At 31.4% G+C, this 243793-nt stretch overlaps 7 protein-coding genes and 1 long non-coding RNA gene across 24 annotated transcripts; 4 read left to right on the forward strand and 4 right to left on the reverse strand.

Moving 5' to 3' along the window:
- Window positions 1–44713: 44713 nt before the first annotated feature.
- On the reverse strand, window positions 44714–45194 carry LOC126748135 (uncharacterized). The gene is made up of 2 exons (XR_007664639.1): window positions 45128–45194; window positions 44714–45047 (listed from the first exon to the last, which is right to left on the reverse strand). It is a non-coding gene; the product is annotated as an uncharacterized LOC126748135 (long non-coding RNA).
- Window positions 45195–101089: 55895 nt separating this feature from the next.
- On the reverse strand, window positions 101090–138069 carry LOC126748392 (alpha-1,6-mannosyl-glycoprotein 2-beta-N-acetylglucosaminyltransferase). 4 transcript variants are annotated; one of them, XM_050457602.1, is made up of 8 exons: window positions 137958–138069; window positions 137734–137804; window positions 125142–125562; window positions 121613–121854; window positions 121253–121559; window positions 118761–118868; window positions 109829–110043; window positions 101090–107047 (listed from the first exon to the last, which is right to left on the reverse strand). In XM_050457602.1, the coding sequence occupies exons 3-8, from the start codon at window positions 125538–125540 to the stop codon at window positions 106837–106839; spliced, it is 1482 nt and encodes a 493-aa protein (XP_050313559.1). In that variant the 5' UTR covers window positions 125541–125562; window positions 137734–137804; window positions 137958–138069; the 3' UTR covers window positions 101090–106836. The 4 variants fall into 4 exon arrangements, with proteins under 4 accessions (XP_050313559.1, XP_050313558.1, XP_050313560.1 ...); XM_050457601.1 differs by having other exon boundaries at window positions 137734–137877; window positions 137933–138041; XM_050457603.1 differs by lacking the exons at window positions 137734–137804; window positions 137958–138069 and adding an exon at window positions 133491–133637.
- A 4332-nt stretch (window positions 138070–142401) lies between these two features.
- LOC126748993 (cytochrome c oxidase subunit 5A, mitochondrial-like) lies at window positions 142402–145966 on the forward strand. The gene is made up of 2 exons (XM_050458568.1): window positions 142402–142674; window positions 145456–145966. The coding sequence occupies exons 1-2, from the start codon at window positions 142535–142537 to the stop codon at window positions 145775–145777; spliced, it is 462 nt and encodes a 153-aa protein (XP_050314525.1). The 5' UTR covers window positions 142402–142534; the 3' UTR covers window positions 145778–145966.
- Window positions 145967–147147: 1181 nt separating this feature from the next.
- Window positions 147148–197002, forward strand: LOC126748368 (delta(24)-sterol reductase-like). Of its 3 annotated transcripts, none has more exons than XM_050457548.1 (7): window positions 147148–147286; window positions 187987–188242; window positions 188552–188707; window positions 189565–190053; window positions 190115–190258; window positions 192600–192976; window positions 195827–197002. In XM_050457548.1, exons 2-7 carry the CDS (start codon window positions 188054–188056, stop codon window positions 195978–195980), a joined length of 1509 nt encoding a protein of 502 aa, XP_050313505.1. In that variant the 5' UTR covers window positions 147148–147286; window positions 187987–188053; the 3' UTR covers window positions 195981–197002. The 3 variants fall into 3 exon arrangements, with proteins under 3 accessions (XP_050313505.1, XP_050313507.1, XP_050313504.1); XM_050457550.1 differs by lacking the exon at window positions 147148–147286 and adding an exon at window positions 170669–170684; XM_050457547.1 differs by lacking the exon at window positions 147148–147286 and adding an exon at window positions 187807–187895.
- LOC126748365 (nuclear protein MDM1) lies at window positions 147820–227670 on the reverse strand. 12 transcript variants are annotated; one of them, XM_050457539.1, is made up of 14 exons: window positions 227543–227670; window positions 178753–178921; window positions 173538–173659; window positions 157650–157796; window positions 157237–157438; window positions 153447–153512; window positions 153250–153335; window positions 152786–153056; window positions 152203–152373; window positions 151046–151177; window positions 150071–150214; window positions 149621–149845; window positions 148666–148902; window positions 147820–148610 (listed from the first exon to the last, which is right to left on the reverse strand). In XM_050457539.1, the coding sequence occupies exons 1-13, from the start codon at window positions 227567–227569 to the stop codon at window positions 148784–148786; spliced, it is 1881 nt and encodes a 626-aa protein (XP_050313496.1). In that variant the 5' UTR covers window positions 227570–227670; the 3' UTR covers window positions 147820–148610; window positions 148666–148783. The 12 variants fall into 12 exon arrangements, with proteins under 12 accessions (XP_050313496.1, XP_050313497.1, XP_050313500.1 ...); XM_050457540.1 differs by having other exon boundaries at window positions 178753–178918; window positions 227543–227584; XM_050457543.1 differs by lacking the exon at window positions 227543–227670 and adding an exon at window positions 197475–197604.
- Window positions 203904–228554, forward strand: LOC126748367 (uncharacterized). The gene is made up of 9 exons (XM_050457546.1): window positions 203904–204254; window positions 223346–223532; window positions 223862–224049; window positions 225093–225284; window positions 225343–225452; window positions 225512–225828; window positions 225887–226038; window positions 226099–226584; window positions 227780–228554. The coding sequence occupies exons 1-9, from the start codon at window positions 204197–204199 to the stop codon at window positions 227881–227883; spliced, it is 1794 nt and encodes a 597-aa protein (XP_050313503.1). The 5' UTR covers window positions 203904–204196; the 3' UTR covers window positions 227884–228554.
- A 526-nt stretch (window positions 228555–229080) lies between these two features.
- LOC126748834 (uroporphyrinogen decarboxylase) lies at window positions 229081–234577 on the forward strand. The gene is made up of 5 exons (XM_050458327.1): window positions 229081–229599; window positions 233265–233443; window positions 233629–233784; window positions 233840–234139; window positions 234199–234577. Exons 1-5 carry the CDS (start codon window positions 229479–229481, stop codon window positions 234514–234516), a joined length of 1074 nt encoding a protein of 357 aa, XP_050314284.1. The 5' UTR covers window positions 229081–229478; the 3' UTR covers window positions 234517–234577.
- A 152-nt stretch (window positions 234578–234729) lies between these two features.
- On the reverse strand, window positions 234730–241360 carry LOC126748833 (putative GTP-binding protein 6). The gene is made up of 6 exons (XM_050458326.1): window positions 240965–241360; window positions 236171–236588; window positions 235591–235792; window positions 235313–235536; window positions 235039–235246; window positions 234730–234984 (listed from the first exon to the last, which is right to left on the reverse strand). Exons 1-6 carry the CDS (start codon window positions 241096–241098, stop codon window positions 234761–234763), a joined length of 1410 nt encoding a protein of 469 aa, XP_050314283.1. The 5' UTR covers window positions 241099–241360; the 3' UTR covers window positions 234730–234760.
- Window positions 241361–243793: the final 2433 nt, after the last annotated feature.

A 243793-nucleotide genomic window follows, 5' to 3' on the forward strand; every position in this document is an offset into this window, starting at 1 on the left:
ATCCTGTAAGTTTCAAGAAGCTCAAATGCCTCAATATGCCTTAAATAAGTATCACCAGTTCACTAAAGTACATAGGGATCACCGATTTCGTTTTTAACGTAGATCTTAACTAAATTGTATACTACAAATAAATTATTATTATCCGGTTTTCCACGTGCAGACTTCTCACCTAAGAATATTTTATCTGGCAAGCCACAAGATTGGCAATCATTATTAATATAATTCCAGAAACCCCGTAAAAACTTGGTAATATCTCTACCACAAAACAAATTATATAAAAATCTCAAGTTACAAAATTGATTATATGTGGGTCTTGACTTGGTTATTTTGATATAATTGCAGTATGTGTAGATTTTGTTCTTTGAAACCCTTTTTCTATGTTCTATATTAAGCCAGCGTGGAAAATTTGTACTAACATGAAATATTACAGAATAAAGGACAGTTAACAATTCTTATATGTTGGTCTGAATTAGCAAATCAATAGCTGGTTCATCTGCTACTACTAAACCTAGAAAAAATAATATCTAGTAGTACGCTGTGAAAAACACATGACAATTGAAATTATGACAAACATTTCACTGACATTTCCAAGTCATCATTCACCCACCAAACTCCAATATGCAAAGCTTGGCATTAGAATAAGAAATAAGCACTGCTCTACAATGTAGTTAATAGATATAAATATAATTTATGACATTTGATTGTATGTTATTAATTATTAATATATTACTCCGACTCCTCCTTCTAAAATATAACTTAAGGAATAACGATCTAATCTTAAAAATTAAAACTAGTAACACAAACCTTACCTGCCAATATTCCGTTAGAGAATGTTTGGTAATAATTTCCTAGTAAGTAACTTTTGCCATAAAGGTAGCTTTATGGCAAGAGATAAAGCTTCCTTTATGACACACAATCTCAGTTTGAAATACCTTAAAAGATGTTAATAGCTAGATGGTTGATAAATCTCCTTACCTTTATTTAGATATGCAAAATTGTACAATGTATGTCAACAAACTTAAAAATTAAAGCTTAGACTGCATTGGTTGTTTACCTGATTTAAGATTGGTCAGCTATGGAAGCTGTATACTTTAGATGCTATTTGATGGCTTTAATGAAATTTTAAATTCTTATTGAAAACAAATATTTTTGTAAGCAAGTTTTATTAAGATAAGTATAGGATCATGTACTTACTAAATAGTTATGTTTCCATGCTTTAAGGAGCACATACAACGAACTAGCCAAGGTTAATCCTTAAAGATCTAAAATAATATGCTTGTAAGAAGGAATAAAATAAAGCCTAACTTATTAAAACAAATTGCATGTTAAAATCATGGCATTAACGAAAATCCGACCCTGTAAAATAATTTCTTGTAGGCCCTCGCAGAAAAGAAATGATAAATCTCTATACAACACCCTCAATGTTTTTTGCTTATTTTTTTAATTAAAAAGTTAATTTGGCCTCAACCGTTGACTTTTGAATCTCATCAATAATATAATTTTTGCAATCATCTTTTATTGTTCCATACATAATATAACGCACTCGCCTTTCATTATTTCTTATAATTAACTAAACAATCATTTTATTACTATTGATATAATATTATCAATTATAATATTAATATTAAATATATATTGTTATAAAAACATTATTTTTTTATACAGAATGTTTAAATAGTGCTTCTTTGAGATAAAAAGTTTGATAATACACAGGTCTCATAATAAATCACAGGTCAAATAAGAAAAAGTTTGGTGTTTTGGCATATCTAAGAGTTTGTCAAACATCGCGAGGATTAATAGGTAAACATAAGTTTTTCAATAGATAAATTAAATGCATAAGTTTTGTACTTGCTTAGAGAAAACCTCCATTCATAATTTTTTAGTAATTCAAATAAAAAAGGGAGTCCTAGATTTATTTGTTTAGGCTAAACTAAAGGTTTCTTAGAGAGATATATCTTTTGATCATAACTTTTGTTCTTTCAAAAAACCTTAAAATTAACGCTAAGAAAAGTACATTAAGAATTACAATTTATGACGTTTGATTGTATGTTCCTAATGATTAGTATTATACCACTCCCACACCTCATTTTAGTACTACTTAAAAACAATGAAATAATCTAACTAAATGAAAAGTATTAATATAACAAACCTTACCTGATAATACTTCGTTCGAGAAAATTTCGTAATTATTTCCTAGTAAGTAATTTATCTCTTGAGATAAAGCTTTTCTGGATTAATTGATGATCTCTTAAATTCTTTAGCCAGGATAGACGCTGTCTGCCCATGCTTGACTTTCCACTAATCTTTCTCTGGACTATCAGTAGGAGAAGTGAGTATTTCTGTTTTCTCATTATATAATCCAGATATTGTGGCATTCTTTTTTTATAAGGTTAATAATTATTTCGTACTCCCGCATCCGCATTTTTATATTTCCGTATTTAATACTTCGAAATTAGTAATTTTATCGAACACATTTTACATTTCAAATGCTTGTATTTTGTCCATATAGTTTTTTTTTAGGGTTTCTGCTTCAACTCCATACAAAAGGGCTGGAAAAACAGTGCAACATCCCCATCCTAACTTCCATGTCAATATCTCGATTCGAAAATCACTTTCTAATGATTGTTGCATCCATGTTCCTAGATATTTATATGCCGGCGCATACTTTATTATGGTAATTGCCACCGTCAGATTTATATTGTTGAGAGCTTGTGGGAATCTTATAACTATCGTTAACTTGAGTATCTTCACTTAGTGTGCTTTTAAGATTAGTTGTTGCCAAGAGAGTATTATCGGCATACCTTATATTATTCATTACTTCTTCATTTATTCCAACTAGCTCATCCAGGGTTTTCCTAAAAACGGCTTTGCTATAGAGGTTAAATACTAATGGTCATAGGATGCAATCTTGTCTCATATCACGACGAATCTCTATTTCTTTTGTTAGTTGATCATTTTATCAGCTTTTGACCCCAATATAGATTAGTAATTATTCTCGTCGTTGAAGTTAATGTTTTTGCTAACGAATAGCTGATGTGACCTGTCATGTTTCACTTTGTCAACGACTTTTTCAAAATCTGTAACGTGCCTACGCTTCTTGAATTATATCTATTCAGCGTTGGAAAAGAACGTAAATCCCAAAAAAAAGCAAGCAGTCATTTGCGGATTTATCGAGTCTTCTGTAAATTCTTTTGTGATGATCTTTAAAAACAACTTCAAGATATGGCTCATAAGTACGATGGTTCGGTAATATTCCAATTATTTGGTAAAAATTTGTTTAAGATAATAAAAAAATAAGTTAATTAGCAAAACGAGATTAAACTTTTATTTGGATTTTGGATCCAGCAAAGAGGTATTTCAAATTAGTAAAAGCCCATGTGTTCCCCTCGATTGTTTGATGCTCTATCAAATCGATGCTGGGTTTATTAATATATTTTTGATTCAGAGAATATTATTATCAAATATTCCATAAACATTTTTAGCATTACTATTAGAAACTCTAGTAGTATGTAATAATACCAACGCAGTGCTTGGAGGGATAAATGACAAACTTCTTTAGATGAAACTTAAATTTGATTATGTTCTAACTATCGCCCTGTACTTTGGAACCGCCTAACTGCCATACACCCACCTGTTCTGATAAGGTATACTAGATCAAATATCAAGCACAGTACGTACATAAATCGACTATAAAATTAATTCGTTTACAAGAGTCTCAGATTTAAGTGCCCTACAAGACGTCAGAAAATTCGTTCTTAATTTATGTAGCCATTAATATTACGGCAGGTTTGGCTGTGTATTTATGCATGGGTTTATATTATTCGTGTATGGTGTGGGCGACTTTAAATTTTAAGACCAAGCGGAAGAGAATTTTAGGCTTAACTGGCCGGTCTGTTTGATGAGAGTTTATCACTTACTTACGGCGCCTTTTTTTGAACATCATAGAGATTAATTTAGTTAAAATCTATTGTAAAAGAAAATGTTGCCCAATTAAGATGCCTTTTAAATGATGATGGTGAATGCAGTATTTATTTCTTGAATATTTTTTTACATTTTAACATCCTCTTGACCAGTTTACATAATAAAATACCAGGAGCATTGATTCTAGTTTCTATTAAATAAGCATATTATGTATTTGATTTTTAGGTTTTCTGGATTTACAAATATCTCCTAAATATCTCAGAATGTATATTTATTTTAATATACTCCAATTGTATCGCAATCGGAAAGGTATCTTCGCAGTAACACACAATATTGTAAATAATAGGCCTATATTCTTAGAATGTTTCCCATTTTTTCATAAATGCCTAATTGTTTGTCAAAGAAAATTGCGTAAGACAAACTGCAGTTATGCTAGATATGATATGATAGATATCCAAGATCTAAATACCTATTAAATACGTCTTTGAATTAGCAGCTCAGTTTAGGGAAACTGGCTCTGTTGTGAATGAGAAAACAAAGAATTAACATCTTTTTAACGAATCAGCACCAATAGAAGTTTTAGGCCCCATTATTGCAAATCCAGCTTCTCGCTTTGTATAGTGGTATCTGAAACAGTAAGGAACCTCTTAAAATTAAAAAAAATACTATCATAAACTGCAAAGAATTTTAACTGTTTTTTGATGATGATTTTTATAACAGCATTGAATTTTTAATTTACTAATAAATGCTAACCCACATCCAAACCTTATTAAAGAACATCATACACAACATCGAGACAAGTATTCTTGGAAATCATTGCTCAGTCATTAAGGAAAAGCTAACTGGTAAGTTTTATTTAAATCTGCTTGAAGAAATAACAGATCAATAACTAAAAGACTGATAGATTAATAAGATAGATAAATAACAAAAATGTGAAAATCAACTAGATCCACACTACAGGATATTACTTATAGCATTGCTTAACGTACCAAGGTCCTTCTACATTTAGCCACAACTGACAACAAATTAATTCGCGAAAGATTGTTTGTGAGAACCTTACTTGGTTTTTCCCAAAATATCCGGCAAAGCACAAAATCTAACCAAGATTTTACGGAAACTAAAGAAGCTCTTTAATAACAAGTTTATGGATGCTTAATAAGTGTTTTACGTATAAAAACATAACCGAACATTGAATAAGATCACATAAGCAATTCTAGCCTAAATGTACAATTTGATCGCGGTGTTGGGTCCTAGGCTCTCGTTCTATCTTAAGTGGCTTAAACAAATTTATCGTTTATTAGTTCCAATTCAGCCTGCGCTTTCTTGGAGCTATAGAGCTTATAACAAAATGCCTTTATGGTTTCTCTTAATTCCAAAAAATCAATTTTGCAAGTAATGAACTTCAAGATTCTTCCCACTTTGGGAGTGTCAAAGTCTGCAATCACTAGCAAAGCAGATGCTAAGATACTTACTATTAATCAGACAAAAAAAAACCTTGAAGAAGTAGATATTTTTTTTAATTAGATCGATAGGAAAATGAATTAAATATACGAGAGATGACGAAATATAGATTAGAATTCGATAGACACCCATCAGATGAGCCAGAAACCCACCCTGTTTAATTCGCTTTTATAATTCAGGAAATCCAAGTAAATGAAATAAAGTGGCCAAAAGGCTTTGGTTGGATCCGCCTGAAGATTTACGTCAAAATATCAAAAGTAAAAATCAAAGATCAGGAAAAACAATCGCGAGAAGAGTGAAGTAGACCTGACCGATGCAGTGCATAAAAATAACCCAATGCGCAAGCAATCTATTGGAAATCGAAAAACTGCTCACCTAACTTGAAAGAAAAAAAGCAAATGGGTCAATAAATTAGAACAGACAGAAACTTCCGTTGCAGAAAAATATGATGAATGAAAAGCAGCAAAGGCTTTGTGTCAGTTAATCAGATATAATTCTTGCATCGTTTTACTATGCGCTAATAGTTAAATAATAAATATGCAAGAATAAAAAGCAGTTTTAAGAATGAAATGCGCCAATGGAAAACAGTAATTGAAAATAAAATTTTAAAATAGTTTGAAAAACTGAAGAATAATGAAAAACAAAACAAAATAACAAACAAGCAAGGTAAAGTAAAGAATTTATAAAAATTAACTAACTGACAATTGATTTATCTGACACATTTAAAGACATTCTACAGTGAAAATTAAAATGTGAGCGAAGAAAATAACAGTAGAGGGGTCAAGATAAACATTTTGGAGCCTAGAAAAACACTTTTCGTATAACAAATTGATTTTTTGATTTGAAAATTTCGAAGAAAATAATTCTGCAGGACAACAAATAAGAAATTAAATAATGCTGTAAGGATAACATGGAAAAAGCACTGTAAAAAAAGAAAGATCATTCAATAACGCATAATCATTCATAAAGTCGAAATAAAAAAAATTATTGATGTTGTCTTTAAATACCTCTCTAGGCTTTTAGGCTTTTTATAATATAGAGTTGTTTGGGCTGCAACTGGACTCTTATATACAAATATTCCGTAAAATCTGATTAACAAATAATTGAATTTATCAGTATTATGCGATAAAACATGCACATTAAAAATCGAGACGCCCATGCTGCTATCAAATTTTGTTCGTGGTATATACCGGTTGTTTCGGCCCCCAAAGGGTACACAATCATAAAAAGGGTAATCAAAAGCAAAACAAAGAACACCCATATACTTGGTACTAACTATCGTGGTAGTACATTCACCCGCATGCCTTCACTTGCTGTTTCACTCACATGTCAGTTTGATCTCAATAGGGATTTGTTAAATAAGGACAATGATTATATTACAGCGATACAGTGGAGCCGAAGATAAACTTTTAATGATTATCGTTTCCTACATATGCTTAATTTTAAACTACAATAAACTTATACTACCTGTATAATATTTTAATTTTACCATCCATTAATTGATCCGTCTTTATTTATATACTTTGCATAGTTGCATTATCAAACGTAGTTTTAAAAACACACACGGATCCTATCAGTTTCCTGCTTCAACTCTCTGTTACCTGAGTGTGTGGTGTTACATTAATAGCCATATGTTTAGAAGGAAATCATAAAAGCATGCCTAACGATGTTTCCTTAAGGAATTCGCAGAACCTGCCACCATCAAAGTTGAACTACTGACAACCTGATTGGTAACTACTGTACAACGTTAAATTAAAATGCAAAAAAGGCTATTAGCAAGTGCGTACCGTGCGATTTGTCGGTGCATTACTTTATAAGATATTCTACAGATTTTTCTATTGGATTACCGGCATAATGAGATAAACAGATGGTCACTGTGGCACCATATGAAGAGCGCAAAGTAAGATGCAGGAGAATGTTTTGATGAAAAATTAATGTAGCATTGAATTTCTGTACTTTACATGAATGCGTGTTAGTAAATGTTGGAATATAAGTAAAAAAAATAATTAGAGGAACGAACACAATCAAAGAGAAAAAAATTAAATTCAAAATTTATGAAGGCTTTTTCTGATATTAATGATCTACTACACAAGAATTTTCTTTGATGTAGTAAAGAGCAGTTAATTAGTATAACAGAAATTCAAGCCTTCAAATATTAAAAAAAAACACACTATTCAAATAACGATAAGTAATAAACTTTTAAGACGAATTAAACATCTTGACCGAAAAAAACTATTTAATTACATTTGACTATAACTGCGTTAATACTTCAAACTCGCCTTGTATAAAAGCATTGTAGAATTTCTATCCAATAACGATGCCATCCTGCCCCAGTAAACTAATTCAGTAGTTCAGATTATAAGCTCTAGCGGCTAAGTAAAGATTTATACAGCTTAATAGTAGAGTATGAGAAACCTCTCTGGAAAATACCCATATTATGCGGCGGAATAGATATTATGTTTTAAAATTTCATTCTGAATAGCGTTGATTAAACAGTCGGATACTATTACTCTTAGGATACTCAGAGTTTTCATTTAATGGTGAATAGTGTTACGAAACATAAATTTAGGAGAAATTGTGATATTTATTTTACGCAATTACGACGATTCTTCATCAAAAGTGACTTGCATCAATTTATTTTTTAACAGATGATGCTCTCAGAGAAAGTACTAGATACGCTCAAGTGATTTAATGATATCTTCTGAATGATGCATTTTCTTTAATTTAAAGGAGGAAGAAAGAATAGATTATATATAGATATCTTATTAGAAGAGGCTTTGAGGAAACTCTGCTTACCATAACCATCTGCCAGACAAGAAAAAAAATAAAAAAGACAAGAAAGTAAGATTCTGATGATAACAGAAACAATATTATCAAGCACCACAGCCAAAGCTGAAGCAGTGCTATTTAAATATGTTATTCTCTCAGCAGCTTTAATTTATTAAAAAGATTTAAAATTATTTACTAAAGATATTTATATTACAACCAGTATAAGTCTCTTAAAACAGCTTAAAGAACTAATGAGTCACACAAAGACCTATAGGTTAGTTCGAATGTTGGTTAAAAAATATAGTTTTTAGATTAACATAAACAAAATGATGGTTACAAACATCCTGGTTTATTTTAAACATTACAGTTCTCTCATTAATTCACTCAGTTTGATTCTTTTTCTACTTTGGTAATGAATAGTTATATTGGATTTTAACGAGTGCATTTAAAAATGATACAGAAGAGTTTCGATCCAAAATTGTTGTTAGCAAAGTTGTATGAGAACCAAGGATTTTAAAATGAAGTTTACTCCCATTTGATGTTATGTATTATTAACCCTTATTAGCATTTCTCTTAATTATAAAGTTACGTTGGACCCGGAAGGGGTTTATGGATTCAGTAGAAAAGTTAGAAGTATTTGGCTTAGGAGATATTTGTTCTACATTACAATCGAATAAATATGTTAATTATAAGGCCAAAAATAATAGTAATGATAGTTTTAAATCGTTCCCTGCATATATTATAAAATTAAAACTTAGGTAGAAAACCTTAAAGAATCTGATTATTTTCCACTCTTTAAGTACTTGAAAAGCCCGGTTATTTCTGACTACTTAATTATTCTAGCCCTTTCATTTCGAAAATCATCGTCTTCCAACACTTAATGGCTTACCGCAGCAATTTAAATTCCTTTCTCACACTAAACTTGCTACGTTAATATCGGAAAAGGGTTACTGTTTTAAGGAACTATTTATATATTTCAACTAATTCCTTTTTAATTATGTTTTAAATACCTATTTGAGATAGAGTTGTCACTATTTACTCTCATTTTATTAAATATTTTTATATGTGTGCTATTTATAAAACCCCTTCTACTAAAGAAGTGCTTTACACCTTAGCTTCCCTGTGCTTTACGCCACTTATTTGCTTAACTAGAACTTGTATATACGCCTATATTTATATACGTTGAACGTTGTAGATTGTTTAACTGTATTCCCACTAGATAAACTCGGAAACAACCAAAAACTAAATAGAGAAAACACACCACAAAATAGAAGAATGACTTTTATGGCTTATTTAGGTAATTTATCATGTTTAGCTTACTCGGTAAAACCTTTTTGGAGTTTATTGGGAACAAACATCGGTGTAATTATAATTTGGCATATTTACAACAATTTTTATTAGTATGTAATTTACTTTTAACAACTGGGGTGATAATACCAGAATTGGAGGTTGTCCGTGTAGCGCCGTCTTTCTATTTGTCTTCTAAGGCCCTACTATTATTATTTTTCAGAAAAACATTAGCTATGTGTATTCTGGCCCTTAAAGATTAATTACTCTTAACAACCAGGTTTACAAAACGAAGGTGTTTCGAAAACGTTTTTAGTTAATAATTATTAATATCGTTTTAACCCTCCCACATAAAAGCATGAAATGAGAATTCTTCTTTCACTTTCAAACATCAAGAATTCTTGCTAAAACGGCATAGCTGCCAACATGATTTCAATGAAAAATAGAACGACATTTTTGCTCTGATTGGGATAAAGCATTTATCCCAATTACGGTTTATTTATATGGAATAAATAAACTGTAGTCTACCTTGCGACTGCCAATTACATTTTTTTTATTCATCATTGTGATTTACGTTCCGTTGGTGTTCAACTGCAATAAAACAAATCTAAACCGCAATTTCTCGATTGAATTGCTTAGTCAACCACAACGTTTTCTAAAGTGCAATATCACTCAACGAAATGAAATTTGAACTGAGTCTCTTTGTCTGAAAGTTGGACCGTCAAACCCAAAACGTTTAAATTTTTAATGCTATTATAGCATGATCTTATTTTTTTTCATTTGTTGGGCTACTATTACATTTGCCTTCCACCTTAGCTTTAACCACGTAGAGTTTTGTTGCTGATTTTTTAAATATAATTGTATATTAAAATTTATTTAATATTAATAAAATCCGATAAATTTGAATAGTTATATTGTCTCCAACCAAAAGCTTGTGTATTGGTCTTCCTGCAGAGTCGATGTTGAAGTACAGAAATCTATCTCTCATTAGTTTTTTAAGTACTTTCCGTAAAGATCATCAGATTTAGATTTAGCTTCGGTTTAGTTATATTTAGGGTCTAAAAATGTCATTCTTGACCGCAGCTTCCTAATATACCTCAGCTTATTTCTTAGAGAGTCTTGTCCTTACACAAATCATTGCAAGATTGCTTCCTTCCTTGATCCGTATGTCGTCATTATATACCCTTGGAGGTTCAAATAAACTTCCTAAATAATATAATTTAACTTCTTAAATCTGCTTCCAATCTACACGTTGTGATTCTGAGTTCGACTGTTATACTTCCGAATTTTGAGTTCATTGAAGTTGCAAGAACTGCAAGGATCTTCTTGCTAATGGCCCAGTCTTGCAAATGATTACTTTCTATTTAAAGCTCATTCAGTTCTTTCGTTATTTGTTATATTTTGTGAAGATTTTGAAATCTTCCATCTGCCAGTGTTTTTCATCTCATTAATGTTTCTCCTCATGCTTAGAAGACTTCCTATAAAATAGAGGAATTTATAGGAGATACAATTACATAATCCTAGCCAAGTAATTTATGTTTTCAAGTACAGTTTGCTTACACTGTAAGTCTTTATCTAGATATTTGTATTTTATTATACAATCACGTCTTCAGTCTTACATTGCAGACATTTTGGCGAAGGTCAAAATTATTTTAGTAAATGGATTCATCCAAGTTTTGAGTACTAGAATTTTTTTTTCTAAAATAATGCTTTAATAACTTGGAAACGGCATTAATGAACCTCAAGAGTTTTATATTTTTCTAGGTGACGAAAACAGGATAGTAATAATTCGTACAAGAGATTTTGAGAAAAATATTAGTCTCGAATCTGTAAGAGCCAGTAATAGAGGAAGTAAGTTGATATTTGATGTGATTATTGAAAAGAAACAGTGAAAGATATACGTCGTTAGTTCCAAGAAACGAAATATCTTCCCTAAGCAAACATATGTTGACAAATGAAGAAAATTAATCATAACTTGAGTAGAAATAAAGTCCATACCTGTACAAATTGAAAACAGTTGAAAATTAGTATAAAGAACCTGAATTTATCACAAAAAATGTATTAGGCAAATTACTCAAAAAATTATAGAGCAAACAACAGACACACACTATACAAAAAAAATTATACACGTACATTTTCAAAAGAAATCTCAATAGTCGGCTTCTGTGTAAATGCACAATAAGAAGAATTAAGTCTAGGTTAGCAGGTCAAGTCAAGAGGCAGGAATATCCACAGTAGAATCTAAGTCTAGCATTGTAGAAATAAAATGTAAGAAAATAAATTGAATTCTAAGGCATTTGCATGCCTTGAAAATAAAACTGGAATATAAAACACTTTAAAAAACTCTGATTTTTAGATTAGTATTCATAATCATTAAGAAACAAACATGCGCATGTTCTTTGCGACGGGATTTCCTTTTACTCTAAATTTAGGAAATTAATTAAAAGACTCAATGGTAATTATTAAAAGATACTTAAACATGCTTGAAATGACTAACGATCATGATATAAATCGGCCGATTTGTCTGCTCCGAAACTTCGTTCCCAGTTCATTAAAGGCAGCAGTTTAAAAGGCCGCTAAAACATAAACATACCAGTCTTTCATTATCAAAACTTACTTCTCTATCTACAAAGAGAATATAAACAACACCGCCACGTAGGCAACGTTGTCGGATCGCCTTCCTTAAGGTTTATTCTTCTTAGCAAGAAATGTTTATTGCGCTAGGAAACATAGTAAATATATCAACGGAATTCTGTGCTGCAACCGTTACTTCAAAATGAATGGAAGCTATTCTTTAATAAAGACAAGCACTCAAGAGATTCCGAAGGCAATAATGATGCTAATTAAAAAATAAACACAGGAAAAAATATTTAATAGTAAGATGTTAGGCTTCTATGGAATGATCAGTTTTAACATCATTGCTTTGAAGTTGGTAACGAGATAAATAAGTCAATAGAAATGTGTTTTTTACGGCGAAGAGATGACACTTCAGATAATGAGGAAGATTCAAATGTTAAAATATGTTCTTGTCAATATAAGAAGGTGGGTCTCCTTAGAACATATATAACTATTAGCTCTTTTGATTACAAGATAAAAAATTAAGAATATCCTTGCGCAGTAGGGATCTGCGGAAGGATCTGTAAGGGACAATGCGGCCTGCTGTGGTCCTTACAGAAGACACCAGAGGTGGTCCTTGTCGAAACATTAGTAATTTAGTTTCAGTCTTTGTTTGCCCTTTCTTAGTATTGTGTAGTACCTTGGTGGAATTTTGAAGTTAGTGGTGTGAAGGTAGAATGGTACCTGTCGAAGTATAAAGTACCTGTTATAATAACGATTCAGTCGATTTTGCGAAGAAGCTGGACACCTATTCTCAGGCTTTTATCTAAAAATTGCAAAAGGAATATCACATTCCAAGTGATCTTATATCATCTATTAGGACGTATTGGCAACACCGCTTTAAAAGCCAGAACTTGCTTCACAGGCTCGCGTTTCAAGCATCTCTCTTCGACTTGCTGCAGCAGGTATATTTATCCTGCTTCATTCGGAATGCACGTCCGTTAAATCGGTAAAAGGATGAACAATAAAAAAAAGATAAATGATAATAAACTTCACCTTACGTAATTATTACATTCTACCGAGAATTTCTTGCTTCCTAAATAAGGAAGAGAACTAAGTGTGAGTTTGTATGCTTGTGAGGACTTTAAATATAATTAGGAGATATGCACAAATTCTGCTTAATATAAAAATCATAACTAAATGTTTTTTACTTTCATATTACTAATATTAACAATAGGTATGTAAAAAAATTACTTATTAGTAAATTAGGTAAGTACGTATTTTTAAGTGTTTGGCTCAATTGGGGACGTTAGGACTGTTATAAAGCCATCTTCAGGATACTCAGCGATCGTAATTATTATAAATGCAATGAAATATTTAATTTTTATTAATTTACGAAAATAAAATCAGTATCTACAACTGTTTATTTGATATTTTAATTCATTATAGTATATTTCATTGAATTTTTTAGTGATAACAAGGAAAGTTGTTGACCATTTTTTTATTTTATAAAGTCTAAAAGACAATTATTCTAATTCTAGGTTTAAGTATAAATTAGAGGGTATTTACACTTAAATCTTTGATTAATTACAAATAGTTTTAAGTAAATATTATTAATAATTTAAATTTTAATTGACAACTATAAATATATTGTATTTTTTTATAAAATATTGTTAAAATTTACAATGACTTACAATTTTTTACATTTTTTAAGAGTCGTAACTTAAAACTGACAGTTCAATTGAGATTTAAAGCAAGTTTTAAGTGACATTTAATAGTAATTTTAAGTTTTGACTAATAAATCATATAAAATTTACTTTATGATGGCTGCTTACTTTAACCTAGTAGTTGGAATAAAAAAATACCTCTAATGTTCAAATTTCATTCTTATAATAGAACACCTGACTATTAAATATAACTATAAGTTTCATGTAAAAGTAACGGTATTTATTTTTATGTTTTTTGTTCTTTTTTATGGAGTATCGAGATGAATACTGTGAATACAGACTGGCAATTTTGCTTTTGTACATGATTTGGTACTTTTAATATACGTTCATTGTGTTCTGAATTTAATGACTTTTCTAATATTGTTGACTTTGAGCGTTTTGATGTACTCGGCTTGTCTGAGACATGGCCACATAAAGGTATATCTGATAGTTGTCTTACTATAACCATTGACAATATCGTGAGAAGGGATAGAGGGAATGAATGAGGTAGAGTGGCATTTTTATTAATAATAATATAAAATTTAATATTTTTAATAGTTCAAATCGGTGCAATTCTTTGGCAATTCTTCTTTGGAGCAGTTTTTAGTATTAAAATTTAGGGAGAAATTTAGTTTCGGAACTCTTTATCATCCTTCAAACAGTCATTTAAATTTATGCGTTGAGGACCTGAAGAATTTATTATCAATTTTTTTACCTCAATTTGATTGCCTGAAGAGGTTCCAACATTAATTTTTTTATCTACCAATCCAGGTATATTTCATTTTTATTGAAAGTATAACTTTTTTCTATCTATTAAATAATCCCCTACAATCACGTACTTATCTAGTAGTTTAATTGACGTTATTGTTACTTCTGATCATAGTGATGTTACACCAAGGTTCAATTTTGGATCCACTTTTATTTTGTTTGTACACATGCGATTTTTATAGTCATTTAGAAAAATGTCGGTTTCAACAGTATGCGGATGATACCCAAATTTATTTATCGTTTTCCTCTGAAGATTCAGCTGGCTTGATAGACTATGCAAACTTCGATCTTTCAACTATTTTGAAAATTTCTTAGGCTCGTTAACTTGTTCTTAATAGTTCAAAATTAAAATTTATACTCTTTGGATCTCCCCGCCAAGACTTATGCGCCAAGATTTAGGTGTTTGAATTGCTAAGAAACTAAACTTTGGTAATCATGTATCTCATTTACTTCGGGTTGCTTAATGCAAAACTAAGACTTCTTTATATGTATAAATGTTTATGAACGAATAAATATTTTTTCAACTAACATTAATTTAAGGTGTCTCATTAGTCTTATCAAGATTTTCTTATTGTAATGTATTTTATTGGCCGTTATTTAATTAAAAAGGAACTTTTATTTTACAAAAACTTTAAAATTTGTGACTTAAGTTTTGCTATAACGGTAACAAATTTGATCATGAACACCTTTATTCAAAGCATTTTAATGGTTGAGTTTAGAAGAGAGATACCAAGTGCATCTCGCTACTTAAGCTCCTATATACCTTTTAATAAACTAAAGCTAAAGTCCTGTATAGTTTTTTAATAAACTTGTTTCTCATACCGCAACACATGGGAGAAATACGCTTTTCAATACATGTAATGTTATATTAGGGTCATTTCTACTTTTATTTGTTTTTTTTTTAATTTTTTTTTGTCATAGTTGGGGTTCTAGTTTTTTATTATTAGTAATTACTATGATTATCAATTAAGATTTTTATTTACGTCATTATAGGGTGTAATATTGCATATTATTTTAGACAAACGGTTAGATAAAATAGCATTGCAGATTTGATCTCGTCGTCTGTTAAACTAATATTTATTATTCTTTGATGTGTCTGATTTTTAATTATTATCTAGTTTAATTGTCATTAGAAATGTATAGTGATGGATGGTTTTAAGTGACAAATAATCAGTATTTTCTTAATATATCGTAAGAAACCCATAAAACTGGTAAATGAAATCAATTTGAAATTGGAACTAATATATCTGCTGCTTGTAAACAGATGTACGATGTATAACACATATTCGCCTATTTCTTATTGCGCAAATTAATATGAAAAAATTAAGTAATTCTTAAAGAAATGAAGTCAATATTTAAAGCGATAAATCGTTTCCTTATTCTGAACCCGCACTATAAACAAACTCTATTCAGTTTTATAAAATATGCTCTGGCATACGGAAAAAGTATCCAAAGGAAATGAATTTTATGTATCAATAATTCTTATTTGAAAAAGTTCAAAAGCATAAAAGATTTCCGACAAAAATTAGTTGAATAGAGATCACACAACGATTGAGGGTGTACCCCTACACATAAACAGAACAGCGATACCTGCAGACGGCTTTAAAAAATTCGGTTACCCGTCAAGTGCCATTCTTGCTTTTTTCCGACTATTGAGCAAGTGCCGGCCGCTTTGAAATATTTCTCGGCCATAATCAATATAATAGTTACATAAAACCCAAAAAGGCGTTACTAAGGATTTGTTAAATATGTGAAGTCGTATAGGTAAGCACGTTTATTGGGCCCCATTATGGGGATTTTTATTTCTGGCATATTAGAGCTCAGAAATGTAATTTCTTTAGTTAATGGCCGATTTATATGGGACTAGTTATGAAAGGGAGTCTTTATGTCAGATCTTTAAGAAATAAATGATCTTTTATGATCAACTTCCGTCTTCAAAATACCAAGTATTCCAGTCTTATTTGAATTTCTTTTGGACTAGATCGTAATTTTAAATATTTCTCAGTTGAAAATTTTATTATTTTAGCTTATGTTGCTCTTAATTAGATTTTTTAAATTTATAATTATGTAAGCATCTACGGAATAAAGCTATAATCAAGCCACTAGCTAAAGTTTAAGACCCTAAGAAGCCTAAAGATTAGTATTTTGCTAATATGAATTTTGCTATAGAAATTTGTTATTCTAAAAATATCATTACAAGCCGTCAGTCTGGTTTCGTAAATCATTTGATTCACTCAATTATAAAATGTTATATACATGCAAAATTGCACAAAATAATTTACGAAATATATTAAAATCTCATCTTAATAATTGATTCTATTGCATTGTAATTAAAAGTCAATACTCAATGTGAAATTAAAAAGTGGAGTGCCACTAGGCTCCATTTTAAGAGCTTTATTATTAATTTATTCCTTGTATGTGGCCGATATGAAAACCAAATTAATTTATACGAAGTTTCATCCGTATTCTGGTGATTCACCTCTTCTTCTATATATTTAATAATAATCTGAATAACAGTTCTAAATATACTGAAAATCAACAATATAAAATGCAACCAGTATATGATGAAACCAAGAATATTCTCTCTGAAAGAATGGATCTGAAATCAAATAGATCAACATCAAATCGTAACTGAATATCATTGCACCAGTTGCATGCTCATATAAAAACTCTTTTGTGTCTAACTTGGTGCTATAACTATGAAAATAAAATATTTGTGTCTTCTTGTAATATGTGTTATCTTGTATACAGTGCATCCTAAAAGTTATGTCTAAATTCATTTAAAATTCAGGGGTGTGTTCGAAAAAAAACGCTCGGACCCGTCGATTTTTATTTCAAGTTGCGCATTTTTGTACATGAAATTTGCATATACGGGGTTGCTCAAAAATAAATTACGATCATCAAATTCATTTTTTCAAATGAAAGCACCATTTTTTTACGTATTCTTCATAATTCTACGTATGTTTCATGCACCATGTCCTATACTTAAAGTAAACAGTTATCGAAAAAAAGACGACCAAACATTATTATTGAAGTTCACCTTACGAGTCACCTTATCTCTGAGAATTTTTAACAGAACAAAATTCCATTCATTCGCGTTTTTTTTATTGTTGGCTGGTGACCGTGTATTTTCATAGAAACTGTATGACAGTTGTACGCCAAACAGATATTGTCAAGTGTGAAGTGTACGAGCAAAGTTGCGGTTTTCACAATGGTAAAGTTAACGGAACGAGAAAAATATAGAAATTCTGTGCATGGTTGGGTTTGGTGATAGAACACGTACGCAAGCGAAGCTGCTCAATTATTCAATGAAATCCATCCTGATCATCCTCCGATATGTCAAAAGGTGGTGAAATCTATAGTTCACCGAATACTTAAAAAGCACAAATATCACCCCTACAAAAGTTATTCCTGTGCAAGAGTTATTTGATGACGATTTCGATAGGCGAAATGAGTTTTGTGAACGCTTACAAAACATGTGCAATCTAAATAATAATTTAGTAACAAATATTATTTTTTCCGATGAAGCCACGTTTTGTTTGAATGGTAGTGTGAACAGACAAAATTGTCGATATTGGGCAACAAAAAATCCGCATTGGATAATAGAGGTAAACACCCAGTACCCTCAAAAACTAAATGTGTGGTGTGGAATAGTGCGCGGAAGAGTAATAGGTCCCTTTTTCTTTGAACAGATTCTAACGGGACAAGTATATCTCGATTTTCTCCAATTTGAATTAGTTCCAGCATTACTAGCGTTATTTCCAAATCCACTGGACCCAGACTATCCTGACGAAGAACTAATTTTTTAGCAAGATGGCGCTCCTCCGCACTATGCTACCACTGTGCGTACATTTTTGGATGAAACCTTTCCCAATCGGTGGATAGGAAGGAGAGGACCCATCGAATGGCCTGTCCATTGATGTTAGGTCGCCTAACACCAATGGACTTTTTTTTAGGGGGATACCTCAAGTCGAAAGTATTTGTTAATAGGCCAAATAATCTAGACGACTTGAAAGAGAGAATTCGCAGAGAAGTGCGCGCCATAACTCCGGAAATGATTGAAAATGTGTAACGAGACTTTATTGATCGCCTTGGATATTGTCAAGCCGTGAATGGTTGCCCATTTTGAACAATTAACTTAATTTTTGTTCTTTTTTTATTTGTTACATGAATCGTCTTTTTTTCGATAACTGTTGACTTTAGGTATAGGACATGATGCTTGAAACATACGTAGAATTCCACGCGAAATTCAAAGATGAAATTTAAAAAAGGTGCTTTCATTTGAAAAAATGAAGTTGATGGTCGTAATTTATTTTTGAGCAACCCTGTATATACAAACTTCACGTACAAAAATGCGCAACTTGAAATAAAAATCGACGGGTCCGAGCGTTTTTTTTTTTCGAACACACCCCTGAATTTTAAATGAATTTAGACATAACTTTTGGGATGCACTGTATATGTCTGCAGGAAACAGCTACATTCAACGCTGATAAAAGATCTGAAGCATCAATTTTATTCTGCATATTTTAACACCTAACTCCACAAACAGCATATTGAAGAAGAGATAGTGCATTAACACAATAAGCAATAACTGCTGACTAAATCCCCTCTCTACACCATCCATCTTCAAATTAACAAAGTTCTAGAATATTCGTAGCTGATTTGAGCCTGCTAATATGCACTGCATAATTAGGAAACCAAAACAAAGATACATACAGTACCCGTGATTTTACTAGGGAGTGGAACAACATTATTTTGGTTATATACAGGGGGTCTGAAAAGTTAACGATAATACTGAAGGGGCTGATGGAGCAACTCATAAGCACTCATAAGCACTTTTCGAGATATTAGCACTTTAGTGGAAGTCACCAAAATTCTACTCTTTGATCAGACTTGCGATTGTCATGCCTTAAAAATTGAATTTTTTTATAATTTTCTTTTAGCTAAACTAAATAGCCATTTTACCGATCAAAGACAAACATTAAACTAAATAGTCAAAATATTTAATAGGACATTTATTCTGAAATGAACTATTACTTATTTTCATTTTTAATTCCTCAACTTTGACTTACAACCCATACTAAACCAAAAAATTGTACGGCAACCTGGCTAATACCTTATAAAGTTGGCTCATTTAATCTACTTTTAATTACCCAATATGTTTTAAAAAACGGTTTACTGGTATTGTGATAGAGTGAAAGATAAACCTAAAAAATTAAGTTATGTTTAAAATGTTTTTATTTATCTTAAAAACTAAAAAATCAAGAGCGAAGGTAACTCTTATCACCATAGCAATAAACAACATTGAATGATGAATTTAGTTCCTTTAAAATATGCCGTGAACTAACCACTTTTTTGCTTGTATCCTAACGTTTTTGTTACCTTTGGTTTGGTTTTAAGTTCAGTTTCCTGTGGACTGTCAGTTGTGTATAATTTACCCGATTGTGCAAAAATCACTCTTTTTTGCAAGTAAAAAATACGTTAAAAGCTTTCTTTTAAAACTTCAAATTAATATCGAATTATTCATAATTTCTTGTGTATGTTGATGTTTCTGGTTTATTGATGATGTTGAGGTCTGCGAATTAGATTGTATATTCTGAAGTAATATAATACGGTTTTTTTATAGTTTTTACATTAGTTTCTTACATTTTCTTTGGCAGTTGAATTTAAAATTTGTAGTAATTGCAATAGTTGTCCAGTTTCTTAGTTTGCTTTTAAAGACCACTCAGTATTCAGTAACGTATTTGAATAAGTCATGATTAACGATTTAGACAAATAGTCAAACGTAATACGAGTTGTCCATTTATTTATTTTGACCCACCTATATTTATTACGCTCACATCAGAAATTATCATATGATCTACCTGTTCCTTTGAAAATCCACCCGAAGGTGCACATCGCTGTCAGCTCAATCCATTGTGGCACAATAGCTATTTTATTTTTATTTATCTTTGTATTAAAGTTTTGGTTTTTGGAATAAAAATAATAAATTCTTCTTCTATGACACGCAAATAATGCTTCTTTTCTTTAATCGTTTGTGTGGGTTATTATAACTAATATATTTGACAATTCATTCTCACACTGGTAGGATCAGTTTGTTGTTTAAGAAAAAGCCGCTCTGTCGGTCCTCGGGGGCCTATAAATACTAAATAACATTTTAAATGGAATGTTATTGAAAGCTAATTGTGGAAATAAATATGTTTTGAGAATAATATGCGTCAAAGATCTTTCTTAGAAAACTTTTTCACATCTTTAGAAAAGGACAAATTTATAAACTGTAAAAGCTGCCATTCTTTTAAGTTGGTGAAGTTGCGGAGAAGATTCAGATCCATCTATTGTAAATTCTAATCTCTCTAGAAAGTTATGCCTCTTTTAGTTTTTGACGGGGTCTGTTGGGGTCAAAGATATCGCCAAAAAAGTGCTGTAATTCTAGCAGATCTTTTTAGATCCCATTAGATCCCATTAAGTTTTGAGTTCTTTCTTCATAATTCCTATCTTTCTTGAATATTTTGTCCTTCTGAATCTAATGAGATTATCTAGAATGTCGTGCCTCTTATAGTTTCCGAGATCTGACATTTTTAGGGTTAAAAAATCGTCAGAAATGCGAAATTTAGGAATTTTTTGAGAACTACAGATCTGGAAATAACCAAACTAGATTAAAGAATTAAAGTTCCGCGACTGAATTACGAGCAATTTATTGCTCATTGCAAAAGAGTCAGATATATTTAGATATGTTTTCTTGGAGAGATTTCAGAGCTAGACCTGTGACTGAAGAAAAATATTGGTTCAGTACTATTCACATGCCACATTTGTTTGATTTCTATGGCGAGATCTGTATAAGCCTATTTATCCTGGTGTTTATCCAATAAGTTGTTATTATTTGGACAAGCAACGTTAATTAGAAATACTTTATTATACATTTTATTTAGTAAGTGATAATAGACCGATCATAATACATCCTAAAACAATATCATTTTCTAAAACTGACATTGAGCATATCGTATTTGCTTGCAAGCTTCTGATGTACAATTTTGTAGATTTAGTTGTGCTATAAAGGTTGTCAAAGTTAGCCAAATATTGGCGACCAGATGTTATGTGCTGATGTGTCCGTTATGGCATTTATATCCTTTATTATGAATTCTTTGAAATTATTTGGTCGTAAATAGCTAGCATGAAACCCTCAGTTTTAGGAAAAAGTTCTTCGTTATCAGTTATCTATTGGATTTCTCTTTATCTATGTAGTATATGTCTACCATGAAGTTCTCGTTGGGACCATTGTTCTATTTCTGTGCATCAGAGAGACATGATAAAATAGCAGCATCACTTACCAAATTGAAACGCGAGTAATTTCATCAGTTTAGTCACCTAGTTTGAATGCAGATTGTTGATATCGATCATTTTGCATTCACCTTCTTTTCTTGGCAATATAATCCTAAGAGTTAAAGACCTTGGATGATTGTTGGACTAGGTAAACATAGTGCGTGTCTTCCTTTGGATCTTCTCCAGTCTCTATTGCCCCATTTGAAAATATGTTAGAACAGGGAGAGCGTATGTGTTTCATAAGATTCGAGTTAAAAGAACTGTTAAGAACTTAACTCATTCTTTATATTATTCAGTAACTCTCGACTTTACCTCTTTATGGTCGACAAGTCTAGCCTGCTGGAAACCCAAATACTTGGAAGTTTCACTTATTTCTATTACTATACTATATACTATACTATACTATATATACTCGAATAATCCCTCCACTAGAAAGCTCTATAGCGCCTGTATTAATTATTTTTCCTCTTTCAAGGTTAAGGATTTTACATTCCTCAAGACCAAGGAAACCGGAACAAGAAGAAGGTTGTTAATCTGTTTCTTGCTTCCTGCGTATAACTCATTTTGTTTCGAACTTATTTCATCCAAAATCTTATAACTGGCGTGTCCTGTGCGATTATTATTATTTTTATGATTACTATTATTATTGTACTATTACTTTTATTACTATGATTACTTATATTTACTATATTACTTATGGTTTAGACTATAATTTATTTAGTCGCCGCGCCAGCCGCATGATATAAATTTAATAATTTGTTACAGGTGGCATATTAAGTTTTATAAACAGAGTTATTAGATTTTAATTTCTTAAAACCGCTTATTCAATTTCCTTACTAAAGCCCACAAATAGTACAAAGATCCTCCTATAATCAAAAATGCAACATTTCATTATGTAAGCATTTTACACAGCCACATTCTCCACTCCATCCATATTTTTTTATTACAATCACACTTTTAACTTCAGGCCAACAGGTCACTAAATAGTTCATACCACAAGATACGGTTAGAATCAGAATTTTACTTTGTAAAATTTTTATTTGTATATTCTATACAATTTTTTGAACAGAATTGTACGGTTAGTGCAGTGCTCTATTTCATTCTTCTAATTACACTTATTTACCAAAAAATTGCTGTTTTATTAAAAAAAAAAAATTCACAACCCAGAATACCGTGTGTGGAAAAGCCCATACACAAAACACTTATATTATTATTGGTAATAATAAATAATATCAAATATTTTTTTGGATTTGGAAATCAAAATGTGCTATTGTAATGAATTTTGCAGAAAGTCTTGAAAACGGTCAAACAAAAAGTGGTTTCTGAAAAAATTATAAATAAATAAAAAATTATAAACTGAGAAGTAATCAAACATAAAACAATGAATAACCGACAAAAACGAGTATTAAATAAAAATTCTTGCATAACATGAATTAGGAATTTAATATTATTAAAAACGAAAACTGGGGCTTTAAGTAAGTTAAGCTTACAATTCCACGTTCAACAACCAAAAATATGGGTCTCTGTGGTCGTAAATAGACGATGCGGCATCTAAAAAGGGGTACGTGACCTGTGAAAAATTACGCATAATTTGTCAAATATTTTCTGAAACTATTCTAAAAATTTTCCAATATAACCCGTAACAAATCTTACTGAGGCGCGTATCCGCTGGAGAAATTTTTGCTACATCATCTCTTGAAGTCAAACATACGAAACAAATCATAACAAATTATGGAAAGGATATGACGGATCACACAAAAACATGCCACCCAAAACATTTATAAAAAGGAGCGGCTTTAGGCGAAGAAGAGCTGACATTAGACATTAAATGCCTCGAATGGTAGAACTTTCTTTCATGTAAGGGACAAAAGTGGTTTCTATAACCTGTAGACGAGTTAGGCTGGTCTAGTCTTAAGAAAGAACTAAGAATTAAGGGTTCACTTTTTGTCAACGGCGTCGAATAAACGTTAGATTGGTTGAGAAAGGTTTTTGTATTTTCTTGATATAAAAGATGATTTTGAAAGGTCATAAGGACATTTTATAACGGTTAACATATGGTAATCGTTTTAAGTAAAGTCAAATAGTCCGGTTTAGCCTATTTTCATAACCAATTGAAAATACTCACATTGTTTTATTTTATTTTTTGATGTTTTGCTGCAGACTAGTTTTAGTTATGATGACAATCAATTTTTCTACTGACAGTAAATGTATTAGATACTCCTCTGACCAATCTTTCTAAAGAAATTATATTTAATCCCAGTAAGATTCCAAAAGTATCTACCACGTGATACTGCGAAAGAAGATGGCATATATATATCTTATAATTAAAGTAGTACTTAAAGGCTGGTAAATCTCCAGCACATGATGCTGTTTATTGGCTTTAATCATCTAACATTATCGTCATCATCTAAAAATATTCTTATTAAGTAATCAATTCTCAAACTAAGATGGACTTTTTCCTAAATATATTACCACGTAGAGTTCTCTAACGCGCGATAAGCATCTACAAGGCCGAAGGAAAATACATTCAAATAAGGAGAGGGTGAAATGGCGTAATAATTGAGCTTTCGCCGGGTTTTAGGTTCCTAGGTAGTACCCAGGCCTTACAGGCCGACAATTCTGGTAGAACCGCATTCCAAGGCGGATCGCCGAGACGGCTACGAAATAAAAGATTCGATGAGGACAAGCGTTTGGACCACCTCTATCTCGCGGTCTCTGTACACTGCAACGTGATCGTATTGTACAGGACCGTTTCTTCTAAAAAAAATTAAAAAAAGTACTAACAAGTCCAATTTATTTCATCATAATAATTAAAATGTGAGTAGATAAAAATGATAGTACTCCGTGTAGTATCAACTTTTTTAATATAGATATAATATAGACAGTCTGGATTTTGTATTTACTATGATACAACAATCACTTTTCGACATATTACTGATGATTTTTTATGTATTTAATTATAACAAAGCCTTTGACACCACAGGGTCTTCGGAAAGTTTCTGGTTTCTTTTTGCAAAGACAACATATCACAGCAAATTCAACAACAATACACAGCAATTCGATTAAGGTGTTGGTTAATTGCCACATATCCCATTCAAATCCCTATATTTGTTCTCAGTGTGTCGCTTCTAAACGTTAGAAGACCTCTGGCACTTTTTACGTTTATAGAAAATTTCATAAATAAGTTGTTTCTGTTTAACTCTTGCATTTTATTTCCAATAACGAACTTGCTAGAAGAGGAGGTTCCGGTTTCCACACATTTTTTATATTGTCACGGTTTCCCAGCTTCTTAAGTTCCAGTTAGCAGTACCATACCAGCGTCAATATAACTCTGGGCTTAGCAGGTGCTTTCAGGGCTATATCAGTTGTACCAGCTTAGATCTCCGTGAATCCTACGGACATTGTCGTTGCTGTACTCATTTCTTTTTATAGAGATAGGGTGCTTAATTTTATTTTATACAGATAGAGAAAGGAGTTGCTCATGGTAGTATACTGGGTAGTATCCCTTTTAATTTTTACATAATTCAGTTTTTTCATCATCTTGCAAGTCATTTACGGATAGGATACGCCAGTCGATTATACCTTTATTCTCGAAGATTATGTAAACTTTATATTAAATAATGTTTTACTCAGAGGTGAGAAGTGAAGAATGTAAAAACCCTAGTCTATTTATTGATAGTGACTTAAGATTTGCTTCCTCTGTCTTGGTTCCCATGTTTCTTCAATAAGGCAGAAGTGGTTTGGTGAATTTCGTCTCCTATGTGTGCATAGGGATATATTGACATTACGAATAAGATTTGTACACGTAAATAAAAGAAGTGTTATCACTTTTACAAGAAAACTGAATTTTCTTGAATAAATCTACTTGGTGGATTACACCCATTTAAAGAGAGAATTTGTATTTGTATCTATGCGGATTTGAATGGTTTGATAGAACTTTTTGTATGATATTCAAATAACAATAAGTAAAGCATTTAAAATGTTAGGTTTTATGATGCGTATATTAAAGGGATTTCACTTCTTTTTAGACTGAGGCAAAAAGACCATTGTATATTTTAAGCACTTTTTGAGGTTCACTACGTTTTTTATTATTGTAAAGTATAATGTTTATGAACAAAAGGTTTTTACTTTTTATCGCCCTGAGGATGGTCTAATAAAGGCTAAAACATTGGCAGTATTAAAATCTAGATCCTGAGTTTTATTTGACCCCAGATTAAATTCTTAAGATTTTATATTATAATCCACTCCTTAGCATAGAAGAGACAAATTTATTATCATTATAAATTTTAACTCCCAGAGTGTATAGATTTTAAAACCTTATTCCGAGATGAATATCTTTAATAATTCTTTTTGAGGGCATTAAATTAATTTTCTTGTACCTCTCTAACACAAAGGAAAAAATAATAAATTTGAAATAAGCTGGACATGCTGCTAGTCAAAAGCACATTTAAGTTAACCACGCTATACAATTATGTTTTAGATTTTCCCCATCAGTGGACTTGCAAACTGGAACTAAAACTTATACGGAACTAGCCGGAAATAAGAACAATGATATAATTATTACCTGGGCACTGCATTTTAAGAAAACATCTACACAAGATCGAGATATACTAAATGTAGACTCACCGAAAAGTGATCAATTATTACCTGGCTTTAGCTGACTGGAAGATCCAATTCCTACGGAATAAAGTTAAAAGTCCACAGGAAAAAAGAACAATTGAAGAAGCTATAGTGCATTCCAAGGCTTTTTTAATTACAAGCAATGCAAGACGATATATTAAGCAATTGGCAACAGTGTCAGTGTCAAAACTTTACACTGATATAATCAACTTTCATCAGTCAACTTATCCTCTGTCTCTTTCATTTATATAAGATAAAAATGTATGATTGTATCCCAAGTTTTTTAACAACACCATAGAAAAGTTATTGGATAAAAGAGACATATATCACTGTTTGCAACTATTTAACGAAAAACATGTTTTTTACCTTCTAGTTAAATAAATTAGGCTACATATATAATGAAATTATAATAATTCCAAATTTATTTTAAGTGTGTGTTGAGTTCACTTAAGTTATGCATAATGTAAAATTTGAACAGAAATTAATAGAAGCATTATATGAGGTGTATGCTATTAGCGGTTAATTAAATTCATATATAAAATAATATATCAATGGGTTTCATAATTTTTATATTAAAAAATAAATAATGTCTATATCTTAAAATTACCTAGGAATATTTGATATTTATATGTGTTTAAAAGATCTTAATATTGTAGTTAAAGCTACATTGTTGTTAATGGCATAACAGTTGAACAAGTAGCGGCGCTGTCGCGTTAGAAATTAATATCGAGTTACTACATTAAAACCGAGGCTAAATGTTTTTGAGTCATTTGTTTACATATTAAGTTACACATGGCTGTATATGTGCCATATGTTGCTAAAACTTATGGCAAATGATATGCAACTTGATATACTATCGGTAGGATGATTTTGACTGTGACTTAGCATGGGGCGATGGATTGACAGAATATTTTATAAATGTCTTCTCATAGGAGATAAAAAAGGTGTACAAGGTGTACCCTCTAAGATCATCTTTTCTCATTGCATAATGTTACCTGGACCTGAGTATACCTTTGGTAAAAAACTAATTAGGAAACGTATTAGGAAGAATTTCTCAAGTCCCTTTTACCTTCCGTGCTTTGTTATTGGGTGCTTTAGTACGTTGACTTGATAAGCAAATTGCAAAACTGGATGCCATTATTATTTTTGGGTTAAGATAAATGTGACTACCATATTCCTCATTAAATTAAGAAAAGGACTAATGTTCTATGAAGTTAAACGTGTTTGGCCTGTCTTTAGGTCGATTTGTAAATAAACCCAAACGGTTTTTTTTTTAATTAATTACATAAAAAAAAAGAGTTGACAGATTTTACACACTTTAATCTTGATTAATTTATTATTTCTATATGTAGATATTTTTTTGTAAATATTTCTATATGTAGGTATTCTCAAGTGTGCAAATTAGTGGGCATGCAAGAATATTTTCACCAGACCACCAGTAGGCCTATTGTTAACTTCTGTATCATCTTACAAGGCGCCAGTTACAGACACAAAAGGAATGAAATTTGGAAATAGGAATCGAAAAATCTGCCGACATTCTCTTTATTACGCCCTATCAAGTTTCGCAGAAAATAACAGGTATTTTACTCACAAAAGACTAACAGGATGTTGTTAAAAATCTAAGCATTCAACGTCAGAGACTTCAACAAATCAATCGAATCAATAGATTTCGGCGTCCTATGCAGCTTCTTTAATTACTATCATAACGAGGTTATAAAGAAATATTTACCTACCTTAACACACTTTTTAAAAGAACCGACATTTGAGAAAAGGCAAATCTCAGACGTCCGAAATTAAAGTTAATAGGCAATGGGTCGCATTTCAGGGGTGTCCCGCGCTTTTACAAAATTTATGGCATAATGGTGCTAAATTTTAATGATTTACACTTTTTCTGTAAATCAAACCCTTATTTACGGAAGGCAATTTAAATTGTAAAAGCCACCTAAGTTGTACCTTTTTGGTTACAGTCAACAAATCTAAGAGACATTTTTATATTGGCATAAGCAATAAAATAACAAAAAAAGTTTATGGAATTACTCATTTTACTTTAAATTATGTAATAAATTAAAACATGTACGTCATAAAAATGCTAAGCGTTTTTTAATAAAATTTACAATAAAATTACTTTTAATTCAGTATAATAAATTAAATAAGCAAATTCTTTTTTTGAGTGCCTGGTATATTTTTATACCTATCATTGGCAGTTAGGGATTAAAGGTTTTATTTTATACATAGAAGGATGACATTTTGAATTAAAAATTTGAAAGGGCTTTTTCATCTTTTAGCATTAACAACAGCTTACGGAAGATTTTTTATTCGAAATAGCAACTGCGGATCAATAAATCTGATGATCTCTTTTGGTGTCACACTCAAATTACGATATAGTTTTACCGCTAACCAAAATTCTTTATTTTACTCTTGACACGTGTTTCGCTAACGATGTTAGCATTGTCAAATAAATTAAACATCCTCCTGCATATGGGGCTTTGTTTTAAAATTAAGGCACTGTATGTAATTAAATAAGTTCACGAAAATTCTTAGTTGCTTTTATTATGTTTTATTCGGGATTTCTTTTAATGTTCTATATTTTTCATATTTTAATATTTTATCTATTAAAATTCTATTCCAGGGTATTTTTATATAATACATATAATTTATTAAAAATGTTTAACTAAATTTAATTAAATAAAGTTACAAACTGTTTAGTTGCCAAATAATTAATTTCTGGTAAAGTATATCTATTATCAAAAATTTGAAATAATTCGTTAAATTCTCATGCATTCTGTCTATACATTTTGAAAATGTTTAATTTATTTTTTTCCAGGATATCTGTAGGCCACATTTACATGACCAACAATTTGAAAATATTTAAAATTTAAATTTTTATTCTCAGGAAATTTATTCGTTACATTAATACATGACCAAAATTTTGTTCGCTGGTTTCAGTAAGTTATTTATTAAGTGTGTTGGGCGCCATTAATTATTATTATGAATCATGAATAATAACATATAAAATATATTATAATATATATTTTACTCATAATATCTTGAATTACTGTACCTTGAAAGAATTTCACAAGAATATAAATTTTCCGTTGACGTTATTAAAATACAATTTTATCTAACATTGGCGATTAGAAAAATACTTAAATAAAAAAAACAAATAATCTCAAAACTCTTAAACATTAAACAAAATCTATAATAAAATTAAACAAAAATCTATATAACTCAAGACAATAAATCAGAAGAAATATATATCTATATATATAGGGCAGGTAGAAGTCCATTGTTTTATTTTCACGATGCTGACAAAATAAAAACAAAACCTAAAGTTCTTAACGGCATAACCGCATTTTACTCCCAACCAACGATACCATACATTCACACCCACCCACCATTCTTTCATTCTCAGGACCCGTTTTGTAATGCAAAAAATGAAAGACTTAAAAGCAATAACGTATGTGGTCTAACCATAGACCCTCTCGCACAGGAAATGGTTTAAAGAATGTTTTTGGTACACTTATTGGGTTTCTGAGAACAGGTTGAAAAATCAATGCGTGTTTTATGCACAAGTGCTTTTCTTCTTTGCCTTATTCCGCCCTCTAAACGCCTAAAAGGGACCCGAAACGTCACAAGGAAAAAATCTATCCGGACAACAAAGTACTAGTCTGAAAAAGCCCCCGATCTTAGATTAGACAAATTTATTGGTAGTTCACATCGGTTTCTCGAGCTATGGAATTTTTATGCCACATTAGGTACACACATCGAATGTTTGTGAGAAAAAGTGGCGCGAAATCCATTCATATCGAATCTATTCAATGAATAAAGAAGCTCTTTCATTACAAATCTATTAATGGTTCTGATCACTGCGAACCTGGGAAACTATTTCTTTAAATCGCTTTACGGTACCTTTAAATCCTATCTTTCTTGAACATGGCTCAATCGATTCATGTTTAATATGAAATTTAATTGATACTATGTCGATATTGACAGGCAAGTCAAAAGTCCGGCGACCAATCCAATTCAAATAAATACTCAGTATGCGATTGAGCATTATGAGGCAAAAGCAGAATATCTGTAATATTACATTTAAAGTATCTCGCTAAAAGATATGGAGGTCAGCACCACCACTTATTTTTACTCAAGCTGTACCATCTTCACCAAATTCATCTTGACTAATGACTAGGAATCGATCTTGTTGTTCTAGAATGGTCTTGGCCAGGAAGTCGGCACACTGCTACATTATCTCGCACCACGTTAAAATCCTACTTAATAAAAATTATTTAAAAAGTATTTTAACATCAATCTTTAATATTGATTGATATTAAAGCAATTCCCCACAAAGGTTAATACTGTATCGATTATAATTATAGCGGAAATTAGTGCTTTCTTAGAAGGATTTAAGCAAATGCAAATTGAATGCATTGTTGCTTGAAATTACATCAAAAGTAATCCCTGTATAAACGCACATAGCTTTGAACATACTTTGATTCCTAAGATCCTTCACTAGATCCTCAAATCTACTCATCCATTGTCTCTTCTCGCATACATTGCTCAACTGGATATGTCTTGTATGCTTAATGATAACAAATTCTATACCAACGGTCCCTACTAGAGCGTTTGAGACTTTATTGAATCTTCCGCCTCTGGATCTTATGGTGCAATTCGAGGCAATGAGGACTGCATATAGACTATGCAGGACTTACAGGAGTATCTCTTATTTCTAATAGGCAGTAACTATATGGCACTTTATCGTCACTGCCTATTAGATGCCTGGTCACCCTGCTGGAAACGAGGAAGCAGACTGCCTTGCTAGAGTGGGACATGCGAAATTGCCTGTAGGCCTCGAACCTATAATTGGTATAACCCAACTGTATAGCTATTGCCTGAATGGAGAGGAGAAGAACTGGCAAGAAGCAGTCTAACGTACACATACATGGAGCCTCCGCTTCTCAACAACTACTGCGCATAAGAGATCGGACTAGTGATAGGTCTTTTAACCGAAGATTGGCATTTAAGCGGCCATCTCCACATTACAGGTATTGCGAACAACCTGGAATACCGGTGGTATTGAAAGGAGGATGAAACCGCAGACCACGTTTTCGAGGAGTTTCACATATATTTTTTATTGCTATATTGACTATACTTTATTATATATTAGAATATATATTATACTTTATACTTTTTTATACGAATCTGCATAGGACCTGGCATCTGCTCTGCAGTCTCGTCTTCCTCCATGCGTTGTCTGCATTCGGCGATTTCCTCCAAGCCCATCCTATTTATGTGGTGACAGAGTCTGCAGTGGTCGGTATACATTCCCATTAAGGCTTTTAGGTATTTTACTTTTAGGTGTGTTTTGTCGTATTGTAGGCAATGCCTAATTTCTTTTAATAATAATAATTGTCTGGACTTACTGCATTCTGATTATTTTTTGGCAAGTTTGTCAGCCGCCTCATTTCCTGTAAGCCCTGCATGTCCCGGAATCCATGTTATGGTAATTTTTTCCCTTTCCCAAGTAATAACAGCTTCTTTTTGCAGCTCTAGATTGCTCTAGATGTGCAGGTAGATTTTAGCGCTTTTAGAGCTGCCTGAAGATCATTGTTGATTTTGATGATTCTGTTTTCAAGTTGCATTTGGTCAAGCATTCTTGCACAGATTTCAATGTTGCAGAGTGCTTTTCAAGGCAGATATTCTATCCTTGGGTTAGTGCAGTATATTTCACCTCCTACTCCAAAATTGGTTTTGGCGCCGTCTGAATATACTCGTCTGTCTGCTTTCTTTAGTTCCATCCGTTTCTGATAGCAGTCCGCTCGGTCTGGTATGTTAACCGAGTATGACCTGGTGTTTAGTATTTTTCTTGGCAAGTTATGCTGTGATTGCACACCTTCTCAACCAGGTAAGTTGATTCCATTTAGACTTTCTTTGCCGAGATGCCGTTTAAGACATGGTCAGTCCAAGTAGTACTTCCATGGCGGCTGTTGGTTCCTATTGCTTTCGTAACGAGCAAGCAGAATTGCTTTTGAAGGCTGTTAAGTTTTGTTTTGGCCAGTTGCTGTGTTGCTTTGCTCCACTATACCACAGAGCCGTAACGATATCTTACGTGTGCGATATCTAATGTATCACCTGTGTGTATAACAACTGCATCTGTTTTGTGTTCATTCCTCACATCTTGCCGCATATCCTGCGACAGTTCCATAGGGACAGTTTTGCTTTCTTGATCGTTTTATCAAGATGCTAGTTCCAGTTAAGCGTCCTCTTTGAGGTTGGTTACCCCAAGATATTTCGCCTCTGTTTCAAATTAGATGTTTTCACCTCTCGGGATTGACGGTTTGAGTTCGCCTATATTTCTTTTTCTGGTAAATGGCACTATTACCATCTTATGTGGCTTAATGAAAATTTCCTCCCTCTCGCACCGTTTTATAATGATGTTCAGCACTTTCTGTAGTACTATTGGGAGTGCTTTTTTATTTTTTCCTTAAACAGGATCACCTGATCATCTACTTAAGCTTGGACTTCGACCTCCCATAGTCGAATTATGGTCAACAGGTCGTCAACTAGCCACTTTGCGTAACTCTGATCCAGTTGCAGATAAGAGGGTTGCCTCTTCTTGCTGCTATCGATTCCTGAGAGTGAGCATGGCAATGCGTTGTTGAAGGCCTTTTCTATGTCTGAGAAGACCGCCACTGCCACTTCCTTTTTTTCAGCGGTTTACTGATACTTGTTACAAGATTTTTGAGAGCTGTCTGCTGATTTACCTGCCTGGTAGGCGTATTGGTGGACATTGAGCGGGCGTTTTTCCAGCGCCACATCTATGATGTGTCCATCAATGACCCTTTCCAGGGTCTTTAACAGAAAGGATGTCAGGCTTATTCGCCTGAGCGAAGATGCCTCGGCAATTAGTCGCTCGGCTTTTGGTATCTATATTTCATTGGTAGCTTTCTAGCACATTGAGTGGATATAAGGCTCTGAGTAGTGCTAACAGGCGGGGTAAAAGTAAGATCAGCCCGACTTGAAGAAGTGCTGGATAGATTCCGTCCCCTCCTGGTGATTTAAAGAGCTGGAATGATTTAATAGTACCTTTAACCGCACCAGGCGAAGTAAGTTTTCTGGTAAAAAGCCAATTTACTTTGGATGGTCGCCGAGGTTCTGGCCCAGCGTTTTCTCCAAAGTGATTCAAAAAGCAATTCAAACCCGGGAAAGTGTGTTTGTGCCAGGACTTCAAGCGTCTCTCATATGGTTTGTGTGAAAGTGCTATCAATCATACCTAAAATACACAACACACTCTCCAAATGGATTAATAGGTTTTCTCTTAACCTTTGGCGCGAAACGTTGACAAATGTTAGTTACTACAATCAAATTTTTTTTTCTGTTGCCATTAAATTTGTCAGACTCATAATTATGGTTCTCTAAAACCATATGTCATTCTGTCCTATCCTATAATAATCATAATTTTTTTTGTAAATGTCTTGAACTGTTTACTTAGGCGGTATGGTACAGAAGCAAAAAAAGCCATTCGAGACATCCTGCCATACCGATGTCGCCAAGAGAAATTTATATATTGAAAATATGTCAAGTGTATGATTGTTTTGAAAAGTCCCTTGGCCCTTTAAATAACTTCGAAAAGTACATGGTCAACTCAGCTGTTTTCACAGAACCTTGGTTAGGACCATTTTAGGGCGTTTAAGAAACAGTCTAAGGCGCTCTAAGCGTTTTAAGGCGTTCGTTTTGTTTTGAAATAGGTGGGATCTCGGGTATAATGTGAATCATTTCCTTAAGATATATATAACCTGTTCTTCGAAAGCTTTCAGCTTTTTGACAAAGGGCGACCTGTTCCTTCTCGCCTTTAACCGTGGGCGAGCTTTCTTCAAAAAATGTTGGGGGTCGAACATCATTCAATCACGTATCAATGACGTGGGAACTAAAATTGGCCACTTTATTACTAATTGTGCGGTTTCCCTGGGTATAGAGTTCTTTTACAATGATACTTGCATAATGATCTTTTAAGGATCTCATTTAGTATCATCTTTCAGGGATATAAAAAGAAATAGACTTCAATTCTTAGGAAAATATATCACTGAAAATATATCATTCTTAACCTTTAATATACATTTTCCTTCAGTCAGTTCAACTGTTCTAAAATTAGCAACAATTTAGATGTAATTAAGTAATCAACGCCATTTATTAAGAGCGTAGTTAAGGTTAAACCTAAAACACCTAAAACCGTTAAAAGCTTTGATGGAGCAAGCTACAGGCAAAATATATGTAAAATGATGTAAGATTTTGCTCTGAAAATAAGCAGCAGACGATTGTTATTTTTTCTGCTATAAAATAAACAAGACCTTTTAACCTTGTCGGGTCGCTGAATGCTGTTAACATTATTGCTTTTATTAGGCCAATTGCGGTCGCGAAAAAATGCCATATTTGTTTTACTTAATCTCTTTAATTAATCTTTTCAGTTTATGACCGGATATAGGTATGTGCACAGATTGCGCTCAAAATAGTTCATAAATTCGTAGTATAATAATCTAGCTAGAGATGCATATGGAATTGGATTATTCAAATAATAAACAAATGTAATAAATCGAAAATTTAAAACTTAAAACATAGGAGAAGAATAGTTGTAGAGGCCAAACTATAGGCCATATTAGTCAGACTAGTATATTAGTAGGCTATTAGTCCATGAGTCTATGTAACTAAAGAGTCCCATACAAGTCCATCAATTTTTGTGAAAACTTGTTTTTATGTAAACTAAGTACAAGGGACTTTTTAATTATGGTTTATTATTGAAAAAAAATCAAATTATTTAGGTCTTTCGTAAAAGTAATGTTTGACTACTTAATTTTAGATTTCGCATATTTACTCAGTACGACGTTTCTATTTCTAGGTACATCGTTATTGGATAAACTAAACAAGAAAATCAAGACAAATAGTATAAAAATTAAACAGCAATATAAAAAAAGTGAAATAGTTGAATTTTTATTTTTAAAATATCCCCATCTCAGTCGGAGATACCATAGTAAATGGTATTAAAGTCGCCTCCATTTGTATTTGTGTTCGCAGTTCCCAAAATCAATAAAACCGTGAACAAATTTCTATACATTTTCTGTATTTAATTTGTTATCTTCTAATAACAGTAAAATATTAAATCTAGAATACTTATGTTTATGTCTAGGTATGAATATTAAAAAATACTTAAGGTCTTAAAACTATATAATATGCTTTTAACTTAGTTTTAATATACATGCTATTCTACTATTATTTATACAGGGTGTTTCAGAATGATACAACCGCGATGCTGCCCGTACATTGCAGTTTGTTGCTCCGTATGCCAAATGCATATCGGCCAATTCTTGATTGGTAAAGTTTTCCATTAGCAATAAATATTTAAAAATTGTAAGCTATAAAATTTTTAAACGTGACATTGAGAATTGACATTGATAAGCATTGATTTTAAACAATTGTTGTGATGGTATCATATACAAAAGGTAAAAATAAATGCATCAGATCCTATTTAGGTACCTAATTAATATTTTTTATAAATTTAAACGCGTCTTAGGTCCGTAGTGGCGTAGTGACACATTTCCGGACATGGGTTCCTATAATCAAATGGATTTTACTGTTGCACTGAACAACCCCTACAAGTTTGATCCCATAGTTCTGAAACACCCTGTATATAGAAGAGACAGTGCCAAGCAAACAATTATTGTGTAAGTTATTGATTTCCTTTAAATTTAGGCTTCAACAGCCCTTTGTTATTAAAAGAAATGAAACTGAAATTGCCTTTTATTCCTTTATTATATTTGTTATTAATATATACAAATTATTATTATTATATGCTTTTTCATTGTATTAAGGTACCTCAATACATTTTTTACAATCCAAACATAACCTTCTTCTGGATTGTTAATTTCTGAATAATTAGTAAATACCAAACGCCAAATAGCTGATCCATGACGTCACGTTTTCCCCTATATTGGTTGAAACCAGAATCCCAGAAATTAGAAAATAAATCTAGAAGTAAACCGCTTATTATATATTTAGAAGTGTCTTTCCTTGAAGACTGCATTAAAGCTCAGGGGGCCATTAAGCAGTTAATAACTGGTACAAGAAAAACATTTTACCAAACAATTATAAATGTAGTGTAGTCTGCTATACTTAAAAAAAGAACTGTATTATGAGTATTAAATTGAATATGAAAGACTACCTACAAGATCAACTCACTTGGGAGTGATTTTTGACAGCTTCCTAATTTTCATATTGAAAATAGCATGAATTGCTATGCTTCATTATTACGAGTTCCCAAATCTTGGAGAACAGTTCTGGCAAGCAAGTCTTATATGTTCGTTCAATTTTAGAATACTCTCTCCAAGTATGGTCACTATACTATCAGAACCATATTCAAGAGCTTTAAAATATACAAAATTAATTCCTTAAATATCTTTGGTTTAAATGCGAAGGCTTTTCACATGATTGTTTGCTTGAAAGATTTCAGTTAAGATCTTTACAAGTAAAAAGTGGTTTAGCAGATCTAGAATATTTACATAAATTAATAAATGGTTTAGTTTTAGTTGACTTTTTCTGCCTGACAAAGGTATAGTATAAAATATTTACAAATATAATAATTACTAAATTAACAAACTAAGTCGAAAAAGTCGTCTTGTGAGGCAGTTGCAAAGCTCCACATTGACTACTTAAAACGACATATTCTCACGTAATTAAAAGATTTTTGCCCAAGAACCTTTTCCTTAAAGTACCTGCTGCTTTCTGAGGAATTCCCTTTAGTCCATGTACCGTATCGAATTTTTAGCGCCCTTATTCTTAAAATCAGCTGTTTCACCATGAACGTATCGTACCATAAAATGCTGCTTTTATTTTGAGGTAAAACAAGAAAAATATTTCCAGGCCGGTAAAGAGTTGACTAACATCGGTACCAAATATGGGTGGGCCAAGCGGAATTTTGTCCAGCTTATATTACTGGGTACACAAGGTAATTAAGAATGCATGAGGTAATTTGACAAGGAGCTTTTATTGCAATAATCTGTGTTCTCAAAGCCGCATTCTTTGATGGTATAGCGTGTGGATTATGTCACAGTAGTGGAGTAGCTTTATATTTTTGCAAATTGTGGAAAAATAAATACTGACAGTAAAAGCAAGATTGTTCAGAGGGTGGTAACTGAAATGGAGACATAAAGTGCCGATTGAATAGCATTTTTAAATTTCTTAAGCCGTTCGTCATGTCATATTAGTTATTCATTGGGAGATTTAGAAATTTGACAATGATAATGGATTGAGATTTTTGAATAAATGTAACTAGTTTATAATAGTTATTATGTGGTGCACTTGAGTGTGAAACATGAATAAAGTCATTCTCACAATTGATTCGCAAAGTTACTTTGCGCATCATATATACTGGTCTGGTATTTGTGCAAACAAATTGCTTAAATTAAAGGTAATTTGCGCAGAAGTAGGTGTAACGACCCTAAATAAATTTATTAAAAGCTCTAATGGATAATCAAATAATAACTAATTTTATATATACATATATATTTAACATCTGGTGCATATCCGAAATAAGGCATAATAAAATTACTGTTGATAGACCTCATATAAATACCTATTCAATTCATCTTAACTTGAGAGAGTTCTAATTTCAGGTTGCCTAAAACCAGTAAGTAATTGTATACAAGCATGACAGGCTTCTTACAGCGTGATGGACTTTAAAAAAGAAAAGGAATATTCGTATCAAGAAAGATCTGGGTGGTCTTTAAAAGCGTACTGTTATGTCTTCTTTTATCTTAAAAATTACTTTATTTTAAAATTAATTTCTAAATCCATTGAGATTAAATGCGATTTAGATAAATGTTCAAAATTTTTTGCTTAAGAGAGTACTCCCTACTCCTCCGCCAGTGACTTTTACAAATTCCCATCACATTATTTGCTTATATCATCTTCCCACTACCTGCTCCATGAGAAAAAAGTTTAAAGGGACGGTTTAAAGGGCCCACACAAAAGAGTCTTCCGTCAATCAGCTGATTTTTCAAAACTGTAAATAACCCTGGTACACTTGTTACACAAATGAAACGAACCTTTCGGTTTCTGGAACCGGATTTTGTCATAGATAAACAGACACGTCTGACGCCTACGACGACTATAACATTATTTTTTAAATTCGACACCATGAACATTAACTTTAATTTTATTATAGCTTATGTAATTTGGATGTGACTTCTAATTAATTTAATAAATTAATAAAGGATAACGTATTTTTACAATAGAACAAGAGAGTGTAAGAGGTGTTCAGAAGCACTATTTATATCGTAAAACTAACGATTACAAAATTATCGGACTTTTAGGTTCAATCTGCTTTTACGTAAACGTCAAACAGGCTCAAACAAAACTATCTATTTTAAATTAACTGTTTGTTATAATGGTTCAATAGCTTTTGAGTTTTTTTAGTATATAAGTATGATTGATAATATACTGTGCTGTTGTTAAAGTTTAATACATTATTTTAACAGATCTTTAGCTATGATTCATAGCATTCATTCACGTATTTGTATATTTATACCTGTTTTTACTAGGAATCACAACTAAATGATGATGCAAGCATTTATAGATCATATACTTGTCATAAACAATAATTAAATGATTCGTTAAAAGCGATTTTTTTAACTAATTTAATAAATATGTAATTTTCTTGAAAACATTCAAACAATGGTTGGCAAAAGACGAAACGTCATATTAAAAATCTACAAACAAAGTGTAAATTAACATAAGTGCAATTATCTTAAAATCGGATAAGAAATAGGCTGAGAAAAAAAAAAACGATTTTTCAAAATTTTGTATGTTTTCAAATATCATTCGGAATTTTTAATTTTTTTTAAACGGCATATTGCTAAGTTCAAAAATTCTCAACTTTGCCCTAATTTAACCACTTCGTCACTCTTATAGATTCCGACATCCCTATGTTGAGGGTCGAATTTGAACCCTGTATAAAACTAGAAATTATAATAATAATTAACCATTTTTTAAAACAGTTTTCAAGCAACGACTCGTACAACTTGTTCACTGTAGACTTACTATACGATTACCACTAAAAAGGATCAAGTCAAAGATTATGATGAAAGAGACTAGATAAAATATAAAGAACTGAAAAAATATAAAACTCGCGTATAAAATAAAGAATTTCTTTAACCGGAGCTTCAGTTAATATATCCTATGTTGGTAAGACATTAAACATGTTTAATGATTCTTTTCACACTCCGTATAGGTAATTGTTTTCTCTTAATATATTTACTATGGTTTCAAAAACTTTTTGGTAAAAAAATTATTAACATGAATTTTATCAACAGACAAAGTAATCATTGTCCTCTCCTCTGGAATTTTGAAACCAAAAGATCATACACTGCAAGATATAATTGAGCTCAAACGATCAAAACATTACTTATCATCTTATTTTAAAAACTTTAAGGAGTTTTTTGACTTATTTTGATGCGCCTTGTGATATACCTAAAGCTAATAAGGAAAAAACTATATAATCAAAAGCACTTTAAGGCTGACAAAAATACCATTATTTTTAAAAAAATGATGAAAAACATGTAAGAATAAAAAAACTGCAATGTGTTACATTATTCTGGATAATAATTTTAAAAAGTTAAAGGTTAAAAAACTTTAAGTAGACCATGCAGGGTTCAAATAAATGAGAATCTTAATTATTTACACGTCGCTAATGGCTTTCATTAATATCATATATTAATAACCAGTTTCATTGAAAGTCCGTTACTGTAAGATCCGCATTAAGGGAATTATCTATCACATGTGCAACTTATCTCGCTCCAACTCAAGTCTCAGGACTTTAAATCAGCTGTTTTTCAAGGACGACCGTTAAAAATTGTGGCAGGGTCCGACGTTAATTTTCACATCGCATATTCTTGCATGGCTGATAAAAGCATATTCGCCAATACTTTAATAACCATCTATGATTTTTTTTTGTAGCGTTGTCGCTTGCTCAGGGCATTCAAACAGGCCATTGTTAATTTTTGTAAGCGTGTAGGTGTGTATAGGTACTAATAATGTGTATCCGGCAACATCACGTCTTCAGATTCTTTAGCTTGATTTACATGTTAAAAATGGGACCCAAGATCAGAGGAAGAGAAACATGGATAAGCAATAACTTTAACATCTTTTACAAATGTACGGAAATTACGGGCTATTTATGATAAATAAATATGTATTTGACTGCATTTTAATAAGGAGACTTGTAGTTCCATTGAAAATAATAGAAACAATGTACACGTTAAATTGATAGAAATACTAGTATATGAGCTAACAATCTTTTGGTTATTTATAGTTTCTGACAATATAGCGGTAAATTTGTATTTACTTAGCTTATTTCACTTAGTAGGCACATACATGCTACAATTTTTTAAATAAAACACAAGTCTTCATCATTGTTGAATCCACTATAATCCATTATAGGGTTTTTTTGTTCTCTTTCACTTTATTTTTCTGTTACTGCCTAAATTGTACGTTATGTAAGCTGATCTAAAATCCATCCAAAAATTTCAAGACACTTATATGCGTTTTTCTTATATTATATAAGTCCTCATTTAAATGATAATTCTATGTTATGCATGGCCAAACCACACAATTTTCATTTAAAAAATTTTATATATAGATTTTTTAAAACCCAAATGCCACCTTATATCCATGGATCATTCTTATGAAACTGGCCATGTTGAGGACTATTTAATACCTCAACATCGTTCGACACATTTTCAAAAGTCGTTCAGTTTTATTGCAACAAAAATGTGGAACAGTATTTCCAATGAAGCAAATAAATATCTATGACTACGGAAATTCTCAGAATATATTAAACAAAAGCTGTTACAAGAACAAATTAATGACTGACGATTCTTTTCTCTTTTATTTTTTTTCAAGATTTTTTATATATTGTATTGATATTGATATTGTACAGAGGTATGAATCGGTTCTTTTATAATCGCGGAGTTGTCCTTTATTTGTTACATTTAAGTCAAATCGATAATAGATATCTATTATTTTAAAATGTATTTTGTTATGAATAAAAATGTATTTGATTTAATTTGATATTTAGTTCTGGATGGGTTAACGTATCCGAAACTCTAATTTCTTAATTTTCTTTGCCTCGACTGCATTTATTACTGCCTAAACATTCTTACTGTTCATATAACATATTTTCTATTATACTTAGATCTAGCAGCTTAGCAGACAATAAGTATAGTAAATTTCTAAATGTTTGCTGCATTATTACAATATCTGATTTATTCTAAAACCTAGAAAAAACGGTTTATTTGCATAGCGTCCCTGGACCTGTTATATTCATTAATTAGCCCATTAAAAATGTCTTAATGCAGAAAAAGATTAGATAAAATGTCAAGCCGTTGCTGGCGTTCACTTGGTAAATACGAGCATTTTCAGCCGATTTATATTATGACGTCGGCCAATTGCTAACATCCATGTAAATTCAGTAATCACAGACTGAATCTACGATGGACATGGATTGTTAAACAAATCAATAAAATGAACAGAAAACAAAACACTTTTCATGAAACCTTCTAATCCTTTTAGCATATGCCAATTTTTCACCAATATTGTATATATAATAGATTCTAATATAATTTAAAAACAAACTGTTAATATACAACATTTATAACAGTCAAATATTATAAAATTGTAAATTCTATAAAATTTTGATTGCTATCTTGTTAATTGCATAATTAGCATTATTTCACTGCAAATTTAATTTTTGTAGTGAATTAAGCCTCTGATCTGAAGGAGACATTAGACACTCATGTTTCTTAAGAAACCCCAGCGGAAATTGACAAAATAAACTCTGAATTTTGATAAAGCGCCGGATGGTTTCACGTTTAGTTTAAAAATCTGACCATGATTTAATAAATATTCTTTTTGAACTCAGTCTGGGACCTTGAACTACCCGACATAAGGACATTAAAGATCACTTTAATATTTATAATTGAAGATATTTTCATGACTGTTGATTCTGTAATTGAAATCTATCTAACTTACATATACACAGTGGTTTTTCAGATACATCATTCAAGGAATTCATGCTTGAATTCAATGGATAAAATATGACTGGTATTTAACTTGGGATCTAAGAGATTTATCTCTAAACGTATTTATTTATGTGATATCTGAATTTCCTGTTTTAAAGATCAAACACTTATTGAGTTTGTAAATAACGAATCTTCGGGTAATAATATTTATCTACTTCGTTTGGGGTTCGGGTATATAAAATATTTTATACTTAACAGGTAAATTGTACTTAATATTATGCAGGCTATATTAAATTAACAGGTTAAGCATATTTTTAAGGTAAAAATATGACATATATTTCTTCATGTCCTCATTTGATTTAGACAGAACAAATTCATTTTCAAAAATTGGATCTTTCTTTTTTGCTTAAAATATTCTCCATTTTCTTTCTCCGAAAAATAATTTTATTATTATTCAACATCCGCTACATTTTTTTATTATTATAATAAATAATTTTTATTAAACAAAAAATTATCCAATAATAGGACAGCCAAATGAAGCCTCTACATCCGTATAACTAAGGTTTCTTGCACTGAAAATTGCTCTGAATGCAACAAATTCATTTTCGATCTGTAAGCTTGACGCGAACGCATACCATCTGCGAGTAAACAATAACGCTTTGTTTAAATTACGCTTGGCAAATGGTCGTCGAGTATAAAAGTACTACTCCTAAGTAACAGTTAACCAAATAACTTTAAAAACCCGACGCAGAGGCTTGTCCTTAAGCAGGTTCTCAATCTGTGTGACAAATGATCCGATAGCCATTAATATCCCAAAAAGGCACATGAATTACATAAGAATAAATTTTATTTATTGGCTGGTAGGTGAGATTCACTTGTTCTGACACCCACCCGCATAGCTAAACATTTTTAAATGCCTGGGAACTTGGGAACGGTCAGCTGAGCGGGCCACAAAGAAACGCCAAGGCGGGAATCTGTTTAGGTTCTTGTTTTTTTGACCCACTCTGTGCTTCACTTGTTTTTACATCGTTGCCACACTTACTCTGACTTTATTTTATTGATATTCTTAACAGTTCTTAACCACGTGGTGATATACATATCTCTTTTTGATTTTTTTTATTATAATAAATATATGGTAGTAGTCTGACTAATTGTTGATATATAAATATGTTGAATTCTTAACATTCTCAGTGTAAACTCTCACTTATACATTAATTGGCTCCGTCAAAATTAAGTTCGTATTCGCCAACAACATAAGTTGAACAAAGTTGCGTACCTTAAGTCAGCCAATTATCATCGTCACTTCTACACCTTTATCTTTTCAATATACTTGATCAGGTTCACATCACATCACAAAAACACTTCCTCACATCACAAAACTGTAATAAGCATTTCAAGATAAATGTTTTAGATATCCAAACTTATGCTTAGATTTAAGTGATAGAAATAGGTCCTTACCACTAAATAATTATAAACTAGGTCCGATATATGTATATATTTGAAACAAAACAGTGATATAGAAAGAAGGCGAAGAAATGTAATTCTTATTCTTATACCGCTATCTCGAATTTTTTTTTTAATAATAGTTTGATAACCAAGCAGTTGCTTTTAAATGAAATCGTGATATAGAAAGAAAGCGGAAAAATAAAGGAGATATAAAGTATTTTATAAAAATTCAGATTGATATTGTATGCCAAAGGCAAGTTCAAAAGTTACTAAGAACCTACACACCCAATTATACAACAGACCTTTTGAACCACAACCAGAAGAGAATAACTTCAGTCTACTTATAGGCACTACAAAATAAAGAAACACCTGGACAAAAAAAATCACACAGAGAATAACTTTTGCAAGTTTCATCAATGATGTAAAAAACCATGAATGATCGCTGTAAAATAATGCAGATACATGCAGGAGCCAGTGTCACGCTTTTGGAGGCTAATCAAAAAGACAGGTCTAGATAAAAAGATTTAAGATATTTGGGTGCTACAATACATACTGTTTTATTGTACTTATATAAAATACTCAAGAAAAACAAGATCTCCAGAAGATCCAGGCAGAACTAGAGAACTAGCTTTTTTTACAATTCTTTTTATTTTCATCTCTAAGATATGTCATTCTTTTGTCTTTTTAAAAAGCTAAACCTCTTTATCTTTTTTTAATTTTATTCGTTCTTACTGTGTTGCTAAACTTTTCTTGATCTACTATGTCACATAACTTATAACCCCAAATAAACACTTAAAATCTTTATAATATATGTATTTAAAAGGATCAGCTGATATTGGTAAACTTGACAACGCCGTTTTCGGTAAACATAATAAGCTCGCTCTTCTCCGAAGTCGGGTCATATCTGATGCCCACTTAGTTAATATTGTTGTTTCGTGCAGGTCTGGATTATTTCTTTTAATTTTTTTGAAGGCCTGTTCCACTCTTCTTTGGTCATGCGAAAGTTGCGTAGTAATTCCACATCCAAAAAGAGCCAAGTGAATTTACTTAATCTTATTTTATTACTCATTATTGCGCCTTTCTGCTTGCAACTTAATAATTATTGGTTATCTGTAGGAAGTGGTTGGTCTTGCTAAAAAATAAAACGGTTAGAAGATTTCAGTAATTATACTGCCATTATGTAATAATAGTAATGATGAGGTTGAGAACCACCTAGGGTGTTGATGGTTTATTGCACCTCACATTTATCTCTAATACAACTATTTCTACTATCTGTAATACTTATAGGCTAGACTAGATCTCCCAATTACAGTACGATTTTACCATATATATTGTTGTAAATATTTAAATAAAGCTTAACCGCGTATCAATATTTAATTCACATTCTTTTATTGATAATTCTTTTTACCAAGTTTCATATTGTAACAGTATTTTAATAATTTATATATTACAATTAGAATATTACAATTTTAATATTTCATTGCACTTCTATTTTCTCCGATTGGTAACTAAATCAAAAATATACAATATGGTATTTTAAATAAGGTTTCTGTTATCGAGTGTGGCTATCATAACTAGATTTGTACAGGAAAATCATGGGGTTTAATTATTTTTTTAATGTAATGGTTTTTTTCTTATGTAATTGACAACATTGTTTTATCAACCGGTTGAATAGTTTCGTGCAATTTGGGGGTTGATTGTTCGTGATTAAGGTTGGGTATCAGGGAATAAGATAATTAATTTTACATACTTTTTTGTTGGCACTATGGTGTTTTAATTACGTGGCGCCTTTTTTCTAACCAACCACCCACTCCATCCGCCTATAGCTGGAAGCCATTATAATTTACTATTCTACCTATTCTCTTGCTAGTACTAAAGGGTCTACTACTGAATGATATAGGCTATACATTCTATTTGCATTAAAGGTCAACTCTTGTATCTTGCAGATATTTATTTATTTCAGGCTTTAAACAAATTTTTTTTTGTTTCAGAAAATACGTTTTCACGAATTGCAAGCTTTGGAAGCAATATTTTATGTTTCCCTTATGTTTACCACTATACTTGCCTTAATTTTTAAAACTATTTTTTTTAGGCTCTACATTCTGAGCTTCCAAGATGACATTCTTACATTCTGATGCTTCTGGCTTTTGGATATAGCTCTAAATAAATTTTTTTTTGGGGGTCATCGACTATTAGTTATATTGCCAAAAATTTCATCAGCAATTTGGCTAATAATATCGATTTGTGCTATACATTTTGGGAATTATGTGTATTACGCTTATTTATAGCGTAATAATAATTTACTTCTCTTCTATAACAATTATTATGACATTTGTTGGAATTAATAGCCTGAATACTATACTAAGTATGTAAGCATATTTATGCTTTAAAATAAATTTTCAAAAAAGTGGAAAAGAATTTAAACAATAAATGATCTGTCAGTTAGTATGTATATTACATTAATATACATAGCTAATACAGACAGTAACATTTTAAACAGATTAAATTTTCATTATTTAAAATACTCAGTTAAATACAATAAACTTAATAAAATGTAGACACTTAAGATAACTTCTAAATATATTTTTAAAATTGACCACAATACTTCTACAACATCGATTAAAAAAATGCAATAAGGAAACTATTTAATACCTCACAGCCAGTCAATTTTTCACCATGACAACTTAAAAAGGCATGGCAAAACTAGATTTATGGGTCATTTCAAAACAAAAACGAAGAGATTTTGGCATGAAAAACGTATTCTCCCCATAAAAGCGCCTTTAATTACTAAGGAATTCTGTAAATTCATTATTTAAAACATAATACATTAGCTCTAGGAGGTCCGAGGCCGCTATTCGAACGTTGAATTATCTAATCTTTCGGTTAGAAAGGCAAGCGAAGAACTGGTCAATTGATGAATCCCGCCAATTCAGTGACTATCTTCGATTTGGCGGGAATATCAGTCAGTGGCGCAGCCAGTTACCGTGAAGAGAAAGGTCGATAATCTTGTTGTCTTTGCGACGTGGAGTATATAAAGACGTTATTCAGCTAAAGAAATTTTGGACCCAACAACAAGGACAAGAAGACAACTTTAAGAGTACGTGACTTTTTTGGAATGTGGGCGAATGCTAAGTAATTTCCCTGTGTATGGTCATAATAAACAGATTTAGAAAAGATAGGGAGTTACATTGGTCACTAGACAAACTGGCCATGCCATACATAATTACAAAAAAGAATTTCTTTATTCTTCATGAAGTTCATCGCTCGTTGTGTCGGTTAAGAAGAAAAGCAGCCACGCCTTCTCTTCTTCTTCCCCTCATAATTTTCTTCAGCTCATGATGCTGCATTGAATGTTTGTATTAGTTTCGTTTACATCAGCACTTTTATAACAAATTTATATGATAAATACAAAAAAACTGTTGTTTTAAAGCAACTTTTCGTCATCATTTAAGGGATTGTGTACGACCTATACAAGATTTAGATATGAAAATTATTTAGTTTCTTATGTTATTTAAGCTTTGAAACAAACTCTTCTTATCTCATACATTTTGATATTTCTTCTATTCTACGGTTTTAATTTTTTTGATGAGAAAAAATATATTTAATAATAGATTTATAGAAAATCTATAAGGAACTTTTTTTTTATACCAGGGCATTTTAAAAGATATCTTATCTTACAAAGAAAATAACGACTACTTATGAGTCTACAATATGCCGAGATACATATATCTTTTTGACAGAGATCGTATCAAAAATAAGCCCTCTTCTCCTAAAACGTTTATCATAACATTCATATTGATGGTAAAGGACGAGGGAGACCTATGCAAATAAATAACCTAATTATTAAGCCGAAAAAATCCAGCCTTTAAAATATTTGTGGGTTTAAACGGTGAATTTCGTTTTACTTTTATATACCGACTGACTTTAGAATGCACGCAGTGGCGGAACATTGGGTGGTAAATCTTATCCTGGAATCTTGAGATGATCCCAGTTGAGCCTTGTATCATTTAGCTTGTTACAGTTTTTTTTTTGTCAGCATAACACTTTAACTCAATGTATTCAAATTTGAAATATTTTAATATAATTTAATTAAGCTTCTTTCATTTATCAAAGTCTTAGATTAGTAGTTATAAAAGTCGAAAGCAAACAGGGTTTGGGCTTATAGGAAAGGGTAATCTGCATAGAAAAATCAACCATAATTGTATAGGTTTCAATAATTATAAAATTTTGATCAGTTTAAGAAATAACCAATTTATTGCAAATGTATTTAAATGGCAAATATATGTATAAATATATCAGAACAGAATGTAGACATTAATGGACAGATATATATTTTGTTTTATAGCAGTAACTACTTATTAGAAATCAAGTTCATATTAAAGCATAATCTTGACTAGGTTGATATTGTTGGTACCTTGATCTTACATTGTGAGGTTGTACAGGTTGCCTTGGCCAATGTCGATCTGAAAATTAGAAAGAGACTTTATTATGTGTGAGGTCTGCAAAAGTCAGTTGAGCAGAATTTGCTGCTCTTTCTTTTCACATAATTTATTGTAGGAAAAGTGTAGTGAATCTTCATTTCAATAAAATAGTAAACAAAGTAACTGTCAAACCCAAATATTGATTTTCTTCTCAAGATCTCTTTAAGTTTTATTGTGGCTGGTACATACTTACAGTACTACTTATTTCATGCAGGAATTGTCTATATTTTCAGTAAGATTCCAAGGTTGACAGATGACTTAAACATGGTAAAATCTGGAGGGGATCCATTTCGACAGGTTTGGGTTATGAGTCATTTTTCAGCTGAGAGTTCAAGACTTCAGCTGGTTTCGCTTTGAGCGGATTTACAAAGGAAATACCTTATCTAGGTCTGATTTTTTTTTTGTGAGTTAAATTAAAATTTCGCTGAGGGCAGTTTTAAAGAAACAGACTAGAGAGTTTCTAAGGTTTCCTGTGTTATTTTGTCATAAAAATTCCAAAGAAAGGCCACATTCCAACCTAGGTAAGTTGCACATGGTCAAATTATTCTTATAATTTTTCTTATAACCCATTAAATATTCTCATTTATTTTTATTTTAATTTAAAGTTTATAAAGACATCCAACTTTTTAAAGCGAAATTTTAATAAAAAAATTATTTTGCTCACCTCAGAAATTCCTCAGTTCAGTTTCTCACATGTAGTTTTGTTTTCAGGCCTTTTCTCTTCTTTTTCTCTTTTTGTTCTCTTTCTTCTTCTTTTCCTTTTTGTCCTCTTATCACTACCACTTGGATTTCCTCATCTATTTGTTCAATTCATCACTGATATTGTGAAGGATTTGATGGAATTTGATGGTCTGAGCCCCATCGAACACACTTTAGCTTCTTCTGGATATCCTGAAATCCATCACAGAGTGTAGTACTGGCTGAATCACTTTGTCCAACTACCACCGAAGACACTGTCCTTCCTGAGACACACCAGATGAGCCCCATGGCCATCATCAACAGGGTGAGAAAAAGGACCACAGGTATCACAGAATAATATAACCATTTAGAAGTGTAAAACAAAGGCCACACACATGATTTTTGCCATAGTTAGTACTATGTGAGTGATTTATCGCATATATATTTACTAGTTTTTACTTTAATTTTTGAGGCACCTTGTTGCTATAGTATAATCTTTGTTGAGAACTGAATACTACGTATATGCGAGGTATAGTATAAGTTGTACCATATTTATTTAACCATAAACCGCCGGTTGTTATTGTTTGATTTGTCTTTTATAAATTGCTTTTATAAACTCTAGACCAAAGTCCTATCAACATTTATTAGCTTTACTGTAGTATATTATACTAAATACTAACCTAACTAAAGCTTTTCTTTTATGTTTATTTTGATTTTTGAAAGATAACCTAACTTTCTAAGTTAGACAAGGGACTTTTGGTGTGAGTTTTAAGGTGCTTTCACACTAAAGCTGTAATTTAATAGCCAAAGTAAAGGGTCAATATAATTAATTGTATTTATAAATCTCCTTGTCTGTTCTTCCTTGTGAAATTTTCTTTCAAATTTATAGGTATAGTGCTTTTAGTAATTTCCTGTTTTCTTGGTCATCGGGATTTTCTTATCCATCTGGGATAAAACAGGTGGCGCTTATATTTTATTGAACTCTTGTGGAATCCACGCCACTCTACCAAAGTGGTTAGTGCTAGTCGGCTCCCCTTTGAGAAGATCCCTGAGCGGTCTCTATAGTCTATAGTAAGTCTGCCTCCTTCCATTGGTTCCCTTGTACCCATTTTCTAACCCTCACTTTCCATACCTTTACTCTCCCTTTTTCCTTCCTGTTATTACCCATCCGTCCATTCAAATTTCATTTAATCCAGGTAAATAAGATAAAGTATTAAAGTAAAATTAGTATATAAAGTATTGGATAAAGTATTAAATTGTTATTAATCATAATAATTAATAATTATTATTATTTTTTTCTATTTAACAAGCTGATCTGTTTAAATATTTCATTAGATATATAAAATATTTGTCTTTATAATACTTGCATTCAAAAACTTAATAATATCAACCTACTTTACAAAATACTCATCTATGTTTCAGAAATATACGGAGATGATATCTTCGCAACAACCTAACTCGAAACTGTACCAGAATAATGGAACTAGGACAAACTATACTAGGAAAAATAACACGATGTCTGATATGCTAAATAGTTAAAACCAAATGTTGCAAGCTTAACAACCACTATTAAAAAGTTACACTTGATAGAATACACTTGAAGGCTGAGTTCACTTTAGGCTGCAGCAACATATGAATCAAAATTTCCTGATAGAAAATGCAAGTTAGACATGGATATCGCAACACAGTTCCAAGACTGAAAAGTTGAAAAATATAATCCTCAGCAGTAGTTTATCGAAATAAGGAGGTTTGATGTAATGAGAAGGATCTTAGTCATAATTAACTAGTGGAAGGTTAAGTGATCAAGCTACTTTAAAAAACCTAATAGTCTTTTATTGGAACGCTTACGTATCAAATTTCAACTGTACAGGCTATGCTCGCTCAAACATTAATATTTATTATTTTAAGCTTAAATTCTGAGTTTTTTTATTGGAGCAAATCAGTTGGCTGCTGATTTTATTTTTTTTTTTGAGTAATTTTATTTGAACATAATACACTACTCGTCTTTAATTAATTTAACTAACGATAACCTATATAGTGAATACTTAATTTGGAATATATTTCTTGTCAAATTATTATACTTTATTTACTTTGCTTAATATGATAATGTAGTATCAGGTTGTTGGTTGCTCTTACCTGATATATAATGTTAATTATTATTGTATTTAAAGCATGATCTATTGAGCAGACATATTACCTGAAAACTTATGAAACTAAAGAGGCTTTAAAAGTAAAATACAGATAAATAATATCTCGATGTTTTGAATATTGATCGCTGATATTTTGAGCATTGAATCTTCTGGATACGAAGGTTCTCATACATAAGACTGTTTTGAAAGACTTTTAAGGCTTTACATAAAAGTAATGATCATCATTTTATTTCCTGGATGGAAAAATGGATTGGCTAGAAATCAAATACGATTCAAAGTTTAGTTTTATGCTCATGGTATTCCTAAGGGCTAATATAAATATTTTCTGAAATCCTACTGATGGTTGAAGTATCTTAATCCTTATACATACTTTTTCTCACTATAGTTCGTACGGCACCGTAGATATGAACATTTTTAAATCGTAGAAAACCAAGCTTCAAACTTATAGGCAAAGAGTTCATCTGAAAAAATATGTTTAAGGTTGTATAGCTGTAAAAGATTATAGGGTTTATTAAATTTTAAGGATATTTTACTACGTTAGGTATCTTTTTTTCAGATTGTGACTTTAAGTGAAATTTATTAATAATTTTTTTTTCAACAATTTACAAGATATCCAAGTAAAGGGGAGAAAATATTATGCCTAATTTTTTCATTGTATTGGAAGTAAATTCAAGGAAAATATTTATCAGTAAGATATTTTACGTAGAGTTTTCGACAGTTAAACTCCTAAATTCTAGTCAGTACCTATCAGAATATGATTTATGGTTACTGGTACACCCTACATTATAACACATATACTTAATTTCAGTTCATAAAAAGACCGTTATGCATTAAACCATACACAAATTACGATAAAATCATCCAATAACAAATAACCGTTTATCAATAATTACACTGATTTATGATAAGAATGGCATTTAACGTTTTTTTTTCAAAAATGTTGAATCTTTTTCAATACAAATATAAAAAAGACCCCACGCCTATGTATTAAGAAAAATATACTCTTGATCACGAACAAGATCTCAACTGGTTTGTTAGGTCAAGCTAGAGGTTGAGCTAGTGTACATCTTAAGTATATGCACACGATATTATTGCATGAAATTATGTATTTTCAATGAAATTTGTGCCAGTATAATAATTATTGTCAATGATGTGTCAAACCAATAAGAATTTTTTCAACAGAAAACCATATTACGAGCTTAGAATAAAATGTTAATTAAAAGTAAATTAACGATTGATTATTGGTTTCCTGTTACTAAGCCTGGGCAGATTTTCTGTGAATTTTATTATGTTAAACCGCAGCTCTTATTTTATTAACTGATTAATTTATTGTTGTATAATATAACGGCTGGATGTGGTGGCCTGCTTAATATTGGAAATAAGATGATAAAAACGTTAATATGTTCTATATTTTATAATTTTTAAAATTATGTTCCTAGTAAACAAAAGATACTATCTATAAATCTTTGAATTAATTTTTCTGTGAAGATGGGGGAAAGAAAACCATTATGTCCTAGTTGATGTTATTTATTCCAAATACGTAGGAAGCCCTTAATTACCATAACGTTAAAACGGAGAGGCTTAGACAGACCTCTGAAGAAAAGAAACGGTTTTGTACCCACAGAGTATCTTATAGAACAAGTTTTTTTTATTAATGATGGACTAGTCTACCTTTAAAAACTCGTAAGGGACAACAGATAAAAAAATGTAAATTTTACTACCGTTAAAAAGGCAAAAAAAAATTACCCTCGGAGAACAGTTTCTTTTACGTTCAGTCTTAAGTGAATGTGCCCTTTTTATCTAAAAAAATATGAACTTATTTATCTAGAGTAACGACTAACCATAAAAACCTTTAAATATTTTTTAGGAAGAATTAATAAATTAAAGAGGTAGAACCTTGGCAACAATTGAAGTAATAATGAATTTAGTTTTTATGGATATTTTTAAACTAAAAATGGTTTTGAAAATCTCAAATCTTAAATGTCAAGGCATTTTAAAATGTCAAGGGGTAAATCATGTTACTAATAAAATTACTTAGTTCAATATCAATCGATCTATGAAAATTTACTTTAAAAATGTGGCGTTTTAAAGATGACATAATAGAGCTCAGGCTGTTGATAAGAGTTATTTTTTATTTTAATTATTTTTTCCTTAATTTATTAAGATAATAACTTAAGGTGTACAAAAGTCAGATTAAAATAAATGGAGACCAATAAATTGATGGAGTGGCGACTATTGAGAAAAATAACGAAATATTATATATATAGATGAAAAGAATGAAGAAATAAGTAATGATATTTTATCAGAATAGAAAACTGGAGGAATGATAACGCAGGGATTCTAGAAGATATATTTAATCTTAAAGGAACTTTGTGAAAAAGCACGAAAAAGAAGAAAAAAGACGGAGAGATCAGGGAAGAAGACACTAAGAACTGTTACTAATATTTAAAGCAAATCTTAAAGAGCAATATATCAAACTTTGAGTAGATAAAAAATAAATAAACAGAACAACTTTAAAGTAGTAGTCAAAAAATATTGTAGAATGAGAATACCAGTAACGATAAAACTAACCATCACTGTTATTAAATAATTAGCAATGTCTAAAATTCCATAGCCGTAATTAAAATAGAAAAACTTGTTTTCTATTATAGGGTAGGGCTATAAAACTTACAGCACTTTTTCATAGGAGTTTATCGATTTACCGTAAGGTTCATAATAGTAATTGTTAGCAATTATGCCTGGAGAATTTTTAGTCGTAAAAATATTTTAGACGAAGCGCATGGATTAAAGTACGAATAAACTTTCTAAGAATTTATACTTAAATAATAACTAAAATAGACTTTTGTCAGGAAAAATCCTTTAATTGAATTGAGTTATGGGACAGTGGGCAGCCGAGGAGGCTACATAGGTCTCTTGAAACCTTCAGGGCCCAAAAAAACTTGAAAAACCGAAATTGTTTCTTGCTAGGTAAGCTGTAATTGTGGCCCAGATTTATACTATTGGGTACTATCTGCTGGCGTGATCTAAAGTATATTTTCTTTTCCCAATATTAACCATACTCATACAGTTACATTAAACATTCAGTAATTATCTAATGAGACTGGCCTTTTAGGTGCCATGTTATTACAGCTTCAGAGCTTACCTATAGTTCGCAGATCATAGTCTGCAAGGGAACCTGCTTCCTCTTTATCAGCATTACCTGAGTAGACAGACACACAGACAATCTGAACCTGGAAGTCCTCGTTCATCAGTTCCTTTAAACTTTTATTAAACTCCAGTACAAGTTTGGAGCTCGTAGTAGTTTTCGTACTCTACTGTTCGAGCAGACTGATGGTACTATATTGTGGAGTATTGTGTACTTAAAATTTTCGGTTCGCATTTTAATACAGTAGACTAGGCCCTTCTGAGAAATGGTGCTCTACCACAGAAACCTGTAGCACCTCTGTTATTAATTCTGGAGCAGAACCAGATTATTAAAGTCTACTACATCAGAGTCACGAAACCCTTTCAATCTACTATTGCAGATGCTAAGTCAAGAAATTACAAAAAATATTGATGCTACTAATGTATATGCTCCTATGTCTTAATGAAAAGGTCCAATGATTGGATGAATCTAAGATGTTACTCTACTTTTTAGAAATAGTTTCTAGATCTGCTTATCAAAGGAAATAATTAGTTTCGTATTTATATTATATTAAAATATAAATGAAACAACGTTTATAGGTTTAAAAAAGGGCCCATTTTTAAGAATGCCATTCGTTGATTTTACTGGATGAGGAAGTGAAAGTTTTCTTAAAGCTTCAAAAAATAAAGAAATATATTAGGGGAGGAACAAATTTAGATTTAGCTGTCATAAATATTTTGTAAGAATTGGGAAAAAAAATCAATGTAATGAAATGTACAAAACGAGATAAGATAAAAGTTATTTCGTTAAATATATCTACAGAGTGGTACAAAATTTACAGTGAGACATACAGGCTGTAACATAAATGATGACTTTAATTTTAAAGGGTGATTCCTTGTAATTTTTTAAATTAAAAAGTTGATATAACATATGTCCGGAGACGCTTCATTTTCGAGATACAGAGTGTTAATGTTTTTTTTTTAATAAAACAATCAAAAATTGAACATTTTTGTTCCTTAAATTTTGTACATATCTTGCTTCGTTTAGAGAAAATAACTTGAACTAGAAAAAAAACGCGCAGAATCCAAACTTTACGTCTAAAATTCTATTTACAGTTGAGACAAGTTTTTCACAGGAAGCCATCAGAAACTTCCACAATAATCATTTTTGGGACTACGAAAATCCCTATGCCATTGGGAAAAGTGGATTTCGACAGCAATTTTCGGTGAATGTTTGGACAGGAATTCTTGGTGATCATCTTATCGGACCGCATTTTCTCCCTCCTCGACTGAATGTACCTCTCTTAATAACACTTTTTCTCAGCAATGGTCAGTTATGGCCAGCAGGATCCCTAGACCTGAATCCTCTGGACTATTTCTTTCAGAAATATCTGAAATTGCTTGTTTATGTAACGCCAGTTGTGGATGAAAATGATTTAAGAAATATAATTGTAGATCCTTCTAATATCTCTGTCTCTGAGGAAGTTTTTATTATTTTCCACAAAAATTCAGAGATATACAAATAAGCCAAAGGGTACTTTATAAAGTTACTAATAAACTGTAAGAATTTCAACAAATTCGGTAAACGTGTTTTCTAGATATTAATGGAAAAAATCGATTTAACAAAAAAAGTTTTACAACCTGTATCTCGAAAACGAAACGTCTCCGGACATATGTTTATATGAACATTTTTACTTAAAAAATTGCAATGAATCACTCCTTAAAATTAAAGTCATCACTTATGTTACACCCTGTAGATGTGAGATATATTTCTATAGTGATACTTTGTATAAAACTATATTTTCTTTCTTTTCTAGAATAATCTAGAATGAAAGGAGTTTTAAAAATAGAGCGGCATGGTAACAATGTTCAAGTATCTGGAATTTTCAATCAAATTAATAATAAGTTTCATTTTGGTAGCTAAATTTTAAAACATTTCTGTGGTTAGAAAGCAACGTAGATCAGGAATGGAAAGATCAGTTTAAAACTGGAACAGTTTTCATAAGACACGTCACGTCGGTGAAGTTCTAAAATAAGGAAACATACAGTTCTATGTTTTGTTTTGATACAAGTTTAAAATGCAGTTTGCTTCAGGACTTGAACCTGCCCAAACTTTTAACTGCAATTAGTATTTAGCCTTGCTTCATTACTATTTGCTTTACATTGATATAAAAATTCAGAAAAATACTAGATCTCCACATCTTACTATCCTGTTTTTTTTTCATTGGTAGAAATAAGCTGAATACGTTAATAAATCTTAAAAATAATATTTGACGATAAATAAGGCTACGGAATAGATTATTTTCAAAAGTAATCGATTTAAAAAACTCCAGGAATTAGTTTAAGATTTGTATTGATTAAATCTAACGTATTTATGAATAAATCGGTTAGCTGAAAATTACGACCAAAATACAAACCATATTTGCTTTTAGGCTTTGACATCATCGTTGATTTTGTTACGGTTACAACTCGATCGAACAAATCTAACGGAAATCCTTGTCGGTGACTTAACTTCTATACCCCCGACTTCCTAATTCTTATAAATAAACCCAAGGAGTTCCCCCATCAAATACCTATCAATAAAATGGAAAAATGGTTTCACTTTCGGTTTCTGCCTGCAGAGGGACAAAATACTGTTAAAAGTAGGCCAAAACATTTTCACCATGTTGTTTTATAATATCTGCAAATTTATTTTTCAATTTTATAATGTATTTACGTTAAGTCAGAATACTTATGAAATTATAAAAAAAAAATTAAAATATCAGTAAGCACTTTTATTCACATCTTTTATAAATTTTTCACCACTTATTATTATTACTATTATAGATTTCATGCTAAATAGCAATCGCACTACCCTCTGGGGAAGGAGGGATCATTCACTTATCCCAGATATCAGAAGCATGTAGCTCTGATGAAGACTTTTCCAAGTTATCGAACTCTGTTTTTTACCTTTATTAACAATTAATACACTTAGACTAAAATAACATGATACATTTAAAAAAAAGTTGACGTAATCGGCGTTTCCAATGAACTTTCTGATGATTCGACATATGGATAATAGCGTCGACTTCTGCATTAGCTTATAGATGCTTTCCTTAAAGTTGAGCAGTTTTATGTTTTCGATCAAACTCTTTGGTATTACTACTATTGTTGACAAAATAATTGGGAAAAAGAAGTTCGCACTTCTCTCATTTGAAGGTTGAAGTTCGCACTTCTCTCATTTCCCATTGCCTTCATATCTGGTGTTCTAGATCCATGTTAACAATATTTTCATTATGGTTCGGCCTTAGGTTATTATTATTAGGAACAGCTAGATCAATAAAGGCGGTCTTCCTAGAAATTCTATCCATTAGTATTAGGTCAGGCCTATTGTTACTTAATCGTTGGTCTGTAAGTAGTGTGATCCCAATAAAATCTGTGTTGTTACTTTTCAACAACTTGTTCCGGCTCGTAGTTATAATACGATACCTTGGCTGCTGACAAGATGTTTAGTTTTTCTGCGAGCTCTTGATGCAGTATCTTTGCAACTAGATGCTGAATAGACTTCGTTGCCTCACATCCATATTTAAATTTGTCACCTTGGACCATCGGGTCACCGACGACAAACTTTAAATAATTTCTTATTGGCATGAAAACTACGAACTACGTTTTGATTAATTTTATTCTCAATAACGAAGATTTTTAATTTGAATCTAATTAAATTATCTTAACTGTTAAGTAAATAATTTTTATACTAAATCTAAATTTTTAAAGCTGCTCAAAGCTACTTTTGCTCCACTGTGCTTAAAATGCGATCATAGCAGCTGCATGTATGAGGGTAAAAGGGCACGTGCCCCAGACTATTTTCTTCCAAGGGGTAAACGTACTTTCTTGTCCTCGCATCTTGAATTGGCCGGATCGACCTCAAAATTTACGATTTTGACAAACAAGGGGTGTTTATTAATAGAGTTTTTGATTTTAAGGAAACAGCATATCGAAGGGGAACTTCTTCTAACGAATAAACTTAAATATGCGAAAGTAGAGTTGACACCTGGACACCGCTATCTTTAACTTTATGAGGGAGATCGTTAGAAATGTTAATGACTGTGTAAAATTTAAGGGACTAAATTAATTATTGTATTATTTAACAAGAATTTTGAAGAACTGCGAGATACTTATTGTTAATGTACCTAAATATTTTTACAACAGCTTTCAGGGTTTCTTACACAATTCTTAAATTAATCCTCTTATCTATGTTTTAACGCTGATTATGGAAACAGGAATAAAAACCGTTATATTTGTTATCTTAACAACCAACGGGGTTCAAGGGGAAACATATGATTATTTTGGCGCCATAAACTTAGCCGAACAATAGTAACGTTGTGTTCTACGAGGAAATAAAATTTTAAGTTTTCAAGGAATAGAGGTATTTGCAGTTATGAATGAAATAGGTTTGTCACGAAGTACTAAAGCCGGATTAGGTAATTTAGGTCTTACACGTGCTTTGCTGCCTGTTTGCTAAAGATAACGGGTTATACGCCGAAATAAATTATGGGTATAAGTCTTTAGTAGTTTTAACAGGATCGATATATAGTGCCTATGACAAGGAAGGCTAAATAGAAATAACATAATTAAATATTATTATATAATTAATTTATTTAATATATTAATCTCCAATTATGTATTTTTTTATTACATTTTTTTATCTTTTACATCCTTAAGTTCACATAATAGTTGTTATCACACAAGTCGTATACAGGGTGTTCCATAAATATTGGTAAATAATTTAACATCAGATTCTTTTTTAAAAACATGAGATTAAAATTTAAATTAACTTTTTATTTAAAGTCATAGAACAGTGCCACCAGCAACACTTTTTAAATTTCGTAAATTTTCTCGACTTGGCATAATTTACTTCTTTACCTAAAATATGAATTGTGTGAACAGTTCTGCTTTAAAATAGGTATACTTAACGTAACGATAAAATACAAAAGATAAATTAAAAATAATAATTCTTCAACAGATTTTAAAATACTTTTACTGAAAGATTGCCGAATCTTAAAAAATTATTACTTATTTCGAAATGATTCAGCAGCAGTCTAAATATTCACCATTAATTGCTCTCTTGTGTTTATTGCATTTTCATAAATACCTCACCGGTATAGCACAATGCGCAGGAGTACCATCTTGCATAAAAAACTCGGCGCATACATATTTAAAGCTAATTCTTCTAAGCTTTATTGTAAAAAGTTTAAGTATAATTCTTTGATTATTACACTATACTAAATATTACTTTTAAACTCAGGTTGAAAGTGTCTTGCTGTGTAGTAAGGGTGATATTTGCAATATCCCTTGAATGCTTGTTTCTAAAATTAAAAACTCCCTGTCTGGTAAATGTGACTTCATCCATAAACATATTTTTATTTATACGTAAGGGACCTTGATTTTATTGAGCCTGGATATAAAGTGCGAAATTTAGTCTTATATTGAAATACATATTTTGTATATAAGTTAAATGATATGGATAAAGAGATGCGAGATGATAAATTCTAAACTTGTAATGTCATAGTAATGCCAGATTATCCCTACGCCTTACATTTATTTGTAGATCTCCAGCAATCTGAATTAACACTTCTTCTTCTTCTTCTTCTTGAACCACATTACGTCTCTTTAAACGTCGAACATTTTGTTTTCTGGTAAATGTTTTTAAAGTTAAAGTTTTTAAAAATTAAAGTTTAAAATCTGGCTGCCTCCTATGTCTTCTATTTAATTAAAAGCTCTTAAACCATTGTAGTTTTCTTCGGAATGACATTTATAACAATTAATAATGTCAAGCATACATAAAAAATATTTTAACTTATGTAGAAAAATTACATTTTTTACCTTGAGTTCATTAAAAACTTTTAATGTAAATACCTCGAAAAGGATCAATCGAAGCGAGATTTATGAAGTATATTTTTTTAAACTATTTGCACAATGCATATTTTAAATAAAAAAAATAATATATACCGAGTCTAAAAAAGTCAAGGAATGTAAAAAAATCAGTGTCGCTGGTGAATGTATGACAAAATTTTAAAAAAAAAGTTAATTTAATAAAAAAAATATTCCAAGTTTCGTTAAACAAGACCTGCTAAATATATGGCCAAAATTCTAAAAAAATATATTAGTTCACCATCTTCTATTTTGGTTGACTTTAACTTTCTGACTAGGAAAATGTAACTTAACCTCCTTTTTTTTAAGAAGGAATCTGCTGTTCAATTATTTATTATTTTTTATGGAGTACCCTGTATGAGTGTATAAATCCAGAAATGTATTTCAAAACAATAAAATGCCACTCTGATAATGTTTTGGGAAATCATTTTTTAAGTATTTTAGGCTACAAGCCTTGGTACCTCTTTCCCCCACACTGACTACTAAATAAAAAGATACATTTAAATATTCAATACCTTAATAAACAATTAATTAATTATTCTTGATAGAAATAGTTTGTTATCTTATTTTTTTTCCTAAGATTATATAAATTTATAAATTAATTATTTATTTTTTTAATTAAATTTTTGGTCTTCTATGTCCTTCTAAGTTCAGAGAACAGTTTTGTTGTAATACAAATCTTATATACTCGTATATCCAGAAATATTGATTCGACATATTGGAAAGATATTGTTAGGACATCTATAAGTCTGACTTTTCCAAGGTGTCAAACATCAAAAGATGTTATTTTCACCTAACTTGAATTTAAGTCTTTTATATACAAGCATTTAATAACCTGAATTTTCTGAAAAAAGAAACATAACTTTTTGCAGAAAATCTCTGTGGGAACGGTCATTTTAAATTATTATAGCGATATACCCTAATCGAATCTAGAAACAAAAATAGTACATTATGAGAATGTTTTTGGCATATCTTGTAACTTGATTTATTTTAGTTTAGAGAAACGCTCTTCTTAAAATAAAAAAATACGGAATAATGTAATCAATATCACCAAAATGCATACTGTAGATACTGTAGAAGAGATTAATGCTTTATAATTTTTGACTATAACTACTAATGTGTTTAACTAACGAATTTTTTTTAATAATATGTTTTTGACGAAGCATTCCTAATAGACGGAGAGCTGGCTACATAGATAGTGCCCGCATCAGGTACATGGCTAATTTATATTAAAAATAATAGTATTAGTGTAGACGAATATAAAAATGAATGTCTGCCATTGCAAAACTGGGGCGCAAAGGGGGGATACGCAGTGAAAGGGGTGAATTTTGGGTGGGAAAAAATTCATAAGGTACAGCGATTCTATGTACGGGAAAAGTTTTGTTATATATTTGAGAAAGTGTAAAAAAATTGGCAGACATTTTGCGAGGGGCTAACTCGCCGGCAGACTGCGCTAAAGATTGCAAAAATTAATTTAAAAAAAAATCATAAGGTACATGAATTCCAATTATTGTATTTTAAAGTTTAAACATTCCAAAAGTCATTTACAAAATGGCAGACAAAAAAATGAGGGCTAAAGCCGCGGCAGACGAGGTTAAAAAGTGCGCTGCACATCAACATTTTCAGTCACATTCGCAATCGGAATCTGATTCGGACGTGATATCTCCTTCGCTATCGATATATTCTTCTTCATTTGATTCACTTTCTGCATTAAGGTCTTCATCGCCTGTAACAAAGCACAAAGTAAAATAATTTTTCGGCATTTAATAAAATAGAAAAGTTATATGTTCTGTGGATAAATATATTACCTTCGGTTGTTCCAGTATCAATAATATCTTGTATTGTACTAGGCAGCTGTGGTCCGTCGAACCATTTAAATGTATAATTTCCCTCTACTAATATCCATCCGCAAGTTTCTGGTCGTAAATATGATGGAATTTTCTTATGAGCATTTTTCCATATTGTAGCAATATATTTGGTCCTCAATAAATGCTGCGTTAATTCAGCCTGGGTAGGAGGTAAAGTGGATGAGTCAAAATTCTGCAATTTTTTTTTCTGGAAAGGTTCCTCCAAATCATTGACCTTATAGGCTTTTAAAAATAAGGCGAATCGCGCATCATTTACGAAGCTCAACAACGGAAAGTTATACAAATTACAGATGAACTTTTCAAGAATCGGGAAAACAGCGGTTTCATCACAGTCTTCATGTCCAATTTGGCCGAATGCTTTTTGTAAGTCTTCATTTTTCTTTAAGATCTGTAAAGGACGTTGCTTTCCCTTACGAAATAATGCGGGATTAAAATCGCAGCCAGTTAGAGCATGAAATCCTGGCAGAGATTGACACATTCTCTCTCCTAACTTTTCATGCAACGCCGATACGTCAATTATTCGTTGCTTATTCCAAACCCCTGTTTGAATATAAACTTTGCTATTGTGTTGTACGTGAATCATATTAGCCAACATAATAATTAAGATATCCGTATCTGAGCATTTTATTAGAATGTTCGCTGTTGACTCGATATTGCACGCATGATATACTATTTTTGAATCCGCTTCTTCATGCAAATCGAGAGTATACTTATCATTTTTTGAAAATAATATGCGTTCATTCACAGCTTCATATTGATAACAGTTATCAAAATTGAGTAGCACTTTTTTATTGTGAAAGAATGGAATTAATTCGTGATTTTGCCAATTGACGATTAAAAATTTCACGAGTGCTTCTTTGAAAAAGCTATTTCGGAGTTCTTTATTGAATCTGATGGTCTTGATTGTTCAGGTCCAGAAATCACGTACATACGATTACCAGAGGAACCGCTTCGCTGAGATCTTTCGTAATCTTTGATAGATGGTGACCAATATCTATCAAAAATTACATGAATTTCACGGGCTGCATTGTTAGTCACCATTTGAAGTATTTTTTTGGAGATGCTTCCGAATGTTTTTGGTAAATCCTAGATACAATGTATGAGAAAGAATCCGTCTATTAAACAAATGTCAGTGTAGCTTGGGGCTGTACTTTGAACATCTTTTTCCAATGACTTCAACAAAACAGATTTATCTGTTTTATAAATCGATCCATCCAAGTGACACATACACATTGGAACAGGTGTTAGAGGATAAGTCAAATTTTTTTCAACATTAGTATTGTCATTTATTGAAATGGCTAACATTCGGCCGAACAAGTCACGCTCCAGTCGTACTTCTTGAACTTTATTATTTATCGAGACAAATCTTTTCTGGGTTGAAGTAGCAAAATTCAGTATTTTATTTTGTTATATGTTGGCACTTTTTTAATTTGTCTTCTTCGAAAATTATTATTTTTTCACTGATCATGCTACAGTTAAAAACGCACTTCTTCCCACTCGTAGCCATGATGTAAACGAAATCAAAAATTTTGAAATATAACGTCTACTCTCTTCTACGTTTTGGAATATACTAAACTCTCAGTGGCCTTGTGCGGCATCACTTTGTACTGCGTCGCTTGCTCTATTATACACGAAAACATCTGCTTCCCCCCATCAACATTTATATTATATTCCGCTCCCAAATATACCTATATAAATCTGGGACCTTATACCTGCGACAAGTAATTTGGTTACTTTCGCTTTCAAAATTTTGTGAGCATTTACCTTCACTTTTCACAAGTGAAGAAACCAAATACTGACTAATAATAATTAATCGTTTAAAATAAATTGATATACTTATAAACAACCATAATATTAACGTTAAAAAAATCAAATTGTTTTTAAAATTTCCTAAAAATAAAAGTTATAAAATAATAAGTTTCATTGATATATTTCATAAATATCGATAATAATTCTTCTGCACTTAAATATCAAGAATGTGACTAAAAATGTTGATGTGCAGCGCACTTTTTGTCCTCGTCTGCCGCGGCCTTAGCCCTCATTTTTTTATCTGCCATTTTGTAAATGACTTTTGGAATGTTTGAACTTTAAAATACAATAATTGAAATTCATGTACCTTATGATTTTTTTTTAAATTAATTTTTGCAATCTTTAGCTCAGTCTGCCGGCGAGTTAGCCCCTCACAAAATGTCTGCCAATTTTTTTACACTTTCTCAAATATATAACAAAACTTTTCCCGTACATAGAATCCCTGTACCTTATGAATTTTTTCCCACCCAAAATTCACCACTTTCACTGCGTATCCCCCCTTTGCGCCCCAGTTTTGCAATGGCAGACATTCATTTTTATATTCGTCTACACTAATACTATTATTTTTAATATAAATTAGCCATGTACCTGATGCGGGCACTTTCATGTAGCCAGCTCTTAGACTATAAAGAAATTACTTTCTTATTATATTTAGATAACATTATGACATTGTATATCTTTTTTACAAAACCGTTGAATGGATTGTGCTGTCTTATTTTATTTTAGTCTTTAATGTTTTATATTCTTTAATAATCTACTATTTTTCAATGCAGTATAAGATTAAGGTGCTTAAGTTAAGATTCACCATATAATCGTATTTTAAAACATGCTAATAAGAGCTACGTCAAGACCTATTTTCTTCATAAGTAAACTGAGAGATACGCCCCTACGTCATAAATAAAATCTTTTCTAGACTTGCCTCAAAAACGTTATTTTTTGAGAAACGCGTTCTACGTGATAGGCATGAATTATTAAAGAATGCTGAACAATTGGTTTTTAATCTTTGTTTATAAGTGGATTAATTCATGCAAATATGAATAAGATTCTTTAATGTTAAAAACTGGTCAAGGTCTAAATAAATTTTATGTCAATTGAATATTGCACTAATATTTGTATGCATCTGCCAAAATGCTCTCCAAAGACAACAATAGTATGGGAACAGGAAGCGGTGGTGGAAATTATGCATAAATCTGTGTGAGAAAGTAAACCCATCGAAATATTCAGGGGTCAGTTTTAGTGACCTTTCAGCCAAAAAATGCCTTTCGTAAGTCCACATGCATAACTTTAGGGAACATTTTAAATGTATAACAATGACAGGGTGCCGGAATACAGAGAAGATTTCTGATATACAGAGACAAGTTCTTTTTTTCATTATGGGAAAAATATGTAAAGGTATAAAGGCGTAATTTATTAAAAAATCATTATTGAAGTTATTAGTTAAATTTTGAAATGCGTCTAAATAATGCTGTACAGAGCAAGTTGAACTCTTTGGAGTGGCTTATATTCAAGTCTAATCATTGGGACCTCGGTACGAGATACAAAAAAGAATTATTTTCTGATTGTTATTTTAAAAGGTTGGAAAGGTGTAAACACAAATCTGTCCCAAAAAAAAACAATAAAGTCTACATTTGATAATCACCATCACCAAAAAAATTCACACCTATTAGAAAAATTTGCAATAAAAATGCCTCCGACCAAAAAAAAAACTTTTTAAATAATTTTTGTTTTTTTAAACATCGATGGATTGGTAAAAGATAAGATGAGGCTATTCACTGGCCTCTTCGTTTCCCTGACTTTAATTCTTTGGATATCAGTTTTCTTATGAATGATTTTGGGTATCTGGTTATTTTAATAAACTTCAATAAATTTATCTAGAAGAGACAGAGGAATTTTCATTGAAACCAAACATTTTTAAAAATATTCGATTTTCCATAGTATGAAAGTACGTAAAATGATGACGGTTACAAGACGATGGAACGGAAGAAATTCATTTAAGATAAATTTTAAAATACTGTTTTATATTATTAATATTTTTCTTGAAGTGGTTAATGATGCTTTTGTCCCCAAACTTTTTTTTCAGAGTTATTATCTATGTTATTATTAAAAAAAGTATTTAAAAAGATCAAATAAGGGTCAAATTATTTAAAATATTTCAAGAAGTAAACCTTAGATTTAAATTTTACAAGAAATAAGAAAAGTAGGTAAATCATCAGCTTACTTTAAAAATACGTTCCGAGTCCATTAGTATTGATCAAAAAACAAATAGCGAATCGAAGATTTTCCTTTAAGTAATTTTGTGTAAATTATTTGCATATGAGAATGAAATGTGAACCTGAATTATTTATTTAATTTTTTTTCTGATTTTGGCTCTACTGGACATATTCACTATACATAATAAACAACGATTTGTCTTTAAAAAAATAATCATTTAAATTATAATGTATCTCTTAAACAAAAGCTTACTTATATCGTGGCCCTACATTATTTTTACCCAAAATCTATAAATCACATATCTCCATCAAAATTGAAAGTAATAGTATATAATGATCAACAGAAAAAAAACTTTGTCACCCGTTACTTTTAATGATGTTTCCATCATACGGAGCGCAATAAGAAATTCAGGAGAGTAAGAAGCAGATGTGAGCTCCCTAAGCAGCTGGGCTGATTTAGCTATATTGCCGTTTTCTTACCCCACAGGGCTCGCACCAAAATCAAGACAATCCCGACTATGCAGCTTTCCCTTAAGGAATTAGGGGTGCAATGGCAAGCATATGTGCACTACGGTGTTAATCAACCCTTTGTAACCCCCGTTGGCACGCGCGAACTTTCTTTAAGGAATAATGCAAATCTTAAGGCCGCCTAGAAAAGGTCGAAGAACTTTTTTGTTTTAACCCTCTGTTTCTCGTATAGTAGTGAGGGCTGTTCTGCTTAGAGTAATAACTAAAAGATTTTGGATAATATTGTGTTAGTAAAAATGCCCGTTTTGTTCAGACATAAATATAAAAAAGCACGTATTGTTTATGTAAAAGTATGTTTTATTTACCTGAATGGGATTGTTAGGGTTAAAACCTAAATAGATTTAGTAATTTATAGTAGGGTTGTTTCGCCATAGGTAGTACGGTAAATTAATTACTTTCACAGAAGGCTAGCTTATATAGTTTACCCTTTATTACTATTATATATATTTTAAGCAAAACGGCGGATCAAAGAATTTATGGCCAAAATGAGAGGATTAACTTTGTTTTTTAAAATATAAGATGTAGTTAAGATAAAAAGGGTGAGATAAAAATTAAGAGAATAATAAAAAAATTGATGTCGCTTAAAAAGGCAAAAAGTTACACATTTGGATCCCCACCAACCCTATTAGAGCTCTTAAAATAATATAAGATCTAACCAAATTACATACTATATTAATATTTTTGATATAAATATAATTATTAATATTTTTAGCGTCTAATAATAGGAAAATTTTAAAAGGCAGTGAATATTATATATTATTTTACTATTATACTATATTATTTTAAATTAGGCACCCAACATATTCATTCTACTTCTTTTTACAGAAAGTGAAATTTTTCAGTTAAATAAAAGCACTTAGTATTTTTTGACATCAAAGTGTACGCACTTTTGACTAACGTCAAAAAGATTTAATTAATTAAGATTAAGGTATTAATTAGAAGGGACGTGAATATTTTAAAATTATGCATTTTGCAGTATATACAGTGCTTTCATTTCAAAACGATCCACCCTTAATAACTTAAAAAAAAAAAAAAACTTCTACACAATCTTTACAAAAATAAATAATTTGCTTGAACTAAATGTACTGTTTGTTACCACACATTTTAACTTCTAAATTGCTTGTATTTTTTTTTTTTGATGATCTATTATAAAAAATTTAAGAATTTTAAAATGATGTAGGTACCACACTATAAAAGTATTCATTTAAAATACCAAAGTTTGGCGTAAATAAAATATTCATTATTTCTAGACATTTTCACTAACTATTTGCTTACACATTTACCGATTTCATTTTTTTTGGTACCGTTAAATAGAGAATTTTACGCTCCTTACTATGATGTATCACACGATGGGGTTCCCATTTGACATATTAAAGTGAAGTTAGCTGGAGGTGAGGAGGTGATTGACAGAACTTCAGTAAATGCATAATTAAACATCCCCCTGTATATCTAATTTGACGTGTTTTTTTTTTTTTAAGAAAGTTATTAAGGGTGGATCGTTTTGAAATGAGAGCACTGTATACACAAGTATTCACAAAAATATTTAAAAAAAAGAGTAAGTTTTTATAAGAATGCCCCGTTTATTTTAGATCGGATAGATTTCCACTTTGTGAAACTTAAACATCTGACTTATAACTAAAATGTATTTTATTTATTAGTATGTACTTTAATAGAATTTTTTTAGATGTATTTTAAATTTTTGTTTACGGCTTACATGTTAGAATGCTTATAATTTGTCTATCTTACTCATATTTTAAGACATCTTATGTAATGTTTAAATTGACATATGAAATAACTAAGCTTCACCAATATTTTTTTTGTGTTACGAGTAGTAGTATTTTTTTCACAACCAAATAAATTTCTATATATTGTCATTATTCATTTGAATTCACTATAAAATTATTAACAATTAAAAAATCTTTAATTTGTAACACTAAGTTATTAATTAATAAGTTGAAAACTAGAGAACATGGTAAGTATCTTGAGGATGAGGTATCCGCATAATTACAATTAGTAAATGTAATATGCTCGTATTTGGCTCAGAGCTCTCATAAACTTCTAAATTCAATTACTGTATATTTTGACGTATGCGAGGCGTGATTACGTGACATAGCTTTTCGTAACTGTATACAAATGAAACTTCTAAAGTCAAAATGATTCAATATTTTCATCTACATTCTTATTCAAGTTTATGTATATGTTAAAAGATAATTATGATTAAAAGTAAATAATCATTTAATTTTAAAAAATGCAATAATATATTTATGTATCAACTGAGGAGAAAAATCCGTCACACTTACTAACGGCATAAAATCTAGAAGCAGAAGATTCCTAAGAGAATCTGAAGTCGCAACGTCTCTTATGTCAAATGTCTTCATGCAAAATAACACCTGGCATCACTCCAGCAGTCGACCTCGTCTAACGGTCAATAATGTCTGGCATTGCTTGGTGCATACACCCCTCGATTTTTATAGCTGCACCCCCTATTTTAACCCACGTGCGCGACTTAATAATTGTATCGTATTCAGCAAAGATGAATAGTCACTAATTAGTTGACAATCGAGGTTTTATTCAGTGTGGTTTGGTGCTGGTTAGGTGCAAGGTTTGCAAGTTCTAGTTTTTTAGACTAAAAAAGGGTGGTTTAACAAGTTACCATTTTGCTTAAGAAAAAGTAGCAACCACTAACGTATTTGCTTAGGAAACGTGCGTAATTTTAAATTAGGTACTACGTGAGTTGCCAGGTAGCATGGTCTAAGGATGTTTATCAATTTCTGGAACCATATTGTGGAAAAATGTATGTGGCAAATTGACGTTCAAATCTTATAATAAATTGTTGCAATGGAGTTCAAATAAAACAGAAGTTTCGTTTAGGTGTTGACCTTGCGAGCTCTAGGAGCTTAGGACTCCTCAGGACATTAAATATTGCCCAAAATTGCAATTCAAGTTGGAGTCAAATTTATGCCAATTTCTCTGCTTCTATTAGCACATTTTCTTAAAAAAACTTCTAAAATGCTCTAAAATAATCATTATAATAGTTTGTGGTTAATTAACCATTATGGAAATAATCATCAACATTTTTAAATAACCTATACAGTTTGCTTAAACGGGTGAATTTTAAGAAGAAAAGTTGAAATTATGTCATCAATTTCTTAACTACGAAAAACCTGGAAGCATAGTTTTGAAAAAAAGAACTATTTTAGATATTTTGTTGAAATTCCTCCAGAGATGGAAACGTTTAAAAACTCACCTAAGCATTTCAAGCTTCTGTGTGATTATTAAATTAAAATATATAACAATTTTTTCATGCAGTATCATAGCCGGCTATAAAGTCCTTAATCTGTTAAAAAATCCACAATTAGTGTACCATATCATAAGTAAGATATTAAGTCACAATCAGGAATATTAATACTTATAGTTTAAAATATAAATAGATTGCAATAAAGGATAGATAAAAGTTTAAAAAAATTTGCAGAATTAAGTTAATTAGTCTTTAATTATTTTTTTACATTTCATCTAAGATAGATACTAAATCATTAAATACTTTTCTTCCACTGTCATATATCCAGTCTTGAGTGATTTTCCTTAATTTAGTAAATGTTTTTATTTGCCTAATTTTTTCGAAAATTATTTGTTGTTCTTTCTATTATTTCATTTAAGTCTTTTGTGTAGTTGTTGGATATACTAACCAAATTTTTTATTTTAAATTATAAACTTAATTCTAGAGAAATTTTATATGTAAACATTACTAAAAAATTAACTTATTTTGTCATAAAACTTTATCAGGCAGCTCAAAGTGTAGAATATATATTTGGACATATCTTAAGGATCAGCATCCTAATATGAAACACTCTCTGTATTATACCTCAACTCAGTTTAACTTCAAATGGTTAAGGTTTAATCCTCCAAAGTTATTACATTATTAAATTAAAGGGAGGAAGAGGTTAAAAGTCAGCAGTTTTTCAAATTTGCACTTGTAGCACCCTGCATTATTTCTAAAAAAGCAGTTAATACATCTACTACTAAACATATAAATTCATGCATTATTTTTATTTCAAAAAGGACACCCACACAGCCACATATTATCTGACTCAGACAGTTACAATTGTTCATTGGGTAGATAAAAAAATTACCATCCGCTTAGTTAAAATAAATATGAATATAACACGAGACAATTAGAACTACAATCTTAGAATAAAAGAATAAATTAGAAATAGTTATGTTACAACTATTTCTAAGAATGGTTCGAATGGCCCTTATAAATGTAATTAAAATAAAAGAAAAGGTTCATAGTGATCAAACAATTTAACTCCAGATAACAATCTGAAAAAAATATCATGTAAACAAACAATTCTTGAATAAAGATTATTGATGAGAAAGAAGATCATATCTATAACTCCTATGCATGTCATCAAGCATAATAACTTCAGCTTTATCGGACTTTACAGATTTTCCTTAAACCAAAATATTCTGCAAGTACTTAGGATAAATAATTAATATTATATTTTATTAATATGCACTTTTAGAAAAGTACAGAACTAACTAAAATTACAAAAGGCAAATAAACAAATCGAGAAAAAATAGAGTTATATGTTATTGGCTGAGCGGAAAATTTATACTGTTGGCAACTAAAATTCATCATATAAATATGACATACACCGACGTTTATTTGGTATAAATCAAATATAATTTTTTGTAACATATCTGACAAATATCGGAAACCTGAATAAATACTTGTTTTGCATATTTTTGTTTCTTTTTCATTGCATTCTCTCCACAGATCAACCCTCGCATAGGGGGTGTGTGTGCTCTGAACACAATATAGAAGAGCCTGAGTCATACTAAACACACGCACCCATTACCGTTTATATCGATTGACGATTTAATGAAACATGTGCAGATTTCCCGTGGTCTCCCGAACATAAGGGTGCATTTACAAGGGATAACGTATCAGGTTTTATGTACATACTTGGTGTTTTTGTATAGTTCGTTATTCCATATAGGCACGATTAACTCGAGGTTTAGTTTGGCCGACGCCATATGCCCGTTTTATGTCGATGCGTCGTCGTTGTTCAAAGCCCACATCGACGGCGTATACCCGCGTCCCGACTCGTTCCCCCAAAAAGTACGTTGGAAAATAAACGAACCAAATAATTCCGTTGGATCTAATACAAACTTACCGAAAGGGCATTTACAGGTGCTTTTGGTTCGGAAAATCAAAGAGGAGTAGATCTTAGTTTTTTTTAAAACTCAATACTAATTGTTTATAATAATAAAGTTCTTTTAATAGCAGCATGCTCTTCTAACTAGAAACACTGCAATCAAAATAGAATTATAACTACTAATAAGAAAGAGGTAAAGACTTACTAACAATTGATGATGTAATCTAACAATCCTCAGCGTCAGAAGGAAAGCGAAATCTTATTGTCCGTCTAAGGTTAAATGTAGGGTACCTCTTGGCACCACGCACTCCATCAAATACGATGGAGAGCCATTCCTAAGAATGCGATGCACAAACAAGCCAACGCAAAGGTCAACGCGAAATTTATATTGTAGGATTTTATGTGTTATATTTACGAGTGATGTGATCAAATTTTCGTCCTCCAGTCCATACAAAGCGCATGCAAGAATTTTGGGCGAGTTGAAATTTTCTTCAAAACACTGCTTTAAGGAAGTTGTAATATACAACACCACAGTAGTTAAGCTGAGTTAAACTGAGAGATTCAACCAATAAATATTTAATGTGCTGGCGAAGCAAACTCATTTTAAAAGAATATAAAGTAATTCGCAGGCGAAACAAGAGAGAAATGGATTTTTAATTTCTTAGAAGAATAAAATATTAATTTTTTTTGTTACATCTCTGGCCATTTTTTGTGCAAAATTTTCTTTCATTTTAAATTGGTATAGGGGATACGCCTAATGCGATGCGTATTTTGCGATTTGTTCATATACAGCGTGTCCCACAATCAACGTCAGAGGCTATAACTTTTTTATTTTTAAATATAAAATTTCTTAAGAAAATGTATTTTTAATAGTGATAGGACCACAACCCAAAATTACTTAAAAAAAACTACCCCCGACAAATTCATTCTCTAAAAATCACCCCAACTTTTTTTTCAAATGGAACCACCATTATTTCTTGTAATGTTTGAAATACTTGTAAAATTATTAATGCAAAATCATGTGTTAACATCAACGTAAGGCACAGAATATATTTTATTGATTTTCTTATTAGTCCATTCATGAATTTGTTAAAAACCTTAACTGTTCAAGTTATTAGCATTTTATTTAAGTAAGAGTATTTGTTTATGTAAGAGTGGACAAAAAATGCGCACCGGATCGTTTCCAAATTTAAAACATTCCCATCATCAAATGGCAGCAAGAAATAAGGAAAATATTATATCTGTGTTGGCTTATGTTGCAGTAAAACCACATGTTTCCATTGGCACTATCGCAAGAAAATGTAATATTGCAAAAAGTACCATTCAGCAAATTCTTCGACAACACCAACTCGAACTACTTTCTTCCAGACTCCGCCCTCTTAATTGCCAATGAAAGCTTGAGTTTATTGCATCCCTTCGGGTTTTAATTTATGACAATGCCGAAGTGTTCTCACAAATATGTTGGATTATTAAAAATAGACTGATGAAAGTAGCTCCCCACTCCATAATGCCCAAATTAGTACAGATTATTTAGACAATAGATTTCCTCAAAGGTGGATTGGAAATAGGGGTCCTATTAGGTGGCCAGCCCGCTTTCCAGATATGACCCCAATGGATATTTTATCTGGGGCTATTTAAAGGATCTTGTTTATTAACGTCCATTCAATAATCTTGAAGAGCTTAAAAACCGAATTCGTGAAGCCTGTCGAACAATTACTGCTCCGGAATGATTACTGCAGCTTGCACAAGAAATATCTTTCGGCGATGTGATGCTTGCCTGGAAGCCGAAGGAGCTCATTTTAAGCATTTAATTAAATAGATTTAAATTTTGTAAAACAGATTAATATGATGTTAATATATTGTATAATAAATAAATTGAATTTAAAGAGAAACTTGGTGTTTTGAGAAACGTTTTAATTTTAAAATTTGTAAATTAAAAAACTCCTTTCGTTGATGTTAACACATTATTTTTTTATGGAATTGAATTAATAATTTTGCAAGCATTCCAAACGTAGAAGAAATAATGGTGGTGTCAAAGTTGGGTTGGTTTAGTGTGGTAAAGTTGGGGTTAGGGGATAAATTTGTCGGGGATAGTTTTTTTAAAGTAGTTTTGGGTAGTGGTCTTATAACTATTAAAAATACATTTTCTTAAAACTGTTTATATTTAAAAATAATAAAGTTACAGCCTGTGGCGTTGATTTGAATTGATGAAACCTTATACCCTGTATATCGCGCCATAGCATAAGAATATCCTTAATTTATTTTTCTGATGAATTTTATAGCGGTACTGATAAAACGATACTAATTTACTTTACTTTTTAACAATACTAAGTTTTCAGATTACTTAATCTGCAGCGTTCCTGCGAATTGCGATTTAAACTTGTGTAGAGATATAGTTTGGACTGGAATCCAAAGATTGGGATATTTGAGCTCCTGTTTTTAGATACAAGAAGCGAAACATTTTGAATTAATCGTGGCTGAACAGTAACTGACAATAATTGAATTACTTGCTGATCATTTTTTTTATGAATTAATAATTATTATTATTAATATTATTAATTTTATTTTTAATTATTATTTTTTATTATTTTTTTTTCCATTTGTCCGGCTATATTAATTATTATATATTTTGCATATTAATATTTATTATGTGATGTTAACGAAATAGTCCAACTAATTCAAAAATGGTCAGACCATCATGGCACTGTATGGTTATCCACGTTATTATCCATGTCGTTTTTGCATTAATAAATCTATTCTTATACTTCACTTTTTTCTGCGAAGACTTTATATTTCAATATATCTACGAATCTAAAGTTATGATTATGAGATATTATTATAGGTACAGCATTAATCAGCAGGTGACACCATTTTTATTGTTTCTGTTAAGTTATGACAACAGCGCTTACTGCAGTGGATTCGGAATGATTGCAACAGCCAGTAATTGTATCGACTACACAATGGAGTGTGCGAGTAATTAGTCGGACGTACTCGCTAGAACTCGTGAATGGCTGTGCTAGCTCTGATGACGTTTGGTGCGAAAAGCATTGGCTTTTAATTTATTCATGTAGAAATAAATAAATGGGCAATTAATGCTTCTAAGTGATATCTTTTAAGTATTTAGAGCTAAGAGGTGTAATGAGTGTGGTAATGTAATAGATTAAGCACCCCGACATCGGACATGATATAAATTAAATGTTGGTGGCTATATCGTCTGGGCCGACGACAAAAGACTTGATTTGTAAAGTGCACGCGTGACATCTTTGAAAGAAACGGAAATAGAGGATGTAAGGTAGAAAAGGCACACTATGTAATTACGCACGTGTTTATATGGTTTAATGCAGGATGAAGATTCCTTTCTGCGGATGTAATCTAATTCGCCAAAATGCATGTATAAACCAGTTCCGCATTTATGCATTTTATATAATGTTTACCCTCTTCGTCATACAAACCGTTCTATATGAGGGCAGTACAACGTCTGCTCAACGTCAAAATTACCCGGTGGATTTAGGCAGCGGATGTGGCTTATTTAGCTTAATAAAGAAAATTATATTTAAAAAAGATACTTAAACTTAAGCTTACTACGAGTTGTTATAGGAAGAAACTGATAGTTTTATTGAAGCATCGGCAAACTGTCCTAATAGAGCAACTAGTCGAAACGTTTAAATGTTTTTTTTTGAGATTCAAGTTGTTAATACCATTATATGAGATTAGTAAAAATTAATTATTTTTTAACTTGTTCTATAATCCAAAGTTTATCATTAGTCTGTAATAAGCAATCAATCCTTTTATCAAGCAAATGTCATCCAGAACCTCGTTTGCTAAAATATTTATATTGCAAAGAATAAACTAAAGCTATAAGGAAGCATAACGTCGGCACAATTGTGTATATTATATAATTCGCTGATATACAGCTAACTATAAAACCGCTGTTAAACATGGTCTTAGCCGTCAAACAAGAATGAAATGGAGGCTGTTACTAAATAAAATTTTCTGTAACGGTTTTAACCCATAAAATACTTAATAAACTAAAATATCTTTTGTTAAAATTCCTTCCTTGAGTAATAAATTATTAGGATGATGATTTTTTAGTCAGGTTTCTGTAATGCCAGTGCTTTATTCTAATGTTTTTTATGTAAATTTTGCCTTTTTTGCAGCTCTTAGAATTTAGCGAATCGAGTTTTCAGTTGTTCGGTTGTCAGTTTTCAGTTGTTCACTGTCAGAATGTAATATAGTAATATGTGCCTAAAAAAGTAAAAAGTGGAAATTATATCCATTTAAGTTATGCATACTTTTTTATTGAACCTAAATTACAATATTTCCAGAGTATATTTTTTATTGATCGCTAGGTAATAAAAGGTGCTATTATTTTGCCTCTTCCGCGATCATTTCTAGAGCTAAGTATATAGAATATCTGAACAAGGGGGTAATTTAAGTATAAACTTATAAATATATTTAGAAGCAAGTAATACTTAGAATTTTCCACATAGCTTTCGTCACTTAGACTAGACGTAAATAAATTTTTTGTTAAAAAATAACGGTAAAAAATAATTAGCTTACGTCGTATCGCCCCAACCTACGCACATACGGGACAAATACAGTGCACGTGCTGTACCGAATTCTAGCGTGTGGGTACAGTGAATAAAAATAATAAAAACTTTTCAAGAGTGAGAGAGAGAGAGAAAGAAAGTAAGAAATGGGGGAAGGGAGCGTAATGGATAATGCCGGTGTAATTTTCACCCCCTCAAATATAGAATAATACATATGCAGCAGTTGAGAGTGCAATGGCCCTTTAGGCAGACGTGCCCAGCCCTGTTGTGTTTGAATCACAGAATCTAGCTAACGCTAATATGAAGATTAATAAATTTTGTGGTTTCTTAGACCAAAATGGCAATATTTTTGAATCTGAAATATATAACACACCTTTGCGACCAAATTACTATGAGTAAACATAAAAAATATTAAGTTTTTATCAATATTTGATATAACTTCTTCTCCTATTTACTTTTTAACGAAAACTTAACGCATATACAGTTAAGTAAATATTTAAGTAAACCGTTGTAACCAATTTGAAGATTAAGTATATCTTTATTAATCCTATTAGGCGCTTCCAAAAAAATAGTACAATCGAAATTTTTAATTAACTATATATATATTGTCTTTGTGGTATATTAGCTTCCCAGATGAACTTTCTCCTGCTAATCTAGTCAAATATCTTATTAACTAAGATGTCTGCTGACTTCTGTATCTTACTAAAACCAATGATCTCTGGGCAGATCTTTGATGTAAATTACACTATTACATGTAATATAAATTTGGGTAAAAACTACTAGAGGATATACGGAACCACTGGATTTAATAACTCTATCATGTCTATGTCAATAAACATACAAGGTTTATTAAAAATTCTCTTCCATTATCTCTCTGTATAAATGTAATGCAATTAATTTCTTCTAATTTGAATCGTTTCTGCTGCAGATGAAGAAATATTACAAATGCTGACTCTTATTTGGAATTTAATTTATTTTGATTGGCTTATTAGGAATATCAGCAGAATTTAACTTAAAGACATTTTTGATATCAAAATATTGCCTGATTGATATTCATCTTGAAACATTTAAAAAAATATTTTAGACCATGAAGCTTGCAAAATATTATTATTTAGAACGTTGTATATACCCCGTAAGAATACCAAATATGGAATAAAGTTAGATATAAAATAAATTGAGCTAAAAAATTTATTTTTTCATGTTTTAATAGAATTTTAAGATACTACAGCAATTTTATATTTTGACTTTTAGATAGTTCAAGTACAAATGACACAGACATGAACTTGATTAATCCAGCTACTTATTAACATTTTACTTATTCAGAATTACGTAATTTGTATTAAAAATTTGTACACATTCGTCCATCTTATATACTTTAACCCTAAATAAACTCAAATTAGTCAAAACACACAGGGGTCTTAATATTTTATTCGAGGAAAGGGAACTATAAATAAACATTCAAAAAAATCTTCACATGTTTTATAGTACCTTTACATGTGGTATTAAAAGAATTAAAAAAGAAACAATATAGGCCCTTTCCGTTAACACCCCATACCATGCCACTCGCGTTGGTCCATGTGTGTTTTAGCTAGTCGGAGTTGGTGCATATTAAAACGATAAATGTTTTTCTACTTTTCACGTTTACTGATTTGTCTTTCGGCTCGCCTTTATGTTTCTGGAGCCCCAGTTTTTAAACAGAATCTGCTTTGTTTTTGGGGTTTAATTGAGGCTTTTTCTAGGTAGTCTGAGGCTCCGTCAACAGTTAAGGATTTTTAGGTAGCAACTTAAAATTTTAGAGTATCGTGGGAAACCACTTGATTTGCTTATAAAGATAAAATTTCATGGGTGGCTTATTCTATGAAAGTTGCTACTTAAAGTGTTTACATAAGCAAAATTAAGTTTTTATTTGGCGCTTAGTAAATATTTATAAAAATTTTCTGGGATCAAACATAATTGTTAAAACACCACAACCACAAGGCTAAAATATTTTCAAAGGTAAAGAAGACCATGATTACTCTTAACTTTTTTACCTTTTCAGTACCTGTATATCTCTTTATTCTTGGAATTAAACGAGAAGTGCATTCAAAGATTTTGGTATAATGAAGGTAAGTAACAAAATCTTTATGATATGGATACCAAGTCAAACCTGATAGGAATAAAAGTCAAAAGTTAAGAATCATGTCATTAGTCCATCTTGCGAAACCAACATTATAGTAAGATCTACTACACGTTTTTAACCATACTAAGCAATTCATACCAGATTCTGCAATTTATCTCAGACTACATTATCACATGTATTAGAATGATCTGGCAGAAATAAATGAATATAGATTATGGAAGAAAATAAATGAAAAGTTTAAAAGATATTTTAAATAACTTTCACAAGTACAAGTCTACAATTACAAGAACTGCTTGGGTCTCAACAGACCATTTTTAGTTTCGTTGGAGGAACGAATCCTTTCGAAGAGAGAACGAATATTTCCTTCTTGTTTTGTGTTTGTCAATACTAGCACATAAAAGTGTAAATTCCAGTAAATTATCGAACTATCAACCTATTTCATTACTTTATACTCTATTCTATTACTTTATATCTAAAGTAGTAGAAGTCAAAAAAAGTAACAAAATTGTGGTTCTTATTTGGAGCTTAGTAAATATTTATAAAAACTGTATTTCTGGGATTAAATATTGCTTATAATTGCTGACACATCTGTCACTACACAAGACAAAAATTCAAATTTTCAAAGGTGAAGAAGATCATGACTATTCTTAACTTCTTCGCCTCTTTAGTACCTGTATATTGTTTAATTCCTAGTATTAAACAAAAAGGGCATTCCAAGAGGCTCATGATTATTTAACATAGATTCTGGACATAATAAAGGTTAGTAAGAAAATCTTTATGATTTAGATATCAACTCACACCTGATGGGAATAAAACTCAAAACCTAAGAATCGTCTCATTAGTCTATCTCAGTGTTACTCAAACTTTTTTTGTGACGGAACCCTTTAAAAAAAAACTAAATTTTTAAGGGAACCCTAAACTCTAAACTAAAAGCAAAAGCAGTTATATGTGAATTGTTTATTAATAATCATACAAAAAAAGATAGATACAGGTCCACTTTAATACATGCATTCATTTATTATGACTGCTGGAGGAGCCCTACCGGAGCTTACGCGGATCACACTTTGCGTAACGCTGGCTATCTTACGTAACTGAAACTATACTAAGAGCTATTACTAGTTCTTAACCATACCAAAAAATGTATACCAAGTTCTGCAATAAAATTAAATAAGGTCACATATATCATTAGAAAACTAAGCAGGCTAGGCTACAGCATCATATGAACAAGACTGAGCTAGAAAAAATTACTGAGCCTAGATTATGGAAGAAAATAAATGGAAAGATATTTAAAAAAACTTCCACAAGTAAAGTCTGACCGGACCAAAGCTACTTGAGTTCCAATAGATTTATTTACGTTTCATTTGGAAGAATGATTTATTGTGTTATGCATATATTGTTAACTTCTTTGTCACTAGAGGGTATTACCTTGTTGCTTCAAATTTGACACATAAAGGAGCCAATTTAAGTAACTCATCGAAGCTTTCATAATGTAAAACTTAAATAAATTAAGTCATATTTCTTTGAGAGAGTACAGCTAGTCTCTATAAAAGATAGATCATCAGATAAATAAATTACTTTTAATAACGTACGTCAAGAGCTTGTACTAGGATCATGACCCTGCCTTATCTACATTAATGACTTGCTAAATTTTGATCTTTCGAGGAATACTAAAGGGTTTGTTGATGATTTTACAAATAATTTAGTAGATCTGAAAAACATGCTGTAGACTAATTAAAAAAGATTTAAACTAGGTGTGAAACTAATCAATTCATGTTAGGTCCACGTAGGACCTGGAAAATGGCTTCTGACATGCAAATTTTAAAGGTTGATGAAACATTCAATTTCCAAATACTATTTTTAAACATGGATTATAAATTAATCTTTGACCCTACTGTAAATGAAAAACTAGCTTCAGGCTTTTACAGCGTTAACCATTATTGCAAGAACAACCTCTTAAACACTGACCGAATTACACTCAATACATACTATATTCCATTTCGGAGTTTCTGTACATAACATCTTTTTTAATCCACCATTATCTTAACTAAGTATTATTAATTATCTAAGTAAAACCGAAAACAGTCCATTTAAGCACTGCTATCTATCACTAAATCGCAATTAGTAAGTAAACAGTAACGCCTGCAAAATGTACTAATATCTTGATGAATCCCAAGACAAAAACCCACATATAAGAACATTTCCTTCACATGAATGGTCATTCTATCGAAGTACCCTCTTACATATTTTGCACCTACCGACAAACAAGAAAAGTTCGTAACGAACAATGTGAAACCCTTCACGAATGAACCAGGAGAAAAAACAAAAAGGGCACGAACTGTTAGAACAAAAGCTTACAAAACCCAACCTGATTGAGTACTTAAAGTACTTAAGGTCCTTATTGTGTCAAGGTACCAGAGTTCCGCCGGATATAAGAAGCAAGTGGCCATGCAAAGTATATTCTATAATTATTATTGCAGTTGAACGTCTTTTTTGTCTTGAATTTCTTTGTCAAATAGATCAACGTTATTTGATAGCAGCTATAGGGTTGATGGAAAACAAAAGAACAAAGAGAAGAATGATGGTGAATTTAAAATAGTAACTAACAAGAAAAACCAAAAAATAAATATAAATAAAAGAACTTTGAGGAAAAAAAGCAGATTTCTAATTTGATGTTTCATTCATGAACACAATCCATTCATAACTGACTGTAAAATATACTATAATAGTTTTCTAGCGCCGTTTGCTCAAGGAGAACACGTTTCGTAGTAGGAATTTGTCGATCGCAAAAAAATTCTAATAGAGCGTAAACTATTTTCTAACAGCTGAATGAGTTCACGTGAGGTCTTTATATAAGTAAGCTTTTAAAATCTTTTAAACTGGTTCCTAAGGGTACATTTTCTACCATACTATAGCGCAAAACCACCTTGCTTTCAAGTGAAAAAAATAGTCACTCAGTTCTTGTATGGATGAACGTGTCTCCGGCATTGTAGTAAAATGTTTGTAGAGTTTCCGGTCTTCCCTGAATGTCACGGCCATTATATTTTCAAAGATTCAGATACTTGACACTTACCCCAGAATTTTTAAGCTGTTCAATTGTCCGTTTTAGGTACTAAATGCACATTCGGAGAAGTCGAACACCATATTGAGAAATATGAAAAAAAAGGTTTAGGCACTTGATCGACAGAGGAGATAGCGCCGCCATTTATTTCTTAAAAATTAATGTTGTATGGAGACCATTATGGTCATTCTGCTCTATGTGAAAAATATTAAGGTTTATTGTGTTCTAAAAGCAAACGTTGACGTCGTTATTATTCATAAGCCGGAAGTATTTTTGACTCCTGGTGGTCCTTGTAGATATTATTCACATTGTTCCTTTTTCGGAAGTTACACCCCCGACGGGATAAGCTATTATACCTCTATCGAACATGCTAATTATAGCAACATTGTTGTAAGATGACATGTTCAGTAAAATTTTTAAGCTCAATTAATATTTTCTTTATTTAAAGAAAACGCCTATGTGAAGAAAAGGCTAAAAAATACGTTGCTCAAGCTCATATTCACAAAAATAATATTTATTTGGTGCGTCGGTAAAGAAAATATGGCATTTTGATCTCAACTTTTAAAGAGATTTAAAAAGGTTTATTTGGTATTTTAAACTAACAGTGCCCACACAGATCAGACAAATGGATGGCAATTTAAATATTAAGATTTTCTTATCCAAATACACTTAACTCCAATTTACATGATTTAAAGTAACTTCTGGAGGTGATAGTTATCACTTCTAAGCTCAGTTCTTCCTTCTAATATCTTAGCTAACTTTCTTCTATAAAAAAGAACAACCATATAAAGCTTCACATTAATAAAAAAAATTACCTAGATCTTGTTAGTTAAATCTACTAAAGAATATGGATTCGTTGACAAGTATGATGAATAAAATGCCAATATATTAAGTTTAAGAATATTTAGAAAAAGATTGGTTCACTTAAACGAATTTCCAACTAAAAAAAAATTGTATATTCGGGGACAAGTTTTCGATTTACTTCCATAAAATATTGTTAAATGAGTTATGTGTAGTGTAAATTGCCTTTGAAAAATCCATACACGGTTGTGGCTTGTATTTATTCATTAGATAAACCAAGAAGATATATAAAAAAAATCTAAAATAATATCTTCGGTTGATGTCTTTTCGCGGAGACCCTATTGACACCCAATATATTTTTACCTTTAAAAATACTTACTTATTATTAATGCAGTATTTTCTGAATGGGTTTGTTATTTATAAGATAATCGATTCATTCATTGTTTGCAAGATATTACTAAATTGATAACTGTTTTCATTTATCAATAAAAGCCTAATTAAGAAGCACTCCTGCTCGAAAAATCAGTTTACTAATGTCTTAAGACTAAGATGCAAATGAGTATTAAAAAAGTTACTAACATTAGAATTTCCCTTTATTTCTAAAATATCCTGTGTAGTAACACGGCTGGTTGAACAAAATATCTCTTGCTTAGTCTCAAGGCAGGGACAATGTTTATCAAGTCCCATACCTTACTCAATGTTAACAAAATTGCATAATCTTATCTATAAACTTAAGAAAACCTAATTACTAAAAACAATTAATAAAATACATAACCAGAAAGGTAAGTTCATTGAAATTTTCAATTAATTTTTAGTTTACTTAAGTTCTTACTTGACTTAGAACGCACTCTTGGTACTATGGCATCTAATCCAGGATAAGATCTATTGCATCTTGTCTGATTTAATTATGTTTTGTTTTAAAATTGTGCAATATATAGCAAATTTTTGATTTGTATATCTATTGACCAATTAAAAATACCTATTTAGTATTTCTAGTTTTCTGTAAGGTTTCATTTACATCTTCAATTTGCATCGTAATTAGTGTTGCAACTACTAGGCACATTGAAGTGGGTCTTCAGAGCCTTCATAAGATGGAATAAGATAACATTTTTGTAGACGCTTTGCTGAGGCTCATATACTAGCATGATATACGCTGAAAGAGCATGCTTCATCTTCCATCAAGCGCCTCACCTTCCATTCGTTGTGGTTGTGGTAAAATATGAACAGGAAACTTTCAGGCTGGTGAACTAGTGAAAGAGGCCTCTAAGATTCATATTCTTTCGGTGCCTACCACTCTAACTGCTAGTAGGCCCCGAACCTAGGTATATATGATAATAATCAGGATAGCCAAAAGTGAAGCAGTCGCGTGATCAGTAAAGAGTCTAGTAGATGAAAGAGTGAAGTGCAGTCATGAACTGCTTAGTAGATGACACTTGATATGGATGGAAGCATCTGTGATGAGACACACTAAGGAACAATAAATAACTCAACAAATAACTCAGTCCTCTGCGTTTCTCTGCGTGTTGAGTTTTTTAATCTAGCCAACGCCACTTTAAGTATAGCGGATAACCCATAATATCATTGATAATAGAATGAGGCAGAAACAGAGCATGTCATCGGGAAGAGCCCAGTACTCACGCATGTTTAGTTCAAATATCTGGGCAATTCTTACCGTTTGTCGAGCGACAACAAATTTTTTAGACCAGTGAGCCTCATTGGACTTTGGAAGGTTATTCGCCTCTGGTAACGTTCGGTGTGGCATGATGGGTCCATCTGCAGACCTACATGCACCACAGACGTCTTAGCTACTCTCTGTCCAGCCAATGTCAACTCCAATTCCAATTGTAGTCTTCCCTAACTATTCAAAATTTTGATAAAAGTTAGTTTGTATTAATTTTAGTAAACTTTCTACTAGACCGCTATTATATTTTTTCATAGTTCAGCTAGTCATCCTCTAATATTCTGAAGTCACATTTGAACGAACATCCTTCAACCATCAAGAATTATCAACAAAGTTAATAATCCTTAGCTATGATGGTTCTACGTAATTCTTTTCTTTAAAAACTTCCCATACTACTTAATTAACCAGCCCAAAAACTGATATTGTAATATATATAATATAATAATGTATATACTATAAGAACATTTAAAATAAAACTGAAACGTTACCAACGGTAGTATATTTTTACTTACTGTAAGTTATAAGGAATAATAGTAATTAAATTATCTTAATATCCCTCCTATGGAGTAGCATGTTAAAAGTACAAAAAAATTAATTAGAAATCAAATAGTCGCTTCTTAATACACGTGTTTAAACTCCTCGGAACACAATGTTTTGCCGCCCATACAGAAAGACTCATTTAAGGATATTTAAATTAACCATAAGGTGCTTAGATTTTACTTTCGTTGAAGTACCGTGACTTGGTTTCTAAGGAAGTATCTTTGATGGCTGCTGGTACTGGCCAGTGGCGAACCAGAGCAGACGAAACCACAGGAATTTCTTAAACATTATTTAAATGGCCTGTTGTCAGGTCATTGATATAAGAACTGGTATAGCAATCACTTATTTATTCATATTTTCTGATGGGACTAATGAGCCCAGACTTCCAGTTTTTGAGTTGGTAACTGCGTTAAAAAGTTAAATTCTTAACCATAAACTAACACGTAGGTGACCCCGTTATAAGAATTCTAGAACTTCTCCTATATGAAATTCAAGACCTTATTGGATAGGTTTAGGGTTAACGTCTATTATATCTTGTTAAATCTCTTAGAATAATATTTTTTGCCATAGAGAACAGTTTAAGACAAATTATAATTGGGATCATTACTAAACGAATTGAAGGTAAAAATTAAAAGAATTAAATTTAAGAGACTGTATAATCTGGTCAAAGGCATTGCTAAATTAGTGATATATTTCAGTAATATATTTTTTTTATAATCAGATCTCTCAACAATGAAAAGCTCAAAAAGATGCTCAATATGTAAAAGCGTTGAGAAATGCTGAACTCCGTACTTCCAATGTTTTAATTTTACTACAGTCATAATACCATGTTACTTTGAAGGATATGTATATGAATTAACTCTCTAAATTACTTTCAACAATTTACTATTATTTAGGGATATGTCAACAAAAATTATTTAAAAGCATATAAATAAAATAAACTTGAAATAAACATAACACAGAAGCAATAATTTTGCTTGTTAGTGTAAGATAAAAGCTAATTGTTTTAAACATAAGCAGATTTAACATCAAACGTTCTTTTAAGTCATCTGCTAGCGAGACAGGAAAAATAGCTTGGTACGACTCTGGTCGTACGGGTACGACTATACAGGTTAGCATCGCCTAAGGCAATGTTCGCAATGTTTTGGCGGGAAAATCTCAGTCAATGACCATCATGATGTAAGAAGAATTCGGTTGAATATTAAACTGGAATTTTTTATTCCTTATGGGTTTTAATGGCTAAAGTGTTACGGCGTTCTTCTTTAAGGTGACGTTTTTGAAGGTTATTTTAAATGTATGCTGCGGAGGCGATATTTTATTGAAGAATTTGCGGGTTTTTTTGTAGACTGGATTGCTGTTCGTAGTTTTGAGGTGTGGTTTTAAATGTTCTCAAAGTAGATGAATATTAAACCCAAGTATAAGCACTATATTCTCTTAATTTATGTAAACACATAGGGTTCAAACTCTTGTAAATCCATAGTCGTTATTCTTAAGAGAGGTAATTAAATCACTGCTGCCTGCGTGGGTCGATAGACTTATGTTTCATACAGTTCATCTTGTTTTTAACAGCTCATCCTTAAAATAATCTTCAACACATGCATCGTTTTGTATTTTCAATTACCCACACAGTTTGTAACGCTTCTTAAGACAATAAAGTCTCTTCCAACGTTTTGCTTTGCCGTTGCGTTGATTGGCCTTAAAACACATAAATCTTAATTTATTTAATTATTAAATATGGGTAATATATAGTTAGACCTTACTCTGTTTTAAAATTAATTGGCATTTACTTTTTGACACGCCTTAAGGTACTTAAAAACTAACGTTCACTTTACTAGGGCATGCTTTAGATAATATAAAAGTAGTAGCATGCTAGTTTATATTTGGTCTACTACCATTACGCCATTATAATTGAAAATGTCAACCTCAGAATTATTATCTAGAATGACATTTGAATTTTATGAATGGCATATTGCCTTATGACATATTTGTAATATGCAATTCTTCTTATATTTAATTATTCAGATTTGTACTATAGAAAAATATAGACGACTGTTCTAGAATAGAGAGTTTTAACTTTGGAAAAATAAAAGACGTCACGGGTCATCAAAAAAAAAATAGAAAAAGTAAATAAATTCTTTTTGCAAAGAAAATTTGTTTATAAGGAATTAAAATTAAAATAACTGTAAATAAAGTTTTATCAAAGAATTGATGTTTATTGTGGTAACTAAGCTCTGTATTGAGATTTTGGGACGGATTTAATTCAATATCTTCTTAGTTTTTAGTGTTTTTATATTATTAAATATTTTATAATGAAATACAAGATAGTTAAAGAACTAACTATAAAGAAATGAGCAATAAAGGCACATTTGTAAATTTTAAAATGACCTTTACATTTTTTTTGTATTGACATGGAATAATTCAAGATTTTTTATGCTTATATTAAGGAACTTCCTCTAGAAACTTAAGGAACTAAGAAAATTCCTCCAAATCATTTTACTGTAATTTCAATGAAATTGAAGTGTGAACTAAAACTTAACAATCAGAAAAATAATTAAATTTCTTGCACAAATTTTGTAAATTATAACAAAGATTCTAAATTATAACATATTGACTACTGATGGTATTTAAATTGGAATTTAAGTCGAAATTATCAAATCAAGGCCTATGTGAGGATTGCTATTAATATTTTGAGTCTAATAATGAAAGAAGAGTAGTTTATTGTCAAAAATTACTTTATTATTGACTTTACTCTCTATGATGATCAATAAATATTGTGTGTGCTTTAATCAATTTTCGTAAAACTTCTTTTACCCCAATCAATCCTTTTCAAATCCTTTTGATGTTCCACGATTGTATTCCTTGGGTATTTCTCAGCACCTTAGTGCGATATCAATTGAATTTAACAAATTTCTTTGCAAGATCATTTACTTTAACCATTCACAGCATCTACTTATTTCATAGCAACCAAGAATTTATATCAGGAGAACAAAAAATCACCAGTAACATTGCAGATAGTCATTTTTACTCTGATTATATTCTATAATATCTAAAATTATTATTAAACTTGGATCTTTTCTCCAAGTTTGGATACGTGAGATACGATATAGTGTAATTAAAAAAAAACAATTGAAGGGATCATGACCAACAGGTTCTTTATTGGAGGTCGCTCTGCAGGCAATTTAATGTTAATCAACATGTTTATAGAAAAGGATTGGATAACTGAATAAAAAAAACGTCGTGTTGTCTTAAATATCTTCAGGTAACCAGATGATTTCCGAAGTACCACCACTATAATATTTGCTTAAAATATATTTTTATAAATACGCTCTTAATTATTGCTAATTGAGAAGTTTAGTTCAAAAATGCTAATAGCAGCAAAGCCTATTAAAAAAAAACAGTTTTTTTAATTGTAATAAGCAAATCAAAAGTTAAGAAGTATTTTAGTATAAATTATTTGTTTCCACTAATAAACATCTTTAATATTGAAATTTAACTAGAAAACACTTTAACGAAGCCGTAATTTAATAAACGCCTCCCTGACCCCTTACGATAGGCGATAAATTTAAAAGCATTTAGGACTGGAATATTTGGGTCATTCAATGTATATTTTTTTGCCGCTTTCCTACACGCCTACGTCACGCTTTACTTTTTACCTGCAGATATTTTTTAATAATAATTTTTTATTAGCAGAATTTAAAAACACATTTCGCCACATCTGCTACATTTCTATGAGAATTGAGTTTATTTAAAAAAACAGATCCAAAATCACGGGAATATTTAGTTTTCAGGGGTTTTAAAATTTGTTCAGCTTAAATCCTATTTAACTTATATCGATATTTATTTGGGAAACGAAATAATTTCGCATGAAAACGAATTAAGTGTCAACATTTGAAATTTTTTCTGTCTAGATATTTGAAAGCAATTATTTACTAATGGAATACTATATTTCATACTTCTTGTAATAAATCTGATCCCTTAATTTGCTTGCAATCGACGAACAAACATTTTCACACCGCATCAAATTTTTAGGGAAGTAAAATTGTTTTTATTTTATTAAGCGAAAACCATGCTCAGACAAAAGAAAAACCAAGAATTCAAATTTGCTAAAAAATGATTGAGGATTTTAAAAATAATTTTTATTTTAAGAAAAAGCAGTGGCGTAATATTTTTTTCACTAAAAATATTCAATAAAAGACCTGTAGGGATGCCACTGGCAGTGAAAATAGTTCTTTTTGCACATCAAAAAATGCATCTTGATGCATGGAATACATGTAGAAAATTTCATAAAAATGTCTACAATATTGTTTAAGTTATTATTAAAAAACTGATTTTTTTTTGAAAACTGTAACACCCTGTATCTCAAAAGTTAAGACATTTAGGACATATGTTCATAGTGACTTTTTTTCTTAAAATGGGTCCAGGAATCACTCCCTTAAATGTTAGTCTTTAAGGAACACCCTGTATATGTATATGATTAATTAACTAGTTAATTTTTTTTTTAAGACCAAGCAGCACTAATCGTCAGAAAGAAGCTCAAATTTCATTATGAATTATTATATTTTGATTAATATTCAAACATGCCTGGGTAACAAAAACCACAAAGAAAACCCATAAAACTTAAACTATTTCCTGCTTATTTACGATTTTGAACAGGAATAAGAAAAAAAAACGACACATTTCGCCATCTAAAAATATCGTCCCCAGTTAAATGCACCCCTTATTTTAAAAACGAACGGATGTCGGCGGCATTTCCAGATTCGTAACTGAACACACCTGGAAGTGTTTGGGTCCAGATTTGGCAGACACAATAAGACAATACCTATTCCCACGCTTCTAAAATACATTGTTGAGGATTGAGTGACAAGTCATAATCTTTTAAGATAATGGTTGTCAGTGTTTATGGGGCTCAAACGGTACGGCTTAACTCTGTAACTATTTTCAACATTTGATGGCAGGCTTTCAAACAATTTTAATATTTACTTTTCAACGTCGGAAGGCCGGCGAAAACTCAATAGACAATTTTTGAGAAGATGCCTTTTTAAATTCACAATACTGTATATGAAGTACCATCAAAGGAAAAGGATAAGGGGTTCGGAGAATACTTTTCTTAAATATGTTCCGTTTGCTTGAAAACCTTACAGATCAGCACATCTAATGTATTTTCATTTGTATTAACATCTTTCAAAACTTAATATAAGGGATTACAAGGTTGAGTTTGACATAAAACGATTTTGCTGTTTTAAACGTATGTTTAGTAGAAAAAGCAACGTTCAGATATTTGTAATTTAAATAAAAAATATTCATCGAACAAAAGTAACTGTATTTTAACGGTCGTCATCGCGTTGTTGCATGAATGTATTTTCGTGGTATGGTTTTCTCAGTTTAGTATCAGATAAGCTTCATTTGCTTACAAAAATAATTTATATCTTTTCTATTCTAATAAAGAATAAAATAATCAGATTCTAGTTTACAACAATTAGCATATTTTTAGTTGATTAAAATTTGCAAAGGTTTATATAATATTTAACAAATACCAACTTTTTTATTTCATGACAAACAAAAAATAATTAGTTAATATAGGTAACTGGTTTATTAGAACTTCAAAGTGGCAAAATATTAATCACTTACGTCTGTAAACCTAACATATTGAATCGTTCCGTTTGTTTTTTGTGAAATTTCTCTATAAAACTTTCTGGAAATAAGCAACTATTGTAGATGATCATTACGTCAAGAAAAATGACGTAACTTCTAGAATAAGTTCTTTCGTTATTCGGTCTAGATAAAGTCCAGGGGATAACGATTAGGTGGAGTTTAGCTCTTAACTAGATAAAAAAACCTATATTTTGGGATACATTTTTACATTATATGGTCACCGATTTTTTTCTTTGCATAATATGAATAAATTTATAAAAGAATAAACTTAATATAACATTATTTATACAAATATGAATAATGGTTGCTCCTGAAGATGGCGTGGTTAGTTTAACATGTATTAATAAAAAAAAGTATGTATATTAGTGAAGTGGTAAAACATATATTCTTTACCGGTGAATTTTCCAGAGGTAAAATATTTAACAGTAGTACCATACATGGTCCCTTTCCTGTCCTGACAGAGCCTGTAAACATTATTGTCCATGATTCTTAAGGTCGTCAGATGTTTGCAAAGTCCTATTAATAAACCGACCATTATCCTTACTACCTTCCAGTTGTGGTTAACAATGTCTATAGAAAATTTTTAACTGTAGGATTCTATGAACTCTTTCCTACCTTTATTCTGGTGTTTTTAACCTTAGCCTTAAAGTCGAAAAATTTATCCACTAGCCTTAAAGGGTCCTGCCGCAATGCCACAGAATGGCACGATTAATTTGCAACTTCTTGAGCCTTTCTTCGCTAACTTGTTCGTTTCTTCATTTATGTTGGCCTTCATGGCTTACTACCCGTATTAGAGTTTAAGAGTATTGAGGTGTTTGTGTATCAGACTAGGTCTGAACCCATATACCCAATGTCTGTATATCAGAGTAGAACTGTTTTTTTCTTACGGGTCACCTTCTAAGTTCTTTTACAGAATTAGTATTGAAGATCTTATCTGATGCCATGTAATAGATTGACTTGACGTTTTCATCTCCCTCATTTGTTTGTTCACATCATTTTTCCTTATTACCTTTCTATGGGGCTTTGTCCTTGTTTGCAACTCCCCCATTAGTCCACCTTTATTTCCGCTTTTATGAAGACGTGGATAAGCATTAGATCCATCAACGCCTCCATCACCAGTATAGGGATTGTTCTCATGATTCCAGGGATGCATAAGCCTTTGAGGTTGCTCGATTGATGTCATTTATGTAACTTTCATTTCGACGGTAATGGAAACATGGAAATTTTTGACATTGATGGTCATTTTTGGGCTCAGGTCTCAATTCTGCTATACAGTGTCTTGCACCTGCCTAAAACAGTTTTTGCCTTGAAGATGGCCTTGTGGATTTTGTGGCCCCTAGCTCATTTGACTACCAAGAAATGTCAAAAAAAGGATGCAGCTTATATATTAAACTGACGTCAGCCTATTTTTTAATAGATTCAATTTAATTTACTGAAAGACATTAACAGTCAACCAAAATCCGATAAAAACGTAAATTTTAGTATAAGATATTACGTAAGTATGACGTCAGCAACATTCTTAATGGATTAGGTTCAATTTATCGTGAAAGATGTTAAATACAAACCATATGAACAAACATCGTAGTTGCTAGGAAAAATTGTCTAATTTTTTTCCTATAGAAGATTGTTGGTTAAACTACCTCATTTGTAGACTAACTTATAACGTTAAACTGACTTTCGCCTCTTTTCCCAAAAGATTTACTAAAGTACATCAATGGACAACCAACTTGAAAATAATTGTAGTTGTTAGGGTAAATTCTCCTGTCGAACCAACTAGGGAGAAAATCCGTTATTATAAAACAATTAATTTTTACGTCGGCTTATTATAAAAGCCTATAATTGTTTTTTCACTCTAATAATTACGGCATTCTTACCGACGCTGGTTAGTCACTGACACCTTTTACCAACATATATGAAGAAAGAAACCGACTTTAGAATATAAATGACGTCATTTTCCCGATAGTGGTTGGTCATAAACGTCTTCCAGTAAATTACATCCAACGTATGAAGAAAAAACTATCACGTGTAATAAAACCTTAACACAAGTATAAAAGTTAAAACTGAAAGGAGATACTAAGGCTGATTACAAAAATTAGTTCTTCGGTCTTACTCGTGATACCTTATATATACTTTTTCTATAGATTTATAGTTGCTTTGCCCTAATGAAGCCAATGAGCTGAGACAGATGTCGTCAAATTACCTTTCTTGTTATTTTCTGTCTTCTCCTATTCTTCTATAAGCATATCATATATGAAGCTTTCATGATACCCGTACTGTAATAGTATATGTAATTTCTAAGCAATGTAACTTCAGTCAAGTCATCAGATGGCTTGAAAAAATTGGTTACATTTAGCAGAAAACTAACAAATGTCAGAAGAAACTTCGTAAATCTCATAATGTAGGTCTTTAAATTTTATGAAGCATTTTAAAATTTTCTTTTTACGAAACATACTCCGTACTCTGGATCTTATATTTGAGATCTAAAACGGATAACGAGATCTATGGATCTGGATCTCAAATACTGTCAATGAAATATGATTAGAAACCTGGTATTTAAAATCATGACTGGATTTATCTGAAAGAGATTAGAGAGGCTCCTACCTAATTGATTTGTAAAACTTGTCAGTTTTTTTTGGCCTTATGCTTGGCACATTTAGCCACGTGTTCCAATATAGGAACTCAATCATAATAGAACAGGTTGCTAATATAGTACATAAAAAATTATACTATTGGGTAATAAGACATTGTATCTAATAAAAAGAACATAAAAAAGGAAAAGGAATAGTGCAAGAAAGATTAATATTAGGGATCTTAGACAGGGTCACACGCTTTTCGTCCTGGAGCCAATGCAGGACATTTTTTAAAAGAAAAAACATAGTGAGGCTCGGATAGGTAAACAATAGGGAAAAAACAAAGGGATCTCCAAGTAAATACATTTATTAAGTAGTGCATATACGAACTTGTCAGTTATTTTTCAAGTATTCCCTCAATACTCTCCTTGATGTCTTTATAACTCTGTCGGTTCCTCTTTTCCTTCTTCTGTCCTGCTTCTCCTCGAATTTTAGTAGCTCCTATAGAAGTGCTAATAAACATGCACTGCATTCTAAATACAAAGGGAGAGTCAATAAACATTACCGAGTTATTAAATTAATCTTAAGTAGGTAAGTACTTAAACACATAACATAATAAGAACTAAATTAATTTACGAGGATAGACATTATCTTCTGGAAGGCAATAATTTTCATACTAATATTGAAACTAGCCGACTTAAATGATTCAGCCTGTATAAATAGTGTAATACTAAGTATAATTTGTTTAAATTAGTTCACACAAGTGGAGCGCTGAATTTATGTGTTTATTGGCAGCACAAATATTAAGCCTTGTCAAACACACATTTGCAAACATCTGTTATTATTTTTTGAGACTGACTCGTCTCTTTTATTCTTGGATCGTATTGAGACTAAAACTACTAGGATTTTATGGTTCAGAACAATATAATACCATTATACAAGTGCGTACAATGGAAAACACATTTTTGACAGATTGCTAAGATAGAATTAACCTAAACTGAAAAAAGGACTTTTAAACCAGATGGATTACGAATTATGTTTTGGATCATTATGATATTTATGATTTAAAGCTTTACAGTTTATTGTAAAATGAAACTATTTTACTTTTAATATGATTAATAAATATATTATCACAACTCACAATATTATCACACTAATCTTACAAGGATCATACAAATATTGATTTAATTATGTCTATAGTATTTATATGTATCATAATATATTAAAATTGTATATAAATAAATTAGATTTACAAAAATGACACTTACATAATTTATTAATTCAGTAGAATTCCTTTTTAATAAATAGTACCTTGATCCTATTTTTTAATTGTGAAGTAGAAGTTAACAAGAAAAGAAGAAGAAGAGTAGAAGTCTAGAATACTCAGACACCAAATCATTCCTACGAAAAGTGTTATGCGAGTTAACATCACAAAAATACATCTACTAGTACCACAGTATTTTCTTCTTAAGATTAGATAGTTAGTAAAAATAGTAAAGAATATAGGTAGATAGAAATATTAATATGTAAAACTTGGTAACAGCATTCTTGCAGTCATCCCTGTACCTTAAGACATAAACTGCTCTAATCTCATGCAGTGCAAATGAAGAATCAAGATAAAATATGCTATTCTTAGGGCAATTTAAGGTACAAAATCGAAAAGATTATAAAAGATGTTCAAACTTTTTACAAATTTTGTTATTGGAGAATTAACATGGCCATCCAGGTCAATCTTGGATGAAGTTAGATACCCCACATTTTAAGCTTTATTCACATTATCTTTAATAAAAACACTCATTTTACTGTATTATCATTATTATGTTTAATGCAAATCAGACCTCTCAACCCTCTCTTGCTCCAGGTTTCCCCACCATCGCCCGCAGGCGTACAGTCTTAAGAGCTATCGTCGTGTCACCAGCAAAGAGCGTGGAGCGTGAAGTAAGACCTTGAAGCTATCAACGGTAGTTCATTTAGATTAATGAACTCTCCGAATCATGCAAGTTAAAGGCCTTAATTGGGTCACAGAAGAAAATTGTTGCATCATCAGGAGATTCTAGTATATAATATACATATTAACAGGTATTTTTATGTTAGGGTAATTTGGTTGAATAAAAGTAACCTAATAAGAAATTTGAACTATTGCATTTTTTAAACAAAATAACGGCTACATATTATAACTATATTAAAATGTCAAACTTTCTTAAAAATTCCTTGGGCACTGTGCCTTACCTAATCAAATCTTTTAGTAGGCAATAAAAATTCAAAATACCCCGCTGACCGTGTCTGACGTAACATCCAGTATACCCAGAGATAAGGTAGGTACAGCCAGCATCACCATCGCATTTGAAAACATATGATCAAGTCAAGTTCACATGGGTTTATTTACGGAAAACGGCTTGAATGGTGCCGCCCTTGAATTTTTATATCTCGTAGTTGAGAAACGAGTTTCCTAGGCGAACGACCTGGTACTATAGATACTTGAGCGTCCGTTTTATTGGTAGTATCTTGTATAGCGAGTGCAGCATCTAGCTCTAAATAGGCCCACACCACTGCTTTGAAGGTACCTCCACAGGATATGGGATAATGAAGTGGACGCGTAAATGGCTATTTTTCTTTTTCGTTTAGTGAAATAAACATGCCTTAAATATATCTTGACTGATAGATGTATCGGGGCTTTACAAAAAAGGCCAAAATTGTAAAACGTTTATCTGAAATGAGCGTATCGTTGGTGAAAAATGGTGTTATATTCTTTGGTTAGCGAAAATTCGAAATCATATATCATAACAATTTCTATCTTTCTCTTCTCATATATTATTTTCACTCTATTTTGGTTCGATTCTGTAATATTACTTGATATGCTTAAAAATATTTAATAATTTATAAAATTACTGGTGGTTATTATAATTCGTCATATAACTGTTTGCAAAATAATCGGAAACCGCTGATTACAGGTACTTTGAAAAGAATTTGCAGCCTAAATGGCAAAACACGCAAGACGATTTGCTTAAACTGGTTCTTCTCTTTATGAACGGCTTAAAATTACAATATTTACTAAACTTTTGTCAATTATATCATTCCGGGAGTTTTTCCATTTTACGGTCTATTATTGACATCCTTAAAGTGACTTCTTATGTAATCGATACAAAATCTACAGTATTAAGCTATTTATAAGCACATAAAACATTTCATATCTTGATAGATATAAAATGCTTATATGATATAGCATAAAAAGTTGGTAAATCAATCCATAAACTCTTTGCTCAGAAGTCTTTAAAGTCTTTTCAATTCCTTGGTACTTTGGCTTGATCTTCTATGTGACCACAACTCAATCCAATGAGCACCCATTATGGCATCAAGTGGAACAAATTTACAAATATTGTGAGTTCATTATCAAATAAATACTCAGGATACCAGCTTTCTACAACAAATATTTTTGCTAAAGGATTCCAATGATAATTTACAATATATCATCAAACCTATATATTGCGAATAATATATACCCTCTATATTCACAATATATAGGTTACTAGACCTTGGTGTTAAGTAGCATTGAAATACTCAATAAGTAATTAAAGTTCAGCCCTTCTATAGTGCAAAAGACAATTCTTGTTAGATAGCCAAGTCCAAATAGAGGCAAAGTCAGTAGAAACCTTGATTTTGCTAATTTAATGGATGAGAAAACAATATTGGTCAGCTTTCAAATCAGAACCAGGTTGTCAATGGGTGTTTATGATTGATGACTATGAGAAGTAGCTGCTATTATAATATATAACACTGCTGATAGATTGACGGAATGATAGTTCACATTTGCAGAAATTTCCAATAAGTGGCTATTTGCTCTTTTATGCACTAACATTGTTTACATTGATGTAAATTTTTATTATTGTACTAACTGTGAGTTTTTACAATAACTTGCTCAACTGTGGATAATATATCAACAATTGGACATACAATTTTCACTCTTTTAAATTTAATAGTTGTAAGTTTCATTCATTCAATCTTTAACTTTTATTTGTATCTGTCTATGTTATCAGAACGTTTATGCTTGATTTCATCTTCCTAACAAAGAAAGTCTACAAAAATAAAACTTATTTATAAAGTGTGGGCTTAAAAGAACATAAGATAATTTTTATCTTACCCATTCATCTGCTGAGCTGCTGAGAAAAATCTATAGGCGGAAATGCCATATTTTACAGCAAGCTTATTTAAACATAAGAAAGCACATAATTGGCCTGTAAATACCTAAGTAACTATTAGATTTTCTTAATCATATTTGCTTAACAATTTGTAGGAAAAGTTCGTTACAGAGGTTTATCTTCGTGTTTTAATGTTATAGCACCTAGTTTTCGACAAGCTAGGACTTAACATAAGATTTTTTTGTGATACAGGTATTGATTAAAAACAAATAAATTATTCGTCATTTTTAATTATCATGATAAAAGTTTATCCCTTTACAGAAATAATTAAAAAGAAATTATAAGATTTTTAATGCAATCAGAGTTCGTATGTACGAGTGTAATATTTACTTTGAATGTGAAAACGCCACTTATTTTAAACCTATTCGTTTAAAATAAGTGGCGCATCAAGCACATACAGCTTGAAACCCAAATTTACAATATAAATATTTGAAACCAGAAAAAGCAGTTTTCAATGGCGATTTATCTTGAAGGACATTCCATTCTCACGATCAGATGATGGTTCTGTTTATAACACCAAGACGATGGTTCGAAAAGGACCTACACATTAAAACTCAAATAGTTAAATGGATTGGGGCATAATTTCGGTTTTATAACATCGTTTGTCATGTCAGTCTGACCGCCAGAAAATTTCCATTGTTAAGGCATTATCTTATAGCGCCTTCTTTTTTATCAAAGTCATCTCAGAAACAATATGGGGTGGGTCTTCAGGGATTTTAATGATTTTTATATTTACATTGTTAAATTGTTTTATAATTGTATGTATGATTTATGACAAACTGACCTTAAGGCTTTGTAAATAACTTGACAATTTGATATACGAATGCAGTGGATCTACAGTATTCAATGTAAATTTTATTTTAAGCGGCATTATGGGGCCAGAAGTTCCTTTTGACCTAAGTTAGGCTTGGTTCTTTATAAACTCCTGATAGAGATCAAAATTTAGGACCAACTCAGTGGGGACAATAATGCACATTTTAAATTTCTCGGTATTTATGTCTGTGTAGATACCATTATAATGTCAACCAAATATGGTGGTTTTTTAAATTACTGATCGCGTAGATAAAGATATTTATGTGATATTTTAGGTAATTTTCTAATTAATTATGGTGAAGTTTTATACACCAAAAACGTGCAATTATGTTCTTCATTTAAAGTAATAACTGAACTATAAATATACCATGTAGACATTGTGAGATTTCCTGTATAATGAAAATTTTAATATTTTTCTCATATCATTCAGATATTCACTGATAAACTGCATAAACAATGTGAATAAAGTGAAAATAATAAATAATTAACTACTAAATAAGTCTACTTTTCGAAAAATTAATAAAATTTCAAATTAATGAGTGTTGTCATAAACCTTTAATATGCCTTCCACCGTGGGACATCCTGTGTACGTCCCATAAATGTCAATGTTCTTCATTTTTATTTTGAAAATATTTAAATAAAATTTTAAAACTGCTTAAACGCCTAAATTTTATGGAAATAAATAAACCTAAAGTGTAAAAAACAGTTTTATTGCTGTAAAAAAGGTACATTTTCTATATACTTAATAAATCTGTAAAGTACCTCTATTAAATCGTAACTTATTTTTGAAAATAGAAACAGTTCGTGAAAGCTATTAATCTAGTTCGTTCACCAATTATTATAGTCGATTCTATAACTATTAGTTATACAATCGACTTACTACGCAGATGACTGTAATATATGTACTGATTGTGCCATCTCGCAATCTGTTTATGAACTAGATTTCCAGTACTCATTTAGAACGTGAAGAAAGCTTATTTTATATTACTTCAAAGTACTAATCATCTGGCCCATTAAGCAATACGTAAGCTACTTAACGAAGAAAACTATAAGATGTAATAAAACTATAGATCCTGATTTTCTTTTAAATCGAAGTAATGGAAGAAGAGACTGGTTTTAGAATAAAAGAAAACTACAGTGAGAATAACTACAAAACGGCTGAAAAAGATGGAACTATTAGCAAATCAATCGTAAAAATTTAATGATGGATTAAATTAGGAATACATTGAAGATAATCTCAATGCATCGTACCTGAAAAATTGAAAAGGTCCTCTATAAACGATATAGTCGATCTTAATGAAAACTAGATAATTCATGGTCAGGTACTTATTATGCCATCTCTTAGTCAGATTATAGACCGTATTACCAGTACTCATTTTGAGCAAGAAGGAACCTAGAAATTTAATCGGATGTTGTTAAGTACATAAAAGTTCTATTTATTCAGCTCGTTTACCGATATTCATGGTTACGAAGCGAAGATGCAAATGACGCTCTGACTATATGGAAAAAAGATACAATTTATACAAGAGACCTCTAGCTAAAAACAGACGAATCACTTAAAGAGCAACAAAAGTCTTAACTAATGCAGTAAGTAAAATATTAGAACCAGCAGTAGGAGATAAAAATCTTAGAAACCCTTTACACCAGATATTAGTTTTATAATAAATTGAATACGGAGATTAAAGAAAACTACAAAAATATGAGCTTATTTTTGAAAATAATTATGACGACTGGACCTTAACAAGATTTTCACTAGTATAGATCATATAGCAATATATAGCCAGTTCAATAAAGCTCTTCATAAAGAGTGATAGCATACAACAAGCCATTGATATTATTAATAATAATGATGGACTAACGAAACATTTGACTCAATCCAAAATAATTCCATGGCAAGAGCGCTTACAGGGTGTAATTTAGATCCTAGGTACTCAACTTTCAAAAAATATAAGGGTAGTGAAATGGCAGACAAAGGAGTTCGCAGGGACACGCGACAGAAATTGAAAACCACAGACATACCAGCCTGTTTTTGAGCATAATTACTAGTACCGCTATCTAACTCTCTGTGATGGTCCTGACACCATTGATGTGCAAACTATTTTCTCTTTCATATGGAGGGTGCCTCTTCCCTGGAGACTGGAAACTTGCACGGATTCAACCGATACTTAAAAAAGAAAGAAGGCGGTGCCCATCACCGTCAATGTAATGGAGAAACTTGTCAACCAGCAAATTTTGAAATAGCTGAAGCCTGGAGTTCACCAACATCATTACGGATCGTTATTATCAAGGAATGTGGTGAATCTCGTACAATAGCTCTGGATATTGCAAAGGTATTCAATAGAGTCTGGCATGAAAACCTCTTAAACGAACTGTATGCTTATGGTTTATTACCAACTCTCGTTGTTTGCCTTGGAAGCTTTTTCGAGAACCGATCTATCCAGGTTATCGTTGATGAGTACACCTAACCCAGGTTTCAAATTAACGCTGGTGTCCTTCAGGAATGCATCTTATCACCTACCCTTTTCCGGTTATATATCAACGACCTACTCGACAAGACTTCTAATCCAATTTATTAAGCTTATTTGATTGAGTTTAAGGCAGCTAAGACTCAAGCTGTTGTATTTACAAAGAAGGCTACCTCTGCCGCCCCAAGCCTTATTATGTTGGGGATTACTTTGCCGCTGTCTTCAGCATTCACGGTGTGGAGGTTGGAAGCAATATGTCTTGGCACAGACATCTTTATAGCACTGGCGTTACTCGTGATGCTTAAATACCATAGGATTTTCCCTTTTTGGTCAGTGTATTCCATTAAAAAAATGTAATATTCCGTAAATAAAAACTAGATTTTCATCGGCATCCAAGTATAATAAAATTTTTCATAAAAAAGTTATAGCTTACAACAAGCAAATTATAATAATATAGACTGTAAAAAACACTTGACTCAGTCCAGAATAGTTAAATGTACAGAGTAAATCAAATCAGAGGTATACAAATTTTCTTCAAAATATATATAAAAGCGCAAAACTTGCAGTCAGATTGGTGCACACATTTTTCTTGGAGTTTAAAGATATTAGACAGGGAAAAACCATATTTTCTAAACTATTCTGATGCTTTGTTTTATAGCGACATGATTTGTAATTATATACTATTTTAGATTTACAGATCATGCAAATTTTTAAAACTTCTGAGGAGCAACAAACCTTTTTCTTTTATAATTCAAGAAATACTGGTGTTTTTAAAACGAATTATAGGGTATATTTAAATAAAACAAAACAAAATCACGTCTTTTACACATATTTATTTACGAACGACTGCGGTCATTTCGTTTTGCGTTTACTTAGACATATAATATAAAAAGAGTATTCATGCTTAACATATAAAGTTATTAATATGGCCTCTTCATTACTTATTAATTAACGTACTAGTTAATCTAGGGTGTAGCCGAATATACTCAAATTCAAAAATTTGATATTTGAAGCATGTAATAAATCATTACATTAAAAATAAAGAGAATAATAAAAGATATTTGTATTTAAGTAAAACTAAATAATTATGCACCATAAAAAGAATATTACTTTTTAAGGCTTTGTCGAAAACACACTAAATAACCCGACCAGAAACAAAATTATTACACGTATACAAAGTATTGATTTTCATAAACTGCTAGATGCTTGTTTAAAAATTTAAAAATTGTTCACATAGAATTAATATTCAAATTTTAAAATTCGAGATACATAAATTATAAGGCACTGTCTATCAGTGCTTTTGGTAATTTTTAGGAAACACCAATTAGTTTTTTTTATTTAAAAAATAACTTTTAAAAAATGACTAAATGTCGTGTTACATAAAACATTGGTATCATATGAATAATAATAATTTGCTACAAATTTATAATTAAAAGCTGCTCATTTATAAAAAAAACAGTAAAAGGGACAAAATAAATATATTAATAAAACTCTCAATAAAAAACAATAAATAAAGTAGACTCGAAATCTTATAGCCATTGCCATTATTAAAAAACATTCTCAACTGACCTCTTAATATGTTGTTTTAAATAGATTTGGTTGCACTCAGCTCAATATTACCACTTAAAGGTTTAACAATCAGCATTCGGACCAATGTGTGTTCGTCCTCAAATTTGTACAAAAAATTTAAATTTTAAGCACATTTTACTTTTAGAGTTTTTGCATATATGAAGTTTTATTATACAAAAAATGATTAATTCAAAAGATTTTTTTTTACATACGGAAATTAATTCATTGTATAGTTTAGTAAAATGGTCACATTAAAAAGACACTTGAAAAAAAGAGAAAAGAGATTGCTGTTTTATTGTCCACTCTGATGATTAAGGTAAAACAGATGCTGCAGTTTAATGTTACACCTCAAACGATCAGTATCTTTGTGAACTATAAATGATTTTTTATAATTCATTGACTTAAGTTCAATAAGATCTATTTAAAAATATGAGGTCTCTGAAATCATCTAAAAGAAAATTAATTATTTGTATATGATCCAGAAAATATATATATGAGACCTGGCAGTAAATAAAGGGTCTAAATCATGTAAAAAGGATAAATTATGTTTTACACTAAAAGTGCAATGTTTTCAGTTTAGCTCTATTAAATAGATTACTAAAACTGGGTTGGTCAGTCAAACCCCCTCCAGTAACCAAACCAACACTCATCAGATCAATCTAATCCACCAATTCTACTACTTTACAAAGATCGTATAGAAAGTGCCTATTAAAAATACTCCAGCAAAGTTTACAGCTTTATGTGTAACATTTTTTTAAAAGTCTTCTGGCCTGTTTAAACTTTTCGAGTAGGCGGTTTGATTGGTGCAAAAATTTTTAAACAAAAGCCATTTGGGAAAGGATGATCTACTTACTACATTTTTTTGTTTAATTTTAAAGTCATAGCTCTGATGATGGCCTACGTCCGAAAGCGGTAGGCCGATATAGTACATTCATTCTAACGTTGCATACGTGTCCGATTTTATTTGACTTTCCTGATAGTACATACTTTTCTTTTTAACAAAGACTTATTTACACATAAATTTTATTATTATGATTTAACCTTTTAGCCTGCATTTACTCTTATTTTTTCAAATGGGAAAGGTTATGTACATTTGCCAAAAGGGCATTAAATTTTCTTTGAAATTGCGCTTTATTTTTTAAATATGAGCTACGCATCGCCCTTTAATAAATAAATGAATAGATGAATTGAACTGTGAGGCAGTGAGCAGCCAAAGAGGCTTTTAGCACACGGTCTCCTAATGGACCTACCCAGGGTTATCAAGGCGCTTCTTCATAACGTGGTCTGCAGTTTTATCCTCCTCCCAAAACGCCACGTATGGACCATGCTGAAAATCCGAACCATTAGGCCACCTTCACCAGTATTTCTAGGATTTTTATGCACTCCATTACGAGCTTGGAGCTCACTTTTTTTTTCGGGCTTTAATGACAGACCTGCTGTCAGAGAAAATTGATACATTATTGCTGTATCCGAAATTTAGGATTTCCTGTTCGCATTTCAATACAGCGAAGACGTTAGCCTGGAAGACAGTAGCTGTCTCAGCGAATATAGCTCTTTGCCTCCGACCTCTCTTACAATGTACTATCTGCCATTTAGTCGCTGGCTATCAATAGAAGAGGGCATTTCCATCTACTTTATTTCAGACCGTGCTCACCGGCTCCGTAGTTTACCAAGGGCATGTAGCCTATACACTCTTTTCATTGCTCGGAATACTCCACAAAGGCGGAAGGCTCAACAGAGTCTCAAGATCTCTGATTGGAACCCGTTATGCTAGGTATGCAAGGCGTTGGACTTGAATTTTTACTTTCTTCGGGCCACCAAACGATAGCTCCGTATGTGAGACAATATAAATTGCTATGCAATATCTCCATGAAAGCAAAGGTATACGGATCCGGCTTTTTTAAATTTTTGCACTCAAAACCGTAAGCTTTGTTGGACTGTATTCGATGAGCATCCCTGTAAATACTGCCAGATTTTACATATGACATGGGAATTACTTTTTTAAGCTAATTTACCTCTGTCTAAGATATCGCTAAGAATTGCTTAGTTATATTTCGTTTTGGGGATACCATTAAAAAATTTGTTCTTAATATTTTTATAGCAGAATTAATAATGCAAACCGATAACTTTAACAAAACCACGAAACTCTTAATAGGTATATGAAATATCATATAAGATAAATAATATATCTTCGTGATACTAGCAATAAATTTCATAAAAAAATATTCGAGTAAATCAGAAATGGCAAAAAAGGGAAAAAAATTACAGGCAGCATTCCTACGAAAAAATGAAATTCATTATAAACATATAGGAAAACTAAAGGGTAGACAGAAAAAAAGCCACTGTTGCTACTTAGCTGCCACATATTTTGTTTTTATGGTCAACCTTTTCCTCCTTAAATATGACCAATATATTGTTAAGTCTGTTTTTTAATGCAAGTTGTTACCGCCTGATAAATATTTTAAATTATCTTAATTATAAATTATAGTTCATGACCTCCCTTTAGACATAATCTTTGTAAAATGGTCTGTTGTTAAGTTTTATTTGCATTAATGATTTAACTAGAGCAAAACACACAAACTGAACTAATAAATGAAACAAAATATAATTTAAAGTAACATAAGTAGAATGAGGAAAGTTAACTTAACTCGTACTAATAAAAGAATAGTAGATGATCCTAAGAAAACTAATAAAAACGTAAACAAAGATTTGTTTAGAATTTAATCTTTAGCTTGAATTAATTTTTCAAAAAATTCACATAAATTTAGTTTTTTTAAATAATTAACAGAAAAATAATTAAACTATAAAAAAAGTTAATAATTTAAAGAAAACATACATAAAGTCTATATAATTAAATAAATGAGCTGTTTTCAATGAGCGAACAATAAACTTATTATAAAAAACAACATTTTTTAATATTATATCCGATGAAATATAAAATTAAAAGCTAACAAAAATTATCACATTAAACAAAACATATTAATAACAAAACAAAAATGACGGACTAGAAAATTTTAAACTACATTAGGCCTAAAGCCGGCTCAATAGTAAGTTTTAAATACACATAACATATAACGGTGGAATTTCAAATATATACATATTATATATAGGAAAGATAAATTCCAAAACTTTGACTAGATTTTATTCTTACATAATTTATAAAAAGCCTTTACGTAAAAAATTGTATAGCAAGTCTGTGCTGTGACGGGACTGTCAAAAAGTCTTTTTCACATTTTAATATTATCTGATTTTGTGCTAGCAAATACATCGTTCTCAGTTAGGTACTGAACGAGTATCATAACCCTGCCTTTTTACATCTAAGTTTTTACATATAAATTCAAAGTTTACTCTTATTTGCCATAATTACACAAGTCTTCTAATAAATAGGATTGCTGAAAAACGGAAGGTATTGCTTTAGAACGATCACGAATAATTGCATAAAAAAATAGCCAAGTTTTGCTATTTCAGGTTTTAACCGAATAACCCATTAAACACAATAAGAAGTCCTCACGCAATAAATGCCACACCTACGGATGCGTTGCAATTTTTATACCAGGCCTCATGACCCATGATAACCCACGTCTGAAAATTTGGTTTTAAAGCTGTGTACCACTCCTGTGTCACGGAGACTAAGTAATCTTTGGAGAGATTAACATGCTTGGCCTTGTACACTTGGTGCTTACACCTCAAAAAATACTATTACTCTCTATTATTCTTTATGTACTAATACCATTTGACGATTTCTAAGCCCGTTTTAAAGTTTTCCTAACATCGCCGCATCATGTTAGTAGCCCAAATTATTATTACTAACCATTCATGTTCCATTTATTTTAATATATTATTATACTGTTGAGTTGAGTTCGGATATAAATCACTTAAGCATCCCTAATCTAACTTCACCCAACATTATTATAAAGAAATGTATTAACTAAATTATACAGTTCTTTATTTATCTTTATGTATCTTTATTTAATTATAGTTCTTTGCAATATTATAGTGGTGTATTCCTATAATATTCTTAAGCAACTTCAAAAGGAAACTAAGAGCCTTCCAGAAAACCCGACTATAATCTGCTAATACTTTTATATCATACACTGAAGATGGACTTTCATCTTTTTTCACTTCTTACAGAATATCATTAGCATTTCGGATTTGATGAACATATTCAGAGATTAAAATTCTAATTTGTAAAAAATTAATTCAGCAATTACCCTTCGTTTTCCAACAACCCAACCCTTTGAAGACCTCTGCTATTAAAACTTTTTGTAAATACATACAGAAACTATAAAAAAAAATAAGCTGAGAATAAAGTTTCTAAAAACCTATATTTTTAAAGTTGTAATAATTAACATAACATAATAACAAATGTAAAATTGATACAAAAATAATAAATTATAATCATTAAAAAGCAGAAAATAAATGATAAATCTAGCAATTATATTCTGTTTCGGTATGTATTTTTAAAAAGTGACATGTAGAACTTTTATAACGTTAAAATACTTCCCCTACTTACCAATAATATATTTTTATAAGCTTACATCAAAATGTTTAATAGTTATAAAAATATCACGAAACATTGGTGGCAGAATTATTTTCCAAAAAGTAACTAAACCAATATTTTCCTAGTGGACAAGTAATAACTGTTAAAATATATACCCTGCTTGTAGCTTACTTTTAAACCTTAAATTTTGTGCCCTGAGTATAATTTTGGTTAATATCTTCTAGACTTATAGCAAAATAATAACAAACATGTTTATACAAAGGGTAGCATTAGTACACATTAACTTAGATCAGATCTTATTTTTATATTTCATTATTACTTATCCACACAATGCGGTTAATTTACAACCATAAGAGATTCTGAGCTGTAAGTTTTATTATCATATAGATATTAACGGATATAGACATCAAGTATTATCACAACACGACCAATATTAAAACTCTCTCTCATCTATCGCTTCTTCCTCTAATATTTATATGATAAACTAAACTTATCGAATGGTCATTCCTAAGCATAATTTATGATCTCTATGATCTCCCCATCCTCCGTTACCTTTTCTCAGTTTATTCTTTTTCAAAACAGCTGCATAAGTCAGGATAAGGTAGTCAGGATATAAATGCCGCTTTGCTGCCCGCAAAACTTTTTGAACTTTTGATATTACAGCCGTGGAACCGCAGTTATCTTTTTTATGATGAACACCACTGAAAATAAGTTTAATATGGGATTAGTTAAAATTTGGCAATAAGAAAAACGCCACTAAACTAAAGCTGGAATTTATTAAATTCACCTGAGTGAATTTAATGAATGAGTGAGTTTTTCAACGGGTTATTCCCAAAAATCAATTTTGGCAAAAAATTTAATATTCTGTAACCAATAAATGTGTGACTTAGAGAAACACATTCTAGGAATTAGAACGCTTTTAAGCTTTATAGTATTTAATACATTCTTGGGTTCAATGATTAGCTATACTTTATTAATACCCTAGCAACTAATAATTTGTAATATGAGAAGACATATCTTAATTTTTTAAGGATTTAAAAAAGATAGGCTTATTCATAACTAAGATAAGGCCTATCTTAGGTAACCGACTTAAGTTTAAGGAACATGTGAGTCTTTGCTAAAAAAAAAACATTTTCAAAACTAAAATTCATTTATGCATACCGTCATTCACTGACCTCTAATTTTTCTTATTGTGTGAATCTCTAATACTATCAAATTTAAATTTTTCGGATTTGGTCTATGTTCCTTTTTTGGATGTTGTTGATATAAACCGTATTGAAAAAATGCAAAAATCTTGCTTACGTCTTATATATAGATTACGGCGAAAACAGCCTGTCTCTTATAGCTTAAGAGAGCTTAAAGAATTAGAGTGGCTCAGCAGGCTGGTTAAAAGACGCCTTTTGCAGTATTTGTATTTATTTTATCAAATAATAAAATTTAAAAGTCCGCCCAACTTGTAGAGTAAGATTAGATTTCGCACAGATCTAAATATTCGACGACAATACATTTTAACAGTGCCAAATCATAAAAAGACAACTTTTTCAGGAGTCCTATTCATATTTGATCGCATCAACCATAAACAAATTTAAAATACATGATTTTACTGGATCTGCATGGTGTTTTAAAAACTAGGTATATGGAACTTTAATTTTTTTTGTACACACTGTATTATTATTATTTTTATAAAATTCCATTTTTTTATGGAATAATAAAATTATTATTATTATTATTATCAGATTTCATGCCAAACGGCAGTCGCACTTCCCCCTGGTGAAGGGGGACTCGTTCACTCATCATTCTTTCGTTAAAACTAGTTAATGTCCTTTTATTAAACTAGTTGATATTATCTGCGATATCTTTTCATTGAACTTTCTGATGATTCGAGATGTGGATGATAGCGTCGACTTCTGCAACATAAATGCTTTCCTTAAGGTTGAGGTTATTATTATTATTATTATTTATATCCATGAAGGTTTTGTATTGAAAGTATTCTAATGTAAAAAAGACATTAATATAGAGCAGTTCAGAGGATAAAATTGATTATCATCATAACAAAATTATCATCAAAACATGATTCTAGGTTAAGAATAGCAAGGATTATATGGAGATTGTGACTTAAAAGCGTTTTTTCCTCTCCAGAATTCTTTAAACCTCAAACATTTTCTGGGTTAGAAAGATTAACCAAGCTCCAAGAGCCACAAAATTTTATGCTTTAAAATGTGTATTGCAACTTCAAAATTTTTATTCATTACCAGACATAATTAGAATGATAAAAGAATCAATGAATGATAAATTAAAATGGTGTAAAATAGCATTTAGGCAAATTAATCACATTTAGAAAAAGGGTTTACCACGTTTTAAGTCGCAGTTTAACGAGATCTTAACATAGAACAAGTAACAGTTAACAATGGACATTCAGTTAAAGTTTCAGTAAAATATTCCATGAATATTCATGTTGCTGATAACCATTCCATTCATTCCACTGATCTTAAATATTTATGGAATATGTTGTGCTATTAGGTCTGTTTATTAGTGTCAGTGTAACATATAGAGGGTTGCCGGATCACGTATCACATATATTATTTCATCCTATTGTACTCTACTTAAATACAATTTTACGTTAAATATTTTGAAAAAAGAACAGCTTTTGATTTCAAGTTAATTAAAAAAAAATAAGAACAAATAATCAAATTAAACTAAGCAAACATATACGAATATGTCATTTGTTGCTAACAGAATTGAGGAGCGGGACATTTAAATTTATTAGTTATTTAACCGCGTCAAAAATGTATACAGTTGGCATCAAAATTACATTACAGGTGCATCGAAGTTTATTTGGTATAAACGATATGCTATTAAAGGATCGCTAGTGGCGCGCTCTCATGGCATTGGGACACAATATCTTTAGTCATATTATGAATGAAGTCATATTTTGACACACAAATTGCTGCTATTTCTTACTCATTTAAAAATTGAAACAAAAAATGCGTTTCTGAAACTACCATAGTATTTTAATTAAGAAATATGCGGGTTTGTAGAATGAATATATTAATCGATTTATATAAGTTTTAAACCTCTTCAATGGGCTCGCATAAATAAATAAGACATATGTATTTTCGGTTCTCAATTTGGTTGCTAGGCATTCGGAACCTAGTTCTTCACACAAGTTATTTAATGGACTCTGTCGATACCAATTAAGTTGCATGGCTTGAAACTGGTATTTGAATGTCATGCGCCTCTTGCTTAAGACTTTTTACAAATAACAGCACACTTTTAAGAACAAATAACAGCAACTTGTGTATTAAAAATAGTAATAACAATACATCAGACTGAAGATGTTAGGCGCCAAAGCCGGAGAGTGGACGCCAATCGCTGATTCAAGATGCCTGTAAGCTTTTGAGATATAGTTAATTTTTAGGTATAGATTTTTTACGCTAAAGTATTTTCGATTTAAGGATCTCAATTAAATAAAACTTGCTTACCATTCTCCGATATGAAAAACTCTAGGTCCCCTGGCTACCATTGCGTGAAGTTTCTGCTTCAAACAATTTTGAGAAATATGCTGAAGCGACCAGTCCCAGTTGTAATCGTCGTATTTACAAAAATATGCAGCACATTTCACTATTTCATTCCAGGTGGTCCTATTAAATGCCATTCCCATGTTATGCTTGCTGCTTATCCAAGGTGTTATTTCGACCTGGAATATTTTACGATGCATATTTAGTTCTAATATTTTTAGCGGTGATTCACCTTAATGGAATTTTAATAATATATTCATAAAAAGATCACCTACCATTTGTTAAAAATATTAATTTACCAGTAACTAATATTTATCAGTTTGTATTATTTTCAACAGTTTTCCTTTCTGCAATTTTTGTTAAACTTTCGAAACATAAAAATATTGCAAAAAAGTCTAGGTAAAAACTTGCAAATTACCTAATAACATTCATTATTTCAAAATACAAATGTTTACATACAATAATTGTCTACCGGTTACGCCTTATTGTTTATTATAAGGTTTTTGTCATAACAACAAAAATCGATTAGGAACACTCCAGGGACAAGGTCAATTTCATGCATGAAGTATTACGGGATTTACTTCAAAATCTTGAATTTGCGGATAAAGATACAGTGGCGGCAACAGATTAAGTCTAGGCTGTTTTTTTTAATAGATAGCAATATTTTTAAAATTATTTAAATAGTTATAAAATCACGTGGATATTATATTTTTAAATAAATAAAAAGTAACGCAAATTGAATATCTTTAGCACCAAATTTGCTTCATATTTTTTTAGCATTTTTTTTAATTTGATCTTAGTTTCAATATTGTAACGAAATTCGGGAACACACTTTTATTGTCAACGTCAAAAACACTAACCTAACTCGCTTTGACTGTCGTTTAATTGTTTCCAAGGTAAAAACTGACTAAACAATTAAAACTGAATGATTTGTCACGAAGCGCGTCCTTTTTAAAACCCGATGGAACAGTTTCGAAATATTTAGAATTATCTTCATTGTTTTTGCCCAAAGAGACCAATAATTTTAGGAGAATACTGACAGTCAAAGCAAGCAAGTATATAAATTCTAGAAAATTAGAACTACAGGGATTTACAATAATATAACCTAAATAACCTAAATTGGGGCCAAAATGGGGCTCTCAAACAAGATGAACTACTTAAAAACTAAACACTATAGATGAAAATAATAAACCAAACGTAAGTAGAACCCTAAAGAAACCCTACGAATCAACTTTAACTACAGAATACTAATAAAATTTTACAAAAACTAGCAGAATAATTAACGTATTTACATTTTCATAATACTGCTCCCCTCTCAAGTTTGATCGTCCCGATCAAACATGGGACCACCTGAGTCATGATAGGGCGCTAGCCGGACGATGTTTACAATTTTCATCTTCGCTGTCGGATGTCGTTGGATACGGTACACCACGTCGTTGATTCTGGTGACCACATTGAATGGACCTTCCCAATCCTTCTGGAGCTTTGGTGACTTGCCCTTCGTCCTCCGTGGATTGTATAACCAGACTTTATCCCCAGGATTAAAACCGGTAGAATTTGCCTTTATGTCATAACGTGATTTCATTCTGTTACTTTCTAGATGAAGTTTATCCCGTGCTTGTTCGTGAACAATTTGTAAACGCTCTTGTAAATGGTCGACGTACTCCTCAAGTGTTTCAGACTTATGGGGTCTTCCAGTAATAATGTCCAAAGGTAAACGAAGTTCATCACCGTAGACAACTTTTGCCGGGCTTTTTCCAGTTGACTTGTGGATAGAAGAACGATATGCCAATAGGAATGGCTGTATACAGGTATCCCAGTCGGTTTGCTTAGAGTTTACTACCATCTTTAAATAGGTTTCAAATGTGCGGTTAAATCTTTCAACCATTCCATCAGACTGAGGGTGTAGAGGGGTTGTACGGGTCTTATTGATTCCCAGCAACTGGCATACTTGTTGGAATATTTGTGACTCAAAGTTCCTTCCTTGGTCTGAATGTATTTCTCTGGGTACACCAAATCGACAAATCCAGTTCTGGAACAGCACTTCAGCTACTGTCGTTGCTTCTTGGTTTGGAATCGGATAAACCTCGGGCCACTTACTAAAGTAATCCATAGCAACAAGAGCATATCGGTTTCCGGAGCTACTAGTAGGAAAGGGTCCTGCTACGTCTATGGCAATTCGTTCAAAGGGTGCACCAACAAGATACTGCATCATCTTTCCTCTTGTCCGGGTTTTTGGGCCCTTGCTTGACGAACACTGCTCACACTGTCGGCACCAGCGTTCAACATCTTGATGACTGTTCAGCCAGTAAAACCGTTCTCTCACTTTTGCCAAGGTCTTACTAACTCCAAAATGTCCCCCGCCGACACCGCCATGAACAGCTTCAAGGACTTCTGGAATACGTTTTCGAGGAAGGACTGTCAGATATGTCTTTTCTTTTCCATCTACGCTCTCCCAGACTCTTTTTAATAATCCATCTTTTATAACCAATGAATTCCATTGAGACCAATAAGCTTTAAGTTCTGGAGATTTGTCAGAAATGTCTTTCCATTCTGGTTTTGAAATTTCTCGAGATTTCAGTTCGTAAATAAGACCAAATACTGGGTCATCACACTGATCTTGGATTAAACTAGCTACATCCCACTCTTTAGAACTGTGAAGGCCAATACGATTACAAGTAAATATCTCTGGATGCTGTTTTGATTCCTTTTTAGAACAATGTTGACATGTTTCAATACAGGGTCTTCTCGATAAAGCATCGGCATTTTGGTGATATGCGCCTTTCCTATGTTCTATTGTAAAGTCATACTCTTGTAATCGTTGAAGCCACCTTGCTATTTGTCCTTCGGGATTTTTAAACTGAAACAGCCATTTCAACGATGCATGGTCGGATCTTAGGATAAATCGTTGACCATACAAATATTTATGGAAATGTTCAATAGCTTTTACTGCTGACAATAGCTCTCGTCTCGTGACACAATAGTTTCTTTCTGGTTTTGATAACGTTTTACTGAAATAAGCTATCACGTGCTCGCCATCTTCATATTTTTGTGATAGAACGGCCCCAATTCCAACATTACTCGCATCGGTATCCAAAATAAAGGGTTGTCCAGGAATCGGATATGTTAAAATTGGAGATGTGCATAGTGCTCTTTTTAACCGTTGAAATGCTTCTTCACAGTCTGTTGACCAACTAAATACCATTTTGTCCTCCGTGAGCTTATGTAGAGGCTTTGCAAGATTAGCGAAATTTCTTACAAATCTTCTGTAATAGGTACAAAGGCCCAGAAAGCTTCTTAACTGGTGTTTGTCAGTGGGTCGTGGCCAATTTTCGATTGCCTCTACTTTATCTGGATCAGTCTTGACACCTTTTTCTGATATTACATGGCCAAGGTATCGAACTTCTTTTTGAAATAAGCAACATTTTTTAGGACTTAGCTTCAGGTTGGCCTCTCGCAGTTTAACAAATACCTCTTGAATATTCTTTAAATGATCTTCAAATGTTTTTCCCAGTATGATGACGTCATCCAGATAAACTAAACATGATTCCCAAGTCATTCCACGTAAAACTGTTTCCATAAGTCTCTCAAAGGTAGCTGGAGCATTGCAGAGTCCAAAGGGCATTACTGTAAACTGCCAAAGTCCCGTTCCAGTCGAGAATGCGGTCTTTTCCTTATCTTCTGGATGCATCTTTACCTGCCAGTATCCACTCTTTAGATCGAGTGTTGAGAACCATTGTGAACCTGATAACGTGTCCAGAGTGTCGTCAATTCTTGGTAGGGGATAACTGTCTTTCTTGGTAATGTCATTCAGTCGCCGATAGTCTACACAAAATCTAGTGGATCCATCCTTTTTCTTTACTAGCACAACTGGAGATGTCCAAGGACTCTGAGAAGGTTCTATCACTCCTTGTGTCCTCATTTCTTGAAGCATTGAGGAAACTTCTCCTTGTTTAGCTATCGGAATTCTTCGAGGTGCTTGTTTAATTGGAGCATTGTCTCCAGTGTTAATTCGATGCTGCACCAAATCAGTTCTTCCCAGGTCATTATCGTGCAAGGAAAACACATCTTGATTTTCTTCAAGAAGACGTCGCAATTTACTACACTGGTCCATGGTTAAATTGGCAGATGATTTTTCAAATAGGTTTTGTAAACATACAGGAAAAGGTCTGTTTGAATAACGACTTCTATCAGCATTTTTCATGACTGCCACTACTTCAGAGCATACGCCAATGTTCTCTCCTTGTTTCAAGTGTTGATCATATCCTTTTAAATTTACCATTCGAACCAAAACAGTAGATTTCTTCTGCGTAGATAAAGTCTTGGCTGGAAAAATTCCTTTACCATATAGTTTGCAGTTTTCCATGGGCTCAATCAAAACAGTTTCTCCCTCTTTTCCTCCAGTTGTAGCATTAATCACCACCTCTGAATTTGCTGGTATGGTAATATCCTTGAATAACTTAACGACTCTGGTATTTACTTTATCTTCATATAGGTGGTGCATAAAAATCTCTTCATTTCTCGTCGTCAATATCCGGTTATATACATCCATTTTAAACTGCTGAGCATTCATAACATCTAATCCTAATATGACATCATCCATGATTTCTGCCACTAGTACTGGCTGTTGGAATGTTGTTAAGCCAATGGTGACTGTAGCTTCATGCAATCCAAGAATCGGGATCCTTTTTCCATTTGCAGACTCCAGAATTAAATTGGGTGGTGCTGAAAGCCTACAGTGTGCTACGATGTTCGGCTTCACGATAGTATGACTTGATCCTGTATCCACTACCATCTCACATTCACGGCCGCATATTTTTCCCGGTACTACCAAGCTCTCTCCAGGATGTGGCAGCCGGTTTAGTCTTATACGTGGGGCTTGGTAGCACCCAGCCAGCTTGAAGTTGAAGTTTTCCTGGTTCCTTGGATCTCTTAAAGGCTTGGGGCATTGACGTTTAAGGTGCCCCTCCTCATTGCAATTCCAGCATTGCAATGGTCTTTTAGGTTTCCTCGCTAATAATGATTCAATCTTCTTTAGGCGATCTTCGAGATCACTTTCCGGAGTTCTGATTTGTCTTATTCGTGTCTGCCTTCTAGTTGCTTGAAAAGCTGCCTCATACTCTAGTCCATGGGCCAAAGCTTCTGAAATACTTTTATGATGAGCCATCCTTAGAGCGTGGTTAGTATCTGGATCTCGAACTCCGTCAATAAAATAATTTATAGAAATTTGTTCTCGGAACTCTGTTGGGGCTGAAGGGTAAGCCAGATTTACTAATCGAGCAACATCGGCCTCAAACTGTTGAAGTCCTTCATCGGGTTGTTGTCTTCTAGATTTCAATTGAGCCTGGTACACTTGTTGTAGATGGGCTTCACCGTATCTCATCTCTAAGGTACGCACCAGTACGTCGAAATTGAGCTGATCCTCAGATGGCACCATTCTTAATATTTCTGTAGCTTCTCCTCTAAGGCTTAGCTTAAGATTGATTGCCTTTTCTTCGTTATCCCAGCGATTTCCCTTAGCAGCGGCCTCAAATTGATTCAAATAGGTACTCCATGCTTCTTTGCCGTCGAATTTTGGTGGCTTTACTTTCATCATTGTTTGCATTCTAGGATCGGGATAAAGAGGGGTCTGTTTTACTTTCATCTCTAGTTCTTGGATCTTTTTTTGTACTTGTCCCAATTCTTCTTCTACTGTTGCTTCAAAGTTAGTCATTAATTGTTTCTGATTCTTCTCCAGATCTTCTTTAAGTTGTAAAACTCGTTCCTCTTGTTTTCTGTCTCGTTCCTCCTGCTCCTTTTTAAGATTATTTTTTAAATTAAGTAAGTCATCTTTCATGGTTCGAATCAGGTCTTCATTTTCTTTCTTTAGGTCATCTTTCATGGTCCTTATCAGGTCTTCATTTTCCTTCTTCAGGTCAGATTTAATTGTCTTTAGTAAATCTTCCTGTTTCTTGTCTCGCTCTTCTTGTTTGCGGTCTCGTTCTTCTTGTTCTTCCTTCAGTTTACGGTCTCGTTCTTCTTGTTCTACCTTCTGTTTACGGTCTCGTTCTTGTTGTTCTTTCTTCTGTTTACGGTCTCGTTCTTCTTGTTTGCGGTCTCGTTCTTCTTGTTCTTCCTTCTGTTTACGGTCTCGTTGTTCTTGTTCTTCCTTCTGTTTACGGTCTCGTTCTTCTTGTTTGCGGTCTCGTTCTTCTTGTTCTTGCTTCTGTTTACGGTCTCGTTGTTCTTGTTCTTCCTTCTGTTTACGGTCTCGTTCTTCTTGTTCTACTTTTTGCTCGTCAAACTTTCTTAATAGCAGCTCCATCAATTTCTCGGTCTCCATCTTGGCCTGACTTCTTGTTAAAGGCATCCACTAAAATGAGCTTCCAAATATCCTTTACTTCTGACACCAATTGTAACGAAATTCGGGAACACACTTTTATTGTCAACGTCAAAAACACTAACCTAACTCGCTTTGACTGTCGTTTAATTGTTTCCAAGGTAAAAACTAACTAAACAATTAAAACTGAATGATTTGTCACGAAGCGCGTCCTTTTTAAAACCCGATGGAACAGTTTCGAAATATTTAGAATTATCTTCATTGTTTTTGCCCAAAGAGACCAATAATTTTAGGAGAATACTGACAGTCAAAGCAAGCAAGTATATAAATTCTAGAAAATTAGAACTACAGGGATTTACAATAATATAACCTAAATAACCTAAATTGGGGCCAAAATGGGGCTCTCAAACAAGATGAACTACTTAAAAACTAAACACTATAGATGAAAATAATAAACCAAACGTAAGTAGAACCCTAAAGAAACCCTACGAATCAACTTTAACTACAGAATACTAATAAAATTTTACAAAAACTAGCAGAATAATTAACGTATTTACATTTTCATAATAATATGATGTTCCTTATTCCAGTATTTTTTGCACTACATAAGACAGTATTTCAAATTAACCCGCCACTGTACATAATGTTTCTTCTCAAGGGACTAACGAGGAAACATTGTTTTTACTATGGTCATTGAGTGGTACAGCACCAAAATTTACCAAAGATGTCTATTTTTAGGACTCGATGAAATTTTGATATAAAAATTAAATCACAAACTTTGGTAAGAAAGGATTATAGTTTTGTAGTTAAACCAAACGTCACGGTCAAATAAAAACATGCAAGAACAGTACAAGCTCAAAATAAGTTTCTCTTCGTTTAACATATACCATTCTAAAATGCACTTAACAGTTTAACATTTTAGTCTTCAGAAGCTTCAATCCTTTTAATACGTTAACATCGTAAGCAAAACATGTATGTTTTAAAGGGTTAATAATTTGAAGTCCTTACAGAAATTAATTATAGGATCTAATTAGAGATTATTGGTAAATGTTTATTGTATGATAGTAATGAATAGGAATAAATATAAATCTTATTATATTAAAGCTTTTTTATAACAAATGTATTTCTCTAATACCACCTCCTTCAGATTGGACTATGACTTATATGTCTTATAACGTCCCATAAGTAGTGGAAACTTGCCAATGAACATCGTCCCAAAAAAAAACAATTATTTAGCGTTCAAGCTTTGGCCAATTAACGTCAAGAACTTTTTAAGTGTGCGCAGATCGTCCAATTTCATTGTGAAATTGACTTGTGCAACTTCAATTTTCTTAAGATGTTACCAGTCTACATATATATGCTTATATGAGATATTATTTACGTAGTTATACAGGATCCATTGCATTATAAAACTACTCCAAAGTAGTCATACAGTCCTTCTTGGAATATTTCGGTTGGAAATTCTTAGATTTCAATAATTTATTTCCGTTATATAAAAAAAAAATTGGGAGCATAATATTTTCTTACGAATTTGAATACTTTTTATTATAATATAGCCTAGGCTCCTGCATTTGAATATAGTGACGCCGCCTTCCGACGTTGGCACGCAACATCTTCAATCAGTTGTCTTATTAATGCTATCTTACTTTACTTATCCTCAAGACTTTTCAACGCCTTTTTTGTATTAAAATGTTAATTATTCGGAAATATTCAATCATTACAACACAACTGACTGAACTAAATTCGTTAATATATAACAATTGCGCAAAAGTTTCAACCAGTGTGTTCAAATTATGCAAATCCGTAGCAAAGGATCAAAAATATTGAAAAATACAGTAATAATCCATGAGAAATAAACATAACTAATACTTTTGCTTGGAGACGTTAAAATAAAATAGAAAATATTATAACTCTTTTATTTACGCCAATGACGAGTTTTCTGCAAAATCATGAGCATGATGTACTATTATTATGTATAATTTAACTAAATTATGTTAACGTGTTTTCGGAAGACCTTTTAAGATCTATAAAGGGGGTAGTTTTTGATCATAGGGTAAATTTTTTAATTTCGGTCTTGCCTTTCTTATTACATAATGTACTACATCATTACAGGTATGGGGAAACTAAACATGAAACCTTTTGAAATAAAACACTTATCCATTAATCACTAAAGAACATTATTAAATCATTCAAAGCACTGCAAATTCCTATCACGCTTAAACATATCGCTTATAGATACGGTTATTCAATTGCATATAAGAAAACTGTTAAGTGCACTTTGCGGTTCGATGATTCTATTTTGAAAGATTGCAAGTACATTCTCATAATCAATGTTAAAAATGTAAGTCGCGTATTAGCATTAAATTAAATTTGCATTTTGTAATAATTTGCATTTGTAAATTTATCACCATAAAATATTAAAAAAAATTACAACAATTTTAATCTAATGCTAAAATTCGACCAATTTAGAGTTAAAAGATGTTGTATTAATGTCATAACCAATCCTTACATCACGTTTAAAAGAACCCTTTGTTAAAAATAATCAAAGCGATTTAATGATGAGCAAGCAGAAGCTACCTTTTGCGGGTGCTGATACAATGAGGGTAACACCTGAAAAGTCCACGACGGCTGAATCTCGGCAAATGTTTTTTTCAATTGGTGTTTGGTGCGTAAAGCCGCCTCCTTCTGGAAATTTAGTTAGTGTGGTTTTTGCCAATGTTAGTCATAACACAGTTAAATAAGAAGAAGGTATCGAATCATATAGCCATTGAAAGTTTTTATTACGTTAGTGGACCACATAGATGTTTGTTAGCAATAAGTATGTAAGTATATCAAAGTTTACTAAATTTGCAATTTGTTATTATATTGTTTATACTTTTATACTAAAAGAGATCATTTCGTAAGTATCTAAGAGAATCTATTAATGATTAAAATTCTTGTGAAATGATATAACTTTCTTATGGAAAGATTTTCTTGTGTAATTTCCTTAGGATAACTATTAAATTATTACGTAACATAATTTTCATTAATTATTATTATGATTTTATTTACGATTTTCCCAAAATGCTGTCTAATATTAACAATTTTTGTACAAATTTCTTCTTGGTTTTTCAGTTATAAGCCTGTTAATTTATTCATGATTTTCTCAACCCCATAAAGATTTTTCAGAAAATGCTAAAATAGGTGTCCAATTATTTTAAAAGAGCAATACTTTCAATGCGAGTGACAAAGTGAATCAGCATATCCTATACATTTATTGACATGAATAGTTTAAAAATTCATAAATTGATTAAGAGAGTTTTGATGAGAATTGAGATTTTGTAAATTATGACCTGGTATTTGAGTGTAATCTAATTAAATGTTTTTTATAATTACTTTCAATGGCTATATTGATTTTATATTCCCTCCAATTTATATAGTATGAAATTTAGTAGAGTCATTCAGATGATATTTTCCATCATGCTTTTCAGTTATGCAAACAGAAGTTTTGGTTAATATATATATAAATATTTAAAAAAAAATATATAATAACACGCTGAAAAATATCATTATTGCTTGTTAACTCAACCACTGTGTATATATTATATAGAATTATTTAAAGTTAATTGACCAATAAAAAAATAACTCATTAAAATAATAGTGCAATAAAATATTTTTAATTTTGTCATGTTAAATAATAATGGTTTTACCAAAGTAAACTAAAATTTTAACTTGTTTAAACCTTCGTCAAGGCACTTCATTTTAATCTAGTTTCTTATCCTGAAGATGTTAACATAGTCGGCAAAACACGTGTAGAGAGTTAAATAATGTGTTTTAATGATAAAACAATTTATATTAATTAATTACACTGAAGGTTCCAGTTCCACTAGGATTAAGTGGTTGGAAAAGAAACATCTTTTCTCGTTTGTACCATATCAAATCTGTATAAAGAAAAAAGTCAGAAAAAAGTACTCTTAAAAATAATTTCTATAAGTATAGAGCGAAAAATGCATATTAAGGAAGTTAGGGGCATTGAAAGAGTTAATTTAAAAACGAGATAATATTTTAAATTGGAAAAATTCATCCATTTCTCTCAAACAGGCCGTTTGATTTTAAATAGGCGAAAAAACAGAAAGTCTCGGTCTCAAAAGTGATATAATAAAATTAATTCTTAAAACGGTTACATGTTTCGTTCAAAGAATTGAGCATCATCAGACCTGAATGGCAGAAGACAAATAACACATACACATATTCAATTAAAGAAAGTAAATTTCAAAAGTGTAAAGCAATTTTCAAAAAATTACCCCGCGTTGCGAAAAAAATTACCTCAAAAAAGGTATTTACGAAACAACCCCTTACCCTTGCAAAAAATACCCGTTCCGATTTTCCAAATAATTTTTCAGTATCACCATTTCATTTACCGTCAAAATTTAAGGCAGAGGATTTTTTATTTCGAAATTCTATCTCGTTTTTTAAGACTACAATTTCGACGTTTTTTAAATTCACCTTCTTAGTGCCCCTAACTCCCTTAATATGCATTTTCCGCCCTATACTAAAAGGAACTTTTTTTACTATTTTTAGGAGTACCATCACCCTCTGATTTTGTTTACACCATTTCAATGACACCGTGTATAGTGCCTCTGTTTCGCGATATGGCAGGTAGAAGGGTAAGTGTAATTTTTTTTATTTTTTCCATTAAATGTTATCTTTATAAAGATATTTGCTTCTCGAAAATACGATGCGAAAAAATTAAATTCTTGCTCCGTTTGCTCTCTTACCTAACACATCGACAAATAGATTGCTTAAATAAATTAGTTTAAATCTGGTCCATCTACTTTAAATGATTCAGATATATTTTTACTCCACCGATATTCAAAATAAGACTATATTCTTTCTCAAAGTAACTGAAAGTATGATTAAAATAAAACAGTGACAATGAAATACAAAAGCTAAACAACGAAAAAGACATAAAGCTAATTAAGTTTTGCTACAAAAAAATCGATATTCTGTAGCAGAGCTTAAATGAGACACAACACACACATAGAAAGCCTATATTTATTGAACTTTCTACCAATAAAAAACAATCTTACCTTTTTTGAATCTCCAAAGTAGTTATACGTCTTTAAGTATGTACCTAAGGACAAAATATTACAATGGCGGCAAGCTTCTTTACAAGTTCTCTCCATTAGCTTTAAAACGTGAATAAAGTCCTCAGCAACGTAGTGATCCTCCTCTAGAAACAAGACCAAACCAGTGTGATTCCTTGTAACCTCCAACTGATTAAATACCCTGTTTACTTTCCACCACCAGTGATGCTTAGTTTGAGTAAACTTTGCTTCACGATAGTGACCATATAGGTCAGGGTACAGGGCGTTGTTACATTTCATTTGTAAAGCTCTTAAAAAAGTAAAATTTGCATAATTGATATTTGTTGCTTTGGCAGCCCTTACTTGTCTTTTTTTATGTCTCTGGGACAGTCACTGGGGTCCTCGCCCGGAAATTCATGAGGGTGGGTTTGAATAGAATAGGGATAAAATATCTGGATAACCTTACAAAAATCTACGCTTTGAATCAGACTGTTTATCTCTTCATCGTAAAAATCATGTGAAAATACGAGCAGTGCTTGCGATATACCGCGAGCCTGCGCTAAACTGATTATTAGGTGACGGAGATAGGTTATTCTGTCATGGATCTAAAATATAAAATGTGTGTTTATAGATAGAAAATCTTAAATGCATAGCAATAGATATACGCTATAACTGGTAACACGAGACATACACAACACATGCATAAAATTAATACTATGAAAGTCAAAGAAGAGAGGTTTTAAAAACTAAGAAACAGACAAAAAAGTTAATCCAAAAATCATGAATGATACATAAAATTTATTTTCAAAATAAAGTAATTGACCCAAAAGTAATTTTTCAAGTGAAGAGTAGTTGGATGAGGATTAGTAGAAAATAAAACGCAGAAATCTGTTTTTGTGTTTACATCGATGTTGCGACATTTTATATTAGTATCCTCAAGATGCAATATTTTTTCTTCAAAATGTTGAAAAGTATTGTTGGTTTTCTGAAATGAATGTATATCTTTTTTTATTATGAGGAATTTTATTTAAAAACATCCAGTACAATGTAATTTATCAGCTGAACAAATATTAAATTTCAAGTAATAAGTAAATAACGCAATCAAATTATTTCAAAAGAAATCAAGATCCTCTGCATAATTATTAACTGTTGATGAAATTCTATTGACTGGATGATTTAATACGTAGATTGTTTGACAAAAAAATGTCAACAAGACCAACTGCTGTTACTGTACCTAACAGGGCTTAGCGTACTACATCTAGTGTTGTGGGCTGAAGCTATTTCAGGAGGAAAAAGGATACTATCGAATGGCGCAACCATTCTATGTTGGACACAATTGCCTATTCAACAAGATACAGGACATTGGTCATATGGCTCTAAGAACGGATAAAACCAAAATCACACATCCAGACAAATCCTTTGTAATTAAGAAGAGAAAGGGACTACTGGGAACAGAAGTTACCCGGCTTAGGCAAGGCGGCTAGTCAGTATGGTACAGTACGACCATATGAGCGAAGATGGGGCTAGCAGTGAGCGTACTAGAGGATGGACAGGACAACAAGGCAGGCACACTGAACCTGGGCCTGGAAGTAACAGACTCGTAGGCAAACAGAATAGGAATCCAGACCTATGTCCAACTGAAAGAGAATGGGAACTATGGAGTCGAACTTTCGTAATCATTACAGGAGAACAGCAACAAATGCTTTAGAACAGTTTGATCCAAAGAGCAAAACAAGCCAGAGATAATCTTATCACAAAATATAGACTACCATGGCGCTGCAAGAAGGGTATCCAACTTGCAATGAAGGGGACCAGCAAGAACAGACTCCTAGGCTTGCAGCCAATATGCTGTGTCAGCGATAAAACCTGTAAAAAGAATATCAGAAAATGTTGAAAAAATTGAAAGTTGAAAATAAAACTGTTAAGAACAACTGCCAAAGCCGGAACTCTCCAAACAAATTTTGGGCAACCCGCCCTTCAGGTAGGATGAGAACATACTGTGCCACTCCAGGCAACAACTGCGAAATGTAGCAGGGTTGCTCACAGGCTATTCACCCTGCATGAAACACCTTCAAAGACTCGGCAAAGTAGACAGACCGCTATTTAGGGGTTATAAGGGAAAGGAAGGAACTATCCTTCACATTTCATGATTCTGCGAAGCATTTAACCAGACCAGGTCGATAGTCAAGGCAAAGTCAAACCTATACCAAAGATGATAAGAACTACACCACAATAGAACTGCAAGAGAGCAGACTGCAATATAGAAAACCAACTGTGGTACCACCCAGCGGAGAAGTTTTAGTAGGGAAGTTTTCAAGGAAAAGATTTTAAAGATTTTAAAGCAGAAATATATCCGCCTGATATAATTATTCACGATCAAGGCCAAAATTTGCTTTGGAAGTAACACCATCAAAATGGTGTGCAAAACTAAGTTTAGAAACCCAATAGATCTCTAAGTCATTCACCAATTCAATCTAATTTAAGATGACATTAATTATCTCTTCGTCTGCTAAATTTCATAAAGCAGCTCTTCTGAATAATAAAACACTGTCATTTAGTTGACACCAGGAAGAAATTTTGACAATGTACTTCTGCATGGCAACAAAACCTTTTGGAGAGACAATCTATTTAGATAGTGAGTTCAAGGTTATTGACAAATAAACTAAAAAGCCTAGACTAAAGTGTGAATCCTGAGAACGTCTTGACGTGGTCAAAAAGTAAAGCTTTCTTAGATAGATGAGAGACAAAAATTCTGTGTTAGAATCAGGGTAAATGACATGCCTTCCTTTGTTATTTTCAAATATGTTATAGTTTCAGTTAATAATTAGAAAATATCAACTGAAGATTCTTTAGTGAAGCCATTCTGCTAATCTTTAAGAGATTCCTGGTAAACATTTGTCAAAAATGCTTCTAGATGTATTCAATAAGTTTTGAAATTGGATATAAGATGCTGAGTAATTTGAGGATAATTTCTTATTACCATTGTTGTAATAAATTAAATTAAAACATGTAAACCAAAAGAATTTCGAAATATTAAGGAAAAAAGGCCTAATTTGTTCTAGAATACATTTCGTATAAGAAATTATTTTAACCTAACTTATAATTTTTCTAGTTTGTTTTTTGTGACTGTAGTTTAAGTATTATCGTATCTCACTTATTTTTATTGAAAAAAAATATACGGAGCTCGAAAATATAAATTGCCAAAATATCTATTGACCTTAATTCGATTATAATATTTATGTGAAATAAAATTTTAACTTCCTTTACATTTGACGCACACTAAATATAGAAAAATAATATTATTTCTCATTTATCAAAGGCAGCCCTTATTGTGCCTATCATCGATGTTTACACTATACTATGGCTAAACAGAAATTCTATATTAGACAAATAGGAATATTCCACTATTTTTAAAATTATAAACACATACAGATAAAAACATTTTATTCTATCCCCTGGGAGTGAAATAATTGACTTAAAAATGCCCTAAGTACAATTTTTTTTCTAACTTTTCAGAAACCAACGTTAATGAAACATCCTGTTTATTTAAATCCATAAATAAGAAAACATCACATATGAACAATAGTTATCAGTTCTCTTTTTAATTGATTTTTTTTTGATATTTTATTTTTAACACTCAAAAATATTATTTTTTGAAGGAACTTTCTACCTATTTAAGTTAACAGCATTCGCTGCCCTTTGCCGAGTATAAAATAAAGGCCTAATTTATTTTATTTTTATTAGCCTCTCCGATAGTGTTCTTCTAGCCAATCTAATAAAATTAACCAAAATAGTACATAAAATACATCATTCTGACACTAGTCCTAGGTTATCAATGATGTTTAAGAAGTAAAAAAAAATTATCACTGAAAAATAATGTAAATATTCTTACTTGTATCACTATTACTATGGAATCATTTTGTAGTGGGCCGAAAATATCCTCGTTGTAAATTGTTTGTTGAATATTATATTGCGCAATGCTCCTTTTAATATCAGAAATATTCAAATTAGCCTTGTAAAATCCTAAATTATTGTAACTGCCATTTAGACCTAAATTAGTACCGTTCTTCGGCTTGGTAGCTAAAAACTTATGAAGAACGACCGGTACCATACTGAGTATAGCGGCTTGAGATTCGTTGAAGTCGGAAAACGAGCCTGGATTCCTTCCGAAGTCCACAAAGCTCATCTGCACCCAAATAAATATCACTATTATTAGGATTAAACCTGCCCGGATCCAGAATGTCAGCCCACTTCGACGGCGCCATATTTGGCTCCGTCCTGTGCTCATCATAGAGCATGTCTTTTTAGATTACCTGAAACAAAACAAATTGTTACTTAAATATTATTTTTGATAATTATAATTATTAATATTGTGGGTGTTTTCGTCAACAAATTAAGAAAAAACAATTATTTATAGCGAATATGTTTCAAATTATAATTAAATAGTCCTCTCAACTTTAAAGAGCACCTTCGAGGTCCTGCTTGAAAGGAATATCAGATTGTAGTTTATAAGGACAATTTAAACTCGGCAGAGTGCACAGAATAATTAAATTCCCTCCTAAAATGAAATAAACCCAAGGCACCTCTCTTCCCACTTTTTTCCAAATCATTTGTCCAATAAATCTGGTTAGGATGGCGCACAGTGAGACATTGTTTAAGTATGGATCTACCATAAGTTGAAAAGGTATTTCCTCTAGTATCCTCAGAGGCCTTTTTTAAATAGGGTAGAAAGATAAAAATTGTAGTGAGGGATAGAAGCAAAATTAACTCCCATATATTTAAGGTGAAACAATTAAATTATTTAAATAAAATTTGATAAGCAGAATTTATCTTGTTCTTGCCAAATGTACTAAATTGACGTTTGGAGCCTACTTCATGCTATTCGACTTAATCTAAGCTTTAATTATGCGACAAATCGTTTTAAAGTATCATTAAAAATCCAATTACAAAGTTACTAAAATGAAGGAATAACAAAGAACAAACAAAAATCTCCTTTGCACAGAGAAAGTAAAATCTTCATATGTATAATAAGGACAATAAATTTTAAATAAAAAGAAAGAAAATACGAATTTCGAAGCTTTTTGACTTTGTTATTTAATTTAATTTTTTTCTTGTTTTGCCAAAATCAGAAATCAATGACCTCCACGTTTACATAATATTTTCTTTATAATATAATATAGAAAGGAAAGTTAAACCCTTAGTTATGTAACTTTGTCTAAGTAATTTTAAGTTTGTGATAATTTTTTCACATTTTAAGTTTCGTGACTTGTTCTTTCTGCATTCAAATTAAAATTGTACTGAAGTCATACTGTAACTATCTGTAATTCATGTGCTGGTTACCATTACATCTTAAAAAATATTTTAGATTTAAGTTTTCAAGCTTACAAGCCTAAGGATTTTTTAAGGAATTTCTGGTAGTAAGATCTAATCCTAAAAAATAATGGAAATATATAAAATATCCGAGCATAATATTATCGTCGATGTAGCAAAGAACAGGCATAAAGCTGGTTAAAAAGCAAAACTAGTAAAAAAGTCATGCACATGAGGAAACATTTTTGACAAGCAATAATGCTAATAAGTTTTCCAGGTCCAGGTTGATAAAGCAATTTTTTTAGAAGATTACAAAATAATGATGAAGGTGACAATAACGGCCACCATGACGGTAATAATAAAAATAATGAAAAACTGTAGAAAGTGTAAGGAAATTCATGTTAAGGTGTATAGAGGAAACGTAATATGTATTACCAATCTTCTTAACACTGTATGCCAGGTCTTCTCTGGACATTTACTAAAATAGTACTTTTGGGCATACTTAATTGATAGATTAAGTATTTATGATTATTTTTTTAATTTATGATCAATAATAACATATTCATAATGACACATTCAGAAAAAATATTGATGTTTATTATCGTCCTGATGGTAATATAACTTGCTTTAGTAATTTAACTTGGTAATACAACTTAATTATAATAGTCCCCATTATGTGCACGATAACTTGCTAGATACTCCAAAATATATAGGAAATTGTGCGTAAAATGATCATAAAACTATATAGTGGTTATAATTAAGTTTTTAGTTAATCTATTGTTAAGAAAAATATTTCAAAGACAAACAAGAGAAATGGTGTCTATTTGGTTTGAACCAGTATCATGATTAAAACACACACAAAGCTATATAGACGAGTTGTCTATGATTAGACATTATCGAATAAATAAAAATAAAACTAAATCTCTACTTTCTTTTGACGTGTCGTATCTCCATAATTATCTTAAAGAATTTTAGATAAATCTAAAAATTATTCCAGGAGATGAACAAATTGGTATATTCTTCCTGTATAATGGGAAGTGTGATTTCCCTTAATATACTTTAAACATATAAATATCCTCCAGTAATCTTAGTGGACACAAACATAAATATAATTTTTCTATAATTGAATCATGAAGTTACGATGCACCGCATTTCCTAAACTGCTTTTCTCGTTTAAATCATAATAGATTCTTGAACTCTCCATAAGTATCTTAAATTAAACAGACCGCAAGCACTGACAATAATGGAATATCAGTTTATATGTTAGTACAATGTAGAGTGCATATAGTCCTAGCCTGAATATACATGACAGATATTAAATTTACTATTTAAGGTAAGTCTATATTGCCGGCAGACATGCACAATCCAAACACACGTGGTAGCTTTTGTATGTATAACCATGTAAATAATATTAATTTTATCATCCTGCTTAGTAACTGGTAAACAAAATTATTAAATGTTAATTGTTAATAAAGTTACGCGGTAATATAGCGTTTAAGTTTATTTGTCATGAACTTCAACAAGACAACCCGATAAAAATATAGGTACATAGATAACCAACGGAGAGAAAAAAAACCTGATATAGAGAATATATTTACAATATCCAATACGATTCAGTAAGATTACTTACATCGAAATCCTCACAATTTTAGACAAATGCCAGAATTAATTTCAAATTTACATTTCCAATATGGATGCAACTCCCGGGGATAGATTTCCAGCAATAACTGTTACTGACACTGTAACTTCCAATAATGTCGTTTACCATGCCGCTTATTGACTAGTGCCGAATCCAATAAACACGAAGCAGAGAAATCAAAATAATAACATTCTCATATAAACGATGAAAATAGAATTTATGTAGAGAATGTGTCTTAAATTTGATGAGTAGATGGCAGCTAGTAATTGATATTTTTCCATTGATTATGAACCTGAAGAATTTCTGAAAGACAATATAAGGAAGAGTGAATCTTAGCTATATAGAGGAAAATATGGCAAGGTATGAATGTTAAATGTGAAGATGCCGTATACGTATCTGCAACCTCTAAAATCCTCTGAAACGCATAAGCAGCAATGGCGTCATTTTTCTGTATTATTTTACCTAACCTTAATATACTTATTATTTATCTCAAAGTACTGCACCCTGACATATTCTGCCAGGGAGGTATAGAACAACTGAGAACAATAATATGTTATTTTATATTTATGACTTTTGTTTTACAGAACATAAATTTTATGTGATATTATATGACAGTTATTTTATTTTTAATTTTATTATTCTTGATAACCCGCTTTTCTAGTTGCACTAAGCAAGAATCAGTTATTTACGTTCTTTATTTATCCAAATATTATCACTTATATTTTTAGCAGTGATATAGATATGATATAGCACCCAGGAATACCTGAGAATGTTTGAAAAGTTATATTATGCAGATTCTATATAGCAGTGACTTTTATTGATTTTTTTATTTTACGTATTAAAATTAAATATTTGATACTCAAAGGACAAGCGAAAGTCAGTAAAAGTACGATCACAAAGAAAGCAGGTTTTGGGCACACACCGACTTTCCATAAAAATTGGTGCTTAATGGCGTCCATAACTTAATCTCTTCAATTCGATCCCATTCAATTTTTTTTCCAGATTTTTAAAAGGATTAGAAGATCTATCAGCTTTCAAGGAAAACTATGCGAAAAATCGCGGAATTCCAAAATAATAATAACGACACAAACCATGATAACACAAGTAAACAACGATGCAGACAGATACGGAAAAATGTTCTATAATAAGTACCGACAATGGTTCTAAATGATTTTATTATTCTACGTTTAAATACTAATAATTTGACACATTGCGTTTGTTTCGATCGAAATTTAATACAGGTGAACGTTATTAAACAAACAACAACAATTGCCGTGTCACGTTTACATATTTTTCCCGCATTAATTAACGTCAACCGATAAATTTTCCCCGGAGTATTAATTAACATAATATGTCAAAGTAGTTGCAAGCCAGATATCAGAAGGAAATCTCTTCCATCGTAAGAAAAACTTATAAAATAAGGGGTGTAAATTGTATTAGAAAATGCCAACTAAAATACTTTATCCTCAAACACGCGAATGGTAAATGTAGGTTTTAAGGGATTACCGTCCTTATTTCTTCAATGGGAAATAAATGCTTTTAATGATTTTTCAAGTTCTCAGTATTTCCAGAATAATATGAATTTTATAGATAATTTTCATGTTGTTTTTAATATTAGTTGTCCTCATTTGCCTTTTATTTTTTTTTAATTAATTCTGATCGCCTATCAAAGAAATCGATTCTATTAAATCTAAACTACCACAATACAATATTTTTAATGATATTTTTGTCAAAAAACTTACTGTTTTACTTTACTGCATAAACAGAGAACATTTTATTGCATGATAAGAATAGATAAAAACGGTGCGGCAGCTTTTATAGCTTTTTTTGCCTTAAAAAAAACTAAAGAATTAGTGGAGTAAAACTTTTACTAACTCAACCTATTTAAAACCTGATGCTATAACTTTTAAATAAATAGATTTGCAATGGGCCTATTAGAACATATAAACATATATGCGTTGATTGAATATATACCCAAATATTCAATCAACGATATATGTATATACCACCATAATATATTACTTCTTGTATTATCTAGAAAATTACTATTGTAAGCACTTTTAATGAGTTTTTGTATCTCCACGGTAATCGTTTAACGCATACAATGATGCAAATACAACTTTTTTTAAAATATCTCCTAGCTTTTAGGTTATTATTAAATTCTAGATTTTTTTTCCATTAAAATAAAAATAATTTGATTATTGGCATAATACAATGCGAGGCTATCACAACTGTACAGGCTATATGTCCTTGGTGCACCACAGGCCGGTAAATCTGGCTCTGGTCGCAAGCCGTACGGGAATATCTTCTCCTTTGACGGGAAATGACTATATATCGCCTGCATTAGTAAACAAAATAACCATCTGGTATACGGGCTATGAAATGAACGTCAGAGTTGGTGAAGGTTTTTGTGAAAGGCCCCTCCATATCAGCAGCGCCTACTTACTTGGAAAGCACGCTCTTGTCTTCCAAGCTGAAGTAGTCGCTGTATTAAAATGCGGGCAGGAAATTCTAAATTGGGGATACGGCAATACAATTGTCCCAATCTGTGCGCCATTAAGACTTATATGATCGGAAGTTAAGCTCTAAGCCTATACTGGAGTGTATAAAGGTCCTGCTGCACTAGTTCCTCACTAGTAGAAGAGGACTGCAGAGCTCAGCATGTCTGGGCTACTCAGGAAATGCTGGTAACGAGGAAACGGACTTCTTGGCTGAACTGTGATCCACGAAACTTCCTGTAGGACCCAAACCTATTATTGGCTGAGCCAATCGTATAACTGTCACGTGGGCTCTCCGCCTATTTTACCAGATAATTGCTGCGCCTAAAAAGTGTATGGCTAACTAGTACTTAAGACGCCATTTTCACACACATTAGTGTTGGGGCGAGGATGAAACTACAGACCATTTCATCCAGGATGACCAACACTCAGGTGCACTTGTATCAAATATCTGTGCACTACAACTCGCGCAGCATCATAAAACTTCTTAGGCCAGAAGGCCTCATTGGCTTGTCCAAGATAACTGGCCTCTAGTTAATTCGGTGACACCTGAATAGTCCATCGTGAGACCTATGAATAATAGCTCCCTTCAACTGTCCACCCAATTCATTATCGTGTAATCATGATAGATGAAAAGCTTCCTTAGGCTACTGAAATTCTAAAATCAAGGCTTCTTTCTCTTTCGCATTGCTTTTTGTAGTATGATTGCTAGTCGTAGGCATTCACAGTCTATTGATTACTCTGGCATGATTCTCCAATGTGCGGTGTGCAGCTACAAATTTGTACTGCCAGAATTGTTAACTCCCAAATGTTCATTTAAAAAAAGTACTTTACTGTTATATGTGAGTAGCTAATATATGAATAACTTTCGAAGATTATATCGTTATACTTATATTGTTTATATCGCGAAACCAATGTAAAGAATGGTATACTTATAAAGCACCTTTTTAATATTTCACTTGCTCTTAGGCCTAGGAAACTAGAGATTAGTAATTGCAAGCTCATTACCAACGTTCTCTGAATAATGATAAAGATAGGATACCTGTATCTAGATGTTGGTCTGTAAATTACTGAGTATACTGTTAATTTTTAATTTTTCTGAATAAGGAATTTCAAAGAAGGATGTTATTCCACTTGACTGGAAAATTAATTATTAAAATGAAGACTTTAAGTAAAAATCGTTGATAACTCTTTCCTTATAATGCTCCTAAAATGCATTTCCAGAATTTTCTCTAAAGACCAGACCTTTATATGGTAGTGAGCTTTTTAGTTATAGACTCATAAAGCGGTTGACTTTTATATCTTCCAGGAATTAAAATTGTCGTGTGTCTATATATTTTCCACGAATTCATTAAAGTTAATGAATAAAGTTTCCTTTATATCAAACTTTTACCCGGAATTATTAATTAACATCATATGTCAAAGCGACGGAGAAGTTGCAAGGGACGTAACATAAAAAACTGTGCTCCATAGTAACAAATTTTATCCTGAAAATATAAAGGATATAAATTTTAATAGAAAATGTCAACTAAATTATTTAAAATGGAGATTTTTAAGCCCTTTGAGTTCCTAGTTCTTTATAAATTATGCTTTAAACTTTATTAAGGGTTCTCCATTTAACCATTAAAATAGGAAAATTGTAGAAGTTATTCTAAATACAGTCTAGACCTTTGATCAAACAAATTGAGAATTGACTATATTCTGCTATAGGATAATTAAAAATAAAAACCATGTGAAAAAAAAATCAGAATAATAAATTAAGAAGATATGGATATTAATGGAAGATATATAATAAATAACCTGTAATAAATATTTTTTTCAGGGAGTAAAATAGATCCTATATAATTGATTTTCGCAGATTTTATAAAACCTCATAAATTACCACAATGGCCTGCTGTTTCCAATGAGACCGTAAAAATGTATTACTGGCTTTACTGAATAAACGAAGAACGTTTTATTGCATGGAGAAGCCATTAAAATAAGTTCGTGTAGGAAACGTAATGATACAATAAAACTTAATAATTCTCTTGATTTTCAAGCATCTATATATACACTAAATTATACTTAACGAGTTTCTGGATATTTGATCCTGTTCAGTTAATTTTAAACTCTTTACTTAAATTTCATTTCTCATTTATTGGTTAATCAGAACATTTGTATGTCTTTTTTTGTTTTCTATTGTAAATAAAATATTAATTTTTTTATATTTTTTATCTTCAATTTAATATAGGAAATTTCTCGAAAATTTATGTTTTTTTTCATATTTGATGTTTTACTGTTTTTTTTTTAGGTATCGGTTTTGTCCTTGACTGGCGATGAAAAAGCACAAATACGTGTCGGTAAATATTATCTTTATATTTTAATTTTCCGCATTTTGTCAAATGTCTCAAATATTAATAAAAATAAATTTATACCATAATTATAAAAAGATTTAATAAAAAATTGGCGCAAAGAAAACTGCTTAAATGATCTTGGCTTCAATGAATTTAACAAAGTTATTAGATTTTAATTGCCTGCTAAATTAAGAGAATCAAATGCGTCTAATATACCAATTACTTCATTACCAGAATTTAGATCACAGAATTATTTTTAAATTGGATATTATGAAAACCATGACTGTTGAAGCAATTAATAATAATTAATCGTCTCAAAGTAATGAAATGGCAGGAATGATAAAATATTATGAAGAATATTCTCTCCAGTTTAATTACTATAAGAGCATTATTTAAATCATGCACCAAACCTCGAATCAACACGCAATACAAAAAACGCACTACTTCTTAAATTTAATTACCTCTCAGTGATGTAGCTGCTTATAAACCAAGTGTAATGGTATTAATTCTGAAATATGCTCAGTTATAACGGTTATTACTTATAGAAATCTGTTTCTATTAAAAGCACTGTTATTACGTATTGTTATAAATGTTGTGTTGTTAAAAGCTTTTATAATAGCAGCTATTAGATTTAATTTGTTTATCACCAGCCCCAATTTTATTAAAAAGGTAATTGTATACTCCTAAAAGATTAATATTTTAAAAATGTGAAATAATATTGGACATAATAACAGACATATACGCCTCTTCTCATGTTACTATTTGATATGTTTGTGGGTTTGAAATAAGTGTTTATTAATAGAACAGCATTGCGTGTAATAGAATTTGAAGCATAATTATTAACAGAAGGGTTTTTGAAGTATGCATTGAGGCCAGAATTACAATTTCAAGAACATCAGTCACACCAATATAGGAAGTGCTGAATATATGTTATTATGTACGAGATACATAAAACGATGAGCTATTGTTGATTGAAGAAAGTTCTGGTGATAATCAGAGTGAGAATCCTATAATCATATCCTATAATGATATTGCAGAGGGAAATACTATTTTAAATTCTGATATAATACTCCGAAGATGAAATGTTTAGTGTATACTAGAAAAGTGAAATTTATCTAACCAGAACATTTGTAAGAGAAAGTATTTTTTAAACTCTATTGATCTCCTAAAGCCATGTTAGTGACAACTTACTATTTTTCTGATTTTATCGATCTATAAAAACACCAGAAAAAAATTAAGAAAAGTGCGTTTTTTGCATAATGATAACCTACAAAAAATTACCTTTACATTTACTATATGCTTCATACTATTTAATCTAATAAACTGTTTTCAAAATAACAAGTAAAAATGACTGGATTTTTATTTTTTATGAATAAATATTGTCCTAAAAGTAGGGTTACTGTGAGTATTATAATGAATTAAAGTAAAAATGGAAAACATGTAAACACAAAGAAACTCCTTTTAGTTATCAATATTGGCTTGGTCTATTAGAATTCTCATATCGAATTTCTTTATAAATAAAGGGTTAAGAATATTTTAGCATAAACTTATTAACAAAATACCAGAGGTAAATATAAATGAAATGCTAATGTTGCCAATTCATAGAATACGCAGATAATATTAGAATATCTCATCACTGTAAATGTGACTTAAAAGGAGAGTCTACCATGCATTTCAATTAGTTTTAGCCAATATCTCTGACATTTAGATTGCAACACTTGCAATGTGGAAAATAAAATAAATTTTCTTTCTGGTTCATTAAAGATTTGTACTGGATTAAGGAAGGATATAAGTTTTTGTTGGTGTATGATCAATTACAATGGATCTATTACATGAAAATGTAAAAAATAGCTATAGTATTTTTTTGACTTTTTTGAAGAGGCGAACCATTAAAAGCATCTAAAATAAATAGTTTCTAGTAAAGCATTTAAACGAACAGAAAAAAATATTTTAGGATAGTTCTAAGATAGTTTTGGTGCTAAATATCTTATTACTTATTCAGAAATAGCATTTGTTATATTTATTCATATTATAAAGCTATATTTTCATTTACGCTTTTTTATAAGAGTTGAAGCATTGAAAATGTATCTTATTAGTAGCTATCGTTGCGTACGCACTTATAAGTAATATACATTTTAAGTGATTTCTATTTGGATTAAAAAAGCTGTAGATTGTTGTTGTAATACTCGATAACAAAATCCTTAAAGGCCGTTAAAACTTTCGTCTCCAAAAACCTTGTTATAGAAGATGAACGTTTTTGTAAATTTGAGGTCTGTGAATTTTCTATAAATGTTTTTCACCCGGATCTGTCTGACCACATGGCAATTGAATATTACGTATATATGAGACATTTTGCAAACTTTAATCTTGATATTGGAAACTCTTTCTGCCGTCTCATAACCAGAAAAGGTATACAATTAATGATTAATATAATACAAAATAAAAATTAGTTTTTTTAAGAGGCGGATATTCCTGTTGAAGTGATATGCACCAAATTCTTCGAGCAATTTCTTTCCCACCGAAATTGTTAAAAAAAAGAAAAAAAATCTCAAACGACCTAGGAGGTTTGATTGGTTTGGAAAGGAGCTGCGGTCACTGACTGACAAGACAAAACTTATTTCCTTAAAAATATTTGACTGACCAAATGACTGCAATGAATACTTTTCGAACACAGCAGAAAACCAGATAAAATCATTGCCTTTAGCAAATATTCCTTTACCTTTTATTTACGACATAGCCACATACAAAAAAAAACATAAAATTTACTTTTTTTAAAGTAGCTCAATAGGGTATTAGATATAGTAGGATTCATAGGGCAATAAGGGATCAATTTCGTGCTTTCTCTGTTCCTAATCTGTATCAATGATTTTTCGAGTCCTCAACGTGCAAGATTGTAGAATTCGCTAACGATAAAAAACTTTTCTATAAAATGTATATTTAGAATAAGCAAGAATTAAGATGGCCAGGCATACTGATACTTCAAAAGATATGATTGGTTTATTTCATATATTTTGAATGTTAACTTGAATTAAACTGAAATCATGACGTTGTCTTTAAAAAAAACTAACATATCAAAACACTCTAAAAAAATCAAGTTCTTGGGAGTAACTATGGATGTAAAGTTGATCTTTGAAAGCCATACTGACATCATATTAAAAAAACTATGCTCAGCAGCATAAATACTTCGAAATATTTAAATAATTGTTGACATGGAAACACTAATTGCATATTATGGACTTTTCGATTACATGTATTACTTTTACATTCCACGCATGTATGGGGACATTAAGCGCAAGATCCTCGTGCCTTTATTTACAAAAGTGCAATCAGTATAATAGCTAGAATTCAATACCGCGATGATGCGGTATTTTTTCGGTATGCGGATCTTTCTTCAAAACTCTAAAGATCTTCACATTTTCAGTTCAATACATAATCGAGGCTCTCCTGTATCTTCGAAAAAACCTTTCTGGCTATATCTTAGTACAAGAGACTCATGACCACAATACTCATGCCTTATGCCAGTCGATTTTTTGCACTTAAAAACCTCCTGGAATGCAACACGCCATTATGCTCCTACATCTGTGAATAAAGTTGCCACGTAATATTACAAATATTCCCCTAAATTCTTTTAATCATAAAATAAATCAATTTCTTCTGAGTTCAAAAATGCTTCAATTCAATTGAGAAATTCATGAGCTATCAAGTCGCAGATCTGGTTTTTTAACGTTTATATTTTGTATTTATGTAGAAGCAAACTATTTTAATATTGTACTCTGTAGTTCTTTATATGTATGATATTAATCTATTGACAATGTTATAACTATTGGAAGTTCTTCGGTAAAAAATATGAACTAGGTATGTATGGTATATTTTCAGTTTTGAGAAATATCTCATTTCTGATTTGAAACGTGAACATACCATGGGTGAAACAACATTTGGACCTTCAGTTCTTCCATACAGGAAATAAAATTAAATATTTTATTATGTAAATATGTTGAACTTAGTACGCTATAGAATCAAAGTTAGTAGTACAGACAATTAATATAAACAAGGAGGTAAAAAATATAATTATTATATACCTACTATATGGTCTTAAGAACCTATGTAGGACCCATATAAGAATTTAAAATAACACATCGGGATTTCAGATGAATCACAACTGGCCATTAAAGTTATTGGCGTAAGATTTAGAAGGGTAAAAATAGATAAAAAGACATATACTTTTATTCAACTTTTTTTATTATTATTTTTTACATGCTCCACATTTAACTTTGCTTAAGGATAAAGGCAAAAATATGGTTAAGAAATTACAATGGACAATAAGCTTTAATTATATGTTGGTATGTAACGTAAATTAACCGGCAGCGAAAACATTACGATTTACACTTTACACCTGGTTCATTATCATTAATTTGTTCAATTAATCTTAATGGTTTATAATTAATTTCAAATATATAACATGTGAAAAAATCCAGCGTATTAAATTATTAAAACAATATGACATCAACTAAAAACTTGTAAAATATATTGCCGATGAATAATAAATTCTGATCGAAGGACCAAAAAATTACAAAACGTGCATCAAAGCCCTTTAGATTATGAGTTTTGGGTAACCCGAAACCTATTGATATTACACCCACTTCCTTTTATGCTCTTAAACATAGGAACTTAATAATTGCTTATTGAAAAATTTAATAAACTTACATGTTTTCTCTTATTTCTGTCCATCTTTTGTAACACAATTCCTTTTTCTTATGCGGTAAACTCTTCATTTCCTGTAACACAGTAAATAAATCTTTCTCGGCCGCAAAGCAAAATAATATTAATATGTTTTGATTTAGCTGCTAACTGTAAATGTTATTGTATCAATAAAAACCCGATCCGGCTATAACATTAGCGTTACTTTTCTCATTGACGGAAATTCCTACCTAATATTACGAAATTATCGTATCGGAATGAAGACCGAACGCTACGCACAACGATATTTTAGTTTCTATTCACCTGACATTTCACTATCCCGATTGAAAACAAACCGATCTAAAAGCTTGTGACAACAGATTGGAAATATGGTGTTTCTACTTTCTACAGCTGCACCTATTAACCAAGTTTAGCAACAATAAAATCAATTTCAATTTAAGAATATAGCAAGCTACGAACGAACGTGGTATGTTCAATTTTAACCTAATAGATGGCACCAAGACCATAAACGAGACGTCAGTAATTTCTTGCCAAATGGTGGATGTTTAGTGAGCAAAAGGGCAGGTTGCTTGCAGGCATTTCTTTAGAGCAGTTGCCCCTATTTATTTAAATTACGTCTTATGCATAATTTAATTATATATGGCCAACAATTTCCTTTAAAAATATTAGTCTCTTTAGAGTGATAGGTATTTTGAACGAAAATTATTGGGGCATATTTTCAGAGGCTAATGATATAACTCTAAAGAAGCAAATTATTATACTCAGACCTTAAATGCACTTAGATTTTGGGTAGTAAAATAAGAGAAATTAGGTAATACTACAAAATTAGAAGAGGTTTTTTTTAATATTAAACCGGGATTTAAAAATAAGAAGAGTAATTGAGAGATAATTCGTAGATGTAACACCTATAAAATAGCTAAACTCTGATCCTCTTTATACTAAAAAAAAGTGAAATTGTATTTTTCGCAAATAAGTCAAAAGGAAATAAAACTATAACCCTTATTGAAGTCGACTACTACAAAACATACTGCACTTTCCGATTTTACACTAGGTGATTATACCACTAGTGTCACGTCAATTCACTTTCCTAATAGCCAAACGTAGAACTTTTGTTTTAATTTTATAATTTCCTATGTAAATATGTTTAACTTTAAATATATTCTATCAGATCTGTCAGATATTTCTGCAGCGTAAGTTATTTAAACTAAATAAAACTTTCTTATCAATTTTAAATAAAGTATATATTTAATACTTTATGTGGATGATCGTGCTAATTATAAATCGAATATAAATTAAATTTTTGCACTTAAAATATCAATAAATAATGTTGGGGTGGAGATGCTTACGGATGATTACCCTCTTGAAAAATAATAGGGTTTTTCATATAATAGTTTTTTAAACTCTTATATTCTGCAATAAATTTTCATAATAAGACCCACATAAATAATTAGAAATGCCCGGGGTACATTTTAAAAGATGAAAAAATATGGCTGGAATATGCTTTATGGTGACTCTGGATATCCCAGCATATGCCAAGTGAGCTATAAAATATTCCTGGCAGATATTAATATGCCTTTTAGATATTCTCCCCATATGCATGCAATGTGCTATCTGGGTTATTATATTATTAATTTACCTATTCGTTTATTTATCAAGGTTTACAAAACACATTTTCAGTATTAGTACAATGTAACTTATAGGCTAAACTAATATTAAACATCACAAAGGAGACTATGAGATTCAACCCAACCTAAGATTTTTCCTTTGCACAAGCATAATTTTTAAATTTATTCAAATCATTAGAAGAAATAAATATCTACTGAAATTGTATTAACTGGATTATTCAATAAATAAGTTATTTTGCAGAAACGACTATTTAGAACATAAAAGATTTCTGGTTGGGTCCATGCATTGAAAGAGCCGGTAAACATTCAGAACTCCTTAAATAAGAAGCAAAACACAAATCATCGTACAGGCAGTTGATAGAATGTTAAGGAGATCAGTCTGGCAATTGCTTAGAACTGTACATAATTTTAGAAGTTGATATTTCATTTGTATGATAAATTTATGCCAAATAAAATTAATATGATTCATGTAATTGGTTATATTAAAATATTCAAGAGACCTAACCAAGTAAATATATAAAGATTTTTAAACAAACACATTTGCGAAATCCTTACATGATCTCTTCACAAAGCCAAGAAGTCTGTTTGTTTTAGAAATGATAACAATAAAGTTGTATGTAAACTAAACTTAGGACCCAAATAGACCCTCAAGTCTTTGACGTATCAACCTCGTTTAAAAGGACATTATTGATTAAATAGTTAAAACGTCCCTCATGTTTTTATCTGCTAAATCTTATAAAACAGCACTTGCTGACACCATGAAGAAATTCTATAACAATGTATTTCTGTAAAGCAACAATAACATTTTGGGATTCATTCTGTCTACACGCTCCAAGAAACGACCAAAACTATTAATAAATAATCTAAAAAGCAGTGTGAGTTTGGGTCTCTTTGCGAACAATCGACCTTTTTTCAATTTAGATAATCATTAACTAAAATAAAATCAGAAAGTATGCAGAAAGTCCAACACTTGGTGCAAGAAAACTTAAAGTTGCGTTCACAATCAATTCGTGGATGGAGTGACACTTGGACACGTATGCTAAGTAGGTTATAAGTACTAGGACCATTCACAATAAAATTCAACTTTAGCATGTGTGCTGAAGTGGACAAAATTTTTTGCAAGCTGCAAGCTTTTTATGTCGTGCCGAGTTATGACTTGCGTAATAATTACCTTTCTATTATTTTATGTTTGTTTTGATTTAATTTTGAGAATTATCCTGTTGTTTTGTTGTATTCACTGTATCCTGTTGGATGCAGTGAATGTGCCAAGTAGGTGGCTTTGGCACATCTTCTCAACCTTATACATAAATATAGGTACATGATTATATTAAGTTTTCTAGGCAAAAATAACTTAAAAACATAATAAAACTCAACAAACTTATAACGTAGAACAGATTATGACTTAAGATGAAATCCAAAAATGTAGTAAACAAAAAAGGTAACAAGGATATTTAGTATACTCGTAATAACTATAATTAAGTAGTTCATTTCTCTGAGAGATCTTTTAAATTTACAACATTTATTTATAGTTCCTCTATTAAGACACCATATTTGGTTCAAAATAATCAAACTTATCATAGTGGATATCTGTGTTTGCTCTAATATTTTTTATGTCAATTGAAACATTTAGCAGGGCATTATCAACCTGATCAATTGACTTTTTTGAAGAAACTTCGAAACTTTTTTGCTTTTTTCTGGTAGTTAATTTTGGTTTTTCGATTCTCTCTATATTACATACTTTCTTGATGAGGATTGGCGATCTGAGTATCTGTCCTTACACCTGTTACATATTCCAATGCGTCATCTAAATTATGAAAGTATTATCAAGTTGTAAGTACAAATTCAGTTATATGCAAAGACCCTGCAACAGAAACTCCATGGTATTTCTTTTAGTATAAGGGAGCTGCCTTATCATAAAGATGCCTATTATTTAAAACATATTGGAGCAAAAACTCAACATTAAATTCTTCCTGCTGATTACATAATTAAATTTTTTTATTACATAAAAATACAATAATAATAATAAGCACACGCAACCCGACAAATATATTAACAAAATAATAACCGATTTTAGGCGAATAACCAAGACGTTTTGGTTTTTACCAATTTCCGATTGATATTTACCAAAACGTTTATGTGCTGTTCGGTTTTAAAATCAATCATACTGTCAAAGTTGTCACCAACCTTAGTGGTAAATACCCAACTGCCTAGTAGTTTTTCATTTTTCGTTAAATGGTTATTTAAAATGCCAAAACACCCTAACGAAAATAATGAAAATAAAGTCTGAATTTATGTACGTTGTACTCCTTTAGCCGAAGCTCTGTTGAAGGCACTTTATTAGAAGGGGATATATTTCTCCTTCAATGCAAGAATTATTTCTTGCATTTCGGAATAAAGTGACTGCCGTAAATATTTTAAAACCAACACGAAATTTTCATTAAAAAAAATCAACAGCCAGTAAGCACATAAGTCTTATTCTTGGATTAGTAATATCAGCATTACAAATAGAGTTGGTGATCATGGATAATCAAATTAATGTAACAAAAAATACTTCCAAAACAACAAAACATAGATCCTAAATAATGTCCAAATAAACGAAATTAGAAATTATAGAAACTAAAAACACAAGAAATAAGTACAAGAGATTAAGAAATATGATGATCTTTAAAGGAATATTATGTAAGAAATGAGAATGCAGTACACAAAATGAAGTTGTTTTTGTTTACTATTTACTATTTATAATCAATAAACACTGGTTAAACCAAAACGTTTACACGAAAACAAGTTGTGACGTCAATGTAGTTGTTTGGCCTGTAAAAACCAAGGATAACTGGTAATTACCAATAAATTGTGGTTATCTGCCTTAAATCAGTTAAAAATAAAAATCAGAATTGGTGAATCACCGAAAAAATAATTTTAGAATTTACACTTGTCGAGCTTAGCTCGCGGATTGATTATGAATGCACCTTAATTCAAATCGTTCTTGCTGGGGGTGTACATAGACATCTGTTGCTCGAATTGATCACCTGACATCTGTCAATCTTATCATAAATATCCTAACCTCACTCTGTTTTTTCCAGGTTCGTTTCGTTGCGTTGCGTTACGTCATAACACTTCAAACCCAGTTTTTAGACCATTCCAGCGCTTTTAGATCAGTATTCGTAAAATATTTTTCCACCAGAATGTTCAGGTCTTCCGCTTTACGCGTTCATTCTCTGCTAAACAAAGCAGCTAACGTTAAAAATGCCTCTTCAAGTCTGGGAATTAACGCCCGTATGATGTCCAAAGCTAGCACAGAAACTGACGCCCAGTTTGATCAGAGGTAAGAATAATCATCTAAAACCTGAATAAGTTAAAATATATTTTATGTAAATCTTTAACGTGTTTTTCATCACCTTATTAAGCTTCACTATCCTTAGGGTTTGACAATTTAGTTTCTGCAATGTATGACATCTGCAAATTATTAAGTCACCAGGATCTTACTTGTTCTGAGACTATGTGTATTTGCTAAATTATTATTCACTATAATATAATGAAATTCATTATAATACAATTTTTCAAAGGAAAAAAAATAAAGACATTTGTGATTGTATTGTAAAACTTAAAAATACAGTTAAATATAAAGTTATATGTATACACTATCATATATTAGACTTTAACACACATAATAAGCACTCACACTGAGTCTAAAAAGTCATTTTGGAAGTAGTTACAAAATATTGCTGATAAACACTCATGGTAACTCAGCCAATGTTCGTAAACACATATGTAATCTAAAAATTTTCTTAACACATGGACTATGTCCCCAACTCCATATTCTATACAACAGAATATAAAAATTCCCATGGTAGGCTGTTAAAACAGTGGCCAAAGATACTTTGTCTCTAGTAGTGTTCTAATCAGAAAGTTGATCTCGGAAAGTTTATTACTTACTCGCAGAACATGCTGTTCCCAATTTAAGGAGGTATCTGAGTAACTCCAAGAACTTAATATTGTCATCGTAAGGCACAATAGGATTCTATTACAGAATATGACAAATGATGAAACTTAAATTCTGAGTTTCAGATCTGTTAAGACTAAGTTCATTGGATACAAACCAATCATATATATATAATAGATTCCACAGAGTCACTTGCAGAATATGTGCAGGTTGATATTTTATAATATTGGCAAAAAGTATAAGTCTAGAGTCATTCTGAGAGTTTTCTAGATCATTAATATAAAATAAAATCAAGCAGAAGGCAGCTCTTTGATGGTTACTTTGCATTTAAAGTCCTGCATGGTATGATTAAAGTCTAGAATGTCTGTACTTTTTTTCTTTACAAGTGTTCAACATGAGGTTCTTGCATATTTCTATTTTGCAGAAAAGCCTTAATAGTCCTATTAACCAAATAGCTTTTGTAGTGAATATATTTGCAAAATATGGTGATTTTTTTAGCACTTCTTTAAATACATTTAAGGTTTTAGCTATGGCAACTATTTTGAAATAGTAGCCTCGCCTCATTCTTTGCATTAAGCTTAGTGAAGAATGGTTTGTTAGTGTTATTTTCATACATTGACAAATAAACTAAATGAATTATAATAATTTAATCTCTCAATATGAATGGCACAACTTATACTTTCAATTTATTGTCCCATTATATTACTACAAAATATTAATAACTATTCCAGTATATATTAATTGGATTAGTAATGTAGACACTATTGATAGATCTATTTATTGTTCAATCAGACATGTCTAATAAACTCCCACAAACAACAGATTGATGAAGAAAACAGTGCATCAAACCTTGAAAGCAATAACTGCTTACTAAATCCCCTACAAGTTATACATAATCCATTCTAAAACTAACATATTTGTAGAATATTCCTTGAACTGATTCAAACCTATTAATATGCACTGCATAATTAGCAAACCATAATAAAGGTGCATACAGTAGGGTGATTTACTAGGGAATAAAATAAAATTATTCTGCTCGAAATATTAGAAAATGGTTCTCTTGGTCATATAATGAAGCATTTATCAACACAGTATGGTACAACACTCATGTACTGTACAGTCACAATAACCAAAGTCAATATCATTTTTGAGCAAAAAAAATGACATATTGCGTTTCTGAAGGTTAAGTGGGAGTCTGATCACGCCATTTATAAATTATATTCTCTAAGATCTGCTTGCAGCTGCATGCAATCATAATAATTTTTAACAAGACGAATAATCTTCACATCTTTGGCAAACAATTGCTGCTAATGCTTGTGGAGATGTGACTGATAAAAATAAAAAATAGTGCTAGATTGCTTCCCTGGAGGACACCCTTTGAAGCATTGTATGAGGCGATGATCCAAACCCAGTAAACTCCACAAATTGAGGTCTTGTCTAACAAGTAGGAGATGAAAAACTACTAGATGCTTATGAAAACTGGTATTAATCAATCAATCAATGTGTGCCAATTGCATCAAGTTGATATTTGCAATTTATAGCCTCATATACATTTCTCAGAAACTGTTAAATTTAGTGACTGTTGATCTACACCAAAGAAAAATAAGATTTTTAAAAGTATAGAGGTTCAGTGAAAGTAAAAGCACAATCACATCGGAGAAAAGAAGAATCACTGTTGAACCCTGCAGTCTTCTTATTTTTTAGTTTTACGAATGATAAAACATGAACATGATTTAATTTATAAATTTGAATATTCTGACAGGCACACTCTATCAAAGAAATTTGCAAACGCATTCGAAATTGCCAGGGAGTGGACAAACAATTATTCTTATGATTTAAAGTGTTACGGATTCTAGTTGTATTTCAGTCCTTTTATATAAACTTCCAAAATTTCTTGGGATCATGATATAAAGAATTTCAGGCACACATTAAGACACAAGTGTCTTATAGTGACAGTGTCACCATCTAAACATTTAAGTTTTGTGTTACTGAGATTTGAAAAGACCACCTGACTATATTTTATATTAAGTTGAAACTAGGTATTTTCATCTTGCTTTATAAAATGATGCCATTGTGAAAAAACATTATTCTTATCACGATATTTTTTATTGACATACAGACCGCACCTAAAATGATTAATTTACAGAACATTTATTCTTCTAGATACCAAAATTTTTTCAACCAACCTGATATTGATGGCTGGGATGTAAGGAGAGGAATTACAGAGTTGTTGGGTCATGATCTGGTTCCAGAGCCAAAAATCACCATCTCAATTCTTCAGGCTTGTCGTAGAGTGAATGACTTAGCTCTGGCTATCAGAGTTCTTGAAGCTGTTAAGGACAAATGTGGAGGCAATGTTAAAGAAATCTATCCATGGTATATGCAAGAGTTGAAGCCCACATTAACTGAGTTGGGTATTCCAACTATTGAGGAACTTGGCTATGACAAGCCCGAATTGGCTTTGCAAAATCCTGAAGAGATGTGATTCATTCTTAATGTTGAACCAATAATTCCATTATGTTGCATTTAGTTTCATTGTTAAACAACAAATTCTTTTGTGGTCCAATTTTGATAATCTTAAGTAGACTGGATATATGCTAATAAAGTATTTTTAATGTTGTTTTTTTTGTATATGTATACAAGAAATGTATTGAATAACAGGGTATTGCATTCCTCCTGTGGTTTTATTGCCTCTTAAATTGTCCATATTTGGTCAACAAAAAGATCAGTGTAGATTTTTTAGGTAAAAGGTTGTTAAAAAATCACAATGTTACTTTGAAGCTAAAATTGTAATGAATTACTTTAAAAAAAAGTTCTGTATTATTAAAGCAAGAATCATAATAAATAAAGTTGGAACTTTTATTGTTATTGAATAATATAGAATATCAAGCTAGGTTTTCACATGCTTTGCCCTTTTTTACTTCTCTTGGTGGTGAATGCTATACAGAAATTCTTGTAATGGAATAAGATATAGGTAATGCATGTTATATAATTTCTTATAGTTTTAGAGAGTTCTGAGTAAATACGTGAATGAATATATTAATAGGAAGCGATAAACATTGCATACCTTTTATATGTCTAAATAAGATTAAAAATCATAGGATGTATCACATTAATTTTTTAAAGTTGAATATAATTTAATAACATGAAAATAATTACTAACAGCTATTGCGAAATACTTCCAATATTACTAAGTAGCAGTAGTAATTTGAAGAGACGAAAGTTCAGCGGGTAAGCTAAAACTCCTCTCTTTCCGCCAACAGTACTAGCAGGTAAGTAAAGCATTAGCAACGCGACTTCAAAAGGGTGAATATTGTTTTAATCCTTATAATATTCTGTCCCAAATTATCTAACATAAATGTATTGAAATAAGTTAAAAAAGAAATAAATGTATAAAAATAAGGCAAACATCAAGAAAAGTTCACTATTGAGGAACGCTCGTTCTTGCTTTAAGGAATCTTTTTTAACCCATGTTTTGCATTTGCATTGAGTATATGCCTGATATGTTTTATAACAACTTAATAAAATCTATGCGGAATAATTAATGTGTTCTGCTATATTATGTGTTAGTGAACGGGTAAAATATATACACAAAAGATAGATATTTCTTTGAACCCATATTAGGAAAAATTTAGGTAGGTACCAAGAAAAATACATACAACTATTAAAACGAATGAAAATGATTACCTATAGAAGAACAAAATAAAGCTTGTATTGTATTCTAGTACCTTCAATTATTATCTTTTTGTTCTGAATATAATTTATTTGATCTACACTCATAAAAAATTAATGAGGCGTCAATTTAAAATTCGCCTAAATTACGCTTTACGGCAGTTATACGGGCATTCCAATGTTCTGACATGCCCAGTAAACGAAATTCCTTCCCAATGCCAAGCCAGACATTAATGAATTCAGTACCTAACGCTTTGTTTCAACCTTTCTTGTGACTACTCGTGAGAGAGTTTTATTTTTGTCTTTATGGTTGCCAGTTTCTGTAAGTACAATTATTAACAGTAAAGTTAATGATTTTTAATGTTTCTTTACTTTTACTCCTTTTTTGATCAAGATTCGGATTCAAAACTTTAAAATGTTCTGTTAAAAAATAAGCTACACGGTTGCACGTTTTCAAGGAATGCGCCTTCACCAAAATATGTAGATATGTCCCTTATAAATTCAAGTGTCAAAAAAAAGTAAATACTATAGCAAAATTTGAATTTTCCCCAATACTTACTGTATTTTTAAATCCTTTTTATGGTGTATTCTTAAGTAAATTTTTTTTATATTAATTGTTGCTTAATTTCACCATTTTTATAATGACGCTATACCTACCATAATAGTGAATGCGCCGGGAAACTGAACATTGATTTATTAATGCTTCTGCAAATTAAGCATATTTAAAAATGATCTATTCCTTTTAAATTTAGTAGGACTTTTTCATTCTCTTTTTATAATTATTTTAAAATTTATCCATTGTCTTGTTTCAAAATGTCAATTCAAGGGAATGAAGGAAGAAAAGAAACTAAACAATCTTTTTTTAACAGAAACTTTATATATCCTCTTTTACCGGTTTTTATAATATCAATAAATAAGTGCGTTCGATGTACACTAACTTAACAGGAAAAATATGCAAGCAAACGCATCTACACAAAATATATAAATATTATTTTACCATATTTGTATAACCTCTTGCGGCAGAAACACGAGTGCACTGATAAGAGATCACAATTTAGACATTATTAAAATTTTATAAAAATGGGACGTTGGATTACATGGTTTTTTAGCTAATTAACTTTTTCGTCAAATGACAGACCGTGATAATTTCATGATTATTCTTAACTTTTCTAAAAAGCAATTTAAATCTGATTTTTATAACTGCTTTTCTCAAAATTTTGCTTGATACTTGAAATATCAGGCTTTGCCATTTGACTGCTGAACTTATACGGAGTGAAATACTTATTTCCTGCTGTGAATTTTTGACGGACTCGGTATTAAATATATGGACAGCATGAAACATATTATGTATATCTAAGCAGTTAATGTCAAATATTATAAAGGCTTAAAACGTTGCTTAAAATATTGTAATATCAGCTAAGATCCTAAATGTTTTCCAATTCACACTGATTTTTTGGCTACTACCCTGTTGAAAATGGCACAGTATATATAAATATTAGTTTTTACGTATTAGTATACTATCACTCTTGGTGCTCATTTTTCAACTGATTTAACCCAAAAAAGGTTTGGATGGCGGTGGTTCTGCGACATTTTATATATATGGCATCGGATGGGGTATACAATTCTATGGAGATGGAAGTCTTATACTGAAAAATATATTCATTTAATATAATCAAACATTCAAATATAAAAAACGCTGACCTGTGCAGTAATGGCCCTGCCCTGGCCCAAGATCACGCTTCTCTGCTAATTCCATACCTAAAGCAACATAATCAAATTGAATATGGATTAAGCATAAATCGTCTTTAGGGCCCCTAGTTTATGACAAGCTGGCTTGTCCTTCTGCTAAGGTTGGGGGCGCTGATTGGGCCACCGGTGGGGGTACTTCTGGGGGTGTCCAGGCCTTTACCTCACTCTGCGGGCGACTACCTGGATCACCTAGAGACAATGTTAATAAAATTAGATACTTCACTTAATTTTTTTAGTATTAGCTATATAGTTTTTTAAATATAATTTTTACTGTACTACCTCCCCACCATTTCAATTAGTAGTTCGTATTATAAAACGTACTTTTTTCAATTCTAATAAGAAAATATCAAACAACTTAATATTATTACTACGTAAAATTATATTAAAATTTACATAAAATATTTATTTTTATAAGATACTATGAATAATATTCTAACTAATTCTTACTAAATTTTCTATTCTAATCTAAAATTCGATTTTTGACATTTTGTATTGGAATATAACGTAAGAAAAATAGGAAACAATACACTTATATTCCATAAAAATTAGTGGATCGATTTTTCCATTTCCCGTTGCTAACATTTGGTCACAGCATTAAAGTTTTCCTCTTTTGTTATTAAATCAATATGATCCCTTACCAGCTTAAATACAGAATCTCCCTACCCTGTATAAAATGTAGTAAATTCTGTAAGCTTAATGACTTGTGCTAACCACATACAATGCTGCCATAAATTGTAACATAATGGGGCTTTTAGAGGTTTAGTTTAAGTCCGTCTGCGCATAAAGAATGTAGAATAAAGGTTAAATGCTTCGTAACAGACTTAATGAGGGCTTTGACTAAACTTCGTATATTTGGAAAATCGAGACATTAACATAACATAACTAAAAAAAGTGAAGAAATTCTTACCGTCACGAACATTTTGGGTAACGGTGAACGTCTTTCCAGTGTCCAGAGGCACAGTCCAGTTCACGGGATCCGGAGATCTCATGATTATTTGCTCAGGAGATTTAACTCTTGTTGGCTCTGGAGGCGATTTAATTACTGGTTCGTATTCAAGGCTGTCTAGTTGATCGTTTTCTTGATTCTTTTTCATTTCAGTTGGCGTTTGTTCAGACTTTGGTTGTTCAGAAGCTACGTAAATAATTATACTTTTTATATTTACAATTTACAAGGACATTTGAGACTTACAAAATGAGGGCTACATATGACATGCTAAGCTCATATATGTATGTGGAAATCAGATTTAGATAAGTTTAATATGTTTAGAGCAATAAATACGTTTTTTTAAAGCTTCAAGAACTGTGACATTCGTTAACTTGCGTGTGCCAAGTATCGTGCCTTATTTCAGGATCTTACCTTCGTGTGTTCCTTTTCGGTTTTGCTTAGATGAGTCTATCATACCTAATGATTTATTTTTATTTGTTTTGGCCAATCTATCATCTTCGTTTTTAGTTACCGAACTTGATTTAGAGCGGGATGAGGCAGTTGTGTTCAGGGATGCTAAAAAACCCGAAACATTTGTTACAGTACACCATATGCACACTTTGTATTTTCTCAGATTTCTTCTAGAAATACCAAAACAAATGCAAAGCTTTCTCAGAAACCATTTTTTAGGCACTAAATTAGAAGCTTCTTGCAAATTAAATTAAGCATATTTATACTATTTCATTGTGCATTAAAGGAATATACTCTTGCGAATCTTAAATAACTTTTTCAGTAAGCATATTTTCTTCATTATTATTTAAAATTTTGTTATGAAGTAAAAGGATAATTATACAGAGGTAATTAAAATAAAGAAAACTCAAATCAAGGTCACATAATGTGTATGTAATTCAAAAGTTATGTAAAAACATAAAAATCTGTCAGATCTAAGAGTTGAACTAGACAGATCCGCCTGATTTGGAGTTTACTTTATTTTAGTTATTAGAATGTGAGTCTCTTTAAGAATAATGGACTATTTCTTGAAATTATATACAGATAATGAAGAAAATATCTATATACTCGGCAGCTAATAAAAGGCGATTTTCTGAAAATGGTTTCTGACAATAACCAAAACTCAGCAACACTCGTTCACGATTCTACACAATATTCTAAAGGGAAACTAATGATGACGCATGTTTTGTGATGAAGCCATGTGAAAAGCAAAGGGCGACTCTTGGCACACACCTGTGAATTTTTAAGCTTAAACAAAAGAGGTCCTGTTTATTACAATAACTTTAATTTTTTTAAATCATACAGGCTCCCTTTGGGTTTATATTAGATTTTAAAAGTTTTTAAAGAAAAGTTCCTTAAAAATTTTTAAAATAATGCTAGCTTTATAAATGACCTTACAGGGGCGTGGTCTCTTATTGGAAGGGGTGTTAGATGTAGATTTTCTTCCTCCTTTGACAGTAGACCTAGATTGTCTCTTGGGTGATTGCTTTTCTTTATTCTCCGATGTAGGCCCAACTGACTGAGAGCGAACTAAATAATACATTATATATTAAAAAACTTCGTTTCTATTTTAAGCTCTTAAATTAGCAATCGATTTAAAATATAATTTAAGTTTTTGCAACAATTTCTTATAAATGTAATGTATCGAGATTTAAACGCGTTTAAAATTGCAGCTTCAGTAAGCAATGATTTTTGCATAAAAGATCTCAAATAAATTACACACCAAACGGACACCCTTTATTTTATGCTCCTGTTTAATAAAAAGCGTAATAAAATTACATCATTATACAGCAGTTGTAAGCTATGTAAGCCATGTTATGTATCTCTCCTAAAATGTAAAAAAGGAGACCAAGAAATTTTTTTTTCAAACCGAATAATTTGGCTCAACCTGTACAACGTACATATAAGGCACACTCTCCCAAAATTATATCACATGTAATATTGTAACAAAATGTACAAAGAAAAGGAAGCAATAGAAAGAAAAAAATACTTTTTATTATAATTCTTCCAAAGAAAAAACTGACATATTTTAATGACAGGCGCACATCTGACTTAAGAAATCACAGCTTATGATTGGACATAATTAAATTAGGCAAATAAATTTGAAACTGCATTCTTCTCGAAATATATGCAACCATTTTTTCAAGTTTATTAAAAACACATATTTTGTCGTAAAAAGGAGGTACATGTTATGTTAAAGAAGAAGATTCCAAAAGAACCAATACATACTCTCCTGAAATTTCCTTGTCCTTGTCTGGAGCAATGATAAATAGAACGACAAAGAAAGATGTAATTAAGAAATAAAAAACGGTAAAAACGAAACAACAGAATAGTTATATTGAAGAAGGCCAAGAACCTTTAACGACTTTAGAGAAAAATATTCCAGAAGAACCAGAACCAAAAGATGTGCATAATTTAATATGTACATCTTTTGGGGTATATACTGTATAAAGGTACTAAGACTTGAGTTAATAGTTATCATCTTCTGTGGAACGTGTGTATAACATATGATGTAATATATGAAAATATAAGCACTGTTGTAAAGATTTACTAACCTAAATAATTTTTACCTTCTTTTCCTTTTTGGCTTCCGCGTTTACTTGAAGTCTTTAATGGTGAGCTTTTCTTAGGGCTATTTTTTTGAGATCCTCGGGAATCCTCATCCTTTTTAGGAATAGTTGGCTCTAATTTCTCTCTAGTTGGCGATAGAATCAAACCATCAAATTCTAAAACAAAGCAGGAAACATTTTGAAAATTAACTAAAGTGATAATAAAAATTACTATAAAAAAATATTTTTAAACTAAAAAAAGTTATGTGTAAAAAGAAAATTAAAAAGAAAAAGAATAGGGTAGGCTACAAGAGATATAAAATACATGTGCTGTATTTTGTTTAACTGATAATAATCAACAAATGAAACCAAAACATGTAAGACTGCTAAGGTAAATTTATATAAGCTTTTTTATCTCTAAATGACCTACCCTATTATTTCCCTAAGACTTTGCATCAGCCTTCCAAACACCTTCCATACACAAAAAGCACTCTTTATTACTATTTACACATGAATCACGTAGGTAAGCTTAACTAAACTAAACCGAATAAAAAATTGTCAAATCATAAAATAAAATACGAACTCTTACCAGACCCACCAGTGGTTCGTTCCAAGTGGTGCCTAATAATATCCCTAATCATACGGGCGTTATTCTCGGCATTCCTATACGCCTTCGTGGGAGAACTTTTTCTATTATTGTCTTCTTCTTTGTCTTCCTTGGTGTAAGACTTCGTCATGTGCGAAGCCAGTGACAAAGCCGATAAGGAACTTCTTCTGGATACTTGATCCCACAACTCGACTTGTTTATTATAAATGTCCGATAACCGTTCAGGTGCAAGCTCTGATCCCCAGCCTCTATGCTAAAAATTAAAAAGAACTTTTATATATTTTCATATTTTGTTAATGTTTAAAAGCTTCGTTTCCACTGCATTTCATATCAGATTTTAACGAGAATTCATTATGCATCAAAGGTATTGTATTGGATTGGATTGGAGTACACGAACTTGTGAATAGTTAATTAATTTGCTGAGTTTATCTATGTTAGTTACTAACCTTATATTCTCCGGCTTTTTTGCGAAGCTCAACAACTTCACGGTACCAAGACGCATCATTATCCATCAAGTCTGCATCAGAAAAATCTTTATGTACATTTTCAGTCTCACGTATGGCGGACGTTCGTTTTTTCGAGGAGAACCGTCCGCTTATATATTGGTATTGTGTAAAAGGCCTAAACTGTTTTTTATACTCACTGTTTAGTTCTTCTCTAGCCTTTTCTTGGTTCGCACGATCGTCTACTAATGGTTCCAATTCGCTTGCTAAAATACAATTTAAAATGTTTCTACTGCACGAAAAAACTTTTTAACTCGAATTAACAGTACGGCCCTGTCGCGTGATAAGAATCGTTAAAAGTTTTAGTTAAGCGGACAGGACCGTAGTGAGATTTTTACTGGGTCAGTCTTTTTTAATGTTGACACATAAATTTTGCATGAGCCGCTAATAAAGGATTTAATGTACAATTTAATGTTTTTGATGTATATTGTTAAAACGTGCTTAAATTGTAAACATTTTTCTTTTGGACTCTTATCCGCATCCAAAAAATATAATTTTAATGCCTACAAACATTACATATACACTTGAACGATACAACATTGAAAGACTAGAACTAGTAAACAATTATTTTGTTTGAGTTCAACATGTGCTTAGGGACAAGGGGGATATTTTGTTTACAAACACATTCACCAATTCTCTGTAATCAAGTTTATACACATTTTCAAAGAGGACATTTTTACCTATATATTAACACATAATAATTTAACTTATTGTTGTTAGATTTTGGATTAAAAACAAGAAGTAAAAATAGATATAGGTATCTTATTCTAAGCGCAAAAATATCTTCACAGGAAAAAAAAATTACATTTTTATTCTCAAAACCGCTTTTAAAAAATTTGGAATGGCAACACCGCAATCAAAAGCTGATGTCCTCTTACAAAATTTCATCAAACAGCTTTGTGTATTCATTCGGCATTTGTGTTCTGTGTTTTTTCCTTAGTTTTTAGTTGAAAAAGGAGAAAGGTCTCATTTAAGTGTTTTTCTAAATTATTACCATGGTAACAACTTGTTCCATTTATGCCGCACCATGGGAAAAAGGCGGTTCAAGCCAGTCTTTCATTCACAAGTAAGTACCAATACTGTCATAACATCATATCAAGGGAGAACCGTCATCATAAACGTAGAGTAGGGGAGCATTTCCATAAAAATGCTCTTTAATCGATAGATACCTTTACTCTAATGAAGTACGTATAAAAAATGCATAAAGAGTTCATAAACAGTAATATTGTTTATAATTTAAAGCATAATTTATTATTAATAGATATTTATCATGTAAATAGTTTTTGACGAGGTCACTAGATTCCTTTTGTGCCTGTCAAAATAAGTGAAAATTTTTTATAATATTATAAAGTGTTTTTTTTGCCATTTCTTCATAAACATTTGGCATCATTGCATCAGAGATCTTGCAAGCAAACAAACTGCCCTTAGTTCCACGGCAATGCTAATTTTATCCTTTTAATATTCTAAATATATACATATAGGTTTTTAAAGTTTAGGAAGAAGTTTGTCGAAAATATTAAACAACTTACATTATTTTTTCCAAAATAAATCTCTTAGATAGATAATCCTGTCCGAAAGACAATGCTTAAAAATTTTATAGGATCTTCGAAAATAGTACGTGTCGTTGTTTGAACACAGACAACTATTATACATTTAGTGCTTATTAGGTTTGAAGGTTGGAAGCAATATGTTTGAACATGATCATGTAGCGGGAATAGCTAAAGTGGCTTCTCAAAAACTTGCCGCTGTCTTTAAAACCAAAGGCTTTATACAGCGCAAATGCTTTTAATGCTTTACAAGGCTCAGATTTGTCCTTCTCTTGAGTATTGCTCTCGCATATGAACCTCGGAATCCAAACACACTTTCAAGCTGCTTGATTTCATCTAGAATATTATAGTAATAAGATTTTAATACGTCCTATAGGAGATCCAGAGATAACTAGAAGCTTTGACAGTTTGGCGCCGACGTGGCTCTGTTTTATCGATGCCATCACGGTAAGTGCTCTCCGAACTGGCCTTAATCGTTCCGCGCAAGATGTATTCAATAGGCAGATTCGAGTAATGAATATCAAATACATCTGCCGATGCCTAGAACGGCACTTTATCGGAATTGGTTTTTATGGATGAGTTCATTTCTGTGAAATCAAGTTCCAAAGCACGTCTTTCCCGAATATACCAGCCTGCAGAACTTTAAGAAAAATATTTATAGACACCTTCGTAGCACTGGCTGTCTGGCAAAAATAAGCAATTACTCTTTTCACCAACCTGACAACGTACTTTTTAAACGACCCTTGTAACAAATCACATGTTCAACCCACACAGGTCACGCGATCAGTTCTATGATAATAATTAAATCGTCACGTGACAGTTATGTCTAAACTTCCACAAGTTGACCTAAGCGGTCAAGAAGGCCGCCGAATCTTTTATTTACCAGGGGAAAATAAAAGATTTCTCCTAAGACATCTAACACTAACACTAGGGGTAAGAGGGGAGTTTTGAAGCGCGCTTTGTTTTGGGGTCAAAACTACTTCAAAAGAGGTTTTTTTCACATTTTTTTGAATTGAGTCTCTAGAGCAATTCAAGATATACTTTCTAGTTGAGCGATTTGCATAAAATCCAAAATCATTAACGATTTATCTATTTTTTCCAAAAAGCTAGTTTGAGGGAATCACAAAAAACGTTTGAGGCACGAATAAAATCGAGGAAAATTTTATTTTTTGATGAAATTTTTTTTATTGGAATCGGAAAAAATGACAAATCCGTAATTATTATCTAGTTTTTAGTCATTATGATTATTAGAGTTGCAGAAGTTAAAAAAAATGGCAAGTTGCCCAATGATTTACATTCGCAATGAGCACACGTATAACGGCTGGCAAATACATTAGCGCACATTAGGCGGACTGGTCAGTCGCAACCATTACAATGAATTACGTTGTTTTTGGTTAATTTTTTTCGGCATGGGGCCTTTGCAGATCATGGAAAATTGTTCTTCCGAGTAATATCATGATTCCGGTCGTGCCAATAATGTGCGACGACTACGCTTCACTGCTTGACCGTGCTTTATCCGTCTTCTTCTGTTCCTTCTTGGAAGCTTTATTTTAGCTTTTTGTGAAAAAAAAATTTGAAGTTTTGAAATTGTTTCTTTTTTTTTCTAGAAAAACATAAAAATTGAAATTCATAATAAAAATCCTTGGAATTTCACTTTGTTTTATTCATTATTAGCATTCGAAGTATTTAAAAGTAATGCGTAATACGCATATAAAATGAAATTGTAAGTTTATATGTATCATATTTGTTGTGCTTAACATCTCCTCACTTGATGTGCTTCATTTTTCCTCATTCGTTACTTTTTCCGTTTGCCCACCGAGTGAGTAACATAATGTATTTTGCAAAATGTCAAACACAATGTTTCGAGAAATACGTAGAAGCGTGCTATCGAGACGAGTACTACTACAAAATATGAGATTTTGTAAGGAGAAGAAATGTTGACAGTAGGGGGAGCTATCAAAACCACCGCTCAGTACCATCTATAGCTCTGCTTCACAATTCCCCATGCTTCAAAACTCCTCACTTTCCCTTATGTAAGAATTAATTAAAGAAAAATATTTCTTGCATCAAACAAATATTCCACTACGGTCGTATTGTTTTGTTTCATAATTGTTTAAAGTTAAAACGGTTGGGCTCGATAAAAAGTCGCGCGCGCCGTATATGTTAGTCCACACATGCAGGTTAATATATGAAGGACCGTACTCAAAATATAACTGATATATTCTCCATTTCGAGTCATTTATAATTGATAGTTATTTTTTTCAATTTCTATAACAAGTCAGTATTACAATAACTCATTATGAGGAGAAATGTATTCTGTAATATCTATCTAGTCCTGTAGTATCTTCTTTTAATGCCGAGGAAAAAATGTTACTATACTCACCATCTTTATTGTGCACGTCAATCCTTTTCTTATGAACCATAGCATTAGCATTAGCCTTCAAAGCTCCCATAGATTGAGATTTTCTAGGAGCTCCATCTATTTCATCCTTACTAGAATAACCTGGAGGCCAGGCAAATTGCCGCCGGTACTCAGTACTTATTTTTGATATTGCTTTGCGCAGAAGGCCATTTTCCCGACCCTGCTAATTTAAAATAAGGGGTTTACATTAATACTAGTGTTGAAAATTAATTGGTCTAAATGTAGTTATACTGCCTTAAATCATGATTTAATTAACTTTGAAGAACATTTATACAGCATAACTACATTTTAAGGCATGGACGTACACAAGCAATAGAAGAGTGGGTGTAAGGTTTTTAATAATGAGGATATCAGAAATCGACTTTATCTTTTACCATATTATCGCAGTCAGGGTCAGACTCTCTCCTGCGCTCCCCGGGATCAATTTCAAGTTCAGGTTCTTTAGCTTTTCCAGACCTGCGCGGTCCCTCCGACTTGCTGCGTCTTGAAGGCCTCCAATTGGGCCCGAACCTCTCTTCCGACTGAAATTAAAATGAATACATCTCTAATTTCGCATCTTATCACATGCCCCCTTGTTTTGCATGCAGCAGATGTTTCTTCGGGTCTAGTTTTTCCACAAATTAGAGCTTAGTTTTCTTTTTGGTACGTTTTCTTACCTAGACGTAATTAGAAGCAATTTATTTTATTTATCTAAGCTATAAAACGCTAGGGGGTAATACGCAGGTGTAGCAAATTTATAGAATTATTTTTCTTCCATAATTTTAGAGAGCCATCGTTATCTTTAAGCCTATTAGCGCTCTTATAATAAAAGAATTAATGGATCGTCTCGACTTTCATAATAGTTGAAAATTTATAAGTAAAACAATTATAAGAGTTGCAAAAAAGTGTATCATTATATGCAATTATAAATCTATTGGCGAAGAGTCCTGACATTTCATGACATTTCGGATATTAGAATAATACCTGTAGATAAAAATGTGTATATTTCTTAAGATATGCATAATTGTATAATCTTGTCTCAATTTTGATGCCAAGAAAAGTATATTCTTAACATTTAATTTTACATGCTTTTTATGCTAAAGAATTTATTAAAAATTTTTGAGTACTTTTCGGCAAATAGAGTTGAAGGAACTCAATAAATTTATTACACAACTTTTAATTTTCTTTTTATACTTAAAAAGATAGTCTTTATAAATGCGCATTAAAGGTATGCGCAGCCTTTCACAGTATGCATACCAATTTCTTCAATATGTAAAAAACATTTTTTTAAATAATTATAGAAAAGACCAATTTAGTATAATATATTACAGAAAGAAACTCTTACTTTCACACACGTATTGTTACTCTATATAACAAAGAGTAAGAGAAGTTTAAATATTTGTACAATTTTAATATTCTTAAATGCAACATTATATTTATGTTTCTAAAAAAAAGAACTTCAATAAAGAAAAAACGCAAAAAGAAGAATGTGCCACAATATATGCAGGTTAAAGATCTTTATACAAATTGATGTGAAATAAGCACGCATCGGGTGCCAACATGTGCAACTTTTTGATTTTTTGACGAATTTTTTTTTTAAATTTCACTTAAACAAACAAGTGTCAAAGGTGGGCATCGTTAATTGCATAATTCCTTTTTTTTATCCAAATCAATAGAAATTTTATAATATTTAAAATAAAAAAGCTATGACCAAAAAACAATTGATCGCGTCTAATATTCTTCTATCAACTCCATAAGCTTATGAGACTGTATTTTTAAAATATGAGCAGTAAAATTAAAGTTAGTTCTATATCATTTATGCTTTTTTGAACATCTAAGTACACACGACTTAACAGCATCTTAAAATGATCCCTTTTACAGTTATGTAAATCTAGTTACAAGATTATCCGAGAATATGTGAGAAATCTCCGTAGTTTAAATAGCTTGCAAGAAAAATAAACACATTCCTTTGTTGAATTTCCCCTCATTATACTTTAAATTTTGTAAAATTTCAAACATCTTTATGGCGACTTGGCATCCAACGTGTAATATAATTTACATGGTGCATGAGAAAGCACTAAAGATTGAATTCCCCATTACACATAATATAATAAAATTCAAGAATCTGTTAAAGGTAGTGCATCCCTAGAAACAGAATTATGCAGATATGTCTCTATGGGTTCATTTTAAGGAGACTTATACACTGAACAACATACTAAAAATCTATATAATTATACAAAGTGACTTAAAAAACATAATTTTCAGTAATCTCCTTTAGGTCCTGTAGAACATATTTAAATTTTGGGGATCGCCCAACATATTCTGTAAAACCCTGTACAATCTCTAATCTCTATTTTTTCTTTATTAAATTTATCAAATTAATAAATTTTTTATTATGCGTGTGGAATTGATCTATTTGTCTCAGTTAATACATTCAATTATATCCAGAAAATATTTTTTTCAAAATATGCATATTAAGAAAAAATAATTGGGATAACGCTTAAATTATCTTAATAAACAGAACCTCCTAAAAGGCCGATGTTCGGAAGTAATGTTTTTAAAATTATTCCAGGATGCTGCAGAAAATGATAAACAACCCATTACCATAAAAAATTCAATTCCGAAAAAATATTTAGAATATTGTAGGTACTTAAGATGATTTTAAACTTCCTTTCACGGGCCATTAATTTGACGCGCCTAATTTAACAAATTCGTTTTTATATTTTGTTGTGATGATTATACAAATTTTTTAGATACATATATCAGCGTCAGATATATCTTTATCGCTTAAAGTGCCTACAATATGCATTTAGTCATTAATTAAATTAACATAGAATTTTATTGAAGCCCTTCTTTGTTGCAACATATTGGTTTCTAAGCAGCTCTTTTAGGTTTTGGTGAAGAGTTGATTTTCCAATTAATAAATAAAATAAAATAAATCGCTTCTATTTTATCTAACATTTATATATGCCATAATTTGTGTAAGTATTAATCTACAGGGTTAAGTGTAAGTTTCTAAAGGTAAATATAGACTTGGGTATGTTTAGATCCTGGCCCTCCCCTAGATGATATATACAAATTTTTGTAATGTGTATTGCATATGTTTTCGAATAGATTGTAGTATATTTTGTTCAAACCCTGTAGATGCCCGTAATTTATTATTTATACACTGAAACGTATTCATTTTAAATTCATTGCTACATGCTTTATTATTTTTTTTAGTAAATAGAGCCTCTCAGATTATTTAACACATTTATTTGTATATGGATATTGGAGTATACGGTTCGAACGTATTACCGTATTATAGCAAAAATATTTATTAGAGGGTATAAATATCTCTGCTACAAGTATTTTTTCAGAAATATTTTAAAAATTTTAGAAATACTTACAATATACAATTATTTTCAAGAGCCACTAGAACATCATTTACGAAATACCAACAATTAAATGAACAATATGGTGTATCTAGACCAATTCCAAGTTTTTTTCTCGGATGTAATATGGTTAATTGTATACAATAAATGCTATTTTTAGATGTATGATCTTATGTTAATTAAAATATCCTAAAGCGATGTTTTTGCGAACTACATTGGGAATAAAAGTTCGAAAAGTTTTTTTTGATCGCTGAAAATGTTACAAAAATAAGTTTGGGATATGAATCATTAAAAATATCACAAAAAATATGAATTGAGCGCCTGCATTCAGTTACTAATAGTTAACTGTATCAAATTTTTCTATACAAGATATTTTTAGATAAAAGGTAAGAGGGAAATAAGGTGGGTAATTTAAACTTAACTATGTTAGCCCCCCAAAAATGTATACTGTTGGCAAATAAATTACGCCACAGGTCGTATCGACGTTTATTTGGTTCTTTTGGAAACTTGCTTTTATGTTTACCATATCAACTTTTAATGAAGATCAAAACACCAAAAAAAATAAATTTTCATAGCAATCATTGAAAGTTCATCACAATTTAATTTTAATTTACGGATAAATTTATTTTTGGACTATGCTCTTTTGTTGTTCTTTTGCGCGAATTATAACATAATTTAAATTGAAATATCCTATTTATTAGACGCAAAGTACTTGTCCAACGGAATTATTTACTAACTACGAAACTGTCGAGGCATCACAATGGGAATTAAATTTGCGCCGCTACGAGATTCCGAGAGCGTGAAATTCGCAGAAATTGATGGGACAATTTCTTTCGCAGTATGATAGAATCTAGCCCATTATTTGAAAATTCATTATTATTAGTGACTTAAAAAATATAGCCTTTTACGTTACATGAGTTTATTATACAGTCTGGTGACTAACTGGAATAAATTCAGTTAAAACTAATCAAAATTTATCTTAGCATCTTATACATTAAACGCAACTTTTAATAATTTAATGGTTTTTTTTTTCGTATTTCTCCTTTAGATAATCACAAAAGTAAATAGGACAATTTAATCAGGAAAAAGTGCTCTTTTCAATGAGAGTTTAAAAAAAGTGGCTTTCCATTTAAAAAAAAAAAAGTTTGGGTTAATTTGGACCCCCCCTGTAGGTGAAAAAATACAAAAACTATCTTGAAATGTAAAAAAAAATAAACAAAAATCGACGTGTCTCAGGAATTTTGCGAGATAAAATTTGATTAGTTTTAACTGAATTTATTCCAGTTAAAGTCACCACACTGTATATTTAATAAATATTGTTTTTATGTAAAGTTTAACTAATCTTAGAAAAATGATGGTTTAACTGAAACGAGTTTTAAAAAAGCATGAAAGATTTTATTGCACTTTTCTTTTGTGTATTTTCATTCTAGCTTCCAGTGTGTATTTAATGTTAATATCTATTTTGTATTTAGGTATAACTATGAACGTCTTAAATAAACAACAACTCATACAAGAATAAACAACTTGTTTGGTTATTGTTCTTCACACAATTGACCGGCAAGCAACGCTATTCGCTATATACGCATATTTAACACAAGCTATTGAATTTCTTATGTCTCGCTTTTGCCTTTCTATAACTTTGTATTAATTTGAAATTTCACACAATAGAAGAAATCGTAACAAAAAAGTCTTTTAACTTAAGCGTGAAATGTTTCGGTAAAATATTCCTCTCAACTTATAAAGTTTTCTGTCAATATAAGTGATGTCAAGATAAAAATTATGCCAAACTCAACAATGATAAGTATTTAAGAGATTTGGGAATCAGAATACATCAGTGCATAATCCATAGTTAAATGAGAACTCGATTAAACGCGATCAAATTGGGCACGGGAATAATGTAATAAACTTATTTATAGCTTTAAAACCTCGAACGTAAGAAAACAAAATATTGTAATTCAATTTTGTAAGAGTTTTCTTTTACTAACAACAGTAAACAAAAAATGTCGGAGTTTGAGGAATATAATATTTATTTACTAATTAACTGTATTATTTTCAGCTTTGCAAGAAAAACATTTTAAACGATACTTCATATTTTTTACATAAAAACCCAAATGTATTGTAGCGTTCCTTGTAATTTTAGCAAAAACATCGTTAATAGTAATGAAATATCAAAATAAAATAAATTGGTAATAACCAAAAGCTAAGTGAGTAGTTCTCCAAGCTTAAGATAAAATAGAAAAAAGTTACTTTCTAAATTAATTTTACTATACGCCTAACATTTTACTCTTTGCTTAAGGCTCTAATTTAATAATGCAGTGTACTTGCGACTTCCATCGAAATCTAGACGATGGTCCCAAAATAGGTTAGACATGCAGACAAGCCGGAGAGAGCAACTCTAAATTACTTTTTTTCCTAAATAAAATTCACTTTACGTTTGGCCACTTCTCTTTTTGTAAGTGTTTTTATGTTTTACACGTTTCGAAATGTCTTTTATCAAAGGCAATTAAAGATATAATAAAAATTATGTTCTTTACAGATATTATTAACAAACATTAACAGTAATTAATTATATTGCCAACGATGCATTGCCGGCCTACTCCTATATTCATGAATGAATTTCTGTCAAAGCTTGAGGACGATCAACGTTGCCGATATGCCAAAACGAGAATCTTCTGTATGTACGAGTTTCTCATTCTGGTTTTTTATAAACTTTACCTTTATTTAAAAGCTGGTTATAAGTACACATTTATCAGTACGTGTCAATGTAATGTCTGATATTAGAATCCAGATTTATCCTGAATAAAAAGACGTCATAAAAGTTATGGGCTTTTTTATAAAACCTAAATGAACACAAAATTTCGAGGATTTTTCAAGGCTAAATCGATATGACCAGTCCAGAAAGATAAAAAATTCCTATAAATTTGGTTGGGAATTAATAAGAACATAACGAAATTGCCAATTGGTAAGATCGATGATAAGGTGTTTCTTATTATTCTATTAAACGTCGTTATCATCCACCGAGTCTGATGTAATTACGTTGCCAAGGAGCAAACAGACATTCTCATTGTGATAATGTGTGTCGAAACAATTACAAATAAATATTTATAGTCATTGATGAATAAAACGTCTGGTTTATTAGCTTTAATGCCTTTAAAGATAACAATTATGCGCGATTCCCAGGATAAATATTTAACAACCTTTTAAACATTATTTTACATCTTGTGTAAATCGTAATCATTGAGCATATTGAAAGGACTTCTCTAAATTATCATATAAAACGCATTACAAAAAGAGAATTGATTACCAAATGTAAAGACCTCTCAAGGTATTCAAATGATTGAAGGGTGTGAAGTGAACTATATTCTTAATAAGCAAATGTGCAAAATAATGTTGGAATTATACTATTATATCCAGCATCAAACGAAAAGCTGTAGTAAATAAAAGCAATCAATACTCACACCCTTCATATATTATTTTTTACAAATCACAATTATATTTGGATAAGTAATTCATTAGATTGTAGAAAATGTATTCCTAAAAAGAGCCTGTCCTGAATATAAAAACCGTCTTCTTAAGTTAACAAGTTCTATCGGTCATTTATCGGTTAAATCAACAATTTCATTTTGGCTCTTACTAGGTAAAAGTTATAATTAGTACATTTCAGTAAAGTGATGATTTTCATACTTTCACATGTGATTGTTTTAAACCTAGAAGCGTGCATACATAAAAAAATTATTTGGGGAGGGCAGGTGCAAAAACCGCTTACCTTACTTTCCTAAAAAAAATAAATAAACAAAAACAAAAGTGAAATAAAGCCAATGACTGTCCGTTTGATATATTATCAGTCACGTCAATTACAAAGGCATAAGATAAATTTAAATAGATTAAATGACAATGAGCGCAGCAAATGACATCCATGATTGATTATGCCGTAATATTGGTAACCACAAACGGAAACGAGCTAAATATGGCACTTGGGTCTGGATATGCATGTAGTTATTAAGAGCCTGTTACGGGCTTTGATGAAATTATGAATCGATTTGTGTAATTTCCAGCTCCAGCCAATTATGACGGTGATGCGTCATATCTATTAAAGCATTGAAATTATATAGATTTAGAAGAAAAAGTACAATTTTTTTATAGCGAATTTTAGAAATTTATTTTTGAACTCTAATAATGAATGAATATTTGAAAATAAATGTAAAAGATTTTGTTTGTTTAGTTGTTCCGTTTAAAAAAAGCTTTTCGAAGCACCTAACTAATCTACCTCATGTTTACCCCACTTATCAAGGAGATGTTTAAGATCTGGGATTTACAGAAATACACTTTCATATTTACTGATTATATTCGGCGCTTTAATGGCAGAGAGACAGTTAAATATATTTATTTTGTTACTTCAAACTTGCTATTTTGAGTTTGATTACGAGCAAGAGCTGTTCTGCATTGGCCAAACTTAATAATTTTCTATTATAGTTTTCTAACAACATGGTCCCTTGACTATTTTGACATTGACTTGTGGATTTTATGGTAAAGGAATAAAAATTTTACAGTTGCTACTATACTACAATTACTTCTGAGATACACCAAAAGTAGATGATATCTTCTAGTTGTTTCTGGTGTTTCATGTTTAACAGACTAAGTGCGGGTATACACGATCCGGTTTTAACGGATGTGGTAGAAACGTAGCGGCACCGCATTGGTACTACAACACATAGGTTAAGATAGGAGGCGTACACGATGCGTTAGCACCGCATCGACGGAAGAGCAACGCTGAACACAGCTTGCTGCGGTAGCAACGGACAACGGACGGGATTGTCCCTAGCCAACACACGTACTTAAATGTATCGCGATACACGTTCCGGTTGTAACGCGTTTGTTAGTCATTTTCACCCAAATTAAATATCTTGTTTTAACACAGCTAACAATTCGCCAAATGATTTTTTAGACATCCTGTAATAATTAAACAACTTATCATGATACTGCCAAATATTTGTATGAAATTTGTCGATTTTTTTTTTCTACACCAGTTTCAAAATATGGATGCCTTCAATGTTTACGTTATACTGACTCCCGCAAAAAATCTTGCAATGAAGTCATTATTTCCCGATCAAAGAAACAATTAAGTTTTGGATTTTTTGTTAGAAACGCATCCGTTTCTACCGCATCCATTGAAACCGGATCGTGTATGTCCGTACTACGCAACAATGTGTTCCGTAGCAATGTGCTCCGTGAGCAATCATAGTGGAATTTTTACTAATTTCATATTAAAGTTAATCCCTTATATATTTTTTGTAGAAGTGGATTAGACTATTGAAATTTTCATTTATTTGATGACCAATGGATAATCATTGGTTAAATAGTTCTTTTGTTCAACATTGTCCACCTCAGTAATATGATTTTTACCTTTGCCATGAGAATATGCTCATTAAATATTTTCCTCGGTTTTATTATTTTTATTTATAGTTTCGACATATTTGTATATGTTTTACTTTCCCTAAATATTTTCTAGTTCTTTTAGCATCATTTCAGGTAATTCTCATGTCTCTCTCAGCCAATTTCTATACTTCTATCAATTATTGTGCTAATGACTTACTTATAATCCTAAATGTTAAACATGATTTGCTTGTATGGAGCATAAAGCATTATATTTTTAGGTCTTGCTTTTTACGTATTTTATAAAGTCCTTATTGTTCTAATCTTTGCACTACTAAAAAATTATTTATTTGAACGAAGATGTTGAATAAAACTTAAACTTTCAATCGGAATAAAGTATATCTCTGAATAGTAAATATTTATATATGGTAAAATTGAAATAGTAAAAATGTCAACACTAAACACTAAAAACCATTAAGGATCATATGCAATAATTGATGATTAAATATATTCAACACTTTAAAAAACAATTTCACCATTTATAATTTCAGTAAAAATTCACAAATTAAAACAGCGCAATATCCTGTAAATCCGAAAATATTCCACTCAATCGGAAATCCCTGCAAATAATAATTAATCCCGTTGGAATGTAACCTGGAATTCTGTACATTGATGAATGTATTATCGATGGATAGTTCCACATAGTAAAATTAGCATATCCGGAAAAAGTAATTGATGTTGCTGTTTCAGTTGCATTGCGATTTCAAACCTATAAGTAAACGTTATCCCCGTTAAAGCGCGATTTTAATTTTCTCTGGACAAAGGATTAGTCTAGTTTTTAATCAGAGTCGCTGTTCTATCGAGATTAGAACAGTATTGATTGTAAAACAATGAACAGCCAATTTAAGCCTAAAACTACTATCCGATAAATTTAGCTTATCGAACATCGCATCGGGGTTAATATTACGTAATAATTTAAATGACAAACATAATTAGTATACGATAATATGATTAGGACTTTACTGTCATAATTAAATTAGGAAGTTCTATTATACTATCTATAATTTTTAGCCCAGTGTCAATCTTAATTAGGCATACAATATACTAAATAAGATAAGAAAAAAGCCATATCGTTAGCGTTAAGTATAATATATCTAGATATTAAATTACGTAATCGGTGAAAATAGAAGGAAGTCCTTTTTATGACTTCACAAATCAATAAAATTCGGCAGGATAGGAAGCATCCGGGCGGCGGTTACCCGACAATCCATACTGACGGATGTGCTCGAATTTTTGTGGTTACCTTTTATTGTGATATCGATTCTCTTAAATTATTAGAAATACCTGTAACTGTATTGGCAGCGATTATTTTATGTTGATATGTTACATTGTAAGAAGCGACAAAAGGATGAAAGCCGGCAAGTATAAAGTAATTCAGGCAGCAAATTTTATTATAAACACACGAAAAATTTTAGTAGAAAATAAGGTTCAAATCAATATTGAACCGAATCCCTATATAAAATAATAACGCCATAGAGCTGCTAACACCCATTTTCTTCAGCGATTGCCTCAGTTTACTGTTTTGCACATTAGTATCCCCTACCACTTCGAAGTGGATTAGACTACTAATACAACCTCTGAACATAAATGCTTCATTTAAGCCCTAAAAATAAGTTAACGTCATCGATCATTTTTGCAAAGAGGCAACAAGAACCAGCACCCTTATATATATAGACTAACTGAAATAGTAAGGTCTAATTTTGCAAATAGCTCCTACTCTGAGAATACGTAATTGATGCCTATGCAATTAGTGCTGCCAATCCTCTGATTATCAATTATGTAGAATAATAAAGAGATATAGCAACTTGACGACAAGGTGCAAAGCCAGGAATTTCTGAAATAAGTATCTAACTGATCATTTTAGTTTTCCATAAAAGCTGCAAAAAAATTAGAGTTAATTATTATATGTAAACATGTTTTTGTTTAAAAATAAGATTTTCACTAAAATGGGCAAATTACTGCTTTTGTAAAACTCGGCTATTGATTTAGGATTTTAATCTTTATTTCCAATTTTTTAAATGCCACTTTTGTTTTAGGGTCTTAAACTTCTTTTTATTTTGTTTCAGGCATCTTTGGATGAGTTGATAATAATTTCTCGTTTCTTTTAAGCATTTAAAGTAATCTTTAAATTTCAGGTACATGACGTCGTTTTTTATGTTTTCTGGTAATATATGTTGTAAATACAACAAGTTTAACGTTGTTTCCTAATTTAGGTAATCCATAGTACATCAATTAGACATCCTATAATTTTTCTGGCTTATGATACTCTTTTCTTTATTTTTCTATCGTTTTTTTCAGATAAGTCAAATTTTACACTAAGATACGAGTAAACCTTCCAACTAGTACTTTATCTATATCTAATTGGTTGTTAGATACTTCTGTTCCTATGGGGAGACATTTTGTTTTCTGTGTTGATTTCCAATCTCCAGTTATTATAATCTTCCTGCTTTTTGCTCTGCGCTATATTAACTTGGTCGTCAGCAAATTGTAGAGTATAGAACCAAGTGTATCCCATATCGGTGGCTTTCCATCGATCTTAAACAATGTAGGTAAATTTGGCGTAAGCATTTATCTACTGGCAACTTCTCTGATAAGTTATTACCGATTTTTACTTTTATCAATGTTCCATTGTACAGGTTTTTGAGAGCTTTTATAATAGAGTGACTAAGATTGGTTTCCTGTAAAATTTTACATAACTTCTTGACAGGGTGTGTATCATAGGCTTTTTAGAAATGTTTGAACATAAGATGGGTTTCTTGGTTACCGGCTGACCTTTTTTCTATAACTTGTTTTAAGTAGAAGATGTTATCTGTACACGTTCTTTCAGCTCGAAATACTGACTTTTCTTCTTCTTTGTTAATATTTTTCTCTCATGACAAGACTCATGATGCTGGTTACAGATATGCCTCTGTAGTTTAAACAGTCCAGTTTATTCCCTTTTTTATGGATGATATATATGCCTCTTTCCATTTTGCAGAGACGTCCATTTAGGTATTGGTTGATGCATCAAGTGAGTTATTGAAGCAGTTTTTCTGACCTACATTTGATTAGTTCGGCAGGGATTCCTCTTGGACCTGCGGTCCGACCACTTTTTACATTTTGTACTGCATTCTTGATTTAGTCAATATATATTGACCATAATTGTATCTCTCTCTACTATCACATCCGTAGGTGTGTTCAACAAATATTCTTCTCCGTTTTCAGTCAACAGCTTTTGATAGTGACCGGTCCATTTCTTTGCTGGTAGTATTTGGACATTTGCCCTATTATTTGAGTCGAACTTTAAGTTTCTTATGAATTTTGAGCACTTTTTTCCGCTTATATAGTTGTTAATTTTCATACACTTTTTTCCCACATCTCCTTCTATGCTATATTTATAGTTCTTCTGGTTAGTCTCTTAATTTGTGCCAGAGTTTTGGGAGTAATTTTTTTATTTCTTTGACATAATTTTTATGTCTTTTAGATATATTTTAAATGCACAGCTTTAAATTAATTTTCCATGTTTCCAAGATTCCGGAGCATTTTTTTTTGGAATTTGAAGTCATTTTAAGTTTATCTAATGAACGAGCAGTCACTGATCTCATGTAGATGGAATTAATGCTTAAAACAAGAATGATAAAATTTGAATGAATGATGAACTGAATCTTTCTTTGAAATGTGAAGAAAAACCATTTTCTCCAAATACTAAAAGAGGACAGAGAAGACAGGCTTAGATATTCAGGAAAATTTGAGAGATATCGATCCCTTACATTGTAAGGTAAATTAATTCCATTGTTAGGAGTATTCAAATATTTGGGGAATGAATATAGAACTCCAAGTTAAGCTGGAATTAACACGTAAATAGAATATCCAAGCGAGCGAATGCCATTCTAATGATAACTAGGTCAACCTACGAGCAAATTTCAGTCTTGAAACCTAAAATAGTATCATTTTCATTTCATAAATTAATAGGAACTGAAAGTATCAACTTGCAAAGACAATAGCAACAAACGACCTTTACTGGCTAATGTATTAAAAGAATTCCTGAATTAATTATTTATACCTACATTTTACTTCTAAACAACTTTTTATAAAAATAAACCTTTAATGAAAGCATACGTCTGTCTGGCCTTGACTTCCTGGCAAACTTTTCCATAATTTTTAATTTAAAAGCAGTACTAAACCGTCTTTTATTACTCACAACAAACAAGATTTACAACCGTGTTTTACGTGAATTTTCCTATTTTCAAATAAACCTTTCTGCAGGGTAGGGAAAGGAAAAGGAATTAAATTTCCGTTTCGCTTTTACAGGCATTGTGAGGACTTAAAGATCGGGCGTTGTTTTTGCTGTTCTTGTTTATTTCAAAGTAAAGAGAAAATTCGCCAGTGGGAAACTTGTGAAAACGTGCGGCGCCCTATACGAAATCTTTACTCTGCCACAGTCGTTAAAGCGTATTTGCTTTGAAATAATGTTTACCAGTTCTTTTAGATTGCTCGAAAGATAGAGTTAGCCATTCCAAGAGAAAATATATACAGCTATTTTTGCGCTTTTCTTGATGGTAAATAGATGTAATAAAATGGTAGCTGTTTGGTTAGAAGATCAATCCGTTATAAGTACAGTTGATATGAAAGAAGTCAAATTGGGTACGTATTAATCTAGATATTATTAATGGGTTATTAATGTAAGGATCTTTAGATTAACCAACAATTTTTTAAAACAACTAGATTTCATGGAATCAAAATTTTTTTATCATTTCGGGAATTAAATATCTCAACCATTATAACTCGTCCTTCAACGAAATTTAATTTTTCCGCTCTAAATTAGTATGATACCAAACCAAACTATAAATATTTTTCACTTCTTTGTATGCAAGAAAAAAATAAAAAATACGACTGGTGATAATTTACATAAATATGTAAAAAGATCCCAAAACCATTTACACCAACCTAGTCATTGCATTGGCTAAGTATATTGAAATATAAATGTTCCTATGCAATTAGTAAGAAGTGGAATATGGAGTTGGAGTAAGAGTTGGAAAACATATTGACTGATGTGTGTTCAATTTTATTCTAGAGCAATCCTACTGCGGGTAAAAGTTCATCCTGTAAATATGAACATAGTCCAAATATACGCACCCGCTGCAGACAAAGAGAAGGAAGTCGAATGACTCTACCAAAGTTTAGAACGTAACACAACGACGAAATAAATATCGTAATGTCCGATTTTAATGCCAAATTGGGAGTGGGGTTGAAAACAGCTTTTATTGGAACGTTTGGATTAGGATAAGGAAATTACAGAAAAAATAGGCTTGATACATTTTCAGAAAACAACGAAATATTAGTATTAAATCCATTCTACAAATTGTCAAAGAGAAGACAATAAACATATCGTCAGCAGATATGTCTAGTAACATTCTCAATATAATACCTAAATTTACTATATGTTAGTAAACGAAAGGTTCAGAAAATGCTTTAATTTAGTTAAAACATATCCTGAGGCGGCCATAAATAAAAAAATAATCCTACTGCAAGTAGGAATTGTAGAAATGAATCTGAAGAAAGTTAACCAAAATAATAAATTCAATAAAGAAGGCATTTTTAAAATCACGAAACCAAAAAAAAATCTTGGATGACCAGTGAAATTTTAAAACCAATGGAATAGAGAAGAATACATAAAAGTTATGAAGAAGAGTACAAATACATCCAGACACAGATTAAGAAAAGTTCAGAGAAGCGAAAGAAAAAGAAGCAGCAGAGAGATACGCCAAAATAGAAATACTCTAAGCCAGACACGACAGCATTAATCTACACAAAAAATAAGAGAGAAAGCTGGAACCTTTAAAAGCGACAAATCATGAAGATCAAAGACACAAATGGAAAAATTATCTTTGAGAAACATGATTTAAAGAAACAGGTGGAAGGCATGCTTAGAAAAGCTTTTTAGGGATCAAGGACTCACTGTCGGAAAAAATTACAGGCCCACCCATACTAATCCATGAGGTAGAATTAGCAATAAAACAAATGAAAAATAAAAAACAGTGGAACCAGACAGCTTAGAGGCCGAATTTTTGAAGCTGTTGGATAATCAAGAAATAGCCTGGATTACCGACATCTTGAACAGAATCTAAAACTCGCAATCAGAATTTATACCGTTACCAAATGCAGCAAAAAACCTGAAAAGGCGAGAAACATCGGACCATCAGTCATATTCTAAAATTGTTATTCTTAAAGTCGTCTACAGAAGAATTTACTACAAATGCGAAGGATAGATATCTGAAAACAAGTTTAGTTTTGTAAATGCAGTCAAAACCAGAGAAGCACTTTTTGGACTTTAAGTCCTAATCGAGAGATACAGAGACGCCAACTATGATGTATACGCTTATCTAATCGATTATGAAAAATTATTTGATCACGTTCATCATCGTAAAATGATCAATATCCTGAAAGAGGCCAAAGAGGCTAATTTCAAATCTCTACTGGAATTAGACCGCGTGTTTCAGACTTGATGAAGATCAAACGGAATAGGTAAAATACGTGGCAGTTATGTATTCTCTTAGGTTCAATATTCAAATTATATTCTTAAAAAAATTCAACAAATCCCTTAACGGACAACAAAAAGGTATTCTTTTGAACGGAGTCAGACTAAATGGTATTCGAGACGTCGACGATACCATGGTGAGAGCAGATAGCTTGGAAGCACAGCATAACATGATCATCAAAAAAAAGAGACATAAAAGGAGATTACAAAAAGCAAGTCTGGTATTTTACAACATGTGTGTCATTTTTAAAAGTCGCAACATATCTCTTGAAATGAAAGTAAGGCACTTTTGAATGTCTTGTCTGTTTTATTGTATGGCGTAGAATCCTGGACAGTCACAGAAGTCACTACTACAAATCTGAAAGCATTTGAGATGTGCCTCTAAAGGAAAATACTCACATTACCATGGGCATTTCACATTATAAACGTAGAAGTGCTAAAAAGAATGGAAAAAGATGTATAAATCATATACTTTAAAAAAAGGTTGCTAGAATACCGGAGGCAATAAAGATGAATACTCTGTACTGCAAACCATAATACAAGGAAAGGTATTGGGTAAAACAGGGCCTGGAAGAACATCATGTAGAACCTACGGACTTGGTTTAAGCAAAGTTCAATAGAACTGTTTCGAGCTGTTACAAAAAACTCAACTTATTAACGTAAACAAGATGTTTTAGAAATAAGATTAGGATTTTCAAGACACTTTTATATTATAAGTATGAAATTAAACTAACCTTAGACCACATATTAAAATAAATCACTTAAGCTTCTTATTGTTAATCCTTAATATACAGTTGCAGGTATTTCTTAAACCAGAAACTTTAAACCTTACACGTCTAATATATGATATAATGTAGATGGGGGTGAGTGCTATGAGTGTTTGTTCAGGGTAAATATATGTGAAATGGTTGTATATATACATACAAGGAGGGTGCGTGTGAACGAGGCTTAAGACTCACCCTAGCTCTGGAATCGATTCCCTTATTTTCAGTCACCCCATCGTTTACAAGAAATTCGTGATGACGATAAGCTAGGTCGGGATACTTTTTCCTGCGGGGCATTACTGGCTCCTGCTTTGAAACTGTAATGAAAGAAATAAGAAATATTTTAATGATTGTTTTCCTCTTTATTTATTTATTTATTTATTAAGGACGGGAAAGTTCCGTTAGCCGTTACAAAATACAAAATTACAAATTTGATTTAAAATTATATAACAATCTACAAAAGAAAATTACAAAAAGTAAGGGATATAACAACGAGAAAACAAAAAAAATAGAAATCCTAATAGTGGTAGTATATAAGCATTACAAATATTACCAAGTAAATTGATAATAACACATATGTAATTTCAATCATTATAAGCAAGATAACTTCGTAACTAATTTAAAGACACATTAAATACATCGATATTAGGATTATTTATTAGCCTCAAAGTCCTATAGAGAGGCTTATTTATACCATACAAGGTTCTATAAAAGGGAATATAGAATATTGGCTACTGTCTTAGCTATTGGTATAGTATATTAAAACCAATTGAATTGAAAAGAATAGGCCAGTCCAACATGCCATTCACAAGTTTAAATATAAAGAGTTTACAAAATCTGTCTCTGCGAGTACTAAATGCAGGCATGTTTAACTGTTGTTCCATCAGACTGTAAATCTTGGTTCTCCATTCTAATGCTCTTCCTAAAAGCCCATACTTTCAGAAATTTGTGTTGAACGCGCTCTAAGAAAACTGTGCGATTTTGAAAATCTGGTAACCACACAACTGAGCAGTATTCCAAGACAGACATTACCAATGCACAGTAGACCAATCAGCCCTCACAGAAAAAATATTGGCAATTTCTGAGAGCAAACCCGAGTCTCTTTAAGCTATATTTATTTAACGAATATTTCGCTATAAAATTTAAAAATACAGAAATATTCAAATGAATTAGTATTGAGGGTATCGTAGCCATTAAAGTTGCAATGCAAAAAAATTGTAAATATTTGACATGTTATTTAAAATTTCTGCATTTAAACATATTTTGTAGTAATATCATTTTTGAGTTAACATTTTTTTTTCTAATTAACTTAAAATAAAACGCTATAATGCAATAACTATTAAATATTAGTATTCGTGAAATCAATTCAGAAAATATCATTTTAATTATCTCTCCAATCATTCTGATAAGTGCGTGCTTAAAGTAAAAGTATAGAAGTTCTGTAGCTTCCAATTAAAACACTTTCCACAAGCAATCATGATGATGACATCACATGTGCTTTAGGCATAAAAAAAAGTTTAAATAAACCCCTTTTTTTTAACATATTTAAATTTAATTAATGAAGAAATTGAATCACCATAAAGTGTCCTAGTTAATTCCCAAACGCTCTATAATCCGATTAGAGAAATGGTAACCCGATATAGTTATCATGAGGGAGTTGAAAACGTATTAACTGGCGCTAAAATCCCAGCAATAATGGGCCTGGATTCTGCAAACTCGCCTTTCATTTCACTGACTGAACAAATCGCCACAGAATCTTTTAAATTGGAAATTGGCTCGTTCCTAACCGATAAGAGAATTTCTCAATTTTGCGGCCAGAGGAATCGGACAAGCTCGAGGCGTTTAAGTGAATTTTTCGCACCCGGCAAATTTCCTGGATAAGATTTATGGTTCACAGTGCTCGAGCAGCAAATATAAAATATTAAGGATTTATTACTACCCAGTAGGAAACATCCAGAGGGAAATGATTGTGTGTGAGTAAGAAGAGATTTATTATGAAATAGAATGTTTTTTGGATTACCAGGATGTCAAAAATTATCATGCTTTACTTATAGTTAAATTATTTTACTACAATTTTATTATTAGTCAATTGGCTGTATAGTTTCAGCTGATATAAATCAAGACAACCAAGGGGGTAACTGGGAAACCACATCAATAAGAACTATCAATTAGGTTTTGCAAAACATGCTTTGTATCATGGTTGTATTTAAAAAAATAAATTATTCTGGCTACTGTATATCCAACAAATTATTTTCTATAATAATACAAAAATCTAATACATTATTTCAATGAATAAAACATAATTTTGATTCTTTGCAATAATTTCGTGAAATCCGTTACTATAAAGTATTAATGAAATTTTGCCGTTTAATTGAAATTATCATAATATTTTATACAATATTCCGCCTTTTCAAGAATCCCTAGGAAATTACAGTCTTCTTATCTGAATATCTGAATATCAAAGACTGTAGATTTTCTCGCTTTAAACTGTAAATCCAGATCCGGAAGTTCAAAATAAAAAGAATTCAAAGGAACATTGGAAAGAAGGTTGAACTTTTTCCAAATTTCTGTGAATTTTGATAATAATTAAAAACCTATTTGTAAAATTATTATTAATTGTATCTGTGTTTTATTGCTTCTAATAAAAATTCCTCATAAGTAGTTTTAATGACAACATGCTTTTCCAGGCGTTAAAATTGGCTTTAAAACTACGTGAATCGATTAACAAGCGGCTAACAAGCTGTTGTTAAAAACTTTAAATTCTTGATGAAATTTCTAGTTCGGTTAGCAACATAATTTTCTTTTCTGAAGTTAGTGTTTTATCAAAAGAATTAGTTGTTCAGTACATGCTACGGAAATGTAACTAAAATTCTTTGTATTTAACTAATATTTAAGTTTAGAGTTTCAGTTGAGGTGTTATTTCATTTAGTAAGAGGGGTTGTATAAGTTTTTTTTTGTAAATTTACGGTTATTTAAGTTTGTGGAAATAGGTAATATATATTTAGAAGAAGCCAGTTGAAATCCATCAATCCTTCTACTTTAAAAACATTTTAGTTATTTCTAGAGCTTTTCAAAATGCAACATTTTCTTTTAGTGGTCTTGGACTTACTTTGCTAGCAGGACAAGGGCTAAGAGTATAATTACTTCACTTTATTTTAAGAACAAGAGCAAAGCGATACAAGAATTGCAGTCTTGTTACAAAATTATTATAAGAAGAGAAAAAAATGCATTGTTCTTAATACAAGATATGCATAATCTAAATAGATATATTTTTGAAACTTCTTTTTTTTCATTTTCAAATACACACCAAGGCTGATCATAAACAGGATTTAAAAAAAAAATGTTTTTTGTTTTTAATAAAGTGTAATTTTAGAGAAAATTTATTTGAGTTAAGAAAATCTTAGCATTTTTACTTTAAATTAAAATTTATTTATAATTTAATAAAAATTGGTCAAGTAGTATTGAATTTATTAGGAGAACAATTTTTTAAATCGGTTTAAAAGTTAAAACATCTCTTACAAAAGTATTTTTCTTGTGATATTATATATGATATTTAACTTGGATTTATTTTTTATTTTTGGATTATTATTTGAGGGTCCATGTTATTTTCTTGAAAGCACTTTTAGTTAAAAATATCTAGGAATTCATAAGAGGTTTTCAAAAACAGGTTTACCTTGTGTATATAATTTTTAATGTATGATAAAAGTTAAAATTTTATATTATTTCGATTGTACTAAAAGTAAATTCGTAAAGTAAATAAAAACTATTAAATTTTTTTTCGAATTCACAAATTCAAACGGAACTGTGTTATACGATAAACAAGACAGTTATTCTCGGAACATATTGCCTGCCTGCACGTCATTAGTAATCCTACACATTTGTGCAAATCAATGAGTGATCAAAACAGCAACTTAGAATTATTGACATACAAGCGAGCAAGTTTAAGTGCAGCTCCAGCTTCTGAGTGAGTGATGTTCTTTATTAAAATGCCCTACCGATTTTCTTCTCAAGACTATGCAGACATGCATTTTGTGAATGGCTACTGTAACGGCAGTGCTCGTCGAGCAGTTATCGAATATCGACATCAGTTTGCTCAAATGGTGCTCAAAGCGTGCTTGCATTCCCCCATTACAGAACATTTCTGGAAGTCCACAGACAATTTTGGAAATGTGGTCTGCGTGATTATCCTTTCGATCAAGAAGTGAACTTGCCAGCAGAATTGGAACAAGAAGTACTAGATACTGTTGTAAGGAATCGAACTATCGGTATACGTAAAATCTGTAGACAAGTTGAAATACCCCGAATGAATGACAAATTTTAAAGTATGATGCTTACCATTACCGTAAGGTACAAGGTTTACTTAAGGCAGATCTATTCTACCTGAATATTAAGGAAGTTCCGTCTTAATATTCATTTTTACAGAACAGTCCTCTGGATAAATGAAGTGACATTCACGCGTGGTATTAAAAATCTGAGAAACCTGCATAGTGGGAATCAGAAAATCATAAAAGCTGTACGTCCATGTAATTTTCAACATAAATTTTCTGTTAACGTTTGGGGTAGCCCTAATCGATGACTTATTGATTGGTTCTATTGTGCTTCTTACCAAATTGAATGCGAACAGTTATCCTCAATTTCTTATGAACCAACTGCAAGGATTTTGGAGGATGTTTTATTGAATATTTACCTATACATGTTGCTCCAAATCGATGGAGCCTTACCGAATTTCGGAATTTCTGGAAATTGGCCGAATGGTCCTAGGTGGTCGAGGTTTCCTAGCCAACAAGATCACCTGATCACAATCCCCTTAATTTTTATTTATAGAGGTACATGAATGTTTTAGTCTATGCGCAAGTTAGCGTACAAGGAAAGATTTATTGGAGCGTATTCAGCAGGCTCCTGAACAAATACGATAAATCAGGGGCCAAATACGTGTAACTACGTCATATTTTGGCTTACGGGCACAAGCCTGCATTCAACAAGGACCATTTTAAGAATATTATACTAAAAAAAAATATCATTATTGTAAAACCATTCTTTATTTACTTTACGAATTTTTTTTAGTATAATCTTTAGATAACTTTACGCTCTTAACGTTTTTTGAAATATGGAACACCTTGCACACACATAACAGTTTTTGAAAATGATAGAATAATCCTTTTTCCTCGGATAAATCCAATTTCCAATACTTCTTTAAGTAAGTAAGACAAGAATGTCCGTGATTTTTCATCAGCCAAGAAACTTTTCAATATTCTTTTATTTTAAAGCCACTTTCAATAGTTGCTCGTTAAGGTAATTTGATAATAACCAAATTTACGTTTTGATAAGAAATCTTAATTAAAAACAAAATCATAGATTTTGAACCAGAGTGATCAATAAAATGTGAGACAATATTCAGAACTAATCTTACCAGAATCAGTTACAAATTCGTCCTCCTTCGGCGGTTTAATATCTACGATTTCAGTGGTACCTCCCGAAGGAGGTATACCATTCTGCATGGGAGCTTTCCGTACTACATCCTGACGTGGCCCCGTATATTCATGCCATCGGTAAGTACTCCGATATTCGGAGTGCAACTGCTAAAAAAAAAATAATTAAGAGGAGAAGCAATAAATAAAATTTGAACTAAAAAAAAGTTACTTATTGACAAAAAACGAAATTATTTTTACAAGGTTGAGGTTAATTATTAGGACCTTACAAAAGAAGCTTAAATATTTACCGGTTTTATACCGCAGATAACTTTTAGTATCGGTTAATTAAGTTTGAATAAGTAGGCGCATTCGGTAAAAATCAATAAATCCTATAAGTCGAGCAAGAAAACTAAAATTAAAAATGTTACCTTATCGACGGGCATTGCGGGGCACGTAGCTCTACACAAGTTCCAAAATGAGCCGATCATGAGTTATTAGTTACTTTGAAACCCTATTTCGCGAGATCGATCGGCTTAAAGCCATAAAATGCTCAAAATGTATTTTTAAAAAGTTGATTAGTAAGACAGCACGGCATACAATCACTCTAGTTGGGTACCTTTAATAAAAATAATTGGGGTCTCAATTACGATTAGGGACATAACCGTTGCCCCACCTTTGGCAGAACACTATCCGTCGTTGGACTTATACATTTATACAGAGACCTCATACTTTTGGGAATCAATATTGAGGCGCTTGCTCTATTTGCGTGCAGGGCCGGCATTAACGCTCTTGCCATGAGATAGATGCAAACCATCCTGCGGGATTCGGCATTGCAATCGTTCGGGTCGTTTTTTGGTTGTCTGCATTGCATATTTAGGCTGATGCTTTATGAGTTGCTCAAATTTTTAAAAATGAAGAATTGAGTTTTTATTGAAGGAAAATTCACAGAAAACGCATTTTTTCCAGTGACTGGTTGGTTACCAAAACAATCGAAGTGAATAAAAGTGCTTAGGTAGACACTCTAATGGAAAGAGATCTGTAAAGAAGGCTACAAAATAAGGAAGGCAGAATTACAACTGATAAAAAAGATATTCTAAAAATTGTACAGAAATTCTACAAAGAGATACGCTATACGCTAGAGATAAAAATAAAATTATTCGCGATCGGATTCTCAAGATTCTCAATCGGGGATTAAAGGAAATCCCAGTAATGACAATACATTATGAGATCCAAAGACGATTTTTGAATTTAAAAAGCATTAAGCCATTAAAGTTCTCAAACTGTGTGGCGAAAAGTTATTGTAGAGTCTTAAACTTATTTATGAGTGTTTTATACAGTGTGAGAATAGAAGAATAGCAAGACTAAGTTAATCAACTTTTTAAAAGGAAAAAACATTATTACTAAAATTATTTAAATATTGACCTCTTAAAAAATCTTAAATATTTCCTTATGGAATATACATTTATCCTACAGACGACACTGTAAACAATATTTGGCAAGCGAAACAATTCCCAGAATCTCAAATATTTCATTACGTCCACGTTGCATATTGCACCGTTCAGCATCTATTAGAATATTGCTTATGTAATTTATTTAATTAATGCATTGTTTCCTTCTTGACGAATATACAAGTAGTTATACGTAAGGAAGTCCGATACTGGAACAGAATATGCGCCAGTTGGCTAGTAGATTTTTCCGTAGCGTTTCTTCTTTCCGTATTACGCAACTCGTTTTCTAGCATTGGCGCCATTCATAAATAAGAACTTTTCCCGATCTAATGAGTTCCCCCATATAACCTGGATATTTTCTATTGGCCATTCGGATAGGTTCTCCAGCTTTTATGTGGAATCGACAACGCTTTCTACAATAGATATATGGGATCATTACTTTGCCTACGTTTACTGCCTTTATTAAGAAAATAAAAAAAATGTGTAAGTAGTAAAGTAATTGGAAATGAACACCCATTAAGTGGTTTTAGCAACGATGCACAATTTGTATATATTTTTTTACTGTTTTTATACTTTTAGTGTAAAATTCTCTTTATTCTCTAAAATGGATTCTTTAAAATTTTTGTCATTTTCTAGTTATTCATAATTTCTTATAAAATATTATATATATTATTAGAATAGTTTATAGTTTACTAACGTAATGACATAACTGTGTTAAAAGATTTAAATAAAAATCAAATTGATGGGCTTTTAGAGACATTGCAGTTAGCTTTGAGCAGTTTCAACCATCTACATACACTAGTTTGAAAAAAGATGAAGGTGTAACACCGCTAATGACTCACAAGTCGAGATAGCTAAGAAAGTCGGAAACCAGTAGTAGTAAAAGTGGTAGTGGGATAGTATCCGGCGGGTGCTAAAACTAACTAAACTAAAAGTTCCTTTCCGCCAGCCTAACTATGGCTAAGATATGCAGATGTCGGTTGAATCTAAACCTAATAGGACTCCCTCCTGGACTGATAATCCCTTATGCCCAGTTGTCTAGGATATGGGAAACATATCTCTTACTTAATCCAAAATAGGGCTCGAGGCTGATCGGTGGGAGAGATAATCCGCTGTAACATCAATACAGTCGGACTCTGTTTCTCCTACACAACATGTCCAGTGCATATCTGTACTCTCAGGCTAGGTTGCAACAGATCCTAGTTACTTGGTCAGCTGCCTTAAAGGCAGGGCTTGACTGTCGGAGTAAATGATTATTTCTATATCCGGGCCCTATAGCAACTTCCAAAAAAGCGAACATTTCTACATTTCTACTATCATATTTACAAATTTTTTTCTTTTGAGATCGAGAATTTGTGTTACGCCATTTTTCCCTGCTTGCTATGTCAACCTTAAAAGAACCACTAGCCATACCGTGTTCTGCTGAACCGAACTGCTTGCTTCGCAAAATAATAACCAAAAGCCGAAAATTAACTGTAATTTAATGGATCTGACACATACTAATTACCGATAAGTAAAATTATGATATCAGTCATAATGGTCAAACTGGAATCCTTAGTATTAATCCTATTAATCACATCTTGTGTTAGTATAAAGCACTGTAGAGTTTGAAATGGAAAACCCTGGATTGATCACTCTTTTCGGGGAACCAATTATCAATAACAGTGAATAGATCAAGGCCAGAAATAAGTGGAATATAAGACCATTTGCAAATTATCACAAAGAACCAAAACTGAAGCGGTGAATAATAAAATTCACAATATACGTATTAAAACGGTGCTCCTTTGTTAGTATAATTGATATTTAATTTGAAAACCCGATTTTGTGAGACAAGGCATCGAAGATCAGCTATAAAACCGCGAATCACCTTTACGGCCACGAAGAATGCAGGGACGAAACCTTTCCTATCAAAATTGGTGAGAACCAAATATGACATGGTTTGATGCGGCTCTTTGTCAGAAGCTAAATAAAGAATATTTTCCTGTCTTTATTTTTTTGTCCTTAAATTTTCTTGTCATGACAATTTATTTTGGTTTGTATGGGAGTAAATAAACATTTTTGTTTAAGTTTGATGCTTTTGTTTGTTGTATAAGATTTTGTACTATAAACCGCAGATTTAAAGGAAAAAACTTAAACTAGAGAATTTATTGACCATAAGAAATTTTGATGAGAGTTGATTTAAGAATTTAAGTGAAAAAAAAATTATTTTGAAAAATTTATGATTTATTCCATGTCCCGTTCCATCGTAACTTGATCAGACTGATTGTACGGTCTGCAAACTGTATAGATGCTCCATATATGGTTGAAAAAGTAGTAAGGCATTTTCAACGTATAGAACTCAAAAAGGCATACAAAAATGATCATTGACTGGAGCTGTTCTATTTCACTTAACGTTCCCGGGGCATGTAATTTACCAAAAAATTGTGTTAATTATTTAAAGATGAAACGATGATGATTCATGACGTGAAGAAAAACTATACCGGAACACTACAACCTTTAAATAATCCAGGCCATAATTTAATAATAAAAGACCGATATAGTAATAAAGTGGTAAAGTTTTCAATGTTAATATTTACATATATATTCGTTTCCTTAAGATACGTACATTAATTTAGAAATGACATTATAAAGAAAAATAGTGAAAAGGTTCATGTATCCATTCATATAGCCCTATATCAGTCAAAGGTATGATGAAAGATGTCAAAGATGAAAATAATGATGTCTCAATCACATAGCATCAGAAAAACACCAGAAGCGCCAGGCAGAAAACTAGAATTTAAATAATGAATATAAATTTTATGTAAAAAATGTTTCATTAAAAATACGCATTGACACTCAATTTAATAAAATAAAAAGTACTGAAAACTAAGAGAACTAAGATTGGGTTTAGATAAAATTACACCAAATCTCCTGAAAAAAACAGGTCTGTATTTGAAAAAATTGAGTTTATGATGGAAGCCTAAAACTGATTTAAATGTTAAAATACTACGTTGGAGAAAAGAGAAAAATGAAAAAAAAAAAATTAAATTTTTGTTTTCTTTATGGTTTATGTTAGTTTCTATAAATTAATGTTAGCTATATAAGTTTCTAAACTAACATATATAGTTATTGGAGTTTTGGTTAGATGTAACCAAGTTCGTATCTTGTACGGTTACTATAAGATAAGAAGCGAATTTGGAAGACCCTATATTTTTTTGGTCGTTCACTCTTTATAATGAATCCTGAATATAGTGCGAGAGTAAAATTTAATTACAACATTTGAATTGTATAAATGAATATTACAGAGCATCAAGCAAAATAACCTTACCAATTTCCAAATTTGTAGTGTTTCGGATTTCACTCGGCGTTTCGTATTTTCAACGCCCTGTTGTCAGGAGAAAAGCGGAAAAAGGCATGGAAAACCGCCAAGTTCCCTGAACTTTGACCCGCATAAAGTGACAAAACTCTATTGGCCAAATTAAATCCTGGTAGCCTTGCTGAGGTCCCGCATTCATCGACCAGCTCGATCCTTTAGCCAGCTTAATGAGATTTTTTACGTATTTACTGCTTAAAGGACAATTTTTTCTTTTTAATTAATTAAAATGGAAAGACCGAATTTACAGGATTTTTAAAAATGTGGTAATTAACTTTAAATTTTAAAGAAATCACCTGATATGTATTACTAAAAAAATTAATTCTAAATTCATAATGCCGGAGAAAACTGCGTAGTTTTTAGGAATTTAGAAACAGCAGCAAATCCTACTTTTTATTAAAACGGAAAATAGAGTGTGAGAATCTTTGGCCATCTGTTCTTGAAACTCAGATTTTTGTGCAAGCAAAGTGGACCTTGCAGCTTTCAAATAAAAATGTGGCTGTAGCCATCATATTGTAAGTCGATAAAAATGTATTTATTATTATTATATGTCCTACGTGGTTTTTAAAAATTTACATATTCCTAAAAGATATTGTAGCGTTTTTACTATTTGTTTAGGGGTGAATTAAAACACATTGTTGCACAGAAATAGCTAACTGATTCATTACCACGTACTTACTACATACAATGACTTAAGACTTCTAGAAATACTTATTTAAACTGTATGTAGTTTCTATTTAAAAGTTGCGCCAATATTGATGTGGCCTCCTAGCGGCGAGGGCTCTTTTTTAGCTCTTTTAGGTAACTCATTGTCGCAAAACATTCACTAACCTTCCACGTGTGCTTCGAGATGTCGCAAGGTGTGTCAGCCTTCATCGAAATGATTTCTGATTGCCCTAACAGCTGGTAGATTCGCGGCTATGAAGATCGTTACAATATTTTTATTTGGGTATGATCATCATACTCTTCGATGATTGTCCATAACATGTCCCAATAAATAAAGTTAAAGAATATTTTTGCAAGGATTCTTAGTAAAATAAGTTAATTTTTTGTTATTTCCTCGTCTTTGGTTTGCTAACCTTGTTTGTATTTTTCCTGACTTTTTGACAGCTGTTTTTTTTTCAATATTTGTCATTTGATAAATATTGCTTTATACCGTGTTCAGATTAGATTTATTCAAATCCAAATAAAAGTCTTAAGATAAAGCGACAATATTTCATTGGTTTCCCTCTTGCGCTGAGAAATATACACCTCGGATTTTTCTATGTTTAATTCAGCTCAGATTCTAATTAGTAGAATACAGATATAGGATATAGAGATATATTTGTTATTGCAAGTTAAGACAGTGATTTTCGCATCCAGACGTGTTCGTTGTCCAGACGTGTATGTATAGCGTTGTATGGCTTTTTTCTAACCTTCTGGCAATTTTTGACCTTGATTTCGTATTTACATATCAATGTTCTATAAATAGTAAATTGGAAATATTTATCGCCTATTAAACAAAGATCATTTAATTTAATTACATCAATAACTAAAGTAAACCAGTTTAACCATTACGGTTTAAATATTGATTTATCATGAATGGCCTAGCAGTCTAGCCGATTTTATTTTTAGGTGGTAGTTTGTATTTTTTCATAATGACCGTTGCGGATATTGATCCGTTAAGGTCAACTTCTTTATTGTACTGTTTCATAATACAATATAAATATTTTATTATCTTATTTTTTTTTGGGAGATTGTCTGAATTAAAGATATTCTGTTTTAATATAGAGTGTCCGAGCCCAAGTAATAAGTTCTAAATCTTATTATAACTAATAATAATTAAAAAACACTACATAAGTATGATGTAAGAGACCCACCAATAGACCTTGAATCCCAAGGAAAGAAAACAATCAATTATTGACAAATGTAGAAATATTACCTTTACGATCCAATTTCTTTAATAGGCTTGTTGTTGTTGCTAATAGAGGAAAACTTAATTATGCCAATAAAAGAAAAGCTACAGTAGACGCAGCTGTGGAAGAGTCGTCTGATGCTTTTTGGGATTAAGAGAGTACTCTATTACCAGAAACTATGTACTAAGCTAAGAATCACCTTGAGTTTGAACACTTCCAAAGATTTCTCGATATGCTGACTACAAAAGAAAAAGCAAGAGCGAGGAAAGGCATGAAAAAAAATTAATAAATATTCTACGATACACTGCAACCAAGTGAAACTACCAAGGCGAGCACAAGTAATTACCTAGAACCAAGAAAAGTCATCTCATCCTTAATTCAACTGTTAAATCAAGAGAACAATGAATAAAGGAAAATGAAACTAAACATGGAGGCAGGAATATTCCTGAGTAAGGATATTTTTTAACGCGTGGTATGACATTCCAATATAAATCTCCATTACACAGCCGTAGACCATAACTGAAAACGAAGGTGTCATAAAAAAATGAATTACGAACAAAGGGACAATTCTAGTTACAAATAACTACCTGAAACTCTAGATAGACCTTATCACCCATAAATCAGCTAGTTAAATTAAGAGGAAGAACAAAACGGAGAACTCCAGTTCAACATGGTAGCAGAAATATTTTAGAAAGCATGCTTCTTAGGTAGCTATCAAAGGCTATTCATGCAACAACAACTAAAGATTATATTTGCTCTAGGACAGATGCTATGTTTAAAACAGTGGATCTTAAAAATCACTGATTAGTATTGAGTATTAAAAAATTTACTAAAATATATATGATAAGATAATGTGCAGATGTAATGAGATAAGAGATACACAAAATATTCTTATGGCTTATTTTGGTTTTTTTTTTATTAAACATATAACAATATAACACCTTAAGGACGTCAATACCAATTCTTTTTTGTATAATGATAAATACAGTAACGTCATTTGACGTTTTAACAACAGGAAAGCAAGATGTTGCTAAGCAATGAACACAGTAAACAAAAATAAATGCTGTTAATAATACAAGATTATCAGTATTCATGTAGAAGTAATAAGCGTCTGTGATTGGAAGTATTAAAAAAAAAGCTAATAACTCTTTCGGATATAAAAGAATGTAGTGTAAAAAAGTTCTGATATTGATGTGAACGACGTGAAATATTTATGAACTAAATGATGACCGATATTTTAAACCATAAGACGTATGTGAAACGGTTTTGTGAGCCATATCGGAGGTAGAAAGGAGTATCAGGACTCCAACTGGTCTATATTGCTAAATAGGGGAACCATCCGGTATCCAAATGGCTTCAGAATAAACAATAGAGCTGGTGCAAGGTTCTATAGTGGAGCTCTATACACAAGCAGGGCATTGTTGCCCTGGGCATTTTTGTACGCTACTGCCTTTCAGGCTGAAATCCTATATTGCGGATATTAGCTAAGTTAACAGCAGAACTGCCGTTAAGGCTATTACAATAAAGGTTCGGAAGAAACTGATGAAGATGGGCTCAGCTTGTCTGGTTGCCTATCTACTCAGGCTATGCTGGAAACGAGGAAGCGGACTCCCTGTGGAAACTGGGATATGTAAAACCGCCAGTAGGCCTCAAACCTATAATAGGTAAAGTCCAGTGCAACGGTTTATTAGAATGGTTACCCGTCAAAACACCAGCATTCCACCTGCCAAACAATGTCATCCACCTTCTATTTACATTGTTTGAGAAGTAAAATGCTGGTGTTTTGACGGGTTACTATTCTAATATATCGTTGCACTGGACTTTATAGCCAAATGTGTAGTTATTGCACATTAATCACAAATCTGCTGGACTGTCTCCCCTTTGGAGATAAACTGAGCCACCTGGCATGGAATAGGCTAAGCCACACATAGATGGGTCCTTTGCCTGTCTCACCAGACAATTATTGCGCTTAAAGACGCAAATTTGAGCTAACGACAGGCCTTTTAACCGGACACTGGCATTTAATACGTCATCTTCATTAGTTTTTCCAAGAGTATTGGACCTGTGGTAACCCCGGTGGGGTGCGACGGGTCCATTTGGAGACTTATGTGTATAATAGCCCCTTTGACTACCCACTGCCTTACAAATTCAAAATTGAAGACCTATGTGCTCTAAAGTCGATCTAAAAATTGTCTATGGATTACCTATTCAAATTAAAAGTAGTTTAAATCTAAAGCAGTAAATTTGTCAAGAAAATGTGTGTGGTTTGCCTTATATTATGTTAAAAGTATGCAAGAAATATCTCTATTTTATCACCTAATTTGACCCCATATGTTATGTTATAAGTTTTATCATAATCACTACAAATTACTAATTTTATTAAGCATACCAGTTTCAGCTTTATCCACGTTTACTTTTTAATTTAGCGTTTTTAAACAAAACGAGAGGTACATAGTCAACACGGAATACACATTATATACGAATAATTCATATCGATAATACGTTAAACTACTTGATAACATTAATAAAATTTTGTAGAATTAGTTTCGAACTGGCTCTCTTAATGTGATCTGCCGTTTCAAGGCGAAACCAAATTGAATAAAAAATGGACAAAGGTTGCGACAATTTAACCGAGTATATCCTTATAAACTACCGATGGGTATTTGTATGTCTGTTTTTATTACCAATCTCGTTTCTGTATGATTTGTGGCTTTATTTTCGAAACTGGATTGTTTTTAAACTGACCAGCGCGCCCAAAAAACACGACACCAAGGTTAAATACATCCAAAAGCAGGTAAGATTTTTTTTATTATCCAACATTAAAATTCATTTTTAAACGGTAATTGATGAATGTACTATAAGTTTATTTAAATAAGCAAATAAAAATCTTATTAAAATTTTATCTTACTTATTAAAAAATAAAAACTATAAAATTTTACTGATAACTTCGAAACAATGCTAGGCGTGACTAATTTCATAATTCACTTTGATAATTCAACCTGTAATAACTGTAAAAATCTAAATGAATAACTCGTTTTTATTATTTTTTTTTATCCTGAATAACTGGTGCTGAAATAATTCATTTAAATTCCTTCTATTTTAGATTCACCAATGGGGTATACAAGGAAAAAAAACTCAAATGTGCACAGCAAGGCCGGGATGGCAAACTGTCAGTTTCCGAAGACCCGCTTACAAAAGCACCATGACTCAAATCAAAGTCGATTTGGTGGATATACTTCATGTTGATAGTAATAGAAAGGTAAAAACCTGTAGCCTGTAAAAATGTAAGAAGGTATTTAAAAAAATATTTTATAAGGTATACTGGCAAAATAATTGAAACTGTTTTTGGTCGTCGTCGTCTTCTTCATCTTCATGGACCTTGTTTACTGAATTCTGATCGAATTAATAATCAATCATGGGTTTCAATAATTCGTTTGGACTTTTCGAAGTAGACTCTCAAGATACTCTGGTATATCATGAAGAGAGCTGTAAATAGTAAAATATTTTGGCCAGGTTCTTGGCATGTGGACTTCCTTTAATGCTGTACATATACTACTGCTTCAAAAAATTATTGAAGCTGTACATACAAAGTTGATTCTATTTACTGAGCTAAGACATGAATATTTAAAGCAACGTGTTTAGTTCACCGTCATTTGTTCATTTTTATTTCATTCAGAGTGTGGAGCCACTAGACCAGTAGGAAATAAGTTCAACGTGAGTAGCATAAAACTATATAAAGTTTAGAGAATTAACTGAGTTATGTCTTCAAATAAACTTATTTTTTGTTTAAACGCTTTATTTACTACCGCGTAACATGTACCTTCTGCTGTCTCTTTATTTTAATCACTTGTTGTCCAGTTTGACCCAACAAAGACACTTTATTGTAATTGTCAAGTCTGTTTTCTTAAATTTTCTTTTTAAACATATTTAAAGAAGCAACCTTCAGACATCAACTTGTGATGGGGTAAAAAGGTATAAATGAAAAAGTTGAAGAATTCTGACGGATCAAAAACACAAAATACAAGAAAATGAAAAACAATTCCTTACTTAGAAGATTCTTAATTTGGTTTCCATTATAACCTTTTTTAATTTCACTAAAACAAGTAATTTTTTTAGATCGTAAGGGTAGAACCTTTAGTTACCATGGGTCAGTTAACAGCTACCCTCAACCCCTTAGGTTGGACTATACCAGTATTACCCGAAATCGATGACCTTACTGTAGGAGGTTTAGTCATGGGTACTGGAATAGAGTCCTCGTCACATAAATATGGACTCTTTCAGCACATATGCATATCCTACGAATTGGTCCTCGCGGATGGCAGTGTAGTAAAGTGCTCCAAAGATGAGCACTCTGATTTATTTTATGCCATTCCATGGTCTTATGGAACACTTGGTATTTTAACAGCTGTAGAAATTAAGCTCATACCTGCAAAACAATATGTGAAACTAACATATCAACCTGTTAAAGGATCTGAGAATATTGCTCGAGAGTTTATTAAAGTCAGTAAAGATTTAAACAATGAGTTTGTAGAAGGACTTGCATATAGTAGAGATGACGCTGTAATTATGACAGGAGTGCAGACCAATGAAGTAGAGTATGATAAAGTAAGATACATGTAAAGCTTTTGGATTAAAACATATCATTAAATAATTGTTTTTTTTTCAGGTAAACGCAATAGGAAAATGGTATAAGCCTTGGTTCTTCTTGCACGTAAAGGAAATGATAAATAAAAACACTCGAGTGACTGAATATATTCCTCTAAGGGATTACTATCACAGACATACGAGATCGATTTTCTGGGAGTTACAGGTATGTATATAATCTATATACAACTAGGTAAAGGCGTCGGAAAAAGATATAATATTTATGGGCTCAGGAGAACAACAAAAAGAATTATAACGAGAAGAAATGGCTTTTGTACAGAGTGGTAGGTGCCCTTTCAATATATTTCTTATTTATAGGAGCTTACGGTTCCAGATAAAGAAAAATTATTTATTAAGTATTATTAAAAGAGCTCTGTAAATTAACATAAATAAACAGAGTAAAAGGAATAAAAGGGCATAATTCTTTTAATGCAATAAGATTTACGTAATAGATGAATTAGGGCCATACAATTTAATAAAAATCAAACTCTTTTATTCAAATTATCTTCTTTTCTTTCTCTTTTCTTTATCAATGTGTATAGATACCAGCATACATATACCAAAATAATGAAATTACATGACATAAAACCCTAGAGCATCAATAAGAACTTTCAAAGAAAGAGGGGATAAGAGTGGGATATATTTATAGACAGCAGGGGGTAGAGTTTATTTTTATTATGGGGTCGCAGTAATAGGAAATGTTGAAAAACAGTTTTTTATTGATGCAGAAGCCCTTATTTCATCAAAATACGCATTATATTTTTTTAGGTGTAGATTAGTGGTTTAAAAATATTTTTTTTCGTTAAAATATTATTGATTCATTAGTTGGATTTATGATGGTTTCTTAGTCAACTTTATAATCGCAAATTTTGGCCTTTAGAAATAGATGCTTTATCCTATTTAAGCACTTTTTTTTTAGGTATGCTATCTACTTGGAAATAATGAAATATCTATCATAGCAGTAATTTTATAGAGCCATTGACTCGTGGGCAACAGAAATCTTCTGTTTTCCCTTTATCTTAATAGCAATTTGAAAATTCCATCGAACTCTGAACAATAAAACAATAATTTGTTTCCTTATAGGCATGACAACATATTTATCGAGTTGATTTTAACCATGGCATGTAAACAAAAATATCTCATTTTTTATTATAGGTTTGTATGATTTTTTTATAGCAGTAATTTAACTTTTTCCTAGTTTAGCTTGATGCGACAAGACATTTAAGTTGACATTAAGTGATTTGAATGATTATTTCCTTAGAACATTGAATACATTTGGAATCCAATTTCTAAGTTTTACCTACTGATACATGTTAAATATATGTTATTATGTCCACTCGTCGAAGTTTGTCAACTAGGCGTAACGCAAAGATAGCATCTAAACTATATGACGTAGAGCAAAAGGTTCCATAGCAAATTTGCAGGGTTGCCAAGATTCATAAACTTTGATCTAAAAACATTTTTATATACAGGATAAATAATAAAGTTTTTTTCTTATTTTAGGCTTATGATTTTCATCAATCAATTCTAGAAATCACCGACTTGTTACCAGCTTTTTTTTTTAATTCAGTTTAGATAAATCAATATATTTATTTCGATCGAGACTTTTTAAATATGTGCTTTTATTCCATTTGACTTCTCTGAGAATTTGACTAGTAGGTTAATTACTTTTGCCAAATTCGGCTTAAATGAGAAAAAATATTTTCCTTAATAGTGATTTTCAAATCTTATCACAACCAATTAATAAAGTGTTTTTAATATCAATTTGGTAACATATTTCACTAATCAGTCATTGTTCAAATATTTCCTCAATTTTGTGGTTTTTCTCATTGATTATTGATTTGGTTACACTATGTTAAGTGTGAAAAGTGGGTGTTCGTTACGATGAATGATTGCGAAATACACACTAACCTAAAATAATCTTTCTTCTAAATTTTAATAATTCTTTAGATTAACTTACCTTTTCATCACTTTAAAATTCATAGCTTGTAACATTGAAAACATCATAAAGAAATCACAAAATAGGATATGTATAATTAAAGAAGGATGTAGCAATACTTTAAGTAATTAACCTATATGACAAAAGTCTCTCATTTCCGACCTTTTTAAACCCCACTTAAATTAAGTTATTTTATACTCTACCTTAACTAATTCCATCATTCACACCGGGCGAGTCTAAGTTTATCTTATGCTTTTAGGAAGTTCGCTTATCAGTGAGATAAGAAAACTTGTCTTGAATCAGTGCATTTCATTGTCAAGGAAACGCTTCTCGGAACTTGTAGGATTTTATGTTAACAAGAATGTTCATTATAATAGTGAATTGGTTTTTTGACTTTATGTTTCGGAGACATTCAACTTTGGTGGGAACCACTTACAACAAAAGCTGTGTATTTATCATTAAATAAAATAAGCACCATGAAATATTGCACAGTGAGCTTTTAATGATTATTCAGCATGGGTTAAAACAATTTAATAAAAGTTATTAAGACTTCTTATTGATCTTTTAGGATATCATCCCTTTTGGAAATAACCTCCTGTTCCGTATTATTTTTGGCTGGTTGATGCCTCCAAAAATCTCTTTGCTCAAACTCACACAAACCAAAGCAATAAAGAAACTTTACGAAAACAACCACGTGTTGCAAGATATGTTGGTACCAATTGAAACTTTAGATGACAGTATTAAAATATTTAGAGATACTTTTGATGTATATCCGTTATGGTTGTGTCCTTTTATTCTACCTAATGATCCGGGAATGCTTCATCCGAAGGAAGACAGAGAACAATTGTATGTGGATATCGGATTGTATGGTGTGCCTAAAGTGGAAAAATTTAGACCTAAAGAAGATATGCGAAAAATTGAAAAATATGTTACAGATGTCGGAGGGTAAGTTATAATATGTTCTCTTACTATAATAGTTAATTATATAAAAAAAGGCATATTTTGTTTCTTTGTTTTTTTCTTTTTGCTTTACTGCTTGCCTGTGGACAGATTTTTTATGAGTTTTTGAAAAATTCTATATGATTTGAAATATAAAATTTTTTGTTAATGACATAAATATGGACAATTATCAGCCAAAAACTCTATTGGTTAAATAAGACAAGTATTCTTCATCTGCCCGCAAGTGGTTACTCTTTACCTTTTCCTTTTCTTTATACACCTGATTTCTCTAGTCAGGAATCAGATGATATTAAATTCACAATAAAAAATAATTTAAAATAAATTAATCAACTTAACTAGCGTCAATCGACAAACGTCACGTAACATTTTTTTTAAATTTGTTGCGGCTAACAGAATTCTTTTTTTTTTCGTTCGACATAAAATATTGATTCCCTGCTTCCACTTGGCTGTGAACAAATTTTAATAATTATTTCAATAGATTGTGCTTTCTTGGCAATTTTGTTTATAACATATTGCGTAATTTGAAAAAAAGATCAAAAAACTTTTTGGGTGAAACTAAAATATTTTTTATGTAGACAATATGTGGTTATTCTTTCCTATAGGTACTTTTCCTAGTATATAAACAATACATAATAATTACCCTGATAATAAACACTTAATAAGTATATGCTTGATCTCGTCAATGAGGACGTAGCTTTAATCGATACGTAACATTATAATATTATTCATTCCCTGGTTCTTTAAGTAGAATTTTTAGTATTTGTTAATAATGATTAAATAAATTCTTCTTGATACATATATCAATGACAGTAATGACAAATGATGTAAAGATTCAGATATGAAAACGCCTTTTAGTTAAACTACAATCGAAAACATTCTTTTAATAGAAAATACCTATATGTACCCCGTAGCCAGGTGATAGTAAATCCATTAATAATAAATCCTTTAATGGGAATATATAAACCTAATGTCGTCAATGATGACATCGCACATTATTATATTTACACATAATATTATAATCTTATTCTTTTTAATGACGTAAATATTCAAATATCAAAACCCCTTTTTCCTGGAGTCAAGACTAGTCGTTTTTTTCATTTCCCAATTTCCCCATCCTTCAGATCCCTTTCCTACCGCTAGCAGGTGGTAGCTGAACCTATTCAAGCCGGCAGCCAGACCGGATGATGCCAGATGCATCATGGGAGAAAGGTCACTGTGCATTTAAGAATTAATAATTGGTAAGGTTATCGATTCAGTGAACAGAGTACACACCCAACAGTTTTGCTGAACCACCAAATGGTGTTGGGTAATTTCCTTGTTGCAGAGCCATCAAAATCACAAGACTAAGACGCTTTTGGTTGAATGGCTATTAAAAACATTATTTTTCTAGAAAATAGGTATTAGTAACCCGTAGTCAGCTGATATTAAATATTTTAAGGAAAATTGATAAACAGTTAGTGCTGACATAGCGTCACTCGACATACGTGACGTTAGTCGATTGTAGGAAAATGTATAAATTTGTTTCCTATTTTCTTTCCTGCTTGTGAATATTTTCTCTATGGGGCATAAATATTATGATAAATAAATAAAGAATGGGTTAAGATGTCGGGATGTTCCGTGAATTAGGAAGCAAAAAAAAACAAGGATGGTACTTACTGACATGTGTTTCTGGTTATTGGTTTCTTCAAGGACTTCCGTGCTAACTTTTTTTGAACATTCGAAAATGTTTCCTTCAAAAACGGAGGTGAAAGTGCTGGTTACACAAATTGGTTGTTGGCTCCTGTTCGTGCTCCCTTAGATATTTTTTCTCTTCATTTGGTTTTCTGGTTGCCTTGCCTTAAAAATGCTTAAAAGCGTATAAGAAACACGTGTCGGCAAGTACCAACCTTTTTTTCTGCTTTGTAATTCACGGAATATCTCGAGTAGCTCATCTTTTTGTTATTAAACTTTCCGTGACGCCAACCATTTTTTAAACTATGACAAATTAGACATAGTTCTAATTGTACGTTTTCAATCTATCCATCAAGGTTATAAATTCCCTTTTTATAAGACAAATCTGCAAAACTTGTATTATTACAACTATGGTTAATTAATTCATTTTGTAGCTTTACAAGGAATGATCGGGTTAAAATATATATTCCCTAACCTATCATTAGTAATTTATTAGAAAAAAATAGACGATTAATTTTCCCGCTACAAACATTCTTGAAGAAATTTTGATTATTATTTATTAGCTAATTAATTTTTGAATTAAAATTTTTTATGGGCTACCCATTTTTTACAAGAACTGGTCTTTATGTTTTATTCATAGTTTTTTGGTACAATGAAATATTTTTTTAATATTAATCATTGATGAATGAAATATTTAAAATGTTAGTAAAAGTGTACTATGATTTGCCTGCCTAGTACCTCTTTGGACCAATTAACCATTTGTTCATTACTGGTCGAACGTTTTTGGTTGGAAAGTTTATTGGATTTCTCATTATCCTTATAATCCATAATAAACTTTGCAAAATCATGGTTAGCAATTATACAAACAGAGAGCACATTACATACACCATTCAAGTCACCACTAGAAGTATAGTTCCAATTAAAATGTTTAATATGGCCAGATGTGTATATCACACACGCTTTGGGTGGTAATTTCAGCAAAGCATAATCAAGAAAAGCAGACCGCCGCGCCAGCCGAAGTTCCCTCTTCTAGAACACGCCAATTACGCCTTGAGTTTCAGTTAAAAATGCCTCCCCTGTTGTTAATTACGACACAAGATTCATTTGCATACCAAACAAGCGCAGCGCTGCGCCAAAATTTATTTTGCATTTTTTTCTTTTTAGATTCCAAATGTTGTATGCCGACACCTATATGACTCGAGAAGAATTTAGAACAATGTTTGATCATTCCTTATATGATCGTGTAAGAGAGAAGCTGCAATGTAAGGAGGCCTTTCCCGAGGTGTATGATAAAGTTTCAAGAAAGGCTAGAATATAAAACTGACAAGTTGTATAACATTAAGTCTTTATTCAAACATATAATGTATTAAGCATAATAGCAATCCTGTAATATAAATCCTTAAATTGTTAAAATACGCGAAAGCGATCGAATTAGACTCGAACCACAAAAAGAACCCCAAAGTTTCAATAGTTCCGTACATTCCTAAAAGATTACTCGTGCTTTGCCAGGTATCGGAATACCAAATAGGGTATTAACTAAAGATAAATTCTGAAATCTGCTACTCAAAATGTTTCCTCTAGTTGAATGAAAACATGTCTCAGCGTGCCGACCAATCAAACAAAGAAAACGGATATAGTTTGAATGAAAGAAAAGAAAATATTCTTTGAATTATTTTTACCTGAGCGAAACTTGGGTTCCTCGGCCTCGCTATCAAAGAATCAAGTGCTACCACCTCACTTAACAGTAGTAGTTAATCTGTTTACTTTAGTTTTTGGATAAACTACTATAAGTTTTCTATATTTTTAAGATCAATATTCAAAATTACGGTCATATGTCCTTACTGAAATTTAAATTTTTGCTAAAAGATTTATAACAAAAAACCTCACTCATACAAACTTGTATGTGTATGATGTAAAAAATATATATACTTACACGTCTAGTTGTGGTATTTATTTAGGTCCTGTATAACAATTCACCTGCTAACCAAATGTTAGCTTTTCCCAGCCATATGATTGTGCTCCCCGAATAAATAACAAATTAAATTTCCATTAGTCGAAAAAATTTGTATAATTATATTTTGTTATATTTGCTTAAATTATTGCGGTGATTATAAATTAGATACGCAAAATTCTCAATCAAATGCTTTATAGAATTAATTATAATTAGGATTTGATATTTGCTTAAATAATCAATTATTTAGTTTTTTGTAGTTTTTAGTAAATGGCAAAGAGTTCTAAACAAATTGTTGGACTTTAAAAGCAATACATTTCTTGATGAATTGGTTTTTATAATATTAATTATAAGCTATATAAGAGAATATAAAACAAGTTTTTAATTAATTTTTTGTTTATTTATAATGTCAGAATCCTTATTTTATCCTAATTATTATTAACAGGTAAGTATTTTTAAAATTTTTAGAAATAATAGAAAAAATAGTTTATTTAAAATGTCAACTTTTGTGTCCAACAAGATACAATAAAAATAGAACATTCCGGAGAACAGCTTTGGCCGATTGGATTTCGATTTTTTTTTCAATTTTACCCCACTAGAATACGTATAACGGATTCGATTTAATTTTGGTTAATATTTTTTATCTGATATTTAAAAAACATTTGACACGTTTGTATTATAAGTCTACTGTAAAAATTAAAAAACTTAACCACGACGAAAAAAAAAACAATGGAGGCAGTTAAAGATATCTACTAATCTCCGTCTTACGATTAACTTTACGAATGTATGTACCGACCATGCACCACTCATATTGGTTGGCAGTAAGTCACATGCCTAAAACGTACGGTCTATTCTACTCACCACCTTTTGACATATCGGAGGACGATCAGGATGGATTTCATTGAATAATTAAATAGCTTCTCTTTGAGTTCGTGTTCTATCACCAAACCCAACCCGGCACAGAATTTCTATTTTTTCTCGTTCCGTTAACTTTACCATTGTGAAAACCGCAACTTCGCTCGTACACTTCACATCTGTTGGTGATAATGAAAATACACGGTCACCAGCCAACAATAAAAAAACACGAATGAATGGAATTTTGCTCTGTATAAAAATTCTCAGAGATAAGGTGACTCGTAAGGTGAACTTCAATAATAATGTTTGGTCGTCTTTTTTCGATAACTGTTGACTTTAGGTATAGGACATGCATGAAACATACGTAGAATTCCACGCGAAATTCAAAGATGAAATAAAAAAAGGTGCTTTCATTTGAAAAAATGAAATTGAAGTTGAATGGTCGTAATTTATTTTTGAGCAACCCTGTATATACAACTTCACCTACAAAAATGCGCAACTTGAAATAAAAATCGACGGTTTCGAGCGTTTTTTTTCGAACACACCCCTGAATTTTAAATGAATTTAGACTTAACTTTTGGGATGCACTGTATATATATATATATATGGGTTTTTCGCGTGCACCTTTGTCATGGCGTATTGATTTGAAATATTTACTTTACTAGCAAAATCGGAATTAAAAATTTTAACGATTTTTAAAGGCTTTTCAGCAATGAGTAATTTTCAAATATATATAATTTATTTCATAAATTCATTTGCTTCGCATTTAAGATAAAAAAAACTTTATTGCTTGATGGAAGCCTAGAGTGCCTTCTTTATGACAAAAGAAGTTATACCCTTCTATAATTGAGGAAATTCTTAGATGCAGCAAGAAGGAAATTCTTTGAAATCATTAAGAAGAAAAAAACATCTGAACATATGTTATCGCATATCCATTAGTGGATATGCACTGGCAAAAGAATGTGATATTTACTCAATAGTTCTGTCGGAATAGAAGAATATTATATACATTAAAATCGTACCGAAACTGTTTTTTTTCCTGACGTTCCATAAATGAATGTAAGGGGATTTGTTGCAAACCATGAAAGAACAGTTATTACGTGTCGTTTTAATATGATATAATATGAATCTTTGGGGTAGAAAAAGATCCAGTTTTTTTCTTCGCAGTAGGAAGATGTATAATGTGATGGATAATTTGGATTTCATACCACGCAGCAGCGTAGATGAAAAAATTTAACGAAAAGTCAAATTAAGAAAAAATACTCAAAGCTTGTAATTTTAATTCACTTAAATAATGATTTACTAGATCATATATAGAAAGGAAAATACGAGGGCGGGTCAATAAGTCCGTGACTTTTTGAATTTCCCGCCCTTTAATGGAAATGGCTGCTCCTGTCAACAGAGAACTGTCAGTTGACGCCCGTCAAAATTTGAATAAGCTGCGTCATTTAGTTTGTGTTTGACAGCTGTTGATAGCAGACTACCACTCGTTTTGAGAAGAAAATGGAAAAAAGTGAATTTCGTGTGCTCATTAAGCATTATTTTTCACGGAAAAATACCATCACTCAAACCAAGGCTAAGCTTGATAAATATTATGGGGACTCTGCACCATCCATTTCCATGGTAAAGAAGTGGTTTACTGAATTTCGATGTGGCCGTACAAGCACGGAAGATGCCGAACGTTCTGGACGCCCAGTCGAGGTCTCTACATCCAAAACAATCGAAAAAATTAAGGATATGGTTTTAGGCGATCGGAGATTGTAAGTGAGAGAGATTGTGGAAGCCATAGGCATCTCACATGGTTCAGTAGTTTCAATTTTGAATGATCATTTGGGTATGAGAAAGCTTTCCGCAAGATGGGTGCCGCGTTTGCTCACAATCGACCACAAACGCAACAGTGTGACAATTTCCCAGGAGTGTTTGGCGTTATTCAACCGCAATATGGACGAATTTTTGCGTCGGTTCGTCACCGTGGACGAAACGTGGATCCACCACAACATTCCGGAGACCAAACAGCAGTCAAAACAGTGGATTTCTCGGGGGGAATTGGCGCCTAAGAAGGCAAAGGTGGGTTTGTCAGCCAATAAAGTCATGGCGACCGTTTTTTGGGATGCACGCGGTATAATCCACATTGACTATCTTCAAAAGGGGAAAACAATTAATGGAGAATATTATACCAACTTATTGGATAGATTCAATGAGGAACTGAAAGAAAAAAGACCACATTTGGCAAAAAAAAAAAGTTCTTTTCCACCAGGACAATGCAAGGGTCCACACATGTGCAGTTTCCATGGCAAAAATCCATGAATTAGGTTACGAATTACTTCCTCATCCGCCATATTCTCCAGATTTAGCCCCCAGTGACTATTTCCTATTCCCAAACTTAAAGAAATGGCTCGGCGGAAAGAGATTTGACTCCAACGACGAAATCATCTTTCAAACAAATGCCTATTTTGATGACCTTGACAAATCATATTTTTCCGAAGGGATAAAAAAATTGGAGAAACGTTGGACTAAGTGTATAGAACTCAAAGGAGACTATGTTGAAAAATAAAATAACTTTTTATATGAAAACCTGTCTTTTATCCAAAAAGTCACGGACTTATTGACCTGCCCTCGTAGTTCGGGTCTAAATAAATTTGAAGAATCTTGCATTATATAAGAATGTTAAGCTTATATAATAATGTCTTGCTTATAATGCACATCCTAACTCTGCTAATGTCTTATATAATTAAGCCGCTTTAAAATAATAACCTCAAACTTTTACGAACAATTGTATGTATATTATATTCCTTAAGCTCTCTCATTCGTATTTTAATAGGACTAAAAGTAACCAACATTGCGGCTACGTTTTAGTAATCAGAGCTGAAGTCGAATTGCATAAAAGCTTAAAGTAGTTATAATTATTAAAGTGTAATGTTTCAGTTCTTGTGCTTCCTTTCCAAACTTTCTCATTTGGGATTTATTTTCCCTCAGGACAAAATATCCACCTGTGTGTCACGTGAGAGCTTATATCCCCTCCTTTTTTTCAAATGCACAGCTGCTAAACGATATGGCTTCTGAATGTTATAAAATGATTACAAAAGAAAATTAAGTAGAACTAAAAACAACTTTTCTAAAATAGCCTTTTTTGAAATAAATCTATTACGTGTCACGTGACATTTTCTAAAAATACATCCCACCCCCATTATTGTGACATGGTGAGGTTTCGCAAGATCCCTTTCGCTCACCCTTAATATGCTGTAAAAAATATCCTAAGAAAAAATTATATTGTTGTGAGGAATTCATAATTAGTTAGTCATTACTTATTACTCTATTTTCTTCTTCTTTTCTACAACTGAACGTATGGGACGTGACACCCAGCAAAATAAGTAACTATAATGAAAATATCATATTTTTTCAAAGCGAAGATCGTTTGATTCGAAGACCAATTTTGTTGTAGCATTGTTGCTACGAAAAAAATGCCACAAAAATTTAAACTGCTTGGCGCAAATGGCATTTATCCTTTCCAATATGTTGTACAGCCTGCACAGCTTAAACATCAATAAAAATTCAAATTAAAATGCCCATTACAAAGGCCACAAAACAAAAAAGTCGGTAATTGGGTTCGACTGCTAAATTGGGGGGTGTACTTAATACCAAAACTAATTGGGTTATCCAAGGCGTATCGAGAGGTCCGAGTTAGTTATATTTATTTTTTTTTGTGGAAGTTGATTTGGTCTAAAGATACGCTAATTAATTTCCAAATAGCTTTCGGCTGGCGTCAGGTAACATTTTTTCTAGACTGCATTTTTAGTTGAAAGAGGAGTTGGCGCTTAGGAAACTGATTGTAAATAGACATAGCTTTTATTCAATTTTAGCATAAGTAATTGAGTATAAACAATTAATCTAGATTTATCAATTTAAATAATTTCTAGCTTATGAAGCACAAGAAATTTTTGAATCAAGTATGAAAATCTATACTAGAATAAAAAACTAGAAACAAAATAATACTTATGACCAAATGCCTGTTAAAACCTGTGCCAACAAGATGCAAAAAAAAAGAAAAAAAGATTGTGTTAGGGAGTAACATTGTTTTCCACATATTGGAAAAGCTGCAAAGTTTGATATTAGTAGCGAGTAGTTTCAAATCTAACTAGAATTTATAATCAAGTATAAAAATTGTCTTTGGGATCTTCCATTTCTCAATAAACTTGCCAGTATTTAAATAGAATTTAATTAGAGCTATATAATTTAATTAAAGCTGTATAGTATCCGCCGTGAAGATATTTGTAAAGAATTTGCGGATATCATTTCTAATTATAATCGAACCGTGAATAAAATCGAAATCAAAAGCCGTATTTATCAAATTATCGATGAAGCAGAATGTAAAAAATAAACATGAGATCCAAATACGTTGCTTTGCATCAATGTAATATTTTCATTTTGCTATGAAAGAATTTTCGAACGAATAAAGGGTCTAATCCCGAAATATTATCTTTCAGAATCATTTATTAATCTTGAAGAAATCACATTTATTGTTTTAGAGTTTAATTATAATAGCTATCGTTGTTTAAATATATTTTTAAAAATCAGCAGAATGCATCATATTTCCTGCAAATTATTTTTTTCCGCTACTGAGCTTTTCATCCATTAACAAGACAATCGGAGTCTGTTATTATTGAGGCATTTAAAAATCTTAATATTTTACTACAGTAGATAATAAATAAAGATTTAATCTCCGTTGGAGTTAGGAGATTTAATTGGCATAATTAAGTCACTAGGAAAGTGTTAATTATGGAATGAAACGCGGGCTTAATTATTTTGATGCCTGTGTGTATGTGTAATTGAGTTTTGTGCTCGGTGTTCTGTAGTTCTTGTGTCAAATATGGATGGGTTTGTAATTGACATGAAATATTCACATTCGGAGTTCCTGCATCATATACATAATTTTGATTACACATTTAGGGAACCATATTCTCTGTTAGGTATATTAGATTCTCAGGTTTTAAAAGTTATGAAATAGGAATTTTTTATAACTAAACTAACTTCATTTTTATTAATATTATGAAACAGCTTTAAAAAATTAAAAGTTAACTCACTGAAGAAGTATTAGCTATTATTAGTTATAGATAAAGTTTACTTGTACGGCCATGAAAGTTATTGTTGGATATATTCGCTAAATTTTCACCTTGAATAGTCGTTGTTCTTTGATTTAATGAGTTATTTCCTAAAATGGTTTTCATTCTAAGCAAGGTTTGTAGAAAATATGCAGTTTTCATCTAATAAAACTTAATCCATATTTATCGTACCTTAGATTTAAAAGTAAATTCTCAGTATTAAAACCAAACATTATTCTTTAACCCTAATGCAGGTTATGGTAACGGATATTTGTGGAGAATTTTCTTAGACTAGCTTAAACCTTAAAGAGTTTATAAAGAATATCTTAAATTTTTTTCAGTTTCCAAGAGCCGGAACTAGGCTAGAGTCAAGAAGAGCAAGGAACACCAGAGGACTGCCAATACCATAAAATATACACTAATATATTTTCTAAAAACCGGTGGGTTGATACAATTTGCCTAAAGAGCTTCACATTAACGCAGACAAATCGGAGGCGATTCGCAAATCGTCGCTGATCAGAAGGAACCTACGCCAGGTAACATGTTCAGTTAAATTGCCATTTATTCAATTTGAAACTGAGTACGAGCCCAGCATGCAGGGTAAAACACCCCAACGAAGAGACCATTTTGCGATTGTCCTACTTGTTCATCAATACGCGTCAGAATTCTCGGTGTATCCTGATAATGAGCGACGTTGGCGCCTGGGTTGACTTTTGGGGCTACAGACTTGACTTGAAATATCTGAAATTTCTGAATGTTTGTTTACACCTTTTAATTATTGTAACTTATGTTTATAGAGAATTTTTTTTTGGACAATTGCTTTATCAGGTTTTTAGATTTTAAACTTAGAAGTGGGTTTTCACCTTGATAATCATATAGTATTCTTAGATCTCATACACTATGGCGGGTGGTAGATATATTAAAAATAGAACATTTAAGCATCTCAAAAAATATTTTGCTCAACATAAAATATTCGTATTTCACTAAGCGTTGTCCGTTAGCTTCCATTGTCCACTGGACCACCTGGATAACCCCTATTTCCAATCCTAACCAACAATTAACTTTTATATACTACTGCTCTTACTTACCGCTTTAATTTAATTACAAATAAAGAAAACAATCCATATATTCGGTATAGAGGACAAAGCAAATTATGTGTCACCGAGAAAAAAGCAGTGCGTAATAAGGTAAAAAAAACCTTCATTCAGTAGCAACCCCATGCCTCATGTGCCCTTATTGCCCCACCCTATTACTACACACGCCGTAGTCGTAGTAAACAACCCTCCTTCTTCTACCGGAGGCGAAAAATCACGAACTATCCTCAGGTACTCGTCACCATTCCTTTCATTCATTCATAACTCGCTCAACGCGAAAGCCGGGCACTTCATTCAATAATAATCGCTCTGCTTTTCGAATTCGACTGAAACACCTGCCTGGTCATTTCTCGTTTTCAGCCGACGTACCTGGTAGACTTAACTTAAAAGAATTTTGGTCCTTCGAGCCCACACTCTGCGTTTTTTCGGGTTGTTCAATACTTGGGTGGTTCGTGCATGGTATTCCTGTGACACTTAATGCAGTTGATTTTTTTTCTGCTTTACTTTAAACCGTACTTATTTTTTTTAAGTTAATATGGATCGCAAGTGTTTTTTTGCAGTGGTTACTGGATTCCTGACGTTGGTTTTTAAAAGTAAGTACTATATTTTTTAATGTAAAAAGTTATATGATCGATATAACTTATACAATATTATATAAGAGTTTTATACAGGTACCATCTTAGCACTTAATGTAAAGTTCTGTTTTAATTTTTTTTTTCGGATTTGTCAAAATAAGAACTTTTATTTTGGGGTTATATTTTTTTACCAATAGGATTAAGCGAATAGCAATCGTTAATTTAATATAAAAATTTGATTTTATATGTATATAAAGTAAGTTATTTTTAAAAAATGTTTTATATAATTTAATATTTATTGATGCATTTCTATTCTCTTAATTAACAATTTATATAACTCCGTGGAAATTACATTGTTATTTAATAATGCGAGGAATGTGACATATATAGTTCGAATATGATATATAAGTATAAAAGAAATGCCATAAAATTTCTCTTTTAAATTAGCTTTTCTTCTTATTCAAAACCTCATCCATCCAAAAGCAAAAATTAGAATAAAATTACCATTTCAAATTCAAGTGCTAATTGATCCCCGAGAGTGTGAAATAACGCCCAGGCTAGAAAGTGGAACGTAACTTTGATTAAACTGGAAACAGTTAAACGAACTATCCAGATTTACTTAACCTGGTCAAAGCAATGAGTTTCGTGATGAAAATTTAACCAGGAAACGAGATTATATGGTTCCCGACTGCATTTCTAACTCGGTTTAAGTTATTGACGATTTTGAGGCTTTTTTAAATGTGGAAATTCCCTGGGAATTTTTAATAAATTGATTTATTTTGGGAAAACAATTTGTTGGAGTAATCAAGTAGAAAATATACAGCTAGGTAGTTTAGTGCTGTCATTGTATTTAGTGGATAAAATATCATTGGAAATCTGGCCTAAGAAAAATCATTTGAAATAGAATGGAACAACAACGACAAATCTGTGTTGATAACACAGATGTTTATTTAATTTTATTTTTTTTTTTAAATTTGTGAACCAGATGTATTTATATGATACATGTACTATCAAATCTTGACTGCGTCCAAAAAAGTACCTTAATTTCAATAAAACGATTGAATTCATTGGACCCTACTTAATCTCTTGACATTGACCCTCCAGTGGTTTAAGTTTTATAAATATATAAAATATATATATATCCCATATATGTAAAATAAAATTGCTTAAGATAAAACTACCATTTCCAATGTTTTTTTGTGCTAAAACGTCTGCACCATTAATAAACCTATATAATGTAACTATTCTGACCTTCGCGAGAAACACGAATCAGGCTGACGTAAAAATGTACAATATTATTTTTAAAACGAGTTTTAACTTGCTGAGACTAAAGATAAATAAAATATCACATTTGAAAGCTGGTGGGTTGCATGGACTGCTTTATCAGCAGTTGTCTGTCGATGGGATGGCAGAAACTATATGCTTAAATATATTGAATAAATGAAACTCTTTACAAACCAATAAGAGATGCTAATCATAAGCATTTAAATTAAAAGAAATCGTCGATATTCTAAAAGAAACCTTGATATAACCATATCAAAAGACAACATAACAAAATCTGAGCATCATCAGACCTCAAAAAGGTTAAAACACAACCAACTGGGTCACATTATACACACACATACACACATATCAGTGTGTGTCCCAGTTGGCTGTATTTTAAACTTTTTAAGGTCTGATGATGCTCTTAGGAGCGAAACATGTGTCACCACTTTACGTATAATTAATTAATAAATTTAAGTTTGAGACTCAAATGTGTGGTTCTCTTGAATAAACTAAAAAACTAAAATTCATGAATATGTATTATAGTATATTACGAAATGCTGGTAAAAAATTCGTGAGTCTTTTTTCTTTGTTTTGAGAAGATTTGAGATAATCAAAAAAATTTTAAAAATCTATTTCTTTTTACTGCCTTTACTTCAAAACTTATCTTAAAATAAATTGCACACTTTTACTTTTTCGTGCTTTATAATGGAAGTTGAAGATTTACAATGAGTTCCTTTTTCTCATATTGGCTCATTGTAAATCTAAAATTAACATTTTGAAAAAAGAAAAAATTAGCAATCACATGTACAATTTATTATCATATCACAAAGATCTTTATATCTGTTACCGAGATCTCAAAGGTTGCTCTCGAATCTTTAACAGCCTGTAAATAGTAATTTTTAGGCGCATATTTAAATTGCTCCGAGTAACATTTTTTTTGCATTCAAATCCTCGTGCTTGCTTCGTGAGTTTTACTTATTTATTTAACAAATGTATAAAATAGGAAATAAATACGAATATTTGAGTAACTAGCTCTGCCATCCCATCGATAAACAAACAATGAAAAAAAGCTCTTAATCAAGATAAACCCTTAAAATCAAATATTATTGATATGAAATATTTTTTTTATTTTTCATCCTTTTATCGATTAAGCAAGTATTACAATGCATGAAAAATTAAATAATTTTAATATACAAATATTACTTTTTTTAAGTGTCATACCAGCCACTTTTAATTTTAAACCACTTTTTTCAATTAATAATAACGAAAAGGTAATAAAATATAGCATGTTAAAACAGCTTGAGTGCTTACCAATTTCCTTTCGTTAAGTGAATAAAATTATAAAGGCGCTTGTGCTGCTCATTCCTTTTATAAAATTATTAAAAGAACTGACATCAATGAATTATTTCCCGGGATAACATAAAGATAATTAAAAATAAATTATAATTATTCTACTGTCGTTGGTTATTAATCCCTCGAGCCTAGGAACCCTCTGCGAAACCGGTATCTCTTAATATACCGGCCGGATACTCAGGAATCTATATAGGAGCGGAAATTGAAGAGCGTAGAGATTAGCAGGTGTTCGTTCTCTCCTGCTGCCGCAGCCGTATGTGTATCAGAGCACAAAAGCAGGATTTCGAACTTGAAGAGACTTAAATTGGTTTTTAAAACCCGCATATTTTATCTTCGTGAATGCCCTGTCGGAATATTAAAGTGCCTAGTTGCAATAGAGGCTCGAGTTAACTACTTACTGCACTTACTACTATTACTGCTTTGTATGAATTTCGTAACATTGCTAGTTATTTCCTTTACTCCTCAAAGAATATTGTTAAGAGATTTAATTTGATTATATTAGGCATCTTTCTTTGATGCAAGTATTTGATTATTTTAAAAAGTTTATTGTGTATTAATTTAATTTAATTTTTTTAATTTAACAAATGATTAGAAACAACGTCAAATCTACTTGCTTTCTGATATCTACTAGTATCTTGGTTGAAGTAAGGAGATAACATAAATTCAACCTATATCATAGAGGCTATCAAATTATTGATATAAGCTCTAAAGAAAGAACCAGAATCTCTTTAACATATACTCTTAGAGCTGTTTAAAGCCTTGATTGATTGATTCAAAGTGGGTACTGTGTATTGAGAAAAAATAAAAGAAAGACAATAACTACAGTTGGCACTAGTCATTATTTTTCGTATACTTACTGATATCTACAAACTTAACTTGATTATCTAAAGGCACATCTATATGACTCATATGTAATAATCCTTATTATCAGAATCGACTCGATCTAGATATCCTTCACATTAACCTAGGTTTTGGTCAATATACATTACTAGCATATCAACATATATACTACGTACTTCATTAAGTTGGCTGGTCTTATTCCGCAAGAAAACTTAATGTATCTGCTCATAAATAAATAAAATGCTTGATATGATCAGGATTCAAAGCTACGATCCTCAATCAATAACACGATCATAAACAAGTATACTTTTATTTCAAGAGAACCAAGAGATTTTTTGTTTCAACAAATAATGCAAGAGCTGATGAAACTATGCTAATACTCAGAGATCCAGCTATCAACCTCATAATCTTTTTATAATACTTAAAAAGAAATTATCTGCGTCTTACATTATTTTGTACTATAGACTTTATACTGCACAGGTTCATTTTTTGAAATTCACGAATAAGATCTTTACAAAAATTTTCAAGTTAATAGCTTAGGCAAAAGGCAATTCCACACTACCTAAAAAAACGAATCTTACTCATGACTGAAGTTATTACAAAACAGTAAAAGAATGTAATATTTTTTTAAACCTAATTATTGATAATTCATCTATAGCAATTATCTTAGATCCTTTACAGTATTAGTTCTAAGAAAAACTGTTAACAAATTCAGAAGGACTAAGCACACCTGAAAAAAGGTATACAAATTGTAAACTAACTCACGTACAATTTCGGAATTTATATTTAGGTGGTGTTTTCCGTGTTTCGTAGGCATTCATAACGTGACTGTATTTTTAAACTTTTAAGCCATTTGAACTCTCGGGCAATAAAACTACGACATATTTCTAATGATATCACTTCTTGGCATCTACCAGTAATATTCATATAAGGACTTTATGTACGACGCCTACTTGTGCTTATAAGAAAAAAATTGTTTAGGTTTTGAATCAATATTAGGTATCAAAGTAGATATCTTTTTTTTAAATAGTTGAGGCTTTTCGTTTTAACATTTTAGATCCTTTAGTATTGCATTATAAACATTGTCTTTCTAAAATGGAGAGCATGAATCTTCTTTTCATTTGTGGAATCCTAATAATTGAAAGTTAATACCATCAACGCTGACGAATCAAGTTATTTTACTCATGGTGGTCATTAAACGGCAGGTGACTCATTAAATCTCCCATAAGCATAAAATATTTTTATACGTCTAGAGTATTATAATTACGGTCTTGGGTATATAAGTTTTTTTTTAATTAATATTTCCCCTTTTTGCCTCTTTAGTTTTGATCAAATTTGAATTAAATTATGTTGTTCAGAGACTACTGTATTACTGTTACTAATAATATATTTCTAATTATAAGTATTAATTCAAGGTTAATTACACGATCCGTAAGAACCTGATAAGAGAAAGTAACGAAACTACTTCTGCCCTTCGTATATAATAATATCTGGAATAAAATTAACTTTAGGATACAATATTTATAATGACCAAATTGGGCTACATATTTTAATCATCCTTTTTATGTTTATCGATACACTTCCTTGAAGCAAGATTATGGGCGAAATTTAGTAAAATTCATGCACGCTACCAAAATGGATGCAATATAACTAACGTTGGATTAACACACTTTTTCTGGGCTTTACAGGTTTCTATAGACTTGATATTATTTAATCAAAATAATACCTAATGTTTTTAAAAAGTAATTGAGCAGTCTTATCTTAACACAGAAAAATATTATCCAAAATACGCAGACCTCAACAGATCTTTAGATACACACGTACACAATAATCCTTAATCAGGATGAATTGTCAGAAATTTTAATCACCATGTGGTTACCAAGTCTCTTACTATATAGGTCAGCTTATAAGTTTTATTCTGATTTAGGTGTGACTTGGTCATTGTAAATTAAAGTTTGGTTCTCTTTAGTATTCGACCCTGCAAAATTGAACAAGAAATATTAGTCAAGCCGGCCTCTGCAGAAAAAGATATTCTACATATTACATACGAATCAGCAATGTTTGTTCTGATGCCAGACCCGTATGAATGATTTCAATGAAATAATGTTGTCTCTGTTAAAGTGAGTACTATTTTTTCAAGAATTCACATTTTCGATTTCCATCCCTTTAATTTGATTTGCTTATGTTTTCTGCTTCACGCACATTAGATGCCGTTAAAAAGACATAAAAATCTTCATTTTGATCATCAGTTGAATTTTTGTTTCTGGTTCAACCCAATAGAATCTCTTCAAACCAGTATAGATGAATCAAAAACCATTATTTAGCTTCTTTCAAATTCAGGCAGTAATAAAAACATTTCGTCCGCACCGGTTTAAATGTGTAGCAATAAGTGTGATCCGATTGAGAAGTCTATCTTTTTTACGACCCGTGTCTAATAATTTGAAATTGATTTTTTTTAATGCATCATACTTCCTGTGAATGCAATCTTATGACAAAATCATATTTATAATCTTTTTTCTATTTCTCTAAGTGATCTTGTACTTTATATATAAATCATTTGATTTATTATTGAATGTACATACATTGACCGGAGAACCACAGCTTATCTCTGAACTAAGACCAGTAACAATAATACTTATAGTCTAATACCAATCGTTTAAGTACTTATTACATTAATACACGACAACCGAACTCCAAAAACTTAGTAAAGGGTATGGACCTTTACTAGGTCACCAAATATGTAGAGAAAAAAGAAACCTGTCTTGGGATAATATGTGTAGAGACAATTCGTGAGCACTTTATTACTTTACCCACTGAGACTTAACTCTTGCATCTACAACTGTTCACCAAGAGCATACAAAAAGAAAGAGAGAGAGAGAGACCCGTATTGGAGAGAAACAATTCGTGAGCAATTTATTACTTCACCGTCTGCAACTTAACACTTGGCAATTGCAATTGGTCACTAAGAGTCTGCAAGGAGAGAAAAATACTCTGTAATTGTAATTGTAGAGGGTGGTGCTTCAAGCACCACTGCATTTAGGCCTCACTAGACCCATTATGCTCCTCTGCTGAAGGAGTAGAATACTTCTCCCTCAGCTCGTTATCCAGCTCAACGAATCAATGAGAGCGACAACGTCGCCTCTGATCTCTTTAAGAAATATGCCTAAAACGCTGCTACATATTGACGAGAGAGCAGGGCAGTCGCAAAGTATATGCTCTATTGTCTCGTCTTCGTGATTGCATGTCCTGCATAGTGGACTCCTGGTTAGTTTCATTTTAAAAAGGTGACCAATTACGATGCCTGTAGTTTGGCTTTGGTCAGAAACAATTTGCGGATTGTCTCCAGTTTGTACGGGTAGCGAGGGGTTACTTGGACAAGTGAGATATTTTGAAAGTAAGATTTTATTAGTTTTTTAATATTCGCCATGGTGAGATACACGAAGAGCTCGAGCCTTACTGATTAAAGAGTGGCGGCTCTCTTGACAAGGGTTGGCGGCCCGATTTCCCTTCCTGTGGTTGTGCCCCTTGATCCAGCCGATCGCCACTCTATTTTTGGAAGAAGCTTTCACAAGGGTACGATGGTATTGCTGCACTAGTTCAACGTGAGACGTAGTCTTGACAGCGCAAAAACTGCCTGCCTGCAGTCTGTGTGGATAATCACAATTTTATGAGTAACGGTGGACACTTGGCATAGTGCCGAATGCTAGTATTGTGTTTGATAGGAGGCCTTTGGAGTATACGCCGCAGCCCGAACCTGTTCTAGTTTTCGAACCGTCCGAATAGATATTAGTAATACCCACTATCCCATTGATACCAATACCCTTTATGTTGATTGTGCAGGCCGTAGGATTTGTTGAAAGCAAAGATTGGTAAGGCAAAGTCAACTCGAGCCTCCAGTATAGAAACCAAGATTGTTGCTTCTTCCCAGAGGCGAACCCTTTGCAGACCTGTCCCCACATTTATGTTCATTCCAGTAAACGACTTCATTGACATAAATGTCTAGGGATGTCAGACACAACATGACTTCCAAGGCCCTCCTTGTTGTAGTTCTCAACGCTCCCGTTCTAGTCCCTGATACATTTTTTAAGCGCCGTACGTTAGCATAGGTCTTACGATAGCTGTGTAGATCGACATAATTATGCTGGGGAAAAGCTCCAGGAAGACAGATACTCAATATAAAGTATAAACTTGAATAGAAATAGTTCTTGACCAACTTCTTACATTTACCCTGACTATCACTTGGAACTTCAAGAATTTAATTACAATACGGTAAGAAACCTTAAAATCAGTTTTCTTTTATATTTAGACATAATATGTAACTCTACCATAGAGCTCAGAGCCAAACACCGTGAATCTTAATAAAATAATTCTAGTCACGTATAGTTAAAATTAGATAAAGAACTACAAATTCCGGATGATTCGGACAGTACTAGAAAGAAAGTTATTTTAGTATAAAGAGCAGAATCCTTAGATGATTTTGAGAAGAAAAATTTACTTCATTGGCAAAAATAAGAAAAATGCGTCTCCAAAGAAAGTTGTTATTCTTGTCTGAGCTTCAACAAAATATTTAAAGTAGTTTCAATGAAAATTCAGTGTCGTTTAAAAAAATAAACAACAAAATCAAGTTCAAAGGACAAAAAAATTTCAAAGACTAAAAAGAATTCAAGAAATTAGATTTTTTGAAACTGAGAATACAAGAATTAGTCGTAACAAAAATTAAACATATGTTAAAACACTTGGAGCATGGTTGGTCTTTAACCCGTCGAAGCCAAAACAATTTAGTAAAGCCTGGAGCCAAAACGGAATTATTTTATTAATTATTTTCAGATAACTTGTAATTTAAGGTACTCCGGATGAAGAACGAAAAAAAATAAACGACTTTCAGGTAAAATTAGGGCCTGAACAGTGATGGTCTGAAATTTGGCCTGTTTCTACCTAATAATTGGCATTGGCTTATTATCCACAGTCCGAAAAGCACAAGCGGCTTATTCATAATGATAATAATTTGAAGTCGGCCAGAAGCCTTATACCCTACCTTATCTTTAAGTGCTTTTTAGTCCGTTTTTACTGACAGAACGATAATTATCTTAACTCGCCTTATCTCAGAAAATTTTCTTCGGTATTACGGCAAGTGCGTTTAACAGTTGCTGAGATATGCTGAATATTTTATATCCTTTGAAGGAAATTTATTGATCGATTTTTCATTGCAATTTTTTTACAAAACGGAATTTTTAAACATTTTGGCATAAAATCATGAGAGATTCACCAAGTAACGAACGTATCCAATTAAAAAGGTATTTATTTATTAAGCAATGTTTCGACCTTTCATTAGATCTTCTTCAAACTTCTCTCCTCTTCTTCATATCTCCTAAGATCCCTCAGGAAATGCTTCTACCAAACCACTTTCTGTGCCCTCGTTTCTAGAATACGTATACTGAAATGAGGGGTTCTTTTTTTTAGTAATTTTTACCCAAATCCCACTTTGTAGTTTAAGGATGCTTCTTCCGGCCCGGTTAGAGGCTAGGGGTAGGAAAGAGCCTGGGATCAGGTTTTAAAAGAAAGGAACAACCCCGTGTTGGCTGGGTGAAAATCCTTTTTCAGGCTTCCAGCTACAACACGCTCAGAGAGATAAATCTGTCATAATCTCCTAGTCTATTATGATGAATAATTGTATATAGAGTCCAGACTACCAACATTATATAAAAAAGCTTGTTTAGTTTTATAAAGTGATAAAAACGCTACACTATACATATAATTATTTTATATCCTCGAGACATTTTCCGGTAATCTATGGCGTCTTGTTGAACGGTTATATGCAACATACTTTAAGTTCCTGCCTGTCTAGCCGTTCTTATTAACGTGTCGCGAGATATTTTAAGTCGGGTGGCAAATTTAATTCGTTCTGGAATTTATTGGAGGCTTTTGGCGTTGACAAATTCAATTTTCTCGCTTATTTTTCCAATTAGCTTCTTAAGCTTAAGTGTCTTGTCAGAATAAGTAAACATATTCTCTAATTGTTTTCCAAACATCGTTTTTTTATAAGCGTTAATGAACAGTATAAAAGGATTATTTAATTTTTCAGACCCCATTAACATTCTTGTTTCTAAATGATTTCGTTTTTTGGAAAAACACGGATTTCTCCTTCAAAGCAGTTTTTGCCGTAAATCTATTTTCAGCTTTATATTGAGGACTCCTCCAGTGTTCTTAGCTTGGCTGCATAGTAAAGTTCGTTTCTGGTCTTTGTTGGTCCGATCTATAATTCTTCGAAGTTCTTCTGGATTTGTATCTCATACTGAGTTCGAGGGTTCCTTTTCTGAATGAAGGATAATGCGAAAGTTCTTTTAAATTTCGTCAGCTGTTATTTAAGCTTAAAATAGAAGTGACATGAATGATATATATATTTATAAATTCATATAAGCTCAGCTTTATACATTTAAAACTATGCAAAACTGCACAGGCAAACAAATTTAACTTAATGTGCAATATCAAGAAGTGTAAAATAACGTTTTAGACACGAACGTAACGCTCTAAATTGCAGTTGCGGTATTTTTAATTAAAAATCTTGAAGTGTTTTATTGTTCATTGTTTACATTTTGCAACCCATGTAATAATTGAGTGCCGGCTGGAAGTGCCTAATGAATGACAATTGTATATTATACGTTAAATAAGGCAACTGTAAAATGTTTTATTCATGTTTATAAAAAATTGTAATATTAAAAAATAATTAAATTGAATTCTAAAATAAAAGTCGTAAAAAAATTGTTTGTTATTGTTTCATCACAAGCTTCAGGTAAATGAGAAACAAGCAGAATTAACTCCTTGACAACTGTGCCCATTCAATGATTTTTGTTGAATGATTCATTTGCTGATTCTCATCACTAAATGAAAGCTGAAGATGAAATGAGTTTTAAGCAAATTTATTATTTTCTGTATGCGTTAACGCCATTGGATTAAGAAGATGATAATATTCTTACTCTAAAAGAACACACTATTGATGAGATGAACATAAGCTCAAATGTTCCCATATAAAGATAAGGTTCAAAAAAGATGGCTGAATTCCATATTTCTCATTGCGACTTCCTGGCAACGTCGAGAATATGATCGCTGTCGAGCTTTTACAGTAATTAATTCATAAACATTCATTGCGAGCATACTGCAAGTGGGCTGCTGTCAAATGTGAATAATAGGAATGCGACGTTGACAAGATACATAATATTTCTGGATTTTATTTACTTATATGCGATTAACAGAAGTTTTTACTTTGCGTTTAGTAATTACATTAGTGTTAGTGTGTTTTCTAGTGTCTTTGAAATGTCGAAGTTCCTGATTTTTGTACCACACAATAAAGCTGACAATAGCGAAGTCAGATAATTTTCCATTTTATAACATAAAAAATCTCTTGTAAGTGCAACTTAAACCTTTAAGTGCGTTAAAAAAATTGAATGAAATAATTATAGGTATATTAAATTAAATATAATTAAATAATTATAGGAAATAACTATAGGTATGTGTAAGAAATTGGTCATCTGCTTTTAAAGATTGTTGAGGTCTCGCTTGTTTATTATGAAGCTGTCTAGCAGTTTGACTTTTTAGAGCATCAACGAGTCTTCTGAATTTATCAATATCATTAGTTGTTCTTCAATTCCAACTTTAAACTTTCACATAGATTTTATTTCTGCAGTTTGGTAATTAAACGAAGACCTAGCTCTGAGAAGATAATCTTCTGCAACTTTTTTGTCAATCAACTTTTCTTCTTTACCAGGTTCATGATTTGAGTTTTATGCAAAATTTTACATTGTTATTCAAGAAAATATCAGCTTATGCTCTAAATGAAATGTTATAACCTCCTGACTAGCCTGCTTTTTAAAGATTCTTAATATCTCACTTTTTTGCTAAGAATCTGTCGTGGTTTTTATCATTTGCGGTTCTTCATACCATCAAGAGCTCATCGTTTTTATAAATGCGTCGATATCTTTAATTATTCTGCAACTTTCATACAAATTTTACTTCTGCAGTTCGGTTATTAAATGAAAACCCGGCTCTAATAAGATAATCTTTTTCAAGTTCTTTGATAAACAACCTTTTTTCTTCATCTGTTGTTTTTGTAATCTGCGATATTTAAGCGCATCAAGAGCTGATCATCTTCATGAATACGTTAATATCTTTAATTTGTTGTTCAACTTTTACAGAGATTTTACTTCTGCAGTTCGGTCATTAAATGAAGACCTGGCTCTAATACCATCATCTTCTCAAGTTTTTTGATAATAAATGTTTTTTTCTTCATTTCAAGATATTTTAGCGCATGAAATTATTGAAATTTTCATTGATGAATCATCATTACTTAAAAAAACTAGTTTCATTGAAATTTGATTAAAGCGTGGATAACCCTAAATGAATATTAAAGCGTTCAAAAGAAGCAAATGGGAAAATAATCTGAATGGCCTATGAACGTTAACTTATACCTTATGGTACATTACCTCTTAATGCAGGAACTATAAAAGAAATTATAAATTAATGCATCAAAAGGTATGCATTATATTTTTCTGGCATTCCAAACAATGAGCCGGAAGTACTTTGTATAAGAAATTTACCGCTGAGTCTGAAATTTTAACGGCTTTCGAGTTTTATTGTATAATTGCCTGAAAGGGTTGGTTTTTAACTTCTTAGGAATGAAATTTAGGAGGCTATATGAAGTAGTTTTGTAAACTTTTCTTTTAAAACTTTACAGAAAACAAACCAGCTAATAAAAAGTCAGTTCAATTACACATTCAATTAAAAACTTTTTAGTACTACACAGTTTTTTTTAATTATTATTCCTATTAAAACCGAGACTTCTGCGGACATTATAAATCCATTTCATAATTAATCGGCAACTGCAGATAATACAAATTTACTAAAGTAATAAAAAGAGCTCAAGCAAATTAAACTGCATTGAAAGCTGTACGTATGCACTGGCATATACATACATACGTTATTATTAACGAGGGAATGCCGCTGACCGGTAAGAAAAAGAGAAAAACACGGTATTTTAACATTTTTATTTTTAACCATATTGTATGTAAAACATTCCTTTGGCACAGGATGTAGAAAATTTATTTTGTAATGATGCTAATGCCTTGGAAATGATGCTTATTATACCGCGCAGGCTTTAATTGCAAGGTACCTACATAAGTATTATTATTGTGTTCACTTTGGTTACCGTTCTTATAAATAATGACAAAAAAATACGCAGGTTTCTTTATTTAACCGCTAATTACAGCGCAATGTTGATTTAATTAATTAGGGGAAATTGAACATTAACCAGTTAGTTCTAGAAATACATCAAATATTTAAAAAAAAAATTTAAAACTAATGACAACTGATGTTAAACTAAGTCCAGTTGATAGATTAAGATTAATTAAAATAGAAACTAAATATGATTTTAACACTAACATTTCTTTTTATTGGGATAACACTGATCTCGTAAAAGGATATAAAAAGGCTCTCAATGTTATTAAATGGTTGAACATATATACAGTCATAGACCCCGAATAAAAAACAATACAAGAGCCAATTCTACCGTAAATCTCGTCGTAGCGAGTGGATGTGAAATGGATTAATTGCAACAAAACTGAAATTATATATAATTTACATCTAGCTTCTAATCAGTCTAGGTTCACTAACCAATAACTATATATAATTATACAACAGCTAAGTACTACTTATCTTGTTCCAAGTATATAGGGAAATTCTTTTTCATTGTATGTTAATGCAGTATATTTAATATATATAGTATAGTACTTTTAATATGTAAAACCATTTTGTATAATACTAAAATGGCACAATTTGGTAATACATATATTATCATAAAAAAGGAAATCAGATGTATTGTTAGGAAAGCCAGCCACTACTGCTTCACTTACTATTTTATGATTGTGAAGTCAACAATCCTAGCACCTCGAAACGAGCCACATTAAGGCTTTACAGATAAAGTATTAGAAATAACAAAATTATTCGGTGATGCAGATGATGCGCAGGTGAGTTTGGTTATCGATGTAAATTGGAGAAGAAGACTTAGACATTGTTACAAAATCTCTGGTTGAACGGTTCCTCTATCAAGTTTTTGCTGGCGAGTAAATTATTTGCCAATGCCTAAAACCCAAAGGATCAGGCAAGGCGAATAAGAAACAAGACTGTAAAAAGTCATTTGCCATCCCAAGGAAATATCATATTTAGAGCAACTTTTTTGAAGCAATAAAAAATTACTTGAATATTGCAATACAATAATCTTAGTTGTAAGAATTGACATAGGTTATAAAATGTTGATTCTATTTAATTTATATGGAGAGCATTCATTTAACTTGAATAAAGAAATATTTTTATAGAATCTTATGTGGAACAGTCAAGGCCAGTTTGCTAGATTCCGGTTTAAAATGGCTACTCGTGAAAAATCACGTTAACAATTGACCGACTCAAAAGTTTTACTTAATCGATTTGGCAGCCGTCAAATGTTGAAGTAAATTCCTTTTCTAGCAGTTCCTTCAACCAAGAGTATGTTATCTTAATTTGGACATTGAAAACTGGAATAAGGAAAGAGAAACAGTTTTTTTAAAGGGGATTTTTGGAGATTTTTAGTTTTAGAGTCAGAATAATCAGTTGAAAACTATATTCTCGTTTTTGAGTTTTAAGCATTTATTAAGTCTTATTACTTTTTTTGCTTTAAAGAGCTATGATATTGAGTAATTTCTAAAGAAAAATATTATTTAGTACCGACCTTAAAAACACTCTTTTGGCAACAATCTTGACCAATCATCTAACTTACATATTGTATATTCTAGTTTTAAATTTATGTATTTTAAATAAACAATAGATTTTTGCAGTAACTTAGAAATATACCTGAAAATTGCTCATATTTTTTAAAAAAAAGAAGAGACTGCAACTTGATTAGTTTAAACTAATTAACTTTCTTAAAGAGTTACTACTAGATACATAAATGAAAAATAAATCCCATTTATACCTGAACACAAAAAGAGCCTGAGCGATGCCGAGATTTGTCGAGAAAAATGTGGCAAGAAATCGGCAATTTTTCGCTAAAAAAACAAACGTTATATCATAAATCTTATTTCACCACTATGTTAGGCAAAGAAAGTAGCCATGAATATTACATTTTAAATGATGAAAAAATATATATATTTATTATCAAATGTTTTTTTTTTGAGTATTGTCGGAAATAATGGTATCTTTTTATATTTTTAAATGGCATTTTAGGAAACAACAAATTATGCAATTGCGCCTTGGTTTAAACGACTTTGAGGTGACAATGATCAGCCTCGAATTTGGAACTTATATTTAATACTATCTATAATTAATATTTACTTATCTTAAATTAATAATAATTTTAAATAATTATCAATACTAACGGACTGCTTAAAGACCAATAAATACTTATGCCATGCATCGTATAAAATGCATTATGCATTATTTCCCTGTCAAGAATACATGATAAGCGAAGACGTTCGCAGAATAAAAAATATATTAATTACGAGACAATAAAATTGGTTCCCACGAGGGGGTGTGTCGATTCACCCACCTAACCCAATATATACACACATTCCATAATCGAGAAAGAAATTCTTAAGGTCTCGGGCATTACTCGACAACCTATTGTTACAGAACTTTTTATGACACCGCGAACCGCGGGTCTCTCGCCACACCCTGTAGATCTGAGATGTTTTACAGCATGGCTTCTACCTACATAAAGTAAGGCCCAAAAGAGACTAGCGTTTTATTACCTCTGGCGCGACAGGTTAGCTTATTTAGTGTACCCCATAATAAATAAAGATGACAACTGACACAAAAAAAACTCTAGCCTTCTTTTAGAACTCCTACACGCTGCAAAATTTACCTTTTAAAATATCAATTGTAGTCAGGTGTTCGAAATTATAATCTCTATTTTGCATTAAAATTGATAAATAATTGCCATTTTTATTAAGGCCTACGAGTTGGATTTATAATTGTGGGAGGTTAAAATTAATTGAAAGAGCATCACACAAAAATGAATGTAAGAAGTCACATTGGAACGGTTTGTTTTTATTGGGGTATTCGGTCTGCTGATCAAGCGAAAAGAAATAGAAAGAATTTTAACAGTGTCCGCTCTCTTTGAGAGAAATAAGCTTTTATGCTGGTCACTCTTCAACATATCAAGTTCGAAGCTAATTACCGTTTTTAAGTGAGAATTTTTATTGTGTTCGATTTGGCTGGTTCACTTTGTTTAATGAATGAATTTTGGAATTAAAACAGTTAGGAAATCTGATTTCACTTCGAACTCACTTCAACAATCTTTGGTTTTCGAAAAACATTAGTTTGTATGTGAGTCTTAGTATGTTTTAAATTGACTTAAAAGAATGACCATTTCTTCTCTCCCTACCAAAAATCTGCTCTTCTTGTCAGTTATAAAATCAGCTTATTAATTCCTCTTCCTCCGCTTATTATTATTTCCTGTATTAACTTGTGAATCTCTTAAAATAGATGCAAACGTATTTCATAAAATAATTATAGAAATTATCGTCTGATAAATTGAACTTGTATATGAGAATAAGCCTGTGGTCCGATGCAGCCCAAGAATTGTACTAATAAAACTAAACAATTTAATCAATTATTGAATAGAGTTTGACCTCTTGGAGTTATAACCATCGTTCATTCTTTTCAAAAAGGTGAAATCTTTAGATTAGTTAATAATTTGCTAATATAGAATTTCCTTAAAAGTACTTTCGATGAGTTATATCACCTTTCACATTTCTTGAATCTTTTATTTTATTTTACGTAATTTATGGTAATTTTGATTAACAGTTGGTTCTCCAAAGGCTTCTTTCGCGGCTGCCTGAATGGATATGTAGTTTTGAAGAAAACAACTTATATAAAAAGTTCGTTCTTGGTTATTAAATTTCAGTTTTAAGTTCTTGTAAATGAGGTGTAAAAGTAATTGATTTTGTCCGAAATTTTAAATATTTAATTTTTGTACAAGAAGTATATTTTTATACGTCTGGTTAAATAGAGTTTTTGCTTCACGTGAACAGATGATAGATCAAAAATTTAACAGAGAGATCATTTAACGTTCTGTTCTGTCATCTTCTGTAAATCCTAACGTGACTAAAACATATCAATAATTATTGTTAGGTGATAAATCTCTTTTCAGTTTGCTATATTTCATTTATATTTTTTAAATTATAGTGTAGTAAGATTTCATTATTATTTTTATTATTTGCTTCTTGTTGGTATTTCAGTTTGATCGTTTCATTGTTAACTTAATATTTAGAATTCGCTAAGTATTTACTTTAAATATATTAGTCACGTTAGCTAAACATATGGATGGTTTTCTTCAACTAAAACCAAAACGCGGCTTTTTGTACATTTATTTTATTTATACCCAAACCCGTAGATCATTTCATATATCGTATCTACTTAATTCTCAACGAAGTAATGTGTTGCTCGGGATTTTGCGGATGTACCTGGAAAACACCTGTGATGTAGCTCAGACTTCAGAATATAGCAGGTATTATTTCGTTTTTGACATATTTTTGTTGTTGTGACATGTGACACATTTATTTGCCATAATTGTCCTGTCCATATGTATTTGCTGCTCGTTAAGGATGGCAAATATGCTTGTCACATCCGGTGGATGATGCTTCTACCATTTGTCACAAGTATCAATTTGATATTGTTTGCATATTGCTAGTGCAAATATGTATAGATGGTGTTGTCATGGTTCAAGTATTCTAATTCTGCATACCCGACCACAATATGATCAATATGCTCTTCTCGTTCTTGACTTGTTTTCCTCACTTTCCATCAGTATTGATTTTTAATATTTTCTTTTCGGAATATTTAGCATTTAAAGCCTGTTCTTGCTCGGCTGTAAAAAGAGCTTTAGTTTTTTCTTCAGTTTTTACATCCTGTAACTATCCAATTGTCCGCTGCTTACTTAATTTTAGCCTTTCAATCTTCTTCATGAATTGGCCGAGTTCCTTAATTGCCCAGTTGTTTTTCAGTTCTTTAATGGCTGCTGTTTAGGACTCAATTTTAAAGGTCTTCGTACTACTTATAGGATTTTTAATCGCAAGCTTAATCCTGATAGCTCTTGATTGCATTATATTTTTAGATGTTCTAATAGTTGTATCTGTTTTACAAACTCACTTGATATGAAATGGTCATAGTTCTATAGGATTAACAATGAAAGGTTAAAAAATTATTTAATTGTGCTTAAACTTACAAAAAATCAAACATGTATCTTCATCAATGTCAACTTTAACATCTTCAATAATAAACACAGAATCATATAGTCATAAGAGGAGTTTTATTAATTATCAATATGAATATAATTATTCCTACGTGAGCAAGGCAACAAAAAGTTAATATCAAAGTGACTGGAGATTAAATTTATCTTTAAAGATATATTATTCATGTTATACTCTAGTTTAATGTTAAAATGTTTAACTAGTATTTTTTTTCGGTTAAGAATACAATTTTAGGGTCTTCACTGAAGAACCTTCCTTAACTAGGAATAATACGCTCATAAATAAAAAAAAATCACACGGTAAATTACCGTTTAGCGGCATGACTAATTTAATTGGATACCTCGTAAGTTGTAAAACAAGAGCGCAACATTCCTACTAATTGCTCGCTCGGGTACTATATAGTTTCTAGCAGAAATGTTCATATGTTTGCCTATAGTAATTTTTTAGTAATGAAAATAGTTTTATGTTGATAAATCCGAGAATCTGATATGGTTGGCTGACGTTTTCATAAGTCAGCGACCTGTATGATCGACCGAGCCTAACTTGTTACCGCACATTTCTGTTTTTCTTTTAATCTAGTTCCTTTGCTGATATTATTCTTTTGATTTAAGTTTTTTCTTCTGCGTTTGCCATTCTTGCGGTTTTGGTTAACGTGTTTTTTTGAACAAAATACATTCCTTATTCAAATCGGAACACGTTGAATAACTTTACGAAGCAGATTACTAGGAAGAAAAAGAATGCTTAAGATCTAGTTTTAGCTTTGCCTCACTCGTCATAGAATTTAGACATTCTTTGTTTCCTCTATTAATAGGTATGCGATTTTTCTGCTTTTTCATGACTTTAGCATTTATAGTATGTTCTAAAATAGGCATTAGTTCTAAAAACTGGTAGATTGAAATAGATTTCCAATATAAAAAAAAAACAATTTAAAAAAGTGTTTTCGGCACTGAAAAATATGTCGGATTATAAATAGGATTGGAAAATATTTGGGAATTTCATGAAACAATTTATCTCCACAACTTAATAATGCATTTGTAATTATTGCACTATCACTAGATCTATTTAAAGCCTTCAACATCATAAGCACTGATCATCAATTATAGTATGAATTTAATCAAATAGTTAAGAATGTTTAGAAGGAAATATATTCACTTTATTTAATTAAGTATAATTAGCTGATTTCAATTATTAAAGAAATAACTGCGCTTCAGTTTTTGCTTAAAAAATAATACCAAATGTAGTTGCGTGTCATGCATGTGAGCGATCGCGTGACTTGCCTTTACACTTAAGTTTTACCCTCTTTTTAAATCTTCAAGAATTAACCATCACCTGAAGTCAAATTATAAATTGACAAGAAAATATCTTCTTTTATTTTAGTTTCATTTACGAATGCTTCCTGCTACTTTTCTCAACAGTTCCAAGGAGAATACGTCATGCAAAACTCAGCGACTCCAAATGTTGGAGGTGGAATAGTGTACAGTGCCCTTACAATTAGTCCCAATGCCATATCTATTTGGGGAAATTGCCACAAAAGGATTGGTAATAATGTTATTTTAATGTTCAAGTAAGTATTAACCATTAACAAAGAAAATAAGTTTTATATATATTAAATATATTTTAATTCGGTCCTTGTCAAATATGTCAAATTATGTTGCGAATGTTGCAAACTTGTTGATGTTCAAAATTACAATGTTTAACCTTTGATGATTGTGACAAACAGGGGATGACTAAAAATAATCCCTTAATACCTACTACAGCTTAATCAACATGTTAGTTCCATCAAATTAATATGATACGTCAGCAAAGAACTCAAGAGTTTTCATCTAAAGCTCGCGGGTTTAAATTCTGTCTAACATCTCCTTTTGAATTTGTAAAGTTTTGTTTTTTTTGCAGCTATACAGATACCAGTTGCTATACATGCCTTCATCTTAAGCTACGTTCACAAAACGTACTTCAAGTCTTTGCATCTAGTAAAGAAATAATTTCAAAATGCTTCACTAATGAAGCATCAGCTGATGCCAACTGCCCTTCGCCGGAATCACTTGAGGTCCGAGGTGAAACCGAAGAAATTTTATTATTTAGTAAGTTTTTTTTAAATATTACGCTTCTTAACTAATACTTCCGGTTTTTAAAATAAAAAATATGACCTCACTGTTAAAATATAACATGACCCGAGTCACCTTTTTTCAACACAAATAACTAGTCATCACTATCCATGAAAATTCGACTATTTTAGAATGCAAAATGCAAATGAATCCTGTAGGCCGGCAATCATTACGTTTTGTGTCGATGACCGTTTCTTACGCAAGGCCGAATGCAAAACGTCTGTGTATTAATGAAGAGTAAATATAAAAATAATAAACTTAGTTGACTGAGTTGTACACTGAATTCTAATTTTCATTTCTCTATCACGCAGGTTTAAAATCTGCGAGCTATAAAATGTCCGCAAATATAAGAAAAATATTTAATTGCGTAAAAGCCAGTCACGTTAATTAAAAAGCACAATAATAGTCTCGCGTTAATTTAATTATGCAAGTGTCCGTTTTTTTTCTCAAATAGAAATTGCGTAGGTAATAAATTAAAAAAAATTGTCTTGGTGGCTCTATTTTGAGCCTCGATGAATTTCCGGTATAGAGATTCGATACAATTTTGACAAGAATGCTTAATTTAAAGTTCAGTATTTTTTTTATATTATTGTTAAATATAATTAATTATTGCCATTTTAAAATTTTAAAGATTCTGAATAATTTCAAAGATCATCGAGAAAAATCAAAAATCTCCAATAGTAACCGAAATGGGCATTTTGTTAAGCATAAATTTGCAAAAACTAACCAACCCGATTCATTCAAAATTAATTTAATGATAATGATCAAATTGAATCATTATCATGAAAGTAAATTAAAAAATAGGTATTACCTATTTGGCAGCAGCGTTTGCTCGTTAAGTTCTCTCATAACGAATATAGCCGATTGCTAACCTGAATGTTCGTAATATGTACTGTCATATATGACGAGCAAAACTAGCAATAGCAAAAAATGCTCTTAGGATGCCCCAATAGTTTTAGGCTCTGACTTATATACACATAAATGCTTTTTTATTAATGGCTTGCTTGTTTTTATTTTAGAAGTAAAAGATGATCAAGGAGCCTTCACTCAAAAGCAATACTGTCCCATAGATGGAAAATATTACACCAACTACAAAGGGAGTAAGTCAATGAGACCTCATGAATGCTCAGGGTTTTCATCAACAGTCGACTCCTGCCCTTCTGGTTCTACCCTAAACTTTAGGCTGCGTAATTGTACTTTTGATAGTTATGGTACGCAACTAAGACTTTCTCAATATGAATCAATACTTAAAATGTAATTTTTTTTCAGACTTAAGATTTGAGTGCTTGGGGCATTGGAAAGGACCTAAAGATGAAACATTCCTAGTCTTTACTGACAGCAGACATTTAGAAGGGCAAAAATCAAAGTACCGTTGTGCAGTAAGTAACTACTAGTTCTTCAAATATTTTAATTATATAAACATTATGAAATTCTGCAGCTTTACAAACAAGATGCAACTGGAAAAATTGAGATGGCAGTAAGTAGAGACTCTACCTGTACTTCTGAACTATATAATTCAACTAGCGGATTTGAAACATTTGTGTTGGCACCGAAAACTGAAAATCCTTGGCCTCCAGAGGTTAGCTTTGGAATATGCAGTTTTCCTAAATGGATGTTTGGGAGCTGGGAATATGTCCGAGTTGAAGGAGATACTATGGTATACAAAGATCATACCTCTTTTAAGACATATACAATCAAGTGCGCTGGCATGCAAGAAAGTGGTGAGAAATACTTAGTGTTCAGTAGAACGCAATGGTTAGTTCAATATTTTATTTAGAAAAAAACAAAATAGTATTATTTATAACATTTTTAGTGATGAGGAGTCTTTTAACTGCTTAAAAATAGCCAGCAGAAGCAAAAATATATTGGAATTTCAACTTGGAATGAATTCTAGCGTTAATCAAGACCCCTACACTCTCTGTGCTGAAGAAAACTTTGATGAAAATTCTTGGGTTACCCAAGGCAGTAAGCGCATTACGGACTATTTCTGTAAATTAATATTTATGTATTGACTTCATTTTTCAGGATTAAGTAACATGGTACCCCAACAAAATGGTCTATGCCCTATAACAGGAGAATATGCAGGACGCATACCGGATGCTCCTGACCTATGTGCCAAGTTATGGTCAGACTGTCGAGCTCCTGATTTAATGTATTACCAAGTATCTGATTGTTCTTCCGGCGAGATCTACGAAGAACGGGAATACCAATGTTTAGGCCATTGGAGTGAGTCAAGTCTTTTATATACTTTTACAGAAAGAAGGGATGTCGCTGATGGCACCTATGAATGCTTTGTGGGGTCAATTATAAATGATAAGGAGTTTAGTATTAAGGAAGCCGGGGAACATTGTCAAAGGAATATAGATCCAGTAAAATATGGAATGAAGCTAACGAAAACCCAGTCAACATATTCTTGTAAAGATAAAAGCACTACTAGAAGACCACACTTGCCCTCAATACCAAATAGATTTAGCACTGCAAATCCTAGGAGAACTACAGTTAAAATGATAGGTAAGTTTTTTACTATTCTATTGATTAGAAAGGTTCATAGTGAAAAATGAAACACTAAGAATTTGTCTATAATCTATGGCTATCCTATACGTTGACGGTTTTTTTTGACTATATTTGTGGTTTTACATTTTGCTCATATTGACTGATTTTAGGTCGAAATCAATAGATTTAATTAAGGTAATGGTCGATTAAAAGTTCCGCAACAATTTTAGTCGATATAAAGTAAATATTTCTTTGCCAGAAAATAACATTTTCCTTATGTATAAGAATATCATCAGTTTCACCTTTTTATCAAAATCATGCTTCGTATTGATTTATCTGTTAGCAATGTTGATTATCAATTCTAGACTTTCAGATCGCTTTTCTGTTTTATCATATTTGGTCAAAATATCAAGAAAATATCGGGAAAATTACGCTCAGGAGAGTCTATTTTTAGAAAAATTTAGAGTATATGAAAAAACATAACAATACATTGTCTTGTGTAACATGCCAGTTTCTCCTCAGAATCTTAATCTACAGGTAAGCCTAGTATAGGCCTTGGTTTGATTTCTTCAAAGCAATTTATCACCATTCTGGACAAACTATTATGCTATTATAAAATTATGATCCGGGCCCTTTCTTCAATTATGACCTGCAGTTAGAATAGGATAGAGCTCTAAGAGTAAAATAGCTTCTATTTACCATGTCAGCATCAATTTATGGTCAGTAGCTCCAACCTTTTTCTCTTAAAACTTGTAATAAGCCGCACGTGCTTTTTAAAGGTCAAATTTCGATTTGAATGCTTAAGAAAAATTTTATTTCAACTTTATTCAAGAAGAAGCAATAAATAAGTAGCAACTTTGTCTATCCTAATTGAACAATAAAAAACATAATATATGGCATAAAACATGCAATATATTATGTTTTCATGCTTTTGTCTTTTTTTTAACAGCATAATAATATATTTTGTATTACTTACTTTGCATCCACAATCATTCCAAAACATGACACCACTAGACTTTCGTTGCGTCTCAATGCAAGATTATGTGTTTTTTATAATAAACTCTGTTAAATATTTTAACATTTTTCAATCATTTTATTATTTTTGCTAACATCCTCTAATAAAATACACCAGACTTTATGAGATGAAGCCAAATATTTACATTAACTGATAAAAAAAAATGTGACACAAAACTAATATAACTTTTTTTTTCAGAATCAAATGCAATACCTGACCTTCCGAGAAAAAGCAGTGGTTCAAATCAAATATTGTCAAGTTTCCTCATATTTGTTACTTTGGTAATGCTGTTTTTGGAATAGTTATTGCAACCCGGAGTAAATCAGCGGCTATATTAGAATTGAACTGAAGACTACATCACCCAAGCGCTTTAAAGTTAATAACGGATTTTAAAATATTTTAGTATGTCCTATATGAATAAATAATAATGTCCTACATCGAACTTTATCTGTAGTTATTTTACAGATCTTTAGTTAAGACATGAGTTTCTGACTTTTAAACGTAACTAGAGCGCCGTAAAAAACTATAGAATGTACTTAGCTAAGTACAAATTATTTGTTATGTTAGTTATTTATGTGTGTATATGTTGTTATTAGTATTTTTTATCCTAGCTGTATGTATTTTTTATTTATTTTCCTTTGTCCTGCAGCCAAATTTTACAGGTATTACTCTTTTCAGGACATTATAAATGTCATTTATGTTTAAATCCTATATAAAATCTTGCCCTCATTTATACCTAATTACTTATTGTATATTATCCTCCCTGTTTGATAAAGCTTTTTTGTAATATATCAGAATCCAAGGCCACCAAGGTCCAAGCAATGTCTGAATATCAGCGAATGTAGTTGAATGAATCTAAATGTGTGTGTATTTTTTGGCATAATTTCAAACCTATTGTGATGTATATTTTAATTTATTTTATAAGAATATATGGTAAATATTACGAATGAAATATATTTTGACTTTTTCTAAATAGTTGTTTTATTTTATTAGTAAATAAAAATATTATTTATAATTATTAATTAGTTATTCTTATTCTAATAACTTTTCTAAAGTTTTTGAGCGTTTTTTTTCCTTCATTCATCATTGTATTTTTCTATGAAAAAGTATTTAATAATTTGCTAGTCAATATAAATTGTAATTTGATTTAAGTTCTTGAGTTCCTCTGTTAAGTGACGTAAATAAACAAATAAATAATACGTCTGTATAAAAATAAAGACGAATTATAATATAAATTAACTTCTGTTGATTAATTTATGAAAGATTTAAGTAAACCAAACCGGAATATTAAGGAAAAAATCGTATTTAAAAGAAAATAGCTTAATACAAATAATGCGCAGGCGTATTATAATAATAATTACTTTGGTAAGCCACATTCCACTCCTGAAATATGTTCTTAATCAAACAAATGACAAGTGACACTTGACATTTCAGGTTAAGTTTTATTATTTGGTAGTGTCTCATATACACTTAGTGGGAAGAATATGTTCCTCACTCCAGTGCGCGCAGGACTCCTTTTACATCATTTTAATTTAAAAGTAGCATAAAAAATACTCATACTAGTTCAAGTTATAATATTCCTATTTTATATTAGGAATTTTCATGGTCCTGTGCAGATGCGTAGATTCGTAAATGCCCAATTGCAAATTTTTGGATTTTCGAACATAGCTTCTCGTAAAAACAAAAAAACAGTAAAACCACGTTCGGATTTTCGGGTTAGGGGGGCAAATATTTAAATTTTGTTTATCATGGAAGTAACATTCATGTTTAAAAAAATGTAGAATCATCTTATATTACATATGTAAACCGATCTATTGAAACAAATTTTAAAGTGGTTTAATAGGAATTGATAACTTACATTGCTCCAGCTGGCTTTATTTATTTATTTTTTGTAAAAATGTCTATCAACAGAAATTTTCCTGCTCTTCAAAATGATAGAATTTTAAAGGCAGCAAGAGGCCAAAAACCAGATAAAATCCCTGTCTGGGTCATGAGACAAGCAGGGAGATATTTACCAGGTAAAGCAATTTTTATATAAGCATATGAGAGGCCATCCAAACTCACAATCCCCTAATATTCAGAGTTTCTTAATTCTCTCTTTAAAAAGCACATGTCAAGTAGTATTGCAAAGTATACAGGATATTCTATATTCTTCCTGAGTTAAAATCACAATATATATTTTTTTAAATTTTCTGCAGCATAAAAAAAACTTTGAAAGAAATAAGCATAACACATTTTAAAACAAATCAGTAATTTAGAATATTTAGGCAAGCTTTAGTCAAGTAGTCATTTAGAAGATATCCTTGCCAGAAAACCAAAACATTTCTTATTAAGTTAAATTTAATTGATTATACCCAAATTTGATGGGTTAAGGGGTGCCGCAGAGATCTCACCAGGATCCTCTGCTATTTTTTAAACCAATTAAAACACTGTTTTAAGTAGATTTCTTCTAAATTCCAATTTAGACTTAGACTACATGTATCAATTACATTTTGATGAAATCTTTGAAGGTACTAGGATCATACTAGAAACAACATTAAAGCAATAAAAAATATAATGGTTCAACCTCTCACTATAATAAACCAATCTATAGCCTGCAATACATTTCCTAAACTTTTCAAAACTGCAAAGGCAAAGAATAAAGGCTCAATTGATGCCTGTAACAATTATGATCCCATATCTTTGGTACCAATAGGTACTGTCAAAAGTTTATGAACATATTTTAAAAAATCAAATTAATAGACACTTTTAGTCTAACAAACCTTTTCCCATATAGTGGGTTGGGAAGGGCGGAAAGACTTTTCTCTACAGAATGAAAATGCCAATCTTATTGTCAAGAGATATGCATTTCGATTAGTTCACTCATCATCTGATAGACCCTTACACTACATGGCTGTGATGTTTACCATGCCATACATCAACTTGAATTCCGGAAAAACAAATCCACAACCACTTCACTAATAATATCTTGAAAGGTTTAATAATTTCTTGAAGGTTAAATACCTTGATTCTCTTGCACAATTTTTAGGCTTCACAAAGGCATTCACACACATCTTTCTAGTATGTTTGAAATTAAGCCATTTTACTTCTTGACTTGTATCTCTCTAATCAAGATCAATATATCTATTGTGACCAATGCAATTCCCAAAAACAGTCTGAAGTTTGGGGTACCACAAGGATCATAGGGCCTTTGCTGTTTCTCAATACCAAATTGCCTATCTTTAAACAATTCAAAATGGCAAAGTCTTAACATCGCTCTTAGGAACAACAATGAGATTGTACATGATTCCTTGCCTGACTCTGGAATGGAAGCTATATTTCTGGGTGTACATTTGGATGCTGGATTAATCTGGAAAAAACACTTGGTAAATCTCTCAAAAAATCTCAATCTCTTGACAACTGTTCTTCAACAACTTCCAAGTAGTTATTCACTCCTACCCCACAAGAAACAACAATAATCTTGTATCTGACTTTAGTCATCTGGAAAGATCCAAAAATATCTAAAGATATTTGGCAATAATATTCTTTAACTGTGTACCAGCTAGAATTAAAGATCTGAACTTAAATCAGTTCAAAAAACCAATCAAGATATATATCATGTGCCTTCTTTTCATTTGAGGTGTACCTCAGATTCAATTTCACATGTCTCACATACAGTCTTTTTTCTCTGGAGTCTGAAATATACTCTGAACTAACTGTATGTTTGAAAGAGTGGACTTGATGAATAAACTTAAATTTTGCAGATTCAAATGTGTCCTTTCCCAATTTAAAATTTGTTACCTTGAACCCTAAAACCAATCAGTAAGCTAGAAGTTCTTCTTGATTACTTTGGACCTTTTAAACCTTTTTTGGGAGCTAGAACTGGCTGGCCTTTGCTTATAGAGTTAGTTAGTTAGTAAGGTTAATATTTTTTACTCACTGTTATTTCGTCTCTTGACTATGAAGTTTTTTATTTCCTTTAATTTTCTAGAATACTCAACTCAAAAAATTCTTTATTGTCAATATAAACATAAGAGTTGTAGAAAAGGCCAAAAAATAATATAATTTACAACAAAATTAGACTAAAATGTAAAACATGAAAAATACTTAAATGCTGATCAATCCCTTAAACTATAGTAAGCTTTACTAGTGAGAAATGTCTTTGTTTTTATATCAACGCTTTTTCAGTCTTAAGTTTTCTTATTTTCAGTGGAAGATTATTAGACTAGGAGCAGATTGCATATCACATATGGGACTCAATAAGATTGAGTATGTAATTGATTTGTCTATTGAAAGACTCCATCGAAATTTACTGAAGGATGTCATGGTGACAGGTTTATTCTTCAAATAAATACCATTGAAAAAACATTGAAAATTAGTGATATTGGTTTTAGAAACATTGAATGTTAAACAATTTGTATCACATCAGTCTTATTTTCAACAAATATGTTCTTATATTAGCCTCCTTTTGAGCAACATCTGAGTCATGCCAGAGGATTTGCAAACAATGTAAATTTGTTAGATAGTTGTATTTGTGGAAGATGCTTGACGTAAATGAGAAAAATCAGAGGCTGATCCCTCCGCCACACCTACATTTATATTAAATTTCTCAGAGGTATCACCATTAAGCTTAAAACCATCAAAGGCCTTTGAGAAGTCACAAAACACAGCTTCTGCAATCTCACCAGTGTTCAGATTTTATAAAGTTCTAGAAAACTAGAGTTAGCATCTTTCATGAAAGCCAAACTGGTGAAAACTTAATAGGCCATCCTATTTAAAAATTAAACCATCCCCTCAACAATAGTAGACAATAACACTATGGGTCTAAAATAAGCAGTACAGTTGTGTTGACCCCCTTTGTAGATAGGAATAATCACTGCTCTCTTTAAGCAAGTCAGGAAAACTCCAGACAAGTGAAAAGTTAATTGCCTTAGCCAAAACCTGCCGAGAATACTTTTAGTAAAAGCCGATCCCGACCTGATAGGCTCATCTCCATTAGTTGGAGCAAAAAAAAAATCAGCTACTTCCACATTGGTTAGGCTCTTGGGGTCTATTTCCTGTGAAATATTTGCTAAAAGTTTACTAGCAATACTTATTACAGTAGAAGGGATTGAGCACATTGCAATCTAAAGTGCTTGGAGGAACAAAAACATTATTTTTGCCCCTTAGGTCATTTATAATATTCTAATACTTTCTTAACTATTAATTTTTAGATTTTTATTTATATTATATTTTATTTAGTTATATTACATTTATAATTTTATATTGGCATGACCCATTAATAAATAAATAATAATAATTTGAACTAAAGCACACAAAAAAAATGCAGGTTCTAATTTCGGTAACAGATCTACAGATGGTATTCATATGGTTTTTAGAAAATATTAACTATTGCTTAACTATTGACAAACTATACAGATTGTAATACAAAGAGAGGGTCAACAAAGCAGTCTTCCCTATTAACTTTATAACAAATGCCCTGGAGTGAAGAAATTAAGTGGATATTTTCTGTGTGAATTGCATAAAACTTATTTTTTTAAATAATCTAGTGTTAAAATCATATGAAATCACTTTAACAGTTTTGGAATACATGACTACTTTTAAAAAATAAAAATCAATTATTAACAGACATCTTTTCACGCTTGGCACGTTTGTAGACCAACATTGGCAATCAAAATTATTTTACTTCCTTATTTTTTTACAGAATTCCAAGAGTTTAGAAAGCAACATAGTTTTTTTGAAATATGTCAGAACCCAGAGTATGCCTGTGAGGTAACCCTGATGCCCTTAAAACGGTATGACCTGGATGCAGCTATTATTTTTAGTGATATCTTAGTGATTCCCCAGGCACTTGGAATGGAAGTTTTAATGAAAGCTGGAGTTGTAAGTAGCTAATTATGATATTAATCTTATCGTCCTTATGAAGTTTTTTTTTCTTATTGCAACACAATCAGTTAGTTATGTGACATTGTTATCATCTTCAATTATATAAAAAATGTTTTTGATTAGATATGCTTTTTGTAATATTTATTTTTTAAATTTCTTATATAAATGCATTTGGTTTATAGGGTCCTGTATTGCCAGAACCTCTAACTTTGGAAAAAGCTGCAACTTTTAAAGCTGATGGAGCTGCGAAAACACTTGAATATGTAGGAGAAGCCATAAATCTGACCAGGCACAGGCTAGATGGAAAAGTGCCAATATTTGGATTTAGTGGTGCACCTGTAAGAAATTTCATTGTCTGATCAAAATCAAATATATTGAGCTATTTTATTATAGTGGACTCTCATGAGTTACATGATTGAGGGAGGTGGTTCAAAAACCTATTCTAAAGCAAAAAAATGGCTGTATGCTCATCCGGAACAATCACATTCACTAATAAGCATTTTAACAGATGTAATTATAGATTATTTCGTAATGCAGATTGAATATGGAGCTCAGATAGTGCAACTGTTTGACAGCAACGCTGAATATCTTAATAAAGATCTCTATGCTACATTTTGTCTTCCTTACTTGAAGAAGATCTCTGTAGATGTAAGGAAAAAACTCAAAGAAAAAAACCTTGAAGAAGTTCCAATGGTCTGTATGCAAGAACTTATTAGATTAGAAGCGCCTGCTAATTATTCTTGTGATTATAGGTCCTATTTGCAAAAGGAGGCTGGTACTGTCTAGAAGAGCAAGCAGACTTAGGATATGAAGTTCTGGGCATAGACTGGACAGTAGAACCAAAATATGTCAAAAATCTTCTAAAAAATAAAAATGTCACTCTTCAAGGGAACTTAGATCCAACAGCCCTTTATGCTCCAGGTGCTGACCTGAAAAAAGTTACCCAAAAAATGCTTGACGCTTTTGGAGGTGACAAGTACATTGCCAATTTAGGGCATGGAATATACCCTGATGCCCCAATAGAATCTGTTAATGTCTTTATTGAGACTGTTCATGATTTTATTGTATAGAAATGTTATTATTTTGTTGCTTATATTGGTGGTGTAAAGAAAAATAAACATTTAGTATTAATGTTTGTAATATGCAGTATGCACATTGATTTTTAATTAAATGGGGTTAAATATCTCCAGTAATCCATAAACCTTAGTTAACAGCTACAAAATAAGATATTGAAATTCTAAAAAAAAATATAGGCAGATTCAGATTAAGGAACAAAAAAAACCTCATTTTTAAAATATAATATATTATAAATTGTTATATGAAGTAACTTTTAAACTTTTGTAAACTCGACTGTGTAATAATAACCTTGGCAAAGATAAATTGTAAATCTTCTTGATCAGGGATCTCATTTAAAACTGTAGCATTCTTGTAAAGCCATCGAATTTCTTCTCCTCCAGTAGGTATCCTAATTGTTATTTTTTTTCTACCTGTCACAAAAAGTACGAAGTCTTCTAATTGTTGCTTTAATTCGTCTAGACCTACAAGAAAAAGCGTGAAAACTGTTGATATTAGGGCAGAATGAGTGCTTTTACCAATGCCTTTTTGAGCAGAGACCAATAGAAGATCTTGGTCAAAATGTTTTTCTTTCAATAAATCACACTTATTTCCCACAGGTATCACTTTGCTTAAAATATCTTTGCCTTCAGACTGTTTTTCTAGCCTTTCTAATGTATCCAGGACATGCTTTCTTTTGTAGTCATAGCTTTCTGATGATATATCTTCCACATGTATGATAACATCCTACAGAATAACAGGCATAAGAACTTTACACACAGTTTAAAATAAAATAATATTTTGGAGACTTACAGCTAACAATGCATCTTCTAAAGTAGCCACGAAACATTCTACTAAATTAGCTGGGATATCAGATATGAACCCAACAGTATCAACATATAAAACATTGAGTCCAGAAGGTAAATCTCCCTCATGGACAGTCACATCCAATGTAGCAAAAAGTTGATTTTTTGGCTGTAAGCTTTTTTCTCCTGTTAAAACTTTGATAATTGATGTCTTTCCTGAATTAGTATACCCTAAAAACAATTTTAAAGCATTTTTTTTGTATTTTATCTTATTTTTAGTTTTACCTACAACTGCTATAATAGGATAGTCCATTTTTTGCCTTCTCTTTCTCAAAAGGTTTCTTTGATTTCTAAGCTGCTTAATTTCTTCTTTAATTTTTTTTTCTCTACTTTGAAACATTAATCTGAGAGCCTCTGAGCTGTATGTTTTAAAATACAGCTCTTTTTCTGATTTTCTTTGGATATAATATAGTTCTGCCAAGGCCACCTAGAATGAATTATATAACATTCATAAAATGATAACTAAATATACAAATGTTTGATTTATTTAATGAAAGTTTCAGTCATAAAATAACTAAACCTATTATTAAAAACTGTATAGGTCACGAATATCAATAAAATCGTGATTAAAATACACACAACTTGCTAAAATGATTGATGAATTAAATATTCTACACACATATATAATTTTATTAGATTTGGCTTAAACCCTTTGCTGCTTGTTTTGATTTTACAATGCATTTTCTACTAGGTACTTATAATATAAAAAAAATATGAAACAAAAATTGTAATTTTAAACATTTTGGTGAAATTTCTTCATACTTTGATTTATATATTTTGAATAGCATTATAATTACCAATTTACCTGAAGTTTTGCATGTTTACTAGTTGCATGTTCTTTTAAAATTTGCATGACTATCTTATACTTATCCAGCACAGGCCTCTGAAAATTCTCTTGTAATATTTCTACTGTAGCTTTTTTCAAAGTACCGGAATTTATAAATATTGCGCTAATATCATTCCTTTTTAACACCATATTCCTAATTTTTTCCATAGATCCACTTTTAAACAATGATTTTCTATCTAAACTATCAAGGGGTACTCTAAGAGTCTCTTCTACTGACCAAGAAGGTAGAGTCTGAATAAGAGCAACAGCTTCAGAAAGTTGCTCTTCAGGTGATATAGACAGTTTACTGGGACCCCATTTAACATAGGGTTGTATAACAAGGCATCTATGGGCAGTTTTTATATGGCAAAAGTGGTCAACTAGTTTATTGTACTCACTGAAATACAAAACAAACATACATTAGGTTATATATTTATAAGCACCCATCCATATTAAAGTCATGTATTATCAGCATTTAATACTCAAAAAGTCCTAACAAAAGATAATTTTCTTCCCTATCTTCACAGAGATTTCAGTAAATTATTGTAGCATAGTTTGGAATTTTTGTCACCCATAAACACATCATTCAGTTATTCTCTTCTTGCCTGTAATAGTGTGTTAGTGCAAACTCTGTGGTACCAGAAGGTTCGCACTGTGTTTTTTTTTTGTTTTTACTATTTAAGAATAACATCAGATGTGTCATTGGTTTGGAAAGCCTTACTTCCAGATAATCTTAAACTTTTTAGAACAATTACATCTATTAAGGATTTGCTTATGCTTTTGAGGAATAAACATGCTTTTTAGAAGATCTTAAATTATGTTTTCTATGAAACACAAGAATCAAGAATTCCAAATAATATAATCCCAAAACTAAGTTAAGGATCTGAGCTGACTCAAAATCTGATTTTTCAACACAGTAAGAACTTCTCTCCATCTGTATTTAAGCAGTTTATTTCTTCTTATTTTGTTTCTATGTTAATTTTTGCTTATGTTCGAAGAACAACAATTAGGAGACCACAAAAAAAAACCTTAGCATAGCCTTTATTATGTGGTCTCCTAATTAACAATGTCACATTGATTAACTAGAAGAAGTTCAATTTAAATTTGTCAGGTTACTAGCATTCCAATTTATTTTCAACATTTTACATTACAATATTAATTGCATAAGTAACTAAATACTTGTGTGTGCTTATAACACTAACATTATAGAAAACAAAAATGTGTATATAATAACTTTAAAGTCCAACTTTAAAAAAGGTAGAAATAAACAATTGTGAGGAACAAAATATAAGTATGAAAGTCAGTCTCAGTCCAGACTCCACAAAACAAAAATATAAAATTCCACACTCTCCCTCCACTTATTTATTAAACATTTAGTTAGATTAAAATTCCCTACATGTTTCCGACACAGTGGTGTCTATCATCAGGGGGTAAAAGGTTTAAAATTGGTAACATGCCCACAACTCAGGGTTTAAATACATATCAAAAACCCACTATTTATTACTATTGTTTTCAATTTTAATTTTTATTTGTTTACATTCTGTTGTTGACAAGGACCGAATAGTAAGGCATTTTAAAAAACTGAATCTTGTTTAATAAATAAGTGGAGGGAGACTACAGGATTTTCATTTTAGATTTTAACTACGACTCCACTGTAAGTAAGGACTATTTCTTCACAAAAAATATATTTTATTTATTTAACGGATCACCCCTTTTTTTCAAAAATTATTAACAAAATATATAAGAAGGCAGATACTATGTAATTATATCACTTGTTGAAAATAACATTGTATGAAATCAAGATCATTAATTTTGAACGATTTTAACAAAAATATTCTCAACTGATCATGAGAATTGAACTTAACACAAATTAAACTAATCTATGACACTGCAACTTGAATTGAGAGAGAAAAATGCCAGTGAAGTTACAATCAATACCATTTGCCAATCTGAAAAAACAGCTAAAGAACTTATGTATTTTTTTGATAGTAGGGGATATGGGGGATATTCTGAAATTGATGCTGCTCAAAAGATCAGGACAAATCACCTGAAATCAGTTTAAATAATGTGCATAAATCAGAAAACTTTTGACCTCCTTCCAAACTCCTTACATTTAACATTGCCCTCATATCACCACTATGTCCACTGTTCTCTAGGAATAGGAAGCCTAAACCCACAATATCTCATAAACTTATCCTGTATAGCTTCAATCCTGTCAATATGCACCTGATAAAATGGAAACCACACAGGAGATGCATAATTGAGCAATGACTCTACTAAGGAAATAAAGAACACATATTGAAGACAGATAGTTCAGCAGAGTTGCACAAAATAAACCCCAACTGACTCAATCCTCTTGAAACAAATGAATCAATGTGGGACTAAAATGAAAACCACCCCCCAGGTTGCCAGTGATATTGACCCTGTTAAGGTCGGTACAGTCTATATAATAATTAGATATTATTGGCAACTTCTGTGAAAATGTTATGCAATGGCATTTCCCAGTGTTCAGAGACATTCCATTTTGAACAGACCATGCAACCAAAGTATTAATGTCATCCTGAAGTTTGTCACATGATACTATTCATTTTCAAATAAATGTTCAGGTCATCAGAAATAAATCTATTTTGATATTTAATCCTATTTGAAATTATGCAAAAAGGCTTAAAATATGCATAATCTCAACTTAACTCATTCCAACCCAACTATCAAAGAATTGGAATATACTTACTGTAAAAGTGGTTTTTAAAACTATTTTTTCATAGTTTTAAGTGCATTTTTTAGAAAACTTGTACTTGAATACTGGTTGGTTTAAAATTGCAGGTACAATTAAAATGTATAAGTGTCAAAATTACTGGAATTAATTTTTGCAAAACAGATCCACTACAAAATCGCTATATTGAAAGTGGTAAAATGCCTGTTGAAAAAAGAGGTGGCGCTAGATTAAAGGAATTAAATATAGTGAAAAGGAACTCTGTGAAGGCTTTTATTGAAAGATTAAAAGGTGTAGAAAGTCATTACTGTAGAGGTAAAAGTATGAGACAGTACCTTTCTTGTGATCTTTCTATTAAAAAAATAATGGACATGTACAATAATACTGCGCCCAATAATTTAAAGGTAAAAAGAAGTTTCTTTAGAAAAATTTTCACACAAGATTATAATATTGGCTTTGGGTCACCAGTTACCGATGCTTGCTCAAAATGTATCTCGGTATCAGAGCAAATAAAGACAACAAAAGATGTTAATCTAAAAAACCAACTTATTATTGAAAAAAGGGTACATAAGTTGCGCAGTAAATCATTTTTGAAGGAAGAAAAAGATGGGATGTTGACTTTCTCCTATGACTGTCAAAAAAATTTAGTAAATCTAAAAGTACCTGATCAAGTAGCATATTACAGTAGGCAACTATATACTTATAATTTTCCTGTTGACGTCTTCTTCTTAATTAACAAAAACAAACGTATTTTCGTTCACCTGGATGGAGCACGAATACCAAAAAAGCTCAAATGAAATCGCGTCTGCAGCATTTTACTTGCTTTCATTTATTGATATGAACAACATTAGGAAACTAAGACTTTGTGCAGACGGATGCGGAGGACAAAATAGAAACTCAGTAATGGTTGGCATGCTGGTCTACTATTTGAGTAAAATTTCTTCAATTTCTTTAAAAGAAATTGAATTAGTTTTTCCAGTCAGAGGTCACTCTTTTTTACCATCCGACTGTGTGTTTGGCAGAGTAGAGAAAAATTAAGAAAGATGCCTACTATAACAAACCCAAACACCTATACAGAACTCTTTGCAGAAAAAGCAACAGTTTTTAAATTAGAAGATTGTCAGGTACGAGATTGGCGAAAAACAGCTAAAGAGTGTTTTAAAGGAGCGCAGTCGTGGCATTTTAAAATATCTCAATGTAAGAGGATCATTCATACGAAGAACAAGAAAGGAGATGTGACAATGAGAGGAGAGGAATTCTATAGAAGTGATTTTGGCAAGTCTGTGAGTCTATGGAAGAGATAGGAAAAAATAGTCTCAACATAAGTCTTTACAATCTTCCAAAAGGAGTGCCCATGAAACCTGCGAAAGTTAAAGATATTCAAACCTTATTGAACTCTCATTTTGGTGACCAGTGGATGGACAATTCTGAGTGTGAGTTTTTTAGAAACTTAATAGAAAGCTGTATTACATCGGAAGAAATAATGGAAAACTCTGATACTATCCAAGAGGAAGAAGATGATAACTTTTGCCAATTATCAGAGGAGCCTAAAGACCTTAAAATTTAGTTTTTTAAAGCGTTTTTTTGTTAACAACCACTTTTGTTATCAACCACTTTTTTTGTTTATCAGTTGATAAATTAAAATTTGTCATACGAAATAAAATGTTTAATTTAGTTTAATGTTGGCCTTTTGCTTTATTTTGAGTTTAAATAAATTTAAAAAAATATGGGTATAAGACTACAAGATCTGTCTAATTTGTTATTCCATAATGCATCTAATCCACAGAGGTGTTCCAAAATGCATCTTGTCCAAAATTCAATTTTATTTTTAAGGCATTCCAAGCAAAACTGATTTATGGGACAATCTTTGTACATTTTTGAATATCAAAATGTATAATATTAAAGTGTTAATTTAAGCAACAATGCTGGTAAACCTCAACTTATCTGTTTTTTTCAATCTGCCAACAATTCTTCAAAGTGGACAAGAATCACTTTGGAATGACCCGCCTCATATATAAAATTAATTGTAGGTGTAGCATTGATTATTGAATTAAATATACCTGTCCGAAGTTAATAGTTCTTTCACATTCTCGGAAAGTGGTTCATCATCCTGCACACAAGGGGAAATATGTATTGGCCTAATAAGAGGCACACATCCTTTGAAAACCCGACCAATATTTCTCAAATTTAACATTTTATTCAACTAATTAATAGTTAAAAACAGGGTAAATACGTTTACTACCCTAAAGATTGACACTTAAGAACATCTTTATTCTAAGCGGACGCAAGACAATACAAATAATTATTTAATGATATATAAATTAAATTTCCATTTTATTTAAAATAACATACAAAAATTGTGAGACTATAACCTAAAAAATCAAAAGAAAACCTAGAAACAGGAAGACTGGATAGAGGAGAGATATCTCCTATACATGCTCCATGCATCGCGCTGGAGTCGACTAACAGAACCGGCTCGTTTCCCCCCTATCGCACGCATCTTATCGTATGTCACAGAACACAAATATATAGTCGTATGTTTTATTCTCTGTCACCTACAAATTATTCACCTTTATTTTGGTGATTATTTTTATTTGCATTTGCCAAGCGGGCATTGCGCACTACGCTAATGCGCAAACCACAATCCAAATATACTATTGTAGCGGTAGAGAACTTGCTTTCCAGGATTTGGCCAACCCAGCACAGACAAGATATCTCTCCTCCATCCAGTCTTCTTGCCTAGAAAGTATCATAGACAAGGCAAGAGAGGAGACCAAATTCAAAAAGTAGCTTTATGTTCCTAAATAAAGTTATTGACAAAGCCTTATTTAATCTAAGTCAGAAAAACTCAGAACTAGTAGATATCAGAAAGCAAAATAGAGTTAAAATAACTGTTTTTTTCAAATTATACATACATATTTGGTAATCAGGAAAAACCATCATTAGAAAACTTGTCTAAAGTAAAATATGCCTTAGTAACCAACAATCTTTTTAAATGCCCTTTAAATCTAATATAAGGGTTAAGTTTTCGTATTCGAAGACGAACGTGATTGAACATTTACTTACCCATGTACTTAAAATATCTTCTCACTTGTTTTGAATGTGGAATGGGCAACCGAAGGGGGGTTATGTAAGACGAGTTCCAAACAAATTGCCTCCTACAATTTCCTGCTTGTGCTTTTTGAAGACCACAGTTATTGCTTCAAGCATTAACAGTGCGGATCTTAATTGCTCTCCCTGCCCTCTTATCTTTTAAATGCGTTTATATAAAAATTTGCAATTTGGCTCACATCATTCGCAACCTAAATACTACATTTTGGTCCCTAGCTTATCTCCATATATTATTTACTCTTAACAAAATGGCAGCCTTTCCAAATTTTAGGTTTCGCATTTTTATTATCGTTTAAAATAATTAAACTTTAAGTAACACAAAAATGTAACTATTTTATTACAAAAGATGTTAAAAATGTGCATCATTAACTTCAAGGCAATAAAATAATCTATTGGATAACTTTTCATGAAGATTTTGGAAAGTGGCAACATCAATATTGCGACATGCATCAATAATTCTTTGACGCAGATCGTAGATTCTGGCTGGGTGACGTAGACTTTTTGTTTCAAGTAGCCCCATAAAATAAAACTCCAGAGGTGTAAGATCGGGCGACCTGGCTGGCCGCTCGGTAGGCCCTCGATGACTAATCCACCGATGAGGTTAAGTATTAGTTAAATATTAACATTTCTGCTAAAGTGAGGCGGTGCCCCATCTTGTTGAAAAATTGTTTCCAACTCAAATTCATGAAGATTGTCTTTAATAATCTCAAGGATCAGTGGTTCTACTGCATTTCCTAACATGTTTAAGTAAAAGCCTCCCTGTCAAATTTTGTTCTGAAAATAGAGGCCCAAATATTCTTCCCTAATATGCCAGCCCACACATTTATTTTTTCTGGGTATTGTGTGTGTGTCTTTCACGAAATATGTGAGATTTACGTCTCCCTAATAACGGAAATTTTGCCTATGAGCATTACCATTAAATTCATCACTGAAACAAATATTCTTCACATAAGCAGGCTGGCGTCCTATTAGAGAATAGGACGCCACTCAGAGCGGTCATTACTTTGCAGAATTCCATAGATCGATCAGGATCATCTTCTGTTAATTGAATTTTGAACCATTTGAATTTTATATGGATGAAATTTATGTTTTTAAGTATCCTTGTCGCCGTAGCAAAAGTTACATCACACTTGCCACTAACTGTGGAAGTAGACTGTTGAGGATCTCTTACCATAGCTGCTATAATATGCACCTGTTTTTCTTGTGGATAGCTGGGACGCCCTGGATTCTTCCTATTGCCAACACTAACCGTCTTAGTAAATTTCTGAATTACCTCGCAAATATACTTTCGACATACTGAATGGTCAGGAAAGCGAACATTAAAAATTCTTTCCGTCTCATGTACATTACGATTTCCACCGTAAATGAAAATACTTTCAATTTTTTTCAGCAAGGGGACGCCGATCAAGCATTCTCGATTAAATCAATGTTCAAATTACACCTGAAGGGACGTAGTAAAGAAAATAAAAATTCACAAAATAATATTTTGAAAGGCTGCCATTTTGCTATGGGTAAAAGTAATGACCTAATATTCTAGGACCATAAAGCATTGAATGAGAGCTTTGAAACGATGTATCGCATGACCCCTTTTTCTATTTAATTTAATTTTTGGCGGCGGGACGCCATTTTAAAGTTTTGCAAAATGAGCTAGGAACCAAAAAGTAGTATTTAGGTTCACTTAGGTCAAATCTCAACTTTTTATATAAACGCATTCAAAAGATAAGAGGGGTGGAGGGGGAAATTGAAAGCCGTATTGTATAAGCAACAAAGAGTCAAGA

Source organism: Anthonomus grandis, chromosome 22 (genome assembly GCF_022605725.1).
Source record: "Anthonomus grandis grandis chromosome 22, icAntGran1.3, whole genome shotgun sequence".
Lineage (NCBI taxonomy): Eukaryota > Metazoa > Arthropoda > Insecta > Coleoptera > Curculionidae > Anthonomus > Anthonomus grandis.

Bases quoted from the DNA above. Each gene is read 5' to 3' on its own strand.
- LOC126748392 (XM_050457602.1), bottom strand. From the start codon at position 125,540: ATGATGAGCACAGGACGGAGCCAAATATGGCGCCGTCGAAGTGGGCTG. The intron at 121,560-121,612 runs GTAAGGGCTGCC...TACTTTTTTAAG, and splicing joins AGAGACATAAAAAAAGACAA to AGCTTTACAAATGAAATGTA. The intron at 118,869-121,252 runs GTAAGATTGTTT...CTAAATTTCCAG, and splicing joins ACTTTGGAGATTCAAAAAAG to AAGGAGGCGGCTTTACGCAC.
- LOC126748833 (XM_050458326.1), bottom strand. From the start codon at position 241,098: ATGTTAAATTTGAGAAATATTGGTCGGGTTTTCAAAGGATGTGTGCCT. The intron at 235,537-235,590 runs GTAAAACTAAAA...AATTGTTTTTAG, and splicing joins TCCTATTATAGCAGTTGTAG to GGTATACTAATTCAGGAAAG. The intron at 235,247-235,312 runs GTAAGTCTCCAA...GTTATTCTGTAG, and splicing joins TAGAAGATGCATTGTTAGCT to GATGTTATCATACATGTGGA.
- LOC126748993 (XM_050458568.1), top strand. From the start codon at position 142,535: ATGTTCAGGTCTTCCGCTTTACGCGTTCATTCTCTGCTAAACAAAGCA. The intron at 142,675-145,455 runs GTAAGAATAATC...TTATTCTTCTAG, and splicing joins GACGCCCAGTTTGATCAGAG to ATACCAAAATTTTTTCAACC.
- LOC126748834 (XM_050458327.1), top strand. From the start codon at position 229,479: ATGTCTATCAACAGAAATTTTCCTGCTCTTCAAAATGATAGAATTTTA. The intron at 229,600-233,264 runs GTAAAGCAATTT...ATTTTTTTACAG, and splicing joins AGCAGGGAGATATTTACCAG to AATTCCAAGAGTTTAGAAAG. The intron at 234,140-234,198 runs GTCTGTATGCAA...TTGTGATTATAG, and splicing joins ACCTTGAAGAAGTTCCAATG to GTCCTATTTGCAAAAGGAGG.
- LOC126748365 (XM_050457533.1), bottom strand. From the start codon at position 179,241: ATGATCGGCTCATTTTGGAACTTGTGTAGAGCTACGTGCCCCGCAATG. The intron at 153,513-157,236 runs GTGAGTATAGTA...ATTGTATTTTAG, and splicing joins TGACGTGCACAATAAAGATG to CAAGCGAATTGGAACCATTA. The intron at 152,374-152,785 runs GTAAGAGTTCGT...GCTTTGTTTTAG, and splicing joins ACGAACCACTGGTGGGTCTG to AATTTGATGGTTTGATTCTA.
- LOC126748367 (XM_050457546.1), top strand. From the start codon at position 204,197: ATGGATCGCAAGTGTTTTTTTGCAGTGGTTACTGGATTCCTGACGTTG. The intron at 225,829-225,886 runs GTTAGTTCAATA...TAACATTTTTAG, and splicing joins GTGTTCAGTAGAACGCAATG to TGATGAGGAGTCTTTTAACT. The intron at 226,039-226,098 runs GTAAGCGCATTA...TTCATTTTTCAG, and splicing joins TTCTTGGGTTACCCAAGGCA to GATTAAGTAACATGGTACCC.
- LOC126748368 (XM_050457548.1), top strand. From the start codon at position 188,054: ATGGACAAAGGTTGCGACAATTTAACCGAGTATATCCTTATAAACTAC. The intron at 190,054-190,114 runs GTAAGATACATG...TTTTTTTTTCAG, and splicing joins ATGAAGTAGAGTATGATAAA to GTAAACGCAATAGGAAAATG. The intron at 190,259-192,599 runs GTATGTATATAA...TTGATCTTTTAG, and splicing joins CGATTTTCTGGGAGTTACAG to GATATCATCCCTTTTGGAAA.